We start from the raw sequence: 222168 nt of genomic DNA, 5'->3' as shown, positions 1-222168 counted from the left end.
ACTTGGAAAAGACGTAATATTGTACGAAGAGAAGAAGATCGGAAGAGAGTAGCGAAAACTCTACTCTCAGATTATATATATAAGCTAAGTAAAGGTATAATTAATAAGACAGTTAGACTTCGGTACCGGAACGCTAAGGGTGCTAAATTATTATTATATAGTACCGTAATAGTACCCGGGCCCCCAAAACGTAATTAACTTTAATTATAAATAAAATAAACCTTTAAGGTCTTTACATTCCCTCACTAATATAGCGGTATTATAATTGTAGAGCGCTAAGGCACACTTAGGTCCGTACGCCGCCTACCGGGATTCGTTACCCCTAATAGTAACCGCAATAGTAAAGCGCCCTTAAAATAGTAACGTACTAATCCTAATTTATTCCTAGTAGTATAAGGCCCGCATATTGCGCATACCTCCTACTTCCCTCCTCTTCCTTCTATCCCCCTCCCTCCTCCTCCTTTCCCTCGCTCCTTCTTTATTTTAATAATAATTATATTCTATTACTTCCTCTTTTACTAGCATATTATTACTAAAACCCCCTCGCTTCGCTCTTAAAAAAGTATTACTCCTATACCGTTACTATAAATAGAGTTAAAACCTTTAAGAAAAAAGTCGTATATTATACTACCGAAATAGTTAAAGGTTATACTACTACTTAAAAAGCTACTTTAGTAACTCTTATACCTAATTTAAATTACATATCCTACCTACGTTATTACAATCTTAATACTAAAATTAATAGCATTGAACCGCTAAAAATTCAATACCTTCTTCCCCTTAGTAAGAAGAAGAAATATTACCACTGCCGTATCTTTAAAGATAATTATAACCCTATAAATTATTTTATTATATCTTAATCTTAATATATTACTAACGAAATAAAGCTATTATATTAATAATTAACGATTATTCCAACGCTATTTCCTTAATTACTTAGGCTACCTCCTTTTAAAAGAAGGAGGACGGTAAATTTATTTAGAACGAGGCGATTTGTATAGTTATTATTATTAAAATAAAGAAATTATTTAAGAATTTTATTACTATCGAAGAGAATATTCGTAGCAACTATAGTTTGGTTGGTACTAAAAAAGCAATTAAGAAAATTATAAATAATAGAGGGAGTATTAATAGAGTACTATTAGGGTTGCGATATTAAAATATTAATAATATATTAATATACCGAAGTATAAATCGCTATTAATTTACACTACAATATATTAATAACTACTAACGGCCTATATCCTACTTATAATATACTTATAAGAAAGCGCTATATTTAGGCCGAGGATATAAAGCCTCGCTTATTAGAGGGTAATATTAACTTTATTTAGTAGTCTATAACTAAGTTCTAATTCCGTTCTAGTATCGAAGTAGAGGTTTCTCGCGTAGCTTCTACTATTAAGGACCCCACCCCCAAAAATATAAAGGAATTTATTAGCTAAATTATATTTAATTATCCTATTTAGGCTTAAAATTTAATAATCCTATTCTACTCATAGTATTTTACTATATTAGTTCCGAAATAATAGTATTACAGAAATAGGAATTTAGGTTTTAGGGTTTTAATTATAGAAATTAATTAGAGTAATTATACTGAAATACTTTAATAATAGTAATAGAAAAGTAATAAAGTTGCAGCAATTCGCTATTAAATACGCTAAAAATAATATTATCTCTTCGTAAAAAATATAAGGTTTATAAAAAAAAGAAAATTATTAAGAATAACTATAAAAGAAAATTGTAAAATTCCTTAGGTTAAAAGTAGGGCGGTTTTAATTGCGTAGCTAGAGGTTCCTTCGGCGAATAGTATTATTCTAAAATTCCTTTAGCGTTTTATTTCTATCCTACCGTAATTAGGGGCCGGGCTTCTTTAAATTTCAACAATAGAAGTCTTTAATATCGCTAATATTCGTTTGGAAGTCCTTAATTAGGCGCTAATTGGGATAGTATAATTTCGGCTATTTAATTCTATATTTTAAATTACCGTCCTTATTCTAATAAAAATTTATAATATATTTAAAATACTATTCCTCTTCCTTAGGGTTAGTAAGAAAAGTAACAGCACTACGGGCTCGCTAATCTAAAGCGTTATTAAATACATTCTAGCTTAGGAAGCCCTTTTAGTAAGAATAGACGAGGGAGACGTAAAAAACCGGAAAAACTTTATACGAAATATTTATAATAATAGTAATAGTTTAGGGGTATACTTTTTTAATAGTAAAAGGGCCTACTTACTTATTAAAGAACTTAGCAACGGGCTTACCTTAATTCTAGTACTTTATACTAATTTAAATTTTATTACCTACTTTATACCTAGGTGTATCCGACTTATATATATTAGTATAATATTAGTAGCGTTCTTAAACCTCTTTTATAAATAATTAAGCCTTAGTAGTAACTTTATTTACCCGCTCCTTAATACTATATATATTTAATAATTTTTAGTATTATACCGGTAATATTAGGCCGGCCTTATATTATAGCGGTTTAGTGCCTATTCTAAAATACTATTTATAGTTAGTAAAAAATAGGGAGAGGCTAATAGTCTTAGAAATATAATTATTAATTGCAAATTTTATTAAAGGTAATTATTATAGTTAATTATCCTAGTAATAGGAATAGAAGGTACGGAGGTACTATTTAATATAAGTATTAATAATCTCCGTTTAATTGTCGGTTTCGGAGTAAATAGAGGAGGAAAGCTTCTATTGAATATTTAATAAGTAGTAGAATTCTTACTAGAAAGTGGCAACGAATTAGATACCCCGGTCGGAGATAATAGAGTTAGGCGTACTATAGAGGTAGTAAATTTCGTATAGGAAGGTTGTAGCGGTCGCCCTAATTAATAGGCTATATACGCCGATATAATAATATATTTTTATAAAACAATTAATAATAACTATTATATAGGTATAAGTATAGCTACTTACCTTTATTGCTAGGAGGGGGCTAATAAGGTCGATGGAAATATTAGACTAATTATAAAATAATACTAATATTAGTTTAAGTAGGCTAGGAGGTAAGAGGTAGGAGTTCTTTATTCGTATATAGAAATAGCAACCTTAAATAAAGACAGTAATATTTCGGAAAAGGTTCGGCTATATATACGCCCGCCGTGCAAAATTGTAAATTTTAAACCGCTTAGGGTATCCCTCCGGAATAAAAGCGTAGGTATATTATAAAATTTATAGCCGGGCTTTAAAGTAAAAGGGAATAAAGGTTTTACTTTTAATTAGGATCCTACTATAGGCTACTTTATAATCGGTTATAGCAGTGCTAATAACTTTTCGGAACTATTTTAGGAATATATTGTAATTAGGGTTTTAGAATATTGCGAGGGCTGCTAGAGATTCCGGCGAAGCTAAGTAAACTATATTAATATAATTATCGATAAGGGATTTAGCATTAAGGATAAAGAATTTCGCTAGCATCGGCCCGCCTAAGTCTTTACCTAGGCTTTATCTTATAGCCCAATTCTCTTCTAATAAGAAGGTACGTATATGGTTAATAATATAGTTATTATTTATATTTTATTTATTAATTAAGGTACTATTAGAGAGGTATAAAAATACGTTAAGGATAGCAGTATATACTCTGGGGCAGTAGGTAATCTTAAAGCGAAAGTCGCTAAGGAATTTGGATTACCGAACTTATTATTAGTTAAGGAATTTTATAGAAGTAAAATATTGTAAGTTCTTATAATTTATAATAACCTCTACTAGTTCCTTAGTGTCCTAGAATTTGGGGTGCTATTTTTCAAAAGTTTTAATAATAGTAAATAATTCTTTATTATAAATTTTATAATTATACTCAACTAAGGAATATTTAAAGGAGAAGAAGGTAATAGGGTACTATTTCCTTTCCTTATTAATTTAGAATAGTACGCCCCTAAAAGCCTAATTCGATATATTTACTTCGAAGACTATTTTCTAATTAGGGTTGTAGTAAGTAAATACTAGTATTAAAGTAAAAACGGCCTTAAATTATTTAAATATAATTATAACTACTAGGGTTAGGGGTAAAGCCTATTTATTTTTTAATATAAGTACAGTAAAGGGTTAGGCGATTTTCGAAAAACCTTTAATAAAACAGTAGTAAAAATTCGCACATTTAATAAAACACTAAAAATCCTTAAACGTTTTAAGGGCGCCCTAATTAAATATAGCGCTTACTTTCTCCAAATCTATACAAAGGCCTTCCCTAAAAATAATTAAACCTAAATATTTTATTTTATATTTATAGAATTCGTATTTTCGAATATTTATAGTAAGGCCGGCTTTGTGTAGGCGGGAAACAATATCCTTAAAGTAGCGCTTATATTCCGCCTTTATTTTACTATAAATAAGAACGTCGTTTAAGTAAGTAATAGTATATTTATTAAGGACGTTAAAAAGTATATAGTTAATATAGTATTAAAAAGAAGCGGGGGCGCTTATTATACTAAAATTTATAATAAAGTATTCGAAGAATCCGAATTTAATAATAAAAACAGTCTTCTATTTATCCCTAGGGACGATCCGTAGCCGATTAAAGGCTATTATTATATTAAATTTACTAAATTACTTTATTTTCCGAAGGGTATTAATTATTTCTTTAATAAGAGGGATAAGGTATTCATTTTTAATAGTAGCGTTATTTAATCCCCGGTAGTTAATATAAATACGGATACTTCCGCTAGCTTCTTAATAAGTAAAACCGAAATAGTAGTAGAGGAGGAATTTAGGCGGATAAATTTAATAGCGAAATTATCGTCTAAATACTTACGGATAGCGCGAAGTTCTTCCTAAGATATAGGATAGGGGCGGTAGTAAGGGGGGGTTTAGCCTAGAATTAAATTGATTTTATAATTGAAGGGGTAGTACGGAGGTATTATTTTGGCGGTATTGGAGTTGAAGGCTTTTTATTTCCTTTAGAGGTATTTAAGGAGGGTTGTAAAAATTTCTTACCGGATTGGTAGCGGTTTACTATCGATATACTTCTAAATATCTTCTATTAAAATAATTCGGAGCTATAGCTATTTTACTATTTAATCCTTATAATTAATAATTGGTTAGAAGAGGGGTTGTACGGTCGGCCGTCCTTAGAGGATTGTTTAAAGTATAATTTTATTAAGGTAGTAGAGGAATTAGTTAGGGTCGGTTGGGTCGCCGAGTCCGGGATTAGGGGTTTTATTTATTTATTCCTTTATAAAGTAATATAGTTAGTCCGGTGTATAATAGTAGACTTCCGTACCGGGCTCTTTATACGAGAGGATAAAATTGGTAGTAAATAGAATACAAATAGAAATATTTTAAGGCTAAATACGGCCATTTAGGCGTAGTTTATTAGAAGGAAGAGGATTATTTATAGTCGAGGAATGGATATATAACGATTTCGGTTTTGAGGTAGGTTGGGACCTATTGCGGGGGATAGGCATTATAAGCCCTATAGCTACTAAGGGGTTCGTTATAATAAGTATCGGATCCGGGGTAGTATATTAGGTAGGGTTGGATTGGGGCGGCGCCTCTATAGTAGTAAAATTTAGTAATTCTATAGATTTAATAGACTAATTAATCGCCGGGTTGTACTTCTTTAATTAGGGAAGGCCGAAAATTATATCCGGGCCGCCGAGTAATTAAATAAATAAAGTAAAGCGGTTTGTAAATAAGCCGATAATAATAATAGTCTTATTCCCTATGCTATAACTATAGCGCCTTATTAGTATAGGGTCCTTCTCCAGTTCTCTAGAAGGGAAAACCGTACGGTATTAAGCACCGTCGGATGAAAACCCTTAGCTCTATTTCGGTTATAATTCTTTATACTACTCCTACTTTATTTATAGCTATGACGGTTCTCACCCACCGCTATAATAAATTAATTTCGTTTTTTTTACCGTTGTGTTATCCTAATACTAGAATAATAAGGATAATAGGAATAAAATTAAATTAAGCGTACCGCTTCCTTCACTACCTTTCTATCTTACTCCCTACCGTTCCTTCCTTCGCTTTTTTCTCACTTCCCCGTCCTATTTCTCTATTTATTATTCTACCTCTCCGCCTCCTTACTCCGTTTATAAATACCTCCTCCCTATTATTTATTCTATTACTCTACAAATTTATATTTATTTATAATAGCGTAAGGACCCCCTTCCTTTATTTATATAATTCCCTATATAGCGCCCCTTCCTAGTCCTTCTTCTCCTTCCTCCTTATTGTACCTTCTAATAAAATAGTTTCCTCCGGCTATTATTACCCTAGTCCGATTAATTTAACTTTTAATATAGAGGGTCCCTCTTCTAATACATCCTTAGGCCTTATATTCCCTATAATTATATTTTTAGAGCTTATATTCTTTATTCGTACCCTTTGTAATTTCTTTAGTAGTCGTCCTCCTCCAAACCGGTATAATTTCCTTCTTCGTTCTCTTTAGCTCTTATATTAATTTAATTAATATTATTCGTAAGATTCCTTACTTTTACTATACTTTAAATTTCGCTTCCGTCCTACGTAGTAATAAGTTTAGCTCCCCTAATACCTTTTATAAAATTATTATTAAGAAGATTTATTTTATTTTAATAATTAATAAATCTCTTATTTTTTATATTTCCTTTCTTTTATTATTATTTAACTTCTATTTTAGCCGGTAGTACTTAGAACGCTACTTACTTCTATACTTATAAAATATATATATTAAATATTCCTATAAATTTATATAACGCTTATAATATTATTTAGGCGGCAATTATTATTATAATATTAGGTAGTTAGAATAGGTTCGAATTTAACCTAGATGCCTTTATTTATATCGCTAACGATTTCACTCGTTATATATATATTCGTTTAGAGCGTAACGAATTGCTTACTAACTACGAACATCTTCCTTATACTATTAATTATAGTATTACTAATTTCCAATAGAAGGGTTATTGTAAATTAATTATAAGAGATGTTCGTTATAATTATATCCCTTCTCTTTCTAGCGGTAGTACTATAAACCCGGTTTGGATTGTATTTAGTTTTAATAGTAGTACTATTACTCCTATATGTATTATATCCGGCAATAGTAGTTTTACTACTTTTATTCGTATAGTTTCTAGTTTTAGTAATAGTAGTTTTGTTCCTAATAGTCCTATAATTATTAATACTCCCGGCCGCCCCTTTATAAATAATAATTAAATTTAGTAGCGTTATAAAGTTACTATAAATTAGGTTTATATAATAGGGCTATTCGAATAATTTTTTAAACGTAATTAAATGTTCGCTAAATAGTATTTTTCAATTCTTATTATAATTATAATTTAAATAGCTCTTATAATTAATATAATTATTTCCTCCCTATTTTTATTTTTTTATTTTAATATTATTAATATTCTATATTCTTTTTAGGAGTACTTTGTAATTTCTTTACGCTACTCCTCTTTTAATTCGATTACTAATTAGTATTCTTTTAACCTTCTTAATTTTAATATTTATAATAGAATTCTTTCGGTTTTAGCTCCGTTGTTTAGGAATTTTTGGAATTCCTTTTTTATTAATAGCTAAATTTCTAAGTTATCCTAAAAATTAGTATTTGCATTAAAGTAATTTAGGATAATATAGGCGAAGGTCTCCTTTTTGAGTCCGTAGGTGTAGATAAGGGTTAGAACGTCCGGTACTTTCTTCCTATAGAAGAAAGCCCGGAGGTTAATAATTTCTATTTTAGTTTAAATAAGGAGGGAATTCTTTACTTTAATTAGTAAGTATAATTCTTTTTTATTTTCTCTTAATTTTTAGCGTTTTCCTTTCTTCTTTTTTATACCGACTATATATTGCTAAATAGCATTTTTATTAAATTTAAGGGTAAGGTCGGTAATAGTAAATTTGTATTATCGTTCTAATTTTATTACTGCCGCCGCTAAGTAGTAGTTGTAATATAATATTTATTCCCGATTCGTTGTATTTTTTAATTACTCTTCTTAGTTAACGGCTATTAGTTCTAGGATTTGCAATAGCGGTAATAGGGTCCTTAAATCCGGGGGAGGGCCGGTTACTATTATTTATAATTTTTCTATTAGTACTTATTCTTCGGCCTATTATATTTTAGTTGTACTGCTTTTTAATTTATTGGCGGGTAATTAATTTTTCGATTATTATATTTAAATATAATTAGAGACTTAAGCTATTATTCCTTATATAAACCGGGTTTAGTCCGTTTAGGCGAACTTTTCTTTAAAGGTTCGGACCTTCTTATTAAGGTAGAAGTTGAGCGGCGGATAGAATATTTCTATTTCTAGGTTTTTTATTAGTGTAGCTTTATATATTCTAGTAATAATTTTCAAGTATTTGGTTTAGTATTTCGTTAATTTAATTGTAATTCTTTGTAATTTCCTATTAATTTTAGTTAGTTAGTAGAATATTGAGGCTTTATATATAATAGTGCTATAAATATATTTAATATATATTTTCCTTATTTAAGTAAAGGAGTAACCCTATATCTTTATTATTAATTTCGTAAGTATATTCGTTTAGGTTATTATTTTTTATTTTACTACTTCCGTATAAATTCTATAATTGAGTTTATAGTTTAATTATACCTTTAGGAATTATATTAATTTTATTAATTAAAGTATAATATTCCTAAATTAGAGAGTTTCCGTCTTTAGTGCCTTCATTTATATAAAATATATTAATTCTATTTTAATTACTTCGAACTCTATACTTTTCGCCCCTACCTATTCCGAATATACTTCCTATATTATTTGTAGTATCCGGTAGTTTTCTTTAATAGTACGGGCTATTATTATAATATTAATATTATTTATAAAGCCGATTATAATTATATTCGGAATTACTACTAACTTTTAGTATAATAGGGTAATAAAGAGGATAAATAAAATAGGGGAGAGGGGGGAGCTTTATAGTACGCTAGTAGTAATTATATAGGGGTAGGATATTTTATTATTGAAAAAGAGGGAGCCTCTCCTCCTAACGACGAAGTTCGCTACCTATTTAATAATTTATATTAAAAATTGTATTTCCTATAGGATATATAAAAATTACCTATAATTAACTCTATTAAACGCTCCTTTTAAATTAAGGAGTATAAGGAACATTATAGTTCCGAATTTCTAAATTGTATATACTATATTAGTAATTACCTAAATTACAAACTCTATTAAACGGCCTACCCGGTTACCTATTTAGCCCTCCGGTAGGAGGTTGAATTCTTTAACTACTTATATAAATCTCTTAATTATAAGTACTTCGAAGATTTTTCCTATATTATTAAATAGTAATATTAATTTCTATACGTTTACTAACTTTTATTAAGCGGCGCTCTTTTTAAGCTTCTTAAAAATAATAATTTTTATATCCTTAAACCGTTATAGGAAGTAGTTAAATTGGAGGCTGGTAGATATTAAATATATTATAATTTATTAGAATAGTTACTTATATAATTTTAGAAATTTATTTAAATATTAATCGACCCTAGGGGCTTTATTAGGCGCTATCTAGGAGAATATATCCTAAACATCTTCTTTATTAATTAGGTTACTAATAATTATCGGATTAACGCCTTTTAGTAATTTAATTTAATTTAGTAGGTAATCTATTAGGACTTTTATTTTTAGGAAAAAACGGTCGGTAAGGATTTTGGCCTTACTACTATAATTTCCAATTTCTATTGCTTCTTTATAGGTTTAAAAGGCCGGTAGTTTAGGTAGATTTATTAATTAGTAGCTTCGGGTCCGGGCTTATTATTCTAATAGTTAGAGTTAATTTAGGTTCTTCGAAATTTTAGCAACGTTATTGTACTATATAGCCTGCTAGACCTTCGTAATAATCCTCTTCTTTTTTATTATAGCTTTAATAAATTCCTTCTAATTTAATATTATTTAGTATTTAAACTACTCCTAATATATCTTTTACATTTCTTTCATAATTATTTTATATCCTAACGTCTATTAATTCGCTCTCTTCCCTTAACCTTTCTTCCGGTACAAGACAAATTCTTCTATAATACTTATAAATTCTCTATCGAACTTATAAAAGGCGAATTTAAGGTCCTCTACTATATTAATCCTTTTTAAGATTAATATCCGTTTCTCCAACGCCTCCTTCACCTTTTCTATATTTATAAAATTCTAATTATATTCTCCTTCTTCTTTAATTTTTTTAATTTTTCTTCCTATTTAAATTTAAATTTCTTAAAGGTAGTAGTCCGAGCCGGTTTACTCGTACTACTACGCTCCCTAATATTCAACTTTAATTCTAGGTAATAATTATATATAATTGATTGTTCTATCCCTCTCTCTTTATATTATATTCTTAAATTTAATTAATTTACTATAGGGGGTAAATAAATTAAATTTTTAATATTATACCTATATAAGGAAGTGAGTAGCCCTTAGGTTAATTTTATTCTTTAAATTCTAATTAGAATAATAGAGGTTGAAATTTCTAATAGTAATTAGGTTTCCCGTTAGAGGTCTAGCTTCGATAAATTCGAAGAGTAGTAACCCTTATTAATATTCCGGCGTTCCTTATATAAGGATAGGAGAGTAAATAGAATAGACGGTTATTAGATTCTTTAAATTCTTAAATATAATTACGGTCCAATCCTTTCCGGTTTGGAAATTTAAGTCCTTTAAATTTTATTTCTTATTTATATATATTACCGCCCTTCCCTTTTTTAAATAATTAACCCTAAAATACCTTCCGCTTTTAGGATAATAAATATCCTTATTTAAATTTCTACCTAATTCTTAAATTACTACAATATTATAAGTCTCTTCTTACTTAAATAAAAATTTTCCCCTCTTATACAACTTCCCTATATTCTAATAGAATATTTTTAGTTAAATTATTAATTATTTTAGGATAGAATTCTTTTTAATCCCTCGGCGGAGGATAAAGGTATTACTTCCCTAAGGGGGGCTATAATTATACAAACACTATTACTACTATATAACTAACTTTCTCCTATATTTTATAAATATATATAATATTTATTTATTAAACCCTACGGGGTTATAGGCTTCGGTTAATTGGATAGGCCGATTAATTTTCTCGGCCGTCCCTTCTTTACGCCTCTTCTTATATATTTCTCTAGGGTAGTAATAGTATAAGAGTTAGGGGGAGTATTTAGAAGGACGCTCTTATTTATAATCTCTATTATTGGCTCTAATATTTTTCTAATTAGGTTTTTACGGAGGGCGAACGCTTATAGCCTTTTAGCGTACGTAATAAACGTTTTTATAATTACTTTCCGGAGAATAGGGTACTCTTTACAATTATATGCGTAATACCCCTTCTTCCTATATAATTTATAATAAATAAATAATTTATTATTATTAAATAGATAATTTACTTTATTAAAGTAGTTTCTTTTATATTTAGCCTCGCTATAGTAGGTATAAATATTATTTTAATAGTAGAATTTTACTATATATTTAATTCTCTAATATTTAAAATATTATTAGACGTTATTCGAAGTTTAAAATAATTCGTATAGGTATATACCGCTATCTTAAAGAAAGAGGTTATCCTAGAGGAAGTATATTACTAATACGGTAGTAATTTCTATAAGGAGTAAGCCTTTATTCTCTCCGTCTCTTCTCTTCTATAGCCGAATTCTAATAATAAATACCTCCGGGTTCCTCTCCTTTATTATATTCGAAATAACTTCCGCTATAATATAATTATTAATACTATTTTAGAGTACGCCCCGAATTAATATACTTATAGTACTTATAATAATAAAAGTATTAGGGCTAAAAACTTCTTTAATTTATATTTAATTTCGCTAATATTAAATATATATAGGTTCGTCGAATATAATTATATAATTTCCGGTCGTTAATATCCTAATAATTATACGGATTATTAAGCCGGGTTTCTTCTTACCTAAGTAAATAGCTAGGGTTATCTTCGTATCTTTATTCGAATAGTTTACGAATTCGGTAATAATTATTACTCTTTTAATAATAAATTACTATTCGAAATTAGAAGGAATAAATTTTTTAATAGTAGTAGGTAATTATTAGAAGGTAGTACTAATTTTACTCGGGTTAGCTTTCGCTATAATATTAATTTAATACTTTAGTACTTTTTAAGCGCCTTTCTTAATCTCCTTTAAAATATCCTTCTTTAAATTATTAAAATCCTTCTTAGTAATAAATTAGTCGGTTCTAACCTTATTAGCCTCGGGTCGTATAGACCTACTTTTTCCGATATATACCTTTACGAATTCGAAAAGTAGTTTTTAAACCCAATAATAGTCTTCGGTTAAAATGATATTATAGTCTGTAAATTTATTCGCTTTAGTAATAAACTTTTTTAATATTTTATTATTTTCTTCTATTTTATCCGAAGTCTTTATAGTAAGTACGGCTTCGGGATTGTTATATATTGAAATTTCCGCAAGCGGGTTGTAAACGCTATTTTCGAATTTACGAGTACCGCTATTGATAGCCATCAGTAACAATAATACAACGCTATTGCTACGCTCGTCGCAGGATATTGTGAGGGACGTAAACGACCCTCCTAAATCGATTGCCGTTGTTAGTTTTCGTTTTGGAGTACTCCTCGACTAGAAATCGGCGTTTCCGGTTTTAAAGCAGTTTTAAGTTAAACGCTAGGTTAAATAAGCCGATAGAGTATAATAAAATATAAATATATAAAATTTCGCCTCCCTCCCGGCTATTAATTAATTAAAGAGTATAGGGCTAAGGGAGGAGCGTTATAGGAATATTATAATAGTACATAAAAGTAGAATTAATAAAATTTATTAGGGAGTAACTAGAATCGATTATAGTAAAATAAAAGATTAGCGAACCAGCGCCGAAACGAAGCGAATTCGAAAAGGAAAAACTAATATTAGGTCCTATAGAATATAGATATAAATCCTCCGAATCCTTTGAATTAAACTTTTAGCGGCGATTTCTATCGGAGGTTAGACTTTTCCTATTTCCTAGGGGGAGGTTAAAATAGTAGCGAAGCTTATAAATTTCGGCTTACCCTTTACTATATACGTTATTATATAGTAGTTAGGAGTACTATAATATATATATAGGTTAAACTTCCAGCGTCTATCCTTCTTAGTTTAGGAGATAGGACCCTTTTAAAGGGCGCCGACCTTTCCGAGGATTATAGGGTTATTAATATTTATAGAAGGGGGGGGGTGTAATAGCGTTAAAAAGTTACTACTTTAGTACCGGTAGTTATTAATATTATTAGTTATAACCCGGAAGAATTCGACTTACGTAGCGAAGTTGTCGGCTGCTAGGCGGATTGTAATACTAATTAAGGCGTCTTAGAGGGGGCCGCTAATTTTAAATTTAAATGTATCGATATAGCGACGGCTGTTAAATTTATATTAGTTAGCTAATTTAATAAAAGTAGTAATAAAGTTAGTAAATAGTATATTACCCTATTTGAGACGGTCTATTTCCTATACTACTTTAGTATAAACGTTTAAAATAATATAGTAGGGGTCGAAGTAAGTAAGAATATTTTAAAAATTAAAAAGTTTAATTAATTAAGTTAAAGCGTTATAAAAATTAAGTGTAATAATATCGATTTTAATCCGAATATAGGTATAGGTATTATTAGAAAGGCGTTAAGAAATATAGAAGATACAGTTGGTTGGGGTTAGGTAAGTAGCGAGGTTAAGTGCGAATTTAGCGATTAATTAGGATTATTAGTTGGTATATTCTTCTTAGTACTTAAATAGTAACGTTTTAGTACTATTAAAAATAGGGGGTTTAACGCTTCGTAGATAGGTAGTAATAGAGGTATGCGTAGTATATTAAATTTAATATACCGGTATTATAGTACCGCCGTTTGGGTACTAAGTACGGTTCTTAGCTTCGACGAGCTACTATTATATTTATTAGGCTTATATAGTTGTAGTAGCAATTTCTATTATAGCCCTAGCGAAGTCCTACTATACTTAGAAGGTAGTTATAAGGTTTTGGATTATAGTACTTTAGGTTTAATTAGTTATTTATTAGGTTTTTAAAGCCTCTTACCGGGTAATATAGAGTTCGTTATATATTTTACTGAAGTATTCTTTAATAGTCGTAAGGTAGAGTTGGAGTTGGGTAAGAATATTGGGGTCCGCCTCTAAAGCGGAGGCGAGGTTAGAGAGGTCCTTAGGGATATTTTTAATTGTTTTATAAATAAAAAGGAGGGTATTAGGGCGGAAAAGGGTGCGGGTAGTTACTTTACAGGTAGGTACTATATTAAAAGTAAATATAATTATACCCGGGGAGTTTATAGAATTATTTATAGTTTAATATAGGGTTATAGTATAGGAATAGTTAATAATATAGGGTAGGAATTAAAGTATTAAAATTATTAGGGTTAGGCTAATTATATAATTGGGGTTATCCTGTAGGTAGTATAATAGTAGTATAATATATATATAGCATTGGAGTAGTAGGTTTAGGGGTTTCTTAGAGGGTAATTATAGTAAGGTAGGGTTGGATCGTAGGTATAGTATAACTCGGTTGGGACGGGGTAAAGTTAGTACCGATTTTAAAGTAAGTTGAAGCAAAATAATTTTAATTGTCGGGCTATCGACTAGTAGAAACGGTACAATATATTATTACAATACCGACCTAAGGGGATTTAGAAAAGACGTAATATTGTATAAAGAGAAAAAGATTGGAAGAAAGTAGTAAAAACTCTATTTTTAAATTATATATATAAGCTAAGTGGAGGTATAACTAATGGGACGGCTGGGCTTCGGTGCCGGAACGCTGAGGGTGTTAAGTTATTGTTATGTGGTGCCGTGACAAATTTAACCGGATTTTTACAGGAGGAAAAGGTATATTGAAATTAGTAATAATTATTATTAGATTAGAGGAAGGAGGTTAGTTAGAATTAATATATAATATACTCCGGTTCCATTGGGTTAAAAGTTATTATTTCTATAAATAAAGAATATAGTAAGAATATCAAATAAAAGAGTCCGGTTAATATATAATCGCCGATTTAAATTAGAATAAATAAGAATATTTAGCGACGAAAGGGAGTACGAAGGTTCGGTATATAGTAGGAATATTACATATAAAAGATCTATATTATTAAATTGCCTGCTTAGTAATAGGGAGGGGAGTAGTGGGAGATATAAGTATTAGTTATTATTAGTTTTACCCAGTAGGATAAAGGCGGAAATTGTAGTATAATATTATTAGTCGTTTAGAGGAGGAAGGGTATAATTTAGAACGTTGAATAACTAATTAATTAAGGAGATAAAGTATAATATTGTTTGTTTATTTATTATATAAAGTTTAGTTGCGATGTGTTATAATTATAATGAGAGTACCGTACCTGCCTAATGTATTGTACTAATATAAGTTGGACGGAATTTGTTTAACGGATTTTCGAAAATTAATTTGAGATTTAACTTTGGGTTGCCTCGGTTCCTTTAGGCTTAGGCTACTATATTAAGGTACGAAGTTTAAAGTATAAAGTTTAATTAATAGAATGGAAGTAAGTTATTTAATACCCTTCGTACTTTGAACTTTGTACTTTTGAATTTTGTACCTTAATATAGTAATTTACCTTTAGGCGGCTAATATACGCGATATAACTATATTTCCGTACCCCTAGGGGTATACCCGGCTATCTCTATTTATATTTTACTATTTATAATAATTTACTATACGAATTATATCGTTACTACCCTTATTATATATATTATATTACTACTATACCTATTGTATTATATATTATACCGAAGCCGGATGAGGCGCGAGGTATAAAATTTGTATTGGACGAGTAATTACTATTCTCGATTATAGTAAATAAAGAGATTAATTTTAATTTTAAGTATAATTACTAATAATATACTACTAGTGTCCGACTATTAGTTATACTGGATTGGTTAGGTTTCCGTACTACTATAATAAAGCGATAAATGTAATTAAGATATTAGCGAGCTCCTATATTAAATTTAGCGCTAAATTTTTTTATTCCTACCGACTAAATAGAGTGTATTAATATTTGGGTATAAGATGTTAGTATAGTAGATACTATAAATATACTTCCTAATTTCTAGCCTTTCAAACCTAATTTTAAATTAATTATATTAAATATTATAAATTAAGTGCTTTAAGAACTATTTGGATAGGATGGGTACTCTACGGAGGAAAGCGGTATAAGAGTAAATAATAGATATATAAATGAGTAAATAGTATGCGACAATATTAGTAAATTGGATAGTATAAATAAATTAGAATAATTTAATAAGTTGGATGATATTAGGGGCGGCGCTTCTAACGATAGGGATGGTGATAGTAATAATTATACTACCGAGGATAGCCTAGGCGATATAGGGGATAATATAAATATTAGTTCCGGGATTTTAATAGAAGGAGTGGATAATATTAATAATTATTCGAAATTATAATTTCTATTAATTATTATATATAAATTAGAATATTACTAACTGAAATTAATTAATATAATAATAAAGTTGGAATATAAATAGAAGTTAATCCGTATAATAGAATTTTAGGACTTATTTATACTATAGATATAAAATTATAATATATTTAAATCGAGATACGAATAATTTATTAAAATTCTTAAAGGCGTTACGGACCTAAGGGAATTGTAGTAGTTTCCGGCTACTAAGGAGACGCTAATTAAAAATTTTAATAATAGTTTACCTTTAGGGATACTCTAGACACGTACGGTATTGCTTGATATTTCTTTAATCCTTAATAGAGTTAGTTATAAAGAAGATTTTTATGTATTTAATTTTAAGTATATATTTACTACTATGTTCGGTTTTGGTATTATACGTAATAAAATTTACTAAAATATAGTATAGTTTATTAATAAGCCTATTAGGGAATTATAGGAAGCGGTATAATAGGGTTAATTATTACGAATAACGTTAGGTAAATTTTTTAAATATTTAAACGGATATTTAATTTTCCCTTCCGACTTTATTTATTAATATAACTATAGAATAAATAATTATATATATAACGAATAAAGGTGCAAAATAATATATACTAAAAGGGTTTTTTACTATAGTTTGGACTATATAATTAAAGTAGAATAGGACGGCCGAGTAAGTAACTTAATTATTAGGATTTAGAGAATATATATTAAAGATTAATTTATATTAAATATATAGGGGATTGCCCTAAATATCCGATTATCCGAGGCTAAAGTAGGATATAAAGAATTATTTATATTAAAGAATAATATTATTATAATTATATTAAATTAAATATTAGGCTACTTTAATAACGTTTTTGTCGATTATAATTTTAACCCAACTACGAACCCTAATACTTAGTCCCGATTTATTATACTATTTACTATTAGATATTTTTTTGGATTTAAATATTCCCGCTTTCGATTAGTTATTTTAATAGTACTAATCCGCGCCGAATTCGAATTAAAGATTTAGTCGCGATAATACTTCGAAGAAAAATAGGCCGACTAAAATATTTAATTATTATTTTTATAATTTTACTATAACGAATTCAAATTTTTTTGTACTATACGGCGGTCTATCCTCGGTATTTACCTATTCTATTAATTTCTTCTAAAGATATTGTAAAAGAGGCGTTTAAGTATTCTTCTTATAACCTTAGGCCCGTTCGGTGTAGAAGTTTTAGATATTTTCGATTCCTTATATTATATAATTGAATTAAATAACGGGTTCCTATTCTATATAAATAGAATAGAGTTTTTTATTTATCTATTCGTTACTACTCTAATTAGCGATATACTATAGTAATAGAAAATATTAGGATGCGTAGGATATATAGCGAGAAGGTTATATAGATATTATATAATTAGTAAAGACGAATAGTCTAATATAAAGTTCGATATTGTAAAGATGGGCCGATTTCATTTCTAATATTTTTATAATATCGAGATAGTACGTAAACTATTTTTATTAAAAATAAAAACTAAAATTAGAGAATTCGGACTCTTGCTAGATAGAGACTTTTGCTTGTTTAATTCCCTAAGAAATTTATTTCCTACTTTAAATATTATTTACTCTTGGTTTATAAATACTATTTATATTAAGTACTAAGGTTTATCGAAGATTTTTTTATAATTTATATTTAATATCGAAGATATAAGTTTCCTTTCTATAAAGGTATTAAATAATACAGCTATAATATACCGAAAATTTCTATTTCCTCCCGGCTAATTATAAATTTTATTAATATATAAATATATAAAGTTTATAAATATATAATAAGCCGTTAGAACGATTATTACCACTCCTATTTTCTTATTTATATAGTTATAAAATAAGTATATTAAGGATTGATTACGCCCTTTTATTATAAAATTCGTAATAGTATAATATTTTAATATTAATAATTTAAAGAATTCTTTAAAAGACCTAATAAGACCCCCTACTGTATTATAAATTCTTATATACATATACTAAATATTCGTACTATTTATTATTACGTTATATAACTTTAGTAACTTGTAGGAAGATTCTAAATTATTTAATTAAAGAATAATAGATAGGAGAAAGGTTATTTAATTTATATTTTACGTCCGTACTATATATATAAAACGAATAGAGAAAGCGGTAGTGGAAAAGGGTATGTAAGTAGGTACGTTTAATAATATTCGATAACCTTCCGTTCTACTTATTTAATCCGGACGATTCCCGGTATTAATAACCAACCGTTAAACTACGCTTACTTCTATTATAATAAATAGGAATAAAATTATAAGGAATAGAATTGCTATAGCCCTGGGCGTGAATTGCCTACTATTTAAAATTAGTAGTATTAGAAGTCGGTAGGGGGTATTAATAATTCCAATCCCGTACCTACTATATATTTTTAGAGTCCGTACGGATCTCTCCCCTAAATTTCCTACTCCCTCCTAAATTGCCCCTAGAAGTAATAACGCTCTTTATTGGATTTTTATAACTCTAATCCTATATCCGCTATATATTCCTAATTTACCTTCCTAAATTCCCGGCTCCGGACGCTAAGTATATTCCGGCTAAATTAAATTACTAATAAATCCAATTCCTATTACTCTCCGATTTATAATTTTAATTATTTTTTTAATAATATTTATTACTATAACTATAGTAATAACCGATATTATAGTAGAAATAAATAATATAAAAAATAAAAAAGTATTAGTATTGGAAAAATAGGAAACGCAAAAAAGTTTCCCAAACGTCTACCAAATTCTCTACTATAATAATATTATAATTAAATATAGCTCCCTAATATCCGTATTTATACTACTTAGAGAAAGTAAATATTAGTAAGCCTATTTTCTCCTTCTAATTTTTATTGTTTTTTTTATATTTATCTCCCTAGCTTTTTTTTGTCTCCCCAATTTTCTTTTTTTTTGGTTCCCCTAACTTTTTTTATCTCCCTAGTTTTCCTTTCGGTTCCTTAACTCCCTTATTTATCTATAGCCTATTTATATTATTAGAAGTTATTTAACTTTTCTTTCTAATTCCCTTACTTATTTATAATCTATTTACGTTATTAGAGGTCGTTTAATTTTTCTTTTTAGTTCCTACAAATATTTATAACCCGTCTACGTTGCTAGAAGTTATTCAATTTTTCTTTCTAATTCCTATAAATATCTATAATCCGTCTATATTACTAAAGGTTATTCAACTTTTCTTTCCAATTCTTATAAATATTTACAACCCGTCTATATTATTAGAGGTCGTTCAATTTTTCTTTCTAATTCCTATAAATATTTATAACCTATTTATATTACTAGAGGTTATTCAATTTTTCCTTTCTATTCCTTTATATATCCAATATTCCTCCTACTATTCGATAGCTAACTAACTTTTTCTTTCTATTCCTTTATATATCTAGTATTCCTCCTACTATTCAATAGCTAGCTAACTTTTCCTTTCTATTCCTATATATATCCAATGTTCCCTAGGCTATTTGGATACTAGTCAATTTTTTATTGCTATTCCTATATATGTCCAATGTTTTCCAACTTATTTGGAGGCTAGTTAATTTTTTATTACTATTCCTATATATATCTAATACTTTCTAATTTATTCGGAGGCTAGGTAATTTTTTCCTTAAAATTCTATATCTATTTATATAAACCGGAGGCTAGCTAATTTTATTAATTGAACCTAATATTTATCTAGTCCTTTCGGGTCTATTTATAGGTAAGGTAATTATTTCCTTTAAATTTTATATTTATTTATATAATTTGGAGGTTAATTAATTTTATTAGTTCCTTTCCGAGGGTAGTTTGTTGGGCGCTAATAGTTCTAATAAGTTAGTACGCCGTCTAATAATTTCCGAAGGTAGTTTATCGGACGTTAGTAATTCTAGTAAGTTAGTACGCTATCTAATATTTTCCGAAGGTAATTTGTCGGGCGCTAATAATTTCGGTAATTTAGTACGCCGTCTAACGATTTTGGTAATTAATTTACTTCGAATATATAATTTAAAGAATAGAGATATTAACGATAGTGGAGTAATAGGAAGTATAAAGTGGAAGCGAAGACTACGAACTTATATAATATAATAATAATATTTATATTCCGAAAGAACGTTCGGTAGATTATAGTTATATTATTTGCAAATTGCTTCGCTAATATAAACCCTAAGAATTACGAACGTTTCTAGCGTTTAAAATAAATATATTTAAATATTATTATTAAATAGAATCCCTATTTGGGAGTTGATTTAGAAGTTGAATTGGAGATTCTAGCGAGTTTGAAAAAATATATTAAATATAATAATAAATATAAGTAGGCTAAAGTTTATTATTAGTTTAAATTAAAGTAAATAGTAGTAAGGAGAGAAGATTTTTTAGTAATAATATAGTTAAAAGAGAATGTAGTATTTATAGAGAAATTGTAGGAAGTTTTGGGAATAGATTATAATTTACGAAATATAGTTAATTTAAGAGAGAAAAATTTAATTTAGTATAAATATATTTTGTTTATAGATTTGTAAGTACTTTCGTATTTCGCTTAATTATTAAATAAATATTTTAATTTATTTACTCTATCTTAATATTAAATATAAATTAAATTATTAGATGGCCTTTAAAGTTGGTATTATTATTTTATTAAAAAGACGAGACGGAATTAGTAGAAATATTAGGTTTAGGAGAGTAAATAGGATTTTTTTATATATATTAGAGGAGAATTGGATTTTTATTATAATTATTTTAATATAAACCTTGAAGGAAGGGAGAAAGGTAGAATTTATTATTAGATATTCTAAATATAAGTTGTGAAATAGGTATAAAATAATTAGTTTACCGAGGGTATTAAATAAGTGGGTATAGATAGTTCTTAGGGAAGAGGGATAGTTTATGTATGTAAAATGTAATATATATTTTATTTGAGTTAGAGGTTATTAATATAATCCTTCGTACCCTTTTTTATTTTTGACCTATATAATAGCTGGTAGGTAGTTGGGATTTAGGGAATTAGAATGGATAAGAGATATTTAAAATATTATGAGTTAGATATGTTTCTAAAATAAAGTTAGAAGAGTTGAAGGATGTGTAACGAATTTAAATCCTATTCTATTCTAAAATATAATAGAATTAACTTTTTAATTATATTTAGAATCGAATATATTTAATTTTAATTAAATTTTTTAATATATTATAACAATAATAAATACTTTAAAATAGCCAAAGCAGAATACTAAATTACTTCTATTTTATTATTCTTAATATATCCGCTAGGTTTAAAGATACGAAAAAGATATAAAGATGGGTAGAGAAGTGAAGTGGGATAGCGGGATTTATAGATATAGTAGGAATGAATTACTTTATTTAGTAAAGTAGGATATAAAAGCGGAAGCTCCTAACGGAATAGAGAAATATTCCTAATTTACTTCTATTTATTACCGGTCTATTATACTTTAACTTTACTTAAATATTTAGTATTGGCGTTACTATAGAATAAAATTAAAATAACGCTAACGTTAAAATTAATTTGCTATTGAATCGATTAATATATAATCTAATATAGAAATATAGTATTAGAATATTCTAAAGGCGAAAGTAGTAATAATACTGAAGTGCGAAATATTAAGCCGGTATTTAATATTATATATCCTACTATATCTTACTATATCCTATTAATGATTATCGATAATTATTAAATATAACTCCTACTCTTACGTTCTATTAATAAAGTAAATACTAATTACCGCTCCTACCTAATATTTTACTGATAATTATTAAACTATATTCCTACTCCTACTCCTTATTAATAAATATAAATTCCGACTCTTATATCCTATTAATAAATATTAACTCCCGCTCCAATATTATTTCTAATAGTAATATATATTGGGGTCCGGCTGCTAATATTAGGAAAGTCTAATTTATATAAATTATTAAACGGAATATTATTAATTAAATTTTATTAATATATATAGCCTATTTAAATTATTATTTAGTATAATAGTAAAGGGAACGGGGTTAATATAGTGACGGATAATCTTATTGATTTTATAGCGTCCTCGGATAATTTAACAATAGTAATTTAATATTAGGAAGAGATATTAATAAGAATAAGTATTTCGTATTTATATAATAATAGGATGTATAATAATAGAATTATATAGTTAGTATTATACCGAAGAATAACGGGAGTATAAAGAGTAAGAAGGGGAAGGGAAGTAAAGAGAAAATTAATAACTATTAAAGATATTAATATTAAATAGGTAGTTCGAAAATAAAGGGAGTAGAAGTAGGGAATAATAGGGCGGCTTTAAAATAGTATTGGAAGAAGGAAGTATAGGTAAATAAAAGGAAGGTAAATAGAAATTATTTAAGATTGTAGTTGGTAAAAGTTAATTTATTTATACTATAGGTATACAACTAATAGAATAGGGAGATTGAGAGTAAGTTATATAGGTAGATAGAACCGAATATTTAATTTTAAAGTAATATTAAGAGCCCTACTAGGGAGAAATATAAAAATAACTTCGAAGTTGAAGGGGATGTCGGAGGGAGGGGATACCTTACTTCTAAATTTAAAGGGCGGGGATATTTATTTATTAATATAGAATTAAAGAGTAAGACGGCGATAGAAGGTGAATTATATATAAGTAATAATAGGATATAAATATTATTAAATCTATTAGAAAAATTAATACTGTTGTAGTTAGAAGAAACGGATAATAATATATATTTACTATTAATTACGAAACGTTGGATTGGATAGTATTAGAGTAGGGACTAGAATTCGGTACGGAAGTATATTATTATTACTAAGTACCTCTAATCCCTATATAAAATTATAATTTTCTATACTAATTATTGTACTGTTATAGTCCGTCGTACTATAATATTATAACGTTATATAATAGAAATTAATATAAGTATTATAGTCTATTATTATATTTCTTTTATTAGATTTAAAGTAGTAGGGGAGATTAGGCGTTTCGTAAATATAAATAGTAAGCTAGAGGTATAACGGGAACGACTAGTGTAGTAATTATACGTAGTATTACTATATTATAATATAGTACCCCAGCAAGACCGATATCTTAATTACGTCAAATAAGAGTTGCGTATGGAGAAAGTAATTTAGAACAAAATTATATAATACCTCCGGATATAAGTAGAAATATTACTAATTATTAAAATAATATAATTGAAATATAAATATATTAGTAAGGAAGTATCCTTAAGGTAAAGTTAAGCTATTAAAGTAAATACGAGGGAACGTGGAAGGGAAGGAGGGGGGAGGGTAGTATTAATTGTGCGGTAGATTTATATTATATTTCGTATAGCTATAATATTTATAGAAATATAAAATTGAATAAAAATAAAAGATTTGTCCAAGCGAAATGTTTTTTAATTATTGTATTTTTATAAAAAGAATAATAAGAGAAATATGTACGGAATGAGCTATATAATATTTAGCGGTATTTATATTTATTAAAAAATAATTTTAAAGAGGAAGATAGAAGCGAGCGATTAATTATATTGCAATAAATTTAGCTTATAATAGAAATAAATATTAATATAAGGTTAAATATTCTATTATTATTATATTTAGTAAGAAAGACGCTATATTGAAGCTATATGTTTTATAGTTATATATTTTTATTATAAAGTTATTGAGACGCCCATGCTTTCAGAGCTCGAGCGTTGTCGTGGGCCGAAAGGTGACATGGAGGATTCCCCGCACCAAAGGTCGCGTGGTCCATGGGCCCACCCAACGCCGCAAGCGAGGAAGGCGCGGCGTATCTGTCTATAATAGGCCAGAATGCAAAAAAAATACCCGTCTTGGCGTCCAAAAGAGGGAATCTTGGCGCCAAGCAGGACACGGTTTGAATAGTAGCTCAAAAAAGCCACTTTTTCCTTTGCAACAGCGATTTCTCCTCGACCATCCAATGCATCTAAATGCATATGGTGCCAAAATGACGAGAAAAGAAAGACGGTTATTTTGCTACCGGTCCCATTGTAGTGCACGCCTTGGTCGTTGAGAAAAATGCAAAAGAAATTAAAAATGAGGATTTTGGTTGCGACCGTGAGGTCCGAGAAATGACCAAGTCCCAAACCAGACCTTTAACCCTAAGGGAGCCTTGAGAAGGGTTAGGGTTAGGGTTGAAAGCTGTAAACTCTAAGGAAGCGAAAAAATAAAAAAAAAAAATTCAAAACTTTGCCTTTGAGTTTTTTTTTTTTTCTTTTTTTTTTTTTTTAAAGGGGTGGGGGGAGAAGGGAAAACGAGGTTGGTAATATAAAGCAGATGATTCAATTACTTATTTAGGAAAACATTAGAGTTTATAGTTTAATGGTTATTATTAGTGTTGTCTTTTTTAAAGGTTACTCGTTCAGTCCAGCTTAAAGTTTTTTTTTTTTTTTTTTTTTTTTTTTTTTTTTTTTTTTTTTTTTCTTAACACTAAGTAATTTCTAAGGGCGTCTCTCTGTCTCCCCTGGACATTGGCTCTGCCCAGGGGAACTGTATTTTATTTATATTAGAAAGTAATTGTAAGGAGATAGGTATTTATTACGAGTTTATATTTATAATGTAAAAATATTATAAAGAAATAGATATACAATAGAAATCAATTATTATATAAGTACATTATTATTAGAATATAGATATTAGGCAATAAGGGATATTGGGATTAATAAAATATTGTACTTAATAAATATAGTTAAGGAAGTTAAAGTTTGTATAGAAAGAGACTTATTAGTAGAGAGATATTAAAATACGATATATATTAAATTGAATATTATACTTATAGAATTTATTTATTGTATACGACGATAAATTTTACTATAATGTTTTAGATGTACTTAAATATAATGTAATAGAAAATATTAGGCTTTCGGGTTTTTATACGGTTTAGGTAACTATAAATATTTCGGTTGAAAAAGAAATATTAAGAGGAAATGAAAGTAACGGTATTTATATACGGACAATGCGAATATAGTTAATTGGCTTTGACGAATGTTCTGGTAAGTGCAAAGATTGTGTAGAAAAATAATATTTTGTCCACCGATTGTCAAATAATAATCGGTGGAGAAAACATAGTGTAATGATTAAATATTGTTATTTGGGGTATTACCAGGCTATGTTCAGGATCCCAGTGTTCCCGGCAAGGGCGGCAGTCGTTACTCTCTCTAACTGTTGTTTTAGGCACTTTTATTCGAACTGTCCATCTTCATTGACTTGGAAATTCCTGAGATCTCGTCAAGTCCACAATATAGACTGGGGCTTGGGGAAAACCTGCCCACTACTGCGCATAGTCTACAGCTGCACTGCTGCTGCAGTAAATGCAACAGCGCCTTGCAGAAATACCAAGGAAATCCAGGAAACCCAACTCACCACGCTCACAGTAAGGCAGGCGAGTACATATGTACATTGATAGGTAGGTATGCTTGAGGTTACTGCAACGAACCCAAAGACTGTTTGCAAAGTCTACTCAACCGGATAAACGCGATACCGAACAGGAACAGGACTTGACAGAAAATCAACCAACCAACTAACCAACTCACTGCACAACAAATTGCTGATCATGCTTCTTGAACAGCACCGACCGATCCAAAATCGCACCCGTCTCGCTGTTGATAAAGTCCACCTGCATCCGTTGCTCATCCAAGAAATTCACCGTCGCATAGCTGAACGCGTCATCATACGCGAACCGATTCGTCGACACATTCTTTCCGACCTTGGTCAACCCTTCCACGTTTCCCGCGCCGCCCGCCACGATATACATGGGCGCCTTGGGATTCTCCATGCCCGCCGGGTCCGCGGTATCATTCACCACCGGCGCGAACCTCTGGCTGTTATGCACATGCCCAAACACGCCCAAGTCAACTCCGTACTTGTAAAACAGCGGCTCAAACGCCTTCTTGCACGGCTGGCAATCGTCGCCCGAGCCCGTGGTGTACCATGGTCTGTGACCCGCTACCACAACCCAGGGCGTAACCGACCTGTCGACCGAGGCAAGGTCAGCCTCCAAAAAGTCCAGCTGCTGGCGGAGGTACGAGCCAAAGGGACCCCCGTTGAGATTCGCCGATCCCCCCGGTTGGTCGGGCGCGTCTTCAAAGTCGGTTTCCGTGTCGATCATGACGATGTGCGCCATGCCGTACTCGAACGAGTACCAAAAGGGCGGGTTGGCGAGGATGCGAGCCTTGTTGGCGTTGACCTTTGCTGCCGAGTCGGGCGACGTGGAGCTGAAAGCGGTCGGCAGGACGAGACCGAAGCGGTTGATGAAGTCGGTGAAATTCTTTTGGCCCGAAGGGCACAAGCCGCTGGTTCTGGGCACCTCTTGGCAAGCAGCTTCGTGGTTACCGGGGCTGGCCATGTAGGGTTTCCGCGCGGCGATGGGCGCCAGCTGGTCAAAGAAGGTCTCGGTGATGGCTTGGTAGCCGTCCTTTCCGTCGAGCCAGTTGTGCGCTTTGAGGATCCAGTCGTCGGCGTAGCCAATGTCACCTGGGTGCACGATGAAGTCGTACTTGTCGATGTTGTCGCGCAGCCGGCCAATGGTGGTGTGGTTGAGCGACGGATCGATGGACGGGATCAGGTCTCGCTTGCTCTGATCCTGCTCAATCGTGAACCCGTCTTTGCCGTAGACGCCGAGGTCGATGACGATACTGATGTTGAAAGGCGTCTTGTCGCCCGGTAGGCGCGGGCTGGTAAAGGTCTCGACCGTGGAGTTGGTTGAGACGATCTTGTAGTAGTACGTGGTGGCGGGTGTGAGGTCGTTGATGGTGACCACGTTGGCCCATGTGCGCGATGTCGGGTAGGTGATAGACGACGTAGAGCAGGATTGGGAGCCGAGGGAGGATGGCGATGTGCCGTATTGGACACACGGCTGGCTGAGCTGCTTGTACGTGTTCCAGGCGATGCGGACGGCTGTTGGGCCTTGATGTCAGCTCCTTCGGGTCTTGCTCTATGATGGGAAAAAAAAGGTCACTCACACGTCGGGCTGTTGATGGCGATGCGGTGCTGGACGGGTGTGGTCAGGTCAGCGGGAATCGGAGGATAGGTCGCTCCCGCTGCCACACCCAGAGCCAGCAAGGGAAGTCCCTTGACCAAGGTAAGAAGGGTGAGGGTGTCCATCATGATGATCGTGATGCCGACGCCGTGTCCGTTGGCAATAAAACTACCCACGTCCAGGAAGAAACACAGAGAGCCGGACCAGAACGATCAAGGCGAAGGGGGCTCTCCAGTTTATCATTGCCTGCATCTGTCCTGTCCCTCGCTTCTGCTGGTCATGATGCGCGTTTCGTACCTGGAAATAGTAGCATCGACTATCACCCACTCACTCTCGAGCGTGAGCTCCCCGAAACAGCTTCAGGGGTCAAGGCCAAGGGCCAGGGGTCAATGGCAGCGTCGCAGTCGTAGCAGCGAACAGCTCTCGAACCACTTACCCCATGGTACCACATCCCGTCACATCGGTTAATTCGATCTTTAAAAGGTGGTTGGCGAAACCTATGGTGGTGTAGTGTACCTTATAGCCAAACACCTCCGCACGTGGTTGGCCATTCGACAAGAGTTGTGCCGATTCAAGGCAAATCCGTGTAAGATGATTGGCGGAATAGTTAGCGCTAAACGGTTTGGCAGGGGATTGATCTGATCAGTAGCGATCTTGGAGTGTAAGGTACCTTAAGAGCTTAGGTAACTATCACCACCGCACAAAAACTGGAAGCGAAGGGAACAACAGGGGCTTGTGCAGCTTCGGGATAGGTATCATTGCTCTTTTCTTTTTCAACGAGAACGGTTTGGTATCTCGTACTATCCGGATGCGAGTCAACTTTTGTCGATTTGAAAAATCAAGATCGGTGAACCTCGGTAATTTTGGAGGGAGCTGCAGTTCATGATCATCACCTTACACGTCCCCCGCTGGAGTCCACCACGGCTTTACGGTCCCTGTTCAACGTTCCATTCGGAACCTTTAGTAGTTGTGATAGCGTGATGGTATGTTGCCGGGGTTTAGCAATTTCGTATAGACCGTTGAACGTCTCGCACTTGCTTGTTCGTCAACGTGCTTGGAAGGGCTTGGGTTTCTGGATTGCATAGCAACATTTTCAACCGGCACGGGCATCCGATTGGGACATAGATGTACTAATCTATGACTTTAAAGTGAATTTGGACCTTCCTTTTGCGGAATCGGATTACCTATGGCCGATTTATGAAAGGGAAACCCTTGTGGAGTGTTGGGTGTGCTTTGGGCGTCATATCGGTCGATTTACATGCGCGGGATGTCAAGGTTCACGATGTTACTGACCTTACCCACGTGCTGGCCATTCATTGTGATTGCCGGTTTGCCTGTCGCTTACTATTGAAAAATGCTGTAGACTCTAGCCTTTCTGTCCTTTCTCTTCTTTCTCTCTCCCTCCTTTCTTTTCCTTTTCTTTTCCTTTTTTTTTTTTCCTCTTGTTCGGCGATACCAGCATCTGGACCATTGTCAAGACCCGCACCTGCTTTTTACAGAAACAAAGCAAAAAGTCTAGCCAGGGAATAACAAAAGAAAACAAAAACCAACAAAACCTTTTTGTTGAAAACCATGAGACAATTTTGACCCGATATACACTTTCCTCCATCCAGCCTACTTCACTATTTACCTCACGTGAGGACCCAAATCACCACTTAAAACACATCCTAAAACTTCCAAAAACCTCCTCACCCCTTCTTTTCCAATCCCCACCCCCCTCGCCCACTCCTTACTACCCTCAAATTCCAAAACCAACACCCCACTCTCTCTATCAGGCGTAGCATATACCTCTGGTCTCTCTCTAGCCGGCATCTCCCTCTCATAGAACTCTACTTCCCCCTTCTCGAACAACCCAACTTCAATCCCTTCCTCCTCATTACTACTACTGCCGGTTTCATTCCCCCGCTGATAAGCAGTCCTCCACCCAAAATCCCTTTCCTTCTCCCCTTCTACCCCTTCCCAATCCCAGTCTGTAGCGCCTTTGATAATCTCCCTCATCCCCACCGCTTCGTACTTCGACTCCTCAATGAATTGCTCCTGCAGCCGCTTAGCGACGCTGCTCAAGGTGTCGTGACCCGAGACAAAAACGCAGACAGGGAGTTCCGTCATGGTCGGTCCGATCACGTTCTGCAGTGCCGCGGGAAGCGCAGATCGGCCGGTCACGAGGCGGCCGAAGAGGAGTTTGCGTGCGCCGAAAAACCGGGAGAGCGCAAAGGCGAAGGAGGCGTAGAAGTGGGTTGCTGGTGAAATTTCATCATCTCCATCGTTTGACGAGGTAGAAGAAGGGAGGGAAATGGTGCGGCGAAGGGAAAGACGATTGTTGGTGCATAGTAGCCAGCTCCGATAACGTGCACCTGTTACCTATCCACCTCAGAACGTGTCGGTCGGTCTGGTTGATCGTGGTCATCGGCACCTTGTCGCCGTGGATATACCTATATTTTGGGCGCCATGTACTGCGAGACTTGATCTCTCAGTCCTTTTTCCAGACCCCCAGTCACGCGTGCGAGTCTAGTTCGATTGTCAGCATGGTTATCCGAGCTTACGTCATTCTCTTCTGCCTTAGTAACGCTAAAAGAACACCGCAAGAATCGGACCGGCACAATCAATAGGCGTGATGATTTCCGCCGCAATAGCTTCAACCTGGCTCAGATCCCGCAGTGAGTTGCAAACATGATACTTCACCTCGCTTAGCTCGAGACGCTGTCCACGGAGCTTAATCAACCCATTTGTTGCGGCCAATATCAACCAGTGATCCGTCAGGATTCTAGGACAGCGTCTGGGCGCACTCAGCAGGGACGTGATCTTGTTTCGGATTTGGCAACCGGAAGGCAATATGGGAGTCCCATGCTGCTGAATCACGTGGTATCCCCATTCACAACCATCATGGTTCACTCGGGAGCATCAAGACAACAGGAACATCCACAATGAGGAAAGACACGTGAATGAATTCAGCGCCCTATAGGCAGCTGTAAATTGTCGCAAACCTAGACCATGGAGCAATTGCGGGTGATATAAGGCCAGTGACTCTTTCTCTCCTCAAATTGCCGTATTCGTGGTACCGGCTAATTGTGGGTATCAAAATCACATTTCCTTACCATTCAACGAAGGTAACACAAACGTCGGTGCGACGCTCCTTGAACACCAGTATGCGTGTCTTTATACAAGAACACCTCAAGTTTTCACTATGATGCTCTCTCCCAGGGCAAACAATTTCTTTTATTAGTCCTCTTAATGAATGCTACTCCCAAGCTATATCCTGTTTGATTTCCCTTCGGATGGCAATTCTAGCATCCCCGCCACCCTCGGCACACACGCACCTTTGCAGCCGACATCACATTAGTTCCCTTCACACCGACGCCGCCGAACAGTCTTCATGGGACACCCAAACACTCCAGTCTTCACCATCAACCAAAGCCTTCCCCTTAATCCCGGCACCCATAAAGTCATCATCGTCGAAGTTCTGCCAACAGGGCTTTTGTTGGAAGATCTCCATGACAGCACGCGCGATTACTTGGTAGGATTCAAGTTCTTTGCGCTTGGTCTTGTCCTGTTCAGATCGTCGTTGATTAGCACTAAAAAAATGAAAAAAAAAATGGAAAAATGGCCACGACTCACTTCGTTGCACCAATGAATTCCAGTGTCGTGAGAGCAGCTAATCCGGCCGCAACTCCCAGGCTTGTTCCCCGGCATCCCGCCCCGACTCATGAGGTAATGAAAACCCTCCAGCACACCGTTGCCATGGCCATAGTGATCGGAAATCGAGCAATTGACGCTGAATGTCAATTGCTTGGGGTGGATCAATCCATCAGAGGTAGTGTTGGCGTCCCTTGGTAGCATATAAGGTCTGACAGTGCGGCCAAGGACGGCAAGCTGTGCGGAGGAGATGTGTCATTAGACCCGTGATCAAAGACTAAAAGAGAACAATGGAGACGGTGAGGCACGGAGAAAGACGAACTGGGAGAATGGCAAAAGAAGCCAGTCGGAGGATGGCGCTAGGCGAAGGCATGGCTGTGAAAGTTGAAGGGCTTGATGTTGTATTGGAGAGGTGAGTTGTCGGTTCAAAACTGGTCTGGTTGCGCTGACTCGAATGTACAGGGAAAACTGTGAGATTCACTGGCGGTTATAAACTTTTTAACTGCCATCACGAACCATACCATCAAAAGGAAAAGTGACTCGGCTTGGTGTCGATGATGAATCGTTACATACACCTCCCAACAGAAGCCAACGGAAGATTTTTAATCAATCCGATATCAATTTGACGAGTGGCACTAGGCTGGTAATATCACAGAGCTTCCGAACCTGTTCTACCATACACTGAAACATGGGAACCAACAAGCAAACGAAAGTGTTTCCTTGTACTCAATTTCATGAAAACATGGACAAAAAAGTCCTGTTCACCAACAGCTACCTCTGCATAAACATCTTAGCTATGCGAACAGAATTGAAACCAATCTGGGAGTGCAGATGGGTACGCAGTAGGAACTCTTTACAAAAGACCCAACTCCAGACCACCGACTCTCCTCAGACATTCTTCCCAAGACGGCATCACCTCTTCACCACACCACACCCACAACATGGGTTCTAACTTCCTGACTGCCACGTCTTTTTCCTTCTCAGTCCTTTATACCCTGATAAATACGCCTTAATCTGTCCCTCCCCAATTTTTCCCATTCAACTCGTCTTTCCAGGCTTTGAACAGTCCTCCCCCCTAATGAAAACGCTCCAAGTCTGGTCACTATAGATCTCTCCTCTAATCCTCCCTTCGCGCTCATTCCCAAACCTATTAGGATCCCTCCAACAGCGCGCATCTCGCCAGAGCGCATCTGCCCCCTGTGCAATCCAGCTGTAGCTGGGAAGTTCTCTTTCCTGTCCCGGCTAGTTTTTATGAAGGGGGGAGGGGCCCGAGCCCCAGGCCCCATGATTGTTAGCTACTTGACTTTTTTTTTTTTGATTCTACCTCCACTATCCAGAAAAAAAACAAGAAAAAAGAGGCAGGGGGGGGGGGGGAGGTGCGGAGGGAAGGTAAGAGACTCACATCATTATTGCACCAATAAATAGCCGAATCGCCTCCACAGGCCACTCGTCCACAATTCCTCGGTCCCTTTCCATTCTTCGGCTTTCCCGGCACTCCTTCGAGGTACCAAATGTTCACTTTGGCTTCGAAGGCACTGCCCCAGGCCCAATCCTCTGTAACCTCGAAATTGTGTTTCTGGGCGCCGGGGCAGGCTTTCCCGATCCAGGTGGGAAGTAAGTCGTCGGGGTCTTCCACGTTGCGGGCGACGACGATGTCGGTGGTGGACTGGAAGGTTTTGGATGAGGATGGGAGTGCGGATGCGGTGCCGTTCTGGTTACGAAGTTGGACAGTCGTTTGGGCGTTGGGAGTTAGTAAGGAGGTGGTGAATTGGGCGGTGATGGTCGGCTGTTGAGTGGTGAGGTGAAGTTGTTAGTGGATGTGTGCTCTGAGCAAAGATAGGTAGGTAGTGGGTTGAGGGACTCACCGGGAAGGAGACCGCAAGGGCCAGGCTCAAGAGAGCTCGTGTAATGAACATCGTGGAATAGGACTATAATTGGGAGTTGCACTTGTCTGAGAGAATTCGGTAGGCCTCTGAGTTTGGGTCGTCGCTGGAGAGAAAGGCCAACATGGGCATGGTGGTTCTTTTAAACCACTACTACAAGCCAGCGAAGCACACAAGCCAAGTCAAAACAGGACAGATTTCTGACTTATCTTGTCTTGTTGACTTGCATAAATTTTTACATACCGCATTGTCTTGGGCCGTTCGTTTTTAGGTTCCCAGGAAATCAAGCATAACCTGTAAGCACACTGCACGAATATGTGCTCTTTATGCCCGATAAAAAGAGTGGAGGGAACAGCGTTGGAGCTCGGAGGACTGTAAATTCGATTCTTTTGGTATCCTGTCTTCTCTTACCTTTCTTCTCGAGGGCGCTGGAGGGTGCAGACATTCAGAATCACCGTCTTGCATACAATTTGGTGGGCATGAAATGTTGCAGTATGCTTCTTGCTTATGCTTGATATCCAGGAAACCTAAAACCCAGTGCCCCGAGTCACTACGATATGGAATTTGACCAACGCAACAACAAGCCGTGGGAACATAAACTGTCATTCATCACATCGCTCGTCTCCAACGAACCGTGACTCAGAAAACCAGTCTGGAAAACCATCAGTGCAAAGTTGAAGCGACCCTGGCGAAATCGCATCCCGTGTAACCATCAATGGAAACGCTCCATTACAACCAGCATCCCTTCGCAATCCTTGACCTATTCCTACCTCTACGCATCGATACTCGCTTTTCACCTCCATTAAATCACCAACCTGCCCCTCCATTACGATCACTTTCAATGCTCCGCCCCGAGAACAATGGTCCACCCTGTACTAAACCTTGCCTCGCCTTCGAGCCGTGTGGTTTGGAGTAAAAGAAGAAGAATATATATATCCCAGATCGGCTCAGACAAAAGAGACAACGACCACGCACACCTCGATTATTCCAGATACGTTTTGGAAGGAAACCGAACTTGGGTTCCCGGTTGTTACTACGTACTGTTATCGAAGCGAGGGTTAAATCATGTTAGTCCGTTGGCGCGCTTGTAAAATCGATGTCCGTCCAACATGGTAAACATGGATCTTCCGCCACAAATCCGCAGTCGGGTTTTGAGTGCGTTGTGTCAGGTAGGTGATTTGTACATGTACAATTTACAACACTTGGTACCAACGTGAGTTGAACAAGGCTCCGTGAACATGTTGAGATGTGTCCATTCACCATCCACCCATTCATGCGTGACTCCAGATCGTAGTCCAAAGTAGCGAGTAGCAACAATGCTTTTGTCCAACATCCTTCAACTGTCCCTTTTCTGGCAAGTCACAACTTATGTCTCTCCAAAATCGCGCTTCCTACTGTAGGTAAGTAGTTCATTGACTCATCCGGTATCACAGATTGCGTGCAGTTATGGTTGGTACTGCTCTGTATTGGCGCAACGATATGAGACGACCTCAATTTTCCAGCGCTTTACTTCTCAATAACTTCTTCACGCCCTTGGTGTACAAGCAGCAGTGGATGTAAATAGATTTAGTTGACAATCTCATCGAATATACAGAACCCTTCTTACAAAGGGGCTCGACTCGTAAGAAGTAATTGCTCAAGATGTCAATCTGCTCAGGAAGAACGCTCTGCTACAAAACTAGGGGAGAAAATTTGAATGGCGTGTTGATCATTTATGTGATGGGTGAAAAGGTCAAGATGAATGATGGATTTGAAGTGTTATTGTAAGGTCTGAAAAGTGTTGAGGCTCGATGGGGGAGATAGTTGCGCCGGAGGGGGCTGAAGTTGCCTATGCGTGGTCTGTTTCCTTGCGGGAGCGAGCCGTAAAAATCCACCCTCCGGGCTTTGGGGGCATCCAGCCAGGGCCGTCATCGTTCCCACCGCCAAACGCCAGACCCTCGTATCCACCGCCAAACGCCAGACCCTCTTTGGCACCCCCATCATCTGAGGCATTTTTTAGGGGTTGGCAGAAGCCCTCGATTTTTCGACTTTAAACGCGTATAATTCCACAGCGCGGACGGCCGCCTAGGTGCACCATATATGTTTTGATAGCTCTTTCAACGAGGAATCCGAATTTGAAGTCCGTTTTCGAATACAATAAAGACTCGTAGAGCTATAAGCGAAAATATCTAAAAATAGTAAAAATGGCAAAAATAAAGTAGAAGTTATTGTCAGGAACGTAAGTGAAGGGCAGGCTGAGGTGACTACGGTCGTAGCCACACATAGGGGACGGTAAATTAGGGGTTAATCCAAAAATATATTAATAATTACCAACTATAATAAATTACACTTCGTTGAACCTCTTTTATACTTATACAAACTCTATTCATCCGCTAACGAGCATTATAAAGCTTCGTACTAATTTAGCGCTTCAGCACAGTGCCGGATTATCCTTCCTACGAGCCCGACCCGATATAAGCGTTATTATTAGTAATCCTATACGTTAGTTAACGAAGGGGAGTAGTAGCTATTAAAGTACTTCTATATACGAATTCTTAGCCTCTTAATACAACCCCCCCCTTTATAGGTTCTGTCCTTAGAATTTTTACGCTTTATAGTAAATTTTAATTAAATAACGGAAGGCGTTAGTATTATACTATTGTAATATTATTAAATTATATTACTAGCGAAGGTGTAATATTTTTACCCTTTAATTCTAGTAAACCGTTACTCGTAATAGTTATTAACGCTATATCCTAGATATTATAGCCGCTTCGCTACCGGCGAACCGCCCGCTAAAATATTAATATTATAATATTCCTTCTCTTAAGTTCTAAATACGGATATAAAGCCGCCCGCTCGAATATCGGTATTGTAATATCTATTTTTATAAGCTCTAAATATAGCGAGCCGCCCGCTAGAATATTAGTATTATAATATCTATTCTTATAAACTCCGAATACGGATACAAAACCGCCTATTAAAATATTGGTATTATAATATTTATTCTTACAAACTCTAAATATAGCGAACTGCCCGCTAGAATATCGGTATTATAATATCTATCTTCCTAAATTCTAGCGCGGATACGAAATTAATATTAAATCCAACTATTTAGCGTACCGCCCACTAGAATATTAATATTATAATATCTATTCTTATAAATTTTAATATAGATATGAAACTAATATTAGATTTAAAGTACTAGCGTTCCGCCCGCTAGAATATTAGTATTGTAATATTTATTTTTATAAATTCTAATACGGATATAAAACTAGTATTAAATTTATAAAGTTAGTCGGATTCCCGATTATTACTAAAACTATCGTCCTATAAATATATAAGGTAGTAAGTATTATTTTACTTAACGAAGAATACTACGCCGAACTTAAAAGTATTAGTAAATACTTTAAAATACTAATATAATTATATTCTATAATTCCTCTTACCGGACATTCTCTATTATTTACGCTCGTAGCGTAGCCTAATACTCTTATAGGGTACCCTCTGTTATTTATACCTACTATGTAATACCTACGTAATTAAATCCTAAGGCTCTTCTCGTAAATTATTTTCTATTTAATTATTTACGCCTACTACGATCTATTATAATACTTAAATATAATTCCCCTCCCTATAGGTTCCGTCCTTAGGACCTTTATTTCCTTCCTTCGCTTCTTATAATTCTATATATTACTTCCTCCGTAAACTTCCTTTACTTGTATTATTCCTTCCTAATTACCTTCCTATTACCCTTACTTCGTTTTTTATATTATTCTTTTTATTCTAATAATATAATTCCTAACTACTACCCCTGCTTTCCTTATTATAATCCGAATTATATACCTTCCTATTTTCTACTTTTCTCTTTTACCCTTTTATAGCCGCTACTACTATTTAATCGTCTTATCCTTCCCCTTTTAGCTATTACTTTTATTTTATCCTTTTATTTACCCCCTCTTACTACTTATATAATTATTTAACGCTCTTCTTACCCTACGTTATTTTATACTTGCCTACCTAAAATTATATTCGCTTACTTTAATTTATATTTATATAAGGACCTCCTCCTTCATTTATATAACGCCCCTTCTACCTACCCTCTTCGCTTCTCCTCTTCTTCTTCTTCCTATCCTTACCTTTACTACTATATCCGCCCCCCCCTCGCCCGCACCGGCCCCCCCCCCGGATATATACCTTATTATTATATATTTATATATTAATCCCCGCCTCCCTAATATGCTTAATTAGTATATTTATTCCCCCTCTCTATTTTCCTTTTTCCACCCCGTCCTCCTCCTCCTTTTACCCTATACTTATTACTAACCCTTACCCGGCTATTCTCTTTCCTATATTCTAATAATATCCATCCTTTTATTTACTTAGAATATAATATCACTTTAGCCCAAGCGTTCGTAAACGTTCTAACCTTAAACTTACGCGAAGTTTTTGAATTAATTAGCTAGAATACCTACTAGATTAAAAGTACGGGTTTTTTTTTTTTTTTTTTTTTTTTTTTTTTTTTTTCACTTCGCTAACGTCTTTTCCTTCTAAAGTTCAACGAGAAATCGCAATGTTCGTTAACAATACGCCGCTACATATTCGAAGTCCCTTACGGTATTTATAATTTATAGAACGCTATATAGAATATAGCGGTTGAAATTATACGCCTTATTAATACCGATAGCCCCTTACCTACCCCCCTCTTATAATAATTATATTATTCTACAGCGGCGTTTTAAATTATAATATAAATACGTTTAATTAATAATAGTTTCCCTATAATATTGCTTAGGATATTTTATACTCCCAACTTCAATTATAAAGGCTACTCGAAATTAAGCTACTATAGTATTAGTAATACTAATATTAATATTAATCCAGCGGCCCCCCCTAACTCCCTTATAAATATTTCTACGCCGAATACTCCTACTTATATCCCCCCCTCCCCCGATTATAGTTGTAGTCCTTGGCGTTAGTCGGTTAATAGGAAATTGGCATCGCTAGATAGAAAGTTAGACGAATTATTAGAATTTATATAGGAAGATTATAAATAAATAGTATAAGGTAGTATTTATAAATATTATTAATAAGTACAGTAGTACATAGGAATATTCCTCTTAAGGTCGTAGGTTCCAATCCTATATTAATAATAGCGGATGCCGCTAAGGATTTTTTCGTTTAGGGCAATAATGGAAAATACGGGCTATACTCTACTTAGCGCTTTATTAGTATCTTACATTAAATTAAATTACCTTCCCTTCCTATCTTTTATTCTATTTATTGTCTCTATTTTACGTCTCCGCTTTACGTCTCTATTTTTATATTTCTACTTACATCTTTACTTTATATTTTTAATTTTATATTTTTACTTTTATATATTTGCTTTATACCTTATTTCTATATCTTACGTTTACGTTTTATATCTTACATCTACGTCTTATATTTACATTTTACGTTTCTACTCTACGCCTTACGTCTACGTCCTACGTCTGCGTTTTATGTTTACGTTTTACGTTTTACGTCTATGTTTTACGTCTACGTTTTACGTCTTGCGTTTGCGTCTTACGTCTACGTCTTACGTTTTATATCTATATTTTACGTCTCTATTCTATATTTCTAACAATCGCTATTCTCCTTCTATTATTTAGCTAACCCTTATTAATTTAGTAATTAGCCTACCGCTAGTATACTGCTATTATATTTCCTTAATTTCGTATTCTTTAAGTAGGTCCGGGTAATTTATATCCTTACGCAAAACCTACGAATTTTCGTTGTCTAGATACCCCTTCTATTTAACTTAAAATTAACGTTAGTAGCCGGATTTACGATACTTTACAATCGCTTCAATTTCGTACTAAATATTATCCTCCTTAATATCTACAACTTCCCTTTATAGTACTACTGTAATAGGATCCTTATAGTATAGTTTTAGTAGAATAATAAAGAATATTAAGTAGATTTGGTAATGCGTAGGGAATATAAATCGGTATACTATCTTCTTCTCCCTAATAACCTTAGTAATTTAAAAAGGTCTTAAAAATTTATTTACTAATTTAGTATTTAAGTAGTATTATTTAATGTATTTCGTATTAAATAAAACCTAATTTCCGACGTCGAACTCCTTTAGTTTCCGGGCTTTATTATATTATTTTATATACCTTTAATTAATAACCTCTAAGGCTACTACAACTTTTAACTACTTACGAAGTAGCTTATTAATTTAATTAGTAGCTACTATCGGTAGGACTGTCCTCCGCCCTTGTTCCGGATCCGCCGGTCCCCGAAGATAATACTCGAAGAGTAGCTCCGAAGGGGATTTTCCGATAGTAGTATAGAAATAATTATTATACGTTTACTATACTAATATAATTTTTTCGGCCTAATTAACCTATTCTATATTGTAGAAGATCCGAAGGTATAATTTTAAATTCTAATTTTACTTTTCTGTTTATTTGTCCGTTTAGGGGTATTAGGTTATATTAAAGTATTTATAGATATTTAGGAATTCGTAGTAAATTTTTTAAAATTAGTTTATAAATAGGCTACCTTTATCCGATATAATAAAATTCGGGAGGCTAAATTACTAGAAAACGTTTTATTAAAAGAGGAATATAAATTACCGGGTATTAATTGTCTTTTATATAGGGATATATAGGGCGTATTTAGTAAAATAATTAATAATAATAAGGATTATATTGTAGGTCCGATTAAATATAGGGTTAAATAATTTTAGTACTTCAGTAATAAAATTGTACGAAATATTTTATTAAGGGATAGTAGGGATAGGTAGCAACTTTAATAGCCCGTATAGCCGGTAGTTATATAGTTTAGCCTTTTAGTATACTAAATATTCGCGGACGTATAATTTAACGTCGGTTATAATAGTAGGTTAGTAATAGAATTAATTAATACGTTTTAACGTTTTTTTTTAGCCCGGGTATTTAGTTATTACTATATTATAATAGGTATAGAGTAGTTTAGTCCGTATCCGTTCTAGGATATAAATTTAATATTAATACTATAGCGTTCCATCTTCCCCTATCTTCTAATTCTTTGTTCGTCTCCCCCCTTCGCTATTTTTCTATACTTCCTTAATAATAAATAGGTCTTCTTTCTACGTTTCTAATAATTATTACCCTAATAATAATAATTATTCTTTATCCTACCGTACTCTCGCTACTACTATATACCCGCCGATATTTCCTATAATAATACCTTCGTTCTCCCTCTCTAATTTAGTAATAATTTCGCTTATAAACCTTACCCTCTTCCTTATTACTCTATCCTTTCCGCTATTACCCTCGATTTCCTTTTACTTCCTCTCCTTCCTATTTAATTCGTCCTCCCCTTATAAACTCTACTTTTCTTCCCGCAATTCGACCTTTTCGTCCTTTAATGTCCAACCCTCTTCTATTTCGCTTATATTCTATTACTATTCCTTTTCTTTTATTACCGTCCTTTAAACCTTCTTTCTAATTAAAATTACCCGTTTTACTAGCGCCCTTAATATTCGACTTTCCTTTATCGCCCAACCCTTTTTTTCGCTCCCTTCGATAACCTTTATTAATAAATAATCGCCCCCTACCTCCGGTTCTTCCCCTTATAACTATAGCTTCTTTAATAGCTTATCCGCCGAATTTAATTTTCTTAGATAATATTCAATTTTAAAATTATATACTATTAATTTTAATACCTACCGATTTTACTTCGTATTCGTCCGTTCTTTATTTCGAAAATACTATAAATTTAAGTAATTTATAATTACTAGGAATAGTTTATTTATATATAATAAATATTACTTCTACGCCTTCAACGTTCCTATAATTACTAATAGCTCTTTATTCCCAACCCTATACTTAATTTCCTCTAATAATTTCTTTTTTAAGAAGAAAGCTACTAGGTACTACTTATTACTATATAACTATATAAGAACTACCCTAATTATAAAATCTAATATATTTATCTTTATTTAAATTTATAATACTAGGTCGAAATAATATAATATAAGAGTTTCCTAAAATAGCTTTTTAAATTCCTTGAACGCTTCTTCTACTTCTACTATAAGTTCGAATAGCTTCTATTTATTCCCCTTTAATAATTCCGTTAGGGGTATAATTACTTTAGAATATAATATTATAAAGCGTTGATAGAACCCTATAAACCTTAGAAAGACTTGGATATTATAAATGTTTATTAGGGCCTCCTATTCTGTAATTACTACCACCCTCTTTAAATCTATCGATACGCCTTCCGGGGAGACGATATATTCTAAGAATAATACCTATTTTATATAAAATTCGTACTTATTTAAATTTACGTAGAGGTTATAATTTTACAATTGTTGAAGGACTTCCTTAATGTAGTTAATGTAGTCTTCTTCGTTCTTACTATAAATTAGGATATTATTAAAGTAAATAATATATATTATATTTATTAGCCTTATTAATATATTATTAATATACGTTTAAAATATTACTAGTGCGTTTATTAATCTTATCGGTATAATTAAAAATTTATAGTACCTATACTTTATATAAAATGCCGTCTTCTCTTTATTTCCTTCTTAAATCCGAATTCTATAGTATATATTTTTCAAATCTAATTTTATAAAGACTTTAACTAATAATAATTAATCGAGAATTTCTTAAATAAAGGGTAACGCTGTCCGATTCTTCTTTATAACCTTATTTAACGCCCTAAAATTAATATAGAGCTTTAATTTTCTACCCTTCTTTAGAATAAAGATAATAGAGGCGCTTATTAGGCTAATAGAGGGACGAATTTATCCTTTCTAGAGTATTTCCGTTAATTATTTGTATAATACTTTTAATTCTTTAATATTTAATATATAAATTAATCCTTAAAGTACTAATTCCCTTTTGATTAAATTAATATAATATTCTAATTGGTTATATTAGGGTAGGGGTATAATTAAAATTTCGAATACCGATTGGAATTCTTCGTATTCTGGCGGGATAACCGGCTTAGGGACGGCGAATTCGCCTTCTATTTCCTTTAGTAATTCTAAAGGTTATAGTAGCGCTAATTCCGTAGGGGGTACTAGGGTAGGGTAGATGCTATTAAATACTATTCGAAAAACCTTTACTAGGGGGGTAGGGACCGAAAGCGATTTGGCTAATTCTATTATAATAAGTAGGGCTATAAATTCTAATGCTAAGGAAGAGGGGATTTCGAATAGGATATTTATATATACGGGAGGGTAGAAACCCTCTTCTACCTTTATTATTTCCCGAAGGTTTAATAATAGAATTAAATCCTACCGAGGCCCCGCTAGGATAGTTGCAACGTTATATACTTCCTTCGTTGGTACTATATTTAATATAAAATTGTTAGCTTTAATACGAAATTAAAATAACTATTGCTATTAATTAATATTAGGGTTCTACTTATAAAATTAGGGGTAACTAAAGATAATTTTTATAACCGGGGATTTAATTATAGTAAAAGTAATTCGCTTTATCCGTTTAATATTATAGGAGTTATATATTTTAATAAAATAGGTAATTATATTATATATAAGAATAAATTGAAGGGAGAAATTAATAAGACGATAGGGTACTAGATTAATTTTTACGTCCGATAAAAATAGATACCTATTAATTAAATTTAACTCTGTATCCGAATTTATTAACCCTCGTATACTTTACTAATTTCTATAAATCCTTATTAATAACCTTATTTCTAAGTATATTTATAATCTACTTACATTATTCTAAGTAATTACAGCCGCTACTCTAGCCGCAATTAGTTTAATATTCGCTCCGTACAACGGAATACTTATAGGAATAGGGTAATTCCGTACTAAATAACCAATTTAATTATAATTATAATAGGTTTAATTCGGGTATACCGCTATAAAATAACCTATTATACTATATTTATAGTAGGTATTTAATAGTTTTAGCTAGGTATACTAGCTATACGTATAGCCTTTCTAACGATAAAGGGAATAAATAAAATTAGGATTTATTTAGAAAATAGTAAGGGGGCGATAGGGAAAATCGGAGGGGTTATTACTATAGGACAATTAAGAAGGAATATTCGAAGAGGAAGTAGGAGGGTACGAAAATGAAAAAGACGACGGAATATACTTTAAAAATATTTAGTTTTAGTAATATAATATAGATAATTCGATATTCTCTAAACCTTCTAACTATTCTACGTACGTTACTACTTTATTTATTGTATTAATATTAGCTATTAAAAGGATACTTTATTTAAAAAGGGAATACAATTAATTAATTTAAATAATAATCCGAATATATTCTAGTTAATTATATAATAAATTAAATTCTTCGGTATAATAGCGGTTATAGAAGTTATAAACGGTTTCTAAAGCGCTTTACTATATATATTTAAATTTATTAAAAGTAGATTATTTAATAGTTTAGGTATTACTATTATATTCGGTTTCTAAGAAAATACGGAGGTCGTTCTACGTAGGCACATTATAAATAATATTATACCTAAACTTACTATAAAAAACTAATATATATTTAATTTATATATTTTTAGAATTACCTTCAATATAATTAATAGCGAACGAGAGGGAAGTACGGGGGTACTCTTAGAAATATATATCGACGTTATAGAAGTAATTCTATAATTATAAGAAGTTTTTGCTAGTAAATTTGGTAATATTGTATTTAGAACGGTATTTAATATGGACTAGCGTAGCTACAGTTAGTAAAGGAGTAACTATAGTAATAGCCGCTAACGAAGGGGTAATAAGGGGAATTATAGTAGAAATACGAATTTAATTATAGAAGAAGTAATCCTAATAATAGAACCCGGTAGGGATAGGGGAGTAGTTTCCTACAGAATTTTATTTAGCGAGGCCTACGAAAGCGAATTATTTTTACTAAAATATATACGAAGGGAAATAATTAAGGAGGAGTTTGATTACGGCGAACCGAGACTCGAATAATTATTATTTACATACGAATTTATTAGTTTCCGAGATTTAGGGGTACGAACGGAGAGCCCGGGGCAGTGTAGGGGGGTAATCTTTATTATTATCTTCTTCGACGGACTCTACAGTAAATTAATATTATTATAATAAAAGTGGAGGAGGTTAAATTATTTTAATTATAATAATTATAAGGGTAGTAATACGAGAAGGACGAGGAATAACTTTAGTAGTATAAGAAATAAATTAGTTGCTATATATATATATTTTAATAGTACCGGTTTAATTCCTAGAGGAAGAGCTATTAATTTATTAGGAACGTAAGTAAAGGGTAGGTTGAGGTAACTATAATTGTAGCTATACGTAGGGGACGGTAAGTTAGGGGTTAATTTAAAAATATATTAATAGCTACTAATTATAATGAACTACGTTTTATTAAGCCTTTTTTATATTTATACAAACTCTATTTATCCGCTAACGAGTATTATAGAGCTTTATACTAGTTTAGCGCCTCGGCGCGGTGCCGGATTATCCTTCCTGCGAGCCCGACCCGATATAGGCGTTATTATTAGTAATCCTACGCGTCGGTTAATAAAGGGGAGTAGCAGCCGCTGAGGTGCTTCTGTGTACGAGCTCTTAGCCTCCTGACAGTTATATAATAGTTTTTAAAAAGACGGATTTAATAGTGAAATTGCTTTTTAAATATCTTTTATTTTGGTAAAGATATAGTTAAAAGAAATAAAATTCAAAATTTAGTTTTTCGACTATATGACGGCCAAAAGTGGAGATAATTAAAAACAGATTTGAAATTCGGATTCAGTATATTCGAAAGTACTTAGAAAAGTATTTAATCTACTCTAATACAAAGATATAAAGGAAAATGAGTAAAAAGAATATTTTTTCCAAATTTACTTTTTTAAAAATTTTAAATTTTATAAAAAAATAAAGACTGGAGAGTATAATATGGTAAAGGTTATAGGCTTTTATATACAAATTAATACGCTAATTCCGAATATAAAGTCCGTTTTTTCGTAACTTTCTTTTTTATTATAATATAATTTAAAAACCAAATTTTAACTTTTATTTCTTTTAATTATTTCTCTTTCAAAATAAAAGATATTTAAAAATAGATTTCATTATTAGATCCGTCTTTTTAAATACTATTATATAACCTCTACTTTATTTTTACGATTTTTACTATTTTTGGATATTTTCGCCTATAGCTCTACGAGTCTTTATTGTATTCGAAAACGGACTTCAAATTCGGATTCCTCGTTGAAAGAGCTATCAAAACATATATGGTGCACCTAGGCGGCCGTCCGCGCTGTGGAATTATACGCGTTTAAAGTCGAAAAATCGAGGGCTTCTACCAACTCCTGAAAAAATACCTCAGATGATGGGGGTCCGAAATGCCTGATGCCAAGAAATGCCAAGATAGGGTCTGGCGTTTGGCGGTGGGAACGGCAGAGTGAAGTTCGCCTTATCTGTAGTTCTGTACGATTATCAGCAGTTGTTACTTGGCGCTATCCACCTAGCAGCCTGGGACTCAAACGTGTTTGAAGGAGTCGAGAGTATTATTTGTAAGACGGCGAGCGTGAACATGACGGCTAGGTACCGTTCCTGCTGTGCTGTAGTAGTTATGGGGTTTGGAATTTCCGACTCTTGTATTCGTGTTTCCGAGCTGTTGGGGGTTTCCGAGATAACAACCCCAAGCTTCATGCGGGACAAGGTCTTGTGTGACCGGCACAGAAATTTATTACACCCTGGTAAAGTTTGCCGCAGGACGTCCGGGGCCAAGGGAATAGCTTCAGAAGGCCATAATAAGTCAGTGTTCAACGATAGCATACTGCAGCTCGATATTATAGATACGTATTGACTTTCAACCCAGCCAACGAGCCACTTGTATTCGTCCCACGGATCCTAGGACATGATTGATGACGGTGATGGATTGTGAAGAGGTCAAATAGTACTGCGAAAGTCGGAGCAGATAGCCACGATAGCGTCGAAAGACACTACAAGGGTGATGTTAGTGCACCTGCCAATCAAGGATAGAGTAACCAGCACGTGGGCATCGGGTACAGTACTCACAATGCCTACAGGTAGCCAGTGTCCATCCTCTAGTGTACCTACCTAGGTGCCTCTTCTCGTCCGGCCTTCTGTCCTTTGCATCTTCAAGGCTACCTAGGTATATCACCTTACAAGTACTGTACCTGTTAGAACTGTATGCATCACCACCTTTGTCGCGTCGAGCAGCATGTGCCGTGCTCGCGGTCCACCTGGAACATCGGGACCTGAAATGATCGGCGCCGATTGCAAGCCTTCTTTGCAGCTGCCTTTTTGGGGATCCGACATCCGAGTTATTGACGTCCATCAACCCCACAACCCGCAAACCCTAGTGCTATCATGGACACAACTCCGACTAGCTTGCCACCAAGCCACCGCATCGGCAGATATCGATGGCTCGCTTCTACAATACGTGTGTAGAAGGACTGACTTTAAAAATGGTAGCCGGCGCCATGAACCAGCAATTGCTGGCTTTCCTGCTGCTCACGGTTTCCGAGTCTCTTCTTGTTCCTCAGCAGCCTGAACGCCCATCACCATGAAGACCTCTGTTGTCCTCCCCGTCGTCCTCCTCCAGGCCGCCACCGTCAGCGCCTGGGGCAAGCTCGGCCATGCTACCGTCGCGTCTGTTGCTCAGCAGTATCTTACCCCCAACACCGTGAAGCAGGTCCAGACCATCTTGGGCGACAACTCGACCAGTTATATGGGCAACATTGCGTCGTGGGCTGACTCTTTCCGCTATGAGTCGGCGGCCAATGCGTGGTCCGCCGGTCTTCATTTCGTGAACGGCCATGACGGCCCTCCCCCGGAGAGCTGCCACCTTGTCCTCCCGGAGGACTGCCCTCCTGAGGGCTGTGTCGTTTCCGCTATCGGGAACTACGTTAGTTGACCTCAAACTGTGCCATGGTGTAGGAGTGAAGGGCAAATTGACTAACCAGGGCATGTTTTGTAGACCGAGCGTGTGCAGATGAAGAACATCACCGCCGACCAAAAGGCGCAGGCTCTCAAATTCATCGTCCACTTCTTGGGTGATATCGCCCAGCCTCTGCACACCGAAGGCTTCGGCGAGGGAGCCAACAACATCACCGTCACCTTCCAAGGCTACAAGACCAACTTGCACGCCGCCTGGGACACCTCGATCCCCAACGCTATGCTCGGCATCTCCCCTCCGACCAGCGCCGCCAACATCACCAGCGCCGACTTTTTGGGGTGGGCCAACAACCTCGCCGCCAAGATCAACCAGGGCCAGTACCGCAAGGACGTCCGCAGGTGGTTGCGTTACCACTCGGTCGCCACCAGGAAGGCTTCCGAGCGCGCGGCTGCCGCTTGGGCTCAGGACGGAAACGAGGAGGTCTGCCACTACGTCATGAAGGTTCCTGGCAACCAGCTGAACGGTACTGAGATTGGAGGTGATTACTACAAGGGCGCTACGGAGGTTGTTGAGCGCAGCATTATCAAGGGCGGAATTAGACTGGCGGGCTGGTTGAACTTGATCTTTGACAACCGCACCGGCTTCGAGTTCTGGCACTAAATTGGTGCGAGACTTTGTAGCTGTGTGAAAGTCGGTACTAGTCCATTGCTGTTACAAGAGCGACTGATGGGCTGCAATGTATAAATTGTGTGATACCCCTAGAGGCTTTTTCGTTTCCCAGTTGTGACATGGAACTTGAACTGTGCTTGGAAAACGGCCTTCCTCTTCATGTCGTATCCCAAGATGACAGTGGTCGTCCTTCATCAAATTTGCTTGATAGGTTGGTCACTTGGCAACTCTGCGTTTCGATGGAACGATCACTGGAAGTTAATAACACACGAAGCAGCCAATGACTGATCGATGTATAGCGCTTGATGCTCGACTCGCTAACGGTTCATAGGTGTGACTAGTTAAAGGGTTTGTGGACCTGACGAGTATCGCAGTGAACTTATTGGTGAAGAAGACTCGATACATTCCTTGGCCATATGGCCGACTGTGACACCCAGCTTCAGACCTGCGGGTCTGAGGGTGGTGTTGGCAGTTGCGAGACATTGGAGGGCAGTCAAAGAAGATAGAGCAAGAGTACATGATGTTGTGAAGGGCGTCGGTAAGCAGGTTGTGAGTCTTACTGTTTAAGACATGTGCAGAGGCTGGAACGTGTGTATGCGGGCTTGATAGCGTCGTTTCAGACCAATGTTCTAGAAGTAAGGAGAGAAGGCATTGGAATTGAGTGTCAATGCCACAGAGAACTTGGGTTTCGTTCCAATGCCTACACAGTAGGTGCTCGCATTAGTACCGCGGAACGGAATGTGGGGAGTAAAGAGACACTAGATGGCAGGAGGGAGGTCAGCATTCCAACTACAACTCCCAGCCACGATATTTGCAACCTCCGCGCAATCGCACACGTCACTGACAGCTTTCGAATGGATCGCCAGCCATTTATAAGATGTATGCCCATGATCGGGCGAGGTGAGGTGTAGAGGTCAGCGGATTACCAAAGCACAGCCAACAAGTCTCTTCACCACCATGAATCTGACGCATTTTCTCCCTTGGAGCCTCTTACTTCTCGTTTACTCAGTTCTCTCAGCCCCTTCACGCACTTGCCATGAGAGAAGCATCAATCACCAAGACAGATGTGAGGACAATGCCCTCTTGCAACTGCTCGAGCCAGTCGACAAACCCGACACAAACCGGAAGCTAGCCGAGTCCTTTTGCTCGTCTTACTTCGCAGGTCCAGCAGTTGTGCGACCCGTTCAAATTCCCCAAGCCACATCTCGAGTCACTACAATGGCTCCCCCACCAGCAGTCTCGCCAAATCCGATAGTCAAACCTCCAAAGGTGCGCCTTGGAGGCCACCATGTGTATGAAGGAGATAACGACGACAGCGATGACAGCGAACCGGATATGACCACAATAACAGTCACCACAACCGTCACGGGAACGGTTACTAGGACCATTATTCCGACCACGACGGTGGCCAATACCCTGGCGAAGTCCATGAATGATAACGATGGGACGCCGGCAACGATGACAGCCAGAGCCAGCGGAGCTCTTTCTCGACGACGAAGGGTGGTAGCAAGAGCGCCGCCCGTGATGGAACACTGTCCTCAAGCGTGGCGGGGCCGACCGGAAGATCAGATACGGAGGGCATGTGCATGTCTCGTTGGGCAAGGAAAGGGAACAATTGTACTTTCGAGGGCTGAGGGGTCCACCGTGGTCATGACGGCGCCGGCTCCGTCTCCCGATGTTTCGTCATTTGCCGGATGAGTTGATTTCAGGTATGTGGTCCGATCAAGGCAATTCGTTTTATGATAACGAGATCATCACTGACTCCTCCGTTCATCATGGCCAGATTTGCAGAGGGGCGTTTTGAGTAGCTTTCGGCTGGCTGAGGGATGCTTCGAACGGCAACGAGTACCTCTTCAGGGAGAACAAATGTCTCGGTAAGGCTCGAGAGTTGGGGTTGAAGGTGAATCGTCACTTGATGATTGAAACGATCAACGGTTTATGGCAGTTGCGTCCAGAGAATTGAATGTGAAGTCAAGATGGTGTATACTACATGTAGGTGGTATGTAATGGGACTGAATACGAGATCAGTCGAACTGACAATTGAAGATGTTGAAGTAAGAGAATGGAAATTCGGTCCGGTAAAGTGGAAGTGAGAAGAGGGGAATAAAGAACTGAAGGGAAAGAGCCCCATATTTTGATTCCAAGCTCCATGACCTAAGAGCGCTCGTGACAGAAAAGCTGGCACTTTTCGGGCACTTGTACATGGGCGACCAACCGAATTGTCGTAAGAGTACCTGCATATTCTTTTCACACGTCTCCATGTAGGCAGCTATTGTATAGAGGAACCTCCAAACGACTTTCTGCGATATGCTTTCGAATTATTATAATCACCATCCAAGTTTATAAAAGCTTTTCCTAACCGAAGCGAGCCGTAGGTATCGGGTGTACTGTCATCAAGAGGAACTGAAGGTGCCAGCTTTTTTGTCCTCGGCGTCCATGCTGGGCCGGAGGTATTCTAGTCTACACTTAGAGGTAGGTAGGTAGCTTATCTGGGGTCCGATAAGAGAACCTGCTTGGCGCCGCCTGGGGTCCAGCTTCCAGCGCTGCTGTGCCTTCCCCAATCCATGGTGCGGTAATACCCCTAAGCAGCCCTACAAGCCCCCCACTTGGCAAACCACAGGCGCATGCACTAGGTATAACAGTTTGGTTTGACGTCAAACGCAACTGCCGCGGGAGGGAAACGGAAATCAAGTCGAATTCGAGAATCGAGACCAAACCGAACCTCGAACAACAACACTGACCGGCCACCAGCCTACTCTCTCGATGACGACCGCCGATTACGCTGAACAACACACCCGGACTCGCGTCGCCGTCTGACGTCGCTCTCCATTGTTCCCATCCTCAAGTCTCGGTGCCCCCCCGACCGGACCTCCATTTGAGACTATCGCGACCTCGCCCCCCTCCCACGGTCATCGCATCGCCCACGGCACCACAACCACAACCACAATCACAACCTCCCCACACTTAGTCGTAAATACCGGCCAATTGATCGGTAAGATGGCCAAAAAGAAAAAGTCTACCTCCGTCGAGGACAACGCCAGTGAGGTACAGTCGCCTGCTGTCCCCGCGACCCAAGATCCCTCAAGTCGAAGTGGAAGTGGAAGTGGAAGTGGAAGAGGAAGCAACAAGACGGCAAAGACCAAGGCCCAGCCACAACAGCAACCGCCTCCGGTGCCGGCACTCATCATCTGTCGGAATAAGTGCGCCGTTCCCCTCCGCGACCCATAGCACTGCCATTTGGCCAAAGGAAGAGCCATCTTTGCCCGTCCTTGATCTTCTTCAAGTCCATGTCTTGCGCTCTTGACCTCCTTCCTTTGTCCTTCTCCACAATGCGCCCAGCCAGTAAACTACTTGAACCTTAGACTGATCTTCTGTCCTTGATATTCACCAGGCATTGGCGCTATATCTCGTCCTTTCACGGCCCATGGCTTCAGCTCCCTCCTGAGATCCTCGAGACTCTGGCCAACTTGAACTACAATACCCCACGGCCGCGGCCCATCGATCCGTCCGTCTTCTTTGATCTTGTCAAGATCCGCCGCCTCGTCGACGATGCTACGAATTTGGCTGTACGTGCCGCCAGTGGTGTCGCAACGGTCTCCCAGCACAGCATGTCCGGTGGCCACCATCATGCGCTGGGACTGTTTGGACCTGGAGGGCAAACGAAGCTCAGTCGAGAAAGAAAACACCGAATGAGGGAACAGGCGACCCAGAAGCTTTCCAAAGCATATCACCTAGATGAAATAGCGTCGAGTGTGGCTACAATGCAAAGCGCTTCTCCCCTCGAGGAGGTGGCCTCGCTTGTACTCCAGCGCACCCCCCAGGATGCCGACGCCAAATACGTACACTTCTTCCACGAGAAAATTCCGAGTAGGCAGCTGGCCCAGTGCACCAACCTGGATGCCTTGAGTGAAATCATATCAGAGAAATCCACCCAGGGAGAGCCTCTTAGGACACGCGCCACCGTGAGGACTTTCAAGGAGGACTTTGAGGGCGCCATTGCCGATCTGACAGAAGCCCTCAGGATACATCGGGTTTACCGGTTACCACAAAATGCTCCAAAGCACCACAATCATCCTCAAGCCCGACCTGGCGGACGGAAACAGGAGGATGTGGTGCTCAAGGAGGAGGAGCAGCCTAATAGCTTGGAAATTCAGCTATTGTTCCAACGCGCTGGTGTCTACCTGACCATTGCCTGTCAGCACGTCCAAGCTGCCTTCCCCTCTAAACCTGCCGAAACCAAATCTGCTTCAGGAAAAGCTGCGAATGGTGATATATATGAAGAAGGCATTAAGAATGGCTCAGAAGCGACAACACAGACCATACCCGTGTTAACAACTGCCGAGCAAGAGGCCGAGAAAAAGATGATGGAGGCGAGGAAGCTCGTCCGTCACAACGCCAAGCGTGCGCTGAAAGACTACATGAACTATCTGTCGCACTTTGAGTACTCGCCTGACCTACCCATTGAGATTGCCGAAGACTTTGCCCGGAAAGTCAACTACGCCGCTAATGGGGTTCGTGTCCCTCGGTCATTCTCTCATGCTTCCCGTCCTGACTCTCCCGTGACCGGTGAACCTGGCGAGAGCCAACCTACTCACCGCATTTATGCTCTCTCGGACCTTTTTGCGGCGTCTCCTCCGGCTGACCTGCCTCCATATCCTAGCACGGAGCTTACACCAGTACGTACGCAGCAACAACAGCCCACATTCGCTACCTTCCAGACAACAACGGAGACTCTCACTTATCATCCTCTCATGAACGATGCATTACACGCTCTTCTCCTGTGTCACTGTCTTATCCAGACCTCAGCCAAGGAGCTCCTTCGACACGCTTACATGGTAGCACGACTGGCGCGCCTTGCCGATGGTTACCCAATTTTCCAAGCTAGTCGCTCACCAGCCCGCGCCGACTGGACCGAGGTTCTCCGAACGTCCGGCAACCTCATCCAGCTAGCCGGGACATGGGAGGACCTCTGCGCACCAGCACCTCTCCCACTTTTCCAGCCTTCAGGCCCTGGCGGTGGCGGATCAGTACCAATTGCGTTGCCAGGCCCCATCAGACAAAACAAAACCCTTCTGCCACCTCTGACCGGGAGTCCGGCAGAAGCAGGAGCCATCGTGCGTTCAACCTCCAACAACGGCAGCACCGGCGGCGCCGAGGCCGACAAGCATCGCAAGGAACGTATCCAACACCAAGCCATCATCGACGCCCTAGGCGATGATCGAATCAAAGACGAAGCATCTTTTCGCATGGCGGTCAAAGCCCGTCAACTGCGTGCAGAAAACGATTACAGGCTTGATAACGCCGTGGCAGCCATGGACGCCAAGCTCATCGGGCGTGACTTCGAGTCTCTTGCTTTGGATGCACCGCCGTCGCCAAAAGATACCACTACCGCAACCAACGGATCCAAACCTACGTCACATCCCACCAACGGCTCAACCTCAACTTCGACAGCACTACTAACCCGCACCACCTCGAGTATCGCTAATGGCACGACGGCGGCAAACACAAACGGAGTCACCAAACCCCTTAACAGTAACAACAACAATAACACAGTCAACGGCAGCGGAATAGTTCAAGCCCAAACCCAACCCGCACAGACACAAAACATGCGCCGCTGGTCCGTCGACGACGGCAAGGAGTATCCCATCTCCACGGACCGCGCCTCGGCCATCGCGCGCTGGGTGTTGGAGGCACCGCCTAATGCTGGGCTGAGTACAAGTGCGGGAGGGGATGGAGCGGCTCGAAGGAAGAAGAAGAAAGTGGTTTCGAAGAATAGAGCTGCTGGCCCTGGGTTTGCCGTTGGGCTTGGGCTTGGGACTGGAGTTGGGGTTGTAGCCTCTGGGGAGGGTTGTATGGCTGATACGTAGGTAGTATGGTAGTTCATGCTCAGAAACCAGAGGCATGATTGGTTTTTCTCTATTTCTTCTGGTGGACCAAGTGAGTAGGTATACTCCTGGAGGTACATGCCTATATCGAACAATGGGAGAGTAGTAGCTCTTCTATTGGGTGGCATTGGTTATATGGGATGTAGTAATGTGTAGAGCTAGGTAGCGAACATGTAGCAGCGCACTATACTGCATTTTCTAAGCTATTTCTTTGTTTTGGGGGGGTAGGGTAGAAGGTGGAAGCGTGTGCCTACCTCTCTACATTAAGTTGTCTCTGCGCCCCTGACGATCCGTCGACAATTGGTACAACTGTTAGTTGCCTGTGGTATCACTAACAACAGACTTGCACACTTACATAAGCTGTCAATGTGCTAAGGCTGGATATGAGCATATCCCGGTGTTCTTTTTTTTTCTTGGTTTTATAAATCTGCTCATCTTACTCCAAAGCCAGTTAATCACCTTGGATCAGCTAAGTGTCAGGATTCTCTTCATTGTATCAAATACCACAGCTACCTGCATCCAGCTACAGAATATATCCAAAGAACTGACTCCATACACCGACCAACCAACCAGCCAAATCAGATCTTGCCGCCCGTCCGCGCTACCCGTTCTCCCTTCAAGCCCAACTCCCTTCGTTCCAAGATAGGTATTATCCCAAACCCACTGTCAAACCAATAGGCTCACACTCACATTCACAACTCATGAAGTCTCCATCTTCAAAAACATATCAATCTCCGCAATTCCCTCCGTCTCCAACACATCCATCAACTCATCCTGCTGTTCCTGGCTTAGACTTCCCTGTCTCTGATCCGACCAGTGAGTCGCCCAGACGTTGTTCATGTTGCTGTTGTTGTTTGGCGGCAGCCCTCCTCCCATGCTACCGCTATGAGGCGGGGGCGGCTGAGCTCCCCAGGGTGATCCCATGCCTAGACCACCACCAGCGCCGATACCGTTGGGGTTATTGTTACTATTGTTGTTGTTGGCGTTAGCCCAAGCAGGTCCCCACCCGTTTGAAGTAGGCGGTGGACCGCGGTTGAGGGAGTAATTGTCGCTAAACCGCGTGAGCCAGAGGCCGAGACCGGGGTTGAGCATGACGTCGTTGGCTGTTCCGGAAATACTGATGCTGCCTCTGCTTGAGGAGAAGGTGTGCGGTGAGAGGAGAGGGGGCGGGGGGTTGAACCAGGCTTGTTGTGCCGTTGTTGTCGGTATTAGCGGTGGTGCGTGTTGCGGAAGGGGCATCACTGGGCTAGGGGCGAGGTGGTAGGAGGTGAGAGGCTCTGTCGTGATTGGTAGAGTGTTGACGGGGACGTGTACTGGTGCTTGCGGAAGAGTTGTGGGTGGGTTGAATGCTCCTGGCATGGCAATCGGAGTCGAGGGGTCTGTCGGTGGCGATATCGATGGTTCGAAACGTCCTGTTGGTGGCCCTTGTGCGTCTACCGGGGCATTATGGTTAACGGAAGTAGTAGATTCAGGGGCCCAGTGAGAGAGCCTTCGGCCTGGATCCGTCGAAGGACTTCCAAAAATCGAGTTTGAGCGGAACATGGGTTGGGAAGGACGGAATGGTGTGTTCTGGAGATCTGTTGGCGGCTCCGGCTCAGGAGTGCCGTCGAAGACATAGCGGAAGCTAGGAGCCCGGAAAATCGGTGTCTCCTCATCCTGGGGCGTGTGTGTTGCTTGCGGTGTTGCGAACATGCCTGGATCGGACATGTTGTTGGAATTAAGCAAGCCAGGCTGACCAAACCCACTCGCGTTTGGCAAGTGCTGAAAACCCGGCGTAGGAGTCATTGGTTCCTCCTTGATGTGATAGCGGCGCAGCGAGACCGAGATCAAGACATCGTAAAATTCCGAAACGGCTTGTGGTTCTGGCAAGAATTCGGAGCATTGGGCAAATATTTCCAGCGCAGTCTCCGTGATGTCCTTGACTTCGTCTGCGGAGTGGTCGGCTCGAACCTCCGCGTAGGAAACGGACCACAGCAGAGTACTCAAAGCTGTGTGGATAGTCGATAGAAAGATATATGTGACGTCGACGGCCGATGCCTTGATTTGTGTGCTCGAAATCGCAATGACTTCGCGGGACGCGTCAAAACACTTGGCGGCGGCGGTAGCAGATGGGTCTGGTATTTGCGGTGATGGGCGATATAGAGAGATCATCATGTTGTGGAAGTAGAATGCAAACCTGAGGATTCTTGAGTGTTAGCGATAAAAAAAAAAAAAGAGCAACGCAAATGGACGGGAAACATACAAGGATTTGCACCATGGCTCGGCCTTCTCAGGGGCAGAATCCCGCCAGTCCTCCAGCTTTTTCTGCATCTTGGCAACCCAGCAATGTTCTTCACTATTGACATTGGGCATGGTTTGCTCATACAAGACTCGTCGTATCTCTGCCTGCAGAAGGGTCATCTTGCAAAAGTGGATAGCTACCAACTTTCTCACACAAGCGGGCCCGGGCTCGATGCCATCCGCAGTGATATTCTCATCCGGGAGGCTTTCGAAGAACTTGAGGTTGATCGCATCATGACTCTTGGAAAAGCCGTTTGGTCTCCCAGTGATGTATGCCAAGCCCAATTCGTTGTTAACCGTCACCCAAGCCAGTCGCCTTCGCATATCGAGTGTCTGCTCATCAACCCCAGAGGAAATGGTTTGTTCGTCGACAATGTTAAGCTGCTGGCAAAGCTTGGTCGCCAATCCGGCAATATAATAGCCAGGTGCTTTGTAGGGACACAACAGGTAGTATTGAGCCAGTAAAATGATGCACTGTAGTGATTTGAGGTCTCGCGGCTGTATGACTTGCCAGAAGTACTCTGTGGCGGCGATGTAGAAACTGTCGGCGAGACCAGCAAACTGCGACGACAATTTGCGCAAACCTATGGCAAACACCATGTGTACCACAAACCTCTTGTAGGGGTCCTTGTCGCCGTCGTACACGTCGTTGACGTTTTCCTCAAGGATCTTTTCGTGGAGGATTGGCGCCCAAATCTGTGCTCTCTGAATGTAGACCTCGAGAAGCCTGTCGGCTGTGGCGCGCTTTGGCAGTTGCTGAACCGGAATCTCACTGATCAAGGGGTAGCTCTTCTTGCGCCCTGTCGAAATGCTCTGCATACGGTTTGCCCTATCAACTCGCCGGGTAACGCTCTCGGATAACAGATTCGCAAACGACTCGGATTCCATATAGCGCTTAGCCTCTTCCATCAACGTTCGCTGGAGACCGACACCACTGCTGGGCCCAAACCAGTAAGAGATCTCATCGGTCACGTTGGGTCGCACCAGGCTGCTGGATAGATCGGGACTCTGGCGGCGATCCTGCGGGTCTGGTTCATCGGTCTTGAACTGAGCAAGTTCGTCGGTAAGGCGGCGTAGCTTGTCCCGTAGCTTGACAACGTAAGAACGGCTGACCTTCCTTTGCAAGGTCGAGTCCCAGTATTCGCAAACGGCGCCCGCGCGCTCGCAAGGCATGCATCGAGGTAAGGAGGTACCGCATCTGGTTTTGCGCTAGAAGGAACAAAGTCGCGGATTAGAGCAAGGCAGACTTGATTGATGACGACGGGGAAGAGACGTACCTGACGACATCTGCAGCATGCTGTCAACGTGTATCCCAGATTGGAGGCATCGCGGCGTGGGGGGCGAGGGGCGGCAGGCCTGGGTGCGGCGTGTTGTTGAGTGGGAAAGGGGAAGTATGAGGGCGTGGCTTGTGGTTGTGGGTGTAGGTGTTGCTGTGAAGATCTTCGTTCGGCGATAGAGCCCAGGGCCCGGCGGACGATCTCGGCAGCATCCATGGGCTGACTGGCTGGCTGGCTGCTGGCTGGGGGTGAGGTTGTAGAGACAAGCAGGCGGGGGTTGAAGTCGTCGAGGCAGTTCAGGTTCAAGTTGTACCACAGCTCAAGATTCCCACTGCGCGCACGTGGAGCATGGCGGACGGGCGGGAGGCGCCTCGGAGGTTGTTGGCTGGAAGGTGGATAAGGTATATGAGCGTCTCTCGAGGGCCTGATGAAGACGGGAATCGAAGGGGCAGAGTAGGTAGTTGAATTGGTGAAGAGGCTCTCGGCTTGTCAAAGTGTTGAGGTTGTTTGGTGGTTGCCCTGCGACTCTGCAAGTGACACACGCTGGGCCTCCTCGGGCAGGCCTGTCCAAACGCTGGGCTAGCGTAGAATGTGGGCGGAAGATGTGGGTTGGTGAAGTGGGGGAGATTCATGGTGGGAACCTCAACGCTGTGCCAGCGGCAGGGTTCCTCGATCGGCTAGGGTACTGTACGGGCAGGGGCGGGCAGTTACAGGGCAATGATACGTGAGTTAGGGGCCCGTATTCTGGACCGCCTCGGCTGAGTAACATGCCCGGTCACCTCGTGAGAAGATGGAACCAAGGGTGGTGGTGGTGGTGGTGGTGGTGGTGGTGGTGGTGGTGGTGGTGGACGGGCGGGAGTGTGCAGCGAGGCCGGCGTGGTAGACCGAGGGACGGACGAGAGAGGGCAATTCGTTCCATGGATGAGGTGGGATGGCAGTGGTGGTGAGGTGGTTGCGGGTCGTTGGAGATGGCAGAGTGAGAATAGCATTCAAGGCAGTTCCGTGCGGCGCCTACACTAACTATTTCTCTACCGGCCCGATAGGCGCACTTATCTCACCCAATGCATAGACGTACACTATACAGAACCGGGTAGGCAACTGAAGTGGAGATAAGCAACAGTCACACCCGACAGCTCATTTGGTCACCTGTAACTAGGTACATAGTTAGAAAATCAACATTTTGCAGCCTTGTGATTTCATAGCCCTATGTCATTGAAATCAAACTCGAGAGTACTTGAGCATATTGATAGACTGCGGAATGGACCGCGTCCATTGTTGTACAAACAAACCCCTTTTGGATTCCATTGACCGGATCATCAGTCCGGCGTTTCCCTTCTGATGCCCGATAACCCCGGTACCCCAGTTTATGAATGAAGCCATGTGGGCCGGGCCAGGGGACGGAGGGCAGAACAGACACATGCAAAACCCTGAAGATCCGAGTCAAGGGGCCTTCCTTTCCCCTTAGGTGTTTATCCCAGCAGTGGAAACAAGGCCTCACGTGACGGACTGTACTCGCGCAGGTACGAGGCAACTGAAAGACGAGAAGGCCGAGGAATGCGCAGCGGCAGGTCCCGCGCATGGCATGGATCAAATGCGATTTTGGACGAATATGTATCGTATTTGGAAGCTTCCAAAGCTTCACCAGTCCTCGGTCCCCCTGGTCTCTGCGTCTGGCTGAAACACGGTTGTGGAGGCTGAGGTGCCCCTGACAAAAAAGGACTTGGAAGAGCAAACCCGTTGGCGCCTAACCGACAGCTTTTTGTTCACGAGGGTCTGTGAGAGCTGAATAGTGGATATCGGGCACATATGCGAAACTGCCAGAGGACGCATGGCGGACATGGCCATCCTAGGTGGATTGCATTACATACCTCTACCTATGTCAACTCCAAACGATCCTTTTATTATGTCTCGTTTGCTTGTACGCATACCCCCTTTTCACTAGTCTGATTATTCCATCATGCCACACTCATTGCTTGTTGAACCTCAAATGAAGCGGATAATGGCATAAGAGAGAAATGGCCCCCGCTTGCCCCACCCCTAAGGATGAGTATTTTGTACACTATGTACGTACCTCTATGTACACTATGTACTACAAGAGCCTCAGCCTGTATTCGCACAGGCGCTGACTAAAGCGTAAAATGACAGTGCAGCTGCGGGTCGGTTCATCCCACTTCATCACTCCAGTCCTCGTCCCATCTCTTCTCACTGTTACCGATCCACACTTGACTTCACTTGTCGCATATAACTTGAATGCTGGCTGCCAATTGTCTACATCATATATATATATCCAGCTATTCACGAAGCCTGAGACGTTGTTCAATATTTCCCAATGTCAACACTGTCTTTCAACTGGGATGATGCCCACGCGGACCTCCCCTCAGACTCAGAAGCGACTGAAGAAGACCTTCTCGACAACCCCGTGCTCAAAGTATCGCGCCCAGTCACGGCGTGTACAAGATGTGAGCTAGCCCGAGTATCAATTATAGGTGTGCCAAACATTGACAGCCGAGATATGTAGGTCGAAGTGCCAAGATCAAGTGTGACGGAAAGCTCCCGGCCTGTACCTCATGCGTCAAGTTCGGCCGCGAATCCGAGTGCATGCCCATCAGTGAACGCTTCATTCGAGGAAGGGAACCGAATTACGTGAGAGCTCTGGAGGCCAGGGTTGAGAAGCTGGAGAAACAGCTCCATTATGCTCGGTCGCACATGTCCTCGCAGACCCAGCCTGGTCCTGGTCCCGATCCCCCCACTGCTCCCGGCCCTTTGGACCATGGGAACGACGACGAATGGGGTCCAGATCGCCGGGATTCTCTTGACAATATCAGGGTCAACGTTGCTCGGAGGGCAGCACGCTTGCACGGAGATCAAGAAATAGAGCAGGTGATAGCCTCACTGAGCTCGGTGTACGTGAGCCCACTGCGTTAACTTGAGCGCCGAACGGTTCCTAATCATCCATGACTTATTCAGAACGATTAACCCCGTATCCCAGGAAGACCATGAGAAGACTCGTCTATCTCTCGCCACCATCATCCTAGCCTCTTCCACCAACAAGTTCGTGCCACAGTCCCGGTCTGTTGGGCTGCCGCCGTATGACAAAGCCAGGAAGATTGTCGACTTTTACATGAGTAGTGTCCACCAGCTTTATCCGGCCTTCTCACGACGGATCTTCAACGGCCTTCTCGAAGACATATATCGAACAAGCCAGAGGCAGTTTACAGCCCCGGAATACTGGCTCTTTTGGATGGTTCTGGCTATTGGCTCCACAGCTCAGAGCCGGCAGAAGGATGACAGCCATTACCTAGATGGACTCGACTATCTTGCTTGTGCCTTGCCCTTTGCACAGGAAGTCCTTTCACCAGGCAACGTCAAACAAATCCAGTCGCTTTTGCTCCTGACTCTTTACTCAACTTACGATCCCGACCACTTTGATACATGGCAAATTCTGGGCTTTACCTGCCGTGCGATCCTCGACCAGGGGCCGTTCGCAGACCCTCCTGAGCATCATGGCATGAGTATAACCGATGTCAAACTCCGTCGACGAATTTTCCGCAGCGCCTACTCTTTAGACAGGTATTGCCCCTCTTCACACCCACTGTCCCTAGTTCGTACAGCCTATTAACCGCCCCCTTAGAGCCATATCCCTAGCCCATGCCCGCGCCTTTTCCTTCGCCGATGACGCCATCCCCGCCGAAGTCCGCGACGCTCTCGCCGACGGCTCGTCCACCGCCGAAACTTCCACCTACCTCTACCGCCTGCGCCGTCTCCAATCCACCTGGTACCAATCTCTTTTCCAAGGCTCGCCCTCGCACCCTTTGCCCGACTCGACCGCCTTCATCTGGCGCATGTGTCACGACATGCACGCCTGGTTTTCCACCCTCCCCGTCTCCCACAACCCTTCGATCCGGCAAATGCTCGAACTCGAGATGTATTACAGCCACGTCTTCTGCATCTCACCTGGCATCCGGTCGCCGCACCTCTCCACCTACGGTGAGCTTCTAATCTTTGAGTACGCCATCTCGTACATCAGCGGGCTCTGCGGCCTGGCCGACGCGTCGATGAATACAGCCTTGTATACATTCCACGATGTGCTGCGATTATTCTTTGTCGGCACGCAGTTTGCTGCCATCCTCCGGTCTGATGCCGCGGACATTCTACTCTTTTCATCACACACCATTTCACAATCTGCTTCACAACAGGGCGGTGTCGCCCCGCCGCCTCTGCCGAGGAAGAGGATGTCGGATACTACTACCACCCTTCCCAATATCGACCGGGCTATAACCGCACTAGGACAGATCGGCAAGCTATTGGAGTGGTACGGTGCCCGGTGGGAGGACGCGCTGTCGCTTGGGGAGACGTTCCAGATGTATTCACAGGATCTGATGGAGACGCTTAGGGGGAAGAAACAGCAGATGGGGCAAAGGCAGGTGCATCAAGGGCATGTACAAGGCCAAGGACACCTGCAGGGACAAGGACAGGTACAGACACAGGGACCAGGACGGGCGCATACGCAGGGACCAGGTGGATGGGAGAACCAGCAGCAGCAGCAGCAGCAACAACAACACCACCACCGACAACAATCTTCGGGACCACAGCATCGGCCTCCACCGATGCAACAACAGACCTGGCCCCCTGGTGGATATTCCTTGAACAATGGCCAATAATGTCAGATTAATTCCAGCTGTTCTTTACCATATGCCATGCTTCTCCTAAATTCTTTTTTTTTTTTTTTTTTCCGAATCTTATTCCCTGATATCGCCTATGGGGAGTGGGTGGGAGATGATTACCCACCATTTTTAGCCCTGGAGGTAGTTTGCACACCTGTGGCACTTCCCGGGTCTCCCTGTTTCTTGGATATGGCAATTTTTTTCGTCTCCTGCAGCTTTTGTCAAATGCGGGTATGTTTTTGATTGGGATATATAAAACTTCAAGGCCGTTTGTTCTTCTTCTACCTACCTACCTTTTGTTAGCAACATGTCAATGACCATTTTAGCCAGCAAAATGTATCAAGTCACTCTGTCGCCATTTGCTATACATGCTACTGACTTTGATTTTGTCATTTGACGTAGTGTTACTGTTATTTTCGTTTTGACTACCAGCTCCAGTACACATCTTCACACAGCACACACGTAGGTACTTATATCCCGTATGCGTTCATTGTATGTCTATTCTTGATCACAACTTGTGTCACAACGGCAGAATCGCATATAGAACTCGATGTCTATGTAGGTACTTTTACTCTTGGCTGAAACTGAAGATGATTTGTTTCGTTGATTTCGTTATTACAGAATCAGATGGAAAGGGGAGGACTTGGGATCATTCGCTCACTCCATAGGGTCCTTGAAATAGAACCAGAACAAAAACAGTTCGGCTAATCAATTGTTGCATGTGGAATCTCCTACTCACCTACCTACCTACCTACCTACCTACCCAAGTCTTCCAAGGCATCAAAAACGTAGTCGGCTCGTACGTGTGTAGTTGTAGTCATGCTTCCTCTTGCATCCCAGACATGGAAGTATGTAATCGGCTGGCTGGCCGTCTCCTTTTTATGTTTTCCTCGATTGTCTTCCTCCTCCTCCTCCTCCTCCTCCTCCTCTTCTTCTTCATCTTGCTGATTCTCCAACTGGATTTTCAACGTTCATGTTGTGTGTTTGAGCAGCGGCCGATTCTCTTGTCTTGCAGTGTCGGGGAGCGGATACGTGCCTGAGTAGTGTATGTAGCTAGCATAACTGGAATGTATACGCCCCAGCCGTGCAGCAACCAAAAAATGGTTATTCGGATTCGTCACGTTCCGTGCTTCTTCCTGCTGCCTCGCTGTCGTCGAAGAGGATGGACTTCGGGTGCCGCCCGCTTCGTTGTCTCCTTTGTCTCTTACATGGCTGGCTCTCCTGGTTGAATTCTTGTAAAGACGCTCCTAGTATTTTTTACTGCTACGCCGGGGCTCTCTGACATGATTCTTGTGGCGGCGGCATGGTCGGTAATTGTGTAGTAGGTGGGAGTTCCGTAGGGTGTTTGACAGCTGGTTTCGAGAAGTTGAGAAATCCGGGGCGTGTGTGTGTGTGTGTGTGTTCGTTTATAGCTTCGCCTACCGTTGTCATCGAGAAAGTTGTTTGCGATGCTAGTTCGGTCTGTGACTAAAATGTCAAAAAGAACCATTGTCCAGGGCTAACTGGACCGTCCGGGTGGTATGTAGACAATTCTATCAAAAAGCAAGAACGACGAGAGCGGTCTGTTCTCTGGCACATGGATACCCACTTTGTATCGTACTTACTTCAGTTCTGGACTACTTCTGACGAGGAACCCGCATATTTCAAGCTCGGGGCGGTCTCTTTCACAATTAGCGCAGACTGAAGTCTCTTTGCTAAACCCAAACTCATGGTGAAAGCTAAGGTAGCGCCGGAATTACCAACTCGAATACGAACAGTTCCCCGGTTCCATTTATCGCCATCTACATTGCTCCCAATATCTTTTACTTTCCCTCCATAGTCTACTGTAGCTTTCAACTTCTCTCTCCGCGACAAAGCGATGCCGATCACATGGTACGACGCGAGTATCTACACCGCAATGAGCAACATAAAGTTCTCAGGTCAATATGCCCGCGGGTTAGCGACCACCAGCTATGTTTCTGCGTGTCTAATCTTCAATCTCGCATCTACCCAAAGACTTGCCGTGCCATTATCTAACTGGAACTGCCTAGTTTATCCCTATTTTAGTTACCCTGCCTCGACCCCAGTTGCCTCAACCTTTCCGACGATAACACAACGCGATCCGGCCTGCGGCATCAGCGCTTCGCCACTAGAGGTAAACTGTCAAAGCAAACCAGAAAAGAAACAGTCCAATAGCTACGAGGTTCAAGCACCAGCTCAAGGGATTCAGGCTGCGTCCAACCAGTCCTATTCATCATGCCGGCTGAATCCGCAATACTTGACCATAGCGACGTGTAATTCGCGGGTACCTCGCTAGCTTCCACGTGGCATCTGGAAACGTAACGGGACGAAAAGTATACCAGATGAAAGTGTAACCGGATGGAAGGGTAATCAGACGAAAAGTTAGCAGAAGGCAAGTTCACGTGGATGGCAAAGATCAGACGAGAAATAGTGCAGAGGTATTCATGTTGTATTCATCCAAAAAGCAACTTTCGTCCCGTCTTAAGAAGTCCCAACCCTTTTCTTAGTGCGTATGCAAACAAAACGATCCCAAAGTCAAATTTCCAAAACGCCCGATCCCCATGGTACCCAATCCCAAGTAAAAGTAGATATTCCAACGCCCTCCTCTCTTCCTCCCCGTCTCCTGTCTCCCAACCCACTGCTCCCCACGGCCGTCTCTCGTCTCTTCTTCGTCATCCCTGTTTTGTTTGGTCAGTTTCGGTTTTTCTTGTCAAAGGATAGAAGAGGCTGGATATACCTTGATCAAAACAATCAACTCGCCGTCATCATCATCATCATCATCGTCATCATCGTCATTATCATCATCATCATCACCATCATCATCCTCGCTCAACACCACCTGCGGCCTGTTTTTCTGCGCCGCACCCAACAAAAACCCCTGCTCGTCTCTCTGGTCCCCTTATCCGTCACGAACTGCGTCTTTTTTTCTGCCGGGCGGTTGCGAACCTTGCGAGTGTCCGTCAGCAGGAGCAGCAGCAGCAGAAGAAGCTTGTGCGGCGGCGGCGGCGGCTGCTCTAGCGGTTGCTAGAGGTACTGAGGTCGAGGAAGAGAGGAGGCAAGAGAAGGATAAAGAGGAGGAGTGAGAAGTGGTGAGGTGGGTGGTTGATGGAGTGTCGGAGGAGTTGTTGGAGATGGCGGAGAAGCGGAGCGGGCGAGAGGAGAGAGGCGGTGTTCTAGTTGGAGAACACACGCCCCGAAATTGGGTCCCGGATTACTCTCGGGCCTCGAGGTGCAAGCCTGGCCTGCTTCTGCTTTTCGAGGTGGGCCTCTAGTGCCTTCAACCTCTTTTCCTCCTTCTCTTTCTCGACAGCTCTGGTAGCCATATCCCTGGCCAGGCGTTCGTCGTATCCTCTCTTCCACACCAGATACGCTTTTTCTTCGCGCATCTTTTCCTCCCTTGCTTCGGAGAGCCCCGAAGCTCCCACCAGCACCAAGTCAGAAGCGCGGCGCCTTGCGGCAGCACGCGCGGCTCTCCGATCGTTACGAGCCCGCGTAGCGGGACTCGCAACAATCTGTTCTGACAACCAGTCGATGTCATCGTCAGACGGGTAGAAGTCTGATAACACCGACATGGTTTCGAAATCAGGCCCTTCCGAATCAGGAACGTTCTACGCTCCGTCATCTTCCGAGTCCCAATCCGATGGCGCCATGTCCAGCACGTAGTCTTGTGCCGAACATGCCTGTGACCGCACTGGGGTGTGACGGACAGGGGTGGAGGAGGTGTTGTTGAAGGAAGATGTGGCCGAGTGGTCGCGCTTGGGTGAGGAGGGAGGTTTGGCGGTGGTGGTCATGGAGGCGATGGTGGCGTCGAAGAAGTTGCCGAGGTACCGGATTCTGCTTTCCAGGAAATCGAGGGTCTCTTGCGTGATGTTGCTTTCTTCTTCTGGAGTCGTTGTTGTTGTTGTTGGTAGCAGTTGCTCAGCCAGCCACCGAAGCGCTTTGCCGAAGTTGGTGGAGAGTCGGAAGGCAGGACCAACGCCAGAGGTAAAAAGGCCGGTGGTAGTGGCGATGGCTTTGTCGATGGAGATGATGGTTGTCATCCAGAGAGGTAGGAGGAAGGCGTCGAGTTTGATGATTGTCATGATGGCAGCTTCGTAGAAGGCCGAAAGAAGTGCGTGAAGCAACGCGGCGAGCGCGGAAGAATTCGAGAAGTTGTGGTTGTTCATTGTGGGCAAGAGCAGTTGTGTCAGTTGCGTTTGCAGATGGAATTCGATGCGTGCGAGTGCTTTTCGATGAAAGTGCGATGAAAGTGCGATGAACTGTGTTGTTCTGTGATTAGAGGAAAGGGGAAAGGAACGCGGAACGAGCTCGCACGGAAGGGAGGACTGTTTATGAAACAACACAGGACCACCACGTGACTGGACAATGCATAAGATAGGCCCAAGGCTATCGATACAGTTATGAAGCAGCACAAGTTCTTATCAGACCCCAGTGGACACCCCTTCAGTACGCACTTGACCCTAGGGGGGGGTATCTGAAGGCCCCAGGGGCGCCTCGTTCGCATCTACAGGCACTACGAACACTAAACTTGCAGTGCCTTAGAGACCCAGGGTGAGCCTATACGAAAGGTACCTCTACCGATGTCAGGGGCAGGAGACCGAAGGAAGAGGCCTAAACATTCAAGAGCCGGGGGAGTTGCTGGCTCTTCAGGGAGGTGTTCAGGCAGGTAGAGACCTGAACGAAGGAGGAACTACAGTTGGCAAGTCCACTGTAGTGAACAAGAAGTAGCGGCCGTGAGGATAAGTCTCAGAGGGAAGGATAGATTGACTCAACACTACTCACCATGAGCCGAAAAGAGGGAGTGATAGTAGTTGCCTGGAACGTGTAGTTACAATAGTTCTGATCCATCTGAAGTACCAGACTGTAATTTGTTCCTACCTATAGACAGATTCCATCGAGATGACGACAGCTTTGACCTCAAAACAGACAGTTCAGATGGATTCGTGGTAATTACAAAGCTGTCACAGTAATCCATATGGACGTAGGAGGTTCACCACAACAACAACTTAAGAGTGTCCTCAGAAAGTTAGATTGTCGTGGACGAGACCATGGCAGTTGGTGTATAACATGTCATTGGTCAGCCCTAATTGTGGACCCTTGTACATGCCTCTGTCTTGGTTCCTGCTTTCATGCTGCAGTTTGCCATCCATCCCGTCTTGTCCCCGTCTGTACCTCCTTCCCGTCTACGCATACTACGGATGCATCGCATTGACCTGACCTATCTGGAATTGTACCTTGCCTTGCCGTTCGCTTCCGTAGCCGCGCGTCTTGCGTTTTCCCTCATTGATTCTTATCTTCACCTCCTGAGAATACCCGTCCGATTTCTTTGCAATCAAACTGAAGCAACGATAATCAACAACAGTAGAGGTACTCAGAGGTAGCCAGTACAACTTTTCTCATATTCCAAGAACACACATCTACATTCTCCATCACGACGTACAAGATTCGGCGATTACCTTTTGCACTTTGATGTTTCTGTCAGAGTAATTCTAGTGGCCCGTGCTTCCACTCCTCCATAGGTGGTTCGGTATACACTAGATGCACTTTGCGTGCCTCAGTCCATCAACCTCACGTGTGTCTATTGCAACAGCAACCGTCTGATCATCACAGCCATCAAACCAAAAGATCCAAATATCAAACGCAAGACTTTCCGACATCAGCGGCACAATACTGAGATCCAAGGAGAGCCACCACGGTGTCGAAAAAAAAGAAGACACCCACAGCAGGGATGACTACACAGAGCCTTAACTTTCTTGTCACAAGAATCGGCTTTCTAGCCAAGGTTTTTAACATCACTGTTGACAACTTGGGATTGCTGTTTTCCCTTTCGGGATGGGTTGGGAACTTGGAATACGAAATGGGATAAAGACTTTTTCTTATCATAGCGGGAAAATCTGCAGGGGACATCGGTTAGGTGGATCCGCCTCGCCAAACAGCCAACCGACTCCACTTTCAATGTCCCTGCCAAGTGAACAATTGCTGATTTAATCCCTTTCACAGACCTTCGCAGTCGACAATTCCTTCGGCACCACCAAGCTGACCAGCGCCCTCGACCACCAGGTCACCGACAAGATGCCGCTGTCAGGGTAGGGTACATCGAGGCTGCCGCATCCCGCTCAAGCCACAGCCCCTCCCGCTCCCATGCCATTTGCCGCCTCGGCCTCGAGATCCCGTCCATGCCTTCCGACAAAGACGGTTTCTTCGACCGGATCGACCTCGCCCGGTCCGAAGCAGAGAGGGGGAAGAAACAAACAAAGGGAAGGGCGAGGCGAATCTATGTGCCTTGGTGGCCACTCGCTGCTGTCCGGGTCGTATAGGATCAGTCTGTGGCGGCACGTGGTGGTCAGAGTAAACGCGATAGAGGCTGAGGCATCAATTCAGTGGGACGAAGCGACACGGTTTTATCAATGACTGTCCAGTCGAGATGGGAAACCCCGGTATATTCTTGTTGGACGGTCCGGATCAAACGGAGGTTATGAAAGAGAGAAGCGTTGAGGTCTAAGCAACGCATCCATCTCATGGTTTCAGCAGTTTCCGCCAGCACATCCGATGGACTCAACCCCCTGCAGATGGCGGTGCAACTCGGAAAGCTGGGCCTCATTCTTAAACACCATCTCCTCCACCCTCTCTAGCACCTGGGGATGCTCTGCCTGGAGCAGTTCCCTCGACTGTTTGCGTGCCTTGGCCACGGCATCGGGGGCAAACTTGTCCTGGAAGAGCTTTGCAAAGATGGTGCCGAATTCGGCGTTGATATCTTGTGGTAGAGCATCCTGAATTCCACGTCAGCGTCTTGATTGTGGGGTATCACAGGTTCACCACGGGAAGAAGAAGAAGAAGAAGAAGAAGAAGAAAGGGCCATTCCTTACCTGCAATAAGTTGCCGAAATCCAGGCTCGGCACCCACCACTTCTGTTCGAGCTTGAGATCGGCCGAGGGATTTTGCTTTTGAAACTCCTCCACCCGTGCAGTCATTGTGGCTAGCTGCTCCTCGCGCGAAGGCAGCTTTTGCTCAAACTTTGCCGCGCCGCTGGTTGTCGGGGCACTCATGTTGTCGAGGAGGTTTGCAGCAGATGGCTAGGGGACTCCGTTTATGTCGAGTGTAGGAAGAATCAGGCGGATGGTATGACGTGACTGGGATAAGGATGCGAAGAAACTGGCGAGAAATAAAAAGGGACGACACGAGGTCAAGCTGGAAGGGTGCTGAGCACTCTACTTTATAAAGTAGAGTTACCCTTCTGGTTGCATGTAGCAGTGTGGCACAGGACGGGCAAGCATTCTGCCTATTGGTCAGAAGTTCGTTTACAAAGTACCAACAAGCTCAGCAAATCTTGAATTTCCCACTCCCCCGCCCACGGCCCATCACCCATCAAGAAACGACCGTCCAACAGGTCTCACCCAACTCTACCCAACCGAGCCAACTTCATGGCAAACCGAGGTACAACTCTTTCAGCTTCTCAAAGTCCGGCGTTCCTAATCCAGTCACAGCATCCCACGCCCGCCTGGCGGGGAACGCCTCGCCGACTCCGCAATCGTGATTCTTGCCCAGTGGCACATCGCGCAGCACGCCTGCCTTCCCAGCAGCGGCAGAATACAGCACAGGGTTGAGAAACCCGACAGTGCTCTTGCCGGCGTGCAGCCGCGCATCGTTGATCTTGGCCACCATGGCGGCAACGACGGGTGTCGACGCCGACGTGCCCGACACAGCGTGGTACCCGCCATGCAGTGCGACTAGAAAGCTCCGCGCCATGGCCGAGATGTCCGGGTAGCCCCTGCCCGAGCCGTTGAAGTAGCCCTGCCGCGCCAGCTCGGCGGCGCCCGGCGCGGAGGCCAGGTACTCGCGCGTTAGGTTGCCCTGGTACCACGGCCCCGGGAAGAGGCGGCTGAAGCTGCCGCCGGACGACCCGGTGTTGTTGTCGTCGAGCGCCGTCTCACCTGGGAACAACGACGACGACGACGACGACGACGACGACGACGACGACGACGACGACGACGACGACGATGACGGCATGCCACTACTAGCCGTCGTGCTGCTGCTGCCGTTAGAAACGACGGGCAGGAATTGCGTGCCGCCGACCGACGTGACCCACGGGTCCGACGCGGGGAAGATAGACGCAAAGTCCCTCGCTGGTCATGCTGTTCTTGGGTTATTAGGGTCGATACAGTAGGCCAGCCGAGCCCGTCAGCACCATGACGCCCTGCAGGCCCAGCTTGAGGAACTTGAGGCACTGGCGGCGGGCGTACGCGTCCGAATACCAGGCCTTGTTCCACGCGTACATGATGGCGATGACGCGCGGCGGGACGTGCGTGCCGCAGTCGCTTGCGTTGTAACCCCCCGGCGCCGGGTTCGGGTACACGGGATCGAACTGCGGGTCCAGGCCGGTGCGGCAGTAGTGCGCATTGAAGGCGGCCAGCATGATGTTCATGTTGCCCTGCACCACAAAGTCTCCCACCTGGATATTGGTCACGGGGATCGGCTTGGCCATGGCCATGGTGTACTTGTAGTCCAGGTTGGGCTCGAGGTTGAAGTTGGTCAACTGTTACTCGATCTGGCGCGTCCCGCCCGCGATCGACATGAAGTCAGGCCGCTGACCGACCAGGTCCGGGGCGAAGTCGCCGAAGAACATGTCAAGGTCTTCGGCCAGCCACGCGCTGTAGAAAAGTGTATATACACCGAGCGAGTTGTTTTTGGTGAGCTGTCTGGCCGGCCCCGTCGTCCATGTTGTACAGCTGCCGGAGACACTGCGGCGCAATATATTGCAGGCAGTCGACGTCGCGCGTCTGACGTGCGCCTATTACGCCCTTGAGCGTCGGCGGGTCCTGCACTGCAACAGACTTGGGCGCCGACGAGACCGGGTCCGGGTCCGGAGCGGGCAGGACATAGTCGATGTACCTGGCCACTCGTGACGGCAACGAGTATCGCTCCGACGCCGTCTGCGTTATGGAACCGTCAAGATGGCGGTGCCGTCCCTAGACAGACGCATGGCCGACTGCGGAACTCCAGAGCTGTTGAGCCATCTCCCCACTTGGCGGATGTTTTCCCTGGGTGGGGTAGAGAACTGAGCGATCTTGTTTGGAGTCCAGTGTTGTCCAAAGCTGGGCGAGTCAGGGTCCGAGATACTCTCGAGGGCCTGGGCAGTGCCAGAGATGTCTTGATCGACAGCAAGTGCCAGGTTGATGTGGATAACCTGGTCACTAGCAAGTCTTGCACTCCTCTTCCAGTGCGAGGCCGCTGGCGAGATGGCCAGTGCAAAGGCCAGAGAGAGGTGGCAGAGAACGACCACCAGTGTCGCTCGCATCTTGGCGCTTGCCGGGGACTTGGTGTTGATGGTTGGGCTGTAAAGGGTGGTATCAGACTTGCGATGGGCTGAGCCTGATGTCTGGGCGCAATCATGGGGTAATGGGAAGACTTTAGATTACGTCTAGCCTCGACCTTTGGCTTGCTGGAGACTCAAGATAAGCAATGCCTTTGGTTGGACGACTCCCGAGGAGTCTCGAAGCCTCTCTATTAGGAGCTCAGCTGGCTCAACAAACACGGTCACATTTTGGGGTGAACAGAGGTTGAAGGATGAATACGAGCTGCTCAACCTGCTCTCGCCGACGATCTTGGACGGCACCGGCAGCAGGAGCGTCTCATTTGTGTTAGTTAATCACACTTCATCTCAGCCTCTCAACCAACTGGGCTTCGTCAACTGCTGCTGCCAGTTGCTACCTCTAGGGATGAAGTCATCAAGTGAGGCTGCCTTGCCGTGTTTCCGGCTTTGCATTGTGCTGCGTTTGGGATCCCCTCCAACCAGCCAGCATAGAGAAAAGTGGCAACATTTTGAAGGAACGTGACAACATTTAGCGTAAAGACACAAGATCCCTACGCGTTGTACACTAGTGAAGGCTGACAAGCATAGATATTGATGCAAGGACTCGACCTCGTCAAGGTCTGTGCCGCTCTGCCAAGGTAGTAGTGAAGTCTTTGATTACGACTCCCCGGATGCAACCTACGGGCCGCTGCGGGTTGCGGGACGGCCCCCGGATTCAATAGAACCATTTTGACACATGCAGGTTGTGTGCTTCCCGCGCCGATCAATGTCGGCAAAAGAGTGGAACAACAACTGAATGTCATTGGTGTGCATTCCATGGCTGAGAAGGGCTACTACCTATGCAACTTGCTCTGTGGTTGCTTGGACTTCTTCAATCTCACGAGTTGGAGATACGTAAATGCCTCTCAATCAACTCAACCATAGCGCGCCAGCCGGGTTGTAGAAAAGGATCTCCGGGATTGTCCAATAGTTGTAAAATTCTTCAAGGAAGTGAATGTAAGATTTTGTAATGGAACTTTTTCATTGATCAGTCCCATCCTGAAGTAGCAACGCCTGGAGATAGGGATGTTCTCGTTAGGTAAAGCGATATTAGTGATGGTCATTTCGTTGTATTGATTTCTGGTGTAAATACTTCACTTAGGGCATTCTTGTTGAGATTATTATTGTAGTTGAGGATTTTGCTAAAGTAAAATATTTTGGTCTTAGAGATGGTTGTTAAGTCATCCTGGAGATGGTCTTGTCGTCTCAAACTAGTCCAAAGATCACTCTCGTGTGAAAACCGTCCTAGGATTGTATTTTCCAGTTGCAAGAACATCGCAAGGATCCTTTTCTACAACCCAGGTGGCGCGCTATGGAACGAATCCTATGCATCCAAGGTGCCTAGGTAGGCAGGTAGGTACTGTATGTAAGGCAAGTAGACGTAAGGTAGGTCCTGGTTAAGGTAAGATAACCAGTTAGAACTTGTTCAACAACCACGTTCACCACTTGGCTCGAAAACAAGAAAGGATCGCCGATTGTGTAAAATGGCAGAACTGAAAGAGACAACCACCAGGCTCCAGAAGAGGGGAGAGGGGGGATGGGGGATGATGGTTGTGCCGCTCTTACTGTTCTATTGATGGATGGAGTGTGGACAGGATGCAGATCGACGATGTCGAGCCAATTCCAATATCACACCGGTCTTCCAAGGGCTACCTCGTTGAGCAAGTGATTTCTTGGACTGCGTAGATGACCGTGGGGGTGACGATGACCATGGAGACGACGATGACCGTGGAGACGACCTTTCTTTGACAACGAACTTCTATAAAGAGAAGCAAGTTTCCTAGACTCTGACCAGAAAAAAAAACCATCAGCCTTCACATCCACAGTTCCTCATCAACCATCAACCCATCAACCATCAAGCACTCCTCGACCTTCAACCAAATCAAAACCTACCCTACCTACACAATGTTCTTCACCACCGTCCTCACCTCTGCCCTCGCCGGCCTCGCCATGGCATCCCCTACCGCCCGCATGGACCAGTCCACCAATGGCCTTGAGCAGCGCGTAAGTTCCCCCTTCCCGCCCGCTCTCCCTCCTTCTTGACCACATATGTAGTAAACAGCGGTTCAGCTTGCTAACAAAGTAATATCTCACTATAGCAAATCCTGCCTGTACGACATCCCCATCATCCTCCCAAGCCCCCAACGCCTACCTACCTACCTTGCCTACCTTGCCTACCTTGCCTACCTTGCCTTACCTACCTCCTATGATTGAGATTCTTGTCACTGACATCCACCCCCAGACGCAATGCCTCGTCAATTGCCTCACCGTCGTGTGCACCGCCAACCCTCTCGCTTGTTCGGGCTGCCTGCTCTCGTGCCTTAACCTTGCCGCCAACGATGCCGGCGAGGTTGTCCTTAACGCCATCGCCCTCGAGAAGGCAGTTGGCGACAAGGTTGAGGGCTATGTTCCTCAGACCACCACCAAGGCCTAAGTTCTCTGTCATGTCACAGGGGCTCAGAGGGCTCAGAAGGGAGGCGATCATGAAGGTGCTGCTGAGATGGGATGATGATGATGAGTTGGTTATCTTTCGCTTCTTCGAGTTGGCGTGACACTGGTCGCTTTCCATGGACCAGGAGTCGTCTTTTTTGATGATGGTGGTGGATTTTATTGATTGATGGAATGTGCGGGTTGTTGATATGATTATGGAATACTTCTCTCGAAAAAAGTAGCCTCGCAATATAACCGAATGGCACAAAACGTGGAGCAAAATTCTAGTGATGATAGGGAACTTGACAAGTCTACCATAGTGAAACGTCTTTGTAGAGATCATTGAACGGGATTTTAACCCCATCCCAGAGATGAAGAGCCTCCTGTCCCTCTCATCTGCTGTGAACTCATGGTGCCTGACCTTATAGGCGAAGGGGCCTGTTGGTACCATCTCTGGTATGCTTGTTGACTAACGCCCACAGCCGAAGAAGGCGGACTAGGTTTGCTTTGGTGTGTCGGATGACTGTGATGCGTCTGATGCGTCTGGTGTCGGCTGCTTGAGGCAGTGATAGCAAGATTTGGTTGAGCGGTCGTCAAATTGGGTATAGTAGGCGAGTTAGAGTACGTAGTTGCTGCCGCTGTGGAAGGAGTCCTGGCAGCTGGCGCCTGTTGTTGCTGAGCCTGCGATGACGTACCAAAAAGCTGTAATATAGAAGGCGGTCTTGAAGGCAACGGAAGCGGCAACTCCATTGTTGTCTGCCCTGTCGCTGAGGTCAGATCGCCAGCACCAAGTAGAGCCGAAGCAAAGGCTTTTCCTCCTCCTCCTCCTCCTCCTCCTCCTCCTCCTCTACCACTGTTGTTCTCATTAGCAGCATTTGTACCACCACCACCACCACCATTTGGCGTCTCAACAACTCCCCAGCTCCAAGCCCTCTTCAAATCAGTCATCAAGCTACCCAACCTCCACCCAGTCTCGGTGCTGATCCTCTCAAGGATAGCCAATGCCTCAGTCTGCTCAACTCGATCAGATAGCACACCGCCCACGGTCGCAACGCAGCGAGTCACTATCGACGCCACGGCGCGATCTTTGTTATGCGCCGCGATGCCGCACACCTGCTGAGCGTGATGTTGCTGAAGCTCGCGGTTGGCGTCACTATCGCGCGGACTGACGGGGTTTACTTGGGCGAGTATGCACATGGCTACGTGGTAGAAGAGGCGGGCAATGAGGGCAGGGCGATTGATGAGCCTTTGACAACGAGGCCTGTCAGTCATTTTATCTTACGCGTGGAAATGGGTAGAGAGATGAAGCTCACCAGACATTAGGAAACAACGACCCGCTCGAGGACGAGCGAACATATCCATACGGCCGCATTGAACGCGGACAATTACTTCTCCAGGCGTCGCACATGTCATTGAGGCTCTTCCACTCCGTGAACCGCCTCTGGAGACGCATCTGTTCGTCGTGAGGCGAGGTTTCTTGGTATCGTGACACGCTGTTGTTTGCAGAGCAAAAGTTAACAACCTTGGCGAGGACGTAGAGGATGCGTTGCGCCCAAAGCTCTTCCTCTCCGCTGCCGTTGCCAGTGCCGTATCCCCCACCGCCCGAAGCACCGAGCCGACGAAGCCCAAAGGGCGACTGGTCATCATCTTCAATTATTTTCAGATTACCGTCGTTCCCCGTAACCGCCGTACTATTCGCAGCAGTCGCCCATCGGTCAACATTCACATCCAGCCCCCACTGATCGGGATCCCAAACAGTTGGGGTCTGCTGCCACGAGTTCATCATCACCAGCGCCGGCTGCAAACAGCTGAGCACCTCCATGCACCCGTTGAACCAGAAACAAGCTTCCCCCACACCAGTCCCCGTCGCGGACGCCGAGTTCGCGTTCCACCCGCATTCCTGTACCAGCGCCCTGGCGCAGCCGGCGATGTGGTAATCTACTGCTACCCGTTGCTGTTGCTGCTGCTGCAATCTCGATAACGGGAATGGGGATGGGGACGGGTTCCCGCCGCTGTTCATAATGTCGTACGCGTTGAGCACAGTAGCCGCGGTGGCACACTCGGCTGCATTGCGGTCCGATGGTGAGCCAGTCTGCTCGAGGTTATGCAAGAGCTCCATCATTGCGAGATCGTAGTACGAACAGGCTTTGTTGATAGTGCTGATACCGGAAGGCTGGGAAGAAGATTGTTGTTGTTGTTGTTGTTGTTGTTGTTGTTGTTGTTGTTGTTGTTGTTGTTGTTGTTGTTGTTGTTGTTGTTGTTGTTGTTGTTGTTGTTGTTGTTGTTGTTGTTGTTGTTGTTGTTGTTGTTGTTGTTGTTGTTGTTGTTGTTGTTGTTGTTGTTGTTGTTGTTGTTGTTGTTGTTGTTGTTGTTGTTGTTGTTGTTGTTGTTGTTGTTGTTGTTGATGTCGTTGTGTCAGGGAGAGGTGCATGGTGCCACAGGCTAGGAGAGCATTGAGAAGCATGGGTGATTTGAGGGCTAGGTCGGGCATCATGTTGGCGAAATGCTTGCCTTTACTAAGGATGTCCATCCAGGGGGCGACTTCGCTAATGAACACTTGCATAAGATGAATTTCGGAATCCGTGCTGAGGTAGTCCCGTTCGACAGTTGTTTTCTTTGACGGGGTAGTCCTGGCGGTCGAATTTTCTGACATGGCTTCCGGCGCGTGCTGGGTTTGGCTGGTTTGCAGCCCATAGGTCGTCAAAGGAACGCTTTGCCGTACAGACTGACTTTGATGGCCATGCTGGGAAAAAGAAGGCACCGCAATCGATGATGCCTCGCTCCTCCTGTATCCTTGGGCTTGTGAAGCCCAGCTATCCTTTGCTGAGTGGTGCTGTCAAATTTTCGTCAGTAAAAGTGCACTCTGGATGATGATACTGACAATACATTGTGCTTACTTGTGAGATCTTGACCCGCATCGTGAAAGGACCGTCGCTGTCATTCCGCAGGTGCAGATCTTGGGGTTGGAATAACTGATTTCCATGGTAAATGGGCTGGTTAGGGGAGAGTTTTATGATCAAGCCAGCACCACTGCCATTGTCGACCACATCCTGTTCACCAAGGCCCGGAGTGACGTCGTTGTCCGGGTGGTAGGTCTTGCCGTCACCGGCATCCTGTTTCTGAGCGACAACACGGAGCGTGGCATCCAGTTCTGTCTCATGAGGCGGCGTGACGGCGGTGTTCTGATCCAGCCGGGGATAGCGTCCCAATCCACCCTGATACTCCGACGCAATCAGCCGCGACTCGTCATGAAATTGTACTGTAGTAACCCTTGTGTCAGCATCTTCCATGCAGTTATGCAGCCTTCCGGTACCGGCACCGAATTCTTGGATTTTGGAATGGAACGGCATACCTGACCACTCCAACGTAGGCGGCACAAATGGCGGACTTTTGACTCGGGTATCGATGAAGTTCAGGCGTAGACCCCGTTTGCATTCACGACAACTCTTTCGGCAGTTGTTGCATTCCGGGAAGGCTTCATCGCACTTGAGGTGGCGGCCACGGCAGGTTAGACACCCAGTGCGGACCCGGCGAGACTTGTTGTTAGTGTTGACACTGCTGCTCGTGCTGCCGCTTTGCGGTATTGCGTTGGAATTTTTCACCGTGATATCGCCATTCTTCTCACGGTAAGTGGACTTGGGAGCTCTGGGGCCCGTTTCAGTAGAAGGCCCTACTTCTGCATCATGAGCTTGGCCATGCTGTTGACCCGTGCCCCAGCCTGCGGTTGAGGATGCTAGAATGCCTGATATCCTTACCCGTTTCGCTGGCGACACCTCGTAAGGGCCACCGCTAGTCGGGTATGAGTCGGTGACGGCAGAATAAGACTGTGAGTGATCATCGAGTGCAGCAAGATGGGCTGATGATGGCGGCGGTAAGGCACGATGCCGTTCAACAATCCATTGATTTGTGTGTATTTTTGGATGTTGGACGCCTGGATTCATTTTTGTTTTTTTGTTTTCTGAACCTAGACCTGGACCACCGACGTCTGCAAGGATGTTCAACGCAGCAGGGGCTGCAAAGGCAACGCCACGAAGCGTGTCTCGGTGTCGAAGAGGTGATAGATCTGTTCTAGAAACACGGCAACCGTGATCAAGGAGACAGCTCAGAACTTGCGAAAGTCGGGCCGCGGCGTCTCCCGATCGAGATCCGTGGAAAGAAAATAACAGGCAGGCAGCCGAAGGCTCGCCAATACATGTAATCTGGGAACAGGGAGAGGTAAAGTAAAGTGGATGCCTCGGAAGTGATGCTGCGTTTTGGGTCGATAGAGCAACTCCGGTCGAGGCATCCGGAATTCTTTCAGGGGAAAGCCTAGTAGAAGAGGTAAGAATTGTCGAGACACACAAGACATAGCGCTCTTGAGGGACATGGATATGCCAATGTGAGCAAGGGCTCTGATGAAGGGCGCCTATGTGAAAGCAGTGATACTGGCTGGGGGCACAACTTGGTTGAATCTGTAACTCTCTGACGACTATCCGGATGGCACAAGGGGAACCATATGCCCATTTGCTCCAATGCAAGCCAAGATGAGAGTATGCATGTCTTGGAAAATGGTGTTATGTTCATGTGCTGGGCTGGTTACAGGCAGGAGTACAACAGGAGCCTTTGCAAGGATGGCTGGGGCAATAGAGGCTTCATGACTGCCCTGCTTGGACCGGAGGGACGCCATGACAAGAGCTAGTTGGCTGGCCAGATCTGTGGGATCGCGGTATGGCTTTTCATTCCGATTTCAGCTTGTCGGCGTCAAGATTTCGCATCGATAGAACGTGACTTGCCGACAGATGGCGTCGTAGGGGCCGATGGAGTCCTGTCCGGCTGGCCTATCACCACTCTCGAATTGCACAATAGTTTCCTGTTTGGGGAACCAGCCATGAGAAGGGGCAGATCGGGATCTGGAACGCCCGCTACCCGGACCGGGTTGGGGAACCCTGTCAGGCCTGTGTCAGAGAAGTGCATCGGCTTGAGTTGCCGAGCATGGAATTGGAATGGCGCCAAGGGCATGATCTCCTGCGAACCTACACCGAGTCACGAGCTCGCTTGCCAAGCCTGAGGAATTCTGGAACCATATACGGAGCATGGCAGTGTGGTTGTCAAGTGAAACCTCCTCCCCTGGCATCACGGACACTCAACGTCTATTACACAGAGTGAAATGGGGTCATTTATGTTGACCTCGATTGATGCTGTTTCCCGTCTTTGCTCCACGACCGGGATGACAGGAGTGAAGATGCAATTTCTGCTGCTTAAGAGCTCCCAAGATACTTAATTCCACGTTGCCGCGGCCGCATCGAACGTCTAGAAGACATCCCAGAGACTGACCTTTCCGTCCTTGCTTCCAGCAGCCAGCCAATGTGCCGCCTTTGCCTGTCTGAGACGCTTATCTCTGACTGTCAATTCGACAAGCTTTGGTACGACGGTGAGGCTCTGGTCCATGTTTGGTTTTTGGGTTCCATGGCCCAGGGAATCGGACGTAGCCGGTTGGGTACCAGTCGTCGATACAGTTGCCTTTGGATTCTGGTCGTTAATTGATGGAGCACCAGTGTTTGGTGCAATATGGGCGAAAGCGACAGCGTAGCATCCAACTTGGTGCCATTTCAGGACGGCAACCTCTTTGAGCGTCTTTGTGGAATAAACGCGGATCTTGCTATCCCAGCCAGCAGTGGCAAAGATCAGGCCATCAGAGCGGATTTCGATGCTTTGCTGTCCTGCATGTTTTGTGTTGACGGTTTTCAGGGGATGGGTTAGTACTTCTTCGGGCTTGAGTGATCGTTTTGGTTGCGATGAAGGATTCTGTTTTTCTTTGGCCAAGGCCGCACCAAGCAGAGACTTCCCAACGGCTTTGTCCCCTGTGTTGACAGGGCTGCTGCTTTCCTCACTCTCAGACACTTGAGCGGCCTGAGTCGTTGTGGCATGTGTCGATGTTGTATCCTGTGAGACCACAGAAGGCAAGGGGTGCTTAGCAATGACCGCATCAGCGCTTGACGTAAGGAAGAAATCCCGGGCAGGAGAAACAGACAACGACAGGATAGGTTGAGAATGACAGGTTGCTTGGTAGAGAGGTACCCAGTCGTTCTTGACGGGATCCCGATGAGCTACTATAGCGAGGCCATTTTCATACCCGGCTACCAAGGTTAAAGAGTCTGCCTGGTTGAACAGTGCCACGGCCATGACCATGCCGTTCTTATCGCCCAACTTGACAGTATGGCGGCGCGTCTGGGAAGGGAGATGAAAGATGTCAATCTGTGGGAGTCAGCGAGTTTTCGGAGGAGAGAGAGGGTTTCTTCGTCGGTCGTAATTACCGCTTCGGACGCCAGCGTGTTGGGAACTGCGATGAGTAGCTCAGACTCGAACCTTGACTCTTGTGCTGTATCTTGACTTTGGCCCTCCTGCTGACCTGGTAGTACAGGAGCCGAGACAGGACAATATGAGAAAGAGCAGAAGTTCATGGTGTTGACTTCCAGGAGATGCAAGATCCATGGCTTTGGACGCGGTTCTGCGCATGGATCGAGTGGAAGAGTCGTACTCATCCGGGCCTCATCATCGCCGATGAGCTTCCAGACAATGAGCTTGTTGTCCCTACCATGGGTTATGATGCGGTCGTTACCCCATCCAGCAATCCCTAGGATGGCGTTATCATGAGCCTGCCATACCGCGCGAGGCCTCATGATGGTCAGGTCCCAGGCGATGACGAAACCATCGGCATCACCAGTGACGAGGCGCTCATTGTTGCGGATGAAGGTGGCGGCATGAACCTGCGCCTTGTGACCCCGGAGGATCGACTTGGGTGTTGGAGGTCGGCCCTCGACCGCCATTTCAACAAAGGCCGCAAACGTTGTAATACTCTGAGGCTGCAAGTTGGCAAGACGCCGGGGTTTGGAGGTTTGAGGTTCGAGGTTGGGGATGCAAAACGCAAAAAGATGTGCGAATCTGCAGACGGAAACAGTCCGAACATTCCTTCCTTTGGTGGACAGGCTCAATGGGCGTCGCAAATTGTTAAGGCCCATAACTTCATACCCCACATGTGCTGTCGTTGGCGCCAAGACTTGAATTTCCGCCCTATTCGTAGCAGGATAATGTAAATGTTAGTGCAACTGCGCTAAGCAGGAGCTAGTTCCAGGCACTGCGATGAAGCCACAAGCAAGGGAACATTTAACCAAGGACCAGGGCATCAAGCCAAGGTGAGAAGTTGACGACCACAACGGGAAGAACAAGATCACAGACACTAGCTTCAGAAATCTTATTTCGATTATGCATGAGCTCTCTGTTATCTTGTTTACCTCCTCGTCATGTACTGTATCATGATTTCCCAACCCCTCCACCAACCCTCCCTCACAAATGCGCCCGATTCTCCAGCGTCCTCCTCCTCTTACTCTCCTTCAAATCCGCCGTCAAGATCTTTTCCTCTTCCCTACTCAACCTCGCCGGTGCCGCTCCCTTGCCCTGTCCTTTGCCCTTTCCTTTCCCTTTCTTGCCACCATCCGTGCCCGCAATCGCTTCCTCGAACAGCTTCTGGCCCAAATCGTCCGTCAACCTGACCACCCTGGTACTCACCGTGGCGCCATCACGCCTGTTCTTGCCTTCTCGCCTGCTGGACGCAATCTTCTCGGTGAAATCCCACAGACGCCCGGAGGCGATAAGCACGCCTGAGATCTCATCTCTGGCGGGCCGCCATTCGGGTGCAACACGCATGCGCGGAGGAACCTTGGGGTCTTTGGACTTGACGACTTGGATGATGCCTTCTTCTTCGAAGCGCTGGTACGAGTTCTTGAGCGTTTCTTTGTTGACGGCTTCGAAGTAGGAGAGGTCGCCTTGGTGGTAGAGTGTTTTGCCGAGCTGAAGAGTGAATTGTTAGTGGCTATTGAAGCACAAGTGCCGCGATTCGCAGAAAATCAGAGTGACCTACTAGTTGTGCACTTTCCTGTGCCTTTGAAAACTGGATCCAGATATCATCCTTCTGACCTAACGGAGGCGTCAATCCCATAATCGACACTGAAGCAAGCCAGCTTGCCTCGATGAAGGGCCAAATGAGAAAGCAGTAGAAGTCGTAGTTCTCTCTGCCCGCCGCGCGCTCGGCATCCGACAGCCCGACCTTGGTGATCGCGCCTGTGAGCTCATCTCTTTCTAGAAAGACGACATTATCCGCCTCTAGCCCCATGAGCGTCTTCTCCAAGTTGACAGCCAAGCCCTCGCCCGAGTAGATGAATTCGCCGCGGAACAGCGACGACAGGAATAGTACTTGATTGTGCAGGTCTTGGTACGGGATGTCCTGGATGGCCGGTCCGCCACCACGCTTGACGCGCGTATAGAGAGCTGCAGCAACTAGCGCTTCGGAGATGAATAGGTGGATGGTCATGTTTCGGTAGAAGGACAGCTGGAACCGGTCCACGGCGTAGTAAGTGGTTTCCGCCAGACCCTCGACAACACCAACCAAGTCCTTTCCGAGAACCTCCAAACCACGTTCAATCACGTCTGAGACCGGCGTGTTTCCGAAATGGGCAACACGTCCACCCTTCGCTCGGACGCGGGCCGTTAACCACTCGACACGGCGGATCAGTTCAGCACGACCAACACCACGGCCGCGTAGGGTGAGTAGAACAGTACCGATCAAGGCGGTCGGCATCACCACCGAGACGTCGTTGATATCCGCCAAGACCTTGTACCCAAGGGTTCGGAGCAGCTTCTGCCGCACAATTGGGTTCTTCATGTCTTTCCAGTTGATGCTAGATGGTATCTTGGACAGCCTGATAACCTGTTCATCAATGAACCCACGTAGGCTCCATGGCTCATGGAAACGCACGTCAACCCTGCCGAGGCGCAGTGACAACACACTTGATCCGCCACTGAGGAAGTCTGCCAGGTTTTCCTTCTTCTTGGGTACGCCCAGCAGCTCGGTCACGTAGCCCTCTGTTTCCACCACCTTGTCGTATTGGTATGATACGGGGCAGATGACGGTGTCTTGGACGCGGCCGGATAGGATACTATCGAGGATAAAGCTGAGAATGCCGAACTTGGGCGGGAGCAGCTTGCCCGTGCGTGAACGACCGCCTTCGATGAAGCACTCAAAGTTGTAACCGCCCTGGAGAAGAACATCAATGTAGGCTTGTACCAGGGTTGTATAGAGTTGGTCATCGCCAAAGGAACGACGGATAAACATGGCGCCTGTCTTAGCGGTTAGGGTGGATGTCTGATAGGGAGCATCTTGGAAACGCGTGACCTACCGGCATGTTGCAAGAAGTTTCCTACCAGCGGAAAGTTCAGGTTGTCACCAGCAACAACGACAGGCATTGTCAAGCCGAGTCTGTAGCAGAGCAACTGCGAAGCAACATAGTCGACATGTGATCGATGGCATGGTAAAAAGATGATGCTCTGTCCTTTCTTCTCCGCTTCCCGAGCCACATTGCGCAACCTCAGCACCTCTTCGCTCGAGACGTGGATGCCTTGATGGTAGGCTCTCAACAAAAGTTGAGTGACCATGTAGTAAGCACCTCTGATGAAGGTCTTGCTCTCCATCTTGCACACCATGTTGTCTGTGAGCTGCTCTGCAACCTCTTGGAGACTCTGGACAAGTACGGAGCGACGCTGGTTGCGCTTGGTTTCGAAGTTCCTGTCGTTTTTGTTGAGTAGCCCCTGCTTCTCCTCGACTGCCAGGCGCATTTCAGCCAGTTGTGCGATTTTGGCCTGCAATAGGGTCGCCGACATAACCTGAGACTTGATGTGTTCGGTATAGCCTGGGTAGAAGACGGGCTGGCCGATGACATCGTCGTAGGCGCGCCAGCCTGTGCCCGAGACGTAGAGGGAGACTTCGCGGAGGAATCTGGACAGCTGTGTTAGTGGTAGGATTTCCTTGACCAAAGCACACCCTCTTAACAGATAACGTACTGTAGCGGCTCGGAGCGAAAGCGCGCCATGTTCTTCATCAAAGCCTCCTCCTTCTCGTCGCCTGGGCTACCCTTGGAAGGCGCCACAAAGCCGCTGGGCTGTAAAGTGATACGGTCACCCAGAATGCGCAGATCGGGCGCCGAGTCCTCGACCTGAGCCGGGCTATCGTCGCGTCCATCTTGTTCGTCGGCCATTATGTATTGTTGACTTTTCTTTGATCCTACTTCCCAATCCCCTTGCCAGTTGGCCTTGTCTGGTCCAAGTTCCTAATGCTATATCTCAAGGACACCAGTCCTTTCTTGCGTTGCTGGGCGCGCGTGGGGTGAGGCGCACGTTTCGATGCAGGTGGTTGTCGTCGGCAGGACTCGGGAGAGGTACATATGACTTGGTGAAAGAGAGCAACCTAGTGGTATAGACTCCTCGGTAGTGGGCAGTAATTGGAAATGACCTTGTCCAAGAAATAATCCACGGGTATCAGTGTCGGAACATCAGAGTCGAATGAGTCGTCAACTTGCCACTGCAACCATCATCACGAGCAAAAGAGAAGTCAACTAAGCGAGAGATGATTTCCTCGGTTCATGTAGACGGGAATAATACACTAACTAGCATGCATAGGTACCACATCCCATCGGGAATGCTAAACCGCCCATCCAAGGGAATTGTTAGAGCGTCCACTGTAACGAAGCCGGTGTAATCTTGCCTGCCGCCGCTGGAAAGCGTCACCGGCAGGGATCACACAGCCGTTAAGGTGCTTACAGCGGGGTAACACAAGCCGGGGCAGGAGGCTAAAGCCAGACAGGGAAAGGTGCGGTGCCCGATTTCTGAAGCTTTTTATCTTGGCGCCTTCTTCTTCCCTTATCAACAACTCTCGAACTTGTCCGGGCATCGCAAGGAATTGAGGAAGTTTCCATCAGCAGCATTTCACGTTTGCGACAACCGATTCTACACCTCGACACCGGTCCCAATTCTCTTCCAACCCGAGACCCTACAAGCGGAGGAACACCATCCCATCACAAACACACACACACACACACACACACACACACACACACACACACACACACACACACACACACACACACACACACACACACACACAAAATGGAATCAACATCCCAAACCTCCTCCAAAAACCAACCCATCGCCGCCGTTCTCCTGTCGCGCGCCCATGACCCCGAAGAAACCAAACGCATCCTCACCGAAAAGATCCAACAACGTCCGCTCTTTCTTTGCCCATCCTCCCCTCCACCCTCCGACGCCCGTGCCGCCCGCCGCCGCGAACGCGAAAAGAAGCGCCTCTCCCGCAAAAAGGCGTTAAAACCCAAACCGCTCTCGGCCAACGAGCGCCGCAAGCTCGGCCTCTACGACGTCCCTCGCTCGGGGCAGAAATACGCCTTGTTCGAGCCCCTGCACCAGCTCTGGCTAGGGTACATCCGCGAGATATTGGGGAACGAGATACACACCGGTGGCGAGGGCGCGGCGTCGAAGTTGACGAGCGCGGATTTTCATGGCGCTGAGGTCGAGGTGGTGAGGAGTGGGTGTGTGAGTCGGGTGGGATTGAAGGGGATCGTGATCAAGGATTCGAGGTTCACGTTTGAGGTGGTGACAAGGCGGAATCAGAGAAAATTGGTGCCGAAGGAGGGGACCGTATTTAGGATTGAGGTGCCGCTGGCGACGGGGACGGCGACGGTGGAGGAGGGACAAAGCGACGTAAATAAGCAGCAGCAACAACAAACTGAGGCTGAACAACCAAAGATGATATTTGAAGTACACGGCGAGCAGTTCCAGTTCCGGTCGGCGGATCGCGCGAACAAGAAGTTCAGGTCACACTTCTCCAAGATTCTATGAGGCGGAGAGGAGGATAAAGATACGAAACACGATACGATACTACAACCCAAAAATCTCGACCTCTTCGTTTGTCTCGGCAGCTTTAGGGAAATGCCGTGGAACGGGAGCGAAGGCGGTTCCCATGGGAGCCCTCATGCGGCTAGTGAGCGCATGTGCTCAAAATTCCGACTATCGCCACGAACTCTTAGGGGGACGAGCTCTCACGGGGACAGAATTGCTGGTGTTGTAGCCCAGAAATCGTTAATGGGAGCTGCACCTTCCTACCGGCATCGGCTTGTCTGTCCATAAGGCAGGTCGAAAGGGTGTCCCAGGATCCAAGAGCCAATTCGAGACGCGCAAGATGCGCGATTAGCGACCGCGATATGTCTGGGTTCCGGGACTACTGTCGCTTGGGGTCAAGTCATGAAGCGGAAGAAGGACGGATAAAATGGAACCAAAACCACGATTACCAAGTTTCAATGGCTCTGGGGTGTTCATTGACGTCGAAATCCGACTGGACGGGATGGGAGGTATGTCTCTTTCGGCTTGTGGTTCTGCTTTGGAGGGAGGAGGTGGTAACATCATAGGTGTGACAATGAAATGTTGTCACTCTCCAACATGAGCGATCCGAGGAGAAGAAGACCATCGGGGATGAAGTGCGGAAGCTTGGTGGCATCAACGCGGCATACAAGCTACGAAAGAACCATCCCACTTGTATAGATATGTCACGCAAATACAAATCTATACGAAATGCTGATCGCAAGTGATTCTAACATGCGTCCAAATGGGAACTCTATCGCATACGCCAACCCATGCAAAATGCTTTCTAACAACAACAGCTCTATAGTATAGCAAACAGCCCAGATATCCATTTCACTTCTACCCTGTCATCCTTACTTAGGCGGCAAGATGATGTTATCAATCAACCTCACCAACGGCCCCCCACTATGTCCCAAATCCTCTCCCTCCTTTGGCTCCTCTACCGGCAAAAACCTCACCGCACCACTCAAAATCCCTCCCTTCTTGGTATCAACCGTTTCAAGCTCTAGCATTGTGTCCGGATCCGCCAAGCTCAAATAATCCACCTCAAATTTGACCCTCTCGCTCGGGCTCAACTTCATCTGCTCCGCCAACGTCTCCTCCATCACTTTCTGGGCGGCACCCAAAACCCCCACTCTATCTCTCTTCCCTTCCCCAGCCGCATAAGCTTCTTCAGCCGCCTTCAGTGCCCTATACAGCACATTTGCCACTTTCCGTCTTCTCTCGCCCAGGTAAACATTCCTACTGCTCAACGCCAACCCATCTTCCTGGTCTCTCGCAGTAGGCACTATCACCACCTGTTCAATCGGCATCAAGAAATCCTCCACCAGCCTCTTGATGACCACAGTCTGCTGCACATCCTTTTGCCCGAAATACACCCGATCGGGTTGACACACATTAAACAGCTTCATACAGACCGTCGCCACGCCCCGGAAAAACGTCGGTCTGCTGGCCCCCTCCAGCACCTCCCCGACAGGCGTGATGGTGACAAACGACCCCTTCGAATCCAGTTCCTGCCCAGGAAACCCGGCAGGGTACATCTCCCCCGTCGTCGGCGCGAAAACTGCCGAGATGCGTCCCAGATTCTCCCCATCGTCGGCAAGCTCGCGATCCAACTTGGCTAGCGCCTCGCAGTCCGCTTCCCAGGTGACAGGGTAACTGCCCAAGTCTTCACGCACGCCGAATTGCGCCGGGTTGACGTAGATGGAGACGATGACGTGGTGGTTGTCCCGCGCGGCGGCCCGGATCAGACTGAGATGGCCGGCGTGGAGGGCGCCCATGGTGGGGACGAGGGCGACGGAGCGCGAGTCGAGGGTTAGGGGCTTCCGGAAGCGGCGGACGGAGGAGACGGTGCGGAGGATGCGGATCGAGGTGTTGGGGATCTTCTCATAGCCCGGGGAGGAGGAGGAGGGGCTGGTGCTGCAGGCGGCGGAGGCCATGGTGCGCGTTGTGGAGGGGGTGGCGGTGGTTGGGAATTGCCGGGTTCGTGTGGGAGTGCGCAGTGGAAGTGCCGCAGATGAGTTCGTGGTTGCGCTGGTCCTTGGGGTTGTCGAGGTTGAAGAGAAGCCGCGTGTGGCCGTCAAGGTGGATCGTCGGACAATGGACAGTGTGGACGTGGACGAGGACAAGGTTGCGCGCCGAAACAGGGCGTTGGTGGATTGCATCCGCATTGTGTTGCTAAATGACTCTTGGCAACTAAAAGAATAAAAGAAGTAAAGGAAGAGAGAAACAAGAACAGAGGCAAAAACATCTCGCCAGCGAGCGGCTTTTTTTTTTTACATATTTACCGAAACAAATGGAATTGGATCCTCTTTTCCCCCTGTGATGGTATCTGCAGCGAAGTTTTGGGGACGGCGGGCATCCCATAGTAACGGCGTCAAATGCGACTGCGGGGTTGACATGTGCTAAAAACAATCATGTCAGGGGTTGGCCAGCTGCATGGACGATCAGTTGGGGTAACTGTACAAGAAAGGGGTGTAAAGTAGGCCGATTTGGGGGGGAAAACACTATTTGTTGTAACTATAACTTGTGCTAACCCGCAAACTTGGCTAATTTTCCCATGCCTTTTCCCTCTTCTCACTTTCTCCCCAAAACAACCCTCCAACTTAATAAATAAAAAGTCCCATCAACTTGAAGAACTCCTTCTATTACTACCCGGAATCTGTATTCCCACAACTGGCGAAGGTACAAACACTGATGATGTCGGATTTCTCGCCGTCGACAATCGCGGCGGCTGTCTCATCCATGTAACTGGCCTCGACGATGAAGGAGGGGATGTCGGTCCTGGTCCTGATCCCCCGAGAGCTTCAAACAGAGTCCTTGCTGCCATCGGTGGTGGTGATACCTCTGGCGATTCTGACGCCCTATTATTACCACATCCACAAGCCTCTTTATCCCACTGTCCCTTTCCAGGTTTTCCAACTGTACTCTTGCTAGGATTCCGACTCAAACCTAGAAGCTCCGCAGTGCTACTATTCCTAGTATTCCTCACCATCACCAACTCCGGCTTCTGCGGCTTCTGTGAGAGATTCACAACTCTTGCCGTAGCCGGATATGCAGGTATGACGGGCGTTACCCGCCCGGGTATAGTATATGTCAGCGCAGTGGCTTGGCAGATGCTGCTCGCGGTGCTGGTAGCACTCTCTCGGCAGAAGTAATCGTCCGAGGCATACGAGAAACTCGACCGGCGCGAAAGGGACGAAAGACCACCGAGACTGGCAGCATCACCACTGGGGCTGACAGGGCTGACGGGACCGGGATCTGTAACGCCGACGCTGACATCGCTGACGGATTGCTGCATCGAAGTGCGGATGGCTGTGGCGACACCTTCAAAAGTTCTTTGGGACGTTCGTCCGATGCTTTCACTGCCAATGCTTCCTCTGCCACCCTTGTCGCCGAGCGGGTAAGGGTCCTTATCTGGAAGCTTTTCGGCACTCTTTGAGGTTGGTGTGAGGATATGAGTGGAAGTAAAATCGCCATGGCGTTTCTTGTTGTGTTTGCGCTTACGCCAGAGGAAAAAGAGGAGGACGCCTAAGAGCACAAGGCCAGCTAAACAGTTGATGGAGAACCGTGGTCAGTGAGTTTGTCTAGGTGAGAAGCGTGTGTAAAGACACTTACCTATAGCGCCAATGATGGCTCCCTTCTTCAGCACATCGCCTGACGAACTTTTCTGCTTTCCTTCAGAGGCTTTCACACTGTCCGCCGGGTGTGTACCTAATGTAGGCGAGGTAGCCGGGAGTTCGGAGCGGGTTGAAAAGGTTTCTAGTTCGGGGTTAGCAACTACTCAAAGGCTTCCGATGGAGAACGGATCTGGTTCAACAGAAATTTTGAACACACCTGGTGTCGTGATCCCATCTGCAGTTGTTGGTGTTGTTGTTTTGCTTGGAGGGCGATGCTTATGGCCACTGCTGTCATCACCATGCGACGGCGACGGGCCACCGCGTACTATTGTCGCGTCGATTCCCGTCGTTTCTTCGCCAGCCAAGTCCTGGCTGTCCCATGTTGTCGGATACACAGGTGAAATCAACGTCGTGGACGGGAAGGACTTCCTTTTAGGTTTAGTGGTTGTCGTTACCGGTGGCGTTGAGCTGGATGACGTTGAAGATTCTGTAGGGATAGGTCCCGGAGTGGACGCTGCGATACCGCTAATGTCTAGGACTTCACGCAATATCAAGTCAGCTAGTTGTACTATCAATGACCGCTCGGGGTGATAAGGTGAGTCTGTTTCCACTGCTTCCGGCGGGTGTTGCTTCTTTCCCCTAGTCGTTTGCCCTTGAGTCTGGGACAATGTTATACTTCAGACACATCTGCTGTAACCTAAACAAACTTGCTTCCCATCATCTACCATCGGGCTTGTGGTCACCGTTCTCGTGGTCGTGTGCTCTTGGGAAGAAATCGAGGCTGACTTCGGTGCATTTCCGAGGGGTGGGTCTGGGGTGTTTACGATTGCAATGGAAAAACAACCCTTACCTGCAGCATGTGGTCGAACGAATCGTGACCAGGTTGCTGGTTCCAGATGTGACTTGAAACTCGGGGTAAGCGAGTGATATAGCTTCTGGCCACCACTTGCCGTCGGGCTTGTGGTCACCGTTTGCGTGGCCGTGTACTTTTTGGTTATGGTGCGTTCCTCTGTAACCGTTTGCTCCTCGTTGTCGTCTTCGCCCTCAGCGGCGGAAGGATCGTCATCGTTAAACCTCCCATCATCGCCCATATCAGAGTCACTGCCGTTACCTGACTCGTCTCCGGAACCCGAGTCTTCTCCGTGGTCTTCTTCTCGTTCTATGAGCCGTTGATGAGTGCTGTATCTTCTTTCAAAAAGTTCCGACGGAGACATGCTACTTCCTCGGTTGCTGGCTTTGTCCATCGATTGGTATGTCGTTATCATCGCTGTCAATACCACATTGCCAAGTTGTCTGATGACAGGTTCATCAATAATCAACCTTCAAGTTCCCCGAATGCTGTTCTCCTGATGAGTCGTTCGTGCTTGAAAGGAGTGAAGTGGTTTGGTATGGGTCCGGTAAGGCTTCTTCTAAGCCACATCTGTCGACTGGCTATTGGAATAATTGTTGGAAAAGAGTGAATGACGAGGGATCCAGCAACCGACTCAAATCTGTCCAGGTGTCCCCGGGAGAGTATATGTTTTGCCCATTTCCCCGATCAATCACCGCCAGATATCAAGATCACTTCTTGCATCCCGTCTATCCGGCCGGCTAGCAACAATCACGAGGGGACAAATGCGCTTATCATGGACATATAAAGACAAAGAAGGGCGTGGCTCTCTCACTGTGAGGCATCAAGTGTCCTTCAAGCAATCTTGGAACAAAGAAATGTATACCTCTCTCCAATGTCTAGAATTTTTCAAAAAACAAAGCATCAGGATCGAACAGTCGCACGGGACGGGAGCGAAGGAGAAAATAGAACAATGCGCCACACGGACGGTAATCGGGTCATGTTGCCTGCTACTGGCTGTTCATAGCATTTGTTCGTTTCCGTAAATATTTAGTAGTTGAAGAGGTTTTGTCATTTCGATCGCTGTTTCGTTCGTTCAAGAACGGAAACTAATCAATGTTTATGGTTGACTGAAAAAAAAGACCTGTTTGTTCTTGTCTGTCCGACCCCTGTTATTGCCCGGCAGCCTTGGGCGAGGGCCGATGCTGATAATGGTCATTGTAGATGAACAAACATCTCAGCATGCCGGTTTTCTTTTTTGCGCGTTTCATGCCGTCGTTTAACATGGCTCGAAGGTTTTTTTCGGACCCATGGATCTGACGATTCTCATGATCACATCTCAAAGTACCAGTAGGGGTTTAGGTCTTCGCCTGATTGTAGGCCAGAAGGAACAATGCCGGGGATGTTCGGAATTGAAGTTGTCGGAAAAGAAGTGGTTCGGGGGGTCCAGGATGATAATTGCGAACAACTCGCCCGTGGCATTTGAAGGCTGGTTGCATCGAAAAATCCTGGTTTGGGACAAAGATACTTAGCAGAAGTGCTGCAGAGTTGAGTCCTGCGCGGCGAGCAAAGCTCAGTACTAGGTATGTACCGACGGTAGGTTGAAACCGTGACCAGTTTGAACCACTCGCTTCTGCCGGCTTTTTGCGACTTGCTTATCGATTCTCACAGCGAGCCAAAATTCCTGGGAAGTATTTGCCCAGAGCTGCTCCTCTTCCCGGCAGGTAGAAAGTAACTTGCAGGAAAGGAAGGAGCAAAAGGGAAAGGGGAAGAAGTTTCCGTGCGGGCTTCGCACCTTCCTGACCAACACCCGCCAAGCCAAACTCTGACTTGAAGACGGCCCGGGGATGAGAACGATGGATTTTGAGATAACCTAAACACCAAGAAAAGAAAAAAAAGAAAAGACCTAGTCTCTGAAAAATGGGACCCTCGAGCCAAGAAACCCAACCTATCACGAAGTAAACAAACCCCCTTTTCCCTTTTTGCCTTTAGCCCACCTACTACTGAACCCCTGACCCATGTCACACCCAACCCTCAACTCCACCACACAATTCATGAACAATTCGTGCTTTTCCGGTTCAAGAACACATCCTCTGGTGACAAAAGCATAAAACAATCGGAAGCCATCCTTCATCGGGTATGGTGTAGCGGTAACATCGTTGACTCTCACTTGTTTACAAGTGTCTGTTTTCTCAACAGCCCCGGGTTCGACTCCCGGTATCCGAGCGATAACGATCAACCTTCTGGTTCTCTTTTTTTCGTTTTATTTTTTCCATCTTTTCTCTTCGTTTCAAAGTTGTTCCTTGGCCCCCTCTGCATCGTTGTGAAACCCCGCGCATTTTGTGATATGTTTTCCTTTTTCTGGGGTTGTATGCTTTGGAACCTTTGTCCGGACTCGAAATAAACCTGTTTTCATAATTGATGATGACCGAAGGCGACAAGATAAAACAGACGGATGGAAAACATTTTGAGCAGATGTGTAACACTAGGCCTTGACTGACCAAGATCATCGTACATGACAAGTTGCACATCTTCGTTGATTTAGTACTTTGACGGTCGTAGCATCCTTTCAACCACGTCTATGCATTCACAACTATAAAGACAACAGAATGTTGGATGCAGAGGGCGCCAACACGGCAAGCCCATTCCCGAATCTATTCATGAAATGCCTTAAAAACGCAAACCCTGAAGAACAGCTAACTCCCAGAATTTTGATTTACCCCGAATCCCAAAGCCATTCACATCCACATATCAGACTCCAATCAAGATCACATCCTACTCCTTATCCTGAATCTCCATTTCCTCAAAGTCATCGAGGAGCTCGTCCATGCTGATCTTGGGGCCATCCTCCTCAGCCTCCGTCATCATGTCGGTATCGGCAATGCTCATGGCATCCGCCTCCCTCTTGGTCTTGAGCGAGTTCTTGTACAGAGCAAGAGCAGCACGAAGCTCCTCGTCCTCCTCGACATCGCGCAAGAACATCTCGTACTCGGCATCCATCTTGGCCTGGTCCGAAGCCTTGGGCAGCAGCTCGCCCTCGTCCTTGGCCATGCGCTTGAGCTTCCAGTTTCTCTTTCTGTTGCGGCGGCGGTTCGGGTAGTGCTTCTTGACGAGAACAACGTCAGGGATCATGGAACCGTACGCCTTGGAGCTCTCAATCGCCTCGAGCGCGTCCGAGTTGAAGTTGGTACCCTCGAGCATGTAACCCAGCACCGAGTCACCGGCGTGGAGATGCTGGCCGAGATGTGTGCGAGTGAAGTAGACGTTGTCGTTCACGCCGAGATCGGAGGCACGAGCGACCTGGACCTCGGAGAGAAGCCACTTTCCTTTTCGTACGCCTGTGGACTCGATGTCCATAACGATAAACTCAACAAGATCGGGAGTGCCGGCAAGCGGATGGAAGGGAGCACGCCAGTAGATATCGGCGCTGACTTCGGCGGTCTGGAGGGTGTTGGGGTCGAGAAGGTTGACAGATGTTCCTATCCTGTGGCAAAGGACAAGGGGAGAAATGTTGCCAATGGACTTGGCGAGTTTGAGAGGAAGGGCAACCAAATCGTCTCTGCAAACAGGCACGATTTCGACGGAGTAGTTGTACTTGTACGACTTGTTGCCGGTGTGTGTATCCGCGGAAATAAGATGCCTCGACTCCTTGGTGAGAACTGGTACGACGGACTTCAGGAAGCTGATGAATCCCTCGGCCTGGTTCTTCTGGGCAAAGTAGAAATCGATACCGTCCTTCTCTTCCTTGATGTTGATTGTGTCGCGATGGGCCTGGTGCCTGAGAATGAGCTGTTCGAGGAAAAGGAACGTCCTCTTGTGGGTGACCTTTTGGCGGACCTGTACGGCGGCGCGCCAGACGTTGGCTGTGTATGACTTGGCGCAGTCCTTGCACTGCTGGCTGGCGACGACGTAAGTGACCTCGAAGCTTTGCTGCATCAACACACCATCCGCCACCTGATCCTGAACCGTAACCTGAACCTTGACTCTTCGCGAATGGGGTTCTGTCCAAATGAACCTGGCGTCTGTGATGCGGACCTTGCCCAAATTCCTCAGTTTCTTCAAGCATAGCGACAACAACTCTCTCGATTCGGGGGCGGCTGTGACCCAGCTGGCGGGGGGTAGGAGCCATCTGTCGCAATCTTTGCAGAAGTGGAGGGTGGCCTCGCGCTGGATGCCCTGGGAGATATCGACGGTGGACTTGATGCAGTCGTAGCAAAGAGCGCCGGCGGAGGATGTGCCATCGATGGGAGCGCCGCAGTTGCAGCAGAGAATGCTATTGGTGGTGTCAGCAATCATGCCTTCGATAACCTTCAGTCTTCATGGTCAAAACTCACGTAGCACCTGTCCTGGCAGAGCCCATCAACGGGGCCATGGCCATAGGAGCGTCGAGATCCATGATTAATGAAGTTGTGGTTTGCGACAAGATATGAATCGGGGTATCAATTGTAAAAACAAACAAAAGTCGCTATGTCGTGAAAAGGAAAACCTGGGAGTTCCGTCGCAATCACAAGTGAAGTTGCTGCGGATGAGAAAGAAGTTGACGACTGGAAATTTGAATGGACCAGGACGAGAACGAGTCGCTGGGGGGGAACGTTGGAGGCGCTGACGGGACGGTCGTCAATAAATTTCTTGATGGGCCCAGCACCAAATCGCCCCGCGCTGCATTGATAAGCAATTCGTTATCGGCTATCGGCTACCGTGGGTACTTAGAGGTATTAGCACAAGCCAGTGCAGCAGTACGTACAATTGTGGCGTTCTACTGCCGGCTTTGCCACACCAATAAATCAGCCTCAAAACTTATGGAGCTTTAGCTCCGGCCAGCTGTATTGCAGCTGTCGGGTACGAGCTCCTGATCATCTCCCCCCCTTGTCGATCTGTTGACATTGAACTGTCGATTCGTGTTGACTACTGGTCGATAATATTTTCAGGTGACTGGAAAATCAGCTTTCCCAGTCAGAGGTGCATATGGCTGGGTGACTGGACTATCAAGAAGCCATTCATCCTCAACCACGACGCTGGTAGGCATCGCAAGAGCCCTGACCCTCATTAACTTTCACAACATTACTTTTTGCCTTCGCCACCACCTCCCTGGAAATTCATGCTGTAACCACCGGTCTTCTCATCCTTCACCATCTTGAAATGGTCAGTGCTAAGACCAAACGGCTTAAGCAACCCATTCCCAAGGTCCTTCAACTTGCCCCACATTTCAGCAGTCTCCTTCTCCTGAGCAGCCTTGGCCCGGGGCGGCAGTGCTCTGAGTTGCGCCTGGACGAGCTTTCGGTCGGTAGCCGTAAGGTTGGTCATGGCAGATAGCTTCTTGTAATCCTCGATAGCCCCCTCGAGGGTGGACCATCCACCCAGCTCGCTCCTTGCCCGGGCCCGGCGTAGCAGAGCTTTGGCCCGTATCCTGGCAATATCCTCTAGTCGCTTTTGGCGGGCAATCTGCGCTTCAGTTTCCGTGACAGGAACGGCGGGTCCGGCCTTTGCTGCACCAGCGCTGACAATCTCCTCTTCGACATCTTCCTTCTCCTTCTCTTCCTTCTCGGCAGCCAGCTTGTCCTCCCGCTCTAGCTTGTCAAGCAAGTCCAGAGCTTTGGTTGCGTGCGTGATGGCATCCTTCCAAGCTTCCAGCATGAGGTGACAGGCGGCCACGTTGGAGCGCAAGACGGCCAAGGGGTAGTCCAGGTAGTTTGGACAAACAGCAATGGCTTCGTCATATTTGTTGAGGGCGGCATCGTATTTGCCCGAGGTGAAGAGGGCGTTTGCCTCTGCTTTGTGTGTGTTGGACTCAGCTACCAATTCCTGCTGAGGCGGTCAGTCACAGAGGTTTGGGCATCAAGAGGGTCTTTGTTGTTGTTGCTTTTGGTCGTGGGTACTTGCAGCCTCTTCTTCAGGTGAGAATTTGATATCGGCCTGCTTGGATTCATCATTTTCTTCCTCTGCTTGAGGATCCTTGACCTTCTTCTGCTCAAGCTTGTCATCAGGAGTTTTGGAACTCATTTTCAAGGCAGGTTTGTTTAAAGTGCTACAAGGTTGCCGGTATCGGAATGGTAGTATCTTTTCAGTAGCTCGGAGTGAAAGCTGGAAGGAGGTCTGTAGAAGGAAGGCGTTTTGCGGATGAGATAATGGGACATGCGAGATAAGAAGCCGCGCGCGGACGGAAGCTGTCAGGGGCGGGCAGCGGGCATTTACGCAGGAGCTTGGGCACGGCAGCTACCTCTAGGCATTGCAGGTCTTGGCAAAAGTGGACCTCTACACTACGTCTGTTGGTATCGGAATCCGAAGTGAAGTTATCTGGTACCAGTACTGGGAGAGGGGGGTGTTACAAACTCTTCGCGAATTGTCTTTGGACAGTTAGGAATTTGGTGACTTGTACTTAGATCCCTCGCGCGGTTTAAGTATTTGAATGTCCCAACGTTTTTTTTGCAAAATGTTCGGTAATTAATTGACTATAACTTGACAGACACCTGATAGTCCAAATTCTTAAAATGTTTGGATATCCGGACGTTTCGCTGGGCGGGATTGTTAATTGATAGTAAATTGGCAGTCGTAACCAGTTTAACATTGGGGGTTCCCGAGGTGCCTAAGTACAGATCGAAAGACCCCCCCCCTCCCAGTACGGACCTCATTCGATGAAGTCACTGCCAAACAAAACAGCTGGCCACTGACTGCACTGGATTCACTCAGTCGTAATTCCGTTCGAATACGACGTCAGTAGTAAACCGTTCATAACCGGGTAAAAATGCGGTGAAATGGAATAATCAGAAAATATTCGTTACCAGGAATTCCAAGTACCCGGCATGTTATGGGGCATTCTTAGTAGATACCTAGATGCTCTGTCTTGTCATAGCAGCCGCTTACTGGAGCGTATAGTCTATCATATAAGAGTGTTCGTCCCGTCAACCTCTATTAAGGTTAACGGATTATTAATTTATATTATACCAATCTTACATCTATCTTACTCACACTCAGTAAAATCGTATACAAGGTTCTAGGTTGAGGTTCGCGATAGCTCTTATCTTTAATTTCCTTTAACAAGATTATCGTTAATTATTATACACTATTACTCTATCTAGCAACTAATTACTTACATTATTATTCTCTATTATTACTACTTATAAAGCACATCTTCGCGTAATAAGTAGTATCTATAATTTAGTTTCAAACCAACTTTATTATTCCTTACGTTTCTTCCTTTCGTCGAAGGGGGAGATATATTAAATCTAATAACAATTTATTAAATTTTACAACCATTATTCAACTTTTACCCTTTTAAATTAAATATTTATACTTTTACTCCTTAAAATCCCCTCTTTTCTTTATTATTTTATTACTACTTATTCCAGTCTAAAGGCTAGATTGAATAATATTAAAAACTAATTAAGCAAACCCTTAAACGGCTTTTAACCTCTAAGAAGAAAGTTTAATATATAAAGTATATTAAATTATTAAATTTACTACGTATAAGCCGCAATTTTACTATAAGGAAAGATTTTAACCTTTAGCTACTAAATTACTTATTAAGGTAGTATAGTTATACTTAAATAAAGAAACCGGCTATATTGAAATTAAACCCAACTAATCCGCTAATACTAGTAATAATATTTATAATAGAGGATGGATTATTAATTTAAATATAGCGGACCGCAAAGTTCAATAGGTCCTACGTAAATATTATTAATTGGTTGTTAATTATCTAGTCCTAATATATTAAAATTAACTATTTACAATTAAAGAAGGAGTATCGTTATAATTACGGAAGAAGAATTAAAAATAATTTATAGCCCGAATTAAAGCGAATAATATTACTATTAATATTACCACCCAAATACCTATTCCCCCTAGTACTAATAATATAAACGTATACTCCTCGCTAATAACTTTTTCGGATATTATTAAAATAATTAATATACTAGCCCTTATTAATCTAATATAAATTCCTATACTACCTTCCTTACTATCTACGCCTATTAAATAATATATTTAATTAAATTTAATTTAACGACCCTTTTCGCCAACTAAGTTAATAATCTCGTAAATAAGCTTAATTATTAAGATTACTACTAATATTACTCAATAATTAACTACTAATCCTACTACTAAATATTTCGGAAATTTCGTATAAGCTGAAACCCTCCTACATTTAGTATAAAAATAATAATAAGAATAAATAAATTAGTATTTAAGAATTGCTCTCGCTAACTACTTTCTAACGTACTTTATTAACCTAAATTAAAATACTATATACTTTACCTAATATAATGTAAAAATTGGAGGTAGATCTCCGAATCCTCTACTTTACTTTACCCAACCGGTTTATAATATTATACGCTTAACTTAAAATAGTATAAAATTTAATTTCAATCTCCCAGCGCCCGCTACTATAAAGCGTACCGCCGCTTAGCCGTACGAAAACCCTACTATTTATTATAATTAGTATTTTAATAGTCTCGTTAGCCCAACCAGCGAAACGGCTATAATTAGCGTTAGAGATCCGTATAATACTACTAACTTAATTAATTAAATAAAAAATCTTCGTATTAACCGCACTAACTAACAACCCCTATTCAATAATATTAACTAACTTCCTATTTATTTTTACAAATATATACTAATTCTAACTATAAGCTATAATATCTCCGGATAAGCTTTAAGGATAAACTTTAAAAAATTAATAAATTAGACCCCGGTAAGCGAGAAATAAATTAAATAATAAGGACTACCGCCCGTAATACTAAGTAATAATAATTACTTACTATCAACCATCCCAAAAGCTCCTACTCCTTCTATACATTTAACTTTTCACTAAAATACTTATTCTACTAATAATCTATAAACTATACACTTCAATATTAGATCCGATACTTCTATTCTATTAATTAAAGCTAATAGCAATAGTACAATAACAGATAATATAGCGCTTCGCGAAATATTTAAGGATCTATATAATTATATTAAAGATTTAGAAAATTAGAATTAAATTTTTACTAAATCCATCTCTAAAATTAATATTAATAGTTATTAAATAGTGAAGGAGGAACCTTTTAAAGTATTAAATATTAAAATGTATTTCCCTAATGTAAAACCTAATAAGTTAAAGAAAGGTATTTATTAAAACGGTAAGATTAATATTTATACTACTTTCTATAAATTTAATTATATAATTAAAGGGCACCTAAAAAATTACTTAGAAAGATACTAAATTCTTACTAATAACCTTAATTAATTATTTTATAGTATAGTATTATACTAATAGAATTTTACTCTCTTTAAGGATAAACGTAACAACCTTTACAATAGTCTCAATAAAACTCTCTATACGCTAGGCCTCATATTCGGCATTAAGTTCTATAAAGTGTAAAAATAATTAAATATAAATAAATTTACTATAGAACTATATAAGATTAATATATAGGCGCTTTGTAATTATTTAACCTAATTATTTAGGTATACTCGCCTTTAAGGAGATGCTTCGGACTTCTAATTGTATATTCGATTGTAGAATAGCCTATACCTAATAATATAAATTATATATATTCCTCCGGAATAGAACGTTAATTTTAGTGAATATATTAATAAAATTAAATAGAAGGCTATTTTAATACGCTGCTTATTCTTTAACTCTTTAAAGAGTGGATAAATAACTTATTTTACTACTAGTAGCTTTAATAATAAGGATAATAATTCTAACGTTTATATTAAATTTTAGAGAAATTATAATAGTAGTAAACCTTTTCGGAAAAACTTCTTATTTTATAATAACGGGTTCAATAGTAAATTAAGTAGGAAATTGTATTTTAATAAGGAATATAAGAACTTTAGTAATAAGTTTAATAAGTACAATACTAGCCGATCGGGCAACGGCAATAATCGCTAGCACTATTAGGGTAAAAGATTTAAACGCCGTTAGGTCTTATAGAACGGCCGTTATATTTATACTTCTATTACAATAGTTTTCGCAAATAATTCTAATATAAACAACAAAGTCTACAACCTATAAAGTAAAGGTTACTATTTTATTAGGGATTTTAAGGAAGAGGTAGAAGAGTTTATAGTAGATACTTCCGAAGTTAAATATAATAATAAATCTTCTACCTACTTTACTAGTTATTTAATTCTTAATAAATTTTTATTTCCTAGTATTTTATTATTTTATATCCTTTTATATGTAATAATTAATAAATTAATAATTATTCTTAATATAATTCCTATTAGAAGTATTAATTCCAATGGGTCTATACAACCCTTATCGTTAAATCTATTATCCAATACCAAATTTATAATAATTCCTAAATATTTAGAGAAGGCTTAAGCTTCTTATAGGTCGTCCAATCCTTTATTTAATAATCGAATAACCTCTACCGTAAATAATTAGAAATTATTTAGCTAAATTAGAATATTAAAGAAAGCGAACGTCTAAATAAGCTTACTAACGTTAATAAATAGACGGAAGCCCGAATTATCGGAAGTTTAGTACAAAAGCTAATATACGCTACTTACTTTTACCGAAGGATAAATTATTAAAATAATCCCGGATATTATTTTTAAGAATAGGAAAATAAACTTGCAGAAAATTACATTATATCTATAAGTTAATATTAAATTTAATCTTAATATATCTATTGTCACTATATATTTTAACTTAGGTTATTTATTAACGGTGGCAAACAAAGTATTTATTAAAGAATTTTCGCCGAATATAAGGTATAAAGTAGTACTACCTAGTATTATAAAAAGTATTAATTTAAAAATTATTATTAATATAGTTATTAAATTTAATTTTTATATAGAAGGAAAGGTTAATAGTATTAAGGTTAACGGATACTTTTAAATATCCGCTTTAATTATTAATAAATTAAGCCCGAATATACTATTAGGAATAGACTTCCTTCGCTACTATAGTACGAAGCTGGACTTTAATACCGCTTTATATTCTTTTAAATTAGTCTTTAATATAAAGGTTTAGGGTAAAGTCTATTTTAAAAGAATTAAAGTAAAGGAGGACGTTTTTATTACCGAAGTCTTTACTAAATTTAATATTCTATTATTAGGAAGGCAATTAAGAATTATCCTAATAAAGTACAACACTTAATTTAATAATTAATATAATCTAAATAAACATCCCGCTTATAATTTTTACGTACAATACCCTTATTTATTAAATACTATTGTAGATAATAAAATTCGTAAAGTTATACTATTTTTAAACTAATCCAAAGAACCGGTATTTATCCTTAAAGGAATTCGGGTAGGTATAATTATACGACTATCGTCCAAAGTTAGCGAGATAATTATACTAATTAACGCTTCGGACATAATATTTCTTATCCCCGAAATTTAAACCGGACTTACCTAAAAATAATACGCTATATTTATCAATAGAATTACTAAGGACGAAAAGGAAGAGGTTATTAGGAAGAATACCTTTAAAGTGCCCTCCTACAGAATTACTAAGCCTATTAATATTAAAACTATTCTTTCTAAAGTAAGTATTAGTATTTATAATACGGATCCCAATTTCTTAAAGCAAATTAAAAGCCTCCTAAATAAATATATTAATATTTTTAGAAACCGAAGGATCGTACTAATAAAAGAGGAAAATAAAATACGTATTAATTTAATTGAGGGATAGTAAAACTAGTAGAGAATTATTAAGCTTTACTCTTTAAGTGCTAAGGATTGTAAATTCCTTAATAAGGAATATAATAAAATATACGCTTAAAGTAAAATATCGTTTATATTACAACTAATTCCTATTATTTACTTAATATTTATTATTTAGAGAAAAGTTAATAGAATTAATAAGGGACGTACAATAATTAATCTTCGCCCGTTTAATAGTATTACTATATTAAATATATATCCTTTATCCAATTAAAAAAATATTATTAACGCTATAGTTAGTAAAAAATTCTTTTTAATTTTTAACGCCGCTAGGTTTTTCTATTAATTGCTTATTTTTATTAAGTATTGCAACTATATAATAATTATTAACCCCCGAGGTTTTGAATAATCTAATATTATACTAATAGATTTTAAGAATTTTCTAGTGTTTATATAGCGCTTTATAGACCGGTTGTTCTTTAAACACCGTTCATTCGTACGTACTTATATTAATAATATCGTTATTTTCAACGACACTTAGGAAGAATATTTAACCTACCTTACTATTATTATAGACCTTCTTAACAAGTATCGCATTTATATTAATACTAATAAATCTTTCGCAAAGTATCTTTCTATATAGCTACTTAGTAGTATTATCGACGGAGAGGGTTATAAATATACGGAAAATCGTATTAAAGCCTTCCAAAAGCTAACCTTCCCTAATATATTTAATAATTTTAAGACTTATTTTAATATAATTAATTAGCTACGTTAAAGTATACTATAATTCATTATTAAGGAAGAACTATTTAATTAAAGAAAGATAGAACTATTATAGCAAGTATACGAATTGGGTAATTTGTAGGTAGGTTCAATAAAATAAGCAAGGCAAATATATACTTTTAAAATTAAATTCAAATTAACCCTAGAAGAACGCGAAGCCTTCCGTATTATATAGGAAAACTTATACAATTAAACATATCTTTTCTACTATATAAAGAGCGAAACGCTATTTATTAAAATTAATACTAGCGGTTCGGTATATAGCGTTTATATCTTTTAATTTAAATACCTATAAGATAGAGAATCTATTCCCGGAATAAGTAAAATCCTACTAACTATAATTAAACCTATATACTTCCTATTAAAATTAACGTCCTCCGCCGAAAAGAAGTATAGTTCTACGGAAGTAGAAATCGTGGCTATTATCTAGGTATTACAAAAGTTCCGAAAAATAGTTCAATTTAACAAACATCGTATTAACGTTATTACTAACTATACTTCTACTACTAGAATTATTAAATATACTTCGTTATATACAATAAATCTAATTAAAATTAATTTAAAGTTTATAAATACTATTAATTAAGTATCCCAATTTAATTTAAATATATTCTATATTCCTAGCTTATTGAATATTATACTAAATACGCTATTAAGGCTACTAACTACTAAAACCGTTAACAAGAATAATACTTTCGATAAATTGGCCGATATCTAGTCTAACTTTACGTAAGTATAGAATATCAACTATTAAAATAGTTTTAATACGTTTTTATTTATATATATTAAAGTTATTCCGGATACTTATTAAATTTCACTAATTATTATACTAAAATTTCACTAATAATTAATTAATACTTATCCTAAGGACCCAAAATATACTAAGGTTCTCCGGCTAATCGAGAAGGCTAATACTCTAAAATATATTTATATACAATAATCGGAAAAGCGCCCAAATCTACTAATAGGCCCCTATTTACTCGAAAATAGTCTACTTTACTATATCGACTATTAAAACGTACATCGGTTGTATATTTTTTAAATTTATATATAAAAGATATTAGAATTAGTGTATAATGAGAAGTACTATTTTAGAATTAACCGAATAATAGATAATTTAATGTACTTCTATATAAAGCGAAAAACCTAAATAGTACGTAAGTATATTAAATACTATAAAGTTTACTATTAAAATTAATAAAATAAGTAACCGACCCTTAGAGAATTGCTACTATTTCAAATATTTCTAAAATTATTCTACACTATTACTATAGACTTCGTTATTAATATACCGATAATTAAAGCGGCCGGTACAATGTAGGCCCTTAAGGGTTTCCCGGAATTTAATACTATATATACCGTTACCTACAAATTTAATAAGAAGGTACTATTAATAACTAATTATTCCACCTATAATATATAGGAATAAACTAAAATATTACTTCAAACTTTACAACTTTATAATTAGGGTTTACCGGTAGCTATTATTAATAACTGAAATTCTAAGTTTATTTTTATAATTTAGAAGAGTATTTTCGAAGTATTAGCAATCAATTTACTATTTTCAATAGCCTATTATACTTAAATAGACGGTTAATTAGAAAGAATTAATTAAATTACTAAGATAACTATTCATATATAGTACGTAATAAGTATTATTCTTTGGATATTAATACTAGCCGTATTGTAGTACAATTTAAATAATACTATTTAATCTACTATTAATTTGTTACTAAATAAGCTTATATACAACTTTAAGCCGCAAGCGGCCTTCGATCTACTTATACCGAATAATTAGGAAGCTACTACTACGGAATTTTTAATAATTATTTATTAAGAATATTAATTCGAGGTTATAGAACTTATTAATTAAATTAAAATAACTACGAAGGAACAATATAATTCTAAATACTCCCTAATAACCTTCGACGTAGGCGATAAAGTTTACTTGCGTCTTAATAAAAGTTATTACCTCCTTAGGAGTTTAAAGAAAAAATAATTAATAGAATAAATAAACTCCTATTGGATTCTCAAAAAAATTGGCCTATTAACTTACCGGCTTAACTTACTTAGTACTTAACGTACCTATTCTATTATATTCGTAGTACATTTTTATAAATTAATATAAAGTCTCAATTCATTTAATTACGAAATTCTACTACCACTACTAATTAAAATAGACGAATAAAAGGAATAGGAAATTGAAAACTTCGTTACTAAAAGCTAAGGTCCGTTAAATATATAATATTTAATTAAATAAATTAAATACTAAAATAAGAATAATATATAGGAACTACGTAGTAAATTTATAAAGAATTCGAAGGAATTAGTAAAAGAATTTAATAAGGAATATCCATTAAATTTACTATTCCGCAATAATCGTAGGAAGGTAATTTAGCGCATTAAAGGTATATTTTAACGGATACGTCGTTAGAATTAATAAAAAATATAATATTTTTTATCGAAAGAGGAAGAGATTACTTAGAAACTATAAAGGTTTAAGAACTTTTCTTTTATTCAAAGTTTTTCTATTTTTCTTTCTATATTAAATTTTCCTATAAAAATTATATTTTCTATATTTTCTATTAAAATTTCTAAAACTTCGTTTAAAAGTACATCTAAGCGGAGGTAAGCCTATTATTAGTAGTATATAGGATAATATACCGTATACTACTTATAATTTTAATTAAAAACATTTCTATTCCAATTAAGTAAGTACGTATAATCGTACGAAGGTAGCGGTAACTACGGTTATATATAGTAAACGGCCCTAGTAAGTAAATATTCGTAAAAGAAGAATTTTAGTACGTATATACAACTTTCAAAAGAATTAAAATTATTTAGCTACTTTCATACTTTCTCCTTTTTACCCTAATAATTTTATTACTACCTACCCTATCTTTATACGCTTAATTCTACTACAACCTTATATAATAATCTTATTAAAATTAATTATTATTTATTAATCCTCTTTTATCTTATATTCGCTAATTACAACCGCAATACAATAAAATAGCTAATATTAATATAAATTCTCTACTACCTACCAATAACCTATTCGTAGCCCTTAATAATTAAATTAATAGTTCTAATTATAATAATAATTTGCGTAATCTTATAGTAAACTAGCAATTCGCCCCACAATCACTCAAATACAACCCCCAGTTCGGCGTATTGGCTAATACAATAAAATACCTCAACTATTATACTATTAACAATATTCCTAGTAAAATTATCAATTTAGGAATAGATAGTATATATATTATACTACCTAGCTTTATAACCGACTTTATCGAACAAATAAACTTAGTCTTACTTAGATATTTCTTTAATTATATTCGCTATAAGTATACTGTTAATATATTTAATAATTTTAATTAAAATTATAGCCCCTATAATCCCCTTAGCCATCTTCCTAATAAATCTTTCTAATTTACTTAAAGAATTCTTATTTATAACCCTAAGAAAATAAAAAATAATAGACGCCTAGTACCGATTATAACTACCAACTATCTCTTTATATTATATAAAAATAAATTATATTTTATTCTTTATAGTACTATCGATTGTATAGGTAAATTAATTAATATAAATTTAATAATCCTATACTCTATTAATAGCAACCTTACTTACCTTACGCTAATATTTTTATTAAATAAATTTCCAAAGGACTTAATTCCTAATAGTTATAATAGATCCTAATAAGAGTAGGAGTCTAATGCTCTTACTAAATTTAACAATACTAAAATTTAAGAATTATATTCTAATAGAGAATTCAATTTAATTCCTACAATCGCTATTAAATTTAATAATATCCTCTTCGGAAAAGGATATATAGAAGAGCTAATTACCGCTAGCAAACATCTTTAGGCACGCTACCCGCCTACTCTCTATAATATCTACCCTAACGGCCGTATTATTAATATTAGTAATATTAATTTCTCTAAAATTTAGGAATATTAAAAATTCGCCTAATTAACTAATAAGACTCGTAAAATTTTATAACCCTTAATTAAACCGGCCCCTATTTTATTTTGTATTAAAACCCTAATTATTAAAATAATTCCGAAAAAGGTATATAAAATTCTAACCCATATTATACAATTACACTCGGCTACTACTAGCGAAAGTAGTAATAAAGGAAAAATATATCCGACCCTCGCTAACGCCCTCGCTAATTATAATAAGAATTATACTAATCTTAATATTAAGGTCAACCGAGAACTATATATAGAAATTAAAAAGATTATTAAAATATATATAAAGAATAAGGAGGAATATAAAAAATAGTTTGCTAGTAATTATTCCTTTTTATAATATAAGCTAGTTCGTAATACTAAAATAGCTTTTAACCTTACTTTTAATAAAAAATATAATAGAAATACCAACTTTACTAATTATATCCCTTCGAAAGCAATACTACTTACTATCCAATATTCCAATTATAGTACTAGACTCCCCAAATAGATTAGTAGTTTACTAGGTAAACTTAATTATCTCTATTGTATTTAAATAACACTTACCGAATCGGCTTTAAACGAACTTCCTATAATTAAAAAAATAATTAATTATATTATCGAAATTAATAAGGAAACTACCCTACTTATTAATTTTATCTCTTACAAAAAAATCGAAAATATATTAGCGAATACTTTAGAAAAGTAAATTAAAGTTTTAGTAGCCTCTAATAAATATTAGAATAAAATTATATAAAAGTTATAAATAGAATTAATAATTCTCTATACCGAATTTAGAAAAGCGTAAGAAATTCATATTCGCCGCTATCCTACAACCTTATCTACTAATAAAACCTACATACTCGAAGCCCTTCCTAATATTACTACTCCTTATAGTATTCGTTCCAATAACCTTTCGCCTTAATATATACTTAGTTTAACAGGATTATTTAATAAATTTTATATAATAACAGCTTATTTTAATTCTCGCTTCAATACTTTATCTACTACCCGCTCTCCTCACTACGGTTATTTTCCTACCGATTAGGAATAAGAGGACTCTCTACTAGGATATAAATATTTTTATTAAGATATATAATATATAAACGAGAATGAAGAAATAGAAGAAAATAATTTTAACGATCGTATACCTCGTTGCGAATTCGGTTATTGAAGGATTAGTACTAGGTTATTAAACTATATACTTTATTCGGGTAGACGTACGTTTTTATATTGGGTGGCTAATTTCGATATAGGCGAGTGAATAAAGATTCTGATGGATAACCGGATCTTTTATATATATAATTAAACTTAATAATATTTTGTAAATAGCGAGTATTCTTCTCCTTTTGTCGAAGGGGAAATGTTATAGGGTATTTTTAGTAAATACCTAAATATTTTATTTTATTATAGTAGTTGTTTATTGGAGTGTATAGTCTATTATATAAGAGTGTTCGTCCTATTAATTTCTATTAAGGTTAACGGATTATTAATTTATATTATACTAATCTTATATCTATCTTACTTATATTTAGTGAAATTGTATACGAGGTTCTAGGTTGAGGCTTGCGATAGCTCTTGTCTTTAGTTTCCTTTGACAAGACTGTCGTTAATCGTTACGTACTGTTGCTCTGTCCAGCAACCAGTCGCTTACATTATTATTCTCTGTTATTACCATTTGTGAAGCACATCTTCGCGTAATACGGCAGGACCGCCATTACTGCGTACAGTAGAAACCCCTATTAATACAAAGACTACCTTTTGCAAAACCCCCCCTTTTGCAAAGGATTTCAACTGCCCGCATTCCCTCTGGTGTATAAGACTGCAAAGTGCAACTGCAATGGCTGACGGCCTAAAATTGCAATAACAGGGGTCTAATCTTGGTGGTAGGGCACACTTATACCTATATACCGGGGGTAAAGCTGCTCTATTGGACCCACTTTTGGAGCCCCGCAGCAGTTGTCCAGTGGCCAGAGGCCCATGTCTGGTCTGTGCACCAGATCCCTCCTTTGCAAAACCCTACCTTTTGCAAAAGTTTTGGGCTGCCGGCATTAGTTGCATTAACAGGGGTTTCTACTGTAGCATGCACAATGCGGCTCAAAGCCAAGGCCGATGTATAAATCCGAATCTTACACATGTTGTGTCACCTGTTATCTCTGCTTCATCGCACGTCTATTGACTTTTCAGCGGGGTCTTTTCGAGGTGACAGGGGAAGAAAAGGTCCGAAAGATCCCGTGTCGACTCCTCAAAAAATTCGATTTCAGTCTACTAGACTTACAGAGTTGGTAGTCCAGATCAAAATAGCAAGTGCGAGCAACTGTGTTTCTCTGTCACAGCTCAAATTGTTGCGTGGTGTGGCATTCAGTTAGTATCCATGGTACCTAGAAGCTGGAGCAGTTCGATGTCTCATATAATGAGAAGGAGCGAGGCTGGCAGCTGCAAATCTTTTTGGACCAACGCAAACCTTTTCAAGCTGAAAGTTACACGAGTGGAATTTATTGGTGTTGATCATGTTTTGAGAATTGGAATATCACATTTCTTCCTGTTTACAACCTGGTAGACCTGGACAGCATCGGCCAGCCAGCCGCCTATCAAGGTTTCCTAGAATCAGGGGTAGCAGAGGGGCACCGGGGTCCCCCGCACACGCTCCCGTTGTGTGTAGGGCGGGGAGGGGCCCGATTGCGGGACCTGGAGCTGTCTCCAACTTTTTCGACGCCGGGGGACGGGACGGACCAACCGATTGCCCAAACAACAAAACCGACGACTCATCCCGTCCAACGACCCTTCACAACATCTATTTACACTTCACCGACCCTTCCCAACAACGCGCACCGTTGTCCAAGGTTCATAATTCCCCTTCACTCAGCTCTTTGTACGAGGCCGTTCTTCCATCTGTTGGCCCCATCGACATTCACCAACCTTTCTCTGTTTACCCGATAGCCTTCACCTTCCTTCACTGCCCTCGACGACTCTTGGCGCGAGTCCCAAATAATTCCTTGTCCTAGATATAAAAGTCCCCCCTTCCCACCACTATCTCTGCACTTTCCACTTCCTCCAAACTCAACCCGGATCAAGACTTCCTTTTCGAAAGCAAGTCTCGACAACAAATCCGCCTTCCACCCGACACTCCTACCGATATCATTTAGTATTTTAGACGTTGCCTCAACCGCCACAATGTCACCCCGCACCGAGTAAGTTGCGCCATCTCACTCCACAATCGATCAATTGATGTTGACGTCTTAATACAGTTTCCCTCCCGTCCGGGCCTGCCTGTTTGACATGGACGGCCTTCTCCTCGACACCGAGGACATCTATACCCTCTGTGTGAATGAGCTTCTGCGAAAACACAAGAAGGAGAAGTTTCCCTTGCCATGGAGCATCAAGGCTCAGCTCCAAGGTCGCCCGGGTCCTGCGGCCCTTGACATCTTCCATAACTGGGCTGATTTGCCCATCACCCGTGAGCAGTACAAGGAGGAATACTACGCTCTTCAAGCTCAGAAATTCAAGCATACCACGGCTCTCCCCGGTGTCGAGGAGCTTCTGCAGAAGCTTGGCAGTACCCGCTACTGGGATCTCAAGGGGGATGCGTCTGCTACTACCAATGGCGCCACCGACAAGCCCGCCCCGAAGCCTCATCGGGTTCACATCGCCCTCGCCACATCATCCCACGAGGCGAACTTTCGCATGAAGACAAACCACATCCAGGAGCTCTTTTCGGTTTTCGAGACCCACCGTCGCGTTCTCGGCGACGACAAGCGCATCCCCGAGGGCCGTGGCAAACCCCTTCCGGACATCTACCTGATCGCCCTTAAGACGATCAACGACTCACTACCCGAGGGCGAGAAGCCCATCACACCCGAGGAATGCCTCGTCTTTGAAGACAGTATTCCCGGTGTTGAGGCTGGTCGTCGCGCCGGCATGCGCGTTGTCTGGTGCCCCCACCCAATGCTCAAGAAGGAGGTGGACAAGAATGGCGACGCCAAGCTGGTTCTCGCGGGTCTTCTTAACCAAGCTGACATTGAGAAGAAGAAGGCTCAAGCCGGCCTCACCAACGGCAAAGTCGATGCAGACGACAAGCCGGGCGAGATCGACGATGGCTGGGCGGACTACCTCCCCAGCTTGCTCGACTTTCCCTACGAGCGATACGGAATTCAGATTCCCGACGCTGTGGTCGACAAAGAGCCCTCGATGGTGGAAACTGCCAAGATCGACGAGGGAGAGGTCCTTCAGGCGGTTCAGACTGAGGTCACCGATAACTGAGCATACCACTTCATGCTCACTCACAAACCCAACTTCCTTACATTACTTCGCAAGTTAATTTCTTTGTCTGGGTTCTCACAATTTCACTTATCGGATTTTTTTTTCCTGCTGGCAGGCAGCATAGCGAGTCACCAAACAACTGGCTTAGGCGAATGGAGTTTGGGGTTGGGAGGCTACGACCACAAAATTGAGAATGATTCGGCAGGGACCTTATGGCATGGCCTGAGGTATAGAAGGAATGATAAGTAGGGACATAGGAGGATCACGTAATTAGCATCTGACGCAATTGCTTCCACCAAAAGATTCGTTAGAGCTTCGTAGATACCCCTTAGATTTATTCATGCGCATTACAACAACTGAATAAGAACTGTCGTCTCTTGAACGTGACCAAGTGAATGCTGGCAAGTTTCCAACTTCACGAGAGTGACATTGCAAATCAAAGGCGCATTACAACCCGGAGGTCCCCTAAAGTCACCCATATCGTTAGGTTTTCGCAGCAAGTTCAACATGCTCGGAAAATCCAATCAAGTTCGAACGGAAAACATCTCGCAAACTACCTAGGTCCCAAACAAAACTGCACTCTATCTCTACAAAACCACTCAAATCATTACGATACAAAACCATAACCCCTTGAAAAAAGAGAGCACAGCAGACACTCAAACAACATGACATTCTTCACACTTCACACTCTTCACACCCTAATTCCCCCTCGTTTAAGCCCTCCAAGCCCACCGAAAACCACCAAACCCTCCCTTAAACAACTCAATGCGTCTCATACCCCTTCTCCTCCTCCCCATACCCCTCCTCCTCTTCCTCGTCCTCCTCCTTCTCACCACCCATTCCAAACCCCCAATCAAACCCGTTAACCTCCTCACTAGCCCTCCTTTTCCACTTGGTCTCAACCACCGCCGGCGTAGGATTAGGAGTCCTCTGCAGCTCACTAACCAGCTTCCTCTTGCCTTCGCCCGCGACCCCCAGCGTCTCGGCAGTCATCATCAGCCGAGCGGACACGGTGGCAGGGAAGCGGAGGAGGTGTGCATTGGAGAGGTAGTCTTCTGTTTTGGCGTTTAGGAGGGGACGTGGACGGGGACGGATTATCGGTGGGGAAGTGGCTTGCGGGGATTGGGGAGGTTCGGGGTCGCATTGATTTTCGTGCTGAGGGGATTGAGTTGGAGAGGAAGAGCGAGAGGAAGAAGAAGAAGAAGAAGAAGAAGAGGTAGGGAACACTGGGGATATGGTCGAAGGAGGAGGAGGAAGAGGGAAGTTGGTGATATCCAAGGGAGAGGGGATTCCGCGACGGAGGATTGGACTAGGTGAGCGGTAGCGACGTGGAGAGTGCAACGACCCAGCAATCGGAGAAGAGGGGATGCTGGTGTTCGGAGTTGGACTGGGTGAAGAAGTGGAGAATGACCGGGACAGAGAAAGACAGCGGTATCGATCTTGACCGCGGAGGGGGCTAATAGTAGGCGAGGAAAGCGGTGTAGGTGTGGAGGGTCTGGTTCGGATGTCCGTGATCTCGTCGTCGTCATCGGAGGCGTTGCTATCCTCAAGATGATTGCTGTCATTTACCGGCGCTGCTGACGAAGAAAATGAATAACAAGAGAATCTATCCTCTGATTCTGGGGACCTCAGCTTGCAAGAAGTTTCCAACACCCAATGAGAGAACCACTCGGCATACCATTCCTCGAATTCAGGGGTTGAGGAATGGCTGGTAGCAGGTTGAACTGACTCTTGATCCCCATCTTGTGAGTGACCGCACCTTGAGCCAACGGTCGAGAAGCAGTCCTCAGGACGCAGCGAGTAATCACTTCCCTCGCTACTCACAAACGAAATAGCGGAAGACGACCTAGAGGTACTCTCCGTAACACTTGCTGCGCTCGCCCTCTCCCAAGTTGAAGCCACCGCTTCTTTCTCCCTCCGCTCACGGTGTTCGGCCAACAGGATTTTGGCCATCACCTTCCACCACATATCTTTGACCTCCTCCCTTGTCTTGAACATTCGGTCTGCTGGCGTCGGATCTTCATTTATCTCCTTGCTGTTATGGTCGGGGTTGGCAACACTCTGTGCAGATGGGGTCGCTGGCGGTGTTGACGAGATTGGCCATTCTAATAGCTTCTGCGAGTTTGACTGTTTGTCGTTTGGGGCAAAGGGGTAAAAGGTTGGTGCTCTTAGCCCAAGACGTGATCCGAAGGTAGAGCCCATAGGATTGGCTTGTGTGTCCCAGAACCACCGGTAGAGGGAGGCGAGGGGTCCGTAGATAAACCTTTGCCAGTAGAAGCTGAAAATTTCGCGGAGTCTGGACAAGCAGTCACTGGTTACTGGTAAGATGCTAACTGTCCTTGGCTGGAAAAGCACAAGGTCCGATTTTGTTGGGGGCGGAGGAGAAGGGGAAACAGATCGAGGAGTCGCTTCTCGCTCGAGAGAGGGGTTTCTTGACCAAAGTAGGGGTGTTTGAGTTGCCGAACTGATGGTTTCATTTGATGCTGAGGATGTGCTACTCGAAAACCACCTGGGTGAAGATGTGGTCATTTCCAGGCTCTCATCCTGAGACGAGCCACGCCCAGCACAGCAACTAGGTTTCAAAAGGTATATATGTTCCCACAGGGTACAGCCATCCTCGACCGTTTGAATACATGCATGGAAGAACTTGTGCATCTGATCTTCACTCAAATAACGACAAGAGCGGTCTTGGCGGATATGCCCGATGATATAGTTTGACCAGGACGTATATTGGAGTATGGTGTCCAGGCGACGTTTTGAGAAATGTTCGCAACCTTCCTCATCTACGTCAAGCATACGCTGGATGAGTCCTTGAAGTATGCGAAGGGCGTAAGTCGGGTGAGTCGTTAAATATGATCCCCTTTTGACAGCATTTGCGACAGGACAATTGGTGAAGTTGTATCGAGTGTTGACCGTATCGTCAGGGGCACTCTTCCTCGTGGCTGGGATTTGGAATGTGCTCATGGTGGGCCAATTAAACCAAACGCCGGCCGGTTTCTGTGCAGCGTCGATAAGTAGGGATATGACAAAGTGACGGAAATGGAGATGCTCTCATAGCAAAAGGAAATCAGGTTGGGTATCAAGATGACTGAAGGCAGAAAAATATATACAATTGCCTAAGGGAAAGAAAATCAACACCACCCATCTCTAATGTCTCGGAGTCGCTTTGACGACAGAAATCCCACAGGTACATGAACGCTCCGTGTCTCAAACCTATTGTTCGGGGGCCAAACGAGAAGGTTAAAAGATCTTGCTGAGCACTCTTTGTACTTGCTCGGGCTGTGTCTCATCGAGCTTCCTCTTCTTGGCCAAGGGTATTTGCTTGAATGTTCTCCTCTTATCGTCGTTTGTTGTCGTCGTCGTCGTTGCCGCCGCCGAGGGAATAGTAGATTCTGTGACTTGGGCGGCACCCTCACCGCCCGCTTTGCTGCCCTTGGACGCCTTCTTTGCCTGAATGCCCTGCAGCACCTTGGCCCTCTCCACGTTGCGGACGAACTCCTTGTTTTCTTTGGTTGTCTTGGAGATTTCGGCGCGCATTCTGCTGGATCGCTCGGCGTTCTCAGCAGCGATTTGTTCGGTCAGGTTGTGCCACTTGAAACCCTTGAGGTAGAGCAAGTTCCAGATATCGTCGCGGTAGTAGGATCCCTTCTTGCCTCCGATTGGACGGGCATTGAGGAGTTCGCATGCCTTTTTGGCGTCTGCAAACAAACGGGTTTTCTTGTTAGCGTCTTTGTACTTGGGTCTCAGCGAGTCTCACGGAATGAAGACCTACCCTTCTTCTTGACAAACTCAATCCAGCCTTCTGTAAACATCTTCTTTTTATTGCCTCCGCTGCGAATGCGCTTGCGTCGCGCAACTGGGTCCTCGGGGGCCAGGAAAATGCGATTCAACTTTCCGTACGGCTCCAGCAGGGAGCGCAACTTGGCAGGAGTCATGAAAGGTGGTACCCTGGAGATGTACACCACTCCCGACTTCTTGATGGCCTCCTCCGTGACGATGAGATTCTTCTTTGTGAGAGGCTTCGTCATGCCCGGAAGGTCACTCGCTAGTACCGACTTCTTCTCCTTCTCCTTCTTTCCATCCTTCTTTTCCTTTCCATCTGTTGTTTCCTGGCCGTCCTTTGCAGGTGCATCCTTGCTTTCAGCATCATCTTGGTCGTGTTCCTCCTCTGCGTCGGTAAAGTCGTCGGCTTCGCTGTCCTCGTCATCGCTCACTCTTCTGCGCTTGGCGTTACGGCCACCCTTTTGGAAATCATCCTCCGAGTCAGAACCGTGGCCCGCATCGTCGTCGCTATCGCCAGCATCGAGGAACTTGTTTCTGACATCGTCCTCCGGCATTGTCGATGGATGATTGACTTGTGTTTCTAATTGGTGGACTTTTTGTTGTATGCTGAAAGTTTCGTAGGTTGAATGATTGGGTCGTTATGGGGAGATTTAGGGCAGTCGGGTGTTTGTTTGCGTTGGAGAAGGATCACGACGCGATTCGCAAGTCTTCTTTTGGCGTGGAAGCGCTGGACGGACATGGCTGCTGCTGTTTCTCAAAATTTCTGGCTCCACTGGGGGCCACAGGCAGGAAGGGACCGTGCACGCAGGGCCGATAAGAGATAACAAAGTATGAATGGGAATGGAAGTTCAGGTTGGCTGATCCCGTCCCCGCCTTAGGTTCCTTCCGAGGTGGAGTTCATACACTGCAGACCCGACCCCGCGCTGCCAACAACTCTTTATCTTATCAAAGCTCCCCCGGCCTGCCGCCGAGAAACGGAGCGGGAGCCACTCTGTGTGCGGCAGTGTGATGTCGTGTTCCTGTTTGTTAGTGAGACGGCGACGGGAGGGGCGACATGGTGTCATTGGGTCATGGGAATCAAGTCGGTTTGCTCTTTTCTTCTTGTGGAAGGTATAACGAATTATAGTACTAAGTACTAGAGTAACTGAACTGTGTCTTTTCTTTCCCTTTGACTCGCTCTTCCTCCTTGTGACAACCAACACTGCATCCCACTTCACCATCCTTATCACTCGATACCTGGCCGATAAGCCTACTTGTAACAATGTCGGTCGAGGTGATCACCACCATCTCTCCCACCACGGGGGAACCCATCATCACTCGCAATGGCATTTCAGAGGAGGAACTCGTCCAACTGCCCGAGACTGCCTTCAAGGCCTTCCAAGGATGGCGCACTACCAAGTTGGAGGACAGACAGATCATCGTCAAGAAGGCCTTGAAGTTGCTGGCCGAGAAGCAGGATGAACTTGCAGAGGAACTCACCGTCCAGATGGGCCGCCCCATTGCTTATACTGCCAAGGAGGTTGCCACTGCCATCAAGCGCTCAGAGTATCTGCTCAAGATCAGCAACGATGCTCTGAAGGACACCGATGGCGAGGAGGAGAAGGGATTCAAGAGGTTCATCCGAAAGGTGCCTGTTGGTCCTGTTCTCATCATCTTTGCTTGGAACGTAAGTGGTGTCCATCATGTTGTTTTGACACTCCATCCGTCACCTCTAACTTTGCGCAGTACCCCTATCTTATTCTCGTCAACGCCTTGATTCCCGCTTTATTGTCTGGAAATTCGGTCATTCTCAAGCCCTCGCCTCAGACACCCACAATTGTCGAGCAGGTGGCCAAGGTGTTTTCCGAGGCTGGGTTGCCCGACGGAGTCATCCAGTACTTCCACTCGGGTTCGCCGACAGTGATTGAAACAATTGTGCGAAACCCCAAGATTGCCAACATTTGCTTTACCGGCTCGGTTGCTGGTGGCCTGGCCGTCCAGAAGGCCGCGTCCGATCGCATCGTCAACGTCGGCCTCGAGCTGGGTGGCAAGGATCCTGCATATGTTCGCGGTGATGTCGATATTGCCTGGGCTGCCGAAGAGATTGTCGACGGCGCAGTTTTCAACTCGGGTCAAAGCTGCTGCTCGATTGAGCGAGTGTACGTTGACGAGAAGATTCACGACGAGTTTATTGCGGCCGTCCAGAACGTTCTTAAGGGATACAAGCTTGGAGATCCGTTGGATAAAGGGACGCATCTCGGCCCAGTCATCTCGGCGCGCTCCAAGGAGACCATCCAGGCACACATCAAGGACGCGCTCGACAAGGGCGCCAAGAATGCGACACCCGAGAATGAGACATTCAGCATTCTGCCAGACAAAGGTAACTTTGTCGCACCGACATTGCTGACCGGCGTGGATCACACCATGACCGTTATGAAGGACGAGACTTTTGGTCCCGTCATTCCAGTCATGAAGGTCAAGAGCGATGCCGAGGCAATTCAGTTGATGAACGACAGCGAATTTGGCCTCACTGCCAGTATTTGGACCAAGGACACGGCCAAGGGATACGAACTCGCCGAGGAAGTAGAGGCAGGGACAGTTTTCGTGAACCGTTGCGATTTTCCCAGCCCTGTAAGTACTTTTGTGTCCTGCGACAACAATCAACCACCTCGTTTCACTGACGCGCATCTCTCAGGATCTGGCCTGGACTGGTTGGAAGAACTCGGGCAAGGGTCAAACGTTGAGCAAGTACGGCTTCGACCAGTTCGTCAAGTTGAAGAGCTACCACCTGAAGGACTATCCCAAATAGAGTTTCGGGACGCCCTGCCGCCCGATTTTCGACGCAAGGAGGCACAAATCGTCAATAAGGGAGGTATTCGGGCGCGTGCGCGCTGCATATCATCAGCAATAGATAGTCTTTCCCTGTTACCTGTTATTGAACGAATCCAAGACACCAGCCTTTTCTGCTTCAGGGATGTCTCAAAGAGATCCCACGTCAATTGTTCCGCATTCCAAGGCTCTCATCCAAAACCTAAGCGAGGGGCGTCGCCGGGCTCATGCTTTTCCTCATTCCTCTTTCCTTCCATCTTCTTCTCGTCTATTCGTCTATTCACGATCCTTCACTTCACCCGCGGCCCTTTGAGGGTATCAATGTCAATTCTTGTCTGCCCTGGCCAAGGGAACACGTTCCTGAAGCCTAACCGAGTTGGGTTCGACGATCCGATGCGGCGGTAGTATATCTTCTTTGACCTCTCTCTTGGGTTCCCGGGAAGTGTGGTCCTCTTCAGGCAATCCTCTCTTTGAGCCCGGATTCATACTTCAGAAGGGCTAAACTGCCGAGCCGCACTGGGTTGTCACCAGCGAAGGCCAGCAGAGAAGTCAATGGGCCACTTGGACGGGCTTGCCACTCCTTTGTCTTTCTGATCATTCACTCTTGTTTTTGTTCATCCTCTCCTCTTCCGCTCTTTCCACGGTATCGTGTACGTTCGTTCTGCACTGTTGTGCGTCATTATTTCGCCATTCACTTCGGGCATTAGCTTGACTCTCTTGTCTTTGGATCTCCTGTTATCTCCTCATTTTTCACACAGTCCTTTGTTGTCCATCATCATCAGGTACAACGTCGACCTCGGTAACGCCAGACGCCCATCATTTTTGCATCTCTTCCTGCCGATAAGACACGTTACTTTCACTCACTTAGACGCACACATGCGCATGCGCAACCTCGGAAGCGGCCATCGATACAGATTTATCTAATACTCATTCGTTTTTTACATTTCCCACAAACTCACTTAATGCACTAATACCAGCCGTCACAACACGGTCATTCTTTCATTCTTCTCTCTCTTCTGAAATCAAGCGGGCGGCAGTATATCGCAAACATGCAGGTCTGCTCCAACTTCAAGAGGTTCCGCGCCTCGCTTCAGGAGCTTTTGGGAATCAAGCGGAGGAAGCAAGTCCGGGGTCAAGATATTGTAAGTGTTAGTCCTGAGCATAGCAACGACAAGCAATCCACTAACAATCAAACACCCCAGTCGGCTCCTTACAACTTCAAAAAAGAAACCACTGTTATCCCCGGTATCACAGAGGAACAGTACGTCTTTTCTCCCTTTCAGAGGTACTATCCCTTCTCTCTGCGCAATGCTAACCCTGCCACTCCCATCAGACTAGAAGGTCTTCGCGACAAAGCCGCCGCCGCCCATCTCAACCCCCTACGCCAACACTCGCCCACCTCTGCCCGATCTCGCCGCGGTGTCGACCGTAACAAGAACAAGCACAGCAACAACAACAACAAAACCACCAAGAGCCACAACCAACTTCGTTCCTCCAGCTTAGCCAACCTCCCCATCTTGGACTCAACCACCTCTGCCCCCTCAACCTCCGCCAACAAAAAACAACTACTCGCCTCCAAATCATGTCTCTCCCTTAGCGCTCTCCCCTCCTTTCACGGACAAGGACAGGGACATCCGCAACCACAACCACCCCGCAAGTTCTCAGTCCCCAGCTCCGCTTCCTCACCCACCGTCTCGCATGGATCTACATCAGGAGGACACGGACATGGATCACTCGGTTTCGATCTGGGACTCGGCGGAGGAGAGATGGGAACGGGACTGAGGCCTCCTAGTCCCTGTTTGAGTTTGCCTACGAGGATTGGGATGGGAATCAATAGCGCGGCTAGCGCCAGTCCGGTTACTCCGACGTCACCACTGGGATCGGGAAGTTTGGTGGCAGCCGGAGGAGGAGGAGGAGGAGGAGGAGGAGGGGAGTCCTCGCAGCAGCAGAGTGTGAGGGCGCAGAGGAGTAGGGCTTCCATCAATCAGCAGCAAAGGAACGGAAGCGGAAGCGGAAGTGGGAGTGGCAGTGGAAGTGGAGGAAGTGGGACAACGACGCCCAAGTCGCCTTCTCCGGTGTCGGTCTTGGTTATTGGTACAGAAGCTATTAGTCTCAGTCCTGTTAGCCTTGTTCATCAACAGCAACAGCAACAGCAACAGCAAGCAAAACTACAACTAAACACTTCTCCTTCCTCGACTACGAATTCGACAACAGCCACCGAAACCTACGTATCCGCCCCTGCTTCAGCTACTTCGGAGATATCCGCAGTGTCTGCTGCCGCGTCGGCAATGGGGGGAACCGCATATCTCCTGGATTCTTCTTTTGTTCTTGGAAGCCCGATTAGTCCCATCAGCCCTATTAGTCCCGTTAGTCCATTGAGTTTGGATGATGATGATGATGATGATTATGGCAAAGGGGATGGTGGGAATATGAACATGATAAAGAAGAGGACGGGAAGTGTAAGGGTAGGAACGGGAACAGGAATAGGAACAGGGACGATGTCGTTCTAGAATCCTCTTCTCATCCTCCTCCTTCATTAACACATTTGATTTGTTTGGGTCACAAGGTTTTGTGAAGATTGAGAAGGTGAAAGGGACGTGACGTCATTTATGTCCTCTGTCTCTTGAGAGTTTTGTCCGAAAATGCTGGGTTACGGATTATTATTATTTTTTTTCTCTCTCTCTCTCTCTCGCTCTCTCTGCTTTTGTTAACAATTGCTTTTCCTTCCTTTTTCTTTTGACTTTGTTTCTTTTCGTTTCTTGTCCTGGAGGGTAACGGCCACAGAAAAACAATATCACCCACCCTAGGTAGTTTTCATTTGTATGGGGTTGAGGAATTGGGTTTCTTGCTCTCCTTTTTCTTTTGTCAGTTGTTGGGGGGGTGGGAGCGAAGATTTAGACTGTACTTGAGAAGGTATACTGCAGTTCTTTTTTTCTTCTCTTTTTCTCTCTCTTCCTTTTTTAGTCTCTTTTTTCAGGTCAGGAACTGGAAAGTGACGAAAGGGAAAAAAGTAAAGTGCTGGAAGGGTCGGAGGGAATAAAGCTTTGGCAGGGAGGAGGAGCTTGGGATATGCAATTGTTTGTTCGAGTGTCTGTTTTGTTTTCCTCAACCTGAAGATTTTTGGTAGACAGGTGATGGATTGGACAGAGCAAGGTAAGGTGGATGTGTCAAATTGGTAAAGAAAAGAAAAGTCGGTAGAAATTGTATGATATGTGTTTGTTGTAACAGCGGAAGGGTTTGCTTGGTTTGTGAAGGTGTGGTGTCAACGCAAAAACTCCCGCCCCTGGTAGATGTAGCTGGGCAGGAGATACCTAATATCAAGACAACCGTGAGCGCTGATCCGGGTTTCTCGCGCTTCATCGCCCCGCAACAACAGAGCAGGCAAGAAAAGAGAATACGGTTGAACTATATACTATGATTATCTGGTAGTTACTCAAAAGGACTATCTAAACTCGCTATATCGCAATTCGCCAGAGGAGGTTTCTACCCAACGCTGTAGCACCCGCTCTCCCGCTCACATGCTCAAGCTTTCATCGTAAAAGAAATAAAAGTTTCTAAACCCACCCCTGATACTTCAACAAATTCTCCTTCCTCGCGCCCTCCATCTCCCCACTCACCTCCATCAACCTTACCTTGCCTCCCTTCTTCTTGCTCCACCCGTTCAAAAACTCCTCCAACCTCTTCGTTGTCTCCTCATCATCCCTTACCAGCAACGCCAGGGCATCATAGCCTCCCGCACCCGGTACCACACCCCCATAGACACCTTCCACCCCTTCCTCCAGCGCATCCAACAACTCCTTCTGACTATCCGGCTCGATCGGTACCCCGCTTTCCGTGCCCATCTTCCTCACCAGCTCGCGAATAGCGTGCACCGCCGGCCTGATCTCCTCCGTCTTGCCCTCCTTCAACACGCTGGCCAATTTCTCGTTCCTGCGCTGTAACTCATCCCAGAGCTCCTTGGCCTCCTTGGGCTGGGCCGCCCGCCACGCAAGCACCTGCTTGACCATGCCGACCGTCTGGCTGCCGCAGTCGACATCGCACATGCGCACCGCCACGCCCTTGGGCAGGCTTACAGCATCTTTCACCACCTCGGTGTCCCATTGAGACTCAGCATCCTTACCATTCACAACGCTGAACAGCTTGGCGGAAAAACCAGGCTTGCCCGCCTCGGGCAGAGACGACAAAATGGAAGGCGAAAAGCGGCGGTAGTGGCTGGACCCGTAGACGGCGGCAGCCACATCAAACCCGCTGCCGACTTTACCCTGCGCGGCGCAGTGAGCTGCTTGCGCGAGATTGTGCAGGATGCGCTTGCCCTCGTCGGTGGCGAGGTCGAAGAGGGAAGGGTCTAGGTAGTGAGAAAGCAGGGAGGCGGTCAGGGCGGTGACGAGGGCGGCAGAGGAGCCGAGGCCCGTCTTGTGCGCGTCTTCCAGGGTGGTGGAGTAGGCGGCGAAGCGACTGCCACCGCTGCCTTTTCCGGCGGCGGCGTTGCTGTTGTTGGTGGGCGAGCTGTAATAGTCGTTATCGGCGAGGATGGTGAGGGTGACGGGCTTCAAAGTTTGCGTAGTCCCGTAGGCGGCGCGGCGGGTGATGTAGGTGAGCGCATAGTTGAGCGTAGTCTCGACGAAGGGGTTGCCCTTGGCCGAGGCAGAAGCGCCTCCCTGTAGCTGGATCGTCTTGATGCCGCCGTCTTCATCGGCCAGGTGGTAGCCGTAGCGCCATTCGGCTTTCAGGAACTGAGGGCTCCTGACAATGATCTCGTTAATATGAACCCCGGGGCTGGCCTGGATGTCCCGGGAGATGACGTTGATGCGGGCGCTGAGACCAAAGACGAGGCCGGTGTAGTTGCGGTCGAGGACTAGATATCCACCTGCAAGGAGGACCTTGCCGGGAGCCGAGACGGCCAAAGCCATGTTGCTGTCTATAAAGATGGCTGTCTTTGGTGTTTGTTGAGAGAGCAAGTGAGGGGCGGAAAGGGGGTTCAATCTCGGCGTTGACGATGCGATGGTGCAAGGTTGTGGTGGTGTAACAACAACTGGAGATGAAATACACGTAAGAAGGCTCACGAGGATGTGTTGTTGGATGTGCCAAGTGGAAGTTGTTGATTGGGATGATGGTCAGGCACAATGCTAAGTTGTTGCAGTGGTGAATCTCGAACGAAGAGCCATTCAGGAGAGCTTAAGTTCAGGTGGGGTCGATATCACCGACAATGCGGGGCGATTGTGTGGTGAGCCCCTTCCGCGTGTAAACATAGTCAACATCACGAACTGTTTGGCACGTATGTCTAACTGAGGAGGTGCGACCGTTATTGCTTTTGCCATAGCAAGTGAATACTGTACATAGTGTGACATGTATGTTCCATTTGGAGAGCAAGATCTATATTCGAGACACATGAGTGGTTGATTAGAGCTCGAGGTAGGTATGTATTATAGCGCATCCTGTCATCTCATCCATCGCCAACCTCTTGGTTGTAACCCAAGTTTGGATCCACAGCGGTTATTGCAGGCCGTCAAGCATGTGATGTTCGTGTTCACCAAATTGGCGTTTATATGAGATGTAGAAGGAAACAAGTTAAGAACAGGATATCATCACCAGCATGCAGAGAATGACAGAAGGGAGGATTATATATCATATAACAATAAACGTGAACAGACGCCAGAGAGTAATCAATATCAAGTTGTCCGACGTAGCTGTTTCCGATTCGTGGTATGTTGGTCCAGATATCGGCCTGAACTTGCCATTCGATTGTTGACTCGCTGCCAGGGAATTTAGGGAAATGCCTCAATGCGAGTGTGGATTTTTTTAGCATCTAGGATCTCCAAAGACCCCTTGGGTCCGACGCTGATACATAACGTCCCAAAGAAGTCAAGCTCTCGGCCTTGATCCGGCTCCGCTGCTCCGAGCGGCTTCGGTGATAACCGGAACGGACGCCGGAGAAAGGAGGTAGGACCTGGTTGGGAATACATACGGAGATCCACTGGATGGAAGGGGGTGGAGATCCTCTGGTCGTCAGTGTGACCTCGGAGGAACTCGTTGGAGGACGGGTACCTTTTTAATGACACGAAGTTCCATGAGAACCTCATTGGCATGGCGACAAGGGTCCGTGGATGTTGAAGTGCGGCTCGGACGGGATGTTTGCAAAGTCCGAATCGAAGCGGCAAATTCTCGTCGCAGATGCTGTCAGATGCACATGTGACTCTTTCACGATCCCAGGACCAACCAGGCACTTCCCGTGAACGGCCACCATGTCACCGCTTTCCTCTTCAAGACGGTGATGATCGGATCTGATAAGCGAAGGATCAAGGAACTGGTCAAGTGTCAACACGGTGTGGTTGCATTTCAATCGTAAATTGTCTGCAGTGGTGCATCTACTACTTCCCCAAAGTTGGGGGAAAAGGAAACCAACAAGATGACGGAAGCACCCAAGAAATTCAATGGGCAACTGTTGGGGTTAAGAATTCCTTATGTCCGCTCTTCTCACACCTTGAAACATTTGGACGCTCTAGCCCCATCAAGTAAATGTGTCATTGCGGCTGAGTAGCATCAACAGTTCCAGAAAGAAAAGGAAGAAAGAAAAGTTTGCAAATGTCGCAGTCCCTCATTGTACACTAGTATAGTGTAGTGTAATAAAACAAAAAGGCGTTGAAGCCTCCAGTGGCCGCTTTCAGGGTTGTTGAAGATTGACAAATGACAGATCCCAGACAGTGGTGGACCCAAAACCTGGGGAAAGTCGCTTGCTGCAAGGGACTAATGCAAATATACCTTCTTTTGCAGATGAAGCACGGCCAAATGACCCCAGCCCTGTTAGCGTCCTAGCGAAAGAGACTGCCCAACTGCTGCCGGTTTCTTCTCTTCACTCTTGCATTCCATTCTCGCGGGGCGCGCATTTGCATCCACTTTCAGAGCCGCCACCCACCCGCGACAGCGACCGAGGATTCCGTCCATCCACACTCAGCCTAGCGCACCCTTCGATGCGTAATCCACCAGCAGCTGGTGGTCGACTGGGATCGAGAAGCGATTTATGATTTTATCAAGAAGGAAGCGAATCTTCCGGACTGCATTCGACCGGTTTAGAAGAGCGGGAGAGAGTGGCAGGAAGATACCATGGCAGTGGGCGGTTGGCGCACAGCCGCAGAAAGCAACAATGGACGCGTGTCGTAGGTGTTGACACTGCTCCGTACGCCGTAGTGTAGATACGCATCGCCATGACAAAATGGAGTCGCAGCAAGGAGGTCGTCTGAATCTGGAACATGAGTCAAGATCCACCGATGTCGAAGGTCGGCTTGAAGCAGTTGAAGCCAAGCTGTTCTCTTGTGAGGTTCAACGCCTCCGAACCGATGGTATACGTAGTGTATGTAGCTTTGTTTGGTACAGTCTTGTCGCCTCGGAGCCAATCCTATCATCTGACTCTACTACTCCATCACGTTCTGACGTAGAGGATCGATATCATGATTCTTCTGACAGTCTATTGACGCGAAGCAATCAAGCTGCCAAGTTGGTTGAGAAGGCTCAACTTCTCCAACATGCACTGTTGAGCTCCTCAGAAGGCTGCCTGGTCGAGATCAGGTACCGAGTACAGCATCGGTGACTGACAAGACAACTCGTATTTCCGTATCAACTCAACCATTGCTCCAAGTACTGCGGGACATATCTCCAAGTCAGAGGTACCTTTTTTGGAGCAGCGGGAAGAAACGCTAGCATCTGACTAATTTTCGCTCCTGTTGGTCCCGAGTCCACCCGCGTAGCGACTCCAGCACGAAAGACGACATCAAGCCCCCGCAGCGAAGCGGCACCCGCTAAAACCACTGTACCCCTGGCTGCCTCTTCGTTTATCAAATCGGCGCGCAAATGGTGGCAGGGCAGGAGTCCGCCAGGGTGTCGATCGATGGTCGCCTGGCCTAGCAAGGACAAAAAAAAAAAAAAAAAAAAAAAAAAAAAAAAAAAACCGTTACAAGGAAGCGATCAGTGATCATCCACATTTTCAGTTGTATCGTCCTGTACCCGGCAGCGGGCCACAACTTACCGGGGGCCGACACTTCAAATAAACTACGCATCCTACCTTTCTCCCAGACCGCACGCAGACATTCTTTTTTTTGTTTTTCGTTCTTGCTTCGTTGTTTTCGAAACAGCTTTCCTCGATCATCTCTTTACGAGGCACCTATTTACTCCTAGATCGCGCGTTTGTTTGACGGCTTAACTGTCGTCAAATGAACCTGCAATTGCGCATCCATCAATCTTTCCCTGTAAGTCGATGGCCACACCCATTCGTGCATTCTTCCTGCCTGCCCTGCCCTGCCCTGCCTCCGATCTTCTCCAACGACACGACTTACGTGGTTGAAAAACCGGGACAAAATACACAAACGTGATGATGTTGCCACCACGATGTTTTTGAGCGGCCGAGCTCAAGTGGGGGACCTCGAGAGAACAGGTGGGGGGGTCAGATATCTTGCATCAAAAATAATGAACACCACCAACACTCACTCGGAAATGTTGATGTTTACATATTGATAAACAATAAAATAACATGGTCCCATGCTAACCCTGAGCCAAGCCACAGACCCCCTCCTCCCCAGGTGTCTCCTAAATGCCCTCCGTCTACTCGACCGTCTTTCAGAACGTTATCCGCTCCGGATTTTCAAAGTCCTTCACCCACGGCTACGCCCAGTCATTCGTAGCTGCCACCCATCACAATGTTCTAAACCCTCAGAACAGGCCATCCTTTGCTCGGCGTAGCAGCACGAGATTGGGTGGCCGCCTCTCCACCCTCGGTCTTCAGGATGCCTTCCGCACCAGCAGCAACCTGAACGCGGGCGGTTCCGTCGAGCCTCGCCATGACAACAAGACGACGGTCCTCCCCAGTAATGCCGGTCTTTTGGACGCCTACTATGAGCACCTGCAAAAGTCACAGGCTGCCCAGGAGGCTGGAGAAGAACACGATCAGGAATGGGTTCAGTTCCAGTTCCCGAAGCTGATCGAGTGGAAGCCTTCCGCCACTTCGATCCTCGCCCAGGGAGACGCAAATACACTCGCTTTGGCTGCTGATGGGGTTGCCAAACTTGATGATGGCGTCTCCCGCGTTCCGCCAGAGGCTGAGGCCGCCCTCGCTCACATCAACGCTAGAATCGAGGAGGAGATCGAGGTTCGGAAGCAGCTAGAGGCTGTCGAGGAGGAGCTCGAGTCCCTTCGGGCCACATCGCCCGCCCTTGCCGAAAAGCTGGAGGAAGAGATTCGATCCCGATCACGCACTCCGTCCATCCACCTGCGCACCCCTGCCAGCGTTGCTCGGATTGCCACTCCTCCTCTTGACGCTCAGTCTATCAGCTACGCCGTCCACCTTACCAAACTCTCCGAGGCTGCCCGCTATGCCGAGATTCCCGCCGTGTTCGAGGGCATGCTGCTTGCTAACATCCAGCCTACTGCAACCGCCTACAATGCTCTTCTCATGGCCGCTATCCACCTCCCCTCGGAGAAATCCGAGATTGTCTCCAAGGCCCTGGACGTCTACGCTGATATGCTTAAGCGCAAGGTGTCTCCTGACAGTGATACCTACAACATCCTCGTCGGTTTGCTTGCCTCTCGTTCGCTCGAGGTCTTTGCTTCCAAGAGTCTTCTTCAGGATAAGCGTCTCCGCTTTGGTGGCATGGACGAGCCTGGCAAGTTCATGTTTGCCTCGCATGAGCTCGAGTATGCTATTCTTTGCGAGGATGATCGTCTGGACTTGGCCTTGAAGCTCTTCCAGGCTTCCGTCAAGTCTGACAAGGCCGTCTACTCTTCTGAGACCTACCACCAGCTTATCTCTGCTTGTGCTCAGTCTGGACGAGTCTCGGATATGCTTCACCTCTTTGAGCATCTGGAGGCGAACCGGGTGACTCCGTTCGCTGCCACCTTCCCTGCTATGATCACGGCATTCGCCAACGCGGGTGATTTGATCAGTGCCGTCGAGTGCTACAACGAGTACCGCAACCTCGCCATCGCCAACGACAACGGCGAGCCCACTCTTCAAGATCGCCTCGACTCTCAGGTTTACGCTGCAGTGATCAATGCTTACGTCGTCTCCGACAAGCTTGAGGGTGCCATGAAGTTCTACAAGAAGATTGTCGAGGAGTACGAAGCCAGCGCTGCGGATATCAAGGACGCCATAATCAGCGGTGGTTTTGTCAAGGGATTCCTCGACCGCGGTATCTATGAGGAAGCACTCCGCTGGGCTCAGAGCGTGGAACAGGATGCCAGGGGCCGTGTCATGAGCCAGGTCGCCACTGCCGCCGCCGATTATGGATATAAGAACGTCGCCATCACTGCCTTCTCCAACATTGCCTCTCACGACGAGGCTGCCAATTCCGCCATTGCTTTGCTTGCCATGAGCGTGCGCCAAGCCGATGTTGCCAGTGCTGCCAGATACTGGGCCGCTCTTAGCCATCCCGAGGTCAAGGCCACTTCGTCTTTCATTGAGCCCACCGCCATGTTTGCTATCGCTCTCATTGGCTCCGGCCAGGTTGTCGAAGGCTTGACTGAAGCTGAGCACATGTTCCACCGCATCCGCACGAGTGCTACCGCCGAGACCAAGCCACAAGTGACTGATGAGATCGAGGAGGCTGCCGAATTCATTCACGGATTCATGGCCGCCCGTGGTGTCACTGACCCCCGTTTGCTTCCCTCGCCTGCTTCGTACGCTCCTCAGTCTTTTCCCGCTTCCCCGCACCCGGCTACCCCGACTGCGTCTGCTTTCGAGGATACCTTCGACCCCTATGCCCACAGCACCGACTTCAAGGGATCCGCGCTCATCTCTGAGGACCTTGAAAGCAATGGTCGCAAGGGCCCCAAGTTGAACGATGCTCTCACTCGCTTCCGGAACATGCGCCGCGTTGGTCGCCATCCTCGCTACGTCACCTATGCCAAGCTTATCTCCGCCGCTGCCCGTGACGGCAACATGGATCTTTGTTTCGATATCCTCGCCATGGCTCGCACTGACGTCCCGCTTCTCCCTCAGTATGCTGTCGTTCGTTACGGTTGGTCTTCGATTCTGGATGCCATGGTTGGTGCCTGCCTCACCTTGGGTGACAGGGTCGGGGCCGAGCAGTACCACCAAGAGCTGCTCGCCATGGGCTCTACTCCCTCTGCCAACACCTTTGGTCTCTACATCACTACCCTGAAAGAGTCCACCAAGACTTTCGATGAGGCTTCTGAAGCTGTCAAGATCTTCCACAGGGCCAAGATTGAGGGTGTCGAGCCTAGCTCATTCCTCTACAATGCGCTTATCGGCAAGCTCGGCAAGGCTCGTCGCATCGATGACTGCCTCTTCTACTTCAACGAGATGCGCAAGATGGGTATCAAGCCTACCTCGGTCACCTACGGAACCATTGTCAACGCTCTCTGCCGCGTCAGCGACGAGAAGTTTGCCGAGGAGCTTTTCGACGAGATGGAGGCCATGCCCAACTACAAGGCCCGCCCCGCCCCTTACAACAGCATGATGCAGTTCTTCCTGACCACCAAGCGCGACAAGACCAAGGTCCTCGAGTACTTCGAGCGCATGAAGGCCAAAGGCATCTCCCCCACCTCGCACACCTTCAAGCTCCTCGTCGACACCCACGCCACCCTCGACCCCGTTGACATGACCGCCGCCGAATCCGTCCTCGACATGATCCGCGCCTCTGGCCAGCACCCCGAGCCCGTTCACTACGCTTCCCTCATCCACGCCCGCGGCTGCGTCCTACACGACATGGAAGGCGCCCGCAAGGTGTTTGACTCGGTCATCAACGACGTCTCCATCGCTCCATCTCCTTGTCTCTTCCAGGCTCTATTTGAGGCCATGGTCGCCAATCACCACATCACCGGCACAGAGCCCATGCTCGCCGAGATGCGCGCTAGGCGCATCGAGATGACTCCGTACATTGCCAATACCCTCATCCACGGGTGGGCCGCTGACAAGAACATCGCTAAGGCTAAGGAGATTTATGCGGCCGTTGGTCGCGAGAAGAGGGAGCCTAGCACTTACGAGGCCATGACTCGCGCGTTCCTTGCTGTTGAGGAGCGTGAGAGTGCCAAGGGTGTCGTGAGCGAGATGCTCGGTCGGGGGTACCCCAGTGCTGTTGTCAACAAGGTGCTGGAGTTGCTTGGTGGCGGCAATGCTGAGGAGGCTTCTGCGTGAAGCAGGTAGTCCCTCCCGCATCCCCTTTCTATCTTGCCGTGTTTTCTTTTTCTTATCTCATTTGATCACGGCCTCCTCTTTTTTGTTGGGTTGGGAATGACTTTTATGATACCCCCTTAACGCTGCAAGAAAGTTTGCATCATGACATTCCCGGTGATTATGTTACGGTTTCCTGTTTTTCTTGGCTTCAAAAGGGGGTATTATTGCAAAGAGGTCATTTGGGTTTTGGATGACGGATAGAAGGAAAAGAAAGAAAGGGGAGGCTACGATCATAATTTTGTTTTTCTCGAATCTTTCGAAAAGTTATTTCCTGGGCTGAATCGGGTCTGGTCTGGGATTTTGGTCGTCATATATCAGCGGTCGGCGTTCCGGTAGCTCACATTTGGGACGGGTGGTTTCGATTCTTGAGCCGGGGGCCCCGCCAGCCGATATTGAGTGCGGTTATGGTTGTGTGGCTCGGTTGATGGATGAACGGGTTTGAATTAGAAAGATTGGCCTTGCCTGTCTTTTGCTTTGGGTTTCTGGTTGAGTTAGATACCATTCTGGGTGGACGTCAATATGTGTACCATTCATCATTGAAGGGAGGAAGGGAAAAAGAGAGAGAAGGCATGATATGGAAGCATGTATATCACAACCATCACGGCAAGGCCAAAGCATATAGACGTTTTGAGGAAACGACTCCCCACTCTGCATATGACATTTAGAAGCAGAAAAACAATTGAAATGGTACTACATCCTCAAGCAAGGCATTCATTTACATGTGGTTTAATGATGGTTGAAGAAATTGCCAGTGAAGAGAGCGCAACACGCCCACTTTCATATTCATTTATTCCCTGCCTCTACCGTAATAACCCATGTAAAACCAATCCCAACCCAGCTCAAACGTCATAACCACGCATTGAAGGTGCATAACAATCAGCGAACAAAACGCGAACTAAGGAGATAAAGAATTGTCAAAATCACTCGATTCAGCGAGTAATCCAGAGAGTACCTTGAAGGAAGGCACGGAGGGGTCAAGTCCGCTTGATCTAAGGTTTGGACAATGGGGGAGGGGAGGGGTGATAAATCGGAGGCACTTGCCTCACGAGGACAAAGGAGATTAGGGGGGAGCAGACAAAATAGAACAGGCACTTGCCTAGCAAAACAAAGAAACAAAGAGTAGAATAGGAAGTGGGTGGCGGTGATGGTAGGAAGAGATGAGTAGGTACGCATATGAAGCCCAATGGGAAGGTTAAGGAAAAACGAAAAAAAAAAAAAAAAAAAAAAAAAAAAATTTGTTTGATTAAATTTGAAAATGAAATTTATAAACTTTCAAATAAGAAATACAAGTATATTAAAAATAAAAAAAAGACAAGGAAAGAGGGAAAGGAAGGAAAAGAGAAGGGAAAGTATATCTAGGGAAAAGAAACGAAAAGCCAAATTGAGCAATCCAGTAGAGTAGGTACCCAACATGAACCATTTAGGGCCAAGCCACTTGGCTTAGGTTCGCACTATTGGATGCCCGGGTAACCTTGACAATGACTACTGCCTAGTGACCTATCAATACTGGTGGTGGTGGTGGTGGAGGAGGAGGAAATTTGGGAATGTCCAGCTTGTCGGTGCAGCGGCGTCATAGGTAGATTTGGATTCGTAGAGGTAGTAGTAACCTAGAGATGATGGGGTATGTTGACCTGTTAGTACCTCTGTATGAGTACAGCTTCTAATGGTAATTGGATTGTGACGAAGGAGAAGCGGAGGAAGGAAGGAGGGAGGGGAGACAAGGAGGAGAAAGGGGGGGAAAAAAAATAGAAAGAATGACTTACCTCCCCGCGGAGGAGTCATTGCCAAGGTTTCCTATTGACCTGTTGCTTAGTACCTAGCTTATCAATGGCCCATGGGATACAAGGCTTGGCTTACCTGTGATGGCTCTCGTACTTGGGACTGGTGGGTGGTAGTCTTTTGGTTGGTTCTACTCAATGTGAAAGTTAGCTTGCTAAAGGGGAGGAGAGAACCTTACCTCCATGTTTACTGGGTGTGAGGAAAAGAATGGTGCAAATCATAGATAGGTAGTCTTGTGTATGTTCTAGTGATTAGTTTACTACGAAAAGTTGGGAGTTTTACCTTGAGGTGAACTGTCGCTGGTTCATTTCGGTCGAGAAAGGAGTAAGCATTTCTATAAAGGGGGGTTTAGACTTACTGGTGAGTCCATGTCATGATCTGTTCAATCTATGGGAGCTAATCGTTAGCTTAAAAATGTAAGGAACTCACCGTAGGCTAGTACTGTTGAGTGTCTTCGTCCTAGAAATGATAGTCCGCTTGCCAACATGGTGAGAGGGTATTTTCACCTGTAAGACAACTTCTTAGTCGTTTAATTTCGATCGGGCTCTGTCAAGTGCTCAGCCAACTTTCCATGGAGACGGGAGGTGGACTTGGCCATGAAGTATTGTGTCGCCTGGATTAGCATAGGCTTTTGCTAACTCCTGTTCTCCCAATCGTTACTTTTGCATCATTCTAGAAAGGGGAACTGACTTACCTTGCGCGCTCACAGAGTGATTTCCAAGATATTAGTTCGACCTAAAGTAGAAAGGTAAGTTGGATAACAGTGAAGGGAAGCTTAAGGTACCTGGCAATCAGACATCCGAGGGCATCTTGGCCAATACAGAATGAGAACAATGTAAGATCGGCGATCGAAGTCGGGGTTGGGTCATGAAGGGCGAAGTCGCCTTCGCTCTGTGGTAATGTTAGTAAACTTTTAACATGGAGATTGACTTACCTCGGACAAGGGGGCAGGTACACTTGCAAAAAAAAAAAAAAAAAAAAAAAAAAAAAAAAAAAAGGAAAAGGAAGATCCGAGATTCGGTCTGTGGACAGGGCCCTACCCGGCATCGGGCATCGTTCTACAAAGTTGTCAGCCTTCAAAGAGAGGGTTGTTTGACTCACCTGAAAAATGATTGTCCGTCTACTACAGTACTAGGATGTAGCCCGACCTAAAAGGAGTCAGCTGTAATCTTGGGCTGACTCGACTTTCCTGGAATATTGCCTTGGTCTTTCTTGAAGTGGACGGAATCGGCTCTGACCTAGTTCGAGTCAGCTTTCAAGCTACTGGAAAGCTAACTTACCTGATATGTTGCCGAAGAATTGTTTTCTGTCAAGCAGGTAATCCCTTCTCAGGTCAAGGGGCGGGATTGACTAGCCTAGAATGAGCTACCTCACAGAGATAGTTCTACAGAAATTTTGTCAGCCTGCTAGAGATAGGATTCTTCACTCACCTGAAAAGTGACGGGCTTGTTCATGTGGGTTGTGCTTCGGGCCTAGGAGCAAGATTTAGCTTCGGACTTGGGAGGGACCTCACTTACCTACCTGTTATTGTCGCCTTGGAGAATTAATCGTGTGGAAAAGCTATTAGCATCTAGTCGAAGGAGAGGTTGACTTACCTATGAAGAATGTTTTTGTACAGAGCGGCCTACGGATGCGTAGTCAGCATAAAATCAGGGAGGAGTGACTTACCTGTGAAGTTCTATATTGGGGAAACATGACCCAAGAAAGCGTTGTGAGCTTGATTCGGAAAACCTCCGTTGGTGTGGTTGTTTACCTCGTGAATGGATAGCCAGGTTTGAACTGAAGGGGGCTGACTTACCTGCAAGTAGTCGTGCGGATAGATACCTCTGGGGGTCCCTCCTGAAGAAATTGTCAGCTTTATATTTGCATTAGGGCTGATTTACTTGTGAGAAGATTTTGATGTGTTTCGAATGTGTTTCTAAAAGGGGGTTAATTTGACACACGAAGAATAGAAATTTCTTGATTGGGAGTGTAAAGGGAATCGGATGTCTCCAAATAGATACCAGTGAGGGATGTGCCTCGGAGGTGGTGGCATGGGATATTGTCTGTTAATGGTGACTGGCCTTGTCAAAGACAACCTGAAGTCAGATATGGTGTGGAAAATGAAGTCTTTCCCCTCATACTCAGCAGCGACGATCGTTGTTATGTAGCTGGTGGCGTCTTTGTGATATTGATGTAATTCCCGAGATGTGCCGCCTGATGAACTCGAGGAAAACTTCCAGAAACATGGCGGGAGCCGCCACCATTTATACACACAACTCGCCTGAACAACGTGGGGGGTTGTCTTGCGGCCCATTCCGTGAACAATAGATTGTTTCTCGAACGGGACTCTGATGAAAACAAAGAGTGTCTGTCCAGCCTTTCCTCCGGGGAAACATCCCGGTCTTTATGGGTCAAGTTCGGATAATGCCTTGTAGTAACCATTGGCTGGTGTCCTCTGCCTTCGGCTACACGGAATCAGTTTTCGTTCCCCGGTCATTGTGGGTAATCAGTAGCAACGCGGGTGTGGCTTTCCGTTGTTCCTCGGAAGCTGGGTCTTGCTGTTCCGGCTTTGTCGGCACCGAAGTCCGGGTATACCTCGACCCAAGAAAGAGGCGTAGCCTCGAACAGTGGCCCAAACGGGGCCTTACGGTAGCTCACGGCTGTTGTTCACAACTGTCATAAAAGACAAGGCTACTCTCACTTGTGTAAAAGAAGAAGGCGAGATTGATTTAAGAATGCAATGATAGGTATACGGATTGCTGCCGCTTGAATAGGCGTAACAGTGTGTTAACTATATACCACTTGAGGCTATTCTTTGCAGTGGGAGATAGGAGCAGTAGAGTCACAAATCATGACGCAAAGAACAAAAAGGTAAAAAGAGAGAGAAATGGTATCGAGATCACAATGCACCAAAACGCAAAAGGTATGACAAGAGTGGGATTCGAACCCACGCCCTTTCGGACTGCGATACTCAGAAATCCTGAACACAGCGCCTTAGACCGCTCGGCCATCTTGCCTTGTGATATTGCTGAAGATGCCTCCACTTCAGTCACTAATAGAGTCCGCGTCCACTTGCGTAATTCTGGGTTGAGATATCGAAGCGACAAGGTAAAGTATGCAGTGCATTGACCGAATTGCATGCTCGCGACAAAGGAGAATCCGGGAGACGATGTTTTCGGCAGAAAAATTCGTTGCGAGCGACCCGGAAACCCACGTTGGGATGGACCGTTAAAGCAGATGAAACCAGCGTGAAAACAATCCAAAACTCCCATTTGTTCCGTTAGATACATTCTCGTGCACCTTTACCATGTAAGTCTGCCTCCCAGATAACCATAAGTTGATGATAGATGAAAGAGCACACGTGTGTGCTGTCTCTGCAACGATCGAAAGATGTATTTCTGCCATCCAGATCGGGAAAATTACGATCAACGTCTCCGCAGCCTTCTTCCTCAGTCAACCGAGCCCTTGCGCTCTCTGCAAAACCAGGTTACAACATCAGCATAATCTGTTGCTTCTCCTGACGTTCTCACCTCTCTGGACAGTCACAGTCACGCAACCTCACTCTCCCGCATTCCATACTCATCACTTCAAGCAATGACAATGATCTGCTGTCCCAACCCATCGCCCCAGATGCCAACAACGGACATCAAGAACGCAACGCCAGCCACAACGCTCTGGACAATGTTCTTCTTCAAGAACACCTCGACGTTGGCACGGACCTCCTCGCCATTAACATTAGCCAGCTCCTCCTCGACATCCTCCGAGCCCGAAGTCGCCTCGCTGTGGGAGGGATCACCAAGAACCTCGTAGCTAGCCTCCAAGCCGCGCGGCGTGCTGCTCTTCTTCTTCTGCTGGCTGCTGCGGGCGGTCACGAACGAGACGGAGGACATGCCGGACGAAAACGAGGCGGGGACGGCGGGGGTGATGAAGCTAAAGTAAGGGCCAAAGAAGCCCGAGGTGATGAAGCGGGAGCCGAACACGAGTAGCGAGGTGTAGATCAGGTACGGGTGGCGGTAGGCACGCGGGGAAAGGTAGTAGGCGATGGCGAAGGCGGAGCCCGAGATGGTGCTCAGCGTGCGCAGGTGCTTCCGGGCCGAGGTGGATAGCGATTCGAGCGCGCGCGCGGCATCGTTTGCGGAGGGTAGGGTGAGGAGGGCGGGAATAGTGAGGGTCGAGAGGGTGAAAGACACGCCCTATGCAATAAGTTGATGGTTAGCGATCGAAAACTCAATCAGCCAGCGTGCGATAAAGTGAATTTAAGTCCTAAGCTCGATTCTTCAATTATGTTCCTCAGTGACATGGTATTAGAAAAGACGAGTGCCGAAATAGTAACAATTGTCCCAGCAGCGGAAAAGAAGAAGCGCGGGAGAGATAGACGTACTGTTAGGAGCCCGAGGGACACAGTCCCTACAAACTTGAGGACGGAAACGCCTCTCGTAGTCATAATGGCGACAGCGAAACCGATGATGCGCGGGGCTGCTTTGGGAGGAAAGTCAATGTGAGATGGAGATGGTTGGTTTACGGGGTGTCGAGTCAAGAGATGTCAAAGGCAAAATCCGAGTCCAGCTTCCTCAGCTTGGAAAGTGAAGTGGGGGATCACATTAGGTGCTACGCTATGTACACTATCGTCCGCACAGAGGTCCCGCAGCATGCGATTGCGGGCAGTCAGTCCCACCGTGACCGTCATGGCCGCACGGCAACACCCAGCTTTCATCACAGGTGTCAGCCAGTCCCGTTCTCCCGGCCACACGCGGGCTGCCACCTGACGACAGGTCACCTCGATCAAGATCAATGCTGTTCAGTTTACCACATCTTTGTTCACCTTCGGAACTCTTTTCCCGTGTGGCTTGACACTCGAGTCCTTTCAACTTGACTGTTTGGAAACTTCCGGCCGTTAAGGTGGCAGAAGCCGAAAAGCAGCATGGACCACAACGAAGCAGCAGTTCCCCATCGTGTTGCGTCATTGTGAAGCTTCAGCTCCCCCATATTCGATCGACATGGCATGCTAGGCCCTAACCCTGACTGCATGTTGAAACATCCGGCCATCAGACGGAACAAAAGAGAAGAACTCGACAACATTTACCCTTGAATGACTCGAGATAATCGACCTCTTCTCTCACGAATAACTTTGGGAGAAAATAAAGAGGAACCATCTAGGTCTTCACTTTAAGCCGGCTGTCTTGGACAAGCCATCAAGTGTTGAAGATCATGCGCTGTCATGTGAACTGATGTTGTGTACCTCGCACCCCTCGGCGGCACTTTTGCCAGATGGTTTACCCAGTACAATCGGCCCTCGTTTATAAGTACTTCTTCTGACCATAACTATCACATACGACCATAGATGGTAGAAAACTCGGGATCCCGTCCGCTCTCCCATAGATAAGCTACCAATCGCCTGACTAGTAGTTGGGTCGGTGACGACCAGCGAATCCCAGGTGTTGTATGTCTTTTTTCCCATTCTCGTAGATATCTTTTTGCTTTCGCTGCTGTAGCACATTGATTTCTTGCACCAATGTGCACCGGCATATGTTTGAAGCGCCCGGGGGGGGAGACAGCATGGGTTATTGACAGTGGGCTCGAGAAAAAGACCCTTGTCCACTGAGACGCCGAGCTTGTTCTCCTGACCTTGACCTACCAGTACGCAAATTCAGTTACGAATCCGATCGATAATGTGTCGAAGGATACTACTAGTGTAGGTTTTCGGGTTGACGCGTGTTGCTGGAACCAAATTCAACGAGAGTCTGTGAGCGCAGGACGGAGCTGAGTTCACAGTTTGTTCTGATCAGACACACCAACTATATGTAAGCCTCACAGCTTCACACCACAGCCCATTTTGTCCCCGTGACCAAGGTGGCTTAGCGATAAGTTCAGGTTGCTACGTCATCACCTTGGCTTCCAGCACACTGAGGGGAAGTTCAAGTGTCGGGTCTCTATATAAGGAACCACAACAAAAACAACTAACATCAACATCTCACGTTATGCCCAAGACACTTGCACACTAAGAAAATTTGAAATAATACAAGACAATATTACTTCAACACAAGAACTTGATCAACTTTGACACTACGCATATCCGACAAAATGCCTCTCGTTGTTCCCGGCGTTACCACCAACGACCCCACGGTCCAGAAGACGGAGGAGTGGATGAACAAGTTGTGCGGCAAGACGCTCGCTGACCACACTTCGGAGACTGTAAGAACATCCCCTGTTGAGAATGGCAAGACAGAGATGGTGTCCAAGCATGGAAGCTGACCCTCTTCCTTTTCCCTTCTGCCTACAGACCTTCTGCAAGTCCGATCTCCCAAAGCAAACCCGCATCATCGAGCCGGGTTCGATGGTCACGAAAGACTTTAACCCTGACCGTCTCAACGTACATGTCGGCGATGATGGGAAGGTCAGCCACGTTGTCCACGGTTAAGGGGGAACAAAGAGCGGTGATGGAATGGCTATACCAGGCTTGAGGATATCATGGCATGACGTGGAGTTGCGAAGCGAGCGAGTTAATGAGTTATGGAGATACCAGCATGACGCTGTGTTTAACGAATGCGATGAATTCATCTATAGTACCATCCTGCCATAACTCATTGTGAGTACCTTGACGGCTGACGATAGAGGCCGTTGCCCCGGAGACCCTTTGTATCCATGTCCTTATCGTCGTCGACCGTCCCCTCTATCGGCTGCGCTATGACGACACCCCCTGGTCGCCGGCTGCTTTGGCGCGGCTGTTGACTGCTGCACAGATCGCAGCAGGACGGTCTTGGCAGATCGAGGTCGGGTCCCCACCTTCGACTTCTTCCCCTCCCCCGCCATGAATCGCCTTGGCCGTCGCGAGCGTCGCCTATGTATCGCCAGCTTCATTGATTCCAGCGAGGAGCACTTTGTTTTCATTGTTCACCTCACTTAGCAACACACACATCCCAGCTTGACGGTCCCTACATCAAGACTCGCCAAAACGACGAGCACGAACTCCACATATACATATCTGATATACTATACAACCACATATAATTTTCCAAGGTCGCAAAGTCGCAAATACCGCCACAATGTTCAAGAAGGAGTATGCCATCCACCACTCTGAACATACCTTCACCTGCCCTCCTTTGCCATATTCCCTTACCAACGTCACTCTACTGCCCGCCCGCCGTTACACCACCTCTCCAACATCCGCTAACTCTTCTCTCGTAACAGCATCACCCCCTCGCCCAAACAAAAGCTCAAATCCTCGATCCAGCGCAACTTGCGCCAGTCGCTGCTGACCACCTACCCGCTCCTGACCCCTCACATCGACGACATCATCCCCAAGAAGGCCTCGCTCGAGCAGATCAAGCTTCCCGACCGCGTGTCGCTGTACGTCATTGATGGAACCACCCCGCTCTTCTTCCAGGCCGACACGCCCTCGCAACAAAACACCATTGTGCCCCACCTCAAGCTCGTCCACCGCTTCCCGCAATGCTTCCCCACCATCAGGATAGATCGCGGCGCCATCCGCTTCGTTTTGAGTGGCGCCACCCTGATGGCCCCCGGCCTGACGAGCAAGGGCGGCCGCCTGCCGCAGCCGCATGAGAGGCCGCCGAGGGAGAAGAGCGCTGCCGAGGCCGAGAACGACGAGATCGAGGTGCCCAATGAGGGCGCTGATGAGGAAGGACACTGGAGTCGTGAGCTGGAGAAGGGCGAACCTGTTGTCGTCCTGGCTGAGGGCAAGGAGGAGGCTTGCGCCGTTGGAGTGCTGGTTGCGGGGACCAAGGAGATCAAGGAGAAGGGCAAGGGCCCGGTGATCGAGGAGGCGCATTTCCTTGGTGACGGTCTCTGGAGGATGGCGCTGGATTAAATAATACATGGAGGATGTTTGCGAAGGAAAACAGAAAAAAGTGTCGAATGTGTGGAGGAAGGGGGTTTCCCACCACCTACAAAGCGTTTTTGGAGCCGGGCATAAGAAGCAGCATGGTTTTGAGTTAAACAGTGGACATATGATCAGGTTAAGGGTTTATCTTTTCTCCCTGGTTTATGTGTTTTCCGCTCCGTTTCCTTTCTGATCTGTTTTGCTGTTCGTGTGTTAAGTGGATTTCAAGGCCACGGTGGTGGTGTTTGCTACACTTCGGGGAGCTGATCAATCATCAACAATCGATACCGTTACTGAGGTCAGGAAAGAGCAAGCGCTTTGTCTTGACTTGACTAAAGCACCTCGGCTGTATACCAGTTTTTCTTTGTCTTGTGTTTCTTAGCAGTCCCCCGATGTTCCCACCTTATCCTCCCGAGTTTTGTAATCCTTAACTTGTCTCCCTCTTATTGAAATTATCTCCATAGCATTGCATGGAGGATGTCAGTTCCAGTCTCACGATTTTAAGCGCACTACATGCTTACTTTTTAGTTTTTATCTCGACGGAACGACAACCCCCAGCGATGACAGCACGTTAAACTCCAACAACAACAACAACGGCCTTGGTCTTGGAAAAATGTCAGCCAGCGAATCGATAGACACTACGCCCGCCATCAACCCACGAGCGACATTCAGTTTTTCAACCTCTTGCTTATCAATATTCCGAAGGCATAGTGCCCCAACTCGTCCGAACCTGGTAATGGACTCATGACTGTTCCAGCGCGGGAGAGGCTATGCGTCACCACCTATTTACCTTCTCTTCCGACTCGGCATCATCGATAACTAACTTCACTGGAGGTAACCTCCCTGACTTTATGGTCAACCAGATATGCGGATGGAAAGGACGAATCGAGTCACTTGCCCTTACCTCCTGATCAATGGAAGGCGATCAGTATATCTGACATATAGGAGTACTTGGATTAGCGATCTCTCGATTAAAGCATGACTTCAAAACACGAGCCGCAACACCAGAAACGGTACGCCACACCATACAATACAAGGTTGTCAGTTGCTCCCGCATCGTGTTATCCCAATTTCTCTCGTCAGGTTTTCTTCTTCTTCTTCTATTCTTTTTTTCACATTCCTCATTTAAATCAATTTTTCTTCTCCAATTTTTTTTTCCCCCTCAATCAGCGGATGAGATATCTCTTAGGGCCATTCGAATAAACATTCTGGAGCCTACGTCGAAGAGCTTCGACTAGGTGTGGGCCAGATGGACGGATAGGTGTACATGCATGTTCACAGCGGGGAGAGGGAGGTGGATTCTCGTTTGAAAGATCACGGTCATATTCACGTTTCACAATAGGTTCAGTTTTGGGGACTTTGCGTTTTGTTTTTAGTCGGATCTCGTGTATTGATCCTAACATATGGGCGTTGTGGTGGTGACTTCATTGCAGAAAAGTACCGGAGCGTTGCGTGAACGATAATCGCAGACCATCACCACCTCTCTTCCAATTTCCTCCCTTCCACGCTGTGTCTTGGCTTGCTTGCTTGCTTGCTTCGTTGAGCTTCAGAGTCCATCTCTGCCAGAAGCCTTCTCTGCCCCTCCTCCTCCTTTCTGCGTCATCCCATTTGCCTCTTCCTGCTCGCAACATTCCTTCATCTTTTCTCCTTCTTCTTCTTCGCATCTTTACTTTCATGCTTCTCTTTGCGAGCCTTCTCCTTCTCGGCCCGCTTCGCGTCCTCCTCCTCACGTTTCTTCCGTTCGGCTTCTTCCTTTCGGAGTCTCTCCTGCTCCTCTTTCTCCTTCTGACGTTCAATCCGTTCTGCCTTCTCTGCGCGCTTCTCACTTCCGTCACACTTCACGCAGACCGAGAAATCTCCATGATGGCCGCTTCTGCCGTGGATCTCGCATGGGCGCCAGTGCTGCTTCTTGAGGCAGCGTACATTGCCCACGAGCGTACACACCGGGCTGTGCATTTTCAGCGACGTTTGGTTAGCAGTCTGAATTCTAAAGTCAAGGGTACTCGGGGTTGGACTCACCAGTGATGCTGTCTTTGTTTCTTAGAAGTCATGGTTGACTTTACTGACGACTTCTTTCCTGTCGTGCGCGTGGTCTAGTCACCGGTAGGTGGTCGGTTGACACTTTTGTCGAGGTCTGATGATCGGTCGCGTCGAGAATTTGACGGTTTGAGGTGATCAGTCAGTTGTAGCCACGACGACTTGCTAACAACGAACGTTGGCTCAGGATGTGATGTCGACCCTCCGATGTTGATCGCAAAGGGGGTGGATGATGCTTGCTAGTTGCTGGTCGGTGGTCGGTGGCCAGGAGTCGGTGGGTGTTCCTGATTTGTCTGAGTGGGAGGGGGGGTTGTCGATGGTCAATGCCTTTTCGTCTGCAGTAAACTTCTTGGTGGAATCCCAAGTTTGGATGATGGATGAAACAAGAGATGGTTTTTCGGGTGCGATGGGAATTGGCTTTTTAAGGTTGGAAAATCAGCAGTCCCTTGGGAGAAAGGTTGTTCAGCATGGTCTGCAGGTTTGAAGTGACAGATGGGTGATAGAACAGATGAGTTCCGTTTAGGAATGTTGTTCAAGATTTGAGGACATATGCATTCCGTTTAGAAATATTGTTAAACATTTGAGGACAGATGAGTTCCGTTTACGAACATTGTTCAAGATTTGAGAACAGACGAACTCCGTTCAGTAACGCTGTTCAATATTTGAGGACTGTGGGACACAGGGGAACATCAGATTTCTATAGTGAACAGAACGCAAAATAAAAAAATAGAAAAAAGGAAGAGGGAATTGTTATATAGTCGTGGAAGGAAATGTGCCCGCCAACTGGGTCAGGTATATCGCACCAGTCATTCCTGCATGTATGTGTGCAGTTCTCTAGATATTCTAGGTCCGATCCAGCGTTTTTGGCAGTCATTGTACTGGATAACTCGTGCCTACCGCTGTTCAAATCTAATCCATGTTCCTCCAACTTGCCGGCTTTCCTGCTTGTCTTTGCTTTTCTTGTTTTTCCAAGTTTATTTTCCTTCAAGGGATACCTTGAGGTTCAGGAGTTCCTACCTCTATATACCTAATAACTTCATGTCTGCCCCTGCTGCATAACACCACGCATTTCTAGCTACCTACCATATAGACTCGCCAAATGACCAAACACTATCCCTCCTTGGGCGCCAGACAAAGGGCAGATTTGTGCAGGGAGCTAACAGAAAAAGGCCAGCCGCTGTATACTCAAATGTGCCCAAGTTAACAAAATAGAAAATATCCTCGTGTTTCCATTAACTGGATATGGATAGGTAGTCACGTTGACTGGCCTATGCGTGATCACAGAGCATAACTCTGCCAAATTTTAGCCATATGTCCGTCGCTCACAGGGGATAGTCGAGTTTATACAGTACTAGTCTACAAAGCATTTGTTTCTTTGTTCGGTGATCTTCGTCCGATGCATACCTTCACAAGGCTTATGTGGTACACTCGAGTCCTGTTATTTTCGACATCATTCCCACCCATGCTTGTTTTTTCAATTTTCAGTCGTTAGGAGATCGCAAGTTGACCGGCAGCTGTTCTTTTCTTGTTTCAACAAGTCTTACACAAGGCTGTAACGAAGAAGATCCTCCCTGCCTTCCCTGCCAGTCAATGCAACCCTCGGTTGTTTTTATCCTGGCCTTAATCAGAACGGAATGAGGACCCAGCTAACATCAGTGAACGCTAATCCTGAAAAAGTCGTGAATCTCGTCTCGTCGCAGCCGCTCAACATTCGAAGTCAATGGGGCCTGCGATGGTAGTTCCAGCGTCGACTGCAGCGTTGGAATTGCCGCGTGTAAGGCTGGAAGTCTCGGCGGCAGACATGGTGGGTGTTGCAAGCTGAGAGTAGAGTAATAGAAATATCGACGGCAACAAGAACGGAGAAAAGAGGAGAGAGGAGGAAACTGGGAGGGGGGAGGGAGGAGACCGCCTTCTTATACTTGGAAGGAGAGACCAACCCAGAGCTCTCAACCCCACGGATTCATAACACGGAAGGACAATCCCTACATTGGAATGCTTCGAATTTGCGGCCAGCGACTGAGTGGTGCAAGTAAATGGGTTCTTTTTCGTAAGAGACAGTATGCCGGTGAGGGCAGGTGACGGTAAGTAGGTAGGTCCGCGCTAGTATTTCATGTGCGGCAATAACGAAGCTGGAGGTTTTCCATCCGGACAATAAGTTGTTTCCTCCCAGATTTGACTGAAAAGGGTCTACGTGCCCAGAGGGGGGCGACTAGCTGGATAGACAATCAGCGTGAACTATACCATTGTTATTGTAAATCGGGCCCTGGCATACTCGATTGCATGGGCAAGCAACTTGCCAAATGCGGATATACAAATCAAATACCTCAGGTCTCACCAAACAGAGCAAATAATGATGTGTCAGAACCCCACGAAAAGCTTCAACAAGGGCACATGCATACCCGCCAAGTACCATAGCGGCTAATGTTGCCTTGACGGCTGAAAGACATTCTCGCATAATTCTGGGGTACTAGGAGCTTCATCACTATCACTACCGGCCTCTTTTTTTTCCTGGACGGAGAGGGCACGACGCAATCTGAAGAGTCAGGAAAAGTCTAGAACAACGTTTTCTGTTTGTGTTTGTAGAGGTATGCATAACTTGGGGGCACCCCCACAATCTAGGTGAGAAGGCAAGAATTCGAGCACCAGCCTCTTTGGACAATTCAATCCCAGTGTCGTAGTGTGGTTTGGGGTAATCTAATGTCTACTGAGTACCAAACTTTCAAGAAACCGGGGTAGACTTGCGACGACGACGATTTCTTGATTCCCCTTTTCATCCACTGAGTGTTCTCGTGGGAACGCTGTGCAACCAGTCCAGAGAATATCGAACCAAGGATCATTCAACGGGGACGAGACAGCATCGATACAACAACGATTTTTTCCACAAAAACATCAACGTATCACTTATCCAACGGGAAAATTTTGGCTAATATTATGCACGCCTCTCACTGCCATCTTCCCAGACTCTCAAAAAGAGACAGCTCAATGAGAAAGGAAGGTATACACCATTTAACTCTGGAGCGTGAATTACTCATATACTAACCTTGGTAAGATATTACGAGCGTCGTCTTTGAGAGGCGTAGTCGGAATGGGAAATCCTTAGAAGGACGATATCTCACAGGGCTGTTCGCCGCATACGGACTCATTTTGCTCAAATAAGCATCATGATCCCAGGAGGCGTCAAATCATTGTACTCAACCAGACACTCGAGAATTTGGTAACCTGGCATTCAGGTCAATGTCCAATAGTTTCCGTGATATGATGAACTACTTCATCACACAAAAGCGATTCACATGAGAAGATATATCATTCCATTACGTAGGTACGCATTGGACATTACAAGCGTCCTTCACATGGTCTTGGAGGGGTTTCAAGTCGAGGGCAGCGGTGACAGCATCTAGAACGTCAATAACGTGATGAAATCCAATGCTGTCGAGACCAAGAGTCCTGGTAAAGTAGGATACGAGGAAGGAATTTGCAGGAGAAAATGTATAAGTAACCGGGCTTCCCATGCTTGACAAGAAGAGGCTATCCGATCATCCAGCACAGCCCAACAATCAAATCATCGAGGAAACCAATATAACAACCAGATCCAGAACACCATAAACATAACCCCAGTATCACGATGAAGTCCACCACTACCCTCGCCGGCCTCGCCGCTCTCCTCGCCAGCGCGACTCCAGCCTTAGCCCAGCATGCCACTTCGGCCACTGTCACCGGCTTCTCTACCACTCGCAACGCAACCCATATCAAGTATGTTTTTCCTCCCCCATTCCTCTCCCTCCCTTTCCTCGTGTTTCTCCCCTCTTCCTCTCCTCCTCTCTTACATACCCTTCCTCCCATCCAACAAACACCCCACTAACACCCAACCCAACACCAACCAAGCTACCGCGCCACCATCAACGTCAACCCGGAAAACGCCCTCGCAACGTTCACGCACTCCACGCCCGGCACCACCTTGCCCACCAACAGCGGCGCGTGGACGTCCACCGACCCCAAGCTCGTGCTGCGCTTCAACGTCGTCAGCGCCGTCAACCAGGTGCGCGTGCTGCTGAGCGATACGCATGTCGTGGGCAACACGGTCAATTTAGATTACTTTAGTCCGTTTTCGGATTGGCAGGGTGCGGGCGCTAGTGTGTATACGGGGCCGGCTTCCTTTACGCTTGCTTAGTTGAGGAGGGAAGGGATCGATTTGGGGTGCAGTGGTTGGAGTGAAAGTTACCCGGGTAAATGAGGGAATGGAGATGGAATATTTAGCAGGTGCAATGCCGTGAAATAATAGTATCTTAGGGAAACATCGATGAGTGGGAAAGTAGGTAGCGATGCGGGTGGTTAGTTGGTAAGGCATGTAGGGAAGGAGAAGGAGAAGGGGAAGGGGATAGATAGGTAGTGGAACTGGACGGAGCGGTTCAGGAGACGGGGCAGAGAAAACGAGACAACGAAGAAAACGCCTTTTCGGGCACCCAAAAAGAAAATCTTCTCGGTCCCGTGGATGTAATTGCGAGCGAGATCTTGTATAAAAACAAATGTGCGGACCCTGAACTGTTGTTATGGGTGGTATAGGTCATCGTCCTCTCCATTCTTTCTTCGAGACTCGGGGGTGGCGGGAGCGCAAGCATTGTATGCATTCATGACCCACAGCAACCCCAAAGACACTTGTCGATATCTCACCAACCAAAGTTCCAATTCTTGTCATAAATGATGCATGTCAAAATGCAATATACAGAAGCCTCACTTCGCATATTTGTATGTTTTGTCAGGGTATTTTTCTTCGTTACCAAATGGGCTACAGGTGCACTGTTGATCCCGCATATTTTTGGTCCCACGTATATGCACTGCATCCCAATGCTCGGAACACCCATGGATGAATGAGGTGCAGCTGGTGTATCGTTTTCAGAAAATTCCCTTCCAGCTTCCAATGAACTTACACAGTCGGGTTGGCTGCCCCGAGTTGTGTAGCTCCGGCGCATCATAAGCCATGTATTATAACAGGGTTTATGCTACCGTTTCTATGCCCGAGGCAACGACGACGAGACCGGCGGCGTGGCTATGTAGACCCCAAGTACACAAAAGCATGCACTTTGAGAGCGGTAAAGAAGATAGATGCAACGCACTCTGCAGTCCATGCACATGCATGGAGGCTCTTCACCGGCATTTCCGTTTCGGTGGAAATGATGCGAGAATCGAATCATCCACGACAACCAGATACAGTACCCAAACCACCGATACTTGCGCCGATCAGATACGGCGGATCACCAGAACACGCTCACGCTCCAATGTGCCCATGACGAAGCAAATGGCTCGAGAACTGCAACACCAGGCTATTCAAGATCATGAAAGTTTAAGCATGCTAACGTGACGAATGATATTTTCCACGAAAAAGCAGCCCATGCTTCCGCTCGGTGGCGGCGCTTCCATGAAATGGAAAATCGAAAGTCCGCCGGACCTGTAAGAACGCCACAACCCCCTTGTCCCGTCCATTCGTTCTTTATCCATTACTACTACCTACACCACACAATGCAACACATTCACTACCTGTACCCAGTCGCCGCCAACAGCGAGACTTTGCAAAAAAGGCACCTTTGTCTTTCATTCAATCACCCCCTCTTCGTCCATTCCGACACCGACTCCAACAAAAGACTAATCACAGCAGCCTGACTTGTCCAACAGCAGATGACCAAAACATTTGCTTTCATCCAACAACCCCAACACTGAAACTCTCACAACCTCCTAATGGACTGATCACCTCAAGGCAGGGTGTCCCTCATTATGATCCGAGAACGGGTTGGGCGCTCCGCCCGTCGGGCTTCCGCTCCTAACTCCCGCCGCACCACCATATCCCGTATCAGCCATATGCGGCGGCGGGGCCGGGACATCATCATACTCGTTGTTCAGGGGGACACCCTGATATCCACCACCACCCATGTAACCCCCGTTACCGCCCATCAGCGGCTGCTCCAACATGTGCTCCTGCTCCTGCTGGTGCTGGTCGAGGGCGGGGGCGGTAGAGGTGCGCTTCTTGGCGGCCATGGCGCTAGACTTGGCCTCCTTCGCAATCTTGGCCGCCTCGGCCGCGCGCTCGAGCTTCTTCATGGTGCGGCGCTCGCGGCAGCAGAAGAAGCACAGGCCGCAGACAGCCAAACCGATGGTGGCGGCGAAGTAGATGGCCATGACGATGCCGGCCGTTTCAAGACCGGACTGCTTGTACATGCAGCTGATGCCCTGGCCGCTCGCGTTTTGGCAGATCAGGCCCTCGACGCACACATCGACGGGCACCGAGGTCTCGAAGCAGGGCAGCAACTTGCCCGCGGCGGTGCCAGTGGATTGGGTCGGGCACGACTGGATCGACTTGTCGGACTTGGTCAGGCAGATCAAGGGCGACGAGGGCCGCTCGGTGCCGGCAACGGCACGGGTTTCGGTCGTCTCATCGGCGCGGGGCAGGATGGCTGGGGCGGTGATCTTGGTCTTCATGAGGGCGACATCGGGCTCGACGACGGGCGCATCAGTGACGGCGGCGCGGGCGACGGCGATGGACGCTGGCTTGGCGGGAACGACGGGAATGCGCAGGCGGTGGTTGTAGAAGGCACCCTTCTCGGAGCGAGAGCCCAGCTGATGATGAGGGTGGGCGGCGGGCCCTCCGGAGCAGCGCTTGGCGGCGTCGGCGATCTGCGCGGGGGTTTCGTCCTCGTTGCAGCCGGAATCGATGTAGCATTTCGTCAGGGTCTTGAGATAGTCGGGGTCGCCAGACGACAAGGTGGTGGGGAACGTGGAGAAGTAGTGGTTGAGAGCGCCCTCATCACCGCAGGCGGCCATGACGGCCAGCTCGTGGCTGCGCATGTGCAGGCATTCTAGACCAGGAACTTGCTGTCCCGAGACAGAAACCGGGGAGAAGAGAAGGAGGGAGAGGGAAGCCAAGGCGGCGAGGGACGAGTGTTTTGTTGTTGCCGCCATTTTTCTTCTTGTTCCCGTCACAGGCTGGTATGGTACTCGATTTGGCAGGCGGACGGGCGGTCGTCGGTCGGGTCGGATCGAGCCGTAGCTAGGTAGGTTGATTGCTTCCAAGTGCTCTCGAATGGCAGTGGCGGTGGAGCTGGCAACTGGAAAGCTGAAGGCGGGATCTTCAGGTCGGCTTTCCTGTTCCTGAACGAATCTGGTGATTGTTTGGTTGTGCGCCCGAAACACACGAGGTTTGGTGATCCCAGTAGGCTGTGCGAGGTTGACGAGTCTTTGGAGATCGGAAGGGCTGACTGGTGGTTCGTCGTCCCAGGTTTTGCAGGTGTTTGGGGGGTGATGCCCGTTGGCCCAGGGATCGATCGGCACGTTGCAGGCAGACGGGATGTCGTAGGGATCAGTGGAGATAGGTAGATGCTGAAGACTGTCAACAACGACACAACAAAGTGAAGCTGTCGCCGTCTCGCCCCTCCTAAGATGAGTCGAAAAGGATACGATGATGATGATGCTGGTGGACCAGGAATGGAAGCAGGAGAGAAATGATAGCAGACGGCGGCGTGTGTCTGAGAAATGGAAAAAGCCCGGTCAGCTCGAACATGTTTGAGCGAAGGAGAACCCCTGCAATTCCAGAGCGACCGCCTCCTTTTTGCTCCTATTTTTCCCCTCCCCTTGCCCCCCCGTTCTCGACTCGACGACGGGACCCAGAGACGCCGAAAGGACCAAACATTGCTTGACAGCGATCTCCCTGGTGGGCATCGGTATTCCCAATACATACCGCTTGACAGGACAACAACCCCCAGTTAAAAATCAGCCCCTGTAGGTATGTAGCCTCAAACATCACCAACAAAAACACTTTGACGACGGCATCCTCGCGCATCCGACAGCCCCAAGGCTCTTTACCGCCCATCCGCCCGTACGGTTCTCGCACTATCTCAGAGAGGCAACCGCAACGATACTTGGTTGCTTGTCTATACATAGGACAGTAATAATCCTGCTAGACCCAGATTTGGGGTTTTGGACAGGGATCCCTCTCTCTCTCCCTTCTCGCCTTTGCTCCCAGCGAAATTGAAAAGAGGCTTGGCATACGAGCTGAAGGTCCCCACATGGGGAGCACTGCACCGTCTCAGGCAGATGCGTCGTCCAATCAGAAGAACAGCATGAATCCACATGGTCCCCTTTTGACTTCAGTTTTGCCCTGCAGCCTTTTGCTCCGTTTTTAGCTTTCCGTTTCTTCCAGTATTCACCAAGTAAGTACTATTCTTGCTCACAGTGTTGATATCCATCATCGGGGGGGTTCATGATCAGAATGACCTACGGCATGAGCAAAAAGATGGATTTTGGTGATCAAGGACGGCCAAAATTCCTGAATATCAAAGGCTCCACGAACGAACAGTCTGGACTTATTCCATCATTGCTCAATCAGCCAGCGCCACTGGGGACACAACGGGAAAGGGGAGCGAATCATCTTATCACAAAGGAGTGGGCTGAGCCGGACCATCCATCACCAACCTGAACACTGGCATACTACATGGAAGAAGTGTATCGAGTTTCAACGTTTCAGTGCCAGCAAATATCTCCTTGCTTTGAATTGTACAGTAGACAGCCTGCCTAAGTAGCTACCATTCCGCTTCCATGTTCAATATGCTGCTGAACAAAAAATAAAGAGAAACAAACGATAACCACGGGAGAACATTGGGTATGAGCCTCATCGGCGTTCTCCTCCTCTAATAACAAGCCAGTACCGAGGACAAGAAGAACATGTCCGTTCTCCCCTCGCATCATTGTTGTCTGATGAATACTTCGCTTCCTCCTTGGAAAACCGACAACGAAAAAGAGATAATGCTTACTTCGAATGCACATGGTGCTTACAAGCCGTCCAACACTAGCCGTCCTTCATAACCCTCATTACCCATCCGTATAAGGCGGCTGATTCACCTACACCCGTACCCATACACAGCCAAGTCAGAACCTTCTTCCCATCGGCTTTCATCACCACGCCCACGTTTTTCGTTCCGGGTTCTTCCGTTGGCCTTGCTGATTGCTTGCGCTACGGCCAAACGAACTATCACCTGGATTTCCTTGCCCAACAGCTGTACGTGTTCTATCAAACCGGAAAGCATCTGCATTGTCCTGTCTCTGCGCCACAAGCGTAATGGTTCGCGACGAGGGTTCCCTACTGTTGCCAAATTGGGGACTAGCTGAAAACCCGGCACCTGTAACCGACTCCGAACGCGATAATCGGCGCCAAGATTGATCACCATCGGACTGGTTGTATAGGCGTGCTGGATCGGAGCCTAGAGTCATGCCTGTACTGCGTTGGTCTATATTGTCCCCCGAAGACCGTACATAGTTTTGCACTCCTTCAACATCCGGCTTCGTCTGTGTTCGCCCTTGCGCATCCCAGTTTCTTTGCAAACATGTCTGGCGAATTGCACTCTGATCAGTGCCTGTTGTCCCGCGCGGCTGCCGTAGCTCTCCTTGCTTGGCCGAATGCAATTGTTTATCTTCCTATGATCCGACATGAAATGAACCTGAACCGACGATCGGGCTGCCGATATCTCCGGGATGTTTGATAGGGCCGTATGGAGCTCGTGAAGCGTCATCGTCCGGAACATAGCGAATGAGCGGGCTTCCACTTGGCGACAATGGGTCCCGCACAATAAAACTCCCACCGCCATTGGATGGGTTTCCTTCCGTATCGCATATATCAAGAACTTCTTTCTCGTTCACTGTAAACTGCTTCATATGGGCCATGATTTCCCCCAACGGGATGAACCCATCGTAACTCGAACTACCGCCAGCACCGAGATCCTCGCATACAGCGCAGAGCGACTTGCGAAGTGTCACAGACCACGGGGCACTACGCTCCACGATGGATGGATTTCGCCCCATGATGCCTGGCGGTGCCGCCTGGCTCCATGGTCCGTGATGTGACGATGACGGGAACCCCGGAGGCGGTGGTACGAATGGGTTGTGTTGTAGTGGAGGTACCGGATTCCATGGGCTGTTCTGGTGTGGCAGTGAAAAGCCGGTTTCCATCCCAAACGGTCCCCCGCCAAATCCAGGTGCAGATCGAACTCCGGGCGCAGACGTCCCAAGCAGACCAAAATGAGACCGGGCAGGAAAATCCTGCTGAGTGTCATCAGGCTCGAGCAGTGCACTGCTTCCGAGATGTACTTCCTGTTCCGCCTGATCGGTTCCGTTAGTCGAGAACTCGGGTGATCGACGCTGGCCATGGACCACGCTGGCCGGTCTTCCTATGGGCGTCGGCCGGCTGATGGGCTGACTTGAAGAGCTGACAGGCCCGATTTCGAAGCTACCGGAACCCTGACGAGTGTGAGACGGCACGTTATCTTTGCCTAGCAGTGAGCTCAATCCAGCTGGCAAGCCTGCAAAGCTTGACACTGGTGAATCCAGGGGCCCGGGGAATCCAGGTGAATGCATCGACATTGCCCGCCCGCCTAATGGCGCAGAAAAACCCGGTGGCGCCGCCATCATCCCCGGTGCCACTCTGTTGTAGCTGTTGGCAGGGTTGTAGAAAGGAGGATATTGGGGTTGCATGTGGTTGCTGAAACCAGGCGGGGGCTGAGGAGTTGGTTGGAATGGCATGTTCATCGAGGGGCCGCCAAAGGGATTTGCCTGGGATTGAAGTGGTTTGGAGCCCGCGTTGACGGTCGTGGAAGGGGCGGGGGACGGTAACTGTACCCCACTGTTTTGTGTCCCGCTCACAGCAACCCCGGACTTGCTGGGTGGTTTCACGGGACCAGGACTTGTAAGTATTGGTGTTAATGTGTGCGGAGAAGGATTTTGGCTAACGGCTGATCCTGGCTGAGATGTTGGTCCTGAAGAAGTTGTGACACTCTCTTGCTGATGTATTTGACGACTCTGAGCGGGGGCTGGCACCTTTGGAAACGCTGGGGTGGCGACGGGAATGACAGGCGAGGCATATGCTGCAGGTTGTTGCGGTAAGGCTGGTACTGCAGCCGGCACAGAAGTCTGGATCGGCTGAGCAGGCCTCTTGGGCAGAGTGATGGGCACAGGCGCGGTGGTTGCGAGAGCCGCAGCCTTCTGCGCTGCTCGGTCTTCCTGCTTTGACTTATCCTTGGCCGCCTTCGCGGCCTCCATCTCCGCCTTGGCTTTGGCCTCCCTTTCCCTCTTCTCGCGCTCCTGCCGCTCCTGCCGCTCCTGCCGCTCCTTTTGTTCCTTTGCCTCACGTTCCTTTTGTTCACGGGCCTCCTTCTCTTTAAGACGCGCTTCTTCGCGTGCTTTCTTCTCCCGCTCCTTAAGCTCTCGCGCTTTGCGCTCGTTCTCCTCCCGCTCATGATTGCGTCGTTGGCGTTCAGCTTCCTTACGCCTTCGTTCCTCTTCCTCCGCCTTCTTTTGAGCCTCTTTCTGTTTCCTCTTTTCCTCTTCTTTTTGCCTTCTCTGTTCTTTTTGCCGGTCCTCCTCGGCTTTCTTCGCTTTCTCCTCAGCCATCTTTTCCTCTTCACGGCGTGCCTTCTCTTCAGCCTGAAGCTCTTTTTTCCTCGCCTGCCGTTCCTTCTTCTTTTGGGCTTCCTTCTGCTTTTTGACCAGGCGTTCTTCGCTTCGTCTTTTCTCGTCGGCTAGTTCCTCGAGCAGCATGTTTTGCCGTTCCCTAGCCACCTTTTCACGGTACGCAGTAAGTACCCGCTGCTCGAACATCCTGGCGGCAAAAATCTGAAACATCCGGCGGCCTTCTTCCATACGCTGCTCCTCGGTCATGGTTTCCTAGATAACAGATTAATGTCTCAACACTCCCCCAAACGGTGCGACACGTAGAACCCATACCTCTTCATCTTGACTGTCGTACTCTTCCTCCTCGTCATCATCATAATCCTCGTCGTATTCTTCGTCGTCTACCTCATCATCGGCCGGGGGGTGATAATGGGCATTGCGGTCGCCGGCGGAGTGAGAAAAGGGGCTACCGAACTGGTCCCTCGCATCCTCCTCGCGAGCCATGCGTCGCTCGGCGAGTTGCTCCATCATTTCGATGAACTTTTTGCCGTCATTCTTCAGCAGGTCGTCGGCAACGGTTAGGATCCCGCCTAAAGAAGATGAGCCATAAGCGTTATTGCTAGTCCCCGGAGAGGGAATACTCTGTAGAAAAGACGGAAGAATGGGGAATCTGTCCCTACCCTGCACAGTCAGGCTATTTCCGAAATTAAAAAAGTCTGCCGGGTAGTCGGATCGGTGCAGTTCTTCTGAAGGCTCATCATCACTATAGTCATCCTCGTCCTGCTCATCCTCGCTGTACTCTTCCTCAACCTCTTCCTCCTCGTCATCTTCTTCGGCACCATGGTCGACGATTTGCGCATGTGAGGGCTGATGGTGACTTGGATAGCTTGTCGGGAGGCCACGCGGGCGCATGCCTGTCATGGAGCCGAACGAGGGGCGTCGCCCCAACATCGGAGGCGCTTCGCCCTGATTGGGATGGTTTGCGTACTGTTCCAATTCCTCGTAGTAAGCATCGTAAAGGCCCTCCAGCTCCTCTTCGATGGCCGTCCGCTTCCTCCCACACACAGTGCAACTGCATGTGTGCTTCTGCTGCTCCTTCATCTTCTTGAGCACAGCATCCTTCTCGACCCTAACCAGCTCCTTGCGTTCTGTCTCGCTCAACCCCAGCCAGAATTCTTTGATCCGCTCCCTCTCCTCCTGAGAGCTGGTGTTCCAAATCTTTTCCTTTGATATGCCCGGGCGCGGATGTTGGGACAGTTGGGGCGCAGGGACATAGGTGTCATGCTGAGGACTGTTTGGCAGTTCAGCTGCATTTTGACCAGCATGGCTCTTTTTCTTCTTTTTCTTGGACTTTTTAGAACTTGTAGTCGCCCCTTGCGCAAAGCCGTTCTCGTGGATATTCGATGCCCGCGAATCTCTGCGATTATTGAACTCCTCCAGATGCTCATCGTGGCTGTCGTCGTGATCGGCCTCTGTAGATTGCTGCGCGTGCGACGGAGAAGGGCTCGGAAAGCCATTCGAGGGTGCTGGGTTAGCTATGCCTTGCGTGGCAGCCGCCTTTGCCGCAGCCTTTTGACGCCGCTTTGCTTTTTTCTTATTGACAGGTTGCACCTGTCCCTCCGCCTGACCTAACCCATGACCTTGTGTATGCGAGGTAGATGCCGATTGTGGACCGGGAGCAGCATTCGCAGCGGTGGTGATCGTCGGGGACGGCTGGGCCGAGTCGGCTGGGGTTGACCCCTTGGGAACCGTAATGAACTTGGACCCATCTTTGTTTGTGTATTTTGCCGTGGCCTTGGAGGTGGGCGACTGCGGGGCCAAGGGCGGCGGTGGCACCGAAGGGTGACGACTGTTGCCCTTCATGGTTTGACTTTGGGATCAAGAATGAACGACGCGAGCAGATTCGAGGATGGGGCACATGCGATTCCGTGCGACGGTATCGGAGGGGCAAGGGTCCGGCCGAGAACTAAAATTGAGGACAAAGTAAGCTCCAAGCTGAGAGATGTGAGGCGGTTGGGCTACGGCGCCGCAGATCGGATAATCGGGTGGGCAACGAGATGACGGAGTGGAATAATATGCAATGTATGAAGACGTGAAGCCAAGCACGTAGCTCGCGAGAATAGAGCAACGGCGGTTTGGCCTTGTCACTGTCGTGGTGGTTGGGAAAGAATGGAATGTAAAAGCGAGTCCTGGTTTGAGCTCGAGGCAGAGAGAACTGGTTGGTGTGACTAGGCGGCTGGGAGGGGTTGATGTACCACCGCTAGCTTGAGTAGCGATGATGATGTACCTCGCTGTCGCTATCTTGGCCGGGAAAGGCGGAAAGGGAGACTCGCGAGTGATGTCGATGGTGGGAAAGAGGGAGCACAGATTGGTGCAGATGGTGCATAGGTAGGTAGAGAAGTAGTAGGTAGGTAGTAAAATGCGATCTGAAAGATCAGCGACTTGGGGACCAGGCGAAACTCACGTAAGAGAGGTAACGGGATTAATTAACGAAAGGGCAGCCCGCTACGAAGAGTAGAAGGCGCGCTTTTGAATGAAAAAAAGATCCGGCAGGGCGTCACGATAGGGTACCTCTGATCCGGGTGCCAGGAGAAAGAAGAACAGCCTCGTCTGTCAAGATCATGAACAAGCTGGAGACTGGAGGAGATAGAAGGCAGCGGGTGGAAAGGTAGAACAGCAACTAGCAACGAGCAGCTACCAGGCCTGCCGTGGAGACGATGCGATTGGAACTGTGAAGTGGAACGCGGCACCGGCAACTGAAATGATGCATGAAGTGGATTGGGCGAGCAGAGCGGGCAGGGTCGGCAAGCCTTCCACCTTCCCCTCACAGCGCGAATGTGGCTCCTTCGGCCGCTGCTCCAGTGTGCTGTTCGGATGTTTTCAGATGCCGCTTCCCTGCTGCGTCGCGTCTTTGCCTTCGAACTGAAGCTGGGTCGGGTAGCCTCTAATCTCCACACAGCGAGAGGAACTGAAGAACGCACCCCACAGATTTTCATTGGTGAGCCACAGCGAGGCTGACCATCACGTGCTGTCAGCAAAGCATCATGCCCCTGACGGATGATGCTCGCCAAATGACGGACGCTCTGATCCTCGAATTCAGCGTTTCCACTCATGGCCGATTGCGCCAAGCGACAGTCTTATCGATAAGACAGCTGTAACTTCCAGATTGTACCTCTACGTACCACTTGAGGCAGTTGCACAACTACTTACAAGGAGAACGATTTCGTGACGGCCACCAAGGTGCATTTCCACGATTGAGTATTCGCGTGTACAATCCAGTGCTGGTACATGATGTTTTTTTCAGCCAAATCGGTTGTAGTCACGTTCCCCTTGGCCAACGGATTGGTAATGGCAACATTGCTGTGCAGGCATATATGAGATGCCCTTTCTATCTCAGTTTCCACTATACGTTTTCTTTGGCCCCATTCCTAAGCGACACAGAGGAACCAAGCGTCGACGCATCCTCCAAAATCTTTATTGGCAGAATGAACAGCAGGTTGCCTTTGAAGAGATGTGTTCTTTTCCAGATTCGCTGCTAGACGGGTTGCACTAACAACGAAGCATGACTCTCTTGCGGGTTGGTGTACCGTAAAGCTGTCTTTAAGAACCTTCAATCCCATCCCATCGTCAGTCGTCTTAGACAACCAGTAGATTTTGTTTCCAAAGGCGTGCCTGTTTCCCGCGCATGACAGCCTGGGAAGAGTCAAAGCTCACGGGCGCCGTGATTCGAACCTCCCAAACGTGTCGACAGGCCGCCTCGCCCATGACAAAATAGCCGTCACCTTGAGTTCCGCTGATCGCCCATGTAGTACCCGGAAAAATGCCACCTTCTTTGTTAGGTAGGGATGAGGCCGCGTTCAAGCTGTCATTGCCAAACAGAAGGTGGCATCATGTCTGCCAAGAACCAGGGTTAGGGTCATTTTACTTGGTTTGTTTACTTACCCCTGAAATATTTGCTGTATCTTTGAGAGCGACGACGATGTGGACGAAAGGCTTTCTGTCTTGTGGTTTGGTAATGTCGAAATGCTCAACGCTGAAATGGCGCGGAGTTTGGAGTGAAGCGGATCAAGCTAGAGGGTAATTAGCTTTACTCATCATAAGCAAGACATGGTTCCAAACTGATGTCAGAGAGGTGAGGATTTTCAGTCTGGCACAAGCCTGGAAGAACGTATCTCCTACCTCGTAAACTCATACAATCGGGTTGGCCGTCATCTTGTCTGGTTACCGTAACCCATGATTCGATATCTTGTGAGCAAAAGGGACTGAAGCATGAACACGGCTGGAAACTTGAGCTCTTCGAACGGACTTCTTGCCCGGAAGGGAACACTTGACCAGGAACCCTGAAGGACAAATTCCCTTACCCCGGAAAGTAAGTTGACCTTGACTGGCCATAAAGTGCCGGGAAATGTCGTTTTGGGGAACCTTCACGCTGGATTCTCGATGCTGGGCTCCGGAGAGAGTGGGTACATAGTGGGCAGTAAGCGGCTTGCGTGCGGATCGCCTCAGCCCCGAGCCTCAGGGGGGGGGGGGGGGTCGTTTTCCGAAGCGTTAATTAGTGCACAGCCTTGGTATCGCCCAAGCTTCAGCGCTGCAATAACCTATCAGAAACGATCGTTGCGCCCTGACATGCTTGACATTCGAGCAGCGCACGACCGTTTATGGCTGTGATGGCAAGCACAAGCTAGAAGTGGAAGCGGCCCACCCGTCAACACGAGGTAGGACCGCTCTTTTTTTGTATCTTGCCAGCATCCCGCAAAGGGAAAAAGAGTGACGTTTCATCACACCATGAGAAAGTCTCGTGAGAGGCAGAGAAGACTGCGCAGACTTGGGAAATGTCCTAATGTGGGAGGTTGCTGGAGGTGAAGGAGGGTAGGACGACGGTAGGACTTGGTGCAACAGACAACTCAGGACAGATCCTACACGTCCACATCCTGCCCGAGTTTGGCTGTTCGTTGCTAGGAAGGGCCGTCGCTGTCATCCGGAAAAGGGAACCAAGAACAGCAATCAGGGGGCCCTGGATCGCTAGGGTTAGTAGCGGCAACGCACCAAGCATCGCTACATTGGACAATCTGATGTACCGTGCCTGGGAATCGTGGATTTGTGTGTCTCCAAATGTCTCCAAATGTCCCCGTCGCGGCGACAGGGATCGGACCAACACCAATCTTGACGCAAACCAGGCCGGCCGGAGACGAGCTTTGACAAGCCTGTCGGTAACTGTAGTTTCGACTGTGTTCGTCGCTACTGCAGTGGGTGGGTGTAAAGAAAGAGCGTAGGCTGTGGTGTTCTTCAGTTTGGTTCATCTCACTGTCCATATGGTCCTGGGATTGTCGGCACTTGGATGGTCGGGACATGGATCGTGAACAGTGACTGCACATTGAAGACTGAGTGTGTGAGAGAGAGAGAGTCGGGTGGAGCCCAGAGCCTGGACCAGGTACTACGTAGAGGTACGTAGTACTGTACCTACAACACACGCACTTGCCTACACCGTTACCTCTGGGAGTCCGGCGTTTCGAAGCCTCACTGCCAGGATGTTTATGTCAGCCGCCGTAATTCATCCCATCAAGGCAGGGGCAGTTTCCTTTTCAGATCAATCCCAAATGCAATTGCGGAACTCCTTCAAAGCGAGAAGCGCCCCCCGTCCTTGATCAGCAACTATCAACCGTTGTTTTCCCCTCAAAATTTCCCGCGAAACCACCACCACAAGTCCAAGCCCGGGATTCCAGGCAGGCACAGTCCAGTCTACGCTCAATTCCACTTCTCCTGTTCCGTACAAGTTGCCGACTCCTCACTTCAGTCCACGGCCTGCTTGCTGGCACGGTACTCGGTCTACTGCTGCTTACCAACCTACTACCTTATCACCCGGGTTACCAACGAACGAGCACTGCCCTGACACTGCTGGTCGCGGTCACTGTCCAACCGCTCCGCTAGCTGTTGCGCGCAACTACCACTTCCACTGCAGTTCCAGGTCCATTTCCAGTTCAAGTCCTGTCGTCCCTATTCATCCTCACACCCAACCATCAACTTTTTTTTTTTTTTTTTTTTCTGAGCTTTTCCACCTTTCTCTCCTCGTCTCTAATTACTACTCCTCGCTTCATTCCACCTGTTCGTCCAATCCTTCCGTCAACGCAATCCAACGCACGCGCTCTACTACTCTATCGATCGCATCGCTCGTCTGCCGCTTGGCCTTTCGCAAGCCTGCTGGTACCTCCAGGTTGACCGCCCCTCTAACGCATCTTCTCGTACCTCTCTACCCGACATACTCTCGACCAACCCCCAACTGTGTGTACAGTTGCAACGGCGACGACTCCAATCCCGAAACGCAATATCCGATAGATCTTCATCGATAGCAATTCGCAATTGAATAACCCAAGAGCATCGCCTACCACACACCGTCGACAGCGCAGAGACCCAGGGGGCTCGAGGTCCTCTCAGGCGAAGTGAGCTTGGTTTGGACAAACACAAGGCTCAGGATATTTACAGCCATTACCCAAAATGGCATCAGGCAGCCCTCAGAATGTCATCCGCAGGTAAGCTAGCACCTGCCCTGCTTGGGCTTTGCGCTTCGGGAAATGATGGAGAAGTACGGGACCGAATCAGTCCGACCCAGAGCTCTTCGAGTGACCGAATTGGAACACCAAACCCCTTCCCCGCCGTTGTGCTGCACCAGCCTCCAGAACAGACACACACCAGCAACTGGTTGCCTCGCCAATCTGCAGGTTCTAATCCTCTGTATGATATAGGAAACTCGTCATTATCGGCGACGGTGCTTGCGGAAAAACCAGTCTACTGAGCGTCTTCACTTTGGGTTTTTTCCCAGCCGTAAGTTATCGCATCCGATCCCGCATACGCATATGCCCTCCTGTTATCCGTACCTTTGAATCAATGACTAACGTGTATCTGCGCGGGAACAGACATATGTGAGTACTTGTTAAAGCCGCCGGTGAAACCACATGGCCCCACGGGCCTACGGCGTCCCCGTGCCCAATGCTTCCTGTGCTCTTGAGCATATTGCATGGACAGCCTCCAACACGCTCGTCCTAACACTCGCTGTCCATGTTCGCGGCGTGCTAACCAATAACAATATTCAATAGATCCCCACCGTGTTCGAGAATTACGTTACCGACTGCCGAGTAGATGGCAAGTCGGTTCAACTAGCGCTATGGGACACAGCCGGACAAGAAGACTATGAGCGATTACGACCACTAGCATACTCAAAGGCGCATGTCATTCTAATAGGGTTTTCTGTCGACACGCCAGATTCTTTGGACAACGTTAAACACAAGGTGGGTGGTTCGAGCGACACATCGTCTCAGCAAATCATCAAATCAGACTACTAATTAGGACATTTCACAGTGGGTTACTGAGGCCAATGAAAGATGTCCCAATGTTCCCATCATTTTGGTGGGTCTCAAGAAGGATCTCAGGGGAGATCCTGTTGCCATCGAAGAAATGCGAAAGCGATCCCAACGATTCGTGATGGAGGACGAAGGCCAGAGGATAGCAAAGGAGATTGGCGCTCGAAAGTATCTCGAATGTTCCAGTCTTACCGGAGAAGGTGTTGACGACGTATTCGAGGCAGCCACGCGAGCGGCGCTGCTAACGTTTGAGAAGAAGGAAGGAAGCGGGTGCTGTGTGATTCTATGAGAGTCCAGGGATAAGGGGACCCGTATGAATCCTCTCCATTCGCCATCCTTTCTCTCGAACGATCGTGCGCAAGAATTCGACAACCAGCTCTGCTGTAGCAGAGACCAGCGCGAGCAGAACTGGGCGCGGATGACTGGTATACATGGCTTCGAACTCCGCATGGCTTCAAACTCGAAAGAGAACGGCAGTGGGAATCGAATCCACAAAGATGACTTCCCTTTTGGCTGGGAAGAATAGAGCAGGGATATACACTCACTTGGTTGAAAGGCTCTTCAGCTCAAACTCTGCGTAACTCGATAGACGCACACGCTCTCTCTCCGAAATTGTTGAAGCCAGCCGACTTGAAGGGTTCGACCTCGCCTCACACTCTCTCCACATCGACCTTGCTGCTCAGGACATCGAATGTCGGGACGAAAAATGACCATAATGATCCACATGGGTTTCATTTTCACTCAGCCAGATGCTTCGGCAGGAGAAAAGGACGCGGCACATGAGAAACTCATCCAGCCTTTTTCTCAGACATATCTTATGTATTAATATGGCTTTAGACTTTCCTTCGATTGTCACGGCTTTTTCGTGTTAACTAACTAAACAGCGGGTTCGGATGACTTTGGGCAACCCAATGTGGTTGGCGCATGTTTTACTGTCCGGGTTTCGTATCTCACACCTTTAGCATTATTCATTTTGCGGCTTGCGGTGAAATTTGGCATAATCTGTGTTATTTGGGTGTCAAAAAGGAAGAGCGAGACATGAACGGGGATTCCATCTTAGGTTTTTTATCCAAATCTTTACAACCCATGGAAACCGATTTCTGCAAAATTACTGAACTGGAATGGCCACTGATAGAAGGTCTGGAAAGAAGAACATGGTGATGGGAAAGAGGAACAAAGTCATCAGATGGCGGAGGCAATCATGGTTCTTGATACTCGGGCAGATCCAGTCGCAGCAAAATGAGTTACAAAGAAGATAGAATTGTTGGTTAGATGCCTATTCTATGCAACTCGAAATTCCATATACATCAACATCTATCACTGCGTGACGAGGGATTGAAGTATGAACTGGAAGGTTGCTTAGGCTTGCTCGTCCGAGACAAAAGTAACGAGACCTATGACTGTAGACTTGGCGGGCGATCAGCCAACTGGACAACCTAAAGCGAGCGGTTGAGAAAAAAAAAAAAAAAAAAAAAAAAAAAAAAAAAAAAAAAAAAAAAAAAAAAAAAAAAAACCAGATACCCATAGTCTAAGACCGCTCGTTGTGATTAAGCTATGCCGTTACAAAACTACAATAGGGATTACGTGTAACTCGAAAACACATCGCCGAGGGTCTTTTAGGGATGTTTCAATTCGTAGATTGCCTAGAAGCTAGGTTTCAAAGAGACAATATGGACGCTTGAATCCGTGTTTATATCCAATGTCTCATGTACAGACGATGACATGCTCGGTTGATTCTTGCGCCTATTCGGCCGGCCAATTTGTGTCTCAACAACTTTGTCAGGGACGAGGCTTGGCTGCTGGATGCCAGCACGGCCATACGCAAAGTTGTAGAGCAGGAACAGGTGGGGAGAACGTCAAGCATAAATATGAAACCTGAAAGACATCCAGAAAGCTGACGAGATTTATCAAAACAGGCATTCTCTAGTGTAGCAGCGTGCCTGTATTGCCTTGTTTCCCCAAAGCGCGGATCTTATACCCATACAAATACACGCGGCAACAGGCACTTGGGTTGGTCTCGCTGTGCTGTCCCCCTCTCAGCATGCTTTGGCCAGGAGGGTATAGCAGTCGCGGATTTTCCTCCTTCCAGAACCACCCTTTGCGTGTGTCTCAAGACCCCCATTCCTTGACCCAACATGATTCTCGCTCTGCGGTTTTCGATCGTCCTCGGATCACGATGATTCCACCATTTCGTTCCGTTCCAAAGTCGGGGACGGACGGACATCTTGATCAGAACCCATGAGCCAGAACAAGACCGGGAATTGACGCAAAGGAAAAAAACGTAGCAAATCCATGGAAAATCCTGCTTATCCCTACTCGTACAATCAACCAAACCCCCCTTTTGGCACTATTCCATCTTGATGCCTTCCCCAGAGGTTGTTATATATATCTCCCATACCCACACCAGACAAATACTGGCCTGTCCCTCCATCCTTCTCAGACCCTTATCCTTCCCCACCTTTTCAAACATCCCGTTTACCGCTTCCACTCGTGATTCCAAGCCTGCCTACCCGGCGTCTCCACCAACGCCCGACTAGCATACTCGATCGGGATACTCTTCAGTCCATACACACCATTCTTCAGCATCGCCACACGATACAGGTATCCCGTCTCCCTTGTTCCGGGACCCTCTGTGTTGCGAAGCTCCTCACACGCATTGCTCATGCTCTGGTGCTGCTGCATCAAGATGCGCTCGCGCTGCTCGCGCTGCTGGCGACGGAAGAGAAGCCAGGCGCGATGGATCGTCCAGTGGCGCAGGTACCTGTTGCGGCCGAACCGGAGGGGTGGGGGGATCCGCTTGGGCGAGAGGACGGCAAAGTGTCGCAGGATGTTGATGATACGCGGGTCGACTTGCTTGGGTCCTTTGGATTTCTTGCTGCCGGCCTTTTGGCCGGAGAACATGCCGGCTGGGGGACCGCTCTTGCCCTTGCTCGCGTAGGAAGCGGTTTGTTGGTGTTGGATCGCGGTGGGGAGGGCGGCGGTCGCGGGCTTGTTGGGGAGGAGGAGGGATGATGGCGAGGGACGCGCGCCGCCGGCGAAGAGGCGGGTGGCGAGGCCACGGAGGGATGTGAATGTTGAGGACATGATGGGTGCGTGTATTGGGGTGTTTTCGCGTCGTCGTGTGCTTGTTTGTGTACTTTCGTGTATTTCTTGTCACTTCGGTTGCGCACAATGGTGGTGGTGGTGGTGGTCGACGTTCCACTACCTCAAGAAGAAGCGCTCTACGTCCCGTTTCGACACCGATCGCTTTTTCTCGGGCGTCGGACGTTTTGGTTTCAAATCACCTTTCGACTGGGACGCGGAGCCGGTGGGTTTGGAGAGAACGGGAGGAGTGAGTGGTGGAGTTGGAAGGGTCGAGGCCGCCTTGACTAGCTGTTTTCCACAGTCAGTGTCCCGGCGGCGTTTTCGAGATTCGACCGAATTGAGAACGGCGCGGACTCGGGAAATCTTCACAGACCCCACATGCGGTATGCCATGTGATTGGCTCCCAGTCTCTGGGAATCAAACAGATGTGGGGACGTACCCGCACCCTCTCACCTCCGCCAGCCTTGTAAGTCGACTTGCCCGGCTTTGGCATCTTGACATTTCCTTGGAGCCTGAGCTCGTCGACCATGGCATTTATCCTTCGCCTTCGCTTAGGCGATGGCATGTCTTTCCCTATTAGGATTGTCAGCTCTGATTTAGCCGCATTACACTCCGTTGACCAACACAACTAAAGAAGAAAAGAATACCGCCATCAACTGTGCTGATCGTGCAAGCTAATTGTTTATACCAGCTCGAAGCTCTCAGGAAATCGGTCGAACAGCAAGACCGAGACGTAGTAGAAAGTAACATGCGACAACTCCGTAAGAATCTGGAAAGGATCGGAAAGGCAAGGAGCGCAGGTAGGATCAACACCAGTAAAATTGTCACGGGGGAACAAACACCATGCTGGCTTCCTGTACGGATAACAGCAGAAAAAGATTACCATGTTCAACTGGATGTTACTGCACTGAAAAGCATAGCTAACAAGATGCTGGCATGAGGAACAAGCGAACGATGGTACCGAGTTGCTTTCTGCACTTGATAAATTCATTAAAGCGGGAAATTCTTCCAAAACGGGACGAAGTAGAAGTGTGGACATTTTTACATTGTCAGAGAAGAGGGGAACAAATCAGGACAAGATAATGAAATGGAAAAGGGAAAGCGGGGAAAACAACCCAACAAAAAAAAAAAAGAAAAAAAACCCGAGGTTGCAACTTACAGCTCTTGGTCCTAATTTTCATCGCCTTGTTAGATATCACCTGGCTTTTGGCCGTGGCGATAGTCTTCGTAACCTTGTGAGAGACCTTTCGGTGTCTGGTGGAGTTCTTTGCTGACATCGCCGACACCGGCTTCTTGGTTGCGGACACCATGATGTATGAGAAGATGTGCTTCAAAGCGTTGGTAAGTCGTTTTGACAAGTAAAGTTTGATGATGTAGGTATGATATGAGCAGGAATAGGGAAGTAGTTTCGGAAATGGAAAAGGAAAGACGGTCTGAGTGATGGAAGGTTTATCTGGCCTTGAGGTTGCTCTTATAGGTACACGCATGTAACGAGATCAGAACATGCGGGCGGGTTTGGATTACTTTCACTTGATTTCTTTGTTTTCCTTAACTGCAGTACCTCCGGCATATTAGCAGTCTCAGCGGCAGTGTTTGGAATCAGCCATTTCTTCTGCGACATTATGCCCGTATCAAAAAAAATGGAACGGAGGGGCGCATGATGCAGTTCGGTTCAGTTTTGTCCCTGGAATTCGGTCTCCCAGCTTGCAACTACTGAGTTGTTCACCCAGATCGTGCCGTGTTGTCCGTCAACTGTAACCAGATCAAGCCTTCAGGTCTTGCCAGGTTGTGGCTAAAGAGTGCTGGGGATCGGAAGTAATCCAGCGCGGAAAGAAATGGTCACCTTCGTTTCTCCAGAACTTTTACAGGCAAAGAAGGGAAAGGGTGCAAAAAGAGTCCCAGCAGTCTATGCGAAGGAATTGTTCGTGAACCTTTGTTCGATCAACACGGTGGAAGCACGCCTTGAAATTCCACCGAGCATGAAACTATAATGACGTGCCGAGTGCAGTTAAATAGGACACGTTTCGCTCCGAAAATAACAACTTGACATCTCGTGGTTCCTCTTGCTTTGCCAACTTGTAGTTTCCATTTCTTGCATTCGGTATGACTATCATTCAATCCAATACATTATCAGACCCCCAAAAAGCACATGTCGACAGCATACTAGATGCCTCTTATCTGTCCTCTTGGGAACCATTTTTGGGGTCTCTGACATCCAAACCTTACGGCTCTAAACTAAATGTATGATATAAACAAAGATTGCGAAAAATGATTGCTGTTAAATTGTATGGCCCCTCGAGGTTGCATACCTCCTCGAATTAGCGAGTGGGTTGAGGTATTGTAGCTAGTGGACAAGACACCGTAACCGCGTTTTTTAAATTCTTCCGAACCTCAAATCTATGCGAACAGACAGTCGCTTAAGCTTTCACAATGGGTGAGTCCGATTCTCGAGTCATAGCGGCATTGCATTTCGGGGAGAAAAACTGATTTTCTTGGAGGAAGGGGAGGGGGCGGGAGAGGGCCCATTATCCCCTGAATTTCTGCAGGGACACTCGACAGCAGCAGTCCCGCTGTATTGAATACCTACCTATGAATGCATTTATACACTCGCTTCACAATCCAATTTCAAGCTGGTGATGTGATGGAACCTTGGATCGTGACCCAAAGTCCGCATATACTAAAGCCCCTTGGGATCGCGTCCTCTCGACGTGGATAGATTTCGGAAGACATATGACCAGCAAGGAAGGGCTCGCTGACTGCCGGTCATCAATCATTCTCGAAAGGGATCAAAGTACAAATTCCAGGTGAAGCTTGAGGAAACCGACGGCAGAACAACGAGCGCTCTTTGTCCCAGCTTCTTGGAAGCGATAGAGGCTGTTCAAGTCGTAAGTGATGAGCAAGAGCCTCTCTTGGTGTATTTCGACATCTAAGTGAGTCCTCAAATACACCCGATACCTATGTGTTTGCATAATTGTTGGTATTGGCCTGGAATGTTGCCTGTCATAGAAAGAGTCTTCTCCACGGTGTAAAAGATGAAGTCGCGAGTCGTGAAAAAGAGTGAAGCACATCGCGGCAGATCTGCAACGTGATGTGGCCAGACGGGAAACAGCCTTGCTACGGCGTACAATGTTTCTTCAAGGAATACCTATTTCGAGATGGTCGTAACGCTTTGTTATCTTGCAACCAGAGGTAGTATGTCGCATCAGGGTTGAAGGCCTGACAGCCCATTCTCCCAGCTGTCATAGTGCCGTGCCGCGGACACCTCTGGCACCATTAACCCTTGGGACAGCTGGTAAGCAGACTTGGATTTCCAGGGAATTACACATGATGTACTTCTCCTTCTGCAGAAATCAAAGGCAGCCTGATGTGCAGTCCTCGGTGCTTTGGTGGCAAGAAGCTGACCTGGAATCAGGGCAAACTTTCTCGAGACGCGCGATGTGGAGGGTTAGGGTTGTGGCTCGGATGTCCTCCACGTCGAATCGCTTGACACGCGCTTGCATTGCAAGACTGTGTGCCTGCCCCCTTCAAGACGGACGTCGAATGTACCGTGTTTCCACGGCTGGTTGATGAGGCATTGAGGTTGGGAGGTCCGGAGAATCAATGCTGTGCTACACTACTTGTACTGTTCAAACTGACTTGAAACTCCCGCCCTTTTTTGATGTGAAATTCGGAAGACCAGCCCCAACGAAAGTGACGTCATTTGGGTTTCTTTGGATAAACGAACAGGATGAGCCCGAAGTCAATGTCATCGACGGGTCTGTTCTAGAACGACGTTGACGGAAGTAACGACTCGATGCGGAGTGGCAGATGAAGCCGGACTCGGCCAGGCGAACTCATCACCTGTCCGGTCCGGAGACTAGACGGTACGGTTAACGGCGGAGGACATCCCCGTCGACCGAGATGAACCGCGCAGGTCCAATGCCATACAAGGCGGCCAGATTCGCCGATCAGCGGACCACAAGCGGTACTCCAAACGGAGCGCTCGCTCAGTGTTCCGTCCAATCAGCAGCTCGAAGTTCTGATAAAACAGCCCCACCTAAAATTTTGAACCCAAGCATGATGGGATGATACTGTAACGAGACCATCGCAACCCTGAAACTCCCATCACTTTGTAAGTGTGTGACTCCCATTGTGTTTCCTTATCTTATCACCCCACCATCGTACCGTGACTGGACTCCTGTCTCGCCTCTCTGCCGACTCGCATCGAATTTTTGGAAGATCTTTTTCCTCCCGAACGCCTCTCTCCTCTTTTGGAGAAGCGTTTGGCTGTGTGCCAATCCAAAACCTCCCAACTCACCAATCTCACCAACCCATATACCTACATTTCTCTTGGGTATTTTGCGCCGTTGCGCCTCCCCCCTCCATCCAACAATGGAGTTCCTTACTCTTACGGGCGGCTCCTGCTTCACGGCCTCCGAGGCCGTCAAGCTGCAGGAGCAAATTAACAAGACCGCCCCCATCAAGGTCTCGTCCGTCTCGGGTGTCTGGGTCTATTATGCGCACATCGCTGGCGATGCCAGTGCCGCCCAGCAGAAGCTCGCCCAGCTTCTTCCTCTCGCTTCCGACCAGGCCGCCCCCCATCTTACACACATCGGCTATGGGCGCAAGTGGTATGTGACCCCTCGCTACCTGTCGCCATGGAGCTCCAAGGCCACCAGCATTGCCCAGGTCTGCGGCTTCGAGAAGGACATCCATCGCATTGAGCGTGGCCGTCTCGTTCACATTGAGTTTGAGCAGCCCTTCAACGACAAGAACATCACCTTCCGCGATGTTCTGCACGACCGCATGACCGAGACCTTCTCGGCCGACGCCCCCGACTTGGTCACCATGTTTGCCGAGGGCCAGCCCCAGACTCTGGAAGTCGTCGATATCTTCGCCCCTGGCAAGGACCCTATTCAGGTCCTCCAAGAATACAACAAAGAGCGCGGTTTGGCGCTTGACCAGTCCGAGATTGAGTACCTGGTCGAGAAGTTCTCCCAGCTCGGTCGCCCGCCTCATGATGTTGAGCTCTTCATGTTCGCTCAGGTCAACTCTGAGCACTGCCGTCATAAGCAGTTCAATGCCAACTGGACCATTGATGGCATCTCCAAGGGCAAGAGCCTTTTTGAGATGATCAGAAACACCCACAAGGTCACCCCCGACTTCACTGTCTCGGCTTACAGCGACAATGCTGCCGTCATGGAGGGCGACCACGTCAACTTCTGGTCTCCCGACTATTCGACCGGCTCGTGGAAGTTGAACAAGGAGTTGATTCATGTTCTGGCCAAGGTCGAAACACACAACCACCCCACTGCTATTGCGCCTTTCCCCGGTGCCGCCACTGGCTCTGGTGGTGAGATTCGTGACGAAGGTGCCGTTGGTAGAGGCTCCACGCCCAAGGCTGGTCTTTGCGGCTTCTGGGTCTCTGACCTGCACATTCCTGATCACACTGCCCCGTGGGAGATTGACGTCGGCCGCCCGGCCCACTATGCCAGCGCTTTGGATATCATGCTGGAAGCTCCCATCGGTAGCGCCCGCTTCAACAACGAGTTTGGCCGTCCCTGCCTTACTGGTACCTTCCGCACCCTCCTTACCGCCGATGACACCAAGGCAGAGGGCGAGTTCCGCGGTTACCACAAGCCCATCATGATTGCTGGTGGTGTTGGTACCGTTAGGGAGGACCATGCGCTCAAGAACCCATCCGACGTGCAAGAGGGCGCCCACGTTATTGTCCTCGGTGGCCCCGCTATGCTTATCGGCCTGGGCGGTGGTGCCGCTTCGAGCAACGACTCTGGCGAAGGTAACGCCGACCTTGATTTCGACAGTGTTCAGCGCGGCAATCCTGAAATGGAGAGACGCGCCCAGATGGTCATCAACACCTGCGTTGCTCTTGGCGTCCAGAACCCTATCGCCATGATCCACGATGTGGGTGCTGGTGGTCTTTCGAATGCCTTGCCTGAGCTGGTGAAGGATGCTGGCTTTGGTGGCAGATTCGAGCTGCGCGAGGTCGAGTGTGTCGACAAGAGCATGAGCCCTCTTCAGATCTGGTGTAACGAGGCCCAGGAGCGTTACGTCTTGCTCGTCAACCCCGATAGTATGGAGCGTTTCACTAGCATTTGCCGTAAGTTCACACCCCTACCTCGAGTTGTTTGTATATGCTGGTAGTTCTGACAAACCTAATAGAGAGGGAACGTTGCGGCTTCTCTGACGTCGGAACTGTCATCACCAAGGAGGCCGATGGTGTTTCCAAGCTCATCTTGAGCGACAAGCAGTCCAACGAGTACCCCCGTCCTATTGATGTCCCCATGGATGTCCTCTTCCCCAAGGGACGTAAGCTTGAGCGCATTGTTACTTCTAAGAAGCCCCAGTGGCCTGCTTTCAACCCTGTTGCCAGCCTGAAGGAGGCCTTTGGCGAGTCGACTAGCGACGAAGATCTCCTCAGACAAGCCGTTCAGCGTGTCTTCTGGCTGCCATCTGTTGGCTCCAAGTCCTTCCTGATCACCATCAGTGACCGTACAGTCGGTGGTCTAACCGTGCGTGATCAGATGGTTGGTCCTTGGCAGGTTCCCGTTGCCGATGTCGCTGTCACCCTCTCCTCGTTTGGTCTTAACGGCGTCAAGGGTGGCGAGGCCATGGCTATGGGTGAGAAGCCCACTCTTGCTCTCATTTCTCCTGCTGCTTCTGCTAGAATGGCGGTCGCCGAAAGTTTGTTGAACCTTGGTGCTGCCGATATCAAGGCCGGGTCCCAGCGTGGTGATCTCAGGCGCGTCAAGCTTTCCGCCAACTGGATGGCCGCTGTGAATCACCCTGGTGAGGGTGCCGCTCTTTACGAGGCCGTCGAGGCCATTGGTATGGAGCTGTGCCCTGAGCTCGGCATCAGCATCCCCGTTGGAAAGGACTCGACCTCTATGAAGGCATCCTGGAAGGATGGCGAGGTCAAGAAGAGCGTCACTGCTCCTGTTTCCGTCGTTATCTCCGCCTTTACCACCGTTGAGGACGTTCGCACTACATGGACCCCTCAGCTTCGTCGCGTGGAAGAAGTTGGCGAGACTGTTCTCCTGTTCGTCGACTTGGCCAAGGGCTTCAAGGCTCTGGGTGGCTCTGCTCTTGCTCAGTCCTTCGGCGCGATTGGCCACGAGGCGCCTGATGTGCGCGATGTGGATCTCCTCAAGGACTACTTCGATGCTCTTGCGCAGCTCCACGAGAGCGGCGTCGTCCTTGCCTACCATGACAGGTCCGATGGTGGTTTGATCACTACTGTTGCCGAGATGATGTTCGCCGGTCGCTGCGGCGTCGACTTGACTTTGGACGGCGTTTCCAAGTCCGGAAGCTTGGCCGATCTTACCGATGCGCTCTTCAACGAGGAGCTTGGTGCCGTCTTCCAGGTTCGTGCCGAGGACGAGACCAACTTCAAGCGCTGCTTCGCCACTTGCGGCCCTCCTGCTGGCCTGATTCGCAAGATTGGTGTCGTTCTGCCCACTGCCAAGCAGACACTTGCCATTCGCTACGGCGAGGGCAAGCCCTTCGTGACCCTTGACCGGGCTGAGATGCAGCAGTGGTGGAGCAAGACCTCGTACGAGATGCAGAAGTTGAGAGACACCCCGGCGTGTGCCGACTCTGAGTATGCTGCTATCCTCGACTCTCAAGACCCCGGTCTCTCCTACACCCTTACCTATTCTCCCGCCGAGAACATCGTTCCCTTCACTGCCTCCATCACTGGCTTCTTCGGCAAGACGCCTCGTGTTGCCATCCTCAGAGAGCAGGGTGTCAACGGCTACGCCGAAATGGCCTTCGCCTTCCGTGCCGCTGGCTTCGATGCGGTGGACGTTCACATGACCGACATCATCAACGGCCGCTCGCTCGCCGACTTCGTCGGTCTTGCCGCCTGCGGTGGCTTCTCGTACGGTGACGTCCTCGGCGCCGGCCAGGGTTGGGCCAAGTCCATTCTGCTGCACGAGAAGGCCCGCGCCGAGCTCGAGGCCTTTTTCAACCGCAAGGACACCTTCAGCTTGGGCGTCTGCAACGGCTGCCAGATGCTTTCCCGTCTCCGGTCGCTGATCCCCGGCGCCGAGCACTTCCCCACGTTTGTGCAGAACGCCTCGGCCCAGTTCGAGGCCCGCTACAGCATGGTCAAGATCGAGGAAGGAGAGGCAACCAAAAACTCGGTCTTCTTCAACGGCATGGGCGGATCCAGCCTTCCTATCGTCGTCTCCCACGGCGAGGGCCGCGCCGAGTTCGACTCGCAGGCTGACTTCCAGGCGCTCACTGAGCAGAACGGTATCCCCATCCGCTACGTCGATAACCGCCTGAACGTCACGGAGGAGTACCCCTTCAACCCCAACGGCAGCCCGGCTGGTATTGCCGGTGTGGCCAGCAGGGATGGCCGTGTCCTGGCCATGATGCCTCACCCTGAGAGAACCATCATGGCTGGTGTGACGAGCTACGCTCCCGAGGACCAGCTTGCCCAGTGGGGCGAGTTCGGCCCTTGGTTGAGGATGTTCAGGAGCGCTAGACGCTGGGTTGGTTAAGCAATGATTTGATGGGACGATGAAACCGGACAAGACAGAAACAGGTACACGTAGAAAACGTCAGCAGAGATGATCAAAATAGAGGGTTGGAAAGGGATAATCAAGGGTTAGGGACATTCAACATTTGCGGATTGCGGAGTATGAGGGATGGTTTAATCAGCTGGATGGTTGACAGGGGAAAATGGGATTGTTTAGTGTTTTGTTGGGAATTGTATATAAGGTATGGGTGGTAGATTCAATACTCGAAATAGGGGCTAGTAGCCTGAGAGGCTCTTGAATACATTGATGTATTCGAAGTTCAAAATCGCAGACAAGTTGGGGGTCCTCGTGAAGCTCATGCATCAGCGCAGGGACCCTGTAGAGCACAAAAAGTATAGTTCAGCCTTTAAAAGGAGAGCATGAAATCCAATCGTAGACTAGACTCATGGCCTGCTTGTACACTGGACTCATACTATGCCAACTTGTTTTATTATACCTGAGCTAAGCGGGTAAAGAAATGCTGCAAGAATCATAAATCATCCCTCAACACTTCTATCAGCTCGTTACCTTCCGCCAGCACCACCGGCACCGCCAGCACCACCACCACCCATGAACGAGCGCGCCCTATCAATCTTGTTAGTGTGTTTGAACTCCCAGAAGCTAAGAAGAATCAAAGGAATAGACTTACAAATCGGCAATGTTGGGATCGTTCATAAGCGAAGACATGTCAGGCAGACCACCGCCGCCCTGGAACTGGTTCGCCATTTCCCTGAGACGGGGGTTGTTCATAAGGTTGGACATCATGTCGGGGTTGCTCATGAGGTTCTGGGCCATCTGGGCGAACATGGGGTTGTTCATGATGGAGCCAAAATCGGGCATGCCACCACCACCACCACCAGCACCGGCGCCAGCGCCAGTGCCCGCACCACCACCACCACCGCCGAACATGCTCGCCAAGCTGCTCAAATCAGGCATGCCACCGGCACCACCGGCACCGCCACGGGCGGCAGGCGCATCATTCTGAGCCTCGAGCTCCTCAACCCTCCTCTTGGCCGTCTCAAATCCCTTCTTCATGGCCTCACTACCGCCGTTGCCCTCGTACTCAATACCCTTCTGGTACGCCTCCATGGCGCCCTTAGCATCGCCGAGGGCGAAGCGCGCAAGGCCCAGGCGGCTCCACGCCTTGGTGTACTTGGGGTCGATGGCGACGGCGGCCTCGGCATCGGCGCGAGCGGACTCGTGGTCGCGCGCGGCAGAGTGGGCGGCCGCGCGGTTGGACAGGTAGACGGCGTTGCCTGGGTTTAGAGTGAGCGCCTGGGTGTAGAAGTCGATGGCGGTTGGGTAGTCCTTTTGGGCCATGGCGGCGTTGCCTTTGGACTTGAGGGATTCGGCTTGCTTCTTGTCTTCTTCTGTGGGGCCATTGCTGCTGGTGCTGGCCGCAGCAGGGGCGGCGGAAGAGGAGGAGGTGGTGGAAGAGGCAGAGGCGGCGGCGGGCTTGGTTTGCTTGAGCTTCTCGTAGACGGAGTAGATCTGGAGCAGGTTCTGGGAGCCGATGGCCTCGGTCACGGCGGCCTTATCGGAGGGGTCGACACCAAAGGCCTCGCCGATGCAGTTGACGGCAATGTCGATGTTGTCCTTGTCGTCGGCTTGGAGGGTGCCGTCGGTCAAGGAGGTGTTGAGGAAGTCGCAGATGGCGAGCGCGAGGCGCTGCTTTGTTGTCGTCTGTTTGAGAGGCGGAGGAGCAGGGTTAGCTTTCATCTAGTTCGAGGAAACGGAGGGAAGTTGATATGGCGTACCATCTTGTGTATGATGTGAGCGTTGTCGATCTAGGGGTATCTAAAAGAGAGAGAAATAATGTCGTGAAGTTTGAGTATTGGGTTATTTTGGTTGGGCCACGGGGTACCTTAAGAGATATGACCTGACAAGAAAGACGGATGCGGGCGGGCGGGCGGGCGGTCTGTACAATGGGGGAATGGGTAGGTACAGCACACTGGTCCGAATGGAGGGGATGGCAGAGGGGCTGCAACAGCGGGACGCTTCTAGAATTGGATGGGGCGGGCAATCAAACGCCCAATCGCCCAGTGTACAATATCCTTGCAGACGAGGGCAACTGCGGGGTCAGCGGCTGGCTTAAGCTTCTACAAAAAATGATGTGTAGTAGACGATGAAAGCCGGGCCCGGATAAGCATCGCAGCACGCGCTTAACTGTACAGATCCCCCACCACCAAAACCCGAACCCTTGGGGTTCCATTGCGATGCGCTCCCGGTGCCGTTGGGTGGAGCCTCGCTGATGTCACGCATGTGAAATGCACAACGCAACGCCCCGTTGACAGTCCGTCGCGGTTGCGATTGCGGTTCAAGACAGCGCCCTAATTTTTTATTCTTTTTAAAAAAAAACAGCCTTCACAGCTCGGGCTTCGCTCCCGCCTTCTATTAGGTTGACGGCGCTGCTTTCCACCGTCCGTCGTCCACTCCTTCTTGTCGGTACATACCTACTTATGTCTTCTCTGCGGATATAACAAGGCGGTCTGCTGACCTGAACCACGCCAGGTTCTGCTGTTCCCGCTGTCTCGATATTAATCCATAACCATTTCCACTGCTTGTATATTGTAGCGATAACGGCGACGACCACGACGGTTACCGAATCATTCCTCCCTCACACCCGACCAAGCCCAAGATGGCGACGCCAAGCACCAGCTCACGAGCCGGCCCAGACCCCGTACCAAATAACCTCACACGTTCCAACACAGACAACTTCAAGCGATGCTGCATCTGTTACGAGGATGAAGGCGAACACACTACCGAACCGGTCATCCATCCTTGTACATGCAGTTTGCCCGTCCACGAGACATGCCTTATACGATGGTACGAAGAGATCCAAAAGCGGAACAGCCGTGACGACGTGACTTGTCCGCAGTGCAAGGCTCCCTTCAAGGTCGAGGAGCCCTTTGACTTTGTCGTGGCTCTGCGCGATACGATACATTCGCAGTTCAGCAAGGTGTCGCCCATTATCCTCGCGTCCATGGCCGTGAGCGGTACCTTTGCCAGCTCTGCTACATACGGTGTTGTCGCTGCCTCCTGGTTTGCTGGCTACGAGACTGCACTCGGGTGGGTCGGCCTTCAGATTACTCCCGGTCAAGCTGTTGCCGTACCCGTGGCAAGAAGTGCGCGAGTAGGGAGAATAATGATGAGGCTGTGGTCGCTATCATCCATTGCTCCGGCCGTCGTCCTTAGTCGAGCTTTGCCGTTCCTGGCTAATTTCTTTTTTGTTCCATTCTCCGCCATGGTTTGTCAACCCTTTTCCTCATCCTATCTCCACGGTCGATGCTGACTCTAACCTTTCACCTCATCAGTACGGCTTGGCACTCATAACCCAGGACGATCACCCAACATGGCCGCCCTCACCCACGTGGGCAATGGTTATGATGCCTTATCTACATATGAGTTATATCAGATTCTACAATTACTGGCTAAGCCCGATCGACGATCGCCTCAACCGGGCTCTACGGGGTCTCGAAAGCAGCCTTCAGCCCATCGATAGTGCCGCCGGCGAATCCGAGGCCGGAAACAACAACAACAATGGAAATCAAGACCGTGGAAGCCGCTTCAGCATGTCCGATCTCCTAGACCTGGGCCGCACCGCTTGGATTGCCCTCATCAACCCCCCAGACCAGAACGAAGCAAATCTAGATGATCCTTGGGAACTAGGCGCTCATGCCGTCAACGATAACGATGGCTCCGACTTCGAAGTAGGCGCTAATGCCGTCAACAACAATGCCGTCAACAATAATGCCGTCAACGGTAACCATGGCTTCGACTTCGATGATTTCCTATTCTCCGACCTTCACCGTCCGGGGCCTCACAATGAGGAGATTCCCACTGCCATCGACGGTGCATCAGGTGGGCTTTGGGATGTGCCTCCACAGTATCAAGGCGTACCAATTGGTATGGTTTGGGAAGGGGGTCTACAACCACAACCACGACCAGCTCCACCCGAACCAGCACCAGCCCAAGCGGCACCAGCCCACGCAGCACCAGCCCACGCAGCACCAGCCCAAGCAGCACCAGCCCAAGCAGCACCAGCCCAAGCAGCACCAGCCCAAGCAGCACCAGCCCAAGTAGCACCAGCCCAAGCAGCACCAGCCCAAGCAGCAGAAGCCGAGGCTCGCATCCCGGCCCCAGCAGTGCCAGCGCCCGCGCCAGCAGCACCAGCCCAAGCAGCAGAAGCCGAGGCTCGCATCCCGGCCCCAGCAGTGCCAGCGCCCGCGCCAGCGCCCGCGCCAGCAGCAGCAGCTCCACCCCCACAGCCCGCAGCACGGGAAAGGAACGACGACGACCAAGACGGCGTGGAACTCCCCCTGGTTTCCTTCACCGATCTCACCAACAACGTAGTCACCTCTCTTCTCTTCCCCTTCATCTCGTACGGCATGGGCGAGCTTCTCCGCCTCTCACTACCGAGGTCGTGGACTTCCCCACCCAAGGCCATTGTCACGTCGGGGTTCTTTAGGAGTGGAAAAATCATGCAAGGAGGGCCCGGCGGTCTGCTGCAACAGAGATGGGGACGCAGTCTGGCTGGTGGCTGTCTGTTCGTGGTGATCAGGGACGTGTTTGAGCTGTATGCCAAGTACAGGAATGTGCAAGCGAAGAAGGCGCGGAGAATTGTGAGAAAAAGGGGGGGAGAAGGAGGAGGAGGACAAAGGTCTAATCGGAGGGCTGCTGGCGCTGGCGCTGGCACTGGTAATCAGTAGGACTTTGCCAGTCTCATCTCGCGTTCAAGGCGGGGGTGGTTTTGGTCAGTACTTGAACAGACGTGAATTTTTGGAAGAATAATGGTGTTGGGTGAGACGTGTTATTGATCCAGCGAGAAATTGGGACAGGTTGGGCGATTGGCACTATGCAGCGAATTGGGCCGTGGTCTGGGTGTGCATTTACATGGGTTTTGGCGTTACAACTGCTTGTTGGTGTCCTTTCTGGCCTTTGTATATATATGTTCCTCTGGTTTTCTTTTTTTATCCCCTCATGGTGAAATTGGTGAGAGGGGTTCACATAGCGTTTTTCCGTGTATATATTCTAGGACTGTTTGACGATAACCATGATAGCTATCATGGCTGTAAAGACACAAGTTGAGCGATCAATTACCAGGGAAATTGACTGGATGAAGAACACAGTCTTTTCGTCACTTTCCCCAACAGTCAGTGTATATTGAACTTTTAGTGGTTTCCCTATGTAACATACTAATTCAACCACAGGCTTCATAAGTAGTCACAAACCCCTATTCAGCATCCATCAAGCCAACCCTTCCTTCCCACCCAAATAAAGCGCACTTCCAGACCCCGGCTTACTAACCACCACTGCCCCCTCCCTCTGCTCCTCCGTCAACTCTAACTTGCTATAATACTCCCTCTCTAGTGCCTCCTTGACATTACTCACCTTGTCCGCCGGCACCAAGTGCACACTACATCCACCCCATCCCGCACCCGTCAACCGACTCCCGTAGCTGCCCGCCTGCCGAGCAATCGCGCATATCCGATCAATCTCCTCACATGAGCACTCGTACACCTCGCGACACGAATCCTGCGTCTCGTTGAGCAGGGCACCTAGGCGGCTGTTGAGGTCTTTTGGTGTGCTTGTAATTGTTGATGATGATGATGATGATGATGATGATGACGAAGAAGAGGAAGTTTCAAGAAGGTCCATGAGCTTGAGCACCCGCAACGCTTCGCTGAAGACGTGGATCGCTCGTTGGCGCAGCTTGAAACGCTCGGCGCGCACGGGGAAACGGGAGGTGAATTTCTGGTCTAGTTCGGAGGTGGAAGGCAGGCCTAGGACGGCGGCGATTTCGGAGCGGGTGTAGCCCTCTTCCTTGGTGAGGGTTTGTTTGGTTAGCTCGAGCAGGTGTTCGAGCTGTTCAGTAACGGATTTACTCGACGTGGCGCCCGAGTTATGCTCGGAGAGGGCGAAATAGGTTTCGTGGAACCCTTGAAGGGAAATGCCTAGGGGAGAGGCGTCGCCGGGCAATAAAGTGCCGGGAGGGTTGAGCACGGCGTTGAGGTAGGCGGCTGCGAGCGTGCATTCGACGACGCGGAGGTTGTAGTGGATGGGGCCGGTGACGAACTTGTCGGCTGTGACGAAGGATTGGGCGATCAGGAAGGTGAGTTCGGGGGTGGTGGGTGGAAAGGAGACGGGGCGGGCGAGGAGGGTGGGCGTGAAGGAGACGAACAGGGCGGAACCACGCTCGGAGAAGACGGAGGCGGATTGATCCATTCTGCGACATGGTGTCAGTTTTATGTTCTTGTGTGAAATCTATAGTTGGATGTTTTGACATACCCTCCAGAGTTCACACCAACGGCTCTCTCACTGACAATAGCCAGCTCCGTCAATTCCTTCTTGTCAACCGTCTGCTCTCCATTGGCCGCCATGACGGCCAAAGCACTAGCCGTGACAAACGCAGCACTTGAACTGAGTCCTCCACCAGCCGGGACGGTGCCGTCCATGAGAATTTGCATGCTCTTGGGCTTGAAGTTGGCCCCGTGCTTCTTGCGCAACAGCTCCAACGCCCCGCGTAGGCCCGACTTGAAGTAGTTGGTCCATTCGTGAACGGTGGCGTCGATGTCGACGGAATCATAGGGAATGTCGAACTCGCGCGACTTGAACTTGGAGTCCAGCACGTTGGCGATCTGGATCCTAAAGGTTCCTTCCTTGGGAGCTGGTAGGTGTGTTGAGACGGCAATGATGGTGTCGGCAGTGATGGCCATAGGAAGCACAGAGTACAAAGAGTAGTCGATGTGTTCGCCGATGATGTTCACTCGGCCCGGAGAGCGAGATACGAACTCGGGCTGGTGGCCGTAGGTGGACTCAAACTTGGAGAGAAGGTTGTTCCATCGTTTCGTTTGCGTGTCAAGGGCATCACGGGTGTAGATGTCCTCGAGCGAGTTGGCGATGGGGACGGGTCCGGACATTGTGATGTTGAGTTTTTGGGGGGGAGTATCTTGAGAACCGGACCAGCTGATTGAGGACCGGAAAGGAGATGGAAGGAAGGTGGAAGATGGGCTAGAATGTGGGAGCCCAGAGGGGGGAAGAAGGGTAAGGTAATGAAAAGGGAGCTCTCGTCAATCTTGGAGTAGTTGCCCCACGAATCCAGGTACGAGCTGCCCCGCACTGCCGTCACTTACAAAGACCCCTAGAGGTAGGGTAAAGTACAGCGACCAGGGTAGCGGGTAATTGAACTCGAATGGAGTTGCAAGATGGGGTTCGGTGGAGGTTACTCCGGGGTCACTGGCTGTTTCGGGTAGGTACCTACCTACCTCCCGTCTACTGTTTATCAGGTTATCTGTAGACACTGCGTTTGTTCCTTCACGATGAGTTTAGGAATCTGCTGAGAACACCCAACTGCTTTCACCTGATCACTACGTATTGAATGTAAAGTTGTGGACTTGAGAGAGTGACTTTGAAACTCATGAAACAGCAGAGCAGATGGAGAGCCTTCGGGGAACACAAATCGAACATGAATGATAGAAACTTGGGATGAACGCCGCGAACAGCTCCAGTTCTCCTCAGTGATTTGTGCGGTTACATACGGCATGTACACAGCATGGAGTGCTGCTTGGTCACGCGGGGCCCCAGAAACTCTCCAGCTTTTTTACCCCGAGCAATTGGCCGATTGCGGGGCTGTCCAAGGCTCCAACTCTTGTCGTGATCTTGTTCGTTCTATTCTGTATATTTCCCAAGGTTTATTCAAGTATGCTTATCAAATCGTGCCCGATGGGATGCTTTCTACCCGCAAACCCGTTCTGTGTTTTGATGTTCAGCTCTTGGGGATTTGGGGTAGAGTACTGATGTATCTAGATACCTTTACAGCGGTACAGAATTACAGTAGTACTGCTTGCTATGGGTATCCACACATGCATACACGATTTGGTAAGCAGTTTGTACACCAAGATGATCTCCCATCGTATACGCTGAAAGAGAGAGTATCTGTGTCTGACAAGCAGCAAAGGTGCAGAAAAGAAAAAGGACATTCGGTAAAGATGGCACTTAGAGAGAGGTACACACACTACTACCTCTAGGTACCGTTCCTTGAAAAGCCCAGGTCAGATAAGGTATCCACCTTGAGGTCAGGTCACTGTCATCCAGAACCCACTATGTGGAGCTCTACGGCCGCACTGTACCTTGCAGCTTCACACATCCGTCTGCCAAGCAATCGAAAGCTCAACCTCGAAACTCGTCTCATCAACATATCGATTGATCCAAATGAACTTTACAACAGAACACGCACCAATCTCCGACAGAATGTTACACTACGAGACGGAATGGTTCGATTCCCTAGTCACAGCAGCCGGGTCTGTAATTGATGAGAACTCGTCCATCTCAACAGACGAAGCCTGCCAAAAACTCCAATCCAGTGAGTCTTCCTCCGTCACTACCTCAGCAACGAATTAACTGATCTCAACGCAGAGGTTCCTGAATCGTTCACTTTCAGGCAGCTAACAGGATTGGCTGGGAGGTACCTCAACAAGGTGGGCATCTCAGTAGCTGTAATAGCAAGCTGTCAAGTAGTAGCAGCTAACCCAGAAAACCAGAACCTCACCACCAGCACCCCCGGAAGACCTACCCGGCAGCAATTCACCCTAGCAGTTCTCGCGTGCCTACTTCTCAAAGACCGAATTGCACCCGATCAAGATTCCACAAGTGCAGACGAGGACACTTCAGAAAACGAAGATGGCGAGCACAGCCTCTCACCGGGAACCCGCCTAGCTCGCTCCATAGCACAAGCAATCTCCCCCGTCGTCCCTCAAAAACCAAACAGCCACTCAAACGACCTCGACGACTCCAATACCCAACTCCGCGCTCACATCACCACCCAATGCCTAGCAGCCGCCGACGCAGGCTTCAAAGTCCTCGAGCTCCTCGCCTCGCGTGGTCCAGAGAATCTTGACAACCCTGCCGTCCTCGTCACGCTGATCGCCTACACCAATCCCGCCGAGGAATGGACGACTCCCGAGCTAGCGGCTCGCGCCACCCTGATCCTTCAGCAACACCTCGATTCCGCCGAAAAGTCCAACCCTAAGAAACAAGGCTTCATAACAACCCACATTCTCCCCATCTATCTCCGCCCCCTCTTCTCTCGCTCCTCCCCTTCCCAGCCACTCATCACCCCCTCGGGCCGTCCATCCGCCTACGGTCAAAACCCCGACGCCCGACCTTCTGGTCTTCCCGATGACTCGAGCAAGACCAAACCGTGGAAATTCGTCGATCTGCGTGCCATTACTGTGTTTGACTGGGCTGTTTCTGAAGCGGACGAGGAATCGACAATTACCAACTCTTGGCCGCTCTTCATTCCGGTGCTGCTGACGCTGGCGGATGATAACTCTACTTCCGTTAGAAGAAGAGGGCTGGTAATTCTGGAGAAATTCTTGGACAAGTTTCCGGATAAGATTTTGAATCAGACGGGGCTGAACAAAGTGTTTGAGGACACGGTTCTGCCTACTTTGAGTTATCTGCCTAGTATCACGCCGGAGGAGGAGTCAGTGCAGTTGCTTGGGCCGGCGTATGCGGTGTTGAGGCGTTTGGCGGGGAAGCTGAGTGGAGAGAAGAAGAATAAGTTGCTGGATAGAGTGGTCAGGGAGGGAATACTGCTAGGGTATTTTCATGCTAAGGAGTATGTGAGGATCGTTGAGGTGTTGTGCCGGGAGATGGGAGAGGTGCTGATGGAGATGGGGGTTAATACGGTTAAGCATCTCAAGGTACGTGGTATTTCTTCTGTGCTACTGATGCTGATGCGTGGACGCCCAAAGTTGAATATGACAAGAGGGGAAAGGGAAGACAAGAAAAAAACGAAAACAATGCTAACCATTCGAGTCGTCAAATTTCGTAACAGGATATCATCCCCATGCTCTCGACAATCTTAACGGATCCATTCGCCTTCCTTCACCCGCCAACCCTACTATCAGCTATCAAAGCCCTTCAAGTTGTCCTCGCAACATGTTGGCCTCGGATCCCCAACTCGCCTTGGCAGGGTGAGATTATCAATTCCCTGGTGCTCTGCTGGCTCAATCTTCACGCCTCTGATTCCGTGGAAGACACCTTCCCGGCGATCAGACAAGCACTCATTCACACAGCAGACGCCCTTGCAGCTGTCCTGGCTACGGAGGTGGAGGAGGGCAAGCCGGCCATCAGTCTCTCCGAAGTCGTCGAACCGCTAGTGGCGAAGGAACCTTGTCTTTCCCAGCTCTTCTCCGCGGCGTCGAACGAGGAACAAGATTCGGGGTTGGAGTGTTGACGTTGTCACAGAGGCCCTGGGTTCGGGTTCTCTCCCTGCCTCTGGATGGTGAGCGAATTTGTTGGTCATCTCCGGGTCGAGCCCCACGGTCCCGTCTGCGTCCTCTGGAAGAACCCTCTCCGGGTCCGTAGTCATCAGCATCCTCAGCAGCCCCGTCCATTCCATGATGAACGCCACGACCGACCCCACACATAGTCAACACCCTCCTCGTCTCATTTGGCGAGACAACGACAAAGACCACCGACGAAGCCCGCCTTGTACCATCCCTGTCCTTCTCATCCACGTCCTTAATCAGATACCCTGTAGTTTTCTCGCCCTCTTCCGGTCCAACAACCACGGGCTCCTAGTCCACCGGCTGCTGCTTGAAAAGGCTCTTCCCCCTCAACCACTTCCTATAGGCTTTATACCTTTTCTTCTGCGCGTCCTCTTCCGTCACGGTGAGCGGGTTCTCGCTAATCTTGAGCATCTCAATGTAAAGCGCTTTGTCATCGTCCGCTAACCCACCACCAATAATGTTTCCATTCCCACCACCAGGCGCACCTCCTCTATTGCCACCACCACCACCACCTCCGTCAGGAGTTGCATACCCACCATAACCACTATACACACTTGAAGCATAGCCTGTAATTCCCAATCCATCCCCAACACTACCATCCCCATAACTCCCCAGCAGCATACCCCCATTCACCTCCCCATCTTCTTCTTCCACAACAATAGAAGCAGGATACTGCCAACTCCCATTCACATACTCCTGATACTCGGGCTCCACCTCCCCGGGCGCAATCTCGCTCGACACCACCAGCGGCAAGTGGTGCGGGTGGCTGACGTAGCGGGCGTAGTCCTCGGCCTCGGCAGAGCTGACGGTCGGGTTGAGCGAGGAGTGCACCACTTTGGTGAAGGTCGATTGGGCAGCCCGGGTTTTTTCTTGGGCGGAAAGGTGTTTGTTTTCTCCTCCCAAAGGGGTGGTGGTGTAACCGTTGCTGTTTCGGTTGTTTGGGGTTTGTTGATACTGCTGGTGAAGGTTGGAGTGGTAGTTGTTGAAGGGACGGTACGAGTAGTCTCCGAGTTCGGTGCTTTCGCTGGTGTTGTTGTTGTTGCTGGAGGATTCGCGGCCGAGAGTTCGAGAAGGGTTAGTGGTGGTGTTGTTGTTGCTGGTGGGGTCCGAAGGGCCAGTGGCGGAGGTGGTGTTTGCGGCGGTGGCAGCTTCTTTGGTACCGCTGCCGGGGAGCCAGCGCTGGAGGGAGAGCCCACGGTGGTGACCAGGTGCGTTACCGCCGTTGTTATCTGCGGTAGCAAGAGCGGCTTTCTCGTTCATCGCAGAGGCGTTATCCGCGGCATCTTCGGCTAGATGCTTCGTTCCGGAAAAGTGGTCGGCGCGGTTGGTGGCAAATGTAACCTCCTTCTTGACCTTCTTCCTGTCGTGCGTATGGTCGCCGTCACCGGTCCCGCCTACCTCGCCGCGCACGCGGAACGGGCTGAGGTCGTACCGGCCGTCCTGGGTGGACTTGAAGGGTATGTACCTGAGGGTCGAGTTCATACGGTACGCAAACATCTTGAGGAAGGACGAGAGCGTGGAAGGACGGTAGTACTCGAGCCAGTAGTCGTCATAGCGGGACACGGGGATCTTGCTCTGGGGTGAGTTAGGCTTGACGGCGGGATAAGGAGGCAGGACGCGTGGCTTGAGAAACTCGGGCGTGTACCAGTTGATGTAGTGGCGCTTGCGCTTCTCCAGCCACTGCCGTGGATCTTCGTGGTGCAGGTAGTAGTCGGTGCCCAGATCCCAGAGCATTGGCTGTCCTTGGGCGAATATGTAGTTACCGAGGAACAGGTTGTAGGCCTCCTGGCGCTGACCGTCGAGAAAAGCGTTGTTGTAGTATCGCTTGAAACTCTCAATCATGTCGCGCGAGTGACTGGTCCACTGGTTGATCTTTCGGTACGTCTCCATGGTGTTGACAAGCTGTGAGCCGCCGTACTGGACGGCAATGGTATCTCCATGGTCGTGGTACATGTGCGTGAACAGGTTGACGGCGTCGGTGTCGTAGTTGACGGTGGTATCCTCCAAGATGCCGAGAGCATGGAGCTGGTGGCCAAGGGCACGCTTGCCAATCACGAACTGGGCCGCATTGGTTCGGTCCAGACAGTCGATACAGTTCGTCCGTGCGACTCCGTTCTGGACCCGGATCGGGGAAGTGTGGCCGTCACCGTTGTGGAAGAAGCCGGTCGTCAGGACAACGTCCTCAGCAATACTTTCCAGTGTCCCGATGACATCTTGGTCCCGACTCTTAGCGGCTCGCGACATGTCCCAGGCACGGTAGATGATCTTGTTTTCCTTGGGCAAGAACTGGTTAAGATATTCTACGGCGCGGGTGTACTCGTCCAACAGTTTACTTTCACGCGGAGTGCGCTCCCGCGCCTTCACTAGGTTCAGCACATAGATTGGTGCTCCGTACCGCTCGAAGAGGTTATCAAAGTGCAGAGCAGCTGCTGTGTAAAAGGGGTCAACGAGGTTCAGCTCGATGGGTGGCTTGGGCGTCACGCCCGTGTTGTCCTGAGTCCAGTACAGTGGAATGGAGCCTCTGTGCTGTACATACGAGGTGTACGCTGGGCTGGCAAAGAATTTGGGACCCGGGGCATGGAAAGAAGTTGTCAGTGACTCGGACACAATCTGCTCAGTCTCGACATCGTTTGCTACATATCCCAAGTCGTTGGCGCCACGTTTGAGGAACCTTGCGCCGGCAAAGAATCTGCTTCTTCTGGCAATGACAGTAACGTGGACGGTTCGTCCGTAGATAGAGATGGCGGCTTGGTCAAAGTAGCCGTGAATAATGGGACGACACCAGTCATAGGGAGTGTTCAAAGCGTTGGCGACAGGTTGAAGCAGGTGGTTGTTCCAGACGAACATGGAGTTCAGGTCATCCTCCATAGGGCCAACCTGACCATTCAGCAACGCCTCTCGTTCTCTGGTGATGTTGTACTGCAATGTGCGAGTGATATCATACGAGTAGCTGTAGTAGAAAGATCTGGTCAAGTCCAAGTTGTTGAGGATGCCCAAGAAGCGCGTCTCCTCGGTATTGCGCTGGTCTGTCTTGAAGCTGGGCGAGGTCAAGGGAATGAGATCGGTGCCATCGATTTGGTAGACATAGTGGCCGCCTATCATGGCAACTGTGCTCTTTTTGGTTATGAGCAGCATGTACCATGGGCCGGTGAACTTGATGAAACCAAGCAGACCCCAGGTAGTGCAGCGCAGCTTGAGACCACCAGTGCCCCTGTTGCCGTCGTCGATGGTGTCCAGCAGCTGGTTCATGTCTTTCTGTGAGTAAATGGTCTTGTCATCCGTGATGCTAAGCTCAGAGGCGTCTTCTGCTGTGCGGTCAATTTTGAGGATGCGGTAGCGTTTCTCAGTGACATCGCCGCCGACCATGTAGAAGCGACTGGCGGTTTCGTAGAGACTGAACTTGTGCATCTTGTGCTTCAACCTGGACCGGGGTCGTTCGCCAGACGTGCCATCCATCCTGCCCACATCTTCCTCTTCCTCCTCGGGGGCCAGAGGACCTGAACGCTGGGTCGGATCTGGACTGGTGGTGCGGTGGAAAGGCTTGGCGACGGCGGGCTCGTCATCGTCGTTGTCGCCAACGCCAGCGCCGGCACGCGATGATTTGTCCTTTCTCGAGCCTTCGGCCTCGGCCTCGGCACTGGCATTATTGTGAAGGAGAGGGAAAGGCGGTTTGGCCAACCCTTCGCTCTCGAAATCGGCCGGAATAGGGGGGTTCTTGGGGTTCTTTGGGTTGAGGTTGTTTGGGTCCCGATCGGAACCTGAAGGCGGCGGAGGTGATACCGAGCTTGTAGCGCCCGGCTCGGGAGTGCCGCGGGCGAGGGCGCTGGCAACAGTAATGTTGCTTTCGGCTGCATCTGTCATCTTGTCCGCTATTTTCCCTGCCTGACAGGGAGTATACGGGCCGTCCTTTATGCAGCAATCGGCATGACTTGGTCAAAGCCCAATGTTGATGATGATGCCGGTGATGACGTTGAGCAGAAGGAAGTTCGGATAAGATCTGGAGATGTACCCTGACGGCCACCTGGGGTCCCCTGGCACTCAGGGCCTTCCCCGTTATTTCCATTCAATCACAGGGGCTACATAGCAAGCTAGGTGTAGCTTCAGTTGACCACCTGCACAGACCTCCATCTTCCAAGACTTAGATTAGCCGGAAGTAGGTCCCACTTTTGCCTCAACCACCTACTCCCTCCCGTTCATGGATCCAACTCTTCCCGATTCTCTTATCGTTGGCACCTATCTCCATCACCTTCGTCACTCTTTGACTAGGTCGTTCTGATCTTTCTCTTGATTGATATCTGCACGAATGGGCTTGCGCCCTCTGTGTTCACGCAGTGTGATCCCAGCTCAAGCCACGTATAAATCACTGCTGGGAGACAATACGAGTTTGTTTTTTTTTAGGTTTTTTTTTTTTTTTTTCCCTTTCTTCACATTGGGCCATCTGCTACATCGATCAGAGCTTCGCCTTGTCAAGTGGGCAATGGGAAGGAAGAGCCTCCTGACGGTCATCATGTTCACTTATGTTCGTATGCTTCTTTTCCCGGTCCACCTCTCACGCCATTGCCCCAGTCTTCCAAACAGGAATCATGAGGTATATATCTTCATTTGAGAGGGATCATAATCTCAAGGAGGACTGTGTGCCTCCAACCCGTTCGAACGATCATAAGAATAAACCGACCACGTCACGGTCAGTAAATCACACCTTGGATATACTCTTGGAAGCGCCTAAGCGTTTTGATTATACCCTTGAGCCACAAATTCGAGGCAGTTCTGCATGACAGAATTTCTGGTGGACTCTGGCCGACATGTTTCCAAGTCATTGTAATCCCTACCACAATTCCGTGATGGTCTTTTTCCAGCCACGACGAGCGGTACTGGGCCGTCCGTGTTTGTGTGATTCTGACCATCGCTCGCCGTCGTCGAGGTCCCCTGGTCTCGGCAGAAGGCAAATCCGAAGAGCAAAGTCCTCAACATCTCACATGGGTATAGGGTATAGTAAACTCATCAGTCGCTCGAGACCTGGTATCATGAACCTGGTTTTTAAGACAGCGTGCAAGGCTCGGGGTTCGACAGAGAGTACACTGACATTAACCTTCTTGACAGATCCAGGTCCCGAGATGCCACGCATCTGGGCATCCTCGGGTTGGGATGCTCCATCAAGGCCGCACGTCCGCCCGGCAAACATCAAGGCGGCCGTGATCTCGTAATGCAGCATCGATCAACAGATGTTACTCCAGGCATATCATCACAGAACGGAGCATGAAAACGAGATGTTGGTCACGGTCCATGTTTGCCTTCACATTTTAGTTCCACCACAGCTTTGGAAGGAGGGGTTTGTCAGTACCTGGGCGGCGTTCAGGTTCTCACGAGTGCTGCAGCATTACAGTTTTTCATCCCAAATCATCCCAAATACCAACAGTTTTCGAAAATTTCTGCCGTTTCGTGGTCGTCTTCGTTTTCACGACCCCGCGTTACAGAGATCATCATTGCAAGATCCTCCTCCGTTTTTGCGCCAGACCCTAAAGATTCTGACCGTGAGCATCTCGAGGAGGAGTATAAAACAGCTTCTAATCGGGTTGAAGGAAACGAATTTTACATCTGGCATTTCCAGCGTCCCATCACTTTTCCATGGAGGATTACACCATGGCCAGCGTGTACGTCCCTCCCAAATTGACGCCAGTGTGATTCTTGAACTGACACCTCAATACAGATCACCAACCACTGTAGGGGCAACAGTGACGATGGAACAACCCTCAATTGTGGTCACCTCGTCTCCAGATGGTAGTGTCGCGGTCACGCATGAGCCTGGCGCAAGTTTGTTAACAGAGACATGCGCGACGCCCGAGTACACCTTACTCAATTTAGGACCATCCGCGGTTTACGCGCCCTTTGTTGGTTGCGTAAACACCAGGCAAGACTGCTGCCCGTTCCAGCCGCAATCATCGGTGGAAATAGGGTTCAATGACGTGTATCCAGAAACCTCCGATTCTGGACAGGCGGTCCTAGAACGCTGCCCCGCCGACTATTACTCGATCTCAGCCAGTTGCTGCCCCAGGTAGGCACAATCCTGCATTTGAGAAACGTAACTCAGACTGGAATCATGCTAACCATGACTCCGTAGCGGTTACACCCCATGGACGACTGACCTAGGAGGCCAAACACCGTGCTTCAGTGTCCTCCAGGCAGCAATGACACCGCCTCCCATCACGAATGCGAGTACAGTATCATCCAACGGGGCCAACCCCACCGTTATCGTTTCCGACGTTGTCTATGCCATAGGTTACTCCGTTCAAGTGCCCATCAACAGCTTTCCAGCGGAGGCCATCGCTGGTACTGTGTCGAGCGTTCTTGGACTGCTAGCCATTGCTGGGCTGGCTTTGTTTTTTTACACACGGCGGCAGAGGCGGGAGTTTCTCAACCTGGGAAACGAGCTGAACGACCTCTATGGCCCTAAAAGAACTCCGGAGCCCACAAACACATTCCGGTCAGGAGTACAAATCAGCGGGTCCAGCAGTTTCAAGGATGACAGGACCATAGTCGAGGATGGAGCTTATTCACGGAAGTCAAAGGAATCTGAACGGAGTCAGCAACGACACTCACTCTTTACCGGATCCCAATCTGTCGTCCCACCGGTCAGCACCCCCGAGAAAGATAGCCTCCACAGAACGTCAATCCATGAACTGCAATCGGAGCAACAGGGACTAGATCAGAAATTCAACTTGCAGATTGAAGAGCCCGACCATCAAGCCCCTCAACATGAAGAAAGCCACTTGCACGGAAATGCCAGCGAGCATAATCTTCCCATTCCCTCGCCATTCGAATTGGACAAGCCACAACTACCTGCAGTCTCACATCAAGGGGAACTGAACGCAGACGATATAGTTCATGTGAGTAACTTTGGCGATGAAACGTTTGCTTCTGCTCACAGCAGCTATGACTCGAGCCTTTTCCAAGGTCTAACAGTTGGAACCGCCCGTCCAGAGCGTCTGTCACGTGCCTACCCAAAGGTTGTCTATGTAGAGCAGAAAGATGACGGAAAGTCTCTGTCGGGTGAGGCAGCGAAGTGAGCACGGCTCGTTTCCCCTTCATCTGGGGAAAAATGGAAAGGAAATTGGGAAAAGGAAGCGCTATGAATCACTGTTTTACAATCAGGTATCAGATGACGCAAGTTTACATTTGGCACAAGTCGTACTTGTGGGTAGGTGAGATCCGGGAAAGAAAAAAGTTTCTCGGTTGTGTTCAAGACCGGGAAAATCCGGGGTTCGGTCAAGATCACGAAGCGGGACTTGGGCCTTCTGGTGATGTCAATACGTCGCAAACATGTGTACTTACTGTTAGACAGACGAGACCACGGTGAACACATGTTACCAGTAGCTGCGTGTCTTTTGATTGACGAAGAGAAACATTCGATCAATACGGTTGTGGAACCAGACCAGCCCTTACTCACATCATTCCATGTCCATGCCTTTCACTTCCTATTACGACGATCAAACACCTTGACAGAGCGCACAAGAACAGAAATTGGTTAGACACCTTGACTGTTTTGTACAACAACCGGTAAAGATACGCTCGCTGGCAAGCCGAACCACATCGAGGATCCTTGTTCTAGGCGCAATATCGAGTACATCAATCACCTCCAACCGGTCTGTAGGTACCTCACGAGAGCTTCCAAAGATACGTACCACCACACTGCACAATCATATCGTCCACAGCGATTCATGCCATACAAAATCCAGCACACAGGGGTACAAACGACCAATACGAGACAAAATCGCAAAGCTAGTGCCGTGATGATGAGGTACAAGTACACAAGTAAGACTGTTACACGGGCTCGGTAGTCCGGGACTGGAGGAAAGGTCTAGAACCTACCGCGTTACCACACTTATACCAAACATCCGGGACAAGCCAATTGCCTCTCATATGACTTGATGTGCACTGTGACGTGCCGAGATACCAGCTCAGCACCCGGTCTGTTTGGTCAAAGGTTGTTTCTTGGTATTATGCTAATGTGCAAAGGAGCCCCATCTGGGTGGGAGGGACGGATGGGTAGTATGGTGGACGGAGGGATGGACGGATGGATGGATGCCCGACTTGTGCTCAGCTACTGCAGGTACATAAAGCCATGGTCGGTCTCTAGGAGGGCTGCTTGGGTTGATGAGGGAAGGAAGAAGGGTAATTTGTTGTTGACCTCTGTGACTTGGCAAAGCTCTTCATAGAACTGATAACAACACGGTGATCCGACAGACCTTGCCTTGAAACGAATCCGTCGTTGACTTGGTACGACAATACCTCAGTTACACCCTCGGTTTCTATTTATATCTACCTAGGCTATGGCCGTCTTTCACCCGGAGCATTCTCGTTCTTAAACTCAAATAAAACATACTCACCACTCTCAGTAAAGGTATCTACAGAACTCTGTATATCAATACGTCGTTCGGCTACAGCCACCCTCAAAAATGCATCGTTTCACAAAACGACCAAGCGAGTCCTGTCCTCCCGATCCCGCCCACCGTTCTCGTTCAGAGAGAAGTGCTCGACACGGTGACGGGAAGAGTTATCGAAGTCACCGGCGACAGTCCTCCCCGGCGTTGAGACATCGCCGAAGAGAGAGCCAAAGAAGTACATCAATCATCAGCGATTCACGCTTCTCGGCCATAGATGAAGACCATAAAGATGATCCGGAATCGGAATACGACCCCCGGGATGTTTATTACCTCACACACCCTCCTGATCCGAACGGGGACAAGGATGAAGAAAAGAATCAATGGGATTTGGACCTGGAGGCAGGGGATGCCATGCCAATAAAACGTAAAGACGGAAATGATGAAGATGCACGCTCTACTCGTTCACGAGGCAGAACAAGACGACCATCCACTATTGGTACTCTCTCGCTGCGTACACGCTCACCAGTGGATCGAAGTCGTCGGCAGTCAGTGCGATCAGACCACGGAACAGGCCATCACGGAAGAGAATCCATACGATCAAAACCGAGGCGGGAACCAGATCATGAAACATCAGACTCCGAAACAGCTATCTCTCCTCGCACCCGCCGACGCCGCATCAACCGGTCACCAACACCTCCACATAGAGGTTCAGTTATTCACGACGCTTACTATCCCTGTCCACGTCCAAGGTCCCGCACAACACCCTATCACCACCTCAACTACACCGACGACGAGCGGGAAGAAGACACATACCACAACAACTACCCCCGATCCTACCACCGCCGCGCACACTCCCAACCCCCCATCCACTTCCCGCCGTCCCTCCCTCAACCTCGCAACCCTCAAATCCTCCCCCAAGACTGCCTCCCTCCTCAAAGCCGCCTCCCGCGCTCTCGAAGCCGGCGCCGCCACGGCTCTCAAGCTCCGCAAGGACTCGCCCTCCACCCCGCTTTTTTCCGCACAATCAGGCTCCAAAATCGCTGCAGCAGCTCTCGGCGCCGCGGTCGTGGACGGGTTGATTGAGCATGAGCAGAGGCGCCATCCGAAGCTGATGCGAAAGGGCGGGCTGAGACATCATGTGGTCAAGCAGGTGGTGCAGAGGGGGGTGGCGGGGTTGGTGGGAGGGATCTTGGAGGAAGGGTTGGCTGGTGGTGGTGGTGGGGATGAAAAGGGGGAAGGGCGACAGAAAGGGGGGCGGAGTGGGAGGAAGGAAAGTGTCAAGAGAGTTGCAAAGGGGATGGTGAGGGATTACGATAAATGGGAGAAGGGGAATGCCGATGGTGGAAAGGGAACGGGTGGGAAGAAAGAAAAGGCGGGGAAGAGTAGTGAGAGGGGAAGAAGGGCGAGTCGTGAGGAGAGGGAGAGAGACACCAGTGTAGAGGAAAGAAGAAGGGAAAGGACGAGGGAGAGGGGGAGGGGGAGGGAGGAAATTGTTCGTGGTAGGAGAAGGTAGAAGAGAAGGAGTGATTGGTTAGGTTGTTCAACTGATATCTCCCCACGATGCGGTTAATGTAGAGTATCCATCCGAGGAGATGAGTTTCTCGAAGACAACACAAAATTCGCATTCCGATCGGACGGGCCAGGTATCAGATATAGTTCCGATCGGGATGCTTACCGATCAACATGACCGTGAGGAGATCAGCAATGCAGAATATGACAAGCCGATGGGCTAACGTACCCGAAACATGTGAGAATAAGTTGGTGACAAGGAGGGCATTTGAGCATTTAACTAGAATTGAACTGCTGGGGAAAAGCACCATCAAAAACAGGGCGTTTTCTGTCAGAACAATGTCAACATTTTAAATACATATGCAATCATTCCTTCCTGTTACACAGCATCCAGCTGTAGACTGCAGCTTCCTGCCATCCAAGACTCAACTAACATGCGAAAGCAACCCTGGCATTCAATCATGGCATGGGACGTATGCATGGAATGGCGTGAAGTAAGAGCAATGTGCGTGTGTGCAATGGTTTTATTGGTGGCTTCTTTGTATTCAGCTGAAGTACCTCATAGCAGAGTCAGATCTGAGACAAAATCGATAATAGTTTTACAGCTGCAGACCTGCAACTAATCGGCTCAAGTACGCGATGCGGGATCGACATGTTGATGCAGAAGGATTAGAAACTTTAAAGAATCATCTTCTCCCACTTTCCACCTCAACGTGACGACAAATCAAGGTTGACTGGAACCAATGAGCAGAGAAGGCGCCATTGACACTCGGAAACTTTTCGGTCTGGACCAGCCGTACCTCTTACGCTCAGCTCGGAAACCGTTCCAGGCGAGCTCGATCTTACGCTCACCCATCGGACTTCCTCCAACGAATCCCCGGAGTACCGAGTTGTGATAGCAGGAACGTGGACTGCAGTCCCCAAAGTAAACAAGATAAAAGTTGGATGATGCTTTCCCGCCAAAACATATTAAACGTTGTGGCTCTCAAGTTAGCTTGAGAAATTCTTGTTCCTGCTTTTTCTTCTCAAGTGAAGTTCTAACGAAGGACTGCATCATCTCGCTTCTTTGGTTCTCACACTCCTCTCTTCATACATTTATTTCCATCCTCCCATCTCGCCATTTAACTTGGATTTACAGCGATAAGAATTCAGCCCCGAAGCTAGACACAAACCAACACAAGAAGATTTAGACGCAAGTTATAGCATTTGGCACTATGGGTTCCGTAATGCAGGAAGAAAAGCCTAAGATGACCCGGGTCTTAGCCCTCCACGGCTACGGCACCAGCGGTGAAATCTTTCGATCACAGACAGGCGAGTTTTCCTCCTCCTCTTCCTCCTCTTTTCTCCCCATTCCCTTCCTCTTCACCACCTGTACCAACTAACTCTAACACACAATCAACCCAAACAGCCGCATTCCGCTTCAAACTCCCCAAAGAAACATATACCTTCACCTTCCCCAACGCACCCCTACCTTCGGCCCCGACCGTCGGCGTCGACAGCATTTGGAATAATGTCCCCAAATTCTACGGCTGGTGGCCGGTTTCATCCTCCAACATCTCTGAGATCCGGACCCCGCACGACCATCTGGAAGAACTTCTTTCGTCCGAAGAAGGTCCCTTCGACCTCGTCATGTGTTTCTCCCAGGGCTGCACCTTGCTCATGTCCTACATCCTCTACCGCTACCAAGAACACATGCTGACCCGACCATCAGCTGGTGAGAAATTCGAGTTGCCGTTCAAGGGCGCCATGTTCATCTGCGGCGGCCCTAGCCTCCATGTCCTGCAAGACCTGGGAGTGGACGTGACGGAGAAGGCGTGGGAGGTGCATCATGCCACCGCTGCCTTGCTTCACAAGCGTACGGAGCAATTGAAGTTCAAGGCGGATAATCCTGATACGATCAAACGCGGGGAGGGGCTGTGGGATGAGGTCGGGGATTTGGTGCATGATCCGACTTCAGAGTTAGATCCCGAAGATGTCTTTGGGTTGGACTTTACCGACGAAAGAATGCGGATGGCGGTGGGGAATCTGGGAGAGATCGTGCCGACTGTGCATGTGTATGGCGGGAAAGATCCCAGGTGGCCGGCCAGTGTCCAGCTGGCGCAGATGTTTGAGGGCGGGATGAACGAGAGGTTTGATCATGGGGGCGGGCATGAGTTGCCGAGGACGACGGAGTGTTCGATGAGGATGGCGGAATTGATGGAGAAGTTGAGGAGGAAGGTTGATGGTTTGGAGAGCGAGGAGCAGTAGAGAGGTCACCTTAATTACGTACTGTTGTGAACGGTCTCGTTTCGTTTTCAGTCTTGCTTTTCGTACTTCTGATAGACATGAGGAGGAGATGGCAGATGGTGGAACTAGACAAGAAACGAAGAGGGAAAAGCATATCATGTCATAGATAGGAAAAACGAACCCCTAATTAGCATGGTAGCATGAAATAACCATGTACCATATTGCCCATGTTCACTTTGCTTTACTTGTTCGCCATGTTATATCTTGTCCAGTTAGAAGATGACCTTCCAAGCACTTCACCCAGTGCCTCTACCTCAATAACACGTCTGACTCCGTGCCCTACTAAAGGCTTTTTCTAGCCGGCCATGCACTTTTCCTGCCCATCCCATTTTTCTACCAGAGCCAATAGTCTATGTACTTCATCGCCCATATCCCAAACAACAAGATAACCATGCAGGCCAAGCAATTATGCAAAAAAAGTTCAAGCCCGTGATATCGATACTCCGTCCCATGCTCAACTTCTTCAAAGATCTTTATACAAGGTAAGTGTCTGTTTATACAATACGTTTCGACATGAGCTGGTTCGCAAACGCCTGCTCTCTCTTCGCCGTCTCCCTCAACTCCCCCTCCGCCATCTCTGACCAGTTCTCCTCGTCTTCATATCTCTCAGCGTACCCCTCTTCTGTCGCCAGCACGTCCTCAGTCTCGTTGAAGACGCTCTTCTCCAAGTCCGAGTCCGCTCTGATCATGGTCTTGACGGCCTTGATGGTAAGCGGGCACTCCGCATTTACCCACTCCAGCTGATTGGCTGCCTCCTTCTGCCAGTTGGCCAAGTTCTCCAAGTCCATGTACTTCTTGGCCATGATGATCAAGGTGTGCGAGATGGGTCTTGGGCGCTGAGGGAACGAGCCCAGACGACGGAGCTCGAGCGGCAGCTGGTTCTTCATGGCAGACCGCGCGCGAACCCGGTACCAGCCTGTCCAGTTGGGCATGAGACGCGCTTCGCACTCGCCGAAGGCCTCGCGGTAACGGTTCATGCGCGCAAGCGATTGGACGTAGTAGTTCCAATTCTTGCTGTCGAGCTCGAAGCCACGGCTGCGGACGTCCTTGACGAATGCCATAAGCCCGTCGGCGTCGTTCTCGTCGTAAAAGACGCGCTGCATCGTCTTGATGGGGTCGCACAGGATCCACTTGTAAGGGCCGACAAGTTGTTGAGCTGGTGTTTCCGCACCCTCAGCACCCATCTCCCGTGGCTCCTCGGCGACTTCACCGAAGGCTTGTAATGTCGTCTTTCTGAGAACGTGATTCCAGATCTCTCTGACTCGGTCGAACTTGCGCTCATGATAGTCGGCGAGCATCATATTGTTGAGCAGGCGGATGGGCAAGTTACTGGGCTCCTTTGCAGATGGGAATTGGGTGGTGTATAGATCCATGATTTCTTCGATGGTGCCGAAATCCCGGATCTGCGTCAAGATGAACAAGACGTGGGCGAATTGGTTCACTACGGGGCGAGGAGCCTCTTGCTGACCCTTTCCAGTCTTCTGCAGGGTCTGCTTGAACAGGTTGATGGCCTTTGTAATGTAGTACTTTTGATCCTTTTGCCACCTTTGGTGGCCGGGGAGCTGCTGCCATCTGCCCAAGGCGTCGATGACACGAGTGGTCCGCTCGGCCATCTCGGGTTCTTGACGCTTGGACAATATCTCGTTGAGTTTAAGGGCCATATGTGGTTCACGACTGTGAATGAAGGAGGCCATAAGGAGAACGTAGTGTTCAGGTGCGGGCTTGAAAAGATTGTCCTTCTCGGAAGCCCGCAAAAGGTTCAGCGCGTGATGCGACTGTCTGCAGTACATCAAGCCGTACAAGAGATGGCTATAGGTCTCATTGTCGCTGGGAATCTTGTTCTCGTGCATGTATTCCACGAGGTTATACAACCCCTTGAGGTCTCGCCTCCTGGCGTGGTGATTGAGAAGGGTGTTAAAGAGAACCGTATACTTGCCGGGAAGTGTGCCCTTCTTCACAGTCTGCTTCACAATGACCTCGGCCTCACGGAATCGGTCGTTCTGGCAGTAAGCTTCAATCAAGCTGTCCACCATTCCCACATCAGGCCTGATGCCGTCAGCCTTCGCGGCGTTGAAGAGCACCAAAGCAAACGAGAGGTCACCACGCACAGCAGCCATACCCATCAAAGTTCCATAGGAATAGGAGTCCGGCTTTCCAACCTCGTCCAAACGCTCAAAGGCCTCGAGACAGCCACTGTAATCCGATGCTTTTGCGTAAGCATTGAGCAAGATATTCCAGTGAACAGTCTTTGGTTTGCCCATGCCCGTCTGCTCTAAACAGTTTTCCAGCACCTTGCGAGCCGCTTCAGGGTTGCCGTTGCGCGCGTGCACGTGCATCAGACTGGAGATGAGTGACATATCTCGCGCGGCTTCCGCTGGGAGGTGCTTACGGTACTCGTTGGCCAGACGTGTTACCGACTTTGTATCACCACGGCCAGCATAAAATGCCAGGAACTTTTGATAAACTCGCTTCTCAAGGGCGTCGTAGCGGCTGTACCAATCTTTCAGGACAAGCTCCATGCCGCCAGCGTCGGTAGGATAGAAGATGTCGAGCATGGCGCGCAACACCCAAATACGGACCTCGGCCTTGGGTAGTTGACGATACTTCTTGTAGGCCTCCGCCGCAGCTCTGGTCTTGCCCTGTTCGATAGCCAGCTTGATGAAAGCCTCGTATGCCGATGGATCCGCAGCATGGCGAAGAAGAACGACTGCGTCCGTGGGTGAGAATAAGCGTAATGACTTGTTGGCAAGGACTCTGACGAAATCTGCGATCTCCGTATCGACTGCAAGTGCTGAGCTAGGCGCAGACTCTGTATCGGCCGGAGACTTTGTCTTGACCGACTTGGTCTTGGTGGACTTTTTGGCCTTCGTCGCTGGCACCTTCGGCGCAACATATTCGACAAACTCGGCTAGCTTATCCCGGAAGCCAGGCACGGAAGCCAATGTCTTGAATTCGACAGTAAGCTTTTCAGAGCCCTTGAAGTTGCTAAATAACTTCCAAACGTCCAAGGCCAGCTGCCACGAAGAGGTGTCAAACGCGTGTGCCATGATATCGTCAAGTCCTTGATGAAGACCCCTCTTCTTGAGGGCATCGGAAAACAGCACCTTTGCATTGTCCACGTCGTCCAAGGCAAGTTCGGCCTTGATAGCGGCTTGGATTATGGATTCTGTCCACCGCTCAACAGGCACGGTGGCGAACAGCTCTCGGATCCTCCAAGCATCAACCGACCGACCAGACTGCGCAAAGTTGACCATGACATCGCCCTTGAAATCCTCCTGCTCCTTGGGCTCGAGCTTGTTGTAAGCCGTCCATATCTGCTCGTACATGGGACCGAACTCTGACGGCTCGAGAAGCTCCCGCAGTACCCGAGGGCCAGATTTTTTGGAAACCTTCTGTGGTCTCCTGTCTTGGACGACGCCACTCTCCTGCTCATTCCAGTACTGTTCGAAAAGGTCGGCGTTCATGAACGAGTCGTCCGCTTGCGGTTTCTCTTGCGGTTCTTGCGCAGCGCCGGAGTTGTTATTTATCGCTGAACTGTATAAGCGCGTCGCATTTCTACGAGTCTTGTGCGCCGATTCGAGGGATGGTAGTCGAATGGGGAGAATATTCCGAAGAAGAGCGGCGGTTCCACTTGGGTATAGGAAGTCGAGCAAGAACATGGACGCCTTCATGGGCTCTATTCTGCTTTCGGTCTTGGTCGTCTGCGAGCTACCAAGGTTCTGCGTCGGTGTCGGTGTCGAGTCTCGCAGGAGGGTCTGGTAGGCATCGAGGAGCTCAAGGTCGGAGGCGCCATGTTGCCAAAAGCCTGTGTGTAGTTGTCGCTGGCTCTTCAGCGAGGTTCTGGCGACGGGGAGAACTCTCTGGAGGCTGCATGTTTCGAGGCTCGCCGCCGTCCTCTCCAGCATCGCGTTGGAAGGCGGAGGCCCAGCCAGCTGGCGTAGTTAATGTGTGAGTCGTAGGTGTTGGTCGTCTCTCTCGGGCATGTTCCGCTCTCGTTTTGTTTGTCCCTCGCTCGTCTCGGCTTGTGTTCCTTGATCAGGGAATGTTCGAACCGGGATGGGCGTTCTGGAATAGAGTCTGTGGGCGTTTGGGAGGGAGGGAATAGCTTCGCAAAGCTACGTCGTATGAGAGCTAGGATTGCTTCCAAATCGGGGTAAGAGAAAACAACGCTGTCGGGTTGCTCGGTCACAATTCGCGGGACTAACAGCAAAAAATACCTTGAAAGACAAGACTTTGGCTGTCGCAAGCACCAACCAAAATTTTTGAGCGCGATTCGACCATTTCACAGCGCGAAAGTGGGGCTCCTCACCTACGACATGGCCGCCCGCCCAGCCCGCCCGCGTCGCCGTCCAAAAAGCTTCTGTCCCAGCAACGTCCATGCAGAGGCGGCCGTGTGAGCTCTCCTGGTCCGGTGGATCCCTTAGGTACACTATAGGTAGGTATCTCAGATCTCGTCGGGGGTGCCAATCACTGAAATCCGACTGCTGCCAGCTGTTCCATGCTGGCCAGGTCACTATGGCTTCCATCCATCTCATGCGGGGCAATTGGGGACAACACGGGCAAGTAACATACGGTGCTCCATTAGAGAGAGCTGCCCACGCCCCACACTTTCCAGGTTCAACCTCGACGTCGAGACTCAACAAGCCGCCAGACGTACAAGGAGGCCGTCTCCAACTGCTCTTTACACCTATACCACCACGGCTTTGATCGAAGCTACCTGCCCTACGCCCAGTTGCGCAACGGGTGCTTCATAGCTTAACACTTTTCTGTAGGACCCTCTAGTTGCGACCGGAGCGCATCACCTTACTTACACACACACACTACACATATTCAACCTCAACAAACACCATGGATATCACAAAGTTCGTGGTATCTCACCGGGAGAACGCCCTCCTCTACGGTGACTATGCGACGTATCGTGCCCAACTCTCCAGGAAGCTTCTTAACTCCCGCAAGAAGCTCAACATTGCGACCAAGAGCCGAGGCAAATTCCACCCCAAGGCCCAGATTACCGCTGAGCAAATCTCGGACAACCATGAGTACGACTCTCTCTTGTGCTTATCGTGGTGGCGCAATGCTTGCCGGCCGTCCTGCTAACCTCGTCTCGTGTGCTACTCTCAGATACCTCCACCTTGCGCTTCTCACGGCCGAGCGCACATGGGCTCATGCCATGTCCATGAAGGCTTCGCATGCTGCTGACACCAAGGGCATGACCGGCAAGACCAGGTCACATATTGTTTCTAGACTCGAAAAGGGTGCCCGCACCGCCGAGAAGCTCGCAGATGTGCTTTCCCAGGACGCAGTCAGCGGCGCCAACCCCAACGACATCCTCGAAGCCCGCGCCTACGCCGCCTTGCTCAGGGGTGCCGCCAACTTTGAGAAGCAGAGCTGGGAGGATTGTATCGTCAGCTACGCCGTTGCCCGCATGATCTACAGTGCTCTCTCGACCTCCACCAAGGGTGACATCTACAAAGACCTCCTCACCGATACCATCGACCCGTCGATCCGCTATGCTGCGTACCAGGCCAAGATTCCCCGTACGCAACCGATTCCTTCGATTGCCAAAAAGGCGTTCGCCAAAGCCGACGATGACTTGGTGGACCGTGTCAAGGCTGTCAACCCTAGTGTTTTGGAGCAGGGCGATGTGACCATGACGGGCGTTACTGGCGCTGAGGGAGCACCAACTACCATCACATGGCGCTCACGGGAGGTCAAGATTGAGGACGCTTCTATTGCCGTCGCCTGGGCTTCGGTTCAAACAGCAAAGGCCAAGCTGACCGAGAGGCTATCCTCTGCCAGCTCGCTGGCACCCAAGGACAAGGCCGCCGCTTACGATGACATTCTGGCCGCAACCCAGGATGCTGTCGATGCGACAAAGCAGGCCATTGACGAGCTCCGGGGAGAAGGTGTCACACAGAGCGATCCTCGCATGCAGAGCTTGCAGATCACAAGGACAGCCGTCAATTTTGAGATGATCAGCTGGCGGATTGGCCGTAACAGGGTGCTCGCTGGCGAGCTTGACGGTGCGCGCGCCACCTTTGATGACCTGTCTAAGAGAGGAAAGAAGGCTCAGGAAGCTGAGCAGGCGTCCGAGAGGCCCAAGGAGGAAGCTCCTGGCCGTCAGATTGCCAAGCTAAAAGAGAAGGTGGTTCTGTATGACGGCACTCTTCAGAGTCTGGAGACCATCACAGAGCTGCCTGGTGTTGCGAACGACCAGGAGCTCTTCACTCGTCTGCAAGCCACTACGCAGTATTTTACTGCTCTCAAGTCTGTTTCCTTCCTCCATTTCTCCCCTCTTCCAAATTTCTTTACTCATCCGTAACTAACACGCGCCCACCCCCCAGGTCCCTAGCAATCGCCCGCTCCCACTCCCTAGCCCACAACGACGCCAACGCTCTCGCCCTCATCCGCCACGCCCTCACCCAAACCGAGTCCGCGCTGCCCATCCTTTCTTCCACCTCCTCCTCCGAGGAATCCTCGCCAGCCCGCAACATCGTCGTCTCTGCCGCCGACGTCCAGACTCTGCACTCCCTCCTCAACGGCGAGCTCCAGCGTGCCCGCGCCCTGGTGGAGATTAGCGAGCACAACAAGAACAAGAAGCCTTCTAGTGGAAGCAGCAGCAGCAATGGAAAACCTCTAATCGGCCAACTAGCCAATTACCCCTCCAGCGGCCAGGTCAACCTGGAGAACATTGTTGTTTATCCGCCCCGCTTGGAAGCCATCCCTGTTAAGCCTATTTTCTTGGATGTGGCGTGGAACTATATTGATTATCCTGAGAAGATTGCTGCTGGCGGGGACAAGAAGCAGCAGCAGCGGCAAAGGACTGAGGAGGTTCAGGAGGAGCAGACTCAAGAGGAAGAGAAGCCCAAGAAGAGGGGATGGTTTGGGTTTGGCCGGTAGAGAACTGTCATTGGGGGGGGGGGGGGGGGGCGGTGTACGAGATGTGTTTTGGAAGTAGCGATGTTTGGTTGAAAATATAATGACGGCTGTTGTATGTTTAGAACCAAAACAGACGGTCTGCTCGTGAACATGTTGCAAGCAATTGAGGTTGGGTATCATGCCGCTATGACCATGTTTACCTACGTTATGTACTATCCACCCAGCGACAACCTGGAAGCTATGACCTCGGTCGTTGGCATGACGTATATACCACTAAAGGTAGTTACCGGCGTACCGAATGCCTCATTGTATCCGAATGTTTCAAGTTTGATATTGTATGGTTGACTTTGATATGTACATATGTTGAGTACATCTGCATTCAAGCTGACTTTTGACTTGGGAAGCCCTTTGACCTGTTTGTTTGTATTGGGATCACTTCATCCCTTTGATTGTGTATCGTACGAGGAGGTCCGATAACGGCTCACGGATTTCGGTTTCGTATCACACTCCAGGCCGGCCGAAATGACTGAATGGATAATAGGGGCATACTGTCATCACACAATCACATATAACTACCACAGTAAATATGGCACGATAGCCTGTTTGGTAAGCGCTTACTATTCTATTTCATTTTTATCATAGGAGGGGAGGTTGATTGCTTCGAACTTTGTCCCTTGTGGGTGGTGTATCGTGTACAATGAACATGATATATACACATACGCGCACCCCAGCCAGCCTCCCTTTTCCAGCACCTCCTGCTTGTCCTTCCCGTTGCCCATGCGAAAACCCGGTTAAGCCATTTCGCATTTCATCGCATCATTTTGGTAGGATGGAAATATGTCGTGAAGATAGATGAAGATTTTTTATTGTAAACCCCCAAAAACGCAGGAAGTTTTGATGCTCAATAACGCCTTCCGCCGCCCTCTGCGGTATTAAACACAAGATCCAGCATGATAGACCTCAAAGAGAAACATGACATATGAGTACAAGGGAGAAATACACAGTGGAGATCATTCCGCTCCAACCAAGCTACTTAGACACCGGGGAGAAAGAAGTATGTGGGTATAGTGAGAAAACGTGAAAAGGAAAACCTAAAAGCTGTTGGGCTTCAGATTTACTCCTTCTTCTCGCCCTCAGTGCTCTGCTGCTGCTGCTCGCCAGCCTCAGCACGGGCCTTGTGCATCTTGTCGAAGAGGTTCAAGCTGGCAACCTGGAGGTCGTCAATCTTCTCCTTGAGGGCATCGGCGGAGAGGGCCTGCTCGCCAGACTGGCTCTTGGCGATGAACTCGCGGAGGTTGGCGATCTTCTCACGGATGGCGTCAGCCTCGGTCTTGTCGAGACGGTCAGCGTACTCGTTGAGGGCCTTCTCGGTATCGTTGAGAACGCCATCAGCCTTGTTGGCGGCCTCAATGGCAGCCTTGCGCTCCTTGTCCTGCTCGGCATACTTCTCGGAGTCCTCAACCATCTTCTCGATCTCGGCCTCAGAAAGACCGGAGCCGGAGGCAATGGTGATGGACTGGTCCTTGTTGGTGGACTTGTCCTTGGCGTGGACGTGGACGATAGAATCGGCGTCAATGTCGAAGGTGACCTCGATCTGGGGAACACCACGGTGGGCAGGGGGGATACCGACAAGCTGGAAGTTGCCGAGCATCTTGTTGTCCTTAACGAGCTCACGCTCACCCTGGAAGACCTTGATCTCGACGGCAGTCTGGAAGTCGGCAGCGGTGGAGAAGACCTGGGACTTCTTGGTAGGGATGGTGGTGTTACGGTTGATCAGACGAGTGAAGACACCGCCGAGGGTCTCGATACCGAGGGAGAGGGGAGTGACATCGAGGAGGAGAAGGTCCTTGACCTCACCGGAGAGGACGGCACCCTGGATGGCAGCACCGATGGCGACAGCCTCATCGGGGTTGACGGACTTGGCGGGGTCACGGCCGAAAATGCTCTTGACGGACTCGGCAACCTTGGGCATACGGGTCATACCACCAACAAGAATGACCTCCTGGATCTCCTTAGCCTGGAGGTTGGCATCCTTCAGAGCCTTGCGGACGGGCTCAATGGTGCGCTGGATGAGGGGGTCAACCATGGCCTCGAGCTGAGCACGGGTGAGCTTCTGGTTGATGTGCTTGGGGCCGGAAGAGTCGGCAGTGATGAAGGGAAGGTTGATGTCGGTCTGGAGGGAAGAAGAAAGCTCGATCTTGGCCTTCTCGGCGGCCTCACGGATACGCTGGATGGCCATGCGGTCGCCAGAAAGATCGATGCCGGTCTCCTTCTTGAACTGCTGGACGAGGTGGCGGACGAGGTGGATATCGAAGTCCTCGCCACCGAGATGGGTGTCACCGTTGGTAGACTTGACCTCGAAGACACCGTTCTGGATCTCGAGGACGGAGATATCGAAGGTACCACCACCAAGATCGTAGACGGCGACAATGCGGTCCTGCTCCTTCTCAAGACCGTAGGCAAGAGCGGCGGCAGTAGGCTCGTTGACGACACGGAGGACGTTGAGGCCGGCAATCTGACCAGCATCCTTGGTGGCCTGACGCTGGGAGTCGTTGAAGTAGGCAGGGACGGTAACGACAGCGTTCTTGACGGGCTTGCTGAGGAAAGACTCGGCAGTCTCCTTCATCTTCTGGAGGATGAAACCACCAATCTGGGAAGGAGAGTACCTCTGGCCACGGGCCTCAACCCAGGCATCACCGTTGGTGTGCTGGACGATCTTGTAGGGAACCTCCTTGATGTCGCGCTGGACCTCGGGGTCGGTGAACTTGCGGCCGATGAGACGCTTGGTGGCGAAGAGGGTGTTCTCGGGGTTGACGACAGCCTGACGCTTAGCGGCAACACCAACAAGGCGCTCACCGTCCTCAGTGAAGGCGACGACGGAGGGGGTGGTACGGGCACCCTCGGCGTTCTCAATGATGCGGGGGACCTTGCCCTCCATGATGGCAACGGCGGAGTTGGTGGTACCTGGAGGAGAGAAGACTCGTGTTAGCCATGTCGAAGCTCGTGTGTTGGTTGGTAGTGATGCTACATACCAAGATCGATACCGATGACGGAACCAGTGACCTTTCCGTTCGACTCCGTTGACTCGAAGCGCGCGAAGGCGGGGGTCATGGGCTTCCTGAGCATACCCGCGGCGCGGGTAGCAATGGAGGCCTTGGGCAGCTGTGGTTAAGAGGGAGACATGTCAGCCATTGTCGTTGTTGAGAAAGCATTTACGGATATGGAACGCGCCATTATCGCGACTTTTGGAGTGAGGGAAAAGTGGAAGCGGCGGATGCTGCAAGTGCAGGTGCAAGTGCAAGTGCAAGCTCGGTTTATAACTTACAGCCCTGGTAAGCCTTGTGGACATCATCTTGTGTGTGTGTTTGTGACTCTAAATTAAAAACAAAAATAACCCCTTTGGCAAACAGACAGGGCCGGGAATCACCACAACGCAGACGAGAAAGAGGTGATGGTGGAGGAGGAGAGGGTGGTTATGAATGAGGATGCGTGAACGGAGAGCGGAGGCCGAGGGGGAGCTGGTGGTCAAGCTCTTTTGTACTGCGAGGGAAAAAATTCAACAACCTGGTCATCGAAGGCGTTGGAAATTTTGCTCGGCTCTGCTCTCAGCACTCACACGGCCCAGTGACTGGATCGACAGCGACTCCAGCGGGACCTCAGCTCCAGTTGGCACCGCGGGGGGGCCACTTCCCACCCACTGAGAGCAGCCGCATGCACGATAAGTGGGGCGCCGAGCAAGCTCCGCACGGGCCACTCCGTCAATTGTCGCAATGGCGGGCGAAGGCGGGGAGCCTGGGGGAGGATTGAAGTCTTCCTCCTTCGACCCGTTTCCTCCGTCCACCGAGAACTCCGAGCTGCCGTCAACCTCGCCGTCTTCAAAGGCGAGATCCAAAACATCCGGAAAGCCCATTCCCATCTTGGACTTTGCGACAGCACGTGACTCCACTTTGCCGTCCATGGACCCTTTTTTTTTTTTGTTTATCAGTGAGCAACTAATCCCTGCTCGGGCAGCCTGGGGTCGGTCCGGCTCTCAGCCTGGATGCTGGCCGGCCGAGGTTTGATACATATGTAATGAGAATGGCCCGAATGGGTGAGAGGGACGGGAGGAGGAGGGGAGAGGCGGGCTCGGGCGGGTATGCGTGCGTAAAGACCTACATACCTATGGCCTGTGACGGCATCGGGGAGAGTGGATGCGCTGCTTGAAGCGGCCTGTTACATACTACGGTCACGTATTGCGCGCTACTATACATTACCGGTAGAGGTATATATCTCCATGCTTTGCTCCAGAAACACCAACGAGTGTCGGAGATGCGATGCCATGTCATTGATCTTGTCTATCTGTTACGGACGGAGGACTAGACTACAACTCACTGTGCGCCAAACCACCTCTGTTGTTGTTGCGCGTAACTAGAGGTAAGTACATGTATCGATCAGCCAAACCTCAGACTCGTATGTGTCTGATGATGTACTATGTACAGTACCTGACTGGCCGCGGAGGTAGGTACCTGCCTTGTGAAGTGGAGTGGAGGACCCCGGTTTTGGAGGGTTGAGGTACCTTTGACAGTCTCAAGCTTGGAGGTAGGTTAACTACTTATTACCTGAAATAACTTCTTTTTGTTATCAACATTCCATGGTCTTTTACTAAGGAATTTTAATTTGGGACTTTCTTTAGCTGCGCGGCAGAACGACTTTGCAAGCACTGCATTGCGTTGTCATTCCGTGGGTCAAAGTGGTGCGTCTAAGTGGGTGGCGAGCTTAGGATATTACGACTGAATGTAATGGGAAAAGGGACTTGACGTTTGACGCGGGTTTGCGACAACAGATGGAAAGCAATGACGAACTGGTCGGACGGGCCTCTCCTATTGTTTCCTCGACAACTAACATCACTTTCATTGAATTTCTTATTCAAAAACTCACCGCAGCTTCCAACTATCCTACATTGTAATCCAATTCACCCGCATCAACCTTTGTCCCCAATCCCGACCAAGATAGCCCGGCATTTCGCAATCCGACTACACTCAGCATTCGACGTTCCACGCGATCCTTCTAGTTGGTTCCTCCTTCTTTGACGGCATCGACTTCCCTCGACGATACCTAGCCATCAACAGCGCGGAATTGTGCATGGTCATCGCAAACTGATTTGGAACCGCCTGGTCAAAAATAAACCCGCCAAGACTTTCCCACAATGACGGTCAAGGACGACGTGTAAGCTGATGCCCGAGTCCCGAGTCTATTCCGCGAGTTGCACCCGGTGCCCCCCCTCCACCCCCAACTACCACCCCGAAAATTGAAATCACATTTCTTCAATGCTGACAGAAATCTTGCGTCTAGTTATCATGCAACCGACCACTTGATCCTCCCCAAGCCTCGACGCCGCTATGGCACCAGTGTCCACCCCAGGTACGTCCTTGGTTCATACCCATTGCGACACACCTACGTGGCATCTGGTCGCTAACCCTTAATTTGCTTTGCAGTCACTGGCAGTTACGTTCTATGGTGGGCATCGAGGACAACAACGTGGTTTATTTTCCCGGAGGGAGGGACAGCACCGAGGTCCAGAGACTCAACATCACAACCCAAGAGATCGAAACCATCAAGCGCCTTCCTTTTCAGCCTCGGTGTCTTGTCGCGCGACATGGGTGGATCTGCTGTGGTGGCGAGACCGGCGAGTTTACGGCGATACATGTCCGCGAAAGGACCCCTCAGAACGATGCCAATGCGCAGCTCAACACGGATTCGGACGACCAGGTCCCCGGTCAGGAGCTACTGGACGAACTCAGCCGTGACTTGGACGACGAAGACTCGGTAGAGGTCGCGCGGGCGTTGGCTCGGGCCCAAATCATAACTGCTGCGCGAGGCAATACCAATAACGACAACAACAAGAACCTATCTGTCACAAGCAAAAAGTTTGGCAAACAGCGGGTGAACTGCATCACTTTGTGGTTTCCACCGACTTTGGTACCAGCCGCGGCAGGCGCATACAACGAACCAGTTGCCGTTCTTTCAAACAACGACAATTCCGTTGCGTGCGTAAGCTTATGGGAAGAGGACGCCTTGGACGAGATCACATACCCGGACTGTGTCAACCGTGCTGTCATCTCGCCCGACGGCCGGCTCCTGATCGCCATCAGTGACGATCCCTATCTCTACGTGCACGAGAGGCTTGAGAAGGATGAGCCGTGGATGAATACGTACCGTTTGTCCCATCGAACACATCAATGGGCTCCGCTGCGTAAAGTCCCCTTGAAGAGTCAAAGCAAAGATGATCGGTCGGAAAATAGGTATGTGCATTGTCTTCTCTACGCATTTTCTCTTGTTTGCGCATTTTTCTAACACCGTCGCGATAGGGGGAGTTTTGCGGCATGCTTTTCCACTACGGGGAGTTATCTTGCTGTCGGAACTCAGTATGGAATTATTTCTGTATTTGACGTTGCGGCCTTCTCCGTCCCTGGATTAGATCCCCTCGTGACGACCTTCGGCTCGTCAAGGCCAAATGCTGAGCTAGGCGCCATCCGTGACATGGCTTTTGCTCCCGGGTCCACGGACCTCCTAGCATGGACCGAAGATCGCGGCCATGTCGGTGTTGCCGACCTTCGAACCGGTTTTCTATCGCGCCAAATCCTGGACCTAGACAAACGAGACGATTACGACCACATCACCATATCCGATAGGAGCGCTATCGACCCTGGCCTCCTTCTCCTCGCAGCAGCTCGCACCGATGACAATGAGGCATCAGCATCCGCTTCACCACCATCTCGTTTGCGGGGTATCGATCTTCTTGCAGCCCTGGAAGCTCGACGGGAACGCTCAAACAGAGAGCATTGGGATCCGCTAGAGTCATCTTCGTTTACTCCTCGTGAACTGGAGGTCCTTGACGCGATTCGGGCAGAACGAAGACAACGAGAAGCCGCTACCTCGGGCGGAGGACCAACCACGACCGAAAGAAGAACTAATACTTCGATCTGGCGTGATGATCCGTCATCCCGCTTAAGTGGAGCAGGAGCAGGAGGAGACACACAGCGGTCGTCTGGGAGTAGCGAGCAATCCCGCGAGCGCGGCAGTGGATTGAGAACTGCTCGCGATACCAGGGACTTATCTACCTACCGCGAGTACGCAGACTTACTTTACGGGATCCAGCCTCGCGCAGCTACATCGCTACGAGCTTCCGCCAGCACCAGCGGAGGTGCAGCCGGTAGTGGTAGCAGCGGTCGTGATGGACGAAACTTGCGAGCAAGCATAGCTGCATTACGGGAAGCAACGGACGAAGCTAGCGCCGCGGACCATCTTCGTGTCATTGCCGCCATTACTAGGTTAGACAGAGGAGGAGACCGAACGACGCACCCACCTACCCGACCCGCTGGCAGCGGTAGCGGTATCAGCAGTAGCCAAGCCCAGACTGCTTCAGAAGCAGCAGCAGAGAGGCGAGCTCTCAACCTCTCCTCGCGCATCATAGCGAACCCAAGCTTATTGTCTCCCACCAGCAGAAATACCACGTCAAACACTAGTGTCAATGCTGCAGCCACTCTGCAACAGCTTTACTACACCCTTCACCTCGAAGACACGCTCCCCTTTGACAGTTTCAGCAGGACACTGCCCGATCTCGACTCCACCCGCAGGCTGCGCGGCGCCCATGCCTCGCTGCGCGAGTGGGATGATCATCCGACCAGACGGGCGTTTGGCGCGCTATATATGAGTAGACGGGAGCCCGATCCGCATGATACTGCGGGGTTGTGTTGGAGTGAGGACGGGAGGGTTTTGTAAGTTCCATCCCCTTTTTGTGGTTGTCAATTGTCGATTGCTAATGTGTAATCTGGCTTTTTTTTTTTTAACAGGTTCGTCGGCGCCGAAGATGGGATCTACGAGTTCCATGTGAATCTTTTGCAGAGGAGTTTATTTCCTAGTATGGACTACCGTTAGGTTTGACGTTCTGGGATGGTCCTGACTTTTGTTTGTTTTTTTCCCTTCTTCCTCTTTCGGGCGTTGTGTGCGGCTTGGTTGGTGAACTTGATGGGAAGGGAATAAGGCGTTTTCGGCAGAACTCATTTCACTTTGACCCCTTTGGGGGTGAACATGGACATATTACCTTTCGATAATAACGAACCACCAACCAACATGGGACGACGTGGGACCGTGGGCGCAGTGGAAGAGGGTCTCTTCAAGTTGCTCTTGGCTAAAATGGTGATGGACTATCAAGACGGTGACGTGCGGGGAAACAACTTCGAAAAGGTATTAATGAATGAGGATGTTTGAGGCTGGGCTTGGTTGATTGAGAGCGGCTACAAAATTGTTTGGGCAACGGATAACCTGGCAGCAGCAGTTCAACAAAAGTAACCGAGTTGGGGAGAGATTGATATGTATGGTGTTATCCAAAATAGTTCTTAACTCCTAAACAGGTAATTGAATGCTTACAGTCACAAACTTTCATCTATACTCAATGTGACATGAACGTGACCAACTTCTCTAACGAGTTCAGTTCCTTTAGTTGTCCGTTACTTCAAGTTGGTGTTGATCAAAATGGCCTTCGACTGTATTTGTTCTAATGTGGTTTTCGTACAAAGGGCCTTATGTAACATTTTCTACACTCAACACGGCGACCAAGCCCTTTCATCGACAAGGTGATATGAACTGGTCCTAGTTTTGATTATTATCCACTACCTCAAGTGCGTGCTTAGCAAGACAGTAGTGATAATACGAATAACATTACGGGTTTGCGATGTCCCAACATATAACAATGCTATGTATGTATCTCCCATTCCTAATTCAATCTTTGCATTCCATTTCATTTACTTCAACTTTCCACCGAAAAGATCCCCGTAAAACGAACTGCAATAGAGGGAGGTATTATCCGCCAATAACGCCTGTAAGCCACCAACCAGTCCTGTCCTGTCCTGTCCCTGAAAACACCAAACTGGCTTGTCTCCCTATTTGTCGTGGGTACTCCGTAGGTTTCACTTTTCTGGAGTAGGAGATGGGGTCCTGAAACACAGAATTCTATAAAACCTCACCACGGACAGTGGTGCCAGCTTGGAGACCCGAGGCCTGACATAATCTCGAAAACGCCTTTATCATAAAAGTATCATTCCTTCCTTTGAAGCATACCCGTGAATGAGGAACTTTGAAATCTCACTCGAGCAAGCCAGAGCTCACTCTGGTTTCTGTGTTTCATCACTCAACAATCGCTTCCTCCTGGTGCTGCTGGGCAGGGGCAGTCATCTTGGGACGTTCTACGTCTGAGATAGACGTCGACCGATGAAGACCTGACGCGTGAGTAGGTTCGTGAGTGTTGGCAACGTCTTTTCCTGATGACTCGACTAGTTGACGTTCTGCACGGGGAGTTGTTAGCAAGAATGATCCTTTCAATCACAACGTTGTAATAGCGGTGCCAGCGCAGAACATACCCAATTCACGAATGCGATGCCTCAACATCTGGTTTTCCCTGATAAGCATCTGCGTCTCTGCCTGATAAAAGGCACTCTCATCCTTTCCGCCCAGGGGCCACTGGTCCATACTGTCTGCACTAATGGACGTGGCGCGCACCCTGGGCGAAGCGCCTCTGCTCGGCGTTCTGGACCGGGCCTTATTGAGGTCGTTGCTGCTGCGGGGGAAGTCGAAGGAGCCGCGGGGGTGGGGAAGAAAGCCCGGTGATTTGGGGATGGATGTTCCGGAAATTCCTCCCATCTGTGGTGTTGAGCTGCGATTGGGTGTGTCCCGCCCGGAGTTGTCATCGCTGATGGCTCCGGATGAGGACTGCTGGCGCTGAAGCTGTGACTGTAGCCTCCGAATTTCGCTGAGCAGGCGGTTCACCTGGTACTCCTGCTCGTTCTCTAGCTCCTGGTGAAGCTCTCCGAGGCTAGGAGCCCGGCTGTGTTGTTGCGGGCGGCCGGGGATAGGCTGGGGGGAACTGACGGATGAAGGCTTGGAGCTGTCCGAGATCATTTCCCCAGGAGCGGGTATCGATGGGTCGTTCATCTGGATGTTCATGAGGACTTGTGATTGGCGACGACCGGCGCTGGGAACCTTGGGGGCCTGAGATGCAGGGAGAGGGCTGATGGAAGAGCCTAGATAGGTAGCAAGTGTCAGCAGGGTGATTTTGAGGTCAATAGTTGGGCGTGGAGTGACGAACTTCGTAGTGAATCCTTGCGCTGAAGACCAGCGTTGAGAGTAGCTGCGGCCTGGAGGGAAACAGAGCCCGACCTGGGGGAGGGCGAGGGGGATGTCTCTCTGGTCTGGCCCAGAGAGGAATGGGTGCGAATTGACGACGACATGCCGATACTTTTAGGTATCTCGAGGTTTGGTGTTGATGAAGAGGGAGAAAGAGAAGCGTCTGGATTCAAGCCCATGTTCGCTCGACTTGTAAATAGCTAGGCTAAGCTATTAAATGTCGTATATAGGTACGATCGGGTCGCGTCGGCAAACGGAGGCGGCCAGGTGCAAGCGTAAGGGCACTCTCTGAGCAATCGATGCGGTGTTCGGATCAAACAGATTGGCCGGTGAATAAGTTGCAAGATGCCGTTAACGAAGTTCAAGAGCAGGTCTCGACCGCGGAGGTGTCAGATGGCGACGGCAACAAGAGGTGGCCAGTTGTTGCACGTCACAAACACGAGACACAGACGAGACGGAAGATCGGGAACCAATGGGGAGATCTCTAGGTAATACGAGACGTTTGCGAAATGTTGAAGTGGAGGATAAAGGACAATGGTTCCCTTTGGTGGTGGATGTGATAAGAATATGGTCTAGAATTTCAATTGCACTCAAGGTTTCTTTTTTTTAAAAAAAAAGTTCAGAACGGCCCATGATGGAACAATCTTAAAGCCGTTCATGTGTGGAAGGTACTACGTACGTACGACCTACTGCGTATGCTCCAGCGGTTTCGATGCAATACATGCTTGGCGTTGTCGAAGGTTCGCTGCAAGGAGCTGCTCGTCTTCCATGCCATCCCAGCATGCATCGCGGCTGGGCGCGGGATACCTAGCAGGTCCAACCACCTGTAACTTTTGTTGCACAGGCCACAGGACCCATCTCAGAATCCCCATTCAGGATCTGGCTACGGAAAGACCTGAGTCGAACTTGTTGGGATTCATGCAAAATGAAGCAACCGGACTCTTTGCTGAGGTCAAGGTCAGGTTCGTGGCCTTTTCGAGGCATTGGGGGCGTCTAACACAGCCGCGCTACTTGGCGAAACCTGCAGTTTACCCAGCATCAACCTTTATAGAAAGCGGTTATGCTCGGCCATCTGTAGAGTGACGTCGGGTTCAAGGTCGCTACTAGATACTTAGGTACTTGGTACTTGCTAGAACAAAGCTGGTCTCCGCGGAATCGGTTCGAATTCCTATGTTGAAAACATGTCCAGCATACCCAAACATACAAAGATTTCTGACCAGATACTGAAACAGAAGGGCGAACGGGATATCCCATCAGGGTCCCAGCATGCGCTGGCTGTTTGAGACAAGGGCAGCAGGCATCACGAGATGACATGACTGGTATCGAGATCATGTGCTTGAAGAGAAACCGACGGTCGAGCCATGTATCCATAACAGGCAACCACAATCGTCACCCAGGTGGAACTTGGGGTCTCTTTCACACCTGAACAATGCTTGAGCAATCCGATCGCGTTTCGTCGGAACGCCGCAGGGACCCCCGAAATTCTTCTTTTCCGCAGTACACCTCTGGAAAATTTGTTAGCTCGATACCGTTGGTCACCTTGTCCAGGCGTTTCCAAATACAGCTGTTCTGGGACGTTTGAGGTACCGGGCTAACAATCAAACCAGCGTCAGATCGGTCAAAGCATCGACGTTGGCGAGGAAATGCGCAAGCAAGCTGACGTTGGAAGCTGATAGCAAAAAACATAACAAAACATTTAGCATGTGAAGTCGAGTATTCTGACTTGATGTGAAGTTGCAGCCATGCCAAGTGAGGTCATGTTCTGATACTGGAATATGCTAGATGACAAAACTGCAGTGAGAAGCGGCATGGGTGGACGGGTGTAGATGCGGGAAAGGCCGTAACGCCGCATCTCGTTCCCACACTCAATCGCCTGTGCAGTCTTGGCAAGAGGTGTGTGTGCGTGCACACACACACACACCGCACTTCTGTATTGTACAACTTCGTCAAAATTCATCATTTTACAATAATTTCTATATTAATTTGAAGTTATTTCAATGTGCAAAGTAATTATAATACTAGTAATTAATTAAATTTATTACAATAATACCTCCTAAAACAATCCTTAATTTAAAACCCGCCGGCGTAAAGCGATTTTATATTTGAAGCAGTACGCTAATAGTTTATTTTAATAAAGATTAAGGCTAGGAAGATCCTAGCTTAATAATTCTATAACGCACTTTATTCCGCTTTAGAAAGAAGAATTATAAAACTAAGTAGTTTATTAAAATTATTCCTAAAATTATTTTACTTAAAAAGAAGGCTACTCCTATTAAAACTATTATTAAAAAGACTGCCGTTAAGAAGGGGAAGGCTATTACGTTAGAGCTAGAGCTAGTTTTAATCCTAGTCTTAGAGCTAGTCCTAATTCTAATCCTAGAATTACCGTTATCCCCCCCTAAATCCGTAATACCTATTGAGATTTCTAGTAGCGAAGAGGATTCTAGTAATAACGATAAGGTTAAGTAATAGTTCCCCGTCCGCCTTACCCCTAAAAAACGGGCTTTTAATACTTTATTTTATTTATTGGGCAACGATAATAGTAAAATAGCCTCCCTAACCAAATTAACTACTTCGGCGCTACCAGCCCAGCTCCGTACTACTTATAAACTAGTTATTATAGTACCGCTACCGCTACGTCCTAAATACTCTAATTCAATACGGGTTTAATTTAATATAGTTAATTTATATATTATTATTAACTATATTAAATTACCTACTATTGAAGAATATAATTTATTTAGAGAGGTTGAAGTTAAGTAAGATAATAGTAAATTTTGTAAATAGCGGTTTAGGACGATATTATTTAGCGAAATTTTATATATATAGTAAGGTTATATAGAAGATATTATTAGTAATAATGTAGTTATAGGGATAAAGTAGTTAGTCTTTTTGTATAATATTATATATATTACTGCTATTTATAATAATTATTGCGCTTAGGTTATTATATATAATAAGACTATTCCTAAGAAGGATTTTTATAATAAGTATAATAATATTAAGTACGAGACTGTTATAAAATTATACTTCTACTATATTAATTAATACTACTATTTTACTATATTATTTAAATTTCGGTTAATTAACCCGCCCGTTAGTAAAATCCTTATTATTCTATCCTTTCGTAGTAGTATACCTTCTATTCCTACCCCCTCTTATAGTTTAATTAATCTTTTTATTACTTTAACCCTACGAACGGTCGATATACTATTATTATAAAGGTTATAGATTTTAGTTAGTATTGAGAAGTTTAAGTGCGTTATAATAAATATTATATTAGTAGAAGTTGAGAAGAATTTAGAGCAAGACCGGTAGCGAGAGGAGTATATAGGGGTGAAATTACGCGGTATTGTATATTAGGAGTTAGTATAGGTATAAGCGTATAGTTTTGGCTATAAGTATAAGAATTATAATAAGGCTATTAAATATTAAATATACTACGTTATAAATAGAAGTATAACCTATTATAATTTTAATATTAAAGATATAAGTAAGTAGGTATACGCTATATTACTAGGGAAGGCTATGGTAATTAACTTGCTATTTGAATTAGTACGAAATATATTGGGCAATAAGGTAGTAGCCGCTTTTAGTATTAGCGATGGTAGTAGTAAATATAAGGGAGGAAGTGATAGTTTATTAGTTAATATTAATATTATTAATAATATTAATAGTAGTAATAGTAATATTAATATAGAGACTATAAATAATTTATTGTAAGCTACGCTAAGGAGGGATAATTTTAAAGGTTTATACTAACTATACCCTCCTCCCCTATACTTATTATACCCGCTACTATACTAGTATTTCCTTCTTTATTTTTAATATCCTTAAATCTAACTACCTTATACCACTAACGGCTTTATTACTAATTCGGTAATTACTAGCGGCTACAACTACAATATAGCGGGCGCTCTCCCCCTACTAAGTAAAGTAGTAATTATTAATTTATATATACTATTAGAATATTTTACTATTACATTCTATAAGCACCCGACCGACCGTAAAACTTTCGCTGCTAAATATATTAATACTAACCTTCTTCTTATTTCTATAGTAATTATAGTATTTATTTAACTATTAGTACCGCTATTAATTATACCGCCGTCGGTGTAAGGGGACAGCAGAGCGATACGCAGGTGCTGGCCTTATATATATATATTAAGGTTCTACGAAGAAAGAAAGGATAAAGCGTTACCCTCCGGGTTGCTCGAATGCTAGAGCTTAAATAGCCGTACACTCTCTCTAATAGCTACCTTATAGCCTAAGGTAGCCAGAAAATACTCCAAAAGACCGGGTACCGGAAGCTCAATACCGTAGTCCGAATTAGCTAGAGTAATTTCAATACTAACTACCGTCTTAACATTCAAATTTAGCTAATTAAAGCTAAATATCTAGTCGGACGCTAGTCCTATAATATTAGCCTTCCCCTTCTCCCTTTAATTATAATTATATATTATAATTAATATTTATATTACCCTTATTTTATCCTTCTACTACTCCTACTCTCCTTCTTACTCCTTCAACAAATAATTGTAACTATATTATATATATACCTTCAACTCCGCCTTAGAATACCCTTAAACGCCTATTACTAACCCTCAATTGCAATACTAATTCTAATTAAAATCCTTTTAAACTCCAGCCTACTATTTTAATTTATCGCCGCCCGGTTATAGCTACTCCTACACTTACGCTTATCCCTACGCCTACGCTTATACTTATTCCTACACTTACGCCCGCTCCTACGCCGGCTATTACTATTCCTATACTTATTATTACTATTATTCTAACGCTTATACCGGCTCTTACTATTATACCTACTCTAATTCCCGCTATACTAGTTTCTCTAGTACTTTAGACCCTTAATAATAATAGTAATAGCGGTAACGGCTATTACAAATTTACTAAGGCCCCTATTAAAGGTACTATAATTACTTAATATTCCCGTTATATAGCGTTGGGGGACTATAGTATTTACGTACCCAATAAGGGTAAAGGTTATTATATATTTTATATATATTTTAAGAATTCTGCTATTTATTAGTAGCAGCCCTTTATTATTTAAGAATAGTATTCCTCTTAATTAGAAGAGGGCTACCTAAGTAGTAAAATTCTGTTTTACTAATCTTTTTAATATACGGTAATTTCAATTCGAAATTTCGAATAATTAGTAATTAAGGGCTATATAGCTCTGTAAATTTCCTTAAATCCCTTTATTCTATTTTAACTACTAATTTAATTTTAAGAATACCGTCTACCTTATATTCGGTTACTCCGTTAGTAAAACGCCGCTAACCCCCCTTTTTACCGCCGTAGTACTTCTAATTATAATTCTAGATATCTCTTTATCTTTAACCCCAACTTTAATCGCAATATTCGAAAAATTAAAAGCTCTAAAGGAGAATCTTAGAATTCTTTATATAAATTAAGGTAATTTAGCAGCTTTGTAATTATTATTATTCGCCGAATTATCCTTAATTAATTGTAAATTAGTCGCTTTAATAAACGCTATTATAAAATCTACTTAGAATATTAAATATACCGCTATTATAGCCGTTATTTACCTAAATACCCTTATTACTAAAATTAATATTCGAATATTTAAAATAATTCAATCCTTCTAAGAAAGGGTAGTAGCCGGGGTAATAAGTACTATTTTTAGCAAGTCGGTTGTAGAATTAAAGGTTTATATTAGGAAGTTAGAAGAATAGTGTAAAATAATAAAGGGGGATAGGGTATTACCGGGGGAAGAGGAATTATATATTCGTTTAAATATATTATTTAGTATAAAAGAGGTAGTAGATACTAGAGAATTAAAGGAGGAAGAGGAATTAAGGGAGGGAGTAGTAAATACTTAAATATTAAAGGAAGATTTAGTAATATTAATAGAAATAATATAATAGGAAGGGGATACCCCCGAGGAAAAGATTTAATTGAAGAAGGTAATTCGGTTTTTAGATTCAGTAGAAGAAATTACCTCTCCTCTAAAGAAGAGGAGAAGATTGCGGGTTCCCCGCGGTAGTATAGTTATAGTATTATCGTCTCTAAATAATATAGTTAGGTTGGGTATTAGGGTAATATTAAGTATTAGAGAGTTTTAGGTATAGTAAACTAATATTAATAGCGTTTTAAATTAGTAGCCGCATTTTTTGCCTTAGGGTACCAATTTTACTTATTTTTCTTACTCTATTAATATCTCTCCTTTTGTAAACTTATTTAAAGGTCTATTATTAATTCGAACGTCCCTATATTATTTTTCGAAGAGTTTAAACGCTTCGGTATTTTAAAAGTCTCCGAATTAATACTATAAAGGTTTATAATATCCTTTCTACTTTACGAAGGCTATTTGTTTAATTGGGGGCCTTCTAACGTATAAAATCCTTTTTATATAATACTTTTTCTCTCCTTCTATAATTACCGGCGGCGGTTATTTGTTAATTATAATTTAATCCAATAGGGGATTTCCAATAGCCCGTTGGAGGAGGTTAATATAAAAAATATTATAAACGTTATTTAGGAAGCCCGAAAGCTCTATAATTAAAGGTAAAAGTACTTTCGAAATTATATATTTAACGTATAACTAATCTAACTTCTTTTTAGGCCTTAGTAAAGTATAATTCTTAAAGTTAAATTATACCTTATTACTAATTCGGAACCTTTCTATTAATTAACAATTACAATTAGCGAACCTCTTTTATTCTTAAACCGCTATAGCTATTATAGTTTAATATAAGTCTGTAATTTATAATAGCTTTTCGATAAACTATTAAATTCGAACGTTGGCGGGTATATAGGAGTCTCTAGTAGTTTCGAAGATTATTAAAACTACCGATTCTAAATTAAATCCGTAAACTATAAAGAAGGGAGATATACCGATTGAAGTATTAATACGGTTATTAATAGTAAACTACGCCAACGGGTACTACTTATACTAATTATTTTAAATCTAATTAATATATACCCTTAAGAAGGCTTATACTTCTTAATTTATTCGTTCTAAGCCGCCGTTAGTTTAAGGATAATAAATAGTACTAAAAAGTTATTTAATCCCAAATAGTTTATAGAATTTACTCTAGAACCGCCCGGTTTAATTAGAACCCTAATTACTAACTATAGACTATAACTATCTATAATACTTTACAAAGCAGTTTATAAATCTCTCAACGTAAATTTCGGCGTTTATTAATAATATTAATTCTAATATTATATTTTTACTAAGGCGGTCCTTAATAATAAGTAAATAAATATTATTTCTAACTAACGGAAGGTCCGTAATAAAGTCTATTTAAACCTTTCGGAAGAACTAATCTAGTACTAATATTAATTAGAGCAACCCCTTCCTCTAAATTCTCTAATACTTAATAGAGTTATATATATAGTAGTTGCGTAGGAATTGCTTTATATAAATTCCGAGTAATAACTAATAGAAGTAGCGGACTAGGGCTATAATAGTACCTTTTCTACCGGAGTATCCGAATATTTAAGAATCGTACGTAATTTAAATAATACGGGTGTAGAATATATTAAACTTTCAATTAGTATTAAATAATTTTATAATTTCCGCTTTAATAATTATTAAGTACCCGGGGATTTATAACCTCCCTTAGTATCTTAAGCGCCCAAAGTCGTTAATAGAGTAATCGGCTATTTAAACTTTAAATTTAAAAAAGGGGGGCAAATCCCTTATATTGTTCTTTATTACTTCGAGGACTTACTAATATACAACGTCCCTTCTTACTATAGAATCTTAGAGCTATTATAAATCTAAATTTTTAAAGACTTTTACACCCTTCCTCTAAATTACTCGAAAGCCCCAAAGACTTATTATTAAAATACGAATATAATTATATAAAGCAAACTTAAAAATAAATTAGAAATTTCAAACCTCTCTATTACCTTTAGTAGGATAGTTCTACTCCCTCCGAAATAATATATCTAGTACTACCGCTTCTTTACCCGGCCGGTATTAGAATTCGAAAGAGAACTTAGAAAAGTATTCGGCCTAGCGGGCTTACTATTTAAATAAATACTACTAAATTATAAAGTATTCTAAATTATAATAATTAATTAGGATAGTAAAGCTATTATAATTATATAACTCGGTTTACTATTCCTATAAGCAATTAACAATCGCTAACATCTCTTTATTATAAATAGGATAGTTATATTCCGCCGGCTTCAACTTCCTCGAATAAAAGGCTACTATATACCGTCGGCCGTCTACTTCCTACATTAAATAGCCCCTAAGAATAAACCCGCTACAGTCGGCCTCTAAGAATATTAAGCGTTCGGGGTCCTACTCAATAAATATAAGCGCTCGAATAAATAGAATTTTAAATAGCTAAAATACTTCTTTATACGCTACTAACTATTTAAACGGAACTCCTTTACTAATTAATACTATAAGTAGTACGGCTATTATAATAAATTTAGGTATAAATATCCAATAATAATTTATAAATCCTAAAAAATTCCAAACCCCCTTCTAGGATACTAGAGCGTCCTATTCTAAGATAGCCTTAACTTTCTTAGGGTCTACTTAAATACTTATACTAACGTAAATAATAAATTCCAAATATTTAACCTTCTTAATAGTAAATTTATACTTATTGGGGTCTAAATAAAGCTTAGTATTTTAAAGACGCTTGAATACTATACGGACCTTTTATATATAATCTTCTTAAAACCTATTAATAAAAATAAAAATATTATTTATTGTTAGGAGGCTAAGAACTCGTACACAGAAGCACCTTAGCGGCTGCTACTCCCCTTCGTCAATCGACGCGTGGGATTACTAATAATAACGCCTATATTAGGTCGGGCTCGCGGGAAGGATAATCTAATACCGCGCCGAGGCGTTAGATTAGTACAAAGCTTTATAATGCTCGTTAGCGGATAAATAAAATTTATATAGGTATAAAAGAGGTTTAATAAAGTATAGTTTATTATAGTCGGTAATTATTAATATATTTTTAAATTAACCCCTAATTTACCGTCCCCTACGTATAGCTACAACTATAATTACTTCAACCTACCTTTCGCCTACGTTCCTAACAAATTAATAGCTCTTCCTCCGGGAATTGAACTAATACCGTCAAAATACACATACGTAGCGGCTAATTTATCTTTCGTACTACTAAAGCTACTCCTCGCCCCTTTTATACTATTACCCCCGTAATTACTATAATTGAAATAATTTAACCCCTTCTACCTTTATTATAATAATACCAACCTACTATAGAGTTTATTGAAGAAGATAATTATAAAAATTACCCCCTTATACCGCCTTAAACTCTTCGATTATACTCTTAAATTTCGGAAGCCGATAAATTCGTATATAAATAATAACTATTCGAATTTTAATTCGCTATAATCAAACTCCTCTTTAACTATCTCCCCTTATATATATCCTAATAAGAGTAATTTACTTTTATAAGCCTTACTGAATAAAATTCGGTAGGAAACTACCCCCTTATCCCCGCTGGGTTCTATTACTAAAATTACCTCTTTTATAATTAAATTTGTATTTCTACTATACTTCCCCTTACTACCCCTTCGTTAGCGGCCGCCGCTATAACTATTTTTTTACTAACCGTAGCTATACCGGCCTATATTAAATACCGTCCCAAATATAATATTATTAAATTTACTAGTAAAAACTTCTTATAATTATAAAACTACTTCTATAATATCGATATATATTTCTAAAAGTACCCCTATACTTCCCTCTCATTCACTATTAATTATATTAAAGGTAATTCTAAGAATATATAAATTAAATATATATTAATTTTCTATAGTAAGCCTAAATACAATACTATTTATAATACGTCTACATAGAACAACCTTTGTACTTTTTTAAAAACCGAATATAATAGTAATACCTAAGTTATTAAACGATCTGCTTTTAATAAATTTAAATATATATAGTAAAGTACTTCGAAAACTATTTGTAACTTTTATAACTATTATTATATTAAAGAACTTAATCTATTATATAATTAACCGGAGTATATTCGGGTCGTTATTTAAATTAACCGGTTGTACCCCTTTTTTAAATAAAGTATCCTCTTAATAGCTAGTATTAATATAATAAATAAAGTAATAACATATATAGAATAACTAAAAAGTTTAAAGAATATTAAACCATTTATATTATATTACTAAAATTAAATATCTTTAAAATATATTTTATTATTTTCTTCGTTTTTGTACCCCCCTACTTCCTCTTCGAATACTCCTTCTCAATCGTCCTATAATAATAACCCCTCCGACTTTCCCCGTCGCCCCCCTACTACTTTCTAAATAAACCCTAATTTTATTTATTCCCTTTATTACTAAAAAGGCTATATATATAACCGGTATACTTAATTAAAGCTACTAAATACCTACTACGAATATAATATAACGGGCTATTTCGTAGTAGTATACCTAAATTAAACTTATTACAATTATAACTAAATCGGCTATTTAGTACGGAATTACCTTATCCCTACAAATACCCCTTTATATAAAGCGAATACTAAATTAATTATAATTAAAGTAATAGCTATAACTGCTTAGGATAATACGAATAAATTATAGATATACTTAGAAACGAAATTATTAATAAAGATTTATAGAAATTAATAGAGTATACGAAGGTTAATAAATTTGGACGTAGAATTAAATTTAATTAATAAATATTTACTCCCATCGGACGTAAAAATTAATCCAGTACCCTATTATTTTATTAATTTCTCCCTTCGGCCTATTCTTATATATAGTACAACTACCTATCTTATTAAAATATATAATTCCTATAATATTAAATAGATAAAGTAAATCACTTTTATTATAATTAAATCCCTAACTATAGAAATTATCCTCGGTTACCCCTAATTTTATAAATAGAACCCCGATATTAATTAACGGTAATAATCGTTTTAATTTCGTATTAAAGCCGGCGATCTCGTATTAAATATAATATTAACGAAGGAAGTATATAACGCCGCAACCGTCCTAGTAAAGCCTTAGTAGGATTTAATTCTACTATTAGACCCTTAAGAAATAGTAAAAGTAAAGGAGGGTTTCCGCCCTCCTACGTATATAAATATCCTATTTAAAATCCCCTCTTCCTTAGCGTTAAAGTTCGTAGCCCTACTTATTATAATAAAATTAACTAAATTGCCTCTAATCCCTACCCCCCTAATAAAAGTTTTTTAAATAATATTTAATAGCATTTACCCTACCCTAATACCCCCTACAGAACCAGCGCTACTGCAACCCTTAGAATTATTAAAGGAAATAGAAGGCAAACCCGCCGTCCTTAAACTAATTATCCCACTAGAATATAAAGAATTCTAATTAGTATTCGAAGCTTCGACTATACCCCTACCCTAATACAACCGGTTAAAGTATTGTATTAATCTAATTAAAGGGGAATCGGCGCTTTAAGGACCGATTTATATATTAAACGTTAAAGAATTAAAAATATTATACGAATAATTAATGGAAATACTTTAGAAAGGATAAATTCGTCCTTCTATTAATTTAGCGGGCGCTCTTATTATTTTTATTCTAAAGAAGGGTAGAAAATTAAGGCTCTATATTAATTTTAGAGTACTAAATAAAATTATAAAGAAAAATCGAATAGCGTTACCCTTTATTTAAGAAATTTTTAATTGGTTATTGTCGGTTAAAATCTTTATAAAATTAAATTTAAAGGACGTATACTATAGAATTTGGATTCGAGAGGAAGAT

The 222168-nt window shown here is 46.2% G+C and overlaps 55 protein-coding genes and 3 non-coding genes across 60 annotated transcripts; 25 read left to right on the top strand and 33 right to left on the bottom strand.

The window, feature by feature from the left end:
- Positions 1-25627: 25627 nt before the first annotated feature.
- pho-3 (phosphorus-3) lies at positions 25628-27691 on the bottom strand. The gene is made up of 2 exons (XM_956653.2): positions 27387-27691; positions 25628-27321 (listed from the first exon to the last, which is right to left on the bottom strand). The coding sequence occupies exons 1-2, from the start codon at positions 27529-27531 to the stop codon at positions 25955-25957; spliced, it is 1512 nt and encodes a 503-aa protein (XP_961746.1). The 5' UTR covers positions 27532-27691; the 3' UTR covers positions 25628-25954.
- Positions 27692-29029: 1338 nt separating this feature from the next.
- NCU08644 (hypothetical protein) lies at positions 29030-29852 on the bottom strand (the record flags this gene model as incomplete). The annotated part of the gene is made up of 1 exon (XM_956654.2): positions 29030-29852. Exon 1 carries the CDS (start codon positions 29510-29512, stop codon positions 29030-29032), a length of 483 nt encoding a protein of 160 aa, XP_961747.1. The 5' UTR covers positions 29513-29852.
- Positions 29853-30626: 774 nt separating this feature from the next.
- Positions 30627-31453, bottom strand: NCU08645 (hypothetical protein). Its single transcript, XM_956655.2, has 3 exons — positions 31359-31453; positions 31019-31273; positions 30627-30950 (listed from the first exon to the last, which is right to left on the bottom strand). The coding sequence occupies exons 1-3, from the start codon at positions 31407-31409 to the stop codon at positions 30750-30752; spliced, it is 507 nt and encodes a 168-aa protein (XP_961748.1). The 5' UTR covers positions 31410-31453; the 3' UTR covers positions 30627-30749.
- Positions 31454-32356: 903 nt separating this feature from the next.
- On the bottom strand, positions 32357-32952 carry NCU08646 (hypothetical protein; the record flags this gene model as incomplete). The annotated part of the gene is made up of 3 exons (XM_956656.1): positions 32357-32365; positions 32439-32822; positions 32902-32952. The coding sequence occupies 3 exons, from the start codon at positions 32950-32952 to the stop codon at positions 32357-32359; spliced, it is 444 nt and encodes a 147-aa protein (XP_961749.1).
- A 13064-nt stretch (positions 32953-46016) lies between these two features.
- On the top strand, positions 46017-47723 carry NCU08648 (nuclease PA3). Its single transcript, XM_956856.3, has 2 exons — positions 46017-46772; positions 46845-47723. Exons 1-2 carry the CDS (start codon positions 46431-46433, stop codon positions 47421-47423), a joined length of 921 nt encoding a protein of 306 aa, XP_961949.1. The 5' UTR covers positions 46017-46430; the 3' UTR covers positions 47424-47723.
- Positions 47724-48389: 666 nt separating this feature from the next.
- NCU08649 (hypothetical protein) lies at positions 48390-49365 on the top strand (the record flags this gene model as incomplete). Its single annotated transcript, XM_956857.2, has 2 exons — positions 48390-49141; positions 49216-49365. One exon carries the CDS (start codon positions 48390-48392, stop codon positions 49128-49130), a length of 741 nt encoding a protein of 246 aa, XP_961950.1. The 3' UTR covers positions 49131-49141; positions 49216-49365.
- A 704-nt stretch (positions 49366-50069) lies between these two features.
- Positions 50070-53519, top strand: NCU08650. Of its 2 annotated transcripts, none has more exons than XM_011396010.1 (2): positions 50070-50632; positions 50824-53519. In XM_011396010.1, exons 1-2 carry the CDS (start codon positions 50430-50432, stop codon positions 53297-53299), a joined length of 2679 nt encoding a protein of 892 aa, XP_011394312.1. In that variant the 5' UTR covers positions 50070-50429; the 3' UTR covers positions 53300-53519. The 2 variants fall into 2 exon arrangements, with proteins under 2 accessions (XP_011394312.1, XP_011394313.1); XM_011396011.1 differs by having other exon boundaries at positions 50070-50477; positions 50824-53518.
- Positions 53520-53792: 273 nt separating this feature from the next.
- On the bottom strand, positions 53793-57675 carry col-27 (colonial-27). The gene is made up of 3 exons (XM_956859.2): positions 56875-57675; positions 55560-56806; positions 53793-55493 (listed from the first exon to the last, which is right to left on the bottom strand). The coding sequence occupies exons 1-3, from the start codon at positions 57088-57090 to the stop codon at positions 54017-54019; spliced, it is 2940 nt and encodes a 979-aa protein (XP_961952.2). The 5' UTR covers positions 57091-57675; the 3' UTR covers positions 53793-54016.
- Positions 57676-59065: 1390 nt separating this feature from the next.
- On the top strand, positions 59066-61900 carry NCU08652 (hypothetical protein). The gene is made up of 4 exons (XM_956860.2): positions 59066-59333; positions 59393-59777; positions 59842-60444; positions 60506-61900. The coding sequence occupies exons 1-4, from the start codon at positions 59204-59206 to the stop codon at positions 61533-61535; spliced, it is 2148 nt and encodes a 715-aa protein (XP_961953.1). The 5' UTR covers positions 59066-59203; the 3' UTR covers positions 61536-61900.
- A 2811-nt stretch (positions 61901-64711) lies between these two features.
- On the bottom strand, positions 64712-65704 carry NCU08654 (hypothetical protein; the record flags this gene model as incomplete). Its single annotated transcript, XM_956862.1, has 2 exons — positions 64712-65146; positions 65198-65704. 2 exons carry the CDS (start codon positions 65702-65704, stop codon positions 64712-64714), a joined length of 942 nt encoding a protein of 313 aa, XP_961955.1.
- Positions 65705-67573: 1869 nt separating this feature from the next.
- NCU08655 (hypothetical protein) lies at positions 67574-68699 on the bottom strand. The gene is made up of 2 exons (XM_956863.2): positions 68405-68699; positions 67574-68308 (listed from the first exon to the last, which is right to left on the bottom strand). Exons 1-2 carry the CDS (start codon positions 68582-68584, stop codon positions 68063-68065), a joined length of 426 nt encoding a protein of 141 aa, XP_961956.1. The 5' UTR covers positions 68585-68699; the 3' UTR covers positions 67574-68062.
- Positions 68700-68957: 258 nt separating this feature from the next.
- On the bottom strand, positions 68958-71301 carry NCU08656 (hypothetical protein; the record flags this gene model as incomplete). The annotated part of the gene is made up of 7 exons (XM_956864.2): positions 68958-69564; positions 69698-70071; positions 70132-70186; positions 70263-70434; positions 70515-70914; positions 71069-71166; positions 71214-71301. The coding sequence occupies 7 exons, from the start codon at positions 71299-71301 to the stop codon at positions 68958-68960; spliced, it is 1794 nt and encodes a 597-aa protein (XP_961957.2).
- Positions 71302-72792: 1491 nt separating this feature from the next.
- On the top strand, positions 72793-73321 carry NCU08657 (hypothetical protein; the record flags this gene model as incomplete). The annotated part of the gene is made up of 3 exons (XM_956865.1): positions 72793-72891; positions 72987-72998; positions 73130-73321. 3 exons carry the CDS (start codon positions 72793-72795, stop codon positions 73319-73321), a joined length of 303 nt encoding a protein of 100 aa, XP_961958.1.
- A 272-nt stretch (positions 73322-73593) lies between these two features.
- On the bottom strand, positions 73594-77270 carry NCU08658 (C6 zinc finger domain-containing protein). Its single transcript, XM_956866.3, has 4 exons — positions 76670-77270; positions 76215-76576; positions 74631-76150; positions 73594-74563 (listed from the first exon to the last, which is right to left on the bottom strand). The coding sequence occupies exons 1-4, from the start codon at positions 77256-77258 to the stop codon at positions 73672-73674; spliced, it is 3363 nt and encodes a 1120-aa protein (XP_961959.3). The 5' UTR covers positions 77259-77270; the 3' UTR covers positions 73594-73671.
- Positions 77271-77304: 34 nt separating this feature from the next.
- On the bottom strand, positions 77305-80273 carry NCU11283 (WD repeat protein). Its single transcript, XM_001728275.2, has 2 exons — positions 79611-80273; positions 77305-79551 (listed from the first exon to the last, which is right to left on the bottom strand). Exons 1-2 carry the CDS (start codon positions 80121-80123, stop codon positions 78607-78609), a joined length of 1458 nt encoding a protein of 485 aa, XP_001728327.1. The 5' UTR covers positions 80124-80273; the 3' UTR covers positions 77305-78606.
- A 260-nt stretch (positions 80274-80533) lies between these two features.
- On the bottom strand, positions 80534-83789 carry NCU11282 (acyltransferase). Its single transcript, XM_001728274.2, has 4 exons — positions 83191-83789; positions 82530-83125; positions 81215-82470; positions 80534-81144 (listed from the first exon to the last, which is right to left on the bottom strand). Exons 1-4 carry the CDS (start codon positions 83382-83384, stop codon positions 80641-80643), a joined length of 2550 nt encoding a protein of 849 aa, XP_001728326.1. The 5' UTR covers positions 83385-83789; the 3' UTR covers positions 80534-80640.
- Positions 83790-84291: 502 nt separating this feature from the next.
- NCU08660 (hypothetical protein) lies at positions 84292-85774 on the top strand (the record flags this gene model as incomplete). Its single annotated transcript, XM_956868.2, has 1 exon — positions 84292-85774. The coding sequence occupies one exon, from the start codon at positions 84292-84294 to the stop codon at positions 85036-85038; it is 747 nt and encodes a 248-aa protein (XP_961961.1). The 3' UTR covers positions 85039-85774.
- On the bottom strand, positions 85763-87410 carry pan-4 (pantothenic acid-4). The gene has a single exon (XM_956869.2). The coding sequence runs from the start codon at positions 87225-87227 to the stop codon at positions 85911-85913; it is 1317 nt and encodes a 438-aa protein (XP_961962.2). The 5' UTR covers positions 87228-87410; the 3' UTR covers positions 85763-85910.
- A 272-nt stretch (positions 87411-87682) lies between these two features.
- On the bottom strand, positions 87683-89920 carry NCU08662 (hypothetical protein; the record flags this gene model as incomplete). Its single annotated transcript, XM_956870.1, has 4 exons — positions 87683-88605; positions 88675-88818; positions 88894-89214; positions 89527-89920. 4 exons carry the CDS (start codon positions 89918-89920, stop codon positions 87683-87685), a joined length of 1782 nt encoding a protein of 593 aa, XP_961963.1.
- A 1718-nt stretch (positions 89921-91638) lies between these two features.
- On the top strand, positions 91639-91731 carry NCU15181. Its single transcript has one exon. It is a non-coding gene; the product is annotated as a tRNA-Glu (tRNA).
- A 238-nt stretch (positions 91732-91969) lies between these two features.
- On the bottom strand, positions 91970-94168 carry NCU08663 (60S ribosomal export protein NMD3). Its single transcript, XM_956871.2, has 2 exons — positions 93840-94168; positions 91970-93778 (listed from the first exon to the last, which is right to left on the bottom strand). Exons 1-2 carry the CDS (start codon positions 93899-93901, stop codon positions 92281-92283), a joined length of 1560 nt encoding a protein of 519 aa, XP_961964.1. The 5' UTR covers positions 93902-94168; the 3' UTR covers positions 91970-92280.
- Positions 94169-94262: 94 nt separating this feature from the next.
- Positions 94263-95681, bottom strand: NCU08664 (tetratricopeptide repeat protein 1). The gene is made up of 2 exons (XM_956872.2): positions 95386-95681; positions 94263-95307 (listed from the first exon to the last, which is right to left on the bottom strand). The coding sequence occupies exons 1-2, from the start codon at positions 95503-95505 to the stop codon at positions 94567-94569; spliced, it is 861 nt and encodes a 286-aa protein (XP_961965.2). The 5' UTR covers positions 95506-95681; the 3' UTR covers positions 94263-94566.
- Positions 95682-108521: 12840 nt separating this feature from the next.
- NCU08666 (HAD superfamily hydrolase) lies at positions 108522-110486 on the top strand. Its single transcript, XM_956922.2, has 2 exons — positions 108522-109042; positions 109100-110486. Exons 1-2 carry the CDS (start codon positions 109026-109028, stop codon positions 110109-110111), a joined length of 1029 nt encoding a protein of 342 aa, XP_962015.1. The 5' UTR covers positions 108522-109025; the 3' UTR covers positions 110112-110486.
- Positions 110487-110873: 387 nt separating this feature from the next.
- NCU08667 (hypothetical protein) lies at positions 110874-112165 on the bottom strand (the record flags this gene model as incomplete). Its single annotated transcript, XM_956923.3, has 1 exon — positions 110874-112165. Exon 1 carries the CDS (start codon positions 112107-112109, stop codon positions 110874-110876), a length of 1236 nt encoding a protein of 411 aa, XP_962016.2. The 5' UTR covers positions 112110-112165.
- A 1001-nt stretch (positions 112166-113166) lies between these two features.
- NCU08668 (pre-rRNA-processing protein esf-2) lies at positions 113167-114622 on the bottom strand. The gene is made up of 2 exons (XM_956924.2): positions 113884-114622; positions 113167-113809 (listed from the first exon to the last, which is right to left on the bottom strand). Exons 1-2 carry the CDS (start codon positions 114446-114448, stop codon positions 113352-113354), a joined length of 1023 nt encoding a protein of 340 aa, XP_962017.1. The 5' UTR covers positions 114449-114622; the 3' UTR covers positions 113167-113351.
- Positions 114623-114950: 328 nt separating this feature from the next.
- Positions 114951-117328, top strand: NCU08669 (betaine aldehyde dehydrogenase 2). The gene is made up of 3 exons (XM_956925.3): positions 114951-115560; positions 115620-116504; positions 116569-117328. Exons 1-3 carry the CDS (start codon positions 115156-115158, stop codon positions 116680-116682), a joined length of 1404 nt encoding a protein of 467 aa, XP_962018.1. The 5' UTR covers positions 114951-115155; the 3' UTR covers positions 116683-117328.
- A 423-nt stretch (positions 117329-117751) lies between these two features.
- Positions 117752-119212, top strand: NCU08670 (hypothetical protein; the record flags this gene model as incomplete). The annotated part of the gene is made up of 3 exons (XM_956926.1): positions 117752-117844; positions 117905-117963; positions 118036-119212. The coding sequence occupies 3 exons, from the start codon at positions 117752-117754 to the stop codon at positions 119210-119212; spliced, it is 1329 nt and encodes a 442-aa protein (XP_962019.1).
- An 868-nt stretch (positions 119213-120080) lies between these two features.
- NCU08671 (phosphomevalonate kinase) lies at positions 120081-122544 on the bottom strand. Its single transcript, XM_956927.3, has one exon. The coding sequence runs from the start codon at positions 121610-121612 to the stop codon at positions 120257-120259; it is 1356 nt and encodes a 451-aa protein (XP_962020.2). The 5' UTR covers positions 121613-122544; the 3' UTR covers positions 120081-120256.
- On the top strand, positions 122296-123048 carry NCU08672 (hypothetical protein; the record flags this gene model as incomplete). The annotated part of the gene is made up of 3 exons (XM_956928.1): positions 122296-122405; positions 122565-122642; positions 122913-123048. 3 exons carry the CDS (start codon positions 122296-122298, stop codon positions 123046-123048), a joined length of 324 nt encoding a protein of 107 aa, XP_962021.1.
- A 1584-nt stretch (positions 123049-124632) lies between these two features.
- On the top strand, positions 124633-129615 carry NCU08674 (the record flags this gene model as incomplete). 2 transcript variants are annotated; one of them, XM_011396012.1, is made up of 2 exons in its annotated part: positions 124633-124942; positions 125257-129615. In XM_011396012.1, the coding sequence occupies exon 2, from the start codon at positions 125284-125286 to the stop codon at positions 128842-128844; it is 3561 nt and encodes a 1186-aa protein (XP_011394314.1). In that variant the 5' UTR covers positions 124633-124942; positions 125257-125283. The 2 variants fall into 2 exon arrangements, with proteins under 2 accessions (XP_011394314.1, XP_011394315.1); XM_011396013.1 differs by having other exon boundaries at positions 124816-124942; positions 125251-128844.
- A 3955-nt stretch (positions 129616-133570) lies between these two features.
- On the bottom strand, positions 133571-133661 carry NCU15180. The gene has a single exon. It is a non-coding gene; the product is annotated as a tRNA-Leu (tRNA).
- Positions 133662-133712: 51 nt separating this feature from the next.
- Positions 133713-135244, bottom strand: NCU08676 (hypothetical protein). The gene is made up of 2 exons (XM_956932.3): positions 135026-135244; positions 133713-134837 (listed from the first exon to the last, which is right to left on the bottom strand). The coding sequence occupies exons 1-2, from the start codon at positions 135086-135088 to the stop codon at positions 134232-134234; spliced, it is 669 nt and encodes a 222-aa protein (XP_962025.1). The 5' UTR covers positions 135089-135244; the 3' UTR covers positions 133713-134231.
- A 747-nt stretch (positions 135245-135991) lies between these two features.
- NCU15636 lies at positions 135992-136090 on the top strand. The gene has a single exon (XR_897895.1). It is a non-coding gene; the product is annotated as a 5S ribosomal RNA (ribosomal RNA).
- Positions 136091-136552: 462 nt separating this feature from the next.
- Positions 136553-137352, top strand: NCU08677 (hypothetical protein). The gene is made up of 2 exons (XM_956933.2): positions 136553-136836; positions 136925-137352. Exons 1-2 carry the CDS (start codon positions 136726-136728, stop codon positions 137060-137062), a joined length of 249 nt encoding a protein of 82 aa, XP_962026.1. The 5' UTR covers positions 136553-136725; the 3' UTR covers positions 137063-137352.
- A 67-nt stretch (positions 137353-137419) lies between these two features.
- NCU08678 (translation machinery-associated protein 20) lies at positions 137420-139067 on the top strand. Its single transcript, XM_956934.3, has 2 exons — positions 137420-137701; positions 137833-139067. The coding sequence occupies exons 1-2, from the start codon at positions 137688-137690 to the stop codon at positions 138470-138472; spliced, it is 654 nt and encodes a 217-aa protein (XP_962027.1). The 5' UTR covers positions 137420-137687; the 3' UTR covers positions 138473-139067.
- Positions 139068-140119: 1052 nt separating this feature from the next.
- On the bottom strand, positions 140120-140535 carry NCU08679 (hypothetical protein; the record flags this gene model as incomplete). The annotated part of the gene is made up of 2 exons (XM_956935.1): positions 140120-140432; positions 140504-140535. The coding sequence occupies 2 exons, from the start codon at positions 140533-140535 to the stop codon at positions 140120-140122; spliced, it is 345 nt and encodes a 114-aa protein (XP_962028.1).
- Positions 140536-144143: 3608 nt separating this feature from the next.
- NCU08680 (hypothetical protein) lies at positions 144144-144689 on the top strand (the record flags this gene model as incomplete). The annotated part of the gene is made up of 2 exons (XM_956936.1): positions 144144-144271; positions 144404-144689. The coding sequence occupies 2 exons, from the start codon at positions 144144-144146 to the stop codon at positions 144687-144689; spliced, it is 414 nt and encodes a 137-aa protein (XP_962029.1).
- Positions 144690-145510: 821 nt separating this feature from the next.
- NCU08681 (hypothetical protein) lies at positions 145511-148407 on the bottom strand. The gene is made up of 2 exons (XM_956937.2): positions 148245-148407; positions 145511-148032 (listed from the first exon to the last, which is right to left on the bottom strand). The coding sequence occupies exon 2, from the start codon at positions 147467-147469 to the stop codon at positions 146261-146263; it is 1209 nt and encodes a 402-aa protein (XP_962030.1). The 5' UTR covers positions 147470-148032; positions 148245-148407; the 3' UTR covers positions 145511-146260.
- A 617-nt stretch (positions 148408-149024) lies between these two features.
- Positions 149025-154826, bottom strand: NCU08682 (stress response protein nst-1). The gene is made up of 4 exons (XM_956938.2): positions 154410-154826; positions 152626-153911; positions 152279-152535; positions 149025-152218 (listed from the first exon to the last, which is right to left on the bottom strand). Exons 2-4 carry the CDS (start codon positions 153806-153808, stop codon positions 149978-149980), a joined length of 3681 nt encoding a protein of 1226 aa, XP_962031.2. The 5' UTR covers positions 153809-153911; positions 154410-154826; the 3' UTR covers positions 149025-149977.
- A 316-nt stretch (positions 154827-155142) lies between these two features.
- NCU16834 (hypothetical protein) lies at positions 155143-156157 on the bottom strand (the record flags this gene model as incomplete). The annotated part of the gene is made up of 3 exons (XM_011396117.1): positions 155143-155553; positions 155888-156015; positions 156140-156157. The coding sequence occupies 3 exons, from the start codon at positions 156155-156157 to the stop codon at positions 155481-155483; spliced, it is 219 nt and encodes a 72-aa protein (XP_011394419.1). The 3' UTR covers positions 155143-155480.
- A 1399-nt stretch (positions 156158-157556) lies between these two features.
- rho-2 (rho-type GTPase-2) lies at positions 157557-160611 on the top strand. Its single transcript, XM_956939.3, has 5 exons — positions 157557-158472; positions 158686-158764; positions 158857-158862; positions 159037-159228; positions 159299-160611. Exons 1-5 carry the CDS (start codon positions 158438-158440, stop codon positions 159587-159589), a joined length of 603 nt encoding a protein of 200 aa, XP_962032.3. The 5' UTR covers positions 157557-158437; the 3' UTR covers positions 159590-160611.
- A 572-nt stretch (positions 160612-161183) lies between these two features.
- On the bottom strand, positions 161184-162673 carry NCU16833 (hypothetical protein). The gene has a single exon (XM_011396116.1). It carries the CDS (start codon positions 162382-162384, stop codon positions 161776-161778), a length of 609 nt encoding a protein of 202 aa, XP_011394418.1. The 5' UTR covers positions 162385-162673; the 3' UTR covers positions 161184-161775.
- Positions 162502-163694, bottom strand: NCU16832 (hypothetical protein; the record flags this gene model as incomplete). Its single annotated transcript, XM_011396115.1, has 3 exons — positions 162502-162672; positions 162824-162957; positions 163544-163694. The coding sequence occupies 3 exons, from the start codon at positions 163692-163694 to the stop codon at positions 162502-162504; spliced, it is 456 nt and encodes a 151-aa protein (XP_011394417.1).
- A 2813-nt stretch (positions 163695-166507) lies between these two features.
- On the top strand, positions 166508-171318 carry NCU08685 (phosphoribosylformylglycinamidine synthase). Its single transcript, XM_956941.3, has 2 exons — positions 166508-168484; positions 168547-171318. Exons 1-2 carry the CDS (start codon positions 166756-166758, stop codon positions 170889-170891), a joined length of 4074 nt encoding a protein of 1357 aa, XP_962034.1. The 5' UTR covers positions 166508-166755; the 3' UTR covers positions 170892-171318.
- On the bottom strand, positions 171067-172832 carry NCU10273 (Hsc70 cochaperone). Its single transcript, XM_001728273.2, has 3 exons — positions 172667-172832; positions 171559-172592; positions 171067-171494 (listed from the first exon to the last, which is right to left on the bottom strand). The coding sequence occupies exons 1-3, from the start codon at positions 172667-172669 to the stop codon at positions 171434-171436; spliced, it is 1098 nt and encodes a 365-aa protein (XP_001728325.1). The 5' UTR covers positions 172670-172832; the 3' UTR covers positions 171067-171433.
- Positions 172833-173194: 362 nt separating this feature from the next.
- Positions 173195-176034, top strand: NCU08686 (hypothetical protein). The gene is made up of 4 exons (XM_956672.2): positions 173195-173350; positions 173421-174156; positions 174224-175033; positions 175103-176034. Exons 2-4 carry the CDS (start codon positions 173548-173550, stop codon positions 175616-175618), a joined length of 1935 nt encoding a protein of 644 aa, XP_961765.2. The 5' UTR covers positions 173195-173350; positions 173421-173547; the 3' UTR covers positions 175619-176034.
- Positions 176024-178162, bottom strand: NCU08687 (galactokinase). The gene is made up of 2 exons (XM_956673.3): positions 177198-178162; positions 176024-177135 (listed from the first exon to the last, which is right to left on the bottom strand). The coding sequence occupies exons 1-2, from the start codon at positions 177827-177829 to the stop codon at positions 176157-176159; spliced, it is 1611 nt and encodes a 536-aa protein (XP_961766.2). The 5' UTR covers positions 177830-178162; the 3' UTR covers positions 176024-176156.
- Positions 178163-178634: 472 nt separating this feature from the next.
- On the top strand, positions 178635-184037 carry NCU08688 (hypothetical protein). Its single transcript, XM_956674.3, has 5 exons — positions 178635-178787; positions 178867-179271; positions 179325-179386; positions 179450-180613; positions 180748-184037. Exons 2-5 carry the CDS (start codon positions 179121-179123, stop codon positions 181147-181149), a joined length of 1779 nt encoding a protein of 592 aa, XP_961767.3. The 5' UTR covers positions 178635-178787; positions 178867-179120; the 3' UTR covers positions 181150-184037.
- NCU08689 (polyphosphoinositide phosphatase Fig4) lies at positions 180557-185166 on the bottom strand. Its single transcript, XM_956675.3, has one exon. It carries the CDS (start codon positions 185063-185065, stop codon positions 181493-181495), a length of 3573 nt encoding a protein of 1190 aa, XP_961768.3. The 5' UTR covers positions 185066-185166; the 3' UTR covers positions 180557-181492.
- A 1678-nt stretch (positions 185167-186844) lies between these two features.
- On the top strand, positions 186845-189039 carry NCU10458 (hypothetical protein; the record flags this gene model as incomplete). Its single annotated transcript, XM_001728272.1, has 6 exons — positions 186845-186855; positions 186912-187256; positions 187323-188088; positions 188354-188399; positions 188765-188848; positions 188945-189039. The coding sequence occupies 6 exons, from the start codon at positions 186845-186847 to the stop codon at positions 189037-189039; spliced, it is 1347 nt and encodes a 448-aa protein (XP_001728324.1).
- Positions 189040-190030: 991 nt separating this feature from the next.
- Positions 190031-191197, top strand: NCU10457 (hypothetical protein; the record flags this gene model as incomplete). Its single annotated transcript, XM_001728271.2, has 1 exon — positions 190031-191197. The coding sequence occupies one exon, from the start codon at positions 190031-190033 to the stop codon at positions 191096-191098; it is 1068 nt and encodes a 355-aa protein (XP_001728323.1). The 3' UTR covers positions 191099-191197.
- An 898-nt stretch (positions 191198-192095) lies between these two features.
- On the top strand, positions 192096-193552 carry NCU08691 (EF-hand calcium-binding domain-containing protein). The gene is made up of 2 exons (XM_956677.2): positions 192096-192405; positions 192503-193552. The coding sequence occupies exons 1-2, from the start codon at positions 192309-192311 to the stop codon at positions 193339-193341; spliced, it is 936 nt and encodes a 311-aa protein (XP_961770.2). The 5' UTR covers positions 192096-192308; the 3' UTR covers positions 193342-193552.
- Positions 193553-193561: 9 nt separating this feature from the next.
- Positions 193562-197617, bottom strand: cya-5 (cytochrome a-5; the record flags this gene model as incomplete). Its single annotated transcript, XM_956678.2, has 2 exons — positions 193886-197617; positions 193562-193659 (listed from the first exon to the last, which is right to left on the bottom strand). Exons 1-2 carry the CDS (start codon positions 197283-197285, stop codon positions 193562-193564), a joined length of 3498 nt encoding a protein of 1165 aa, XP_961771.2. The 5' UTR covers positions 197286-197617.
- A 135-nt stretch (positions 197618-197752) lies between these two features.
- Positions 197753-200660, top strand: NCU10927 (signal recognition particle protein). The gene is made up of 4 exons (XM_001728270.2): positions 197753-197815; positions 197872-198419; positions 198502-199647; positions 199725-200660. Exons 2-4 carry the CDS (start codon positions 198229-198231, stop codon positions 200278-200280), a joined length of 1893 nt encoding a protein of 630 aa, XP_001728322.1. The 5' UTR covers positions 197753-197815; positions 197872-198228; the 3' UTR covers positions 200281-200660.
- A 147-nt stretch (positions 200661-200807) lies between these two features.
- On the bottom strand, positions 200808-203827 carry hsp70-5 (heat shock protein 70-5). The gene is made up of 3 exons (XM_956660.3): positions 203585-203827; positions 203292-203421; positions 200808-203223 (listed from the first exon to the last, which is right to left on the bottom strand). Exons 1-3 carry the CDS (start codon positions 203609-203611, stop codon positions 201374-201376), a joined length of 2007 nt encoding a protein of 668 aa, XP_961753.2. The 5' UTR covers positions 203612-203827; the 3' UTR covers positions 200808-201373.
- Positions 203828-204175, bottom strand: NCU16831 (hypothetical protein; the record flags this gene model as incomplete). The annotated part of the gene is made up of 1 exon (XM_011396114.1): positions 203828-204175. One exon carries the CDS (start codon positions 204173-204175, stop codon positions 203828-203830), a length of 348 nt encoding a protein of 115 aa, XP_011394416.1.
- A 705-nt stretch (positions 204176-204880) lies between these two features.
- NCU08694 (hypothetical protein) lies at positions 204881-208674 on the top strand. Its single transcript, XM_956661.2, has 5 exons — positions 204881-205464; positions 205591-205659; positions 205734-206540; positions 206607-208016; positions 208092-208674. Exons 1-5 carry the CDS (start codon positions 205445-205447, stop codon positions 208174-208176), a joined length of 2391 nt encoding a protein of 796 aa, XP_961754.1. The 5' UTR covers positions 204881-205444; the 3' UTR covers positions 208177-208674.
- Positions 208675-208820: 146 nt separating this feature from the next.
- On the bottom strand, positions 208821-211076 carry NCU08695 (hypothetical protein). The gene is made up of 3 exons (XM_956662.3): positions 210383-211076; positions 209658-210317; positions 208821-209582 (listed from the first exon to the last, which is right to left on the bottom strand). Exons 1-3 carry the CDS (start codon positions 210597-210599, stop codon positions 209425-209427), a joined length of 1035 nt encoding a protein of 344 aa, XP_961755.1. The 5' UTR covers positions 210600-211076; the 3' UTR covers positions 208821-209424.
- Between the last annotated feature and the right edge of the window lie 11092 nt (positions 211077-222168).

The sequence above is a fragment of the Neurospora crassa genome, linkage group IV, assembly GCF_000182925.2.
Source record: "Neurospora crassa OR74A linkage group IV, whole genome shotgun sequence".
NCBI classification, from domain to species: Eukaryota; Fungi; Ascomycota; class Sordariomycetes; order Sordariales; family Sordariaceae; genus Neurospora; species Neurospora crassa.
This window is presented reverse-complemented; position numbering and strand designations above follow the sequence as displayed.

What these genes read in the sequence shown, in the direction of transcription:
- NCU08664 (XM_956872.2), bottom strand. Translation starts at nt 95,505, where the DNA reads ATGAGTTCCAAAACTCCTGATGACAAGCTTGAGCAGAAGAAGGTCAAG. An exon ending in TCTCACCTGAAGAAGAGGCT is followed by an intron (nt 95,308 to 95,385) that starts GCAAGTACCCAC and finishes CCGCCTCAGCAG; the next exon opens with GAATTGGTAGCTGAGTCCAA.
- pho-3 (XM_956653.2), bottom strand. Translation starts at nt 27,531, where the DNA reads ATGATGGACACCCTCACCCTTCTTACCTTGGTCAAGGGACTTCCCTTG. An exon ending in CGCCATCAACAGCCCGACGT is followed by an intron (nt 27,322 to 27,386) that starts GTGAGTGACCTT and finishes AAGGCCCAACAG; the next exon opens with CCGTCCGCATCGCCTGGAAC.
- hsp70-5 (XM_956660.3), bottom strand. Translation starts at nt 203,611, where the DNA reads ATGATGTCCACAAGGCTTACCAGGGCT. An exon ending in CCACAAGGCTTACCAGGGCT is followed by an intron (nt 203,422 to 203,584) that starts GTAAGTTATAAA and finishes TCTTAACCACAG; the next exon opens with CTGCCCAAGGCCTCCATTGC. An exon ending in CGTCATCGGTATCGATCTTG is followed by an intron (nt 203,224 to 203,291) that starts GTATGTAGCATC and finishes TCTCTCCTCCAG; the next exon opens with GTACCACCAACTCCGCCGTT.
- NCU08677 (XM_956933.2), top strand. Translation starts at nt 136,726, where the DNA reads ATGCCTCTCGTTGTTCCCGGCGTTACCACCAACGACCCCACGGTCCAG. An exon ending in CTGACCACACTTCGGAGACT is followed by an intron (nt 136,837 to 136,924) that starts GTAAGAACATCC and finishes TTCTGCCTACAG; the next exon opens with ACCTTCTGCAAGTCCGATCT.
- NCU10273 (XM_001728273.2), bottom strand. An exon ending in GATCCCAACATTGCCGATTT is followed by an intron (nt 171,495 to 171,558) that starts GTAAGTCTATTC and finishes CAAGATTGATAG; the next exon opens with GGCGCGCTCGTTCATGGGTG.
- NCU08689 (XM_956675.3), bottom strand. Translation starts at nt 185,065, where the DNA reads ATGACAGATGCAGCCGAAAGCAACATTACTGTTGCCAGCGCCCTCGCC.
- NCU08658 (XM_956866.3), bottom strand. Translation starts at nt 77,258, where the DNA reads ATGAATCCAGGCGTCCAACATCCAAAAATACACACAAATCAATGGATT. An exon ending in TGCGGGTCAAGATCTCACAA is followed by an intron (nt 76,151 to 76,214) that starts GTAAGCACAATG and finishes AAAATTTGACAG; the next exon opens with CACCACTCAGCAAAGGATAG. An exon ending in TCGTTGTTTCCTAATGTCTG is followed by an intron (nt 74,564 to 74,630) that starts GTGAGCTTCATC and finishes TCGTTGTCAAAG; the next exon opens with GCTCATCAATCGCCCTGCCC.
- NCU08676 (XM_956932.3), bottom strand. Translation starts at nt 135,088, where the DNA reads ATGACTACGAGAGGCGTTTCCGTCCTCAAGTTTGTAGGGACTGTGTCC. An exon ending in TGTCCCTCGGGCTCCTAACA is followed by an intron (nt 134,838 to 135,025) that starts GTACGTCTATCT and finishes CTTATTGCATAG; the next exon opens with GGCGTGTCTTTCACCCTCTC.
- NCU11282 (XM_001728274.2), bottom strand. Translation starts at nt 83,384, where the DNA reads ATGGCCGACGAACAAGATGGACGCGACGATAGCCCGGCTCAGGTCGAG. An exon ending in TTTCGCTCCGAGCCGCTACA is followed by an intron (nt 83,126 to 83,190) that starts GTACGTTATCTG and finishes ACAGCTGTCCAG; the next exon opens with ATTCCTCCGCGAAGTCTCCC. An exon ending in AAACTTCTTGCAACATGCCG is followed by an intron (nt 82,471 to 82,529) that starts GTAGGTCACGCG and finishes CCGCTAAGACAG; the next exon opens with GCGCCATGTTTATCCGTCGT.
- NCU08688 (XM_956674.3), top strand. Translation starts at nt 179,121, where the DNA reads ATGAACTTTACAACAGAACACGCACCAATCTCCGACAGAATGTTACAC. An exon ending in CTGCCAAAAACTCCAATCCA is followed by an intron (nt 179,272 to 179,324) that starts GTGAGTCTTCCT and finishes ATCTCAACGCAG; the next exon opens with AGGTTCCTGAATCGTTCACT. An exon ending in CTGGGAGGTACCTCAACAAG is followed by an intron (nt 179,387 to 179,449) that starts GTGGGCATCTCA and finishes CCAGAAAACCAG; the next exon opens with AACCTCACCACCAGCACCCC.
- col-27 (XM_956859.2), bottom strand. Translation starts at nt 57,090, where the DNA reads ATGGATGCTGCCGAGATCGTCCGCCGGGCCCTGGGCTCTATCGCCGAA. An exon ending in CATGCTGCAGATGTCGTCAG is followed by an intron (nt 56,807 to 56,874) that starts GTACGTCTCTTC and finishes TGTTCCTTCTAG; the next exon opens with CGCAAAACCAGATGCGGTAC. An exon ending in GAGCCATGGTGCAAATCCTT is followed by an intron (nt 55,494 to 55,559) that starts GTATGTTTCCCG and finishes AAGAATCCTCAG; the next exon opens with GTTTGCATTCTACTTCCACA.
- NCU08648 (XM_956856.3), top strand. Translation starts at nt 46,431, where the DNA reads ATGAAGACCTCTGTTGTCCTCCCCGTCGTCCTCCTCCAGGCCGCCACC. An exon ending in TTTCCGCTATCGGGAACTAC is followed by an intron (nt 46,773 to 46,844) that starts GTTAGTTGACCT and finishes CATGTTTTGTAG; the next exon opens with ACCGAGCGTGTGCAGATGAA.
- NCU08669 (XM_956925.3), top strand. Translation starts at nt 115,156, where the DNA reads ATGTCGGTCGAGGTGATCACCACCATCTCTCCCACCACGGGGGAACCC. An exon ending in TCATCATCTTTGCTTGGAAC is followed by an intron (nt 115,561 to 115,619) that starts GTAAGTGGTGTC and finishes AACTTTGCGCAG; the next exon opens with TACCCCTATCTTATTCTCGT. An exon ending in GTTGCGATTTTCCCAGCCCT is followed by an intron (nt 116,505 to 116,568) that starts GTAAGTACTTTT and finishes CGCATCTCTCAG; the next exon opens with GATCTGGCCTGGACTGGTTG.
- NCU08671 (XM_956927.3), bottom strand. Translation starts at nt 121,612, where the DNA reads ATGGCTTTGGCCGTCTCGGCTCCCGGCAAGGTCCTCCTTGCAGGTGGA.
- NCU08685 (XM_956941.3), top strand. Translation starts at nt 166,756, where the DNA reads ATGGAGTTCCTTACTCTTACGGGCGGCTCCTGCTTCACGGCCTCCGAG. An exon ending in GCGTTTCACTAGCATTTGCC is followed by an intron (nt 168,485 to 168,546) that starts GTAAGTTCACAC and finishes CAAACCTAATAG; the next exon opens with AGAGGGAACGTTGCGGCTTC.
- NCU08650 (XM_011396010.1), top strand. Translation starts at nt 50,430, where the DNA reads ATGGCCAAAAAGAAAAAGTCTACCTCCGTCGAGGACAACGCCAGTGAG. An exon ending in CTCATCATCTGTCGGAATAA is followed by an intron (nt 50,633 to 50,823) that starts GTGCGCCGTTCC and finishes GATATTCACCAG; the next exon opens with GCATTGGCGCTATATCTCGT.
- NCU16833 (XM_011396116.1), bottom strand. Translation starts at nt 162,384, where the DNA reads ATGTCCTCAACATTCACATCCCTCCGTGGCCTCGCCACCCGCCTCTTC.
- NCU08652 (XM_956860.2), top strand. Translation starts at nt 59,204, where the DNA reads ATGTCAACACTGTCTTTCAACTGGGATGATGCCCACGCGGACCTCCCC. An exon ending in AGTCACGGCGTGTACAAGAT is followed by an intron (nt 59,334 to 59,392) that starts GTGAGCTAGCCC and finishes CGAGATATGTAG; the next exon opens with GTCGAAGTGCCAAGATCAAG. An exon ending in ATAGCCTCACTGAGCTCGGT is followed by an intron (nt 59,778 to 59,841) that starts GTACGTGAGCCC and finishes TGACTTATTCAG; the next exon opens with AACGATTAACCCCGTATCCC.
- NCU08694 (XM_956661.2), top strand. Translation starts at nt 205,445, where the DNA reads ATGACGGTCAAGGACGACGT. An exon ending in ATGACGGTCAAGGACGACGT is followed by an intron (nt 205,465 to 205,590) that starts GTAAGCTGATGC and finishes TCTTGCGTCTAG; the next exon opens with TTATCATGCAACCGACCACT. An exon ending in AGTGAGGACGGGAGGGTTTT is followed by an intron (nt 208,017 to 208,091) that starts GTAAGTTCCATC and finishes TTTTTTTAACAG; the next exon opens with GTTCGTCGGCGCCGAAGATG.
- NCU08655 (XM_956863.2), bottom strand. Translation starts at nt 68,584, where the DNA reads ATGAGTGCCCCGACAACCAGCGGCGCGGCAAAGTTTGAGCAAAAGCTG. An exon ending in ATTTCGGCAACTTATTGCAG is followed by an intron (nt 68,309 to 68,404) that starts GTAAGGAATGGC and finishes CGTGGAATTCAG; the next exon opens with GATGCTCTACCACAAGATAT.
- NCU11283 (XM_001728275.2), bottom strand. Translation starts at nt 80,123, where the DNA reads ATGGCGGTCGAGGGCCGACCTCCAACACCCAAGTCGATCCTCCGGGGT. An exon ending in ACACGCTGGCGTCCGAAGCG is followed by an intron (nt 79,552 to 79,610) that starts GTAATTACGACC and finishes TGACTCCCACAG; the next exon opens with ATTGACATCTTTCATCTCCC.
- NCU08681 (XM_956937.2), bottom strand. Translation starts at nt 147,469, where the DNA reads ATGGCGGCAACAACAAAACACTCGTCCCTCGCCGCCTTGGCTTCCCTC.
- NCU08682 (XM_956938.2), bottom strand. Translation starts at nt 153,808, where the DNA reads ATGAAGGGCAACAGTCGTCACCCTTCGGTGCCACCGCCGCCCTTGGCC. An exon ending in AAATAGCCTGACTGTGCAGG is followed by an intron (nt 152,536 to 152,625) that starts GTAGGGACAGAT and finishes CATCTTCTTTAG; the next exon opens with GCGGGATCCTAACCGTTGCC. An exon ending in ACGACAGTCAAGATGAAGAG is followed by an intron (nt 152,219 to 152,278) that starts GTATGGGTTCTA and finishes TCTGTTATCTAG; the next exon opens with GAAACCATGACCGAGGAGCA.
- NCU10927 (XM_001728270.2), top strand. Translation starts at nt 198,229, where the DNA reads ATGGATATCACAAAGTTCGTGGTATCTCACCGGGAGAACGCCCTCCTC. An exon ending in CAAATCTCGGACAACCATGA is followed by an intron (nt 198,420 to 198,501) that starts GTACGACTCTCT and finishes TGCTACTCTCAG; the next exon opens with ATACCTCCACCTTGCGCTTC. An exon ending in CAGTATTTTACTGCTCTCAA is followed by an intron (nt 199,648 to 199,724) that starts GTCTGTTTCCTT and finishes CCCACCCCCCAG; the next exon opens with GTCCCTAGCAATCGCCCGCT.
- NCU08695 (XM_956662.3), bottom strand. Translation starts at nt 210,599, where the DNA reads ATGGGCTTGAATCCAGACGCTTCTCTTTCTCCCTCTTCATCAACACCA. An exon ending in GCGCAAGGATTCACTACGAA is followed by an intron (nt 210,318 to 210,382) that starts GTTCGTCACTCC and finishes CTACCTATCTAG; the next exon opens with GCTCTTCCATCAGCCCTCTC. An exon ending in GCATCGCATTCGTGAATTGG is followed by an intron (nt 209,583 to 209,657) that starts GTATGTTCTGCG and finishes CTCCCCGTGCAG; the next exon opens with AACGTCAACTAGTCGAGTCA.
- NCU08668 (XM_956924.2), bottom strand. Translation starts at nt 114,448, where the DNA reads ATGCCGGAGGACGATGTCAGAAACAAGTTCCTCGATGCTGGCGATAGC. An exon ending in TGAGTTTGTCAAGAAGAAGG is followed by an intron (nt 113,810 to 113,883) that starts GTAGGTCTTCAT and finishes GTTTGTTTGCAG; the next exon opens with ACGCCAAAAAGGCATGCGAA.
- NCU08686 (XM_956672.2), top strand. Translation starts at nt 173,548, where the DNA reads ATGGCGACGCCAAGCACCAGCTCACGAGCCGGCCCAGACCCCGTACCA. An exon ending in TTGTTCCATTCTCCGCCATG is followed by an intron (nt 174,157 to 174,223) that starts GTTTGTCAACCC and finishes TCACCTCATCAG; the next exon opens with TACGGCTTGGCACTCATAAC. An exon ending in CCCAAGCAGCAGAAGCCGAG is followed by an intron (nt 175,034 to 175,102) that starts GCTCGCATCCCG and finishes GCAGAAGCCGAG; the next exon opens with GCTCGCATCCCGGCCCCAGC.
- NCU08645 (XM_956655.2), bottom strand. Translation starts at nt 31,409, where the DNA reads ATGCCTTCGCCTAGCGCCATCCTCCGACTGGCTTCTTTTGCCATTCTC. An exon ending in CTTCTTTTGCCATTCTCCCA is followed by an intron (nt 31,274 to 31,358) that starts GTTCGTCTTTCT and finishes TCCTCCGCACAG; the next exon opens with CTTGCCGTCCTTGGCCGCAC. An exon ending in GAATTCATTGGTGCAACGAA is followed by an intron (nt 30,951 to 31,018) that starts GTGAGTCGTGGC and finishes CGATCTGAACAG; the next exon opens with GACAAGACCAAGCGCAAAGA.
- NCU08691 (XM_956677.2), top strand. Translation starts at nt 192,309, where the DNA reads ATGGGTTCCGTAATGCAGGAAGAAAAGCCTAAGATGACCCGGGTCTTA. An exon ending in AATCTTTCGATCACAGACAG is followed by an intron (nt 192,406 to 192,502) that starts GCGAGTTTTCCT and finishes CAACCCAAACAG; the next exon opens with CCGCATTCCGCTTCAAACTC.
- NCU08663 (XM_956871.2), bottom strand. Translation starts at nt 93,901, where the DNA reads ATGGATCTCGACGCTCCTATGGCCATGGCCCCGTTGATGGGCTCTGCC. An exon ending in TCTGCCAGGACAGGTGCTAC is followed by an intron (nt 93,779 to 93,839) that starts GTGAGTTTTGAC and finishes CACCACCAATAG; the next exon opens with CATTCTCTGCTGCAACTGCG.
- NCU08687 (XM_956673.3), bottom strand. Translation starts at nt 177,829, where the DNA reads ATGTCCGGACCCGTCCCCATCGCCAACTCGCTCGAGGACATCTACACC. An exon ending in GTTGGTGTGAACTCTGGAGG is followed by an intron (nt 177,136 to 177,197) that starts GTATGTCAAAAC and finishes ACCATGTCGCAG; the next exon opens with AATGGATCAATCCGCCTCCG.
- pan-4 (XM_956869.2), bottom strand. Translation starts at nt 87,227, where the DNA reads ATGCGGATGCAATCCACCAACGCCCTGTTTCGGCGCGCAACCTTGTCC.
- rho-2 (XM_956939.3), top strand. Translation starts at nt 158,438, where the DNA reads ATGGCATCAGGCAGCCCTCAGAATGTCATCCGCAG. An exon ending in CCTCAGAATGTCATCCGCAG is followed by an intron (nt 158,473 to 158,685) that starts GTAAGCTAGCAC and finishes TGTATGATATAG; the next exon opens with GAAACTCGTCATTATCGGCG. An exon ending in TGGACAACGTTAAACACAAG is followed by an intron (nt 159,229 to 159,298) that starts GTGGGTGGTTCG and finishes GACATTTCACAG; the next exon opens with TGGGTTACTGAGGCCAATGA.